The 267054-nt window shown below is 40.9% G+C and overlaps 9 protein-coding genes across 14 annotated transcripts; 5 read left to right on the top strand and 4 right to left on the bottom strand.

Annotated features, from left to right (window-relative positions):
* Positions 1 to 23209: 23209 nt before the first annotated feature.
* sona (SON DNA and RNA binding protein a) lies at positions 23210 to 34735 on the bottom strand. The gene is made up of 10 exons (XM_073473525.1): positions 34597 to 34735; positions 31343 to 31438; positions 30562 to 30769; positions 30020 to 30096; positions 28058 to 29920; positions 27484 to 27853; positions 26757 to 27268; positions 26088 to 26575; positions 25842 to 25934; positions 23210 to 25335 (listed from the first exon to the last, which is right to left on the bottom strand). Exons 2-9 carry the CDS (start codon positions 31368 to 31370, stop codon positions 25860 to 25862), a joined length of 3621 nt encoding a protein of 1206 aa, XP_073329626.1. The 5' UTR covers positions 31371 to 31438; positions 34597 to 34735; the 3' UTR covers positions 23210 to 25335; positions 25842 to 25859.
* Positions 34736 to 36152: 1417 nt separating this feature from the next.
* ercc1 (excision repair cross-complementation group 1) lies at positions 36153 to 39657 on the top strand. The gene is made up of 9 exons (XM_073473866.1): positions 36153 to 36277; positions 36469 to 36846; positions 37097 to 37200; positions 37403 to 37502; positions 38302 to 38378; positions 38641 to 38740; positions 38967 to 39038; positions 39148 to 39216; positions 39305 to 39657. Exons 1-9 carry the CDS (start codon positions 36221 to 36223, stop codon positions 39365 to 39367), a joined length of 1020 nt encoding a protein of 339 aa, XP_073329967.1. The 5' UTR covers positions 36153 to 36220; the 3' UTR covers positions 39368 to 39657.
* Positions 39658 to 40415: 758 nt separating this feature from the next.
* prmt2 (protein arginine methyltransferase 2) lies at positions 40416 to 46206 on the top strand. Its single transcript, XM_073473083.1, has 8 exons — positions 40416 to 40631; positions 40719 to 40910; positions 41600 to 41761; positions 42839 to 43003; positions 43120 to 43295; positions 45366 to 45495; positions 45591 to 45727; positions 45967 to 46206. Exons 1-8 carry the CDS (start codon positions 40548 to 40550, stop codon positions 46178 to 46180), a joined length of 1260 nt encoding a protein of 419 aa, XP_073329184.1. The 5' UTR covers positions 40416 to 40547; the 3' UTR covers positions 46181 to 46206.
* A 1216-nt stretch (positions 46207 to 47422) lies between these two features.
* On the bottom strand, positions 47423 to 50867 carry LOC141001919 (uncharacterized). The gene is made up of 2 exons (XM_073473084.1): positions 50739 to 50867; positions 47423 to 49071 (listed from the first exon to the last, which is right to left on the bottom strand). Exon 2 carries the CDS (start codon positions 49016 to 49018, stop codon positions 47990 to 47992), a length of 1029 nt encoding a protein of 342 aa, XP_073329185.1. The 5' UTR covers positions 49019 to 49071; positions 50739 to 50867; the 3' UTR covers positions 47423 to 47989.
* A 434-nt stretch (positions 50868 to 51301) lies between these two features.
* On the top strand, positions 51302 to 70155 carry LOC141002164 (sacsin-like). Its single transcript, XM_073473364.1, has 8 exons — positions 51302 to 51366; positions 52537 to 52576; positions 53856 to 53943; positions 54109 to 54220; positions 54660 to 54806; positions 54919 to 56350; positions 57467 to 57555; positions 57652 to 70155. The coding sequence occupies exons 2-8, from the start codon at positions 52554 to 52556 to the stop codon at positions 68637 to 68639; spliced, it is 12879 nt and encodes a 4292-aa protein (XP_073329465.1). The 5' UTR covers positions 51302 to 51366; positions 52537 to 52553; the 3' UTR covers positions 68640 to 70155.
* A 9992-nt stretch (positions 70156 to 80147) lies between these two features.
* LOC141002353 (sacsin-like) lies at positions 80148 to 97684 on the top strand. Its single transcript, XM_073473656.1, has 7 exons — positions 80148 to 80171; positions 80971 to 81058; positions 81229 to 81340; positions 82449 to 82595; positions 82708 to 84139; positions 85165 to 85253; positions 85350 to 97684. Exons 1-7 carry the CDS (start codon positions 80149 to 80151, stop codon positions 96338 to 96340), a joined length of 12882 nt encoding a protein of 4293 aa, XP_073329757.1. The 5' UTR covers position 80148; the 3' UTR covers positions 96341 to 97684.
* Positions 97685 to 98739: 1055 nt separating this feature from the next.
* On the bottom strand, positions 98740 to 202889 carry dip2a (disco-interacting protein 2 homolog A). Of its 2 annotated transcripts, none has more exons than XM_073473759.1 (38): positions 202286 to 202889; positions 141119 to 141190; positions 135711 to 135830; positions 135504 to 135623; positions 129969 to 130238; positions 127288 to 127428; positions 122550 to 122669; positions 119352 to 119549; positions 119095 to 119186; positions 118206 to 118316; positions 116554 to 116677; positions 116356 to 116465; positions 116086 to 116188; positions 114742 to 114806; positions 114190 to 114283; positions 113311 to 113430; positions 113067 to 113181; positions 112381 to 112520; positions 111918 to 112054; positions 111464 to 111544; positions 110051 to 110178; positions 109831 to 109945; positions 109019 to 109220; positions 108781 to 108890; positions 108413 to 108493; positions 107879 to 107996; positions 107633 to 107754; positions 107360 to 107471; positions 107129 to 107238; positions 106451 to 106581; positions 106155 to 106323; positions 105644 to 105814; positions 102073 to 102134; positions 101880 to 101937; positions 101694 to 101768; positions 101157 to 101331; positions 100931 to 101054; positions 98740 to 100742 (listed from the first exon to the last, which is right to left on the bottom strand). In XM_073473759.1, exons 1-38 carry the CDS (start codon positions 202407 to 202409, stop codon positions 100490 to 100492), a joined length of 4773 nt encoding a protein of 1590 aa, XP_073329860.1. In that variant the 5' UTR covers positions 202410 to 202889; the 3' UTR covers positions 98740 to 100489. The 2 variants fall into 2 exon arrangements, with proteins under 2 accessions (XP_073329860.1, XP_073329861.1); XM_073473760.1 differs by having other exon boundaries at positions 108790 to 108890; positions 202286 to 202888.
* Positions 202890 to 204055: 1166 nt separating this feature from the next.
* LOC141002637 (CASP8 and FADD-like apoptosis regulator) lies at positions 204056 to 212699 on the bottom strand. 4 transcript variants are annotated; one of them, XM_073474006.1, is made up of 10 exons: positions 212634 to 212699; positions 210525 to 210846; positions 210331 to 210436; positions 210036 to 210171; positions 208346 to 208395; positions 208189 to 208258; positions 207958 to 208004; positions 207770 to 207848; positions 205617 to 206121; positions 204056 to 205327 (listed from the first exon to the last, which is right to left on the bottom strand). In XM_073474006.1, the coding sequence occupies exons 2-10, from the start codon at positions 210818 to 210820 to the stop codon at positions 205198 to 205200; spliced, it is 1419 nt and encodes a 472-aa protein (XP_073330107.1). In that variant the 5' UTR covers positions 210821 to 210846; positions 212634 to 212699; the 3' UTR covers positions 204056 to 205197. The 4 variants fall into 4 exon arrangements, with proteins under 4 accessions (XP_073330107.1, XP_073330108.1, XP_073330105.1 ...); XM_073474007.1 differs by lacking the exon at positions 212634 to 212699 and adding an exon at positions 212399 to 212594; XM_073474004.1 differs by lacking the exon at positions 212634 to 212699 and adding an exon at positions 211049 to 211249.
* On the top strand, positions 212532 to 258793 carry LOC141002635 (hyccin 2-like). Of its 2 annotated transcripts, none has more exons than XM_073474002.1 (12): positions 212532 to 212617; positions 231196 to 231280; positions 236265 to 236343; positions 238152 to 238253; positions 239697 to 239876; positions 242594 to 242674; positions 246416 to 246531; positions 248478 to 248573; positions 249408 to 249524; positions 252606 to 252693; positions 252836 to 252992; positions 256782 to 258793. In XM_073474002.1, the coding sequence occupies exons 3-12, from the start codon at positions 236293 to 236295 to the stop codon at positions 257411 to 257413; spliced, it is 1620 nt and encodes a 539-aa protein (XP_073330103.1). In that variant the 5' UTR covers positions 212532 to 212617; positions 231196 to 231280; positions 236265 to 236292; the 3' UTR covers positions 257414 to 258793. The 2 variants fall into 2 exon arrangements, with proteins under 2 accessions (XP_073330103.1, XP_073330104.1); XM_073474003.1 differs by lacking the exon at positions 212532 to 212617 and adding an exon at positions 253667 to 253849 and having other exon boundaries at positions 231195 to 231280; positions 256782 to 257494.
* Positions 258794 to 267054: the final 8261 nt, after the last annotated feature.

The raw sequence follows: 267054 nt of genomic DNA, 5'->3' as shown, positions 1-267054 counted from the left end.
GACGAATGTCCCCATATCTTGTGACCATGATGACGAAGGTCCCCAAATCTTGTGACCATAATGACGAAGGTCCCCAAATCTTGTGACCATAATGATAATAGTTACCAAATCTTGACAAATCATTTCAACGCACAGCATTATCTTTGTCTCTTTAACTTTAACAATGTACTTATTTTAACACAAACCGCGATCTTCCCCTGAACCTATCCATAGTGGTGTCACATCATGAAACAGATCAGGTTTTTGGAAGGCACAGACAAATATCATCCTGCTCACAGGGCCAGAATAGGAATTATTCTGTGTCATTCTGGAGTGCATGGACAAACAACTTATTTTGTTGTTACCATCATCTGGTCAGAGGACCTTCAAATGGAGAAGAGTTCACTTCAGCAAGAGTTTTGTTCCCTCTGTCGTAACAGTTCTGAACAAACTGCCTCGCTGACACTGTTGTGAGCAAGATTTTGTATATTCTCTACATCTGTATGTTTCTGTGTTGTACTGGCTGTGAAAACAAATCTCGCTCTGGGACAATAAATCTAAATCTAAATGTAATTTGGAGGATTTGTTGTTTAATGAGGGATTTATGCACTGCAACCCCGCTATAACAGTCTCTCTATGTGGTTGTCAGTCTGTTGTTGCTGACACAAACTGATCACGTCCTTCATTGGCATTCATAGTCACATGAGAGTTTATCTTCTCCTTTTCCTTACATACCGCACTAATGCACAAGCATCAGGGTCATTGAATTTGTGCTTTCAACCAAAGTTTCAAACCTATTTACTGATATATTTTCTTTATTCTTTTCTTTGTGACTGAAGCTCCTGCCATCCGTGTCCCATAATGAACTCTCTTTCAAAGTCTTTCAGAGCTTTTCCTTTTGTCAACTGGGCCTGCTTCACATTTTTATACATGTCAGAGAGCATAATAGAAGGCTAATTGCTTAATTGTATCATTCAGTCCATCTATATGGAAGCACTAGTTATATTTCATTTCTCATTTTTGTCATCACAAAATGTGAAATAGCATTACTTTATAAAAATGAACTGTACTTTCCACGTAATGGCCCCTTCACCAAGATTCCAAACTGCTTAGGTACTGTGTTGGACAATTGGTTAAGTATTTCCTGCTGGTTTTAAGTACTTATGCAGGTGAAAGCTGTGTCCTAGTGTGCGAATATTGGCAATAATTACAGGTCCTCAAAAAGCTGGAATTAAAGTGTGTATTATCTGCAATTTAAACTGAAGCTGAACTGTAGCAGGAAGTAATGTGGATGGAGACAAGTGGAACTCATCTCTGAAAAGCCTCAGTCTGGTTTTAAATCACTGCCGGCATCTGTCCGTCTTTAATTCCCCTGATAAAGCATGATTTACATTTAACAGATACAGTGGATAATCATCGGCATAGCAATGAACCTTAGCGCTGTTCTGGCAGATGAGGAAGCCAAATGGTAGCGTTTCAAATAATGGTGCACCTAAAATTAAATCCTTAGGCTATAAAACATGTATCTTAAAGGTTCAATTTGTATGATACAGCCAGAATTTTAAGGTAGCTCCAAATCTGTAAGGGCAGCATATCGCCCGAGTAACCGACAACTGCTGCTCTTTGCTAGCTATCCTTGGCTTTAGTTAGCTACCATTAGCTAATTAGTTCATGGCTCGTGGAGCCAGTGGCCCTAGAGTGCATCTAGACTTAGACCTCAGATCACAGAAAGAGTAGCAACAGGTGATGCGGCACAACTCAACAGGATTTGGTAGCCTGAGTGAACGTGGCTGGACACACAACTGGGACTAAACACAGCCTCCAAGACTGAGTGAGGTCAACAACGAAGTACATAGACATCCTTCACATGACATCAACATTGTTGTTTCTTCACACTCTATATGTGTTTGTTCATTTTTAAATTAACTAAACTAAAATTTAAACAAAATCTGGCCATATATTACAAAAACCTCTTTCAGCTTATGAAGTAAATACAATTGAAAGGAGTAAATTGCTATGCAACAGGCAAATTATGGCATGCACAGAGCTGTCTTCACTACATTTGTGCTCTATCAGGACACTTCTGTGCTTCATGTTGTTTGGCTGTTCTGCCTTGATACTACCTGAAGAAGATTGTAGTTGCCACCAGAGCAGCCAACAGCTCAACTATTTTTGGGGTTCTTATTGCCTTTTGAAGGCCTTGCCTTGAATTTGTGTTTAAATGAGCTGACTGAATATCTCACTAACTGCTTCTTTCCATTTTACTTTGTTCTCTAATTCCACACCAGAGAGGAATCTAACTGAACCAAGTGCCCCTTGGGATCTCAAGTGCTCCTAAATGCTTCTTGGGTCAGCCCAGTTGCCCTACAGATGGCCTCCAGTCACCCCACTAGGGCCTCTCTGGTCATCTGTGCCCTTGAGTGCCCCTCTGCTTTGTCCAAATTCCACTCTTTCTCAGCTCAGGCGTTGCTCTTATGTGACATTGGGGCAAAAATGAACCCCTAATCTGCAAACTGGAGGGGTTTATTTTCACCATTGCCTCACAGAAATAAGTGACTGGAGGCTGAACTTGTCTGTGCATGCAATATTTAATGAGCTTATTTGTTTTCCATCCTTGTATCTTCTTTCATGGTTTACCTCTCCAGAACTCATCAGTGTAAAACCGTTTTTCTACAAGTGTCCTGCTTTATAGTGCTTTTTCTAAACCATTGAGTTTCATCTGTGGAACTACACACACATGCACACACACACACTTAATGTTTGTCACAAGCCTGTCCAGGTTTAGGGATATTTCTGAGTATTACACAATGCATCTATTTGTCCATTCATCCATCTTATTAAATTAACGTCGGTTCCTCTCTTCATCCCTTAGTCCAGATTAGTCCACCATTCATTCATCTCCCATCCCTCCAGCTTTTCTGTCTCTCCTCCAACACATTTGCTCTGCTCGTCTATTAAATTATCTCTCCGTCTCTCGGCAGCCCAACTCCCTTTCAGTTCACCCATCCCTCCCACAGCTCCCGCTCGCTCTTAAAATATTCATTGATGTCTTAAACACTTCTCTGTCTCTTTGACACACACTACCTTATCTTAACTCTTTCGTTGCTCTGTGCAACCCCCACACACTATATAGCATCACATATGCTTTAGACACAAGGACAATTTATTTTGCATTAATTTACATATATACACATAATATATGTTCTTAGTTTGATTTTTTACAATATAATGTTACATACCTAACTGGAGTTAAATATTATGTGATTTTTTTGACTGATTATTTTCCACTGATACTGGCAGTTTGACTGGTGTTTGATTTGAGTTATTTTAGAATCTGTAAATCAAAATCATACAAATACAAATGCATGTTTGTAGTGCTGTAATCCCAGTAGAAGCTCATCAAAACTGTGCAACAGGGAGGAGCAGAAAATGCTGGAAACATACTGCATCTGAAAATATGTTAAATAAACACTGGTTGAGCATAAGAATTCACGGTTACACAATTCACACATGAAGCCATCTTCATTAGTCATTTCCGTTTTACTCAGATAACATAGTTAAAATAAAAACAAGTGCCCCGCCTCCACATTTCCTGTGTACCCTCTTGACACGAGATCTCATTTAAGTCATGAGTGTTCCAATTAAATTTCAGTCAACCTGCATAATGCTGTCTCAGAGCCTCTCTCCTCCTGTCTGTCTCCCTGACCACTGGTGTGGCCATGCTGTAAGAAGTATTTTTATCCCTCCCCATCATATTATATGTCTGGGTGGTCAAATCAAGTCAGATTTATTTACAGGGCACTTGTCACAAAGTGCTTTGTCACAAGGAACTTTGCTTCAAAGAAAACAAAGGACACACAAAAAGATACTACAACAAAGGCCATTAAAAGACAAAACTGAGAAAGTCCAGTGTTTGTGTGTGCATAATGGTGCCTGCTGTCAGCGTTGTGTATGAGGACTTACATATAAAAGCAAACAGTCTTCAGGAGGCATGCCAGACTAACACAGACCATAAGAAAGCAGCCACAGAATAATGGCTGCTCTTCATGACAGAAGCTTTTATTACTTAATGGGCGTCTAGTCTGGGGCAGTCTGACACTTTGTCTGCAATGATGAAATGGGTGGACTGACATAAAGGCGACCTGCATATTGTTAGTGGAAATTACTGTGCAGCACTGGATTATAGAATATCTTCAATGTATAAACAGGAGAGAGAGAAAAACAGAATGTATTTTCATCACACCTATGAATTCACTCCCTCTCTCAAGCACTTATCAATAGACACACACATACGGTACATGCAACCAGTTTAGTCAGTGCAGGATATCAACACACTGCTGTGAAATTACCTAATATAAAACCCTGAAAGAGTGGTTAGGTATTTAAACTCCATGAAGTGGCTAATGTTATAGGATGGATTGTGAAATATCTAGCAGTTGTTAATGGTAAATCTGTTCTCAGGTACAGTAAAATTAAATCAGCTGTAATTGTTATTGAAATGTATGCAATGAAAGTTAAGACAAAGGGGTCACAAATCCATAGCTATGATAACTTGTTAGCAGTTAAACGATACAGTACGTCCATACGTGTATGTCATAGGCTACGTGCCATATTGACATTTGTAAAAAAAAAAAAAAAAGTGTAATATCATATCCACATTACATGTTTATTTTCATATCAGGATGTGGAGGAGATAGTGGTGGAGTTACAGGCAACAAGGCTGTCAAGCTGACCACAGTTTGAGTCATAACTGCATATTTAAATGTGAAACCACTGGATATTTTAAGGACACCTTGGGGCGATTTCCAGACATGTTTGTGGCAACAAAACAAGTATTTTAAGTCAAACCATAATTTTAACCTAACCCCTGTTTTTTGTGCCTTGATCTAACCAGACCAGCAAAGTGTCGTGACAAGAGAGAAATAGAAAACTGAACACAACCCCTAACCCTAATCCTAATATTAAAATATTCAACCATCAGGGTAAAACTTTATATTTAGGTCCTTGTAATAAGCATTATATAAGAGGCAATAACGGCCTTATAAATCTTTTTAAGATTCTAGAATTATTATGTTAATAAGACTGTGTATGTGTTAATGGCATCATAAACATTTTTATGGTTAGATTTTAAGACAATTATAAGCACTTATGAGCAACTTGTCAGGTTTATAAATGCTCAAGAGTTTTAACAAAAGCCTTATATCTTACTTATATATGGTCATAAAAGCATTTATAGCAACTGCGGTGCATGCAACTGTTCAAATTTCGCAATTTTTTGAATCTCTTTTTGTTTCATTGCTGAAAAAGTATTACTTAAGACATAAATGCATTTATCAACATTGCAGTAGATAGCTCAGGTTTTGGATTCAGAGCAGCAGGCTTTGAGATGATCACAGCCCACAGCATCTTTCGACCATCCAACCTGACCAGCTGGACCGCCACTTTGGATTAAAGGCTGCTCCTGGTTAATGTCCGGAAATTAAATGGACAAATGGGAGACTCAAAATAAGAGACTGTTGTGCCCACATCTTTACAGAGACCTGTTCCCACCACAGCATCTCAAATCAAGCTGTTGCACTCGATGGGTGGACTGTGTTCTGAGCCGACAGACTGCAGGACTACAGCAGGACGATGAGAGGTGGAGACGTGTTGACATCGTTGATGCTCACACACATTAAAAGTTGATGGTCAGTGTTAACCTGATGTCGAACTTTAATGTGAAGATGGCAACCATATTATTATCACCATTTTATTGCTGCTATCTACGTTGACCCAGAAGCAAATTTAAAAAATGCACTGTGTTTATGTATATATGTATATCCAAATAAATGTAAACTTTAATTTCATCATGCAACACTGTTGTAGAATGACAAATTGAATATTATAAATCACTTTGAACCTTATTACCTATTTACTAGTGCTTACACAAGGACCTTTATATAAAGTGTTACCAACACTAAATGTCTACATCACCCACATATTACTCACTATCCAAGTGCAAACTATTGTTCCCACTAACAAAAGCCTTTGTCTTTGGCTCCCACTGTCAGACATTTCAATGCCAAAATTTGATTTATTCTGGATTTCCATTTTTCAAAATGTCGCCTACACATACCCACACTTTTGTATTGCATGAGTAGGCTGGGGTCGGCAATGAAGTCACTGATTCTCTGTGCGGTGCAGTCCAGCTCAGTGGTGCTGCTGGAGCGTATGAAGTAGCACTGGCTGACACACTTATGGAGTTTTGGGAGCACACACTCCTCCTGCACACTGCACCAGTCCTTATTGGTATTTCTCATAATGTCAGAACAGTGTGAAGGAGGGGGAGGGGTGGTCAGAGATTGGAAAGTAAAAGATGGATGTCAGAAAGGGAAAGGAAAGGAGCAGAAGGAAGCACAAAGAAAAAGGCATTGGGAGGGAGAATAGACGGAAAAATGGAAGGGAGAAGAAGCAGGGAGGGAAAAGGAAAATCGGTGCAGGCGTGAGACAAAGAAGAATGGGAGAGAGAGGAGAAGAGAGGGCGAGAAGGAGAGCTAATAGATGGAGTTGAGGGTGTGATAAAAAACGTGAAAAGTAATTAGGAGAGGTGAGAGCGATGCAGAGACAGAAAACAATAAGGTGCTACGGAGGCCGGTGTTTTATCAATCCTTTAAGGTAACAGTTATATGAATGTACTGAGACCACACTTCAAGGGATATGGATATTACACAGGTGAGGATGAGTATTGATCGACTCACAGCAGCAGCATCTACGTATATCCAGGGGCTGTGAGGAAATCGACATGTCTGGGTCATACTTGTGTGGTGTGAAAATAAAATCCCTGTAATTGGTTGTCCTCTGTGGGCTGGTTTGGGGCAGAGGTTAGAACAAATAAAAAGCACCAGACAACTATGTGGAAATTGATGTTCATGGCACCCAAAGAGACAATAATACCCCTTTTTTTTACTTTTATCATTCAAACACGAGATAAGCAGAGACTAATGGTAATTTGTCAGAAAACCAGCAACTTACCGTAATAATAATCAGATCTAATTTCCATTTTGGTTTTACGTCATTCATTGAATGGTTGAACAAAATCAGAGATGTGAGCAGTGATAAATGACATAATCAGTTTATTGATTGATCAATAGACTGACAGACTGACTGACTGACTGACTGACTGGACTGGACTGATTGGTTGGTGTCTTCTAGTGTGGTCTGAAATTGGAAGGCAGGTAGGTTTAACATCCTGTTAAAAATATTCAGTTTTGTCACCACAAACTCGGCTGGAAAATGTCCTGGCATCTCGTTAAAAATACCTGGTTTTGACACCACAAACAGGGCAGAAAATTGTCCCAATGTTCTGTTAAAAATATGCAGTTTTGCATTTCTACAAAATGTCCCGACTGTCACTTAAATCACCTGGGACTGTCAGATGAAACAGGAAGGGAACAGTGGTCTCGAAGTTTGCCACGGTTTCATGCCACCACCATCCCCTCCTCCTCACATACATGTAATGAGAATGTAATATGATACTTATTGTAGAAATTTTGATATGATCTGATGAAACGTACAGATTTAACGTATCGTTGGTTTACCAAAATGAACAGTGCCTTCATTTTATTCTGAGCTGGAAACTCCACATTGTGTATAGCATGAGTGTTAGTGTCCAAAACGTACATCTAAATGCCAGTGTAAAACCTTTTGAATAATTCTGCAACCAATATAATTTTTTCATGTTATAGTTGCACCTTGTAATAATGATAGTAATTTAGATTGTTGTCCGGCCATGTTGCAGGAAATACTGCCCATGTAAATCCACAGTGCCTGAAATTGATGTCCATGTATTGCAACCCTAAAGGGGCTTCCAACTGTCATCTCACATCAAAATAAATAAAAAAGCTCTCGTCGCTCTGGGACCTGAGTTTCTCTATTTCAAAAATATGTATGTGTGTCCACAAATGTGTGCGAGGTAAAGCTCCAGTCCAGCCAACAAGAACGTTGGACTGAAGCAGTGAGTGCAGTGTGATACACGTACATGTGTCTCCCTTTTTATCCGCGTCGGGAGATTTATTGCCAAAGGTGCCTCTGAGCTACAAATAGCTACTGCTCTGACTGCTGAATTGATAGGGCAGATGTTCAATCAGGAGACCTATGGGCACTGCTAGGCGACAACGCCTCCTGGAGTGCCACTGAAATCCTGTTGCTTAACTTGAAGATCCCTCTATTCTCTAGAGCTCATCTCAGTCATCTCTCTGTCAGCTTTGTGTTGCCACTGCGCTCGAGCCTGTGTTTCAATTCCCTGTGTGGAAAACAGTGCACCAACTCCAATTTGTCAAATCAGTATGAATTTATGCAGAAGGCACACACCTCCTGCTGGGTTTACTTGAGCAGTGTTCAAACAAAATTACTGTCATAATTTCCATTGTTGTTTAGAGAAAGGCTTTTCATTAGCTGACTGTTTAGTTTAATGTTTCTCAACCAGGTGGTTAAAGGTCTTGTGGGTGTCTCAAAAAGCACCATATTAATACAAACATCACATATCTACATCAATAACTAACACCTGTCATCATCTCAAGCTTTTTTCGCAAGGTAAGGTAAGCACTGTCAATAGGTTAACAAGCATGCAAACACTGAACTCCAAAAGCAAAGACAAAACCAAGGTTTTACTGACCACCCGCTCAGTAATCAATGCTGCTGATAATTGACATGCTTTAATGTAGTCGTGTGTGTATGTGATTGTGTGTAAACCAACCTTGATGCTGCAAGCACAGTCCAAGAGCTGCAATAAATGAGGCCGGTGGGCCTGTTTTATCCAATAGTTGATCATCTCCATCGTGGCCATGAGCTCTGCCTCAATCTGATGTTTCTACGGCAACCTGCACTCAGGTCTGTCTTACCTATCACCACACACACACTACTTGTTTTTATCACTTCTGGGGACATTAACTAGAATGACATTAATTTCCAGGGCCATCAGTTAGATTGAATGTGGGGACATTTTTTGACAAAATAATGTTGCAGCAGTGCAATATTGGTTTCTAAAAGCAGCTGACCTCTTTTGCTAAGTGATGGAATTTAGGAAACACTTAGATGATCTAGTCTAATAGCTCAGTCTTGGTTATGTATATAACTTATTAAACATTTATTTAAGGTAATATGAGGCTGAAATTTACACACTAAAATGTGATTATACCTGAGACATACTGTGTGTTAAGTTTGTTTTGTCTTTATTGATGTCCTCTTTGAGGACCACCAGGATAAATGATGTGGACTCGTACAAAAGCTGGAATAAAATCTTTCTTGTCTGTCTGAGTGTTGGATTCTCCTAACTCCTCTTATCTCTGAGGAATTTCATGAAACCGTATCCCTCTGGTTTTCTGTTTCTTTCTTTGTACAACACACAGCAGTAACAGGTCATTAATATCCACTTTCCTAAGCTGTCGACACAGCTGGAGAGCGCAGTGCGTGCTCGGCGGCAGTGTTTACAGAATGTTATCATTCATCAGTGTGGATGCTAACATTGTCGTCTCCATAGTCATATATATATATAGTTGTATATATTGTTTTACAGTGCTTTTGTTGAGAGCGTTTTAACCTTTTGCATCACCTGCTGGTTTGGTAATGCAGCAGAAGCACAAAAGAACTCGTAGGGAAAATTGTAACTACTGCCAGCAAACTGCAAGCCTTAATTTGACCAGGCTAGAAGATATTTACACATCTAGATCTTGAATTAAAGCAGAGAAAATTCTATCAGATTCCAGGCATCTACTTTTTAGTGCTTTTGAGCTTTCTGGCCATAGGTATCCAGCCTTTTCAAAAAACAGGACAATTCAGGTCATTTTTACCACTAGTGAGTAAAATCTTGATTACATCCTTAAATAGTTGCAGATTGGGTCCGTGAGACATTATTATTTAATTTTAGCACTGAGGTTGGTTTTAGCCTATAACTTTTTTTGCAATATTGTGATACTGTGATATAACTCATGGTAATTGTGACTGCTGAAGTTTCATGTTTTCCATCCTATTGTTTGAGGGATCTGTGCAGTACTGATGCTGTTAATTCATGACTTTTTTTTCACTTTTTACCTTTTTACCCTGTTTTGTATTGTCTAACCAAATGAATGAATTTCACAAAGATGGAGTATCCTACGGGGATAATAAAGTAACCTGACCTACTGTAACCTAACCCAAATTTTAGTGATCATTATGGGTGTGGACAACCCTTTACCCTAAGCCTAATCATAACCACCACTTTCCTAACCCCAGCCCTTAACCTTAAAACCCCTTAACACCCTAAAAATGTGAGAATTTATGTTACAGGGTCCAGTATTTTGGTCCCCATATAGTAGTTGGACCCCGCAACGTGGTGGGCTCCCATGGGATCCCACACATATATATAAATAAGAACAAAAACACACAAGCACACACCCAGACACGAGTGAACACATGATTACAGAGAACCCTGATTCAAGATTTGCAATATGTATGTGAATTTAATGTACTGAAAGGCCTTTTGCATGTTGCATGCTCTGTTCTTCTGCAGACATGCAGAGGAAAAATATCTCATGCCTGGAAAAACAGACAAAGGTAGTTTTCATTGTCTTAGGATGTAGAGACAAAACAAACAATGCTAAAAATGAGTGGTGTCAGTTTGAAAGATGCTATAATTCACCAAATCTACAGTCACAAACATTTTAAATTTTAAAATATCAACATTTTAGAACTATTCCACCACTTTTTATACCATTTACTTCATCCTTTCACCCTGTGCCCAGTGAGAAAGAAAGGTTTTAGTCGGCAGATACATTAATCACCAAATGAAGCCGCTGAAAAAAAATAATGAAACATGAAGGCAAAACACTGCACACATGAGTTTTACGTGGAGTGTGAAATGTTCGCTGCAATTTGCTGCAAAAAGCAATTTTTAGATTTTCTGCAAGTTATCCATCAAATGCATCAAGTAGAGCAAAATGGATTTCAACCAATATGGCTGTTTAATTGAGCTGCTACTCCGGTCATTCGCTTATTTCACTCATAAATTAAGCCACAGACCCAAGTGAACTATGACCTGTGAGGCAGCAGCGCTTGATGGCAATTTTCCAGATACATTCCCCTAACAGGCTGATAAGCCTAACTGGAAAGATGACGTCCTCCTTCCACACATGGATTAGTATAATGGAAATTGGATTCTTAAAAAAAGAACAGTGCAGCAGATGAAATGTAATTTAAAGATGAATAAACTGTTAACAGCGGGTTTTATTACACATTCTGCCAAACTGAGGAGGGGCTGCTGGGAGTCTCAAGCTGTTGGTTGAGATCCTCTCGGTCAGAAACAGTGGTGAACAGGTGAGAATGTGTCGATTGAAAATGTTATTATTCAGGGAAATTGACAGATCATTCATCTCTTTAACAGCCCTGAATTCACATACATACGGGCAAAACAGATATAGTGGTAACCATGGTAATAACAAGAACGGAATTATTATCAAGCCCAAATAAGAGCAAATTGATATAGGCCTATACAGTGTGGCCTATTTCACCTGACTTTTCGTTGGTTCGTCTCTCATTCTCCCCTAATCCTGTCTCAGTCTACGTTTGCTGCCTGTGTTTTTATGTTATACTGGTTTGTACTGAGTTTTGTTTGTTTTTGGTCTTGGATTACTCTTGCTTTTTTTGCCTGCTTCTTTTTGAATTTCAGAGTTGGCATTTCCGACTTCCAACTTCCAATAAAAGCGTTCCAGTGCATTTGCTCGGAAAAACATGGATGTTCACTGCAAACAGGTGTTTGAATGTCAAATCTGTGAACTTCACAAGCAGCTACGCAGCTGATTTAACAGGTAAAGGCAGTTCAAAAATGACAGGAGGAGTCGACTTCTATTGAGCACAGATCTACTGAATAAAAGTGAAAATGACTACGAAGTTGTATGTACTGCATGTTCCACAAACAAAGACTATATAAAGTAAAAGTGATGAAGAAAAAAGTAATTGTTCACTATGTGCGCCGCCATACTGCTTTGATGTCATCTGTATTTATGTCGGTGAACTCCGACTTGGAATTCCAACTTGGATGACCTGTTCCATTGCACTTTTCTGTGTTGGACTTTTTTCTGAGTACAATGGAACGTACCATAAGTCCAGCCAAACTGTAAAATGCCACACTGAATGCAGAAAATCACAAACAGGACAAAAAGTACACAAAACAGGTCATAAAATGCAGAACTGACTGATGCAACCCATTAGTCCAGGCACCGTGTCCTTGGACAGATGCTGACCCCCAAATTGCTCGCAGTGGCTGTTCCACCAGTGTGTGAGTGGATGAGTGAACGGCTGGGCCTAGAAATATCATGGAGTGCTTTGGTTAGAAACCGCTGTATCGCTCCTGATGACGAGGTCAGCACCTCGTAGTGCAGCCGTCATCAGTGCTGAATGTGTGTGTGAATGGGTGAATGAGTATTGTAGAGCGCTTTGAGTGGTCTGTTGACCAGAAAGGCACTATATAACTGCAAGTCCATTTGCCATCAGTACAAGATTGAATGACGAAAAGCCTAAAATATGCCACTGACGTGTCACATACTTGTTGTAGCTAAGCAACTCATGAGGTGGAACATAGTCAGGGTCAGAACCTGAAGACTCAAACCTTTTGTCAAAATATTTCTCTTCTTGTGATTATTTATCTGTTTTTCATATGAAAATCCATTCATTTGGCAGTAGTGTGTCACCCACATTCATGCCAATAAGGCGTCTGAAATGGAGCATGCATGTATGCATCGTGGCATTGTGCTCATTTGAGAAAGAAAGATGAGGATATGATGGATAAAAAAGTAACAAACAGTTCCTGTTGGCATTGTATGTGCTGCACCACACTGATTCCTCTATTCGCCATAGATTGTTTGTCAGTCAGCTAATAAGCAGAACACTTCAGGGCCGAAGAAGGTCGATAACAGCCTCTAAAGCAAAGCCCTCGTTCCACAGATACAGATAAGAGCTCTCAAATTAAATGCCTGCGACTAAGTATCCTTACTCGTGAAAACCACCCACTGACTAAAATTTAGTCCCTGACACATATTTATACATGCCACCCAATTCTCACTGAGGCAGACTTTGGGCATACTTTGGCTACAGAGGAGACTTTGGTCTATTCCACTGTATAATACATGGATATCATAAAATATGAACAGACTCCCAATGAATTTCCAGCAGCAATGAGACGTAGAGATAATTCTGTGTCCCCAGTCCAAGTTTGCCCCCAGCGAGAATGACAGCTTCAAATCCATCAAATCGTGTTACAGTTCAAACCTGTGTCTCCTCTCTATACTTCATTCATGATGCATACTAATGCACCCTTTCTGACAAACAACCGTAAAGGAAACACAGAGATAAGACTCGCTGTGAGCTTGCATCTAGGAAAACAAATACGGGTCAGTGTTGTCGTACGACAAGCATTCAAAAGCGGGTAACAACAGGAGACAAGCCAACAGACAGCCTCTTGTATTGTCAAAGTCAAACATGTCCTGCAGTAAAATAGAAGAATAATCAAAACAATGACACGTCAGACTGTCTGCCCTCTCCGGATTACAGAAACAACATTGTTAGAAAAAGGGCTGAAAAAGGATTTAAGGGGTGTGAAAATAGACATAGTAGCTGTTCTGTGTGCACAAACAATAATGCACGTCTCATATCCTGTTTTTTTCCTGCTACTTGATAGTCAATACAGCATGTATTTTAATAGACATGCACAATGCATCCTCTAAGAGCAAAAATGACTAAAGCTGCATATTCCACCTCATTTGTTTCATATTAATTGACAGTCCAGCATCTCAGCACCTTCTGATAAGGGATGTAATATCCACCTACGAAAGCAACCAAAATGAGGGGCATAATGTCACAAATTGCCTGATTTTTATTTCTCAGGTTCATAAAGGTGGACTGGAGTAGCAAGTCATGTGAGCCATGAACTCCACAACAGCCTCAGCCACTCAATGAAGTTGCAGATCTAATCTATTTTGCATGGAGGCCATAATTAATGCATACGGCAGCGGGCAAAAAACATACATTTCTTGGCTGTCTCATTACGTCAGGGTACAGTGAGTCAACTTTAAAAGAGCTGTCATGTATAAGAATGTGTACAAGTACAGTCGAAGGTAAAAGTCTTGGGACGCCAGCAGAGTGAAAATGTTTGTTGCTGTTGCTGAAAGTGAGTCAGCGTTTAACACCTTGCATGAATAAAATGTGCAAAGTGCAGCCCGTTGAGAAAAACACTGCGATCGTGGAGAGACAATTGCTGTTTTAGCTGCTCTAAGAAAACATTTCAGCACCTTTACTGCCAAGTGAATTCGTGGAAGATACTTTAGAAGAATTAAATTTATGCAGTCAGGGTTGTATGTCAGAAACCTTTGAGACAGCCTGCAACAAACAAGACACCCAAGACCCGTTATGGTCGCTTCTCAGCATATATCTATAAAAGATTAAGTTGCGACTTTTCTTAACTACATAGAGCACTCCCAAGAGTCATCCAATTCACATTTAAATAGGTGGAATGAATAAGACATGCTGAGTTAGGATAGATGATGTTATGATGGGCTGGGACAGGATGGGATTGGATTTGGTTGAATGGGTTAAGAGAGGATAGGACCAGGCAGGATGGGATGAGATGAGATAGAATAGAAAAAAGACAGGTGTGCCCAAACACTGAAAGTTAAAGGGAAAGTTCACCCAAAAATTAAAATTCAGTCATTATCTACTCACTTTCATGTGAGTGGAAAAATGTAAGACCGTAACACAATCATTAAGTAGAAAATGTATTTAAGAATTACGTATTACAGTGATAGCCCTGCAAATGTGTGTCGTGAAATATAATCCTGAGTCCCGTTTGTCTCAGACCAAGACAAGACCAAGTAAAAATGTGATTGATGGGACCAGTCTCAAGACCAAGACCAATCTTGAGTTCCACAACAGTAGCATAAACAGAAGTTTATAATAAAACTTCTTTTTTTTTTCATTTCAGTAGAAACAATTGGGGGGTGTAAATGTATGCTCCCAATGCGGGCAGCTGTGGAAAAGGGTGATATACTTTCTAAAATCTGGAGCTCAAATAAAAGTTCCAACCAAGTAGTCAGCATGTGAAGCGGTCACGATGGATTCATTAGGTGGGTTCAGGTCGGGCTCATTACCTTAGTTGCCTCACCCCCTCTGTCTTTCTCATCTGTCTTATTTCTCCCTGATGTATAATCCTTAATAAAGCCAGGGTACAAAGAAATAACCCTTAACTCTCCCTCGACCCATGTTTTCCGTCACGTTCCACAATGTCATTAAAGCCATTTTAAAGACAATTGAGCAAATGAGGGTTATCAAAATACAGTGACGAGCTTTCCTTTTAGTCCAACTGAGAGCTTAGAAATGGATCTTTTGATGAAATGACAAGACAAACAATACAATCAATGTTACATTTTACCGTCACTGTGAGGGGTCACTAATGAACGAGTCAGCCAAGAGGAATGCGTTTATAATTAAAGATCACTCTAGTTTATCCAGGAATAGAACCTGTGATCTCTCAGTAAGACCAGGGAGACCACTCAACTAACCGACGTGAGTACTTTACAGCCCGTTGGCGAGTATGAATATTTGATCAGCCAGTTGCAGATTTCAATATTTGATTAGTCTGTTGCAGGTGGGTAGGGTGTGAACCCGTGATATTTTTGTCCCAGTGTGTCATTAACCTAAATATCCAACAAACTAATTAATAGAGTCGTTCATAACAGGCGTGTTATTGGCTCCTGTGAGTACTTCATCAATCTAAATAGAGACTGAAGGGAACACACGGAGGTAACTGTCAAAGCACTGACATGAATCGACAGCTGCTCATATGTTTTGTGTAGTAGCTGCTGCGCAGGTTGTTCCTCCTGAAGCACACAGACGCCAGCACTACTCTACCTTGATGCTTTTGTTGTATAAGTCAGCAAGACCGATGAACTAGATCTTGCACAAGTGACAAGCACACACACACACACGCCGAGCAGCGCAGCCGCTCCACCTCGTCGTGTCTTGACCTTACATCGTTTTGTGACTGCGACACGCTCTCGATATTTTCACCGTGAGCCCTAACATGGGCGATGAACTGGAACGTCTATGACTCTATAATACACACATCTGAACAGTCGGGTTAGGGGCTAAGGTGTGAGCACTGGACTGAAACCTGCCATACATGACACACACACACACACACACACACACACTTTAAACTGTCTGAGCAGTGTTTGTCTGCAGCTATAAGATGATGGTTTAACTGACATCTGGACTGGTTTAAGGCACTTATTTGTCAAATAAATTGTAATTTAATCAATTAAGATTATTTCAAAGTTTAGGAAATGAAGAAAACGACATTATGCTGCCCACCGTCAGTATAATACGTGTGCAGCTGAGGCTTCAACAATGAGTCTCACCTTTGATGTTTGAACACATGCTACGTTAATCAGTGTAGACAAGGGGAACTTTCCTCCCCTGCAGCTACCAGACACACGCACGCACACACACACACACACACACACACACACACGTATTAACCTTGATCTACCTTGATCTATGTGGACGTCATCATGGGTTCTCCCTCAAATCCTGTCACAAACAACACACACACATGCACATACTACCTCTGCTCTCATTCTCGAGCAATGGACCGGAACTAACATACACATTCCTGCGGCTGTCTTTCTCACACACACACACACACACACAAACACACACAAAGAGGGGAGACACAAAGAGGACACGTGCACACACACGCACACATCCTCGCCGCTGTGTTTGTTGAATGCGCAAGCACACGGTTTGATGTCGGACTCACACAAACACACACTCTCTCCCTATAGAAATGAATCATTTGGAATCTCTGCAGCCAGGCAGATACACACACACAAACACACACACACACACACACACACACACTGCACTGTACTACCTCAATGTTCTCATCATTCACACCGGCACGTGTTACAGTCAGGAGGCATCCGTCTCCGGGGCTGACTTCGTAGGTCGACTGTGCGACAGCGACCAGCATCTCCTCTGCCCTAGTGGACGGAGTTCGATGACCCACATCCAGCTGAGATGACTAGAAGCCACATTTCAAATAGTCTATTTGTAGTTTAGAGATTAAATTAGATACACACAAGAAGACATTTTTTCATGACTTAAGGACATTTAAAGGGAAAACATTGTCTCTACTACACAGCGGGGCAGCCTGATGCCTTGATACTTTACTATTTAGTCATCTGCAAGACATCTGGCTTGCCAGCGGGCGACTAAACCCTACTACTACTGTTTAGGTACTAAACCCTGGTTACCCACCACCAACACAATCAACCATCTGCCCTCTTGACACTGTGCCCTACCACCTTCTTCAGTCTACAGCCCATAGGAGGGCTGTGTGAATGCAAATATCCATCAGTTGGCAGGGCCATTAAATTTACTTTATCTTGCCAGCTCCCCAGCACAAAGTCTGTGTAATGTCCACTTCAGCCCATGTGTGAATAGAGCAGGTCATTGTACAGAGAATTCACAGCAAGCGAGTAGGCGTATTAATGATGTCACACAGAGCATGGCTGCTTCACACTCTTTTCTGCATGCCTGACTATTCTATGTTGATATCAATGCAAAAAAAAGTCATCATTATGGATGAGTTCTCCTCCTTCACTCACCTACCTGGGGATTACCAATCACCTAAACCAAATGGAGTATTTTCAGTAGGTAAGTGTCATGGTTTTGGTTATTGGTTAGTTATTTCATGTTTTATTTTCCTCTTGTCCTTTGTTGTCACTTTCTACTTCCAGCTCACCTGTGTTCCCAGTGTTCTGTTTCCCTTCTGTGTTGCTGTGCTCCTCCCCAGCCAGATTTTCCCCCTCCATACCTGTCTCACATCAGCCTCATTACTACTACCACTACCCTGTTCCCAGTGTCTCTCCACTTGCACCTCATCCCCTCATTAGTTTAGTTTTTATTTAAGCCTGTGTTGTTCCCTCACCCTTTGTTAGTACGTCTGTTCTCTGGTCCTTGTGTGTTCCCTGTGTTCTTGATTTGTTCCTCTTGGTTTTCTGGTTTATACGTCATTTAGTTTTTGTAGTTCTCTTTGGTTTTTTTCCTTGGACTTTACGTTGCCTGCCTTTGTGTTGCTTGGACATCGTATTTTGGAATTTGGGATTTTGGACTTTCAATCCACTGACATATAAATTAACTAACATACATATTTAGGTTTTCTGCTAATTCACTGAGAAGTCTTGTTTAAAATAAAGGTCAGGCGGGCAACCTTTCCTGAGGAGAATCACTTCTGTCTGGCGTCTTAGACTAAGATGACTGCAGCCGTCCTAACAGACCCAAGTCTATCCATAAATACAAACAGATTGACTGACAGGCAGTTACTTGGAAACATGCAGTTAATCCAATCCAAACATAGGTGTGCAATAGCACAATCCCATTTAAATTGGGAAGTTTTCAGATGTTGTGTGCCTTGCTATTGCAACTGTACAGCATCTGAGCATACATTTGGGAAATGTCTCTGAGGAATTTCTTCCAAACATTTTGTTATTTTTAGCAAATGTGCAAACTTATACATATTTAAATATTCAATCTGGAAGGGAAAATTAAAAGAATATTTTGAAAAAATGCTTTTTTTTTCTTTTTTTTTTTTTACTTTCCAGGTAGCGTTAATATTTTAAATGGGTCAACTTCAGTCATCCATAAATGAAGCTCTATAGTTGCTCCTTCTCAGTGCCCTCATGAAATATTCATACGTGCATGCAACATGTGTGTCTGTAGACATATGTTCACATATTGTTGCAGCAGACTCTCCTGCTTTCATACAGTTTCAGTTTGTCTTTTGGATTCTGTCTTGTCAAGGACATTGACACACACACATTTGAACTCAAATGGGCACACACACACAGAGTTTTGACAGTACAATGAACCGACAAGTACAGTCAAAGTCACAACCTTTATTGTACTCCTCTGACCAGTACATGGACCCTCACTGTTACAGACACAGCTCACTTGGCTCTGCAGGCAGTGCTCCAAATCCTCCTCAGTAAAATTAGGCGTCTTATTTTCTCTTTTGTTCTCGGTTCTCCCTCTCTTTTGTCTTCACTCTCGTCAGCTTTTATCTCGTCGAGCCTCTCATTTCCCTCAAATCCTCTTTTCTCCTTTTCTCTTCGCCGTCTCTGTTGTCTTCGTTAGTCTGTCTCACACTGAAGTGAAACAAGTTCCACTCTGATCCAGAACTCCACCACGGGCTGAATTCATCGGCTTATCCAGCGTGCGTGAGTGTGTGCCTGTGCATGTGTGTATGAGTGGAGAGTGAAGCAAAGTTGTGAGAGGAAAGTGTGTTGTGAGAATTCAAAGCGAGGGGGAGAGGAGAGGAAATTTGTGTACGTGACCTCCTTTCCTGGCTGCCTGACAGAGTGGGTAGAGTGCTCGGATTGGGTGGTCGTTGCAAAGCACTCAGCCATCCATCGACCGACGGCCATTGATCTGCAAAATCCAATGACTCACTAGCTGCTCGGTATGCAACCCACATACGAATACATGCAAATGTGACTGATGTGTGTAAACAAGCGCACATGCAGACACTGACAGGAAGGCCTGTAACCGTAATTACTGATTAATGTCATTGCAGTCCACAAATTAAATGAGTATAATTGGTCCAGAGTATATCAGCAGAATTTTAGAGTTAACTAACCCTGACCCACACGTATTAATTAAGAAAGCAATATTGGAAACTCAGAAAAGAATCAAAATACTGGCTCTGCATTTCTGACTTTTGTTGCTGTTGTTTTTGTCTTTAGAGACTCTAAAAAATGTAGATTTAAGCTAAAGGGGGGGGGGAGTCCGACTTCTTTCAAAGAGTAGAGGAAGTTGTTTTGACTTTTCCTCATCCCGGATATAAATTTTTTATTTCAGCCCTCCCTCGTGAGATTTATCGTATTAAAAAAATCAAATAGTTACATAGATAAGGCAGCTTTTGTATGCACGGCGGCTGATGAAGGTGCTCTTTGGCATCATGTAGGCTATCAGCAGCCTGTTCACAGCTCACTCATCTGGCGGCTCAAAAGGCATAATTAGGAGGATTTCTTTTGGTTGTTGTAGGTGTACGTACCATTCAAATTGGCCCCTCCTCCCAAGCTCAACGGGCGAGACAAAGAAAGGGAAAGCAGCAATGGTCAAACAAGCTAAAGAGTGGCTGAAGCGAGAGGGCAGTGGTGATGTTCTAATGCACAAATAAACACGCCCACCTGCGCACAACTTGTGTTGATTTTTTTTGTGAATGCAGCCTAAGTGCACACTTTATCCCGCCCTCTTTTTGCCTCTCTGCTCTGCCTGTGTGTGTGTAGCTCGCCCTGCCCTCAGTCAAACAGACACACAGCTCTTTATGACAGAGTGAGAGCAGAGGTGAGAGACGGAGACAGCAAAGTAACCTGGTTGCTACATTTTCACATAGTCCCGACCTCTTATTGCTTTTGGCTGGGGGCTATACACCACTGCCCAAAGGCTGACGCTCAGAAACATCTCAAACTCACCAAAATACTAAGAAAATAAGGAAATACAGGCAGAGGGCACGGTCCCTGAAGATACAGACACCGCCACGCACTTCTTGTGGGTCGTAAATGATGATTGAAAGGGAGTACTTTTGTATGAGTCTATACATTGTTTTGTTTTGGAAAATCCATCTTTAGTGGCCCTTTGTTCAAAATTTAAGTGGCTGTATCTTCACCAGTAGGAGGGAGGGAGAGATGTATTCAGGGGTGTTACAACGGGTATTTTACAGCAATGGTCCAATAAAAATATTGATGCTGTGGAAGGCATGATTCCTCACCATCTCAATACGCTTTGTACAGTCCCTACTTTTTCACATACTGCAAAAAACTACTACAACATTTCATTTCTGAAATAAACCAACTAGTGCTTCGGACACAAATGCTGCATGAAAGCAAACATTAATCTTACATAATATTGAGCAAGAAGAAATATGTTGCACGGCTGGACTTGAATTCACTGCTCGTCTTCAATCCAAACAGAAAATAACATCTGAAATCTGGAAAGTAAAAAAGCAAAAATTCTGTGACAGGCACTAAATCGTATCTTATCCAGGTTTCAACAGCAGAATAGGTTTGCATTTCTCAATCACCATTAAAAAAAAGCCAACGAATTCAAGAGTCACTTTCCTCATGACAACTTTTAAGACACCAAAAGGACTACGGCATTTCTTCCTCCTCTTAAAGTGTTTATTTCATTTGAATGGGGAATTGGATCCATTGCACTGTTCAGTCCAAAGCCTTTAATCCATGACTATGGTAATGATTGTATTTTTCATCTGAGTGTACGCCACGGTGATTTGTATTTTAAAGCGGAGACTCTCACTGTGGAGTTTTTAACCTTTTTATCCAATTCAGTGAGTAAATCCACAGATTAAAGCCTTCTAAGCTTTCTTCATGAAGACTGCCCTGGGTCACTTGTCTTCGCTTGACATCTGAGCAAATCAGAAAACTTGTTAACTGAAAATAAATTGCTTAATGTGTCAAAGTCTACACTCTATTTACTCTACCACTTTTCCTAGACGGTCTGTTGGATCTGTACATTACAGTGTTTGAAGGCCCTCTTTGTTGATAGAGAGGGTCCAAAATTGCTTGATTTAAGTGTCTGGTCTCCACAATAAAAGCACACTGGAAACACAGGGAAAGTGCACCACTTGTAGGAAGGTTTCATAACTACAGGTGTCTTCTAGCCTAAAACATTTTCTGAAAGGACATTCTAATTATCCAGGGTCCCAGGAAATGACACTTTAGCATCAGCCCACTTCTAACAACACTCATATAAAAACAAACATTTATCTTTATCCTTCTCCATCTTTCTTCCACACGGGAAACACACAAACTTGCGCACACACAAGCACACAGCCCTGCAGATCAATAAATTGTACAGTCAGGTGGGGCAGAAGGCTTTCATTATAGATCTGAAAGCTGGTTGCTCACTGCTGAGTGATGCACAACTGGGCCAGTGTCATTTCACTTAGCATTTATTCTGTGACCCCATTCACACCAGGCACTGCAGTCTAATTCTAAACAAAGGAAACTCATGCACCATCTCACTCAGTACAAAAGCTACTTTACAACTCCATGTGGATTTCTTGCAAATTGAAGTTATTTCCCCTTTGATTATAAAAGGGGTGTGAGTCATGGTGAGAGTTTGGAGCAGGAAACTAGTGTCTTGTCAGCTTAGTGCGACTAATGTCGACTATAATTTGGAGAAAAAAAAATCGGCGTCGATCAGATAATAATTCTGACATATTCTATTCTGCAAATATGAAAGCATCAAAGGAGCAAAAAAAAAAATGTCAGTCAGTAACTGGGTCCATCTTAATCCACCCTTTTACTAAATTCTATTGATGTTCTTTCTTGGGTTGGTCAGACCTTCTGCCAAAAGATGGGCTGGTATGTCACATTTTTTTATACACATTTTGGCTTTTAAACATGCTGAAACACAGCTTGAGGGACAGAGGGTGTTGTTCACTGTACAGACTGTAAAGCCGACTGAGGCAATGTGATTGTGATTTTGGGTTTTATAAATAAAGTATATTTGATTTAATATCCTAACATGTGATTTAAAACATTATACCAACTCTTGTCATTAAATTGTGATGAAACTGACTGTTTTTACAGTTTACTTGGCTCCAATGACATTTTTGAAACAAACACTATCAATTAGGAGTAGATCATTCAGCAATCATTCAGCGGCCTGTGTGATGAGCTTGGAGCACTGGAGTGTTGGTGCTTACACTGCTAGAACAGGAGCTTTGGCGCATGACAGGATGGAGCTAGCTGGTTAGCATGCTAACATGTATGAATATCTCCTAAACATAATACATATACGTCATAACGTCAAAACTGTCATTTCTTCACATTCTCTTTAAAGTTTTTGTTTGTTGTTTTTTAACTAAGATTCTTACATATTGCACCTTTATGGACAGTATATCAGTTTGATCAACTGCATGCTAATCAACAGAGTATTACTGATTAAAGCTTTAAAAAAAAATGTGAACTTGTTTGTATCTCAGATAACATGTATAATATTAGGAAAATAAACAATTTTACACAATTAACATTCTGAGTCCCACCTAAGCTCAACTATACTTGTCCCATTTCAAACAGGTATTTAGTACATGTTAAAGTAAGAAGTGTGCAGCAATGCAAAGCACAGAAGGACACAAGTATACAGATCATTGAGGTTTTTAATAATCATCAACACATTTATGTACAAAGCAAGCGATGTCATACTCAAATGACCAAAAACAAAAAAAGGAATCCTAAAATGCATTTTCTTCTTTTTCCTGTCATTAAAATAGCTAAAGGTTATCTGAGGGAATCAATTGAACAGTTCAACACTTTTGGTATTGAGTCAGTATAGTTACAGTCAGACAAAACCATCAAAGATTATATTCTACAGTTAAACAGCCCTGGGCATGGGAGGTTGACACAGAGGGATGGATCCAGAACTATTTCCCTCTCTAATGAAAATAAACGAGTTATGAGTGCAAGATTCCTTAAAAACCTCATCCCTGCCAGTTTTCCCAAAAGCACCAATTTCGTCTTTGTTCTTCAGTTATTCAACGGGACAAAAGCATTTAGCGAATCACTGATCTTGTTTACCCCGACACAGCTCACAAAGTAACATTTACAAGTAAAGCAGGTATTAAATGTATTAGTGGATTAAATGAAAAGGGCTTGTTGGGTTTGTCATTACGTTCACAATTATTACAAATTCTGTCAATAACAAATCTCTCCTATTTGCCATCTGAATAGAACGCTGCAAGAAGTGTGAATTAAAGGTGGTTTTAGTTCTTTCTTCAAAAAAGCCATCTTGAGACAAAGAACCTGATTGTCTAATACACAAAAACTTTAACGATGTCACAGTTCAGGGCTTACTAAACTTTCTTCATTCAACTCTAAAACCATTACAAGTCATTTGTCACCCCCCAGCACAACAACTTGTATTGTGTTCTCTAAAAAAGCCAGCGAGAGAAATTGTGTTTTAATAATGTAAACAGCAACAGAAACGCAAAAGCACAAGCGCATTTTTTAAAAAAATTGCCAATTGTTTGTCATGTATTCAGTCACGGCGCTACACAGAAATGTTCTTCTCAACCAATAGTAATACTGCTGTTTACAGTGTGAAGTTTCAGAGAAATTGCATTTTTCATCCCTCGTTTCCTATCAGGAATACAAAAAATTGGATCATGATTTGTTCTGTCCCCTGGTCCGAACAGCTGGGATCTCCGAGATAGCCATCAACCCAATTCACAATTACCAGCAAGTACTTATCATATGATTTGGGTGCATCTTAAATTCTATCATATATAAACACACAACACTGCATGTTAGTATATGGGTGTTAAAACTGTGGCACATGAAATATCCAATTAAATCTACAGAAAACATGTTTCCAAGTCAGAGAAAAAAATCCCAACAAAGCCCAAATGAAAGACCAGGTCAAATATTAGCTTGGTGTCTTTTACAATAGAGAGAAAGAAAAGTCATACCCAGGGCAGTACTAACTGAATTTAGTTATGTGTCTGTGTCACAGTCTAAATTCAAAACCGTTTTTTTGCAGCCATATATTCAATTATTCCCTTCCTTCAAAAAAATTCTATCTGCCACTTTGTTCCAACATGTGGTCACTCTGTGAAAACAAATCACATGTGAGAAAACTACTACCAAAACTTCCTCTGCGTTACTAGTTTATAAAACCTGGGACTGGAGATAACCGAGGGAAATACAGCAGAACAAGGAAGAAGTTTCCACTTAACACAATCCTTTAAGAAAGCATAGAAGTAAAACAAATTTAGAGAAACTAATCTTTTACAAAAACACTTGCGCCACTAGTTAGTTTGGTTTGTTTCCTCTTCAGTCTTTACAACAGTGGCTGCTTAAATTAGCAGCAACACTGAGGAGTTGGTGGTGAGAGTCACTATATACACAGACACACACGCACAATTCACACACAGACCCACACACACACACTATACAGTCATACAACCGTGCACACGTGTCAGTGTGTCCAGTTTTCTCAGTGGTATCACAGGTGACAGTTTGCCAGTCTCTCTATCTTTCACACAAACAGAAACTAACAGGGGAGCTGAGTGGGGCAGTGGCAGGTGCCGGCGCTCCTATGTTGTAGCTATGACAACTAGGGTGGTCTTCTTCTTGGTGGTTTGAGAGGCTCAGTCAGGTCATCTGGCAACCAAGAGGAATTGTGGGAAAGGTAGGTCTTCCTGTAGAGCATTTTTTCTTTTTTCTTTTTTTTTTTTAACATTTTCCTTCCATCCTTTGAGGGGAGTGGCTGTGTGCAGACATGGAAAAAGAGAAAAGGTCAGTTTGTAGTAATTAGAGACAAAATCATCATCATCAGTGTATGCCTACAGAGAACAAAGTTAGGTTTCAGTGTACATAGGACTTGTCTATATAATTTGCAGAGAAACAATTCGCAGCCATTGTAATGCTGGACGCTACAGCAACAGGACTACCGTAACCTATAAATAATAATTTTAGTACAAATCTTTATGTCAAGTAAGGCAAAGCATTGGTGAGGGTCTTTAGCAGGGTGAAAATGAATGTGAAAATTGAACTGGTTTAAGAAAACCCCTTCTGAAACAATGAATGGGATGATTTTATTTTAATGGGTCACAGATAAATGATTGCTTAATCTTAAATATTAATGTATGATGTAGGGAAGAGAAATGGGTGACTGAAAAAAAAGAGGCAACAGTGGGAATAATATGTCAAAGGGAAAGGGTATAAAAGAAAAGTAAGAGGGACAGATACTTCACATAAATAAGAAAATCTTACCATTAGGGCTTGGTGGTTTTAGCTTTCATCATCTGAGACATGGGGTTTAGCAATGGCCATCTCCTCCTTGCTATTTGCGATCATCTTACACTTCTACAAAAACACAGAGAAAAAAAAAATCAGTTACTTTGAGTTGGCACAGCTGTGCTCACCCTGAAAAACACAACCACATCACTTGCACTGAAACATTCATCATGCAAACATGTACATTATTTGTATTATCACCCCTCCAACCCCCCAGTTTACCTCAGTAAGCTCCTTGATGGTGTGAATGTTAGCTTGCTGAGTGACCTTCCGCTTTGCTTCCTCGATGTGGTCCAGGTTAAGGGTTGGCGTTGGAGGGGCGAGGCACGGGGGAGGCTTGTTAGTGATGGTAGGAAGTGGGGCAAGGGGAGGCATGGCAGCCAGGGCACCCATGTTGGTCAAAGCAGCTGTCATAGTAGCTGCTGTCATACTGGCCATAGCGGCACTCATTGTGATGTTTGACATGCTGGGCATTCCTGGAATATTGGGTAACCCCATTGGACCCATGTTGGGCATATTCGGCATGTTGGGCATCCCCATGCCCATTGGGAGAGGTAAAGGTAGAGGTAAGGAGAGGGGTGCAGGAGATGGAGTGGGTAGAGGGAGCTGGAGGATGGCTTTCGGTCGAAGACTCTCAGGAATGGGCACCCCCGCCTTAGCACACATGGCAGCAGCATTAGCTTTGGCTATCTCCAGTAACTGGTCCTTATCTGACGGAAAGAAAGGACAGAGGCAGAGGGAGGGTTAATGCAACATCAAGGAGAAGAGAGGGGAAATAAAGCATAAAATTGAGAAATAATCAAAAAAATTATATGTTCTTTAATGTAACATCACAAATGCAAATGTTGTCTTTAGGTGCGATTGTCACTAGTTACGATCAAAATGTTTTACCCAGTTCAGTGAGCCGTGGCGGAGTCTTGCTGTTGCTGCGTCGTGTCCGTGAACCTGAGCGCCGCTGTTTACGTAGAATGAGAACTGGAGAGTGGCTAGGTTCCCTTTTCCACCTGTCCCGTCTATCAAACGAACGGCTGCGAAACGCAGGCCGCCTTCCTCGACCCCTTGATCTAGACCTGCGTCTGCGATCAGAAGAACGAGACCTTGATCGCCTGCTTCTATCTCCTGACCTGGACCTTTTCCTCCGGCCTGTGGAGCGGCTCTTGGATCGCTTGCTTCTGTCTGTGGACTTGGACCTCCTCCTCCCACGGGCATTGGGTGAACGGGATCGCCTCTTGCGGGCTGGAGAGCGGGACTTGGACCGACGGGTTCTGGTCCGCGACTTGGATGGCTTACGCCGTGCGGGGGAGCGTGACCTCCGCCGTCGGGCAGGACTCCAAGATTTAGACCGTCGCTTCTTTCTTTCTGATGGAGAGACAGACTCTCTTTTCCTCACTGGAGACTTGGACCTGGGGAAAGGTGAATGAAATACTTGATGAATAATTAAAATATATGCAAAATAATAATACAATACTGACTGACGTTTTTATATCACTTCTAGTGCAGCACAATGCGAGCACTGGGTCTAGCAATTTGATGAGTTTGAAGTCCCTGTTTCATGAGGTCTATAATCATTTAAGTAAATTCAAAGCTCTTAAGGACACAGATCAGACACACAACACACCTTGACTGCTTCTTTCTGGATGCAGACTTGGATGTAGATCGTCGAGGCGATGAAGTTGAGCGCGAAAGTTTCCTGCGATCTGGAGGTGAGCGTGACTTTGACTTCTCCACTGTGGGGCTGAGGAGCTTGAGGAGGGTTTTAACAGGAGAGGAAGAATCCTCTTCTTCATCTGAGCCTTCCGAACAATCTGACCTTTCCGGGCTAGTGCCAGGTTCTCTGGAGCCAGACCGGGACCTGGAAACCTCTCGTTCATTGGATGAGCTGGCACGCTCCCCCTGTTCCTTATCGTTTTTGGGAGCCTGCAACTTCTCTGAGGAGCTTCCAGCAGGGGGGCTGGGGGCAGCTGCTGAGGGCACGGGTTTCCACCCACCTGCATGGTACAAGTTAAATGACAAGGCATAAAGACAGGTAATTTCAGGGCAACAGTGACACAACTTACAATTACCAGTTAGAAAAGAGAGAATTGAAAGTCGAGTTTTGCTAATTTCTTGGTAACTGATTAGATACAGCAACTTTAGGAATTAAAACAATTTGGGTTACTGTAGTTTGCCTGAATAAATGAAAAAGGTCTGACCTGTTGTAGCTGACAGTCCTCCACCTTCTGCAGCCGCCTTCACACCAGCTGTTTGCTCTGCCTTAGGAGGGGAAGGCTTCTTCTCTTTGACAGGAGAGGGAGATGTGGATCTGGCTGGAGAGGAGCTCTCAGACCGCGCATCACTGGACTCAGACCTGGACCTGGATCTGTTCAAGCCCGCAGAGACAGATTTAGACTTTGACCTTCTTCCTTTCCTCTTAGGAGATTTGGACCTCCTCTTGCCAGGTAGTGGTGAGAGTGTCTTTGACCGACGCCTTCGAGACAACGAACGGGATTTGGAGCGTTTTCCCGACTTTGGTGGAGAACGATTTCTCCTGGCAGGGGACCGAGATCGCCTTCTGACTGGTGATCGTGATGTAGACCGCCGTCGTGACGGAGGGGTCCTGGATTTGGTCCGTTTGCGGGGACTCCTGGTTCTGGAGCGACGGTTGCGCTTAAGGACTACAATGGAACGTGATCGAGTTCGCCTGCTTCTACGGATTGACCGGGAGCGTGACCGGCGGGATCTGGGTGGGGGTGACCTCCTACGTCGAGACATGGATCGACTCCTGGAGCGCCTGCCTCCTGTACGCCTGGCAGGTGACCGCGATCTGGAGCGACGAACAGGGCGTCGGGATCTTGAGTGGGAGCGACGGTTTCTATTGATTGAGCGTGACCGTGAATGCCTGCCACCTCGTCTAGGTGAGCGGGTCCTAGAGCGCCTTGTGCCTCCACGGGGACGCGACTCTGACCTTCGACTTCTCCTGGGAGACCGAGATAGAGACGGGGACCTGCGGCCACTGCGTTTAGGGGACCGTGACACCTTTCTTTTAGGAGAGTGGGAGCTTCTTTGTCGCTTTGGGGAAACAGACGATGAACTCCTCCGACGTTTAGGAGACTTGGATTTCTTTGGAGGCTTTGACACTTTTTTCTTGGGGGTGAGTGAGCGAGAGGTAGACCGGGACTGGCAGCTAGCTCTCTTGGGTGACTTTGGGGATGTGGAGAGTGACTTCCTCCTAGGTTTAGGGGACTGAGAGCGGGAAAGGGAGCGGGACAGCTGCCGACTCTTTAAAGGAGTTGTAGAACGTTTTCCCTTTGACGTTGACCTGGAAAGGGCTCTTGACCCCTCTTTCATTGCTGGTGCGGCTGTTTGAACATCAGACTGCTGTCGACCAGGACTCGCTGTTGGTGACAGACTATGACTTGACCCAGACCTCTTAATTACTACGTCCCTGGAGGGGGAAGGAGACCTAGACCTGGAAGAATCACGTTCCTTGACCTTTGCCATCTGAACTGAATTGGCCTGGTCTTTCAGGCCTGGGTCATCTCTTGGGGTAGCACCATCCTGTTTAGGAATGATGTCAGGGAGTACCTGGGCATGGCTGAATGCACCATCAGCATGACTACCTTCTGTTTTAACAGAAACTGTTGCCGTCTGTGTTATTATATCCTGGCCTGCAGAGGGCATACTCATATCTTTTTCTGATCCATTGGTGTTGCTGCCCTTCCCTCCAGACGGGGACACATCCATATCTGATATCTCCTCTTTCTTCACTCCAAGCAATTCAGGTTTCTGTATAAGGTTAGGAACCCCTTTCTCCTCCCCTCGTTTGCTTTTTGGAACCAGTTTGGACACTGGTTCTTGCAGATCAGACGCTGCAGCTGGAGAGTATTTGGCATCACCAGCCCCTTTACCTCCTTCACCTTCAGATTCAGAACCTGAAGCTGAGCTGCTTTCAGATGGGGAGCGAGATGGGGATTTCTTTTCCTGCTTTTCATCTTTCTTCTTTTTCTTTTTCTTCTTCTTGGCAGCGTGTCTTTTGTGTTTTTTGGATTTTGCATCGGCTTCCGTGTCCCCACGATCTGAGAGGTGAAGAGATGATTTATTAAAAATCACCAGGGGAATTAAACCTTTGCTTTCAAATGAAAGATAAATTGGGTTTTTGTCTGAGGATCTCCTACCTGTAATTACATCCCTTTTGCTTTCTTCCTTTAACCCGACATGGTCTCCAGCTCCTGCAGCTGCTGCCAGTCTGGCACTACAAACACAATTTAAGCACAAAGAAAAGTGTTCACATAAATTATAATTTTTCTCTGTAAATATATAAAACTTAAGATCCTAACACAAGCAAAACTCAAGTAGGTCACTTTTTCAGTTTGGATAAGGCAGAAAATCTTATTTAGGAAAGCACAAACTGGGAATGGTGGCTTTTCTCAGACAAATCTCTGTACATATTTGGATTTCACACCATATTCTAGACCACAACATGGACTTCTACATTTGTCTTGATGCCCAGATGCTTCCTACACCGCATATTCTACACTACATTTACTTTTCTGTATGTAAATCAATTGCCATAAATCCCACCAAGATTACAGAGACTCATTCTCTGCTTTTTGTTTGTCTTTGTCTATGACGTTGATAGAATACATCTATCAGGTCTCAGACAACAATACACTTAGTTTACACAGCTCATTTCAATTTAAATTGTAGTACTTCTTACCTGGCTCTGGTGGTCCGAACAGGTCTCGGTGGAGGCGGTGGCTCTACATCCGACTCAGCACCTGATTCTGAACTGCTCTCCTTTTCCCCCTTCCTCTTCCTCTTCTTCTTCTTGCTCTTGTGTTTTCTGTGCTTCTTGTTTTTCTTGTGGGGTGGCTCATTCTCTTCCTTGGCATTTATGTCATCTTTCTCAGGTGCCTCATCCTCACCTGTACCCGGCAGCCAATATTTCAGATTAGATAAGTATTCATTTACATACAGACAAATCCATTACATGTACAAAACCTGGAGCAAGTCATTTCTGGAGTTGATTGATTAGTCCGTTCTTTTCCATTAGCTATTCACACTTATCGCTTAGAGGATCATGGGGTGCTGGAGAAAATCAAAGCTTCAATTTACTGTGCACTGTTCCCAAAAATCATGTCTAAACTGTTCAAGGTACACAAAGAGTAAAGTGATGTATGGCTAAGGGAAATTTGGCATAGCTCGGTTAGCCTTTCAAGTTGACAATGCAGCATTTGATATCATGCAGCTTTTTCCAATCACATGTAATATCAATAATATACCAAGTCATGAGCAACTATACTGTTACATTATTTCCTAATATTTATGAACGTGGTTGGATGCAACTTTCATGTTTTAAATAGTTTCAGGACAACCATGTACTTTTCTGATATAGAGGCTCAAACTTTAATCTGTGGTAAAACATCAGTATAATAAAATTAATAAAAAAAGGTTGGAAATGTAATGAGAGACCTCTTTGTGTCCTATTTATCACTCACCTGAGGGAATATCCACTGCACATTCCATTGTGCTGGTGCCCCTGGTTTTGTAAAGGGCCTCTTAACTTCACTGGTGTGCTGCTCTCTCACTCAACACTGACAAGAGAAAGAAAGGTATTGTAACTTAAACAACAAAGAATACAGCACCAACAGTCGCCACGCCAAGCCGCAATAAAATGCATTTCCACTACAGCCTCAGAGCATTGGGATAGCCTTGCCGGATAGCCACTGCCGTGGCCCAGCTCTGTAGCACGGCTGCAAATAGCCAGTGGATTGGCTCAAGTGCTGTATCATCACATTCACCAGTCTGGCTCAAGAATGTGTTGTCACGTACAACTGATGAGAGAATGAGACATTTACAGCTTTCTTTTAAGGTTCTCCTTAATAGATTCATGAATTAAATCATCACAACATCAAAGTATCAATACAACAAAACTGATGCGAAGAACGGCAAACACCAAGAGCAAGCTGAACACTGTTGTTTAAAGCAACATTAAGGAGAAATACATTGCTTTGTAAGAAACCTCACAAACATACACACACGCTCACAGGTGTTTTAACTTGCCACCATATTGTAATGGAAAACAAAGCTGAGCTGTTTCCCAATACTGGAGGAACCTTTTAACATTATCCCAAATGATGTTTGGATGGGTACAGAGGAACTTTCTAAAATTGGTTCCCCTTTGGTCAGGAGGAAAATAGCTCGATAGTCATGCTGCCAACTAGTATTTATAAATGTGGTGCACAAAATATCAGAGGCACCTCTCAGTATAAGCAACAGTAACACAAACTACAGCCTCCAAAATGTACATGGCGCTGAATCAATACCTTTCTACAACAGTTTGAAAAAATCTGAGCATTACAAACTTCATGAAAGTAGGATTTATTGCAAGTCTGCTGTCTTTGAGTGCTGTTTATGCCCCTCCTGTTATTAAACACAACACTGAAGGCTAGAAAAGAAAAAAAAACAAGATTGGTACTGATCCGTTTCTGATTTGTACTGACATGATGTGCAGAACAAAATATATACTAAAAATAAATGTTGAATAAAACTTGGTATTATCGGTCTACTCCCTCCCCATTGTGCCCCTAACAAACCTGGTCTGGATCCCACTCCATCCTACACAGGTACTGTGATAAATACTGATAGGAGCAGAATACCTTCTGGCATATGTGATATTTCATTTTTCTGCCACGTGCTATAGTCGAATCATGGGAACTTAAGACCCCGTTTACACGGAGGGAAAACGCATATATTTTCATGCGGTTTGGCCTTTCATTTACAGAGGTTTTATCACGGAAAACGATCATTTCTAAAAACTCCGGCCAAAGTGGAGATTTCTGAAAACGCCGTTTTTGTGTTTGTGTGTGTACTGGGTCAAACAGAGTTTTAGGTACTCAAACGTCACATTATGCGACTAAAAATGCATCACGCCATGTGAGCGTCCTATGTTTACAGTTTGTTTGCTTGCTGATCATGGATGCTGTTAAGGTAGTGCTCATTTTTACGTTTGTGCAAACGCTTTTGGCCTGTTTGCATTTGCAAACACAACTGCTCTACTATATCGAGGAGCAGAGGCGAAGAAGTGCACGGAGGTCAGTTTTTCTACAGCTTTCACTCCCAAGACGTAGGTACATTGCCTGCCGAAGTCGCCGTCGCCGGTTTTGGAAGTCGCTCGTGTTATTCGTTGTTGTTGTTGATTTTGAGGATTCTGATTGGCTTGCATGGCTTTACTGTTCTCGTTACACTGCTGCCTACATGTTTGGCATAGTTATGATGCGCTCGACGGCATATTTATGCAGGTTCATTATTATTTTTGAAAACGGAGGGGGATATATATTCATTTCTGTAAATACCCGGCTATGTGTAAATGTGGTCTAAATCTTCTGGTCAAATAGATGGTTTGGCTGGCAGACAAAGAAAGCTCATCTCTGAATACAAAAGTACAGTATGTCTCAACACAAAGATCGAAATCTGACAAGCTCGCTGGGCGGATAACTGAGTAATTCTGCTTTTGTTTTCACGGTCTTTAAACACACTTTTCACTTGGTTTACCAGCACGCAAACAACCAGACTCCAAGGTCAACAAAAGCAGCATCTAAGACTACAGTGAGCCTGGAACACTAACCAAACACAGTATGTAAATATCTACATGTAGAAGGTAACAACCATCCCAAAGTTAAAACATTTGTACTTAAACACCTCATTCAAAACTGAGCTACAGATCCCTCAAAGGCACCTTATTGAGAAAATATTTGATTTATTGTTGGTCCTTAAGCCTATCCTGTGCATACAAATATGATTTGATTATTTTTTAGAAAAAGGTTTTAAAAAATGAGAATGTAGGCCAAACTTTGCGCTTGACTGAAGAACGGACTTTTCCTACAAGCATAAAGCTTTAATAGAGCCAGCATTAGCCGTGCCACCATTCATATTGTATATAACATGTGGGAAGCACCGCCACTCACAAACATTGGCAATGAAGCCACAATCTTACACAGTTTACTCAAATAACGCACATGCTTATTTGCAGAAACAACTGACATACAAAAAGCAATATTAATGCATACGAAAACAAAGATACTAAAATAAGAGGTTTTGAAGCCAAAACCTCTACCTAGTTGGTGTACATTGCCGCTTCGGTTGATGCTAAAGCTAGCCAGCAGAGGTGCCGTTGCCAACATGTTATTTTAGATTTCAAATAGCGTTAGCTAACATCACGATAGCCCATCTGTTACCGATACACTGTGTCGTTGTGTTATGTTGCACAACAACGCAATTATTCACACATAGATCAAAGCTGCACGTATACTAGAACCACAAAGAGAACAAAGTTTAAAGCAGCAACAGACAGTTCATCAACACGTTAGATAACGCTAATAACTGTAGGCCCTGCAGTACCGTAGCTAGCGGTAACATTCATTCACACATCACTGAAGCTAGGTTAGCTAACAATAGCTTAAGTTCAACAATGACTGAGATTTTAACAAAACGATTATTCCTCCAAACTTAAATCCTTGTGCATGCCTACCATTTGGACAACGTATACGCCGGAAGAGACACACATGCTGCCTGCACGCCGCGGCCTAGGCGCCGATCTACTGCCAACTCGTTCCCCAGCTCGGACATTGCCGCTAGCTATCTTAGCACGCTCTTAGCTAGTTTGCTAGGACATTTAAGCTAGCTGCCACTTGTTCCAACAAAGTAAGTTCATTCGCTGATCACAGCTGTAGATTATGTAGCATATATTTACCAAGTTTCTGTCCGGCGGCTGCAGTCCCCGTGTAGAAAAAGCCAGCTGGCTGCAGTCCTGCAATGTGTGAAAACAAATAATCGCTGAATATGCTAGCCGTTCACATTAGCCAACTGTCTGATCCGCCATGATGAGAAAAGGTATCCCAACATGCCATGCTTCGCGGTTTGAATGGCGGCGTCACTGTTTCCTAGGCAACTCAACGCTCCATGGTAGCAAGCGTAGCAAATTAACTGACTAACCAGCTAACTAACCAGCTAACTAACCAGCTAAATGAATAAATACAATTTAAAAAACCTGTTTATAGATTTTGCTGAAACATCAAGCAGCAAATATATAAATTGGGGTTTTTTTTTAGCAGGAACAAACATCTGATTTGATTTTTATGAGAGAAAATGCATCCTAAATTTAGGAAGACCACGAGTTTAGATTGACGTTGCAAACCTTTCAAATTTAGTGATTATTGACTTTGGTGTGGAAAGTGAAGTGTGATGTGCAAGCAGTATTTAGTGCTTTTATTCAGAAACATCAGGACAAAATGTGTTATTCTTGTTTTAGCTTGAAGAGATGTGTTTGGCAGCAACTATCTTTTTAAAGCACTGTGATTTTGGTACTCAGTTGTCATGTCCAGTTACCTTGAACACTTAAAGCACTCCAGACACGTTTTAATATCCTACTTTGAAAAGAAATGTGTCTGATTTAAAATTTCACCCACTCTTTCTCCCTTATTGAGAAAACCGGATATCTTTAATTTCGAAGTATAATATGTTTCCGAAGAGTCCATTCTAGGTTTCAAGTTTACACATCACACTTGAGTAAGCTGCATATTAGACCACAATTGCCTTAAAAAGTACACGCTCATCAAGGTGTTGCCCTGAGAGGCAAGGCTGTTGATCCATTTTCTGAGTCTGTTCTAAATTGTTTCCTCTCTCGTGTGTTTGACTTAATAACAGGTGAAAGCGTGTTTTGACAGGATAATGTTTCTTTTACCAGCCTTTAAGGCTTCCATAGTAGTAGAATCCCAAGTTCCCTTAATTGAACTGAATAAATTTAAATATTTTAACTTCTAAGTACAGAGTACAGCATCTTTAGCAGATCAGTGTGAATGTGGACTTTTTATCTCCTATAATTATGACTTTTATCTCATAATTTCAACCTCTATATATTTCATAATGTAACTTTTGATCTCATATTTATGATTTTTAGCTCATAATTATGACTTTTATCTAGTAATTTTGACTTATTCCCCCCCATCAAGCTTAATTTTCATCTTCTTTGGGCTTTTTGTTTTGTTTTGTTTTGTTTTTTCTTTAACTGGCCACTAGACAAAAACTGCTCATACATCATCAGCAAAATGTTAAGTTTAGCCTGAATTTCATACTCTGTGTTGTTTTTTCAGCATGAATGAAGTCAGACATCAGAGAGATGTGTGATTTAATAATTTAACCTTGCTACTCAGTTGATAGTGTGGTAACCGTGCTTTTATTTTGAAGGATTCGGATCGGAAGTCTTAATGTTGTTGCTGTAGCTAAACCTGTCAGTGTGCGAGAGGGTGAGCTGGTTAAATAAGTCTATCTAGTCAGTGGCATGTGTTTTTTGAGAAGTCTTCATCTGTTTTAAAAACATGAAGAGGTTTAACATCAACCTGGACGACTCCGCTTTCACCAAAGAAAGAACACCGGTCGGTATTTTCCAGAATTAACTCCATTATTCTGTAGCGGCTAGCTAATGTTAGCTAGCATTCCAGCTGGTAAATTTCAAATTCACAACACAAAGTTTTGGTCCTAAAAGTTCCCTGTAAAGTGATTGTTTGTGTAATTCACTTCATGACTCTCGACCCTCAGATAAGATTTTAATGTGATTGTATTCCAGCCAAAGTCGCACTTTCAGTCTTCATCCAGAGGAGGAGAAAACACCTCAACTTCATCCTCAGCAAAGCCTGCTTCTGCACCCTTGTCCTACGCAGAATTCATCGTTCAGAGTAAAAGCAAGGTGGGTGCACCCCCTGACAGAGAGGGTCCCTCCAAAAGTGAGCCAGCTTCAGTGTCGTCTGCCCCAGGAGGGTGTGAAACAGTTCAGGACTGTGCCAAATGTACTGAAGATGGATCTGATGGTGTTAAGAAGAGTGAGGCGACACAGGTGGCTGACACAGACCAGAAAGAGGGAAACTGTCAAGGGTCAGATCTAAGCCTCAACCTCGGTCCAAAACCAGTGGGGTCTGGGAGCAGCATTATTGTCAGTCCTCGGCAGGTATGCATCAAAATAATAATATACCACCGATGCTCCCCATCCATACATCCATTGTCTGTACATTTATCCCCACTCAGAGTCACGTTACAAGGCAGATTAGTTTGCTGATGCTATTCCCCATGGAGGCGTAAAGCGGTCTAGTTGTGTCCTTATTAGCTTGGAATAGTTTCACTGGTTTCAGGTTTGTTAGTTGACTTGCACAACAGGACGTATCACATCACAGATTTATTTTTGTTTTTATGTAATTCAGAGGGGAAATCCCATTCTGAAGTTTGTGAGGAGTGTCCCATGGGAGTTTGGAGATGTTGTACCCGACTATGTCTTGGGCCAGACAACTTGTGCTCTCTTCCTCAGGTGGGTTTCTGTCTGTGCCTCAAACATATTTTATGGGCCATTTGTATGTGTACATATAGACGCAAATGATGCATGCTTTGTTTTGTTCATTTCTTCCTGTTGTCCTAACAGGAAGTGCAGCTATGCACTTTTCTCATATGTATTTTTTTTTCTCCTGTCTATATTGTTTTGCTGTGTTGTTGGTTTTGGGCCTGACTTAAAGTCTGAGGTATCACAATCTCAATCCAAACTATATCCATGACCGTCTCAAGCTGCTTGGACAGACTTTCACCCTGCGAGTGTTACTGGTACTAGTAGATGTGGTAAGTAAAAAAAAAAAGACCTTTATATTGAAACTTAATGGTGGACTATGGGCCAAAAGCAAGCACCTAGTGTTTTGTAAAATGGTATTATATGGAAGCCCTGAGAGGTAAAGCTGTTGATCCATTTTCTAAGTCTGATCTAAATTGTTTTGAAATAAATAAAAGAGCATATTCAGTGATGCATGCATTTTTAATTATGTTTTTTTAAATAGATTCATACATTTTATTTATTTATTTTTTGCTAGAAACATCTGGTGGGCCAAAATCAAACCTTATGGTGGGTCAACAGCAGCCCTGCTTTAAAACAAATTGATTACAACTAGAGACACAGAATGCCTCTTTGTTTCTGTAGGCCAGCTAGTTAACTGTAACATCTCTGAAATAGGCAATCTCATTTTCTATTACAAAGTATGGACAATGATTACAGAGTGTAGCCACGCTATATTTGACAAAATGGAACAGCATACACAAAACACTCAACTGCTAAAAATAAAACAAGATATAATTTAAGTTATCCATTCAGAATGTTTAATTTGTAACGCAAAGTCAATTTTTCCTCAGTTTAACTAGTTTTGCTAATAGTCATGTAATTGAAGTCTTAAGTGTGAGGCTGGATGCAATTTTGCAGAAAAAAGGTTACTGCCAGAGTTGAATAATACCAGATACTGTATGAAAAATAATTAGATCTGGTTGAAAAAAGAAACATTAAAAAGCAGGACATCTCTATGTGCATATAGATATAATAATGATATAGAAAATCCATTTATGAATTAAGATTTAATCTAGTTTTTCCTCACAGAAAGATCCTCATCATGCATTGAAGGAGCTGGCTCGCATCTGCATCATGGCTGACTGCACTCTCATCTTGGCTTGGAGGTAAGACCTGCGACTGATTGCCAAGACTGACTGACTGTGACAGGACACAGGCATAAAATAATCAGTTTTAAATCCTTACTTCTCCATGTGTACAAGATCCTAACTTTGCAACCTAAAAGTGTATTATCAGAAGATAAAGTCTGATATTTCTGTTTTTATAATGTGTTTTTATTCTGGTCCTGTTTATCGGGAACATTATGCCTGATAATAAACCAATATGTAAATAAACATATCTAATATTTTCTTCATGTTGATTTGATAGTCCAGAGGAGGCAGGGCGTTACCTGGAGACATATAAGTCATATGAAAAGAAACCAGCAGACCTTCTGAAGGAGCAAGTTGAAAAAGACTACCTGTCAAAGGTGTGTGGATTCATCCTTTTCTATTGAAAGATTGTAAGGCCCATTGCTATTTTAAATGTGATAATTTTGCCAATTCCAATCTATGCACAACATTGTAATGTGATTGACTGAATATGATCCAGTCACTTTGAATGTAAAGGACAATTATCTGCTATCAGAGTATGCGCCAAAATGTTTTTTTCAGTCTTTAAACAATGCAGTTCTGATTAGATTGGTGTGTTTTAAGGTTACAGATTCCCTGACCACTGTGAAATCCATAAACAAGACCGATGCCATTACCCTGCTGTCCACTTTCTCAGTGAGTACAACTACAGGGAACATTCACCTTCAGATTGATGCTATACTATAATCAGTTTATATGCACAGACATATCCACAATGATGATGAATTCTGTGCTTATTTTATAGTCTGTAGAGGGAATCATCAGTGCCTCTAAGGAGGACTTGGTTCTCTGTCCAGGTCTTGGCCCACAAAAAGTGAGTAAAAATACACATCACAATATGAATGCACACAAGGTAGAGGGAACATTTATTTAATGACAATATTGATATTTTGTGCTTGCAGGCAAAGAGACTCTATGATGTGCTGCATAAGCCCTTCCTCAAGTCGAAGACAAAGGACAGCTGAAACTTCTTACCAAGGATATGTGAAAAGAACTCTATGAAGTTGATCATCACCTTGAACAGCGTGCCAATGCATAAATACACCTCAGAGGACTGAATAAAATACTTAAAACACTCTTGCTTTACTGCTCTAAAAGTCAGCCAGGGATGTTTTAAGAATTTAAGATGTGAACTCTTCAACTGAGCTGCTCACCATTTCTGTGTTTTACTGAGTAATGTTGTGATATCATTTGTTCATTGTTGAATTCCTTTTCTATGAAAATAAATATTTTGTAATATTTTTATACTATACAATGGTCCTTATTTCTTTCTTTGTTACTTTGTTCTCACCAAGAAGCTACAATATAGTATCTTGCTTGTTCACAGAAATTAGCTATGATAAAGAATATATTATTGAAGAACGCTGTATGAAACTTCAACATTGAAATATTGTGATGATGAGCGAGAGGGGATGCGACCATACCTTGGGCATACAAATATTTTACAGTTTTGGACTGCTGATCTACTGTAACTCGAACACTTGTATTCGAATGACTATTGGTGTAACAAGTTGGATATAAGACCAAAAGAGCAGTAAATTTGCTGTCAAATGGGATTCAGGAATAATCTTAACAAAATACTGCTTTTTGGGGGGGTAAAATGTCTTTTACATGTAATAAATATGTTGAAGAGGAGGTGACTACCAGAAATGTTAAAATGAAGTAATTTCCAGTCCATTGTATTGCACAGCGCGGTGGTGCCTTTAGGTGCTCCTGCGAGAGTCACTCTTTGTTTAACTTTTGAGCCAGCTTGTAACAATTTTACTTTAAATGCGGTGAAATAAGATGTTTGTAAAGTCATAAAAGTCTTTACTACAAGTCTGCCTCTTCTTGACACGTTTACATGATCGCATAGAGAGCCTCGAGTCATTTTGGGACGTTTTTTTTACGCTAGATTTAGAATCGGCATATTTCCGACAGCACGTGAAGACACGGTAACTTAATCTGACGTCAAAACCGGAAGTACTCGTGATATTCACGCCACTTGACGTGTTGTGGCTTTTACCGCTCATTTTCACTGTAGTACACAGTTTTTATTTACTCTTACTACTATTACTTTACTATTCTGTTATCGCATGAACAAGTTTAAGTTGTTTCTCACAATAAAACCACACAGCAGTCGAGTCGAAACCACCGCCGTCGGACATGCAGACAGAGAAAGAGGAGGATGATACGTCTCCTGAAGAATATGTTGCTGTGTCTAATTTCACTGGAAGTGGCAGCGACCAGGTTAGAGACCCACGCAGACCTCTGGCAGACTAGCAACTGCACACTTTCATCAAATATGTCTCTAACTGTACCGTTTTTGTCCCGCAGCTTAGTTTCAGCAGCGGGGACACGCTGCTCGTCCACGCCAAGCCTTCACCAGAGTGGTGGTGGGCAGAGCTGCAGGGGATCATAGGTTATGTCCCTGCAGGCTACCTGCGCCAGGATGCTGCTGAGGAGGAGGACACCTCCCTGGAGGACCCATGGCAAGATGAAGAGTACTTCGGCAGTTATGGGACACTGGTTAGAAACTTTAAAGGATCGTTATATTCTGCATGTCACAGCTGAATTACCTGCAAGTTGCACATGCTGACAAGTTAAAGCACTTGCAGCCCTCCAGGTATACAGCCATATATTTCAGGTTGGCAGCTATAAACATCAACGTGCAGAGGCCTGACTCCATCACAATGAACATCTTTATTTTGTCAAAGTTATGTTCTTCTTATAATGTAATGCAGATGCTACATAATATATTTGGTGGCATGTCACAAATGCATTACATTCACAAGAAATGTTGAAAAATTTAAATTAAACCCAGAAAAGATACATAATTTCAATGGAATGGGTTTACTGGCTTTCCTTTAATGCACCATCCAGAAAGCCACATCAAAACAGGCCCTGCTGTTATATGATATTTGTCGATCGTTTGTTTGGATCCCCATTAGGTGCAACTGTGGTAAAGTCGACTCTTCTTGGGGCAAAAAATAAACTGATGGAGCTGTGATTACCTCTCGACCAAGTTTTGAAGTCTATGTATTGTGATTGTCATCCTGTACTGAAATATATATAAAACAATGGCTGGTTGGAAGGTAGGGATTAAACAAAACATAACTATATCTGCATAACTATCAATGTCATCGTAACGGCAGGATGTGTCATGACTTGTCACATGTTACACTGTTATACATGTCTATATTTTTTTCATCATATAGAGGCTTCACTTGGAGATGCTGTCAGATAAGAGCCGCACTGAAGCGTACCGGCAGGTTGTTCTCAGCAACAGTGACTCTCTGAGGAATAAGGTGGTGATGGATCTCGGCTGTGGGACTGGCATCATCAGCCTGTTCTGCGCTCAGCTGGCTAAACCCTCAGTGGTAATGTCAATTTTATGGATGGTGGGGAAGTTATACAAACATTGAGGCGATTTAACAAAGACCTTATAGGAACATGGCTCTGATCCAATAATATTTGAGGGCGTCATCTGTTGGCAAGTTTATTCATTGATTTTGAGGCATTTATTAACTTGAAACATGTAAGAAATGAAAGTGTTTGTTAGAGTATTATTGTACGCTTGGATTTGTGTGATTATCTTCATTATTTGGTTATCATTATTTTCACTAGTAATCGAATAATTGCCGTCTATAAAATGTCTGTAAATGGTGAAAGATGTTTTTCACAATTACCTGGAGCCCAAACTGATGTCTTTAAATTGCTGTATTTGTCCAACCAACAGTCTAAAACCCAAAGACTTTTCATTTACAATCATAAATGCTGAAGAACATCAGCAAATTCTGACAGTTAAGATGCTTGAACAAGAAAATGTTCAACACTTTTGCTTGAAAAATGGCCAAAACAATTAAATGATTATCAAAATAGTTGGCGGTTAATTTTCTTTCAATCCACAAATTGATTAATTGTCTAATCCCTTCCACTATAGCGTGTTATTCTAGTAGTGGCGAATGTAGCCTGGAGCGACAGAGGTCTGATAGCCTCACTTCTTCCTCATATATTGCCCCCAGATTTCTACCCCCAGAAAGTTGTAGTTTTCTGACTTAACCAACACTTTGAAAACTTTGCACTGCTCCCTCTGGAGCCACAAAAGACTTTATACAACTTTCTCTTACACATGTAGCAGTACCCCTGAAGACCTACTTTGAAGTGTAAAAAAGTAACACTCAAATACTATGAAAATGTTCATACCTGAGATTTTACTCAAAAATGTTAGATACTTTTCAAAGCTCTGAGTATATCTCAAATGATAACGAAATCCAGAGAAGAATAGTCAGTCAGAAGAGCAGATTCTCTGTATTTATACCAAACTACTAATTTTACTCATAGTTGGACTATATATCGATCATTAGTGAACTTACACTCCCATCTGCTGGACAAGGAGTGTTTTTACATGTCATAAACAGCATGATGTAAACAGAAGTTAATCTGTGGTGTTGTAGGTGTATGCTGTGGAGGCGAGCTCTATGGCAGAGTACACCAGACAGCTGGTGAAGCAGAACAGCTGTGAGGAGGTGGTTACGGTGCTCCAGGGACGAGCTGAGGAGATCGAGCTGCCTGAGCAGGTGGACGTCCTGGTGTCTGAGTGGATGGGTAACTGCCTCCTGGTAATAATGACACCGCCAATTACGTGATGTTTTTTCAGTTTTAAATTGACTTATCTCAGTATTATGACAGTTTTATTGGATCCCATCATGTTTCTGTATTCCTTCCTCTGGTCTAGTTTGAGTTCATGGTGGAGTCAGTTCTGCTGGCCAGGGACCGCTGGCTTAAGCAAGGTGGTGTTATGTGGCCCTCATCTGCAGCCCTCACCTTGGTGCCTTGTCAGGCCAACAGCTATTATGCAGAGAAAATGGCCTTCTGGGAGCGGCCCTATGGTCTGGACTTCACTCCTCTTCAGTAAGAGCCATAAGTCAGCTGCTCTCTGTACACACTGTCCTGTCTCACTTATATTTTTATAGTTTGGATCTTCCACAACTAACAGGGTCAGAGAAATTTTGAAAGATCTTGAACTCGGATATTAAGTTTAAACGATTAGTATATTAATCTGTGATGCCAGGTAGTGATACTGTGTTTGTGTGTTATTAACTTTGGTGGGATCACGATCACGATTAGAAGCCACAGTAATGGCAACCTTATTAGACATTTAACTTAAAGTGCAATACAAGTCAAATTGGACAGATGTAACGTTGACTTTGAGCAAGAAATTTATCGCTCACAAAAGTACTTTTTAAACTTGCATGTGACTCCTCAAGCCACAATACTGTACTGTATGTCATAAACATGGCGATCCATTTAGTCTTTGATCAAGGTCACCAGGTCACCAGGTACAGTATTTTGCTATAAAAACCCACCCTTCTTTATTTTTCACATGCATCCTTCATTATGCACATAGTAACTGTGTTTTCAAACTAGATCCAGTGTGACTGATCAACCACCTCAGGCAGCAACTAACTGGCATCTTTGTATATCTGTAAGTTGCCTCATGTTGCCCTGAAACTACTAAAGTTGACCTACTGCTCGTTCTAATTCAAGTTAATTCTGAGCTGCCTCAACAGTTGTAAATGAACTCTGGCTGTCTAAACTCTGCCGCATTTACCTTCTTTACCTGTTCACCAGTAATGGAAACTAAGACCGACATTACAATTTATGATCAGAAGACTTAACCGTTATTTCAGCGTGTTGATCATCATTTCATCCTTTACCTTTTGTTTAGCTAACACACGGCAGAGAAAGACGACAAGTCTGGATGAGGTGTTTAAATGCCGCTACAACCTTGTTTTTATCAGAGCACTCCAGCTAACTTATCGGTGTTTCTCAAAACAGGGAATAAGGTGTTTACATCTCCATCACATAACGGGTATACTCCAAAAATCTGATCATAAACGGGATACTCATGTATATGTAAACCAGCTGATTGTCTCCATTGGTGGATGGACTTTGCTCAGTTGTCAAGTGGTTGGCATTGATACATGATACAGACTTTAAATTATGATACACAGGTACAAAGAGACCATGAAGTTGCATCTTTAGGTTCTGGGGAATCAGCAATAACCATTCCTTTACAAGCTGAGCCTCAAAGTTCAAAGCTTTCGTTGATCTTCACAATGAACAGCTACTTAAGGGAGTTGAGTAAACCAAAAGTATTCAATGAGGTCATTTCTACTAAAAAAGTAACATGTTTTGAAGCACAGCAGTCCTGCTAAAGCTCCAAACAAGGGTGGCTACTAGAAATCTTTATGTTTGACATCTCTGCCATAATTGTCATGATGTTTACGTACTAAACACAGAAAAACTGCATTTGTGAAGAGGAACAGAGGTCATTAGACAACTCAAGGATATTAAGATAGGGGAATTTGCCATGGCAGTACAAAATATGACAAGTATCATTGAGTTGAGTCAGCTCTGGCATGTTCAAATTACTATTACTTTATTTTATTGTCTACTTTACTATTTTATTTATATCCTTATCTCTTGTTTCCATTCATGCTATATTTCTATTTCTACTTTGCACGGAGCATCTGGAACAAAAACAATTTCCCCCTGGGGATTAATAAAGTATTCTGATTCTGATAACATCAGACTGTTTGAGGCTAGAATTCTGCAAGGTGTTGTGGTTATTTTGTCCACTTTTAACATATAATAGTTATCTAGGAAATAATAATATTATTAAATGATATTTAAGTAGCTGATTAGTGCTGATAATAGCTGTGACAAAATATACAGAATGAACAGGTTAGAAATCTACACTGTTCATCAATGTTTCTACTCCAATACAGAGTACATTACATACTGTATGGTACACATTACTAAGGTGAAACCCATACTTTTTTTTTTATACTTCTGATTCTTTATCGTAGTCATCTTATGCATGCTTAAATTTGATTTGTACTTTCCCTTCATACAAGATATTATCAGTGGTAGTAACTTAATTTCCTCTTGGTGTTGATTTACATTTCATCTCTGCAGGCCCTTGGCACAGCAGGAGTTCTTTGCCAAGCCCAAGTTCAGCCACCTCATTGAGCTTGATGACTGCCTCACCACCCCCTGTGATGTCATACTCCTGGACATGTACACTCTGCAAGTGAAAGACCTGGAGGTAGAGTGTGTGGGTTTGTTTATGGGTGTGTGTGTTTGTCCCATCCCATACAAGTTGACCTTGACAACTAATAGAACTGCCATTTCATTTCCCAGGAAATAAAGGGTCAGTTTCATTTTTGTGTGGAGAAGTCTGGTGTTTTCCATGGATTCACCGCCTGGTTCACAGTTAATTTCGAGAGCCTGGAGGCAGGAGGCGCAACAGTGGAGCTAAACACCGGACCTAACTCAGAGTAAAACACATGAAACACTTACTCTGTTGTGTAGTTAGGACAGTTTATTCATTAACAACAGTGCTCCTGAGCCCTTAGAGCAATCTTTAACAGCCAAGAAAAAAATTGTGAGTGGTTAACAGACAATAATCAATGTCTGAGAACATCTCTCTGTGTGTTATAACCTGCAAATAATATTATAATAATCAAAATGGTAAAAACTGCAGTGCATGACAATATTAAGACTGTTTTCTTTTCAGCCCGACACACTGGAAGCAGACTCTGTTCATGCTAGACAGGCCAGTTAGCGTGTGTGCTGGAGACTCCATCAGCGGAACCATTGTCCTCTGCAGGAACCCTGTGTGGAGACGCCACATGACTGTTACCCTGCACTGGAGCGTTAACGGCAGCACAGAGGACACAGACAACTGCCAGGCAAACTTCACTTTACACTCTTTTATATCAAAGTGGTGATACATTGTTTTATTAACTTTTATAGCGTTAAGGTTACATTTCTGACGCTCATGCAATGTGACATACATTAGCCTCCCAAGAGTCCTGACTTGTCCTTTAAAGGAAGAGTTGACCCAAATATGAAAATTCCGTCATTATCCAAACCGATGCCGATGGAAAATCAGATGAGGTTTTGTGGTCCACAGAACAGTTCTGGAGCTTCACAGTAAAACAGAGTTGCAGCATTCTACTAAACAACTGAAGTAGATGAGGACTTGTTTTGAAACGTAAATAAACAGCCAAAAATAAATATCAGTTGGCTACATACAGCTCATTTGGCGTAATGAAAGTCTCCGAAAGCCCCAAACTCCCAAATTAATTTGAAAAGACGTTATGTAAACCCTTTTTTTAAGCTGAAATCTTAACTGTAACTGCTAAGCTAAAAGCATGCACCCCAGCTCAAGTGGGTACATGAGCTTTGCCATGTGTTGATAGTGAATATAACGTCTTTTCAAATCAATTTGGAATACTGGGGCTTTCAAAAACTTGGATGATGCTGGACAAGCTGTGTGGAGCCATTTGATGTTTAACTTTGCCATTATTTAAAACATTTTAAAACAAGTCCCCAGCTTCTTCATTTGTTTTGTTGCAACGCTGTTTTGCTCTGAAGCTCCAGAAATGTTTTGTGGACCTGACTTTCCATTGGCATGGGGGTGACTACAAACTTTCTGAATTTTCATTCTGGGGTGAACTTATCCTTTAACTTGCAAATGGTGTTCTCATTGTTGCTGACTTGTTTTTTCTCTCTGTCTATAGGTTGGGACAAAGAGTTTCCCCATGTGGAGGTGACAGACTGTCCATCAGCAGTGGAGATCCACAGAAAAACAGTCAAGCACCTCCTTGTGAGTTTAGGGTCAGGGAGGAATTAGCTGTGAGCTGCTGCTGACCTAAAATTATCTGTCATTTTATAATGAAAGAGGGCAGAGGAGGAGGTCAAAGGAGGCTCATCTGGCAGGACATGCAGTCCTATAGTGATAACTGCAGGCTCAGGTGATGCAACACACCGAGAAATCATGTTTGAGAGCAAGTTACATGTGAAGTTACATGCTAAGAATGAACTGTGGAGCCATATTGAAACTTCGACATGAATGCTCACTGGTCTAGGTGGAAAAAGATGCTTTATAGAATAGTGTTGATAACTTAAACATTTTTTAACATATATTTGTGTCCTTAAGGTGCAACAAAAGACATGGTTCAGTCCTCCACATTCTGCTTTTATGTTTATTTTTACTCTCTGTGCATATTGTTTTACAATAGACATCTCATTTACGTACATTGTTTGTACTTAGTACGAGTGCTACACATGCCAATAGGCTTGTATGGATTCAAGAAACCAACAGATTAACCATTAATTTATAATGGTTAAAGATATTCTTTTTTCTAGATTCAAACATTAGAGTGAACAATGTACACCACTGAAATGGTAGTTATAAATAAGCTTTGCTAGCTAAAAATATGCCTTAAAAACAATGTTGTAGTACCTTCAGTGATAATAATTCACAATAAAATTAATTAAATAACTGTACAATTAGTAAACTCATTGATATAAATCACGTAACAGTATTTGAGGGATTTATTTAACTACAGATTTGCTCTATGTCCCTTTTATCTGATCATTTGTAAACATTAAACTTTTAATTTGTTCTGTTGGTAGCAAAAAAATGACATTAAACACATCACTACTCCCCTGCATTTGTTATGAAGTGCTGTGGCAGGACTGTTATGACACATTTCTTGTTTTGTTTTTTTTGTCAGTGGATGTACTTGTGGTCATGGCTCCGTTTTACTCTTTGCTTTTGCTCTGGAGCGTGTGTTGACCTCTGAAGATAAAGGCTGAGTGGACTCAGGAGACGGAGGCCTTGAGAGTGGGACAAACAGGGGAGGTTTAACAACTTTCTCTTTAACCTCCTTGCTTTTATCCCTTTTCTGCCTCAAGTGTTTATCACAGTGGTTCACAAACGTATCCAGCTTGACAAAGGTCTTATTGCACACTTTGCAGTGATAAGGCCGATGTCCTTTGTCGAGGCGTATGTGCAGCCTGATGTATGATGAACGTACAAAGGTGCGGCAGCAGACGCCACATTTGAGATCCTCAGAGCTACTTTGTGTCTTCTGGGGCTGGGTGGGCGCTGGGGCTGACACTGGTTTGGCCTGGCCAGACGCCTCTGCAGCCTTGTGAGAAAGCAGGAGTGGCAAAGAGCGAAAACCCTCGCCACACTGCTCACACTTGTATGGCCGCTCCCCTGTGTGTAGACGAACATGCGCCAGGAGCCCGGCCTTCTGTGTGAACGACTTGTCGCAGAAGGTGCACTTGAAGGGCTTCTCGCCTGTGTGGAGCCGACGGTGGGTCGTCAGATGTGAGGCACGGACGAAGGACTTTCCGCAATCTGGGCATTTATATGGCCTGTCCCCGCTGTGGATTATCTTGTGTGCCATCAGGTGGGAAGACTGATGGAAGTATTTGCCACAGGTACTACATCTGTACTTCCTCTCCTTGTTGTGAGAGGCGAGGTGGAGGGCCAGGTGAGCGGAGGAGATGAAAGTTTTGGTGCACAGACTGCAGCTGTGGGGATCCAGGCGGATGCGGCGGTGTGGACGTCGACCATTAGGGAGGCTGCTGCCGGCCTGGCAGGATGGACATTTGGAAGGATTGTCTGCCTTGTGCACACGCTGCTGTATAGGAGAGGCTGAAGTGTTGGCTGAATCAGGGTCAGAGTCAGCTTGTGGTAGGCTGAAGCTGCATCCACAGTCTGAGCAGTGCCCAGTCTGTTGGCCGTTATCACTGGTTTTATCCAGCATGGTGCTATCTACAAGCAGAGTGGGAGGGGAGGGTGGTTCATTCTTTGACACATCTGAAAGTGATAAATGCATGTTTGTTATGGTTCACAGTGGTGTAGCTGAGATTATACATGTAGTTCCAACCAAGAAATCTGATGGGCAGACATTTAGAACATAGTCAAATCAGCATGACAGCACACCTTACTCCTCACTAAACATATTACTCTGCCATTTCCAAGCAAAGACAAACGTATTTAATGCTATACACGGTGCAATTGGTGAAAGGATCCTAAAGTGGCACACCCCTTCTGGTTTGCACCATGGGACCTTATTTCTGAAAAACTTTGTATCGTAGAGAACAGGCAACTTAAACATTGTAGAGCTGGTCCTGTATATTAGCTTTCTCACAGACCTAACAAACTACCATTTCACATGACTGCAGTTGTCAACATGGCCAGATTTATTGAGAAAAAAGGTGCCATGGGGTCCACCGGAAGGGCGTGGCTTCAGCTCCCTATGACTTCCTGTTTGGCTATTTCTGTCAGTTGTCACAGTAACATTTATAGAATAATTGCAACTTAAATAAAAAATGTTAGAAATTGAGTGTAACTAAATTATTTACCTTTTTTTCTCTTTTTTTTATGAATTTACTTTCTTTAATGAATATAATTTATGGTGTTGCTGTTAGACCGCCTCATCAGTGCAGGTGCGCGCCTCCTTTGTGCAGCAGGCCAAGGAGTAGTTTTGTGACCACAGTGAAAATGTTGTTTTTGAAAGGTTAAACACCAAAAAGTGCAGAATATTTAATTACGTAAAACATTATGTGAATTCTGGAAACTTCTACATCTATCTTTTTTCAATACAATTTGACTTTTGGACTTTTCAACGCTCTGGAGTTGAAGCTTGGCTGGTAAGTAGTTCATACGGTGCTGTTAGCTAGCTTAATAAATGTGAAGTTCGCAGATGTATTAGCTAAATTTGTCCGTGGAAAAATGATTTTCTTTTCTGCTGATATCTTTGTTATACCAAGACAGAGCAAGCTAATCGACTTTATGTCTATGCGCTACTTATCCAGTTTGAAAAATCCCAAGAGCACTAGGAAGCACTAACATTAGCACAAGGTTGAGCTAGGGATCCTGTTGCTAGGCCGTTACTAAGGGTTGGCCTACTTGCTGGAGTAGTGAACTAGGTTTCATTACATATTCGAGTCTAATGACGTGACTGGTTCTCTTCCAGTTGTTAGTCAGACCCCATGTGTTTCCATGGAAACGGAGATAAAGCTAGCGAAAACGTATATTTTAAGAGCTAACAGCCCTACAACATTAGTACATTTTTATATCTTTCAGTCGTTGGGAATAGTTTTATAATCGCAATATTCCACTCGAGGGGTCCGTAAGCATCCATGGAGTGCCACAAATGACGTTAAAGCACATCCTTTCGTGTAATATTGCTTAAATACACTCGGCTTCATTACTATTAAGAAGCGTACCGACGGATTATCTTATCTTTTCATTTACTGGCCGTACTGTACGTATTTGGAGGTCAGAGAGCGATAGCGCCACAGCTCATCTGGATGAACCGGCCAAACAGACGGCTCATAATGCGACATGCAAATCTGAAAACCAGAAATACACTAGCTTAGCCACCAATCAGCTGTATTGTTCCGCAGGCCTTCGCCCTCAACACTGAGGAGGTTACCCGCGGATGTGATTAATGGCACACAAACAAAGATTTTACATACCGTGTTCACTCTCCCTGAGAGAGTGTGCATGTACTGCGAGTGAATGTCTTGCAAGCGCTGTTAAACGTCACATTAACAGACGGAGAACAACGGAGTGATTGTTGGATGGATCGCATTTCGTCTCTTGCATTTCCCTGCAAGAAGCTGCCCGGTTTCTCTGATAAAACTGGGCTGCAGCATCATCTAGCGAGTGGCGGAGTTACTGTCTTAATGTGTGTGATAATGTCAGAGGGTCAAAAACACAACATTCAAACTAATGAATGAATGAATGAATCAGTCAACTCTGATCAGAATGCCTTTATTATACCGATGTGTGCACATGATGATGATAATACGGGGCCATCTGAAGTCAGATCCACGGAGATGACGCCGATAAGTCAGTTTCGTTTCACTGGGGGGCAGAAGAAGAAACGACGCTTCATGCGCTTTAATGTCGCTGCTTCCTTGAGTTTCGTTTTTTACAAACTGGCACTTTCGGCAGAAAACGGGAGTAACCAGCAAGAATGTTACTGGAAACGACGTGCGGTGTTAGGGTTGGACCGTCAGCAGCCTTTATAAACAGCACACATGATGTAACATCCTTTAGTTTGTCTTGGACTGATGCGACTTCTCCACGAACATGACTGAGGTAATGTGATTTTACTACTGTTTCATTGTTAGTTTTGATCATTTTAAATTTATTAACATTAGTTATTGTCTTTTATCAGCATCTCTGAGCCAATTTACTATGCAGTATGTTAAGTAGACCTAGGTATGTACAGGATGGACAACGATATAAGGAACATTTATTTTTTCAATGTCTAAGAAATTACGAAATGAATCCATGACGTTTAAAAAAAAAGTTAATTTGCAGGCATGCGTTTATTTCGAGAGTAGATGAACAAAATTCTCAGTTTGAGTATTTCCTGCTTGGGTAGTTGACGTCACTCTGCCCCAAACCATAGATGCAGGCGTGTTGCCAGCCTCAGTTTCCTCCAGGTTTGGGTTCCAGGAACTTGAACCAACAATTACACTGCTCTAATACTATTACAGTATCAGAGAAGTCGGTTAGACACTCAGTATGAAAGGCACAGGTGAGGTGGCAAAATCAAATTCAAGGCTAAACGTTAAACATCTTAATCAAGCTATGAAGTTAAGAAAAAGTTAATTGATTGTTCTGACTGTCCTGCACCTTCTTGTATTCTGGAGAAAAGTATGTTACTACTTTGAACCAGGCAATTCATAAAACTGGATAATGAGTATGCACTAGAGCAGGTTTCAGAAGAGTCCAGAAGCCTAGCAAGCAGCAGTTCCTCATTTCCTCTACAGTACAGAAGTGTGACTCAGCAAAGTTATCTGGTTAAATCAGGCTCGAAGTTCTCTTACTTAATTTTCTTCTAGTGTCTCTGTAATAAAAGACGACAAAACAGTTTGCACCTGTGCATCTGTGGTCTGGTAATATATGCATTTAAATACACATATAAGTATTATGAATTTATTGATGAAAACATTTTGAACTTACAGTTAAAGTTTGAGTCTTGGACCACTAAAATCGCGGTCAGCACAGTACAGTACATACACTATGCAATAATGTTTGATTATGTAGATCTATACATTTTATAGCATTAAAACAAATGTTCAGCTGCACTAATGTATTTATAAGGTATTTTATCATATGTGATGTGCTCAGGCCTCACAGCTCTGTGTAACCTCACAATTATTGTCAGCGACTACACTGATTTCATTTGAGTTTGACGTGGGTTAAAGTAGAAGTTTGTTCTGCAGTGATTTTGTGACAACACTCTTCACTCTCTTACAGCATCCATCCCAGGCAGGATGAGTACGAAGAAAAAGACTCGGTGAGTTTCATCTCTGTCTATTTGTACTTTAATGTGCTAAGTGATGACAGGAAGAGGCAGACCAGCTCTTGTTCTTCTTTTATTTTGAGGGCAATTGAGGGAGGTGGTATTTTGACCTGAGTTGTGCACTGAAGCAATATTTGACTTACTGGCAGTGATTTCTTATGAACTTATGAAACTGACACAAAAAAAAATCAACTGTGAATTCTATTCTGGTTATTAATATTTGGCCTTCTGAAGCGCTATACATCATATTTTACAGAATATTATTGTTGAGTCTATGCCACATTAACCTGTGAACCTAGAGACACTCTGTAAAAGCTGTTGAATCGTAGTATTAACAAGCAGAAACTTGCTATTTACCATATCATCATCAAATCATCAGAATTTACAATGAAGTTGGCTTTGTGAGAGAAATACATGTTGGCAGTGACACATGCATCAGTATTGATTGTCAAGCATATCTTGTGAACACAACAAATCAAGAACAGAATGATACAAACTTCATATTTACTTGACAGGTTCATTTTAGAAATTTGGTTTGATTAATGGACGTTAAAGACACCTATTGCATAATATGCAAATGCATGCTTAATGAGTAAGAGTGAATTTAGATCATTAATAAAGCTAATAAGACACAGTTAAGGGGCGTATTTATACTATTCGTGTAAGTGGGCAAGTGCTGTGTGTTGGCTTAGAGATATTTAGAAGTTTATCTTTATAATAATTTGCACGACTGATTACAAACAAAAACAATACATAACAATGTCATTGTGAGAGAAAAGGGGCAAGCTAGCTGGTTAGCTGCTAAATTCAGTAGATATCTGCAACACAACACATAGACGTCTTTAATGTGTTCACTTTTGTTAATTTGTTTATTATGTTTCTTTTAAAATGTTTTAAACTAAAATTCTTAAATATTGCACCTTTTAACTAATTAACTATTTGTAACTACTTATCACCTGACACTGTAAGAGTCAAAATTTATATTCAAGCAAGTCAGCTTTTATAGGTGTAATATTCCTTGTGTATAAGAGAGCAAAGTCACATACAATATACTTGTGAACATTATAGCTCTGATAGCTCTGAGTCATTTTTATGGGCCAACAAGGAAACAACAGGTATCATCTACTTTCAAGTAAAGCACTTAAACATTATGGCTACATATGTAAGTGAAATACATGAACCTGACTCTAATCCCTGCTCTCCCCCCTTTAATTGCTTCTTGATGAGTCACCTTGTGTTGATTTTGAATTTTAACCCTTGTTTTCTTTTTCAGAACGTCCTTTGGGGCAACAGCACCGCCCTTCATTGACTACCTGAAAGATATTCTACGTCGATATCCAGATGGTGGACAAATTTTGAAGGTAACATAAGAAATATTTCCTGTGGGGGTGGACTAAGGGCATGCTGGAGCTTTAACTATAACTTTGAAGGTTGGCACAGTGATTGCAGTGCAGAACGGAAATCCTTGAATTTTAGCTTTGGTCTGCTACGCTCTGTTAATGGTTGTCGTTTTTGTTTGTCAACAGGAGCTGATTCAAAATGCAGATGACGCTCAAGCCACAGAAGTGGTTTTCATCCATGATGAGAGAAGCTACGGGACTAAGAGCCTTTGGACTGATGAACTGGGAGAATACCAAGGTATGCGGGATATTCAGAGATTATCATTATTCTGTGGTTTGTAATAATGTATTTTTCAACAAAAATAGATTCTTAAAACGGGTAGTAAGAGCAAATGTGATGTAGCCTGATAACACAAGGTACTTTTTATTATGCTAGCGTGTGTTTTTGCTTTCTTCACTTGCATTTCTTTTTTCTTTTTCTTTTTTTGGAATAGCACCCAGAGTTGGTTGCTGAAAGAGTCTGTCACTGAGAAGCGGCTCTCACTCAATCTTCAAAAGCAGACCATTGAACTAGCAAAATAAAAATGATGTAAATTGCCCAAAGAAATCTCCTAAAAATGCAAACAGGAGATGGACCGGATAGCGGATATATTCTTCCAATTTCCTAACTCTAGTCTCTAGAATATACTTAACTGATTCTTTGGTACTCTTTTTTTTGTTTGTTTGTTTATGCAAAGGTCCTGCCCTCTATGCCTACAACAATGCAGCATTCACTGATGACGACTGGGAGGGAATTCAGAGTGCAGGGAGGAGTGTCAAGCGTGATGACCCAAACAAAGTCGGGAGGTTTGGAATTGGCTTCAACTCTGTTTACCACATAACAGGTGAAACTATGTACTTTTACCACACATGCATCTAACAGTCTCAGTTTAAGTAGCCTGTAGTAAATCTGTGCAGTAAATTAATGGGTCAATATCTGTTTCACTTTATTCACAGATGTGCCATGTATATTCAGTTCAGGGTCCCTTGGTCTCATGGACCCCCAAGAAAAAATATTTGGAAAAAGAGAGGGAGGCTTTCGATGGTTTTTGGATGATCCAGAACACCAAGACGCTCTGATGACGATGCACGATCAGTTCCAACCCTTTCGAGATATATTTTCACTTGTGAGCAGACAAGAATGGTCAAAAGTCATCAAAGAGGATCAGCAGTTTGATGGGACAATTTTCAGATTCCCCTTGCGCAACAAGGCATCAGATATTTCAAACAATCTCTATGACTCTAATAGGGTGGTTGATCTTTTTGAAAGCTTCATTGCGGATGCAGACTTGAGCCTCCTGTTCCTGAAAAATGTGACTTCTGTGTCCTTGATACATGTCAGCATACATGGCACTGTTAACACCAGACTTGAAGTGAAATCCTCAGTCCACACAGATGTCGTGTTGGAGTCAGAAGATGAGTCAGTCGTTGAGGGTTCAACAAGGTTCAAATCAATAACCCTCACCTCAGAAGACCACAAAGAAACAAAGTGGCTTGTGACAACGTGCACCATGAAAGAAGGCAAGGTAGAAAAACTTGATTCACTCGCAGAAAATTTGAAGTTTTTCCCTCAAGTTGACTTGGCATTTCCTTGTGGTGAGAAGAGAGACTCTCAGGAAAGTAGACTGAGCTGCTTTCTCCCCCTCCCAAACAATGAATCCAACAGGACAGGACTCCCAGTTTATGTCAATGCATGCTTTGGCCTCACAGACAACAGAAGACACATCAAGTGGCAAGAGGAAGACCAGAAACATGATGAACATGCTGTCTGGAACGAATTGCTGATGAAGGAGGTGCTCCCACAGGCATACCTCATGATCATTCAAGATGCCATCAAACTTGCCCAAGAATCTATTCTGCCTGCCCCGTCTGTGTACGATCTGTGGCCAGATATCAGCCAGATAAAACACAAAGACAAATGGTATGCGGTTGCTCTGGATGTTCTCCGACACTTATTCAGACAGAATGTGGCTGTCCTTTCTCTTGCCAAGGATGAAAAAATGTTTGTCACTCCGTCAGAAGCTGTGTTCCCCTGTAATGGTCCAACAAGCCCAGATACATTGGCCGCCATCAAAAGGACTTTGGTTTCCTGTGGAGAAAACCTTGTCACTTTACCAGGCAGTGTTGCAAGAGCTATACATGAGGCCTATCCACACCTCAACATCCTAAAACATGTGACTCCAACTTTTGTAAGAGACATTCTCCGCAGGATTGGCACACACATCATCCCTAAAGACGACAAGCTCTGTCTTTTGGAGTACATTTTGAGTGATGGAAAATACAGAGATCTCGAGGGTCTTCAGCTGCTTCCACTAAACAACGGCTCTTTCAGATCTTTCACAGACAGAGACGAGGACACTGCAGTAATCGACAGCCATGAATTTCCAAGGTAGGGTTTTCATTTTTGGCCTTATTCTCCAGATAAAAAATAAAGGTGTATGTACTATTGGAAATAAAGGGTAACTGGTTTGTTGCCATGACCATTTTGGGCTTACAGTATATCTATAGTAGAAAAAAACGTCATTTGGTCTGGTTTTTGCTGTTTAATACTTTGTAGTACACAAGCCAAATAATTGTTTTTTACTGATTTTACCATCAGTATTCCTACTGTATAGTCACTACTGATTATTGAGCAAAATGTAGACCAAACAATGTGGTGGATGCTGAAGTTTCTAGCCAGCTGTAGGCTGTAAACAACTTCTTTAACTTGCCCTTGCCTAAATAATCTACAATCCCTGTGCAAGAAGCCCTTGAGTTGAGGAGGATATTTTGTACTGATGTTTATATTGTAGCTGCGGTTACTAACGTGTATTATGTAGCTTATGATGTAAATTATTAATATTGTTCAATTTCAGCTTCCAACATCAACCTGAATTAATGGATTTTTTTGCCACTTGGGGGCAGTGAAACAGTCTCCAAACACAATATCGACATAGTGTCACGCATTGACAGGTATAAAGATGGATGATGCGTATCCACTTCCTATCCCGGATATGAACTTTACCATATTATTCTAGTGCTGTCATTTGGAGCCATTTGGCTTCTGCACAGTAGTGATGGGTTCAACTTTCAATAATGATATTTCACTCCCATCTTATAGCATTGAATAACTTATTAAAACCAAACTTACGACCAAAGACAAAACAAATGACCTAAAATGACAGAAACCATCTCTCTGAGAAATGTATTTGACGTGTGCTTTGAGATTTTAGTTTAGCCCATTTCCAATCTGCTTATATGGAGGGAGGCACCATTAAAGCAATTTCATTTTATTAAGTTAACATGTTGGTAGTTGTTGTCCAAATCCATTCTTAGGATCATTAGTACCGATCAACTCACGCTTATTTGCTTTAGTATATTATTTGACAGTTGCTGTTATTTTAGCCCTGTTTGACTGGATTTAGATTTTAAAAAGACCATCTATTTTTGGTCACTTAATGTAGCCTAAAATTAAATACAAATGTTTTTGTTGCATGCCCGATTAACAAATTTATCCTTTGTGCAGAGTCTTGCTACCGTGCTGCCAACACCTCTTCATCCCAGATGATCTCAGTCTAGCCTGCAGTACCCACCTGAAAGAACTGGCCAGAAAAAGTAAGTCATTTCATAGAATACAGGAATTAATTTAGCATGTTTTCAAACTACATATACACTATATTTATGTATATATTTTTCATGAATGTTTTCTAGATCTATTCAAGGTCATCGACATTGATGCAGACCAGGTGGCTGAATATGCGAGGAGGTATTTGCCACAGGACTGGAAGCAGATGGGGACGGGGCTTGTTACCTGGGACGTCGGCAACAGTCAACTTCCACCTTTGGACTGGCTCCAGGAATTCTGGAAATTTCTCAATACTCACTTCAAAGAGTTAAGTAAATTTACTGGAATGCCATTAATACCAGTCAGTCCCCTGTCTGGCAGTCAGCCTGTATCACTAGCAAGACTACAGCAGAACACAACTCTCATTTTTCAGAAAAGCAAACAGATTGACTTGCCAGAACAAATAGCTCAGTTGGTGAACAAAGTAGGTGGCACAGTGGTGAGAGGCAACAAGTGGCTCAAGCATGAAGACTTAGACTCTTATGTGCTTTGCCCATCTCCAAGGAGTGTCATGAAAGTCTTTGTGAATTTAGATTCTCAGGATCTCATCAGAGAACTCAAGACTGCCTCTCACAGGGCAAGAGAAGAACTGAAAGATTATCTCTCTCGTCTGGATTCTCTTTCAGCCAGTGAGAAAGATTTTCTCTCAAAGTTGCCTCTGTTTCAAACCATGAAAGGCTCATGTGTCGCAGCTCAATCAAAGCAGGCTGTGCTCCTGATTTCTGGTCTAACAGTACCAACAGAGTTCCCTATGCCTGATTCAGTTGTGCAGTGTGCAACTGAGGCTGATCGCAGGCTGTTACAGCTGCTCAAAGTTAAACTCTTGGACACAGCTGAAGCAGCCACTCTCCTCATTGACTGTATTGAGAGGGAAGTTTGCAACAAAGAAAACACTGAGAAAATCATGACTTGGATTTTACAGCATGGTGCTGTCCTTTTCTCTCAGAACCAGACTTTGAAATGCAAATGTAAGGACTTGAGCTTCATTGAAATCAACGGAGAGCTGAAAAAGACCTCGCATTTTTTTGATCCAACAATTCAAAGTTTCAAAGTCATTTTTGAGTCAGATTTCTTCCCTCCACCTGTATACACTGAAACATCGGAGATGCTTAAAAGTCTAACGGATCTTGGATTGCTAAATAAAGAAGTGGATGTGTCACCTGAGCACTTATTGCATGCTGCCACACTGATTGACCAACTGGATGCTGATTCTCAATCTGAGGCTCTCGAAAGGGCTCAGGTGCTCTTGAAAATGTTGGATACTAATGATCTACTGTCAAAATTTTCTGATGATCAGCTTGATTGCCTGAAAATGCTAAAATGGGTCCCATGTGCTAAGTCCTTTGATGACAAAAAACACTGCAATGAAGAATCTCAGGAAAGTTGTTTCTTCTGTCCAGATGAAATAAGGCATTCTATGTATGAGGACATTGTTGGGCATGTCATGCCTCTGGTGGGACATTTCAGTGACAGAGTTACCAGCAAACTTGGTCTCAAATGCCTACCCCCACCTGAAAAAGTGATTGAGAATTTGTCAGTCTTGAAATCAGAAGCAGAGACCATGGCCGATCCTGAAACAAATGGCGATTTTAAAAGGAAGTTGCGTAGCATTTACGAACACATGCAGAACAACATCTCTGTATTTGCAACAGTGATGAACAAGAACACACGCTGGTTGTGGAGCCACAACCAGTTTGTATCACCACAGGATCTGGTTCTAGATTACCCCCCTAATCTCGATCTGAGCGCTTACATTGGGAAGGTGCCAGATGAATTTCTGCCATACAAGAGGTTGCTCCAAGAGTTTGGCCTGAAAACATCACTTTCAGATGAAGAAATCGTTGGCATTCTGCATTCTCTTCAGCAAACCATTGAAGAAAGGCAACAGCCATTTGCAAGTTCCTCTGAGATAAAAGCGTCTATCGAAATTCTTAACTGGCTGTGGAAAGAGAAGAAGACAGTTCAGGAAGACATCCCGGTGCCAGTCATAATGGAGGGTGAACAATATACCCTTAAACCACTGTCAACAGCAGTCTTCTGTGATGTAAGCAAAAATGGGCTGAATGAGCTGATGTACAGCCAAGAGGAAGTCCATGTTGTCCATGAGGAAATCCCAAAAGCAGCAGCTGAATGGTTGAACATCCGATTTCTCAGTACCTACATCCTCGATCCAGAGTTAGTGGGAATCGAACAGTGTGGTCAGTCTGAACCGATAACAACGAGGATTAAAAACATTCTTAAAGAATATGATGAAGAAAGTGACATCTTCAAAGAGCTCATACAAAATGCAGAGGATGCTGGGGCACAAGCCTGTAAATTCTTGGTGGATTTCAGAGTGCATAAAGATGCCGCTGAAAATCTCATTGACCCTGACATGAACCTTTGTCAGGGACCTTGTCTTTGGGCTTTTAATAATGAGCAGTTCACAGCTGAGGATTGGGCAAATATTGTCAGAGTTGGCGCTGCTTCGAAAGAAAACAAGGTGGAGAAAATTGGAAAGTTTGGACTTGGATTCAATACTGTGTATCATGTGACAGATGTTCCTTCTATCCTCAGTGGCAATAGTCTTCTCATTCTTGATCCAAATGTAAATCACCTCAAGAAGCACATCAAACATAAAACAAATCCTGGAATCAAGCTGAATCTCGCTGAACAGCGACTTTTCCATTGTTTTCCTGGTCAGTTTGGACCATATGAACGCATTTTTGATTGTAACTTCACCAAACAAAGTCCACCCAAACCCTATCCAGGCACGCTCATCAAGCTACCTTTCCGAACTGAAAAAGAGGCTCTCAAGTCAGAAATAAGCACAAAGGTGTATCACGAACACAATATTGTCACTTTTCAACAGCACTTTATTGAGAATTCACAAACTCACCTGCTTTTTCTGAAGAACATCGATACATTATCCCTACAAAGTATCTCAAAGGATGCATCAACTCCGCCAAGAGAAGACGAAATAGAAACCGTCTTCACAGGTTCCAAAACCACTCTGAGCACAATGAGGATTCATGATGAAACAAATGTGTCAAAGCAGCTTCAAGCTGAGAAATCATTGATGAAACTTGATGGAAAATGCAAAGACGTCATCGACTGCTGCACAGTAAACATTGTACAAATAACAAATCAGCAATCTGGTGTTACTGAAGTCCAGTCCTGGCTCCTGTACAACTGCTTTGGGACACATCATTCTTTGGAAATGGCCCTTCAAGAAAATAAGAAAGCCAGTTTCTCTTTGCCCATCGGGGGGATTGCTGTACCTTTGCGGAATGATCCAAAAACTGGTAAACTGGCCTCATTACAAACAAATCTTGTTGGACAGGCATTTTCATTCCTTCCTCTTTCAGTTCACACAGGTCTTCCAGTCAATGTGAATGGAACATTTGCTGTGACGAGCAACCGAAAAGGTCTTTGGGAGAGTGGAGTGAAACATGACTGGAACAAAGCCCTTCTTCAGGATCCTGTAGTGACGGCATATGTGACTGCAGTCTTGGCACTAAAGGAAATGTCTGAAAACAAGCAACTGGAATCTTACACTTACCACACCTTTTGGCCAAATAGAGAGAAAGTAAGTGAAACGTTCAAGCCTTTGGTGGATGCATTTTATTCCGTCATTGCCCAGCACTCCATTGGTCCAGAGATCTTTAGTGATGGAGAACATTGGTGCTCAATGGACAATGCCATATTTCTACATGAGAGCATTGAAGAGGATAAAGATATCAGTGCACTTGCAGTGCAGGTGTGCAAGAAATTTGCAAAAGCACCCAACCATTTTGTCCCTCTTCCACTGTGGTTGAGAAATAGCTTCAAACAGGCTGGCCTAGAAAAGGTTTTGCAGAACAGAACATGGAACTGGGAGAGGTTTTACCAAGAAGCAGTGTTTAACAACCTTGGTACCATGGATCCTAAGAGTAGAGATACTCTTGTGCTGCATGCTATTGACCTTAACATCAAAGACATTGACAATCAACTTGCCTGCTATCCATGCATCCCCACAAAAGGCGGACAGCTCCAGTACATCAAGAAACTTGTGAATCCGTCAGGGAAAGTGGCTTGTCTTTTTGAACCAGAAGAAGGGCGCTTGCTTGGTGGTACCAAAAATGACTTTTGCTCCCCAAAAAGGATTAAACGCTTGGTGGAACTTGGAATGGCAAATGATCATCTCCCATTGGAAGACATCACAGAGAAAGCAGGCACAATCGCCAAAACCTGGAGCACTGACAAAGAGAAGGCATATGTGCATCTGAAGTGCCTTCTTGAACTTATGAGGGATCACATGAATGACAAAGACTCTCTCCACTGGGAAACACTCAGGACAACTGAACTTCTTCCAGCATTTTCCCCTGGAGATACAAAAAAGGAAAGAAAACTAACACTTGGAAGGCCCACTGATATTTTTAGTGACAAATACTCCCTACTCGTTAACATGACACAACCAGTGCTGGATCATACCAATCTGAAAATACACAACACTGATCCAGTCCTACAGATTTTGGGAGTTCATGACAGTCCACAGCCCGAGGCAGTACTTCAGCAGCTGCAAGAAGCATGCAGGCAATCTCAATCCATTGACAGATCCATGCTTCACAACATAGCATATCAATGCTACAATTTTCTGGATCAGTGGCTTATTGATCCTGAGAATTCCAGTTTCATTTCACAGAGGGCAAAATCCTTCCCATTCGTTCTTATTGGCGGCACATTTGTGAATGTGGACCGTATCGCAGAAAATGAGCAATTTGAAGCAAAACCTTACCTCTATGTGCTTCCGCCTAACTTCGCTAGTTTCAAGAGGCTGTGGGAAAGTGTAGGTGTTGAAAAACATTTTTCAGTAAGGCAGTTTCAAACTGTGCTCCAGGAATTGCACTCTCAACATGGCAACAAGCCCCTGCCAAAGGGTGATTTATTAATTTGCCTCACAATTTTAAACACAGGGATTTATGGGGCCAAAGAGAAAACAACCAGTGACTGTCTGATACCCAATGAACATTGTGTTTTACAACCTGCAAGTGAGTTGTTCTACAATGACAGCCCATGGATGTCAGTTGCTTCAGGTATCACATTATGCCATGAGAGGATCCCACGTGTTATGGCTTGCCATTTTGGAATCAAAACTACCAGGCATCATACTCTGCAAGACCATGTAGTTAAGAACATTTCACCATTTGCGTTTGAGTTTCAACAGCATGAACAACTAACTGTTCGAATTAAAAACATCATTTCAGCCTATCCAGCAAAAAAGGATATCCTTAAAGAGCTTATCCAAAATGCTGATGATGCAGAGGCAACAGAAATTCACTTTGTTTGGGACAAACGACAGCATGGCAAAGAAAAAACATTTGGAGAGAAATGGAACCATCTGCAAGGTCCAGCACTGTGTGTGTTCAACAACAAAGTGTTTTCTGATGCTGACCTGACAGGCATTCAGCAGCTGGGAGAAGGAGGAAAGCACAACTCTCCAGGAAAAATAGGAAAGTACGGAGTGGGATTCAACTCTGTTTACCATCTCACTGACTGCCCCTCAATCCTCACTGGAGATAAATTACTCTGTATTTCTGATCCCAATGAAGAGTACATTGAAAGTTTTTCAGACCAAGCACGACCTGGCATTGGCTATGAGCTAGCCGACACTTTCAGGAACATGTACATGGATGTCTACAAATCGTTTCTTCCTGACAAGTTTACTCTTAAAGAGGGCACCATGTTCAGATTACCACTGAGGACAGATGCCATGGCAGAGAGCTCTAAGATATCAAAGCAGGAAGTCACTGACAATGACATGAAAAGTCTCTGCTCTGCCCTTTCTGAAGATCCTGAAGGACTAATAATGTTTTTGAAAAACATCTGCAAAATAAAGGTCCATGTGATCGGTGAACATTCAGAGACACTTGAAACCATATTCGTGGTTGAAAAAAGTCTACCACAAATGAGCAGAGAAGGAAAGGAGGCTTTTGCAAACCTTCAAAAAAATGCGCTGCAATCTGACAAACCAGTAACGCCACAGAAGGCCATTTATGAATTCACGATTTCAATGTCAGATAAAAGACAAAGTAATTGGATCATTGCAGAACAGTTTGGCTCATTCAAAAACAGTGGTGAAAGAGAATTAATACTGTCAGACAAACTTCCTCAAGCAGCAATAGCAGCGCTTGTGAGCTCAAAGGGTCCAGCACCATCTAGCCACACAGATTTCAGTGGAGTAGCCTTTTGTTCACTTCCTTTGCCAGGGAAAACTGGACTGCCAGTGCATGTCAATGCAAACTTTGAGGTAGATTCTGCCAGGAAAAGCCTTTGGAAAGAAGATGGGCAAAGTCAAAAATCTAACTGGAATGAATCTTTGAAACAGAATGTCATTGCTCCACTATATGCAGATCTCCTTCATTACATCAGCCGTAAAATTGGAGATAAGAAAGTCACTTTTGCACAGATTGAGCCACGTTTAAGTTGCTTTTACTTGTGTTTTTGGCCGACTGTGTCCAAAAATGTTGTTAAGGATTGGCATGAAATGATACATGAGGTATACAGATCAATCAGCGAACGAGGCCTCAATGTGATTCCAGTGTTGAGGAGTTCAACACGTGTCATTGCAAACCGTGAGTTTAAGGAGTACTCTTTTGACTGGTGTAACGTCAGAGACTCTGAATCAACTGAGGCACCTTACCTGACACACCCAGGAAGTTACAAGATTAATCCCATTTTGGAAGATCTTGGAATGACATTGGTTCCTTTTTCCACGGAGATGCAAAGAATTTGGGAAAGTTTCGGATCTGCTGATGTTGAAGTGAAAGATGTGACTTCTTTATCTGTGCAGACATTCCTGAGAGAGAAGCCGCTCAATGACCCAACAAAAACAGATAAGGATTTACCCCTACCTTTAACTGCCACTCTGATCAGAGATGAAACGAGATGTTCAAAGCTCTTGAGTTTCTGCTTAAAGGAGTTTAAAAAAGACTTGAAAAAGATCATAGAGGACAATCCCAGTTTACTCGATGGGCTACCACTTCTTCTAACAAGAGACAAGGTTTTGAGAGTGTTTAACTCCAAAACTCCCAAGCTGATATCAGATTATGACAGTCTGTTCTTTGACCATGAGGACCAATTTGCAGATTGTCAGACAAACAAAGACCACATCAAAGTTCTCCAAGCTTTCAATCTTGTCACAAGTTTGACAGTTCACTGTGCAGAGAAATATCTGAAACCCACAATTCAGCATCTTCTACAGGGCTGTGAAGTTGATCCACACACTGGTCTTCATGTCCCAAATGAAACAACATTAGAGTGGCTGAAATCTCTTTGGAAGTTCTTAGACAGTCAGATTAAGCCTGCAACATCTAGTGATGATGGAAAACCTCTGACATTGAGTGATGTGAGGCAGCTCTTCAGTGACTGCTGCTTTTTACCTGTTGTGTGTCCAAGGTTGAACAACAAACACTTCCTGACAACAATGAAGGAGATGCCAAATGTGATTCACTTCCTGTCAGAAAGAGACCTATCAGGCATCCTCTTTAAACTTGGTTTCATGAAGCTTGACAGTGTATTCTTCTCTGAGATACATGGAGACCGACAGCATGTTCATTCACTTCTACACCCTGAACTTATGGATGTGAATGATAAAAGCTCTGTGTTGGACCAGGTCTACAACATTAAACACTCAGAGTTTTCCCAGCTTTCCACTGATGAGATGAAAGAGCTTCAGCGTTTCCTGCAGGATGGAGTATCCAAGTCCGAAGACAAACAAGATTATCAGAGAAAGCTCAAATCCTTACCATTATTTGAAACAATACATGGTAACTGCGTGAGGATTGATAGACATGAGGTATTTATCCTCAACAGCACTACGTCCTTGACATTTTCAGATTTGTTCACCCTGGCCGACAGCAGCAGCATTCTTCTGAAAAAAAGTCTAGAGAACGACAGACTGTCAGAAATACTGAAATTACAAATTCTAACTGATTTGGAGTTTTTCATGAAGTTCATTCTTCCCATCGTACACACACTCACAGAGAGCCAGGTGTTTCAATGCCTCAAGCTGTTACTGTCATTACAATACACTGTCAATTATTGTCAGTATAAGGACAAAATCATCTCCTCACTGAAGACAGTCAAACTGATTCGCAGTTCTCAAGGCAGATTGGAGACAGCGTCATACTACTTTGACGACAGTGTTAAGCTGTACAAGAAAATGTTGCCCCAAGAGAGATTTGTGCCTGAGAGATTTTGGACTGAGTTGTGTGGAGAAACTGTACAAACAACAGACCAACCAAAACAATTACTTCGAGAACTTGGAATGAAGCATGTTGTGTCAAAAGATGACATAATACATTTTGCACACCAGTTAGAATCAGAGGCTAAAGGAAACTGTCAGTATAAAGAGTTGAGAGAGAAATCATCATTAATTTTCAAAACAGCTTTGGATATAGTAGACAACCACGATAACAAAGAGGAAAAGTTGCTGGAGAGCATAGCTGACATCAAGTTCATTTTCCCTGTGAACATTAGAAAAGAACTGTGCAACTACCACCAACCATTTGCTGCTGAGAGAACTGCTGTTAAAATCAGAGGATCTTTGATCGAAAGCGATCCCAAGCATCAAGAACTGATCTGGTCTTCAATGCCAATCATACATCTGCCAGCTTATAAGTCAAAGAGGCTCATGACTATGATGAAAAATGCAGGAGCTCATGAACAACCACCTTCAAACTGTGTAACCAGTAACATGAGCAACATCTGTCAGTCACCCTGTAAAACTGACCAGTTGATCAAAACCCGTGCTAATGTGTTTCGAAGTTCGTATGCCTACCTGCACACAAACAGGTTTGAAGGCCGACCACTGGCTGATCTTCCTGTTGTGTTGGTTGAAAAAGACAAAGAACTTGTGAGGCCTGATGATGTGTGTCTTTCACTCCCCTATTATCGCGAGTTCAGGCCGTATTTGTACAGCATTTCTCCCCAGGATGTGATGTTCACAGATTTCTTCAAGAAAATTGGTGTGAAGGACAAACCTACTGCAGTGCAGTATTGTAATGTTCTGGCAGCAGTTTATGCTGATTCCTGTGATGAACCAAAACCAAACCCAAACCAACTGGAAACTATAAAACGTGCTGTTCAGCAGTTTTTTCAGTTAATCAAATCTCAAGGAAATCGTTCCCATGTTGACGATGTAAAGACTTTGTATCTTCCTGCAAGAGATGGTAAATTATACCCATCATGCACACTCTACTACAATGACACAACGTTTGAGATCAAAAGGTTGGAAGACGCACTGGAGAATAAGTTCCTGTTGCTTGAGAAACTCAGTGAATGTCATTTGGGCCCTGACATCTATGAGCATCATTGGTTGGTGAAGTTGCTGCCTCAGAAATTTCAGCCTAAGTTGTTGTCTCAAATCACTGAGGAAAAAGTAGTGGAATTACACATGCAGCTTTGTGAGCTTGAAACTTACTGTGAATTTCGTGGATGGTTTTACGAACATCTTACCTCTCCAGCATTTAGACATGGATTGATTTGTCTTATCAGACAGCAGTCACAGGGAAAAATAACACAAGAAGAAGCTTCTGAGATGTGCATGAAGACTTTTGGCAGTATTCAGATTGTCTGCTGCAATCGTCTGGAAACAAAGCTTTGGCTGGGAAAAGAGCCAATACACAAAACTGCCACCGAAACTGATGTTTTTGTCAACCGAGAGCAACAAGATTGCATCTTTTATTTAAAACACAACAATGACATGGCTCCTAAAGTGTTAACTGACATCAATATGACATTGATAAAGGAGATTAATGCTCTTTTAGGTAACAAATTTGAATCAATTTACCTCCTGGTGCTCGGACAACTTCTCATGTGTGATAACCTGCAAGACGTTAAGAAAACTCTGGCTAAGAACGAGATACATGACAGTGCTGAAACTGAAAGCGTCAGTCAACAACCAGCACCTGGAACAGATATTCCAGAGGAATGCCACGATTTCTTAGACATGAACTTTCTCAACAACTTTGAAGAGGGGGAATATGTTGGCTACAGCACTAACAACAAGTACATTTATGCAGTTATTGTTGAAGAACTGACTGGGCACGATGGACCATATTCACAGCGGTACAAAATAGATATTGGAGAAGATGAGCCAATTGAAGTCAGTTGTCTTGACCTGTATCAGATTAAACGACAAAAGAAAACAAAAGGGAGGACTTGCACATCTGCTGAAGCCTCTTGCATGGAGCTGGAGCCACTAGCGGGAGCTGGGCCACATTCTTCCCAGTCATCAACTACAAGTTCCTCATCTACAAGTTCCTCATCTACAGGATCCTTACCGACGTCTATTGAAGAAGCTAAAAGGGAAATTGACAAGTGTTTGGCAGAGATCTGGACCCTTCCTCAAGAGGAGAGGAATAAAGCTATCAAACGACTGTACCTGAGATGGCATCCTGACAAAAACCTTGACTGCCAATCACTTGCCACTGAGGCATGCCAATACTTGCAGAATCGAATTAATGAGCTCAACAAAGGCAATGGCAGGACTGCAGGTTCGTCCTCTTCAAGGGGAAACTCAAATTTCAGAGACTTCTATGATCAGTGGAATCAGGAGGCCAGGCGACACAGAAACGGTCGAGAGAGATTCTCTAGAGCCCACCAGTCCTACAACTTTTGGAACCATAATGAAAATGTCCCGAGGCCAAACAGAGAAGAGGCCCAGCGCTGGTGTAGACAGGCTCGTTGTGATCTCAATGCAGCTTACAAAGACACAGGTGGGGGCAGCACAGAGTGGTGTCTGTTCAAAGTCCATCAAGTAGTGGAAAAGGCTCTCATAGCTGCTGAGTATAAAAGAAATGGTCAACATCCCAACAGCAGCTCCATTTCAGCCCTAGCTGTACGAGTTTCCCTTTATAACGTCCAACTGAGAGTTCTACCTCAAATTGTGGAAAATCTGAAGACGCTGGGAGTAGACGGCAAAAAGACTCAGTATCCCAACTGCCATCCATTTCCCCATATTCCAAACGGACAGTTCAAATCAGAGAATGAAATGTTGGCACTGAGCAAGGCATCTGAGCTTCTCGATAAAGTAGAGGCGTATGTGAACTAGGAATTCAAAACAGTCAATTTTGACATGTCAAAAAGGCTGTTACCATATTGTTATCTTGAACAATACTGATAACAAAACAACAGCACAATTTGTTAAACAGGTCGAACATAAGAATGATATGACTGTTACAAATATTCTAAAACGAAAAGGTTTTCTTTTGACTCTTTACTGTAGAGCAGTTTTTTATTAGCAATTTTGTGAACATTTATGACCAATCACTGAGGACCAGTAAAGTAAGTGTTAAGCTTTATGAAATGCTTTTTTTCTTTTGCAATGTTGTAAACATTTATAACTACTTACTGATGCCCAGTATAATCACTGTATGACTTTATTATGAAAATGGAATTTTTTTTTTCGTATTGTAGTAAACATTCATAAGTACTCACTGATGGCAAATATAATCACTCTATGAAAATGCGCTTTATGAAATTTTTTTTTTGTTGTTGTTGCAATTTTATAAACATTTATGACTACCTAATGAGGACCAATATGATCAGAGTACAGTTTTGTTAGGAAATTATTTTTATTTTTTATTTTCTTTGTAATGTTGTAAACATTTATGAATACTCACTGAGGACCGGTATAATCAGTGTACAGCTTTGTTATGAAATTAAATATCTTTTTTTTGATTTGCAGTCTTGTAAACATGTATAACTACTCACTGCAAATAGAATCACTGAATTAAATACTTTACTGTCCAAATGCAAATGTATTTTTTTTGCCATATTGTAAACATTTATGACTACTCACTGAGGACCGATACGGTATATTCACCATATGATGTATGAAATGAAATATCTTGTTTTTTGGTTGTTGTTTTAGCAACGTTGTGAAAATGTTTACTACTCACTGAGGACCAGTATAATCAAGGTATGATTTTGTTATGAAAATTTAAAAAAAAATTTGTATTGTCGTAAACATTTTAAGTACTCACTGATGGCAAATATAATCACTCTATGAAAATGCGCTTTATGAAATGTTCTCCAAATGTTTTTTTGTTGTTGCAATTTTATAAACATTTATGACTACCCAATGAGGACCAATATGATCAGTGTACAGTTTTGTTAGGAAATAATTTTTATTTTTTATTTTCTTTGTAATGTTGTAAACATTTATGAATACTCATTGAGGACCAGTATAATCAGTGTACAGCTTTGTTATGAAATTAAATATCTTTTTTTTAATTTGCAGTATGTAAACATGGATAACTACTCAGTGCGAATAGAATCACTGCATTAAATACTTTACGATCCAAATGCAATTTTTTTTTTCATATTGTAAACATTTATGACTACTCATTGAGGACCGATACAGTATATTCACCATATGTATGAAATAAAATATCTTGTTTTTTGGTTTTTGTTTTAGCAACTCACTGAGGACCAATATAATCACGGTATGACTTTGTTATGGAAATGCAAATATAAAAAATTTAGAAGAATTTTGTCTTCTTTGTTGCTGTTGTATTAACCTTTACCTTCTGAAAAAAATTAATAAAACATTGAAATTTAATCAAGGATGAAACTGCAGTTCCTGTTTCATATCTTTAAATGTCATGGTAAAATGTTGCCAGGGGTAGCTGCAACTAGTGAATTTAAAATTTCCTCTCTCATTTTCCAGATGATACAACCATGAATCCCAAAATGTTGGGACGTTGGCTAGCGTGCAATCTTTTGCCAACTGTTACAGACAGTGGTTTTTTTATTATATATCTGTTATACAATTATGTGTTTCACAAAGTAGTGAACCTTCCTTGCTTGTGAATGACTGAGCCTTTCGAGGACACCCCCTTAATACCCAATCATGATAATATCACCTGTTACCAATTTACCTGTGGAATATTTTCAATTCAATTAGTTCAATTGAGTTGATGAGGTAAAACATTAAATATATATGAACTACAGAACAATCCTAAAATTTTGATAAAAGCAGCCGATAAGGAAGGGGCTGCTATAGTTGTACAAAATACTAAGGATTATACAACTGAGGCCTTTAGACAACTTGGTGATGCCTCTTTTTACAGACAGTTACCACATAACCCAGTGGAGACCTTTTGTAGAAGAGAGGGATTCTATTCTGAACAGAGCCTTGAAGAACCAGTGGATCACTAAAAAGCAATTTGAATTTCTGAAAGTACCCAATGACTCCTGTGTTCTACTTATTGCCCAAAATACACAAGTGATTGGTGAATCCTCCGGGCAGACTTATTGTAGCAAGTAAGAACTGATTGTCTGAACCTTTAAGCCAATTTGTGGACTTTTTCATTAAAGACATTGTGTAGACATTACAGTCATATGTGGTGGACACCACTGATGTCTTAAAATTGCTCACTCACATTACGATGCCTGAAAACTCTTCTGGTTACTTTTGATGTTGAAGCCCTTTATACCAACATCCCACATGGAGGTGGTTTAGAAGCCATGGACTTTTACTTGGAACCTAGAAAAGATGTTCTCCCTGCCGAACTGCTTATGATATTGACGAAGTTTATTCTGAACTCTAATTAATTTATGTTTGATAAAAAATATTTTTTGCAATCTCAAGGCACAAGTATGGGGTCACCTTTTGCCCCTAACTATGCAAATTGGTATATGGGATTGTGGGAAGAAAAGCATATATTTAATAACAATCCATTTTCTGGTAACATTTTGTTTTTTCGCAGATTTATTGATGACATTGTGATGGGATTTGTAGGCAGTGAAGATGACCTTAAGGCATTCAATTATTACATTAATGGGACATATTCTAACTAAATTCACTATGGAATATAGTCAAAAAGAGATTCATTTTTCAGATCTACTTATTTCTGTAAATGACAACAGGAGATTGGAGACATCTATCTATCGTAAAAACACAGATAGAAACACTGTTTTACATGCAACTAGTTTCCATCCTGACCACCTCATTAATAATATCCTATATGGGCAGTTCATCAGGTTGAGAAGAATATGCAGTAATGAAGAGAATTACCACATTAAGGCTAAAGAAATGGCTGAACGGTTCAAACAAAGGGGATATGACAAATCTCTTATTGACAGGGCTATTAGAAGACTAATAAGAGGGAGAGGGATGAATTATTAAATCCTCCACCTTATCAGCATGAAAATATAAACAGAACCACCTATGTGTCAGAATATTCCACAGCTTCAAGGCAAGTCAAACAAATTATTAATAGACATTGGAAAGTACTAGAATGTGACCCGAGCCTAAACCATCTATCTGCCTCCAGACCTCGATTTTGCTTCAAGAGAGGCAGAAATGTGAGAGACACTGTTGACAGTTCCATGTATAGTGAACCAACACAAACCAACTGGCTTTCTCAGCAAGTTTATGGGAATTATAGATGTGGAAAATGTGCGCATTGTGCCAACACATTTGATACAAAACATTTAATCATCCCCATTCGGGAAAGAAATATAATGTAAAAGAAACAATTGTCTTTCCACTCATGTAATTTATGTGCTTATTTGCCCATGTGGCTTGATGTATGTTGGCCAAACAAAGCGTAATCTGAAGTTGAGGATTGCTGAGCATAAAGCGGCCATCAGAAACAATAATCTTGATTATGCCATCGCCAGACATTACAAAGATAAAAATCATGGTTCTGCAGCTTCCCTCAGATTTATTGGAATTGAAAGAGTGTTGCCTAATCCGAGAGGGGGGAACATCATCAAACAGCTCCTGAGAAGGGAAGCATTTTGGATTAATGAACTGTCTACTGTTGAACCTTTTGGAATGAATGATCCACAGGATTTGAGTTGTTTTCTTTAACCTTTTTCCCCCCCAGTAGGATACATAGGGAAAGTTGAGCCATCACCCTGCGTAAGGAAAGCTGTACCATCCTGCGTAGGGAAAGTCGAGCCTGCACTATCACCTGCGGAGCAGTGAGTAAGGGATAGATTTGTAGGATGTATATTATTCTTGTCATGTTATATTGTTTTTCTGCATACAGGTATTTGTATTTCTGTATATAGGTACTGGCTGTGGTCTCAAGCTGGGATATAGTACTTTGTAGTATTTCTACTTTATTTCCTCGTTTTGTGTATTATTGTTTGCTCATATGTAAGTAGATTTTGCTATAATATTCATGCATTGAAATTTTGAAGTTTTTAACTTTATACCATGGTTGATACATATTTTTCAACTTCATGATTGATGTAATTGTATTGTTTTTGTATACTGTGATGTGTTTACTGTTTGAGTCTTGCTTAGAAAAAAAAGAAAAAAAAGAAATTGGTCATGTGACCAGCATGCATTTAAACACACCTGTGAATGCTCAGGTCAGACCTGAGGTGAACCTGATGACGCTGAACGAAACGAGTTGTTCCCTTTTATAAAGTACTATAGTAAAGTCTATGTCAGTGTGCAGAGGATTTGTTTGTTAAGGTTATTACACACGTTCCTGCTGCCTACCAGCACCTGACTACCTGTGGCTGTGCAAGGAGATTTCATTGATTCCATTAAATATATTGTCTTTGTACTTTTTTCAATTTAATATATGCCAAAAAGGATTAGAAAATTATTACATTCTGTTTGATTATGTTTTCCACAGCTTTCTAACTTGTTTTTGGACTATTCTGGACTTAAAATAAAATGGTATTTCTACAGTTTTCAACTAGTAGTTGTCTTCTTCAACTTATCATTATGAAGTGAATGAAACCATCAGCTTTACATGGGTTCCCTATAAAATTCACTACAAAAATACAGTTTTGTCTGCCACCCAGCACAGGGTAACACATGAAAAGGGAGGTTAGCTTGTTATCCCTGTGGACAAAAGCCATATGAGAACCGCCGTTTCCTGTCGTAAAAATCTTAAATCTGTAGTCCAGAAAGTTTGAGTTGTATGGCATCTGTAAAAAGTTTCTCACCCTTGAACCAAAAATCACAAAAACTCAGTATGAGGTAGTGGAAATGTTTTCGAATTGAACTGTAAAGCACCCATGGTAAGCCAACTTCTAAGCCTGCATGTTTAGTTCTTAGCGTACTTACAAATGCCAATAGGATTTTGAATGAATTTTTTCACTTTGTCTGTGAGATATAATTCCAGTTTAATACCTTCAACCTGAGCAGCAGTATTATCAGCCAGAATATTGAACACAGCTGTGTGTGTGGGCATCCATGGTTTTTACAATTAGCTCAAACTAAACTGAAATGTGTTCACTGGGGCCTCATACAGGAGCATTAAGAGAGAGAAAGGTCACCTGGATGTTTAGTTTCCAGTGAGGACAACAATTTCAAGTTAAAGGCACTTTTTTATTCATTAAGAAATCATGTTATGAAAATAATGACAACTAACCATATATCAGACAAATGTATCTTTCCATATGTTAACAACAAAAGTTTGCTCGGGAGGATCTGAGCAGTCACCAGAGCAGAACTGTCTTCTCCTTGTGCTCGGCGTGTGCTTCATCTCACCCTGGAAGTGGCCAGTTCCCACCGTCCTTTCATACTATAAAAATGTTTACAAGGCTTTTCACGTCTCTTCCCAATGTCCACACATGAGAATACATTTCAAACTATTTTTGTTTGTGAGGAAGAAGTTCGCATATATACCAGATTCAGACTTTGTGTTAAGCTTCCTGTCTCCTCCGTCTATTAATAATTTACACAAAATCTGTACATACTTACAGCAGGCTGGAGCCTGTTTCTGAACAGATGTGCACATAGAGAAAAAAAGCAACATACAGTGAAGTGATTCTTTAAAAGGTGGGAGGTTATGGTGTTACAAGCATATTAGACACTTGCTTCATACGTTACATGCAACTAACGTTTTTCAACTCTCATTCAACCTTTTGGCACTCGAGATGAGGCTTTGACATTCTGCATCGAACCCATATTGACTACTTCTTCCAGTCTTTTGCTAAAACACACATTCAACACAAGTGACACTAGAGACAGACATTATTAAAAATATTTATGGAGTAAGTGTGAGTTTGTAATGGCTGATGTTAGGATCAAGTATATTCATCTTAGATCAAGACTTTGGGTGCAACAAGAGCAGGATTTACCAAACCTAACCTCCCTCTGCATATTCCCTCCCCATCCAACAGCTGAGAAACTTCACAAAATTAAGTCAAACAGGAGCTGGGATAGGAAGAGGCGTCTGAAAAAACACTTAAGGCTTAATTCATAACATTTGGCACGTTGCTGACAGGAAGCAATGGTAATATTCCTCGCCACCTCACGACCTCAAATGATCGGCACTTACTGTCTGCTCTCATTTAAGTCTTTCGCTTCACTAATATGCATTTCAGGTAAAACAATAACTATATTACACATTTTATATTTAGAAAAGAACGAGATTGAGTCAAACCACAACGTTATTTCTAAAGTTTCTTGTTACTGACACTACAAACTAAAGCACTACTGCTGGAATGAACAACAAATAACGCTAACGGCCCTCCTTAAACACTGCTGTGTGCTTCTTTGAACATGATCCGAAACATAAAAACCAGGATTGACGGACGACATCTGGAGAAAAACATACGATCTGCGACAGCACAGGAGGCTCCACGAACGTGGAACTAGAGTTGGGGTACTGGCGTCTGTCCTGTTCTATGGCACACATGTAAGGAAACTAACATTCATAATTTTGAAGACTGACAAAGTAAATTATGTAAATGGCACAGTGTAGGATTATACCTTAACCACCTGCTGGACTGCTATCGGGTGTCCTGGGTTATCATACATACAAAACTCTCTTCAACAAAACCAGAATGCCCTTTAAAACATCATTTGTTGAGGTGAGAAATCACAGGGAGAAACAGACATGAGGTTTGTGTTCATCTTATTTCTCTTGGAATTTCTCTCCATTTTGTGGTGAAGTTTTGCATCCACGTTTCTTTCGTATTTCCACTCCAAAATGGATGAACATCTGACATCATAATGAATAATTCAAACAGAACAGTGTTAAAAGTAGTGAGCTACAATTAATGTTGATCTCTCACCATTCAGATATGCTCGTTAGAACGGATAACAGAGGTCTCGATGTCGATTGGGTGATACCTCATTCCTCTCAGCTCCAGAGTCTCATCAAGAGAGCTAACCACATAGAGGGTGTCATAGCGCTTTGACACAGACACATACACACAGAATTACAGTTTATATCTGATAAGATAAAGAAATAAAGTCTTGAGGTGATGAGGTAGAAATATCTTTAGTCCATTCTCACCTCCACTGGCGTCAGTCAGCTCCATGCACCTCAGGAAGCCCAGGTAGCCCGTCCTCACCCACACAGTCTGAGTGTCGCCGAAGCTGAGCTTGGTGTTGAAGTGGTCGGCATGCAGTGATGTTGACCTACTGGAAGATGACCCGGCACTGTGGCCAAAAGATCTCAATGACAGAGAGAGATGCGCAATTGTTCAGAAAGGACCTGTTCAGATAGAGACAGGCTTTCCTAAAAATCAAGACGTAAATCAGTAAATCAAAGGATTCTGTTCTATGCTTTTGTTGTCGGCTTTTGGGGGATGGAAGTACATAGCTGTGTTCCAATGGTTTTAATAATTGGAAAAATCTTCAGGCTCACCTTAAGCAACACCAGAGGTCCTGGGGCAAGTTGAATTGATGGCCCAATTTGACCCTGTCATGAAGGAGCATCTGAGGAGGATTAAATAGAAACAGCTTGCAGATACATACCTTAGTAAGCATATTCAAAATGAATTAATAGGCCTTGTCGGACAGTGCACCACTGATGCAATAGTAGAGCGAGTGAGGAGGGCAAAATACTATGCTGTCATCATGGACTGCACTCCTGATGTCAGCCACGATGAGCAGCTGTCAGTGGTGTTGCAAATTGTGAACTGTGAGCTCACAAAGGGAGTGTCCATCCATGAGCACTTTGTGGGATTTCTTGTGGCAGAGGACACCACTGGCAAAGGTCTTCTTGACCTGTTTCTAGGACACCTGGAAACACTGGGCTTGGATCTGTCTGACTGCCGTGGCCAATCCTATGATAACGGCAGCAATATGCAAGGGAAAAGGCAGGGGGTCCAGGCGAGAGTCCTAGAACTCAACCCCAAAGCACTGTGTGTTCCATGTGGCAGTCACACCTTAAACCTGGTGGTTGGGGATGCTGCCAAGTCGTCTACAATTTCTCTAGGGTACTTTGGGACATTGCAAAGACTTTATAATTTGTTTAGTGGCTCTGTTCATCGCTGGACAATTCTTCAAAAACACGTAAAAGATTTCTCAGCCAAGACCTTGTCCACAATACGATGGGAGTATCGGGTGGACGCTGTGAAGGCTGTGCACTACCAGCTTCCTGAAATTGTTGACGCATTGACAGCTCTGGAGGAGTATGCCAGTGAGAGGAAGGATCCGGAATGTGCCTCCAGCAGTGGAAGCATCAGGAAGGAAATGAAGAAATGGCCATTCATGTTGAGTACCTTTGTTTGGTACAATGTGTTGTACCACATTAACAGAGTCAGTAAAATCTTGCAGAGCCCCAGTGTGTCAATTGAGGCTGTAAGGAGAGAGATCATGGCAGTGTCAGACTATCTGGAGGAATTTCGAGAGCATGGTTTTAACTCTGCAAAAACAGATGCCAGGGAAATAGCAGAGAAGATGGAGGTGGAAATGAGCTGGCCTGAGGTGCAACAGAGAAAGACAAAAAGGCAGTTCACACACACACACACACACACACACACACACACACACACACACACACACACACACTCCCTGTCTCTCTCTCTTTCATCCACTAACTCACTCACTCACTCACTCACTCACAAAAATAATTCATCTTTGCAAACACTCACTCTCTCCCCATCTCCATCCCCTTCCTCTCGCACACCATATTACTACCATAGTTGAGCATACATTGTTTTGTAATTTTTTTGCAATACATTGCACAGTAATTTGTAGTTATTGTTATATTGTAATTTCATAATTGCAATCTCATTCACTCTCTCTCTCTCTTTTTTTCTCATTCACACACTCTCTCTCACACTCTCACACAGACACACACACACACACACACACAAACAGACACACAAAAACATAATTAATCTTTGCAAACCCTCACTTTACCCCCATCTCAATCCCTTCCTCTCATACACACTTTGTATACTACTGTTGTATGTCTGTTTGCATACATTGTTTTGCAATTGCTATTGTTATATTGTAATTGTTAATTTTGTAATTGCAATCTCACTCACACTTCATGCACAGTCTCTATTCACTCTTTATTTAGAGCAAGTACTGACAGGTGCCTTTGGGGTGGCCCCTCCTACTTTTTTGTGTTAAAAGAACAGATGTGGAGGGCTCCCTAGCTAAGTTCGCCACTGCATATCTCACACACAGTCGTGACAGGTGGTAACTGTTACACAGGTGATCAAACACATCTGTCGCTCTTTTAGTGATTTTTTTATTTAATTAATAAGCATTACTTGTTTTTTTCACTGTAGTAGTGATACAATATGCCGTGTTAGTTAACAGTTAACTAACTTGTTGTTAGTTGTTGTTGTCAACAAATGAATGAATCAGTCAACTGCCTTTATTATACCGATGTGTGCACATGATGATGATAATACGGGGCCATCTGAGGTCAGATCCACGGAGATGACCCCGATAAATCAGTTTCGTTTCACTGGAGGCAGAAGAACAAACGATGCTTGATGCGCTGTAATGTCGCTGCTTCCCTAAGTTTCGTTTAGTACAAACTGGCACTTGAATTCGGCGGAAACCGAAAGTTATCCGCAGTAACGACGTGCGGTGTTGGGGTTGGACCGTCAGCAGCCTTTATAAACAGCACACCTGGTGTAACATCCTTTAGTTTGTCTGGGACTGATGCGACTTCTCCACGAACATGACTGAGGTAATGTGATTTTACTACTGTTTAATTGTTGTTTTGATCCTTTTAAATGTATTAATATTAATTATTGTCTTCATCAGCATCTCTGAGCAATTAACATGCAGTATGTTAAGTAGGTATTTATAGGATGGATAACAATATAAGGAACATTTATTCTTTCAATGTCTAAGAATTTACGAAATGAATCCACGACGTTTAAAAAAGTTAATTTGTTCTTTAATCTTACTTCTCACATGTTCTTTTTTTTTACATTTCTTACACTACTCATTTTAAATGTTATTCATTCATCCATTTCAGGTTTTGTATTTATTTTTATTTTTTATACAAATGATACAAATAATCATCGAAAAAAAAACAGTTAAAGAGAAATATAACCAATTGTACAAGCAAACAAATAAAGGATAAACAAGGATAAATAAAAAATAAGATCAAACATGCCAGGGTTCAATGTAAATAAATACATTTTAGATGTTTTCTGAAGTTATTGTCTTAACATATAGCTCAATTTCCTGGAAGTGAGGTTTTGCCTCAGTCAATTAACATTTATGAACGTAAAACTTTGCAACAAATAAAATGAGATTGCAAAAATACTTCATATATTTTGTGTTGACGCTTGCACAAAAAGTTCAGAGTTACACATGGATATTATCCAAGATTTATCTTGGGTAGTATCCCCTCCAAGATAAATCTTGGATGATATCTTGCCAAAGTTTGCAGGCATGTGTTTATTTCCAAAGTAGATGGACAACATTCTCAGTTTGAGTTTTTCCTGCTTGGGTAGTTGACGTTGCTCTGCCCCAAACAATAGATACAGGCGTGTTGCCAGCCTCAGTTTCGTCCAGGTTTGGGTTCCAGGAACTTGAACCAACAATTACACTGCTCTAATACTATTACAGTATCAGAGAAGTCGGTTAGACACTCAGTATGAAAGGCACAGGTGAGGTGGCAAAATCAAATTCAAGGCTGAATGTTAAACATCTTAATCAAGCTATGAAGTTAAGAAAAAGTTAATTGATTGTTCTGACTGTCCTGCACCTTCTTGTGTGTTAGCTGTATTCTGGAGAAAAGTATGTTACTACTTCAATGAACCAGGCAATTCATAAAACTGGATAATTGAGTATGCACTAGAGCAGGTTTCAGAAGAGTCCAGAAGCCTAGCAAGCAGCAGTTCCTCATTTCCTCTACAGTACAGAAGTGTGACTCAGCAAAGTTATCTGGTTAAATCAGGCTCGAAGTTCTCTTACTTAATTTTCTTCTAGTGTCTCTGTAATAAAAGACTACAAAACAATTTGCACCTGTGCATCTGTGGTCTGGTAATATATACATTTAATTAAGTATTATGAATTTATTGATGAAAACATTGATGAAAACATTTTGAACTTACAGTTAAAGTTTGAGTCTTGGACCATTAAAATCGCGGTCAGCACAGTACAGTACATACACTATGCAATAATGTTTGATTATGTAGATCTATACATTTTATAGCATTAAAACAAATGTTCAGCTGCACTAATGTATTTATAAGGTATTTTATCATATGTGATGTGCTCAGGCCTCACAGCTCTGTGTAGCCTCACAATTATTGCCAGCGGCTACACTGATTTCCTTTGAGTTTGACGTGGGTTAAAGTAGAAGTTTGTTCTGCAGTGATTTTGTGACAACACTTTTCACTCTCTTACAGCATCCATCCCAGGCAGGATGAGTACGAAGAAAAAGACTCGGTGAGTTTCATCTCTGTCTATTTGTACTAATGTGCTAAGTGATGACAGGAAGAGGCAGACCAGCTGTTGTTCTTCTTTTATTTTGAGGGCAATTGAGGGAGGTGGTATTTTGACCTGAGTTGTGCACTGAAGCAATATTTGACTTACTGGCAGTGATTTCTTATGAACTTATGAAACTTACAAAAAAAAATTCAACTGTGAATTCTATTCTGGTTATTAATATTTGGCCTTCTGAAGCGCTATACATCATATTTTACAGAATATTATTGTTGAGTCTATGCCACATTAACCTGTGAACCTAGAGACACTCTGTAAAAGCTGTTGAATCATAGTATTAAAAAGCAGCAACTTGTTATTTACCACGTCTTTTAATATGTTGACTTTTGTTAATTTGTTTATTATGTTTAATTTAAAATGTTTTAAACTAAAATTCTTGAATATTGCACCTTTTAACTAATTAACTATTTGTAACTAGTTATCACCTGACACTGTAAGAGTCAAAATGTATATTCAAGCAAGTCAGCTTTTATAAGTGTAATATTTCTTGTGTATAAGAGAGCAAAGTCACATACAATATACTTGTGAACATTATAGCTCTGATAGCTCCGAGTCATTTTTATGGGCCAACGAGGAAACAACAGGTTTCATATGCTTTCAAGTAAAGCACTTAAATTTTATGGCTAAATATATAAGTCAAATACAAGAACCTGACTCTAATCCCAGCTCTTCCCCCTTGAATTGCTTCTTGATGAGTCACCTTGTGTTGATTTTGAGCTTTAACCCTTGTTTTCTTTTTCAGAACGTCTTTTGGGGCAACAGCACCGCCCTTCATTGATTACCTGAAAGATATTTTACGTCGATATCCAGATGGTGGACAAATTTTGAAGGTTAGGCAACATAATTAATATTTCCTGTGGGGGTGGACTAAGGGTATGCTGGAGCTTTAACTATAACTTTGAAGGTTGGCACAGTGATTGCAGTGCAGAATGGAAATCCTTGAATGTTAGCTTTGGTCTGCTACGCTCTGTTAATGGTTGTCATTTTTGTTTGTCAACAGGAGCTGATTCAAAATGCAGATGACGCTCAAGCCACAGAAGTGGTTTTCATCCATGATGAGAGAAGCTACGGGACTGAGAGCCTGTGGACTGATGAACTGAGAGAATACCAAGGTATGCGGGATATTCAGAGATTATCATTGTTCTGTGGTTTTTCATAATGTAATTTTCAACAAAAATAGATCATAAAATAGGTAGTAAGAGCAAATGTGATGTAGACCGATAACACAAGGTACTTTTTATTATGCCAGCGTGTCTTTTTACTTTCTTCACTTGCATTTCTTTTTTTTCTTTTTTTTGGAAAAGCACCCAGAGTTTGTTATTCGGCTGCCCTTCTTTTGAGAGATTGTTTTTTCTGCTTGTTTTCTTGTTAGTTTCCTGTCAAAGACCAGGGTGGTTGGCCTGTGCGGAAAGTTTTTGCCGAAGTTTCGGCATGACAGTAGATCACAAAATATTCTTATCTTGGTTCTCATCATCAGTTGATAAGGTGGCAGTCTGATATGCTAATCATTTATCCTCAGGAATTTCCAAACAGCCCCCATTTTTATTTTCCTTATTTAACGGAAAAATACAATCATACACCTGAATCAAATTTCTGTCTTTCACTGGACCCAAAATTAACTTTATTACCTTGGTAACTCATTGTTAAACACACTTTATTGGTAGATGATAGAAACAATAAAACTCAATAAAACCATTCTGATTAGTGTCCCAACAATCACCAACTTCGGTTGGAATAACCCTTAATTCACAGAGATACAGTATATTTGAAAATACTGGGTGGAGCAGAGATATAGAGCCTCTGTTTGCTGACAGACACTTGCTGTGCGCCATGGAGCTCTGGGGGAGAGAGGCAGGGCCGAATTGGAGGAGAGCTCAAAAGTTTATTTTTGAAACTTTAGGGATTAAAAAAATGGAGGTTGGATTTTTGGCTTTACATGCCGTTTGTCCACACTCCCCCTCTCGGCCATTGCTGGCCTGTCTGGTACTGTGGTAACTTGCTGAAAGAGTCTGTTGCTGACAAGCGGCTCTCACTCAATCTTCAAAAGCATTGAACTAGCAAAATAAAAATGATGTAAATTGCCCAAAGAAATCTCCTAAAAATGCAAACAGGAGATGGACCCGATAGCAGATATATTCTTCCAATTGCTTAACTCTAGTCTCTAGAATATACTTCACTGATTCTTTGGTACTCTTTTTTTGTTTGTTTGTTTATGCAAAGGTCCTGCCCTCTATGCCTACAACAATGCAGCATTCACTGATGACGACTGGGAAGGAATTCAGAGTGCAGGGAGGAGTGTCAAGCGTGATGACCCAAACAAAGTCGGGAGGTTTGGAATTGGCTTCAACTCTGTTTACCACATAACAGGTGAAACTATGTACATTTACCACACATGCATAGAACAGTCTCAGTTTAAGTAGCCTGTAGTAAATCTGTGTAGTAAATTAATGGGACAATATCTGTTTCACTTTATTCACAGATGTGCCATGTATATTCAGTTCAGGGTCCCTTGGTCTCATGGACCCCCAAGAAAAAATATTTGGAAAAAGAGAGGGAGGCTTTCGATGGTTTTTGGATGATCCAGAACACCAAGACGCTCTGATGACGATGCACAATCAGTTCCAACCCTTTCGAGATATATTTTCACTTGTGAGCAGACAAGAATGGTCAAAAGTCATTAAAGAGGATCAGCAGTTTGATGGGACAATTTTTAGATTCCCCTTGCGCAACAAGGCATCAGATATTTCAAACAATCTCTATGACTCTAATAGGGTGGTTGATCTTTTTGAAAGCTTCATTGCTGATGCAGACTTAAGCCTCCTGTTCCTGAAAAATGTGACTTCTGTGTCCTTGATACATGTCAGCGTACATGGCACCGTTAACACCAGACTTGAAGTGAAATCCTCAGTCCACACAGATGTCGTGTTGGAGTCAGAAGATGAGTCAGTCGTTGAGGGTTCAACAAGGTTCAAATCAATAACCCTCACCTCAGAAGACCACAAAGAAACAAAGTGGCTTGTGACAACGTGCACCATGAAAGAAGGCAAGATAGAAAAACTTGATTCACTCGCAAACAATTTGAAGTTTTTCCCTCAAGTTGATTTGGCATTTCCTTGTGGTGAGAAGAGAGACTCTCAGGAAAGTAGACTGAGCTGCTTTCTCCCCCTCCCAAACAATGAATCCAACAAGACAGGACTCCCAGTTTATGTCAACGCATGCTTTGGCCTCACAGACAACAGAAGACACATCAAGTGGCAAGAGGAAGACCAGAAACATGATGAACATGCTGTCTGGAACGAATTGCTGATGAAGGAGGTGCTCCCACAGGCATACCTCATGATCATTCAAGATGCCATTAAACTTGCCCAAGAATCTATTCTGCCTGCCCTGTCTGTGTACGATCTGTGGCCAGATATCAGCCAGATAAAACACAAAGACAAATGGTATGCGGTTGCTCTGGATGTTCTCCGACACTTATTCAGACAGAATGTGGCTGTCCTTTCTCTTGCCAAGGATGAAAAAATGTTTGTCACTCCGTCAGAAGCTGTGTTCCCCTGTAATGGTCCAACAAGCCCAGATACATTGGCCGCCATCAAAAGGACTTTGGTTTCCTGTGGAGAAAACCTTGTCACTTTACCAGGCAGTGTTGCAAGAGCTATACATGAGGCCTATCCACACCTCAATACCCTAAAATATGTGACTCCAACTTTTGTAAGAGACATTCTCCACAGGATTGGCACACACATCATCCCCAAAGACGACAAGCTCTGTCTTTTGGAGTACATTTTGAGTGATGGAAAATACAGAGATCTCGAGGGTCTTCAGCTGCTTCCACTAAACAACGGCTCTTTCAGGTCTTTCACAGACAGAGACGAGGACACTGCACTAATCGACAGCCATGAATTTCCAAGGTAGGGTTTTCATTTTTGGCCTTATTCTCCAGATAAAAATAAAGGTGCATGTTCTATTGTAAATAAAGCCAAATAATTGTTTTTTACTGATTTTACCATCAGTATTCCTACTGTATAGTCACTACTGATTATTGAGCCAAATGTGGACCAAACAATGTGGTGAATGCTGAAGTTTCTAGCCAGCTGTAGGCTGTAAACAACTTCTTTAACTTGCCCTTGCCTAAATAATCTACAATCCTTGTGCAAGAAGCCCTTGAGTTGAGGAGGATATTTTGTACTGATGTTTATGTTGTAGCTGCGGTTACTAATGTGTATTATCTAGCTTATGATGTAAATTATTAATATTGTTCAATTTCAGCTTCGAACATCAACCTTAATTAATGGATTTTTTTGCCACTTGGGGGCAGTGAAACAGTCTCCAAACACAATATCGACATAGTGTCACGCATTGACATATATAAAGATGGATGATGCATATCCACTTCCTGCCACTGTACAAGCCAGAATCTCCCGGATATGAACTTTACCATATTATTCTAGTGCTGTCATTTGGAGCCATTTGGAGTCTGCACAGTAGTGATGGGTTCAACTTTCAATAATGATATTTCACTCCCATCTTATAGCATTGAATAACTTATTAAAACCAAACTTACGACCAAAAACAAAACAAACAACCTTAAATGACAGAAACCATCTTTTAGAGAAATTTATTTGACATGTGCTTTGGGATTTTAGTTTGGCCCATTTCCAATCTGCTTATATATGGAGGCACAGTTAAAGCAATTTCATTTTATTAAGTTAACATGTTGGTAGTTGTTGTCCAAATCCATTCTTAGGATCATTAGTACCGATCAACTCACGCTTATTTGCTTTAGTATATTATTTGACAGTTGCTGTTATTTTAGCCCCGTTTGACTGGATTTAGATTTTAAAAAGACCATCTATTTTTGGTCACTTAATGTAGACTAAAATTATATGCAGATTTTTTTTTGCATGCCCAATTAACAATTTTATCCTTTGTGCAGAGTCTTGCTACCGTGCTGCCAACACCTCTTCATCCCAGATGATCTCAGTCTAGCCTGCAGTACCCATCTGAAAGAACTGGCCAGAAAAAGTAAGTCACTTCATAGAATACAGGAATTAAAATTTTCATGTTTTCACACTACATATACACTATATTTATGTATATATTTTCATGAATGTTTTCTAGATCTATTCAATGTCATAAACATTGATGCAGACCAGGTGGCTGAATATGCGAGGAGGTATTTGCCACAGGACTGGAAGCAGATGGGGACGGGGCTTGTTACCTGGGACGTCGGCAACAGTCAACTTCCACCTTTGGACTGGCTCCAAGAATTCTGGAAATTTCTCAATACTCACTTCAAAGAGTTAAGTAAATTTACTGGAATGCCATTAATACCAGTCAGTCCCCTGTCTGGCAGTCAGCCTGTATCACTAGCAAGACTACAGCAGAACACAACTCTCATTTTTCAGAAAAGCAAACAGATTGACTTGCCAGAACAAATAGCTCAGTTGGTGAACAAAGTAGGTGGCACAGTGGTGAGAGGCAATGAGTGGCTCAAGCACGAAGACTTAGACTCTTATGTGCTTTGCCCATCTCCAAGGAGTGTCATGAAAGTCTTTGTGAATTTAGATTCTCAGGATCTCATCAGAGAACTCAAGACTGCCTCTCACAGGGCAAGAGAAGAACTGAAAGATTATCTCTCTCGTCTGGATTCTCTTTCAGCCAGTGAGAAAGATTTTCTCTCAAAGTTGCCTCTGTTTCAAACCATGAAAGGCTCATGTGTCGCAGCTCAATCAAAGCAGGCTGTGCTCCTGATTTCTGGTCTAACGGTACCAACAGAGTTCCCTATGCCTGATTCAGTTGTGCAGTGTGCAACTGAGGCTGATCGCAGACTGTTACAGCTGCTCAAAGTTAAACTCTTGAACACAGCTGAAGCAGCCACTCTCCTCATTGACTGTATTGAGAGGGAAGTTTGCAAAAAAGAAAACACTGAGAAAATCATGACTTGGATTTTACAGCATGGTGCTGTCCTTTTCTCTCAAAACCAGACCTTAAAATGCAAATGTAAGGACTTGAGCTTCATTGAAGTCAATGGAGAGCTGAAAAAGACCTCGCGTTTTTTTGATCCAACAATTCATAATTTCAAAGTCATTTTTGAGTCAGATTTCTTCCCTCCACCTGTATACACTGAAACATCGGAGATGCTTAAAAGTCTAACAGATCTTGGACTGCTAAATAAAGAAGTGGATGTGTCACCTGAGCACTTATTGCATGCTGCCACACTGATTGACCAACTGGATGCTGACTCTCAATCTGAGGCTCTCGAAAGGGCTCAGGTGCTCTTGAAAATGTTGGATACTAATGATCTACTGTCAAAATTTTCTGATGATCAGCTTGATTGCCTGAAAATGCTAAAATGGGTCCCATGTGCTAAGTCCTTTGATGACAAAAAACACTGCAATGAAGAATCTCAGGAAAGTTGTTTCTTCTGTCCAGATGAAATAAGGCATTCTATGTATGAGGACATTGTTGGGCATGTCATGCCTCTGGTGGGACATTTCAGTGACAGAGTTACCAGCAAACTTGGTCTCAAACGCCTACCCCCAGCTGAAAAAGTGATAGAAAATTTGTTAGTCTTGAAATCAGAAGCAGAGAACATGGCCGATCCTGACACTAATGTGGATTTTAAGAGGAAGTTGCGTAGCATTTACGAACACATGCAGAACAACATCTCTGCATATGCAAAAGTCATGAACAAGGACACTAGCTGGTTGTGGAGTCACAACCAGTTTGTATCACCACAGGATCTGGTTCTAGATTACCCCCCTAATCTCGATCTGAGCGCTTACATTGGGAAGGTGCCAGATGAATTTCTGCCATACAAGAGGTTGCTCCAGAAGTTCGGCCTGAAAACATCACTTTCAGATGAAGAAATCGTTGGCATTCTGCATTCTCTTCAGCAAACCATTGAAGAAAGGCGACAGCCATTTGCAAGTTCCTCTGAGATAAAAGCGTCAATCGAAATTCTTAACTGGCTGTGGAAAGAGAAGAAGACAGTTCAGGAAGACATCCCGGTGCCAGTCCTAATGGAGGGTGAACAATATACCCTTAAACCACTGTCAACAGCAGTCTTCTGTGATGTAAGCAAAAATGGGCTGAATGAGCTGATGTACAGCCAAGAGGAAGTCCATGTTGTCCATGAGGAAATCCCAAAAGCAGCAGCTGAATGGTTGAACATCCGATTTCTCAGTACCTACATCCTCGATCCAGAGTTAGTGGGAATCGAACAGTGTGGTCAATCTGAACCGATAACAACGAGGATTAAAAACATTCTTAAAGAATATGATGAAGAAAGTGACATCTTCAAAGAGCTCATACAAAATGCAGAGGATGCTGGGGCAGAAGCCTGTAAATTCTTGGTGGATTTCAGAGTGCACAAAGATGCCCCTGAAAGTCTCATTGACCCTGACATGAACCTTTGTCAGGGACCTTGTCTTTGGGCATTTAATAATGAGCAGTTCACAGCTGAGGATTGGGCAAATATTGTCAGAGTTGGCGCTGCTTCGAAAGAAAACAAGGTGGAGAAAATTGGAAAGTTTGGACTTGGATTCAATACTGTGTATCATGTAACAGATATTCCTTCTATCCTCAGTGGCAATAGTCTTCTCATTCTTGATCCAAATGTAACTCACCTCAAAAAGCATATCAAACATAAAACAAATCCTGGAATCAAGCTGAATCTCGCTCAACAAAGACTTTTTCATTGTTTTCCTGGTCAGTTTGGACCATATGAACGCATTTTTGATTGTAACTTCACCAAACAAAGTCCCCCCAAACCCTATCCAGGCACTCTCATCAAACTACCTTTCCGAACTGAAAAAGAGGCTCTCAAGTCAGAAATCAGCAAGAAGGTGTATCATGAACACACTATTGTCACTTTTCAACAGCACTTTACTGAGAATTCACAAACTCACCTGCTGTTTCTGAAGAACATCAATGCATTATCTCTACAAAGTATCTCAAAGGATGCATCAACTCCGCCAAGAGAAGACGAAATAGAAACAGTTTTCACTGTCTCCAAAACCACTCTGAGCACAATGAGGATTCATGATGAAACCAATGTGTCAAAGCAGCGTCAAGCTGAGAAATCATTGATGAAACTTAATGGAAAATGCAAAGACATCATCGACTGCTGCACAGTAAATATTGTACAAATAACCAGCCAGCAATCTGATGTTACTGAAGTCCAGTCCTGGCTCCTGTACAACTGCTTTGGGACACAACATTCTTTGGAAATGGCCCTTCAAGAAAACAAGCAAGCCAGTTTCTCTTTGCCCATCGGGGGGATTGCTGTACCTTTCAAAAATGATCCAAAAACAGGGAAACTGGCCTCATTACAAACAGATCTTGTTGGACAGGCATTTTGCTTCCTCCCTCTTTCAATTCACACAGGTCTTCCAGTCAATGTGAATGGAACATTTGCTGTGACGAGCAACCGAAAAGGTCTTTGGGAGAGTGGAGTGAAACATGACTGGAACAAAGCCCTTCTTCAGGATCCCGTAGTGAAAGCATATGTTACTGTGCTGTCAGTACTAAAGGAAATGTCTGAAAACAACCAACTGGAAAATTACAACTATCACACCTTCTGGCCAGATAGAGAGAAAGTGAGTGAAACGTTCAAGCCTTTGGTGGATGCATTTTATTCCGTCATTGCCCAGCACTCCATTAGTCCAGAGATCTTTAGTGATGGAGAACATTGGTGCTCAATGGACAATGCCATATTTCTACACGAGAGCATTGAAGAGAATAAAGACATCAGTACACTTGCAATGCAGGTGTGCAAGAAATATGCAAAAGCACCCAACCATTATGTCCCTCTTCCACTGTGGTTGAGAAATAGCTTCAAACAGGCTGGCCTAGAAAAGGTTTTACAGAACAGAACATGGAACTGGGAGAGGTTTTACCAAGAAGCAGTGTTTAACAACCTTGGTACCATGGATCCTAAGAGTAGAGATACTCTTGTGCTGCATGCTATTGACCTCAACATCAAAGAAATTGATAAACTACTAGTCTGCTATCCATGCATCCCCACAAAAGGCGGACAGCTCCAGTACATCAAGAAACTTGTGAATCCATCAGGGAAAGTGGCCTGTCTTTTTGAACCAGAAGAAGGGCGCTTGCTTGGTGGTACAAAAAATGACTTTTGCTCACCAAAAAGGATTCAGCGTTTGTTGGAACTTGGAATGGCAAATGATCATCTCCCATTGAAAGACATCACAGAGAAGGCAGGCACAATCACCAAAACCTGGAGCACTGACAAAAAGAAAGCATATGGCCGTTTGAAGTGCCTTCTTGAACTCATGAAGGATCACATGAATGACAAAGACTCTCTCCACTGGAAAACACTCAGGACAACTAAACTTCTTCCAGCATTTTCCCCTGGAGATACAAAAAAGGAAAGAAAACTAACACTTGAAAGGCCCACTGATATCTTCAGTGACAAATGCTCCCTACTTGTTAACATGACACAACCAGTGCTGGATCATACTAGTGTGGAAATACACGACACTGATCCAGTCCTACAATTTTTGGGAGTTAATGACAGTCCGAAGCCTGAGACAGTACTTCAGCAGCTGCAAGAAGCATGCAGGCAATCTCAAACCATTGACGGACCCATGCTTCTCAAAATAGCATATGAATGCTATAGGTTTCTGGATCAGTGGCTCAGTTATGGTGGGAATTCCAATTTTATTTCAGAGAGGGCAAATTCATTCCCATTCGTTCTTGTTGGCGGCACATTTGTAAATGTGAACCATATAGCTGAAACTGGCCAATTTGAAGCAAAACCCTATCTCTATGTGCTTCCACCTGCTTTCGCTGCTTTCAGGAAGCTCTGGGAAAGTGTAGGTGTTAAAAAATATTTCACAGTCCTTCAGTTTCAAACTGTGCTCCAGGAATTGCGCTCTCGACATGGCAAAAAGCCCCTGCCAAAGAGTGATCTGTCAATTTGCCTCACAATTTTAAACACAGGGATTTATGAGGCCAAAGAGAAAACAACGGGTGACTGTCTTATACCCAATGCACAGGGTGTTTTACAACCTGCCAGTGAGATGTTCTACAATGACAGTGCATGGATGCCAGTTGCTTCAGGTATCACATTATGCCATGAGAATATCCCACGTGTTATGGCTCGCCATTTTGGAATCAAAACTACCAGACATCATACTCTGCAAAACCATGTAGTGGAGAACATTTCACCATTTGCTTTTCAGTTTGAACAGCAGGAACAACTAACTGTTCGAATTAAAAACATCATTTCAGCCTATCCAGCAAAGAAGGATATCCTTAAAGAGCTTATCCAAAATGCTGATGACGCAGAGGCAACCGAAATTCACTTTGTTTGGGACAAACGACAGCATGGCAAAGAAAAAACATTTGGGAAGAAATGGAACCATCTGCAGGGTCCAGCACTGTGTGTGTTCAACAACAAAGTGTTTTCTGATGCTGACCTTACTGGCATTCAGCAGCTGGGAGAAGGAGGAAAGCACAACTCTCAAGGAAAAATAGGAAAATACGGAGTGGGATTCAACTCTGTTTACCATCTCACTGACTGCCCCTCAATCCTCACTGGAGATAAATTACTCTGCATCTCTGATCCAAATCAGAAATACATTGAAAGTCATTCAGACAAAGCACCAGCTGGCATTGGCTATGAACTAGCTGACACTTTCAAGAACATGTACATGGATGTCTACAAATCCTTTCTTCCTGACAAATTTACTCTTAAAGAGGGCACCATGTTCAGGTTACCTCTAAGGATGGGTACCATGGCAAACAGCTCTAAGATATCAAAGCAGGAAGTCACTGACAATGACATGAAAAGTCTCTGCTCTGCCCTTTCTGAAGATCCTGAAGGACTAATTATGTTTCTAAAAAACATCTGCAAAATAGAAGTCCATGAGATCAATGAACATTCAGGAAAACTTGAAACCATCTTCATGGTTGAAAAAAATATACCACAAACAAGCAGAGAAAGAAAAGATGCTTTTGTAAAACTTCAACAAAATGCACTGCAGTCTCACAGACCAGTAACGCCACAAAAGGCCATTTATGGAACTGTGATTTCAACCTCAGATAAAACACAAAGAAAATGGATCATTGCAGAACAGTTTGGCTCATTCAAAAACAGTGGGGAAGGAGAAATAAGACTATCAGCCAAACTTCCCCAAGTAGCAATAGCAGCACGTGTTAGCTCAAAGGGTCAAGCATCATCCAGCCACACAGATTTCATTGGAGAAGCCTTTTGTTCACTTCCTTTGCCAGGGAAAACTGGACTGCCAGTGCATGTCAATGCAAACTTTGAGGTAGATTCTGCCAGAAGAAGCCTTTGGAAAGAAGATGGTCAAAGTTTAAAATCTAACTGGAATGAATCTCTGAAACAGAATGTCATTGCTCCACTCTATGCAGATCTCCTTCATTACATCAGCAGTTGCATGTCAGATAAGAAAGTCTCTTCTGCACAGATAGAGTCATACTTAAGTAGCTCCTACTTGTGTTTTTGGCCAACTGTGTCCAAAGATGTTGGTCAGGATTGGCATGAAATGATACATGAGGTATACAGATCAATCAAAGGAAGAGGCCTCAATGTAATACCAGTGTTGAGGAGTTCAACACGTTTCATTGCAGACCGTGAGTTTAAGGAGTACGCTTTTGACTGGTGTAACGTCAGAGAAACTAAATCAACTGAGGCACCTTACCTGACACACCCAGAAAGTGACGAGATTGTTCCAATTTTGGAAGAACTTGGAATGACATTGGTTCCTTTTTCCATTAAAATGCAAAAAGTTTGGAATAGTTTCACATCTGCTGGCGTGGCAGTAAAAGATGTGAATCCTTCAACTGTTCAGACTTTCCTGAGAGAAAAGCCCCTCAATGACCCAACAAAAACAGATAAGGATTTACCCCTACCTATAACTGCCACTCTGATCAGAGATGAAACAAGATGCTCAAAGCTCTTGAGTTTTTGCTTAAAGGACTTTGAAAGAGGCTTGAAAAAGGTCACCAAGGACAATTCCAGTTTGCTCAATGGACTCCCACTTCTTCTAACAAGAGACAATGTTCTGGGAGTGTTTAACTCCAAAACTCCCAAGCTGATATCAGCATTCGAGAGTCTATTCGTTGGCTACGAGGACCAGTTTGCAGATTATCGAACCAATCAAGTCCACACTCGTGTTCTGCAAACGTTCAATCTTGTCAAAGGTTTAACAGTTCCCTCTGCAGAGAAATATCTGAAGCCTGCAGTTGAGCGTCTTCTTCAGATCTGTGAAGTTGATCCGGACAATGGTCTTCATATCAAAAACGAGACAACTTTGAAATGGTTGAAATTACTTTGGAAGTTCTTGACAAGTCAGATTAATCCTGCAACGTCCAGTGATGATGTACAAAGTCTGACATTGAGAGATGTGAGGCAGCTCTTCAGTGACTGCTGCTTTTTACCTGTTGTGTGTCCAAGGTTGAACAACAAACACTTCCTGACAACAATGAAGGAGATGCCAAATGTTATTCACTTCTCGTCAGAAAAAGACCTATCAGGCATCCTTTTCAAACTCGGTTTCATGAAGCTTGACAGTGTATTCTTCTCTGAGATACATGGAGACCGACAGCATGTTCATTCACTTCTACACCCTGAACTTATGGATGTGAATGATAAAAGCTCTGTGTTGGACCAGGTCTACAACATTAAACACTCAGAGTTTTCCCAGCTTTCCACTGATGAGATGAAAGAGCTTCAGCGTTTCCTGCAGGATGGAGTATCCAAGTCCGAAGACAAACAAGACTATCAGAGAAAGCTCAAATCCTTACCATTATTTGAAACAATACATGGTAACCGAGTGAGAATTGATGGACCTAAAGAGGTATTTATTCTCAACACTACATGCTCAATGACAAATTCAGACTTGTTCAGTCTGCCCAACAGCAATGGCATTTTTCTCCAGAACAATCCAGAGAACTGCACTCTGTCACAAATGGTGAAGATCCAAATCCTGACGGATTTGGAGTATTTCGTGAAGTTCATTCTTCCCATTGTACACACACTCACAGAGAGCCAGCTGCTTCAATGCCTCAAGTTGTTACTGTCATTACAATACACTGACAATTATTGTCAGTATAAGGACAAAATCATCTCCTCTCTGAAGACAGTCAAACTGATTCGCAGTTCTCAAGGCAGATTGGAGACAGCGTCATACTACTTTGATGACAGTGTTAAGTTGTACAAAAAAATGTTGCCCCAAGAGAGATTTGTGCCTGTGATATTTTGGACTGAGTTGTGTGGAGAAACTGTACAAACAACAGACCAACCAAAACAACTACTTCAAGAACTTGGAATGAAGCATGTTGTGTCAAAAGATGACATAATAAATTTTGCACACCAGTTAGAATCAGAGGCTAAAGGAAACTGTCAGTATAAAGAGTTGAGAGAGAAATCATCATTGATTTTCAAAACAGCATTGGCTATAGTGAACAACCACAATAACAAAGAGGAAAGGTTGCTGGAGAGCATAGCTGACATCAAGTTCATTTTCCCTGTGAACATTAGAAAAGAACTGTGCAACTATCACCAACCATTTGCTGCTGAGGGTACTGCTGTAAAAATCAGAGGATCTTTGATCGAAAGCGATGCAAGGCATCAAGAACTGATCTGGTCTTCAATGCCAATCATACATCTGCCAGTTTACAAGTCACAGAGGCTCATGACTATGATGAAAAATGCAGGAGCTCATGAACAACCACCTTCAAACTTTGTAACCAGTAACATGAGCAACATCTGTCAGTCACCCTGTGAAACTGACCAGTTGATCGAAACCCGTGCCAATGTGTTTCGAAGTTCGTATGCCTACTTGCAAGCAAACAGCTCTGAAGGCCGACCACTATCTGATCTTCCTGTTGTGTTGGTTGAAAAAGACAAAGAACTTGTGAGGCCTGATGATGTGTGTCTTACACTCCCCTATGATCGCGAGTTCAGGCCGTATTTGTACAGCATTTCTCCCCAGGATGTCATGTTCGCAGTCTTCTTCAAGAAAATTGGTGTGAAGGACAAACCTACTGCAGTGCAGTATTGTAATGTTCTGGCAGAAGTTTATGCTGATTCCTGTGATAAACCACAACTAAACCCAAACCAACTGCAAACTGTAAAACGTGCTGTTCAGCAATTTTTTCAGTTAATCGAATCTCAAGAAAATCGTTCCCATGTTGAGGATGTAAAGACTTTGTATCTTCCTGCAAAAGATGGTAAATTATACCCATCATGCACACTCTACTACAATGACACAACATTTGAGATCAAAAGGTTGGAAGACGCACTGGAAAATAAGTTCCTGTTGCTTGAGAAACTCAGTAAATGTCATTTGGGCCCTGACATCTATGAGCATCATCGGTTGGTGAAATTGCTGCCTCAGAAATTTCAGCCTAAAATGTTGTGTCAGTTTACTGAGGAGAAAGTAGTGGAATTACACATGCAGCTTTGTGAGCTTGAAACTAACTGTGAATTTCGTAGATGGTTTGACACACATCTGTCCTCAGGAGCATTTAGACATGGATTAATTTGTCTTATCAGACAGCAGTCACAGGGAAAAATAACACAAGAAGAAGCTTCTGAGATGTGCAGGAAGACTTTTGGCAGTATTCAAATTGTTTGCTGCAAAAGTCTGGAAACAAAGCTTTGGCTGGGAAAAGAGCCACTACACAAAACTGCCACCGAAACCGATGTGTTTGTCAAAGGAGGGCAACAAGGTTGCATCTTTTACTTAAAACACAACAATGAGATCTCTCTACAGGTGATAACTGACATCAATATAACATTGACAAAGGAGATTAATGCTCTCCTGGGAAACAGAATTGCACCAATTCACCTCCAGGTTCTCGGTAAACTTCTCACGTGTAATAACCTGCAAGGGGTTAAGAAAACTCTGGCTAACAATGGTATCCGTGACAGTGCTGAAACTGATAGCGTCAGTCAACAATCAGCACCTGGAACAGATATTCCAGAGGAATGGCACGATTTCTTAGACATGAACTTGCTCAACAACTTTGAAGAGGGGGAATACGTTGGCTACAGCACTAACAACAAGTACATTTATGCAGTTATTGTTGAAGAATTGACTGGGCACTCTGGACCATATTCACAGCGGTACAAAATAGATATTGGAGGGGATGAGCCAATTGAAGTCAGTTGTCTTGACCTGTATCAGATTAAACGACAAAAGAAAACAAGAGGGAGGACTTGCACATCTGCTGAAGCATCTTGCATGGAGCTGGAGCCACTAGCAGGAGCTGGGCCACATTCTTCCCAGTCATCAACTACAAGTTCCTCATCTACAAGTTCCTCATCTACAGGATCCTTACCGACGTCTATTGAAGAAGCTAAAAGAGAAATTGACAAGTGTTTGGCAGAGATCTGGACCCTTCCTCAAGAGGAGAGGAATAAAGCTATCAAACGAATGTACCTGAGATGGCATCCTGACAAAAACCTTGACTGCCAATCACTTGCCACTGAGGTATGCCAATACTTGCAGAATCGAATTAATGAGCTCAACAAAGGCAATGGCAGGACTGCAGGTTCGTCCTCTTCAAGGGGAAACTCAAATTTCAGAGACTTCTATGATCAGTGGAATCAGGAGGCCAGGCGACACAGAAATGGTCGAGAGAGATTCTCTAGAGCCCACCAGTCCTACAACTTTTGGGACCATAATGAAAATGTCCCGAGGCCGAACAGAGAAGAGGCCCAGCGCTGGTGTAGGCAGGCTCGTTGTGATCTCAATGCAGCTTACAAAGACACAGGTGGGGGCAGCACAGAGTGGTGTCTGTTCAAAGTCCATCAAGTAGTGGAAAAGGCTCTCATAGCTGCTGAGTATAAAAGAAATGGTCAACATCCCAACAGCAGCTCCATTTCAGCCCTAGCTGTACGAGTTTCCCTTTATAACGTCCAACTGAGAGTTCTACCTCAAATTGTGGAAAATCTGAAGACTCTGGGAGTAGACGGCAAAAAGACTCAGTATCCCAACTGCCATCTATTTCCCCATATTCCAAACGGACAGTTCAAATCAGAGAATGAAATGTTGGCACTGAGCAAGGCATCTGAGCTTCTCGATAAAGTAGAGGCATATGTGAACTAGGAATTCAAAACAGTCAATTTTGACATGTTAAAAAGGCTGTTACCATATTGTCATCTTGAACAATACTGATAACAAAACAACAGCACAATTTGTTAAACAGGTCGAACATAAGAATGATATGACTGTTACAAATATTCTAAAACGAAAAGGTTTTGTTTTGACTCTTTACTGTAGAGCAGTTTTTTATTAGCAATTTTGTGAACATTTATGACCAATCACTGAGGACCAGTAAAATAAGTGTTAGGCTTTATGAAATGTTTTTTTTCTTTTGAAATGTTGCAAACATTTATAACTACTTACTGATGCCCAGTGAAATCACTGTATGACTTTGTTATGAAAATGGAATTTTTTTTTCGTATTGTAGTAAACATTTATAAGTACTCACTGATGGCAAATACAATCACTCTATGAAAATGTGCTTGATGAAATGTTTTTTTTTTTTTTGTTGTTGCAATTTTATGAACATTTATGACAACCCAATGAGGACCAATATGATCAGACTACAGTTTTGTTAGGAAATTATTTTTTATTTTCTTTGTAATGTTGTAAACATTTATGAACACTCACTGAGGACCAGTATAATCAGTGTACAGCTTTGTTATGAAATTAAATATCTTTTTTTTAATTTGCAGTCTTTTAAACATGTATAACTACTCACTGCAAATAGAATCACTGCATTAAATACTTTACTAGCCAAATGCAAATTCTTTTTTTTTTGCCATATTGTAAACATTTATGACTACTCACTGAGGACCGATACGGTATATTCACCATATGATGTATGAAATGAAATATCTTGTTTTTTGGTTTTTGTTTTAGCAACGTTGTGAAACTGTTTACTACTCACTGAGGACCAGTATAATCAAGGTATGACTTTGTTATGAAAATTAATTTTTTTTTCGTATTGTGGTAAACATTTATAAGTACTCACTGATGGCAATATATAATCACTCTATGAAAATGTGCTTTATGAAAGTTTTTTTTTGTTGTTGCAATTTTATGAACATTTATGACAACCCAATGAGGACCAATATGATCAGAGTGCAATTTTGTTCGGAAATTGTTTTTATTTTTTATTTTCTTTGTAATGTTGTAAACATTTATGAATACTCACTGAGGACAGAAAAAGTATATTCACCATATGATGTATGAAATGAAATATCTTGTTTTTTGGTTCTAGCAATGTTGTAAAATGTTTACTACTCACTGAGGACCAATATAATCACGGTATGACTTTGTTATGGGAATGCAAATATAAAAAATTTAGAAGATTTTTTTCATTTTTGTTGCTGTTGCATTAACCTTTACCTTCTGAAAAAAAATTAATAAAACAATGAAATTTAATCAAGGATGAAACTGCAGTTCCTGTTTCATATCTTTAAATGTCATGGTAAAATGTTGCTAGGGGCAGCTACAACTAGTGAATTTAAAATGACTATTTCCAGATGATACAACCATGATTCCCAAAATGTTGGGATGTTGTCTAAATCAATAAAAACAGAGTGCAATCTTTTGTCAACTGCTACAGAGAGTGGTTTTAATTATATATCCGTTATACAATCATGTGTTTCACAAAGTGGTGAACCATCCTTGCCTTTCGAGGATACCCCCTTAATACCCAATCATGATAATATCACCTGATACCAATTTACTTGTGGAATATTATATATATATATATATATATATATATATATACGTATATATATATACGTATATATATATATATATACATATATATATATATACATATATATATATATATATATATATATATACATATATATATACATTATATATATATATATATATATATATATATACATATATATATATATATATATACATACATTATATATATATATATATATACATGATGAAACCATCAGCATTTACATGGGTTCCCTATAAAATTGGCTACCACAATACAGTTTTGTCTGCCACCCAGCACAGGGTAACACATGACAAGGAAGGTTAGCTGGTGATCCCTGTGGACAAAAGCCATATGAGCACCTCCGTTTCACGTCATAAAGATCTCAAATCTGTAGCCCAGTGAGTTGTATGGCATCTGTAAAAAGTTTCTCACCCTTGAACCATAAATCACAAAAACTCAGTATGAGGTAGTGGAGATGTTTTGGTAAGCCATGGTCAGCCAACTTCTAAGCCTACATGTTTAGTTCTTAGCGTACTTACAAATGCCAATAGGATTTTGAATGAATTTTTCACTTTGTGAGATATAATTCCAGTTTAATACCTTCAACCTGAGCAGCAGTATTATCAGCCAGAATATTGAACACAGCTGTGTGGGCGTCCATGGTTTTTACAATTAAAGAATTAAAGAGAAAGACGTTAACGTTAAGAGAAAGGTCACCTGGATGTTCAGTTTCCAGTGAGGACAACCATTTCAAGTTAAAAGCACTTTTTTATTCATTAAGAAATCATGTTATGAAAATAATGACAACTAACCATATATCAGACAAATGTATCTTTCCATACCTTAACAACAAAAGTTTGCTCGGGAGGATCTGAGCAGTCACCAGAGCAGAACTGTCTTCTCCTTGTGCTCGGAGTGTGCTTCATCTCACCCTGGAAGTGGCCAGTTCCCACCGTCCTTTCATACTATAAAAATGTTTACAAGGCTTTTCACGTCTCTTCCCAAAGTCCACACGTGAGAATACATTTCAAACTATTTGTGTTTGTGAGGGAGAAGTTCGCATATATACCAGATTCAGTCTTTGTGTTACGCTTCCTGTCTCCTCCGTCTATTAATAATTTACACAAAACCTGTACATACTTACAGCAGGCTGGAGCCTGTTTCTGAAGGGATGTGCACATAGAAAAAAGAAGCAACATACAGTGAAGTGATTCTTTAAAAGGTGGGAGGTTATGATGTTACAAGCATATTAGACACTTGCTTCATACGTTACATGCAACTAACGCTTTTCAACTCTCATTCAACCTTTTGGCACTCGAGATGAGGCTTTGACATTCTGCATCAAACCCATATTGACTACTTCTTCCAGTCTTTTGCTAAAACACACATTCAACACAAGTGACACTAGAGACAGACATTATTAAAAATATTTATGGAGTAAGTGTGAGTTTGTAATGGCTGATGTTAGGATCAAGTATATTCATCTTAGATCAAGACTTTGGGTGCAACAAGAGCAGGATTTACCAAACCTAACCTCCCTCTGCATATTCCCTCCCCATCCAACAGCTGAGAAACTTCACAAAATTAAGTCAAACAGGAGCTGGGATAGGAAGAGGCGTCTGAAAAAACACTTAAGGCTTAATTCATAACATTTGGCACGTTGCTGACAGGAAGCAACGGTAATATTCCTCGCCACCTCACGACCTCAAATGATCGGCACTTACTGTCTGCTCTCATTCAAGTCTTTCGCTTCACTCATATTGCATTTCAGGTAAAACGATAACTATATTACACATTTTATATTTAGAAAAGAACGAGATTGAGTCAAACCACAACGTTATTTCTAAGGTTTCTTGTTACTGACACTACAAACTAAAGCACTACTGCTGGAATGAACAACAAATAACGCTAACGGCCCTCCTTAAACACTGCTGTGTGCTTCTTTGAACATGATCCGAAACATAAAAACCAGGATTGACGGACGACATCTGGAGAAAGTCATACGACCTGCGACGGCACAGGAAGCTCCACGAAAGTGGAACTAGAGTTGGGGTACTGGCGTCTGTCCTGTTCTATGGCACACATGTACAGAAACTAACATTCATAATTTTGAAGACTGACAAAGTAAATTATGTAAATGGCACAGTGTAGGATTATACCTTAACCACCTGCTGGACTGCTATCGGGTGTCCTGGGTTATCATACATACAAAACTCTCTTCAACAAAACCAGAATGCCCTTTAAAACATCATTTGTTGAGGTGAGAAATCGCAGGGAGAAACAGACATGAGGTTTGTGTTCATCTTATTTCTCTTGGAATTTCTCTCCATTTTGCGGTGAAGTTTTGCATCCACGTTTCTTTTGTATTTCCACTCTGTGAGCAGAAAGAAGAGCTTGCTTTCAGGCCTGCGTCAAATACGAGCCCCACATTTACTGTCCCGCTGTCTCCTGTTGTGTGATGAGCCACATGGAGGGGTAACCCTCCCGCAGCAGGGCCCTCACATGTTGTAAGCCACGTATATGGGGTCCAGCTGGTCGGCCAGGAATCCGTCTCTGAGGTGCATGCGTTGCTTCTCCCCTCGGGAGTTGATGGGGATGACGCCGGGGTCGACCACCACCACCACCCCTACAATGAGGTAGTGCTCCTCCAGGACAACATTGGTGACCAGGGCCACCAGGTCCAGGGCCTCCTGCTCTGATCCCTCCAGCTCCACAACCACCACCAGGAGGTTTGTCCATGTGAACACGGCACTGGAGGGAGGAGGATGAACGGAGGGAAGGAAAACAGGAAGGGGTGATGAATAAAAAGTTAGGAGTCCGATTTCATGTTGCTCAACTGTATTTCAAACTGAAAATGGATGAACATCTGACATCATAATGAATAGTTCAAACAGAACAGTGTTAAAAGTAGTAATCTATAATTAATGTTGATCTCTCACCATTCAGCTATGCTCTTGTGAGAACGGATAACAGAGGTCTCGATGTCGATTGGGTGATACCTCATTCCCCTCAGCTCCAGAGTCTCATCAAGAGAGCCAACCACATAGAGGGCGTCATGGCGCTCTGACACACACATATACACACAGAGTTACAGTTTATATCTGATAAGATAAAGAAATAAAGTCTTGAGGTGATGAGGTAGAAATATCTTTAGTCCATTCTCACCTCCACTGGCGTCAGTCAGCTCCGTGCGCCGCAGGAAGCCCAGGTAGCCCGTCCTCGCCCACACAGTCTGGGTGTCACCGAAGCTGAGCTTGGTGTTGAAGTGGTCGGCATGCAGCGCCTCCTCACCGTACACTGTGTAGTAGCCTGTGGCGTTGTGAGGACTGCTCACCCAGACCTATCACACACACAGTCGTGACAGGTGGTAACTGTTACACAGGTGATCAAACACATCTGTCGCTCTTTTTTTTATTTAATTAATAAGCATTAGTTGTTTTTTTCACTGTAGTAGTGATACAATATGCTGTGTTTTTTGTTTGTTTGCGTGTTGGAGGTTTGGCAGCACAATGCAAAGAGGGCTCTGTAGTGAAAGCACAACTTTCCTTACAATGCATAAGTGTCTGAATTTAAGAAAAATAAAAGTTCTGTGGTGGAAGCTGACTTATTTAGACTACTAAAAAGTAACTGAGTGAATTCCAGTTTTTAATTAAACCATTTCAAATGAAACAAGTCTGCTCTGAAGAACTCAGATAACGTTACCTCTCCTAGATGGGAGTCTCCCAGGGGTCCTTTAGTCTCTGTGTTGGCAATGATCACCTTCACACCTGGGAGGATCTGCAACAGCAGACAGCCATTTGTCAAAAAACCATGATAGATTTAGAAAAGAGCCCTTCTGCAGCCTAACATCACAGTTGTGTTTTAGTGGATGTTTACATGATGCCGTACCTTCCCAGACTCCATCAGTGGCAAGCTGTGTGGCGACCCTCTCTCCACCAGGCGGACCCTGAAGAAAATACAAATAAAAGAGACAAAATGACCAAATGAATGTCTCCTTTTTTAGTTCAAGTTTTCAACATATATATAAAAAAACAAAACAACTGAAGTAATCAAAGTAATACAAATTGATGACTTAATATACCTGTCGTGTCGTAGAGCTCTCATGTCCACATAAACAGTGGTGGGGTCGGGTCCAGCTGTGCCCTGGAGAAACACCAGCAGAGACATGAGTGAATAATGTTAACTCTTATAGTACAGACAATAATGCAGCCTGAGTGGAGGGGAGGTGGAAGCTGCTTATGAAACTGTTGACAAAGCAGGGGAGGGCGGGGGGCAGCCAGAAGCCAACCAGCCAGGCTACGATAGTTAGGACTTTGGCCAAACTCAACCATGTTGTCACAGACACTGTTAAAAACCTGCAGAGTTAAGTTCACCTGCTCTGATGCTTAAGTGTAAGAAGGCTGGGAAAAGCTACAGTACCAGTTGTGAGAAGAAATTATAAATGAGCTGTGGTTTCTTTCCTTCATATATTTATCTTCTGCAAAAAAAAAAGTGTCAGAAAAATTCTAGTGGAGCATCATTTGTTTGTATTAGATGTCTATAGCTCTGCCGTTCTAATTGAACCATTTCTCATGTCCTGATTCTGGCTGTCAGATATCGATTCCCTCTGCTTTGGGATTTGTTATCATTACTGCTGTAAGACAAGTCACGACAGATTATGTTTTCCATCACTCATTTGCCAGTTTACAGCCAGAGCACAGGCTAGCAAGAAGGCGCTGTATGGTCATCTGTGAGGTCAAAGCCAAACAGAGAGAAAGAGCTGATTGAGTTTAAAGAGTGATGCAGAGGTTTCAGGAGAAGAGTATTTTGAAGCATTTCAGACTCAATCCAGAGATTAATCTTTGCCATAATTCTGTAATCTTTTCTCAGGTTTGGTGAAAGTACTTTTAAAGTTGTAAAGCTACAGCAGGACCCTAATCTAGATTGTTTTATGAGCATGGAAGCAGAATTACCTAGGGACTGTTTGACCACTAAATGCACATGTCCTGTGACTAAACACTGTTTATTAATTGATGTATTTGCTGTTTTGTGTTGTTTTTTTTTATGTGAAATCTTTGATGCTATTTGTTTTAAGTTATTTTTAATGGAGAGGTAGAATAATGGTTCAATTAAAAAATATATAAAAATTATAAAAAGGCTTAAAGAGAGAGGAGCTAAAACAGAGTGTTTCAGACAGCGGGGGAACACAGTGCTGCAGCACTGGACATTATGAGAAAACTGATGTGTTTTTGAGCATTAATGCATGTAAACCTATTCTCGCAGTAACCCAAAATAAAATTATCAACATGAAAATGAACAGAATATGTCTCCTTGCTGTTTTCCCAATACATTTCTTTAATACATTTCTAGGAAACTTTCAGCTGGTTTCTGTCCAACTTCTGCAGATCAGTAAATTACAATAATTTGTTTCTTGTTGGAAAATAGCAGGATATTATAGTTAAATAATGTCACAGTCATTTTCAAGAAATTTTGAGATGATTATTGTGATGATTTGGGGGTAATTATAATGACATTTGTTGAATAAGTTACTTGGTAATTACCACCTACTTACTATGAAATTTCCAGACCAATTTTCCAGATTTCATGATACAAGTAACTAAATAATTAATTAGTCTATCTGCTGCAACTGACACAAAAAACTACGTGTGGTTAATTGTTGTAAATGAAAGTTAAAAAAATACTAAAACTGTCCTTTCACTTGTTAAAAAAAACACAACACAGCACAAACATATGGAAATGATTCCTCTTTGTAAGCGTTTGTATCACTGGTGATCATTCTTTGTTTTTGTCACATTTTATGTTTTTGCTTTTTGGTCCTTTGCTTTCTGTGCTTATCTTTGTGGATTACATGACTTTTGTATTCGCTTGTAATGTATATTGAGGTGAGATTCCCTCTGCTGTTTTTTTCTCTGTGCGAATAAAAGCAAAAAATCGCCATGAAGTCCCACTGAATTAACCTAATCATGGCAGAGTTCATGCTGCTAGCTCATGGTATAATGTAGTAGCACATCACATATGACACAAATGTATCATAAAGCAATAAAGAGCCGCTCGATACAGGTGAGACTCTACAGCTAAAATAAATAGCGCTAATGTAAAGCCGAAGCTCATCAGAGAAAAAGAAAACCAAGAGAAAAAACAGTGAATTAAGGTTAAGCGAGTTCAAAAATCATGCAAGATAAACAACAAACACATGAACACGCAGACACACACATATACACACACACATTTAGACCCAGCGGCAGCCCAATGAGCAAACAGCGACTCTTATCCTACAGTTACCTGCTCAGCCAGTTTCCCTAACCTGTTGGGCTGACAGGACAGGGCAGGACAGATAAATAAAGATATATATGTTTATATACGTGGACACACATGCACACACACACGAACACATTCACCAGGGATAGAACGACCAACGGCCACGAGAGGACAGAAAAATGATGAACAGTCAAACTGAGAAGCAACTGAGAGAAAGGTGTTGTTGCCGTTGTTCAAAAACCTTATATCTCTGAAATATGAAGCTTTATATGTTCCTTTAACCTCAAATTAGTTGATTAAAAACTAAAATGTTTGTTTTTATTTCCCTTTAGGTCCATTTAGTTTATCAAATAAATGTCAGATTTTTACTGGTTCATTTTTGCCAGCTACAGTCCTTCTGTTACAGGATGTGTACAGCAGCAGAAAACTCAGGAGCTGAAAAACAAAATGAGCTCGTAAAAAATAAACCAGAAGAGTAAAGATTATGAGTAACTATTGTTTTTACCCTGCTCTACCCTGTTTCTGTCTGGCTTAACAAGCAAGAAAAAGATAAATATTAGAGTAAAATACACAAAGTATTCATTTATTTTAACTGGCTGATTAGAGGTTAAGAAAATTTTTTTTAAAAACTAATTGGAGGTTAACGGGAAAAAAAATTAACTAACCACATAATTAATGATGGATTAAAGGGGCGCTATGTAGTTTTGGAGAAGAAATTCAAACTCTAATATTTAGAATATTAATGAGGTAATAATACAAACTCAGAAATATCTATTTTTTCCATAACTGAATAAACAAGCTGTTCTCAGAGGAAAATAAGGTCCCCAGAACACTGTTTGAGGCTAGAGAGGTGGCAGGGTCCGCCACATATAAACAAAGTAAAACAGTATGAAACTGTGTTGTGTTGAGAGTTTATTTAGTTTGTTTAAAAAAATCAGTCAATGAAGATCTTTCTTTTCTGATTAAAATGTCTTCCCAGACTACATAATGCATCTTTAAAACATGTTTGACTCATCTGATAATCTTTTACTGCATTTTGTCAGTTTCTTGACTCCATACATCAACCAGTCTACATGATTATTTCCTTTCTTTTATCTAACATGTGGACACATCACCTCCGATGTTCCCTTCTCACTTCTTGTGCACTTTTTCTTTACAGTGAAACACTACGCTCACTAGCAGTCTGAGCTGTATAAAGCAGAAAAATAAGCCACTTGTATTACATCGTTACCAACTTTTAAAGTGCTGCCAGTCCTATGTTTTTCAAGGATCTGAATCGTTGCATGGATTCATATCCAGTCTTCCAGTCGCCTTGACTATTGACCACTATAGTGTCCGGACCTCTCCAACCCTCCTCGTCCCCTGCTTAATTTCGTCCTTCACCAGCTGCTTACCTGCAAACAGATTGCCACATTCACCCTACAGCCGAAGGTGGTGCTGACGGCTCGAGGTGAAAGCCCCAAGTCCTTGAAGATCTTTGAGAAGGACTGAGTGAGTGCTATGCGGGGCCTCTCCTCTGCCACCACCATGCATGTTCGCACGCAAGACAGGTTCACGTTTCGCAGCTGGAGGTGGAAGAAAGAAGTGTTGGATCAGAAAGGGCAAATTGTGTGAAAACACAAACACAGTTTCATGTAAGAGGAATTTAGTGGTTACATTTTCATACTTTTTGATTAGATATTCTACTTACTAAACCACAGACGTGATTTGTACGAGATCCCAATCTCAAGTGCTGCAGACTAATCAGCACACAGACACAGAGAACTGAAGTGTTTCACCCCTGAGTACCCTGACTCTGTCTCGATAATCACTTCTCTGTGGCAACGGCACCGTTGGGAAAAGGAGTAATTGAAGAAAACTTAAATTGTGTGGAGGAAAATGCTGCAGCTGAAGAGACAAACTGACCCGCAGTGCTTCTGTCTGTGACCCCAGGCCCTTGGTGCACATCTCCATGACTGAATACGAGCAGAAGGTGACGCGCACTTTGTACTGGCTGACTGCTGCGAGCCACAGGGACGCGTTGCTCTCCAGCTCCAGAGGAGGAACCAGGATCGACTGGTGACCCGAGTACACACTGAAACCAGAAACACGCAAACAAAGAGGCTGAGTGGGAAGACATGAAGGAAAAAAAAGACTCCACTAAAAAAATAGTGCAAAGTTTGTTCCCTGATTTTCCTGCTTGTCATTTTGTTCAGGTTTACCTGCACAGGCACCAGAGAGCGAAGCCGAGGCCGCAGTAGGGATCCAGACAGATGGCGATCTGCCGGGAGGGGTAGAGCTCACACTGCAGTTTGATGGAGCGACACAAGGCACTGGTGGCAGCGTGAGACATCTGAAGTAGGTGAGAGGACACACGGAGACATGGATGATGCATCAAAACTGGATCCTGGAGTCAAATTCAACTCAAGAACAACCACTTCAATATTTCATATTGCAGTGCTAAAGGCAAAAAGGTATGATTACCACTTTAAAATCCTTAAAACATCTCCTACAAGTTTAACTTCTGGATACAAGATGTCTCCTCCTTTACCGTTAAGTAAATTCTACGTGTATGCTTACTGGAGGATTGGCTCCAAACTGTTTGAGTCACAAATCGTGACTGCCTCTTGAAGACTGCCTCTTAAAATGAGATTTTCAATGAGCTCAGAGAAAATTAAAACTTTTATCAATGAATGTGAAAACAGCCTTCTAGTGTAAAACTCTGCACATACATCATTCTACACAGTGAAGCTCAAACAGTCAACTGTAGGAACAAAAAGAAATATACATTTTGACTGGAGAGAGACTTAAATATTTATAAAAAGCCACAGAGAGACTGGTGGCATCGTTACATGTACCCAGATGACTCGTGTCAGTGTGTACTTCAACATTCAACATACTTTGACCCCTGCTAAGATGCCTGTCGTGGACACACTGAAATCCAGGTAAGCTAACATCTCCGGGGTTGGGGGCTTGTACATCTGAGGACTCTTCTTCCTGGGGAGGTCATCTGGAAGAAGAACAGAGGCAGAGGAGGAGAGTTATTAAAGCAGCCATGGAAATCGCAGACCATTTCCATTCTTACTTAAAATCTACTTGTGAATACTGTTGAGTATGCGTGTTTAACTCACCTGTGTCCAGCACCATGGGCCAGCTCTTGATGTCCACGGCAGCAGCAGCCTCTTTGGATTTCAGCAGCTTCATTATTGCTTGAGTGGTGAGGATGCACACCGACTTACTGACCTTTAACACAGAGACACTACAGTGTTACTACATACAGTATTTGTTACATTACTTTCACACAATTTGCTGTCAGAAAGAAAAACTCCCCTCATGGAGTGGTTTATTATGTTTAAATCCATACCTTCAGGTTTAATTAATATAATTACTGTGCTATCTGTTACCTCTACAATCATCTTGACGGTGGGCAGCGTGGTCGCCAGGTTCTGGGGGTGCGGCGGTCTGACAGTGACGGGCACACAGCCGGCGTACAGGCAGCCGTAGAAGGTGGCAATCAGGTCGATTCCTGCACATAAACGTTCAATAACAGTAGAATAATCTCAACAACAATGTAAAGAGTCTCAGTCTTAATAGACAGAATTAAAAACTGAAGACATAGCTGTGACAAGAAGCACAGCGGTGCCTCTTACCCGGCGGGTAGACAAGTGCTACGTGGTCTCCAGTGTTGAGGCGTCCCATCAGTGCTGTAGCTACTCGCTCTGCCCGCTTGTGCAGCTGCAGACAGGAAGCTGTGCTAGCCACCGTGCCCTGAGGAGCAAAACATACACACATTCATCTACAATGCATATATTGATAACTAATCGATTAATCGTAGCAGCAAGTTAAAGTGAAAGCCTTGATCATATGGATGAACTTGTACCATTAACATCTGTTATATCATCAGAATCAGAAAGGAACATTTGCCGGTTCTAGTAAGAATTTGCTGCTTTGTCATTCATGACAGTAAATGTAAATGAAGACTCTTTTTTTTTTTTTTTAAATGACATTTTGTAGAAGAAACGATTAATTGATTAATCGTGAGAACTGGCAGATCAATTGATAAGAAAAACAATAATTAGTTCCAGCCCTAAAAAACAGTTTCTCAAGTGAACTAACTCTATCACAATATAATACATTATCATAAAACAAAAAATCTATATACATCTGTGTCAAAGAAGCAATACCTTTGCATTGAGAACGAGGAACAGAGGATGGTCTGGAGTGGCCTGAGCTCTCCACTGCAGCACGTCTTGAATGTACAGGAACTATAGAGGAGAGAGACACAGATGTTTAACTACAGAGGATTTAGAATAAACACACAGCAAAGTCAGACACAAACAATGGGGAATAAATGGAGCACAGTGGCACAGGGTGGGTGTTTGTAATGAAGGAATGACAGATGTGAAGCTGAGAAGAGTAATGAGTGTAACACAAGTGGAATCTGAGTCACACAGGAAGTCAGATTCTACTCCGTCCACCGTGGATCCTTACCTGTGTCTGCAGTGTGTGTGTGTGGAGGGGATGAGTGGGTGAAATGAGGGTGACTATCTACCTTACGTGCCTGGTCATTGTCCTCTAGCTGGGCCACGTCTCTCCCACAGGCCTGTGCTATCCTCTTTCCTGCCACCAGGTTGCCCACTATCATAGAAGCGGGACCGACCTCTGTCCAGCACAACCACATTCATCATCATACATGCCAGTGAAGTCAGGGCCAACATTCATATTGACATTAAAACATACACAGCAATGAACAAATGAAGAAATAAAATGTGTTTGTAAGCCCGACCTACCTGGCTGTTTTTGTCTTGGCTTGGGCAGGTTGGTGACACACGTGTGAGGGCACATGAGGACGTTGCAGGGGTGCAAGGCGCCCTCCAGGAAGCGCTGTTTGGTCTCAGATATGTGGATGCCGCCCAGGGGAGCCTTAGGTAGCGTGTTGGCAGGCACCAGAGCCAGGCAGTACACCCCGACCTGGTGGATGCTGTCGATGGCCTGGAAACAGAAAACAGGAAGTACATCTAAAGTTTTAATAAGCAACCTAGGGGATGCTTATACTTTGAATTATTTATTTCTTTAATATTAAAAACGTTTATATTCATGTTTAGATGAATAAATAAACCAAATTAAGAGTAAAATATTGTCATCTTTCAGTTTGAGTGGGTCTATGTGTATTTTTCACCAACATTAACTACAAACTATGAACATTTCAAGCATGCAATAAGACTTGACAGATTTTGTACCCTGGAGGAATGAAGCCTCTAGTAATCAGTCAACACCTTTCTTAAAACATTTAAGGATGTCACAGCATTCCAGATTTGAGGTATTCACGGTTATAAATTATCAAGGAAGTCTGACAGTTCTGCAAGTTGGTTTTCACACTGAACTGATATGTACTGACACCAAGGACTTCCTGGAAGGTAGAAAATGAATGTAAAACCTTGTGATGCAAAGAAAGCAGTAAGTAAGGAGTTATATCAACTCAGCATACCTCATTTGCACCCATTAAATTAAGATGAACTTGCAAAACCCCCATATGTACATATATATATATATATATGTACACATATAGAAAGAGAGATAAGTGATGGAATGTGAAAAAGACCTGAAGGACGCGGCTCATCCACTGGAAGCTGTCCTCCTCAGAAGCATCTGGTCTCTGCTCGGCCACGACAACGATTCTCTCGTCATGCAGCACGGACACAGAAAACACTGCTATCCTGGAACAACATTAAAGAAACATTGTTACTCAGTAGGAAACAGTGCACATACAACTCGATATGAGAGATAACAGATATGTTTAGAGGTGTAGAGTTTAAATTTACCTCCCCCTGTACACAAACTTCATTGGCTCCACCGCCAGCGCCGTGGCAACCACGTCATCAGCATTGTGTCTCCGCCCACTGACCACCATCAGGCCATCCATCTTCCCCACGACAAACACGAGGTTGTCCTGGAGGGAAACACAAAGCACGCACCGTTATAGAGGGCTACATCTCGACATTTAACCGATCTAAAGTACAGTGTGCATTAATACAGCCAGCATGATGGGAAATGAAAATCTCCTAAGGTTTATTGAGGGTGTGCTCTGTTTCTCCATTTGTCGACTGATGATCAGCCTGGCAAAGGTCATTAATCCAGAGACCTCAGTAGTAAAATTATAACCAATGGAAAAGAAGCGTTTTAAACCTTATTTTGGTAAATGAGCTTTTTGAGCATTTATTATCTGATTTGACTGATGATTCCATACACGCAGTTTTTTTTTTTTTTTTGTCCAAGTGACCAGTGAAAGCGAAGTTCTGGCTCTCTCCTCATCCATTTAGATAGGGGCCTGGTCTTGTTAGCTCAAAATAACTGCATGGGGTCATTGCCAAGATGGCTGCTAAGTGGCATGACTTGCCTAAAAGGACTTTGATTAATCCTGCCCCCACCATGTTAGCTAATAAAAAATAAAATAAAAACTCCAAGTACACGTCAAATAAATGTTTCCCAAAAATGATATGACATTTTAAGTAGTTCATATCATGCCAATGTATATTCAAGTGTTCATTTTTTGAGTCAGGCGGGAACTTGATCCAGTGGCTCCACTGCCCGATCGCTATTGTGCAGACCCCAGCTCCAATTGACGTCACCAGTGCAATATCCATTATATTTCAACTTCATTTTTGTACAGTGGGAGAAAGTGAAGACACATCATCCATTCCTATAATCTGTCTGGCCCTCCTCTGAGGTTGGCTATTTAAAATATTCCTCACTGCATTTAAAGTGTAAAATGTGACAGTAATTTGTCCAAGCAAACAATGACAGGTAGTTTTTGGATAAACCGACCTCTCAGTAGACAGTCTCCTTTGGAACTGCAGATTATACTGCTCTCTACGAAAGCTTTCCACAGAGAGGTCTATGAATTATCCTGAATAGCTGGGTTGAATTTTTTCAAATGTAATTTTTTCGGCTCTATTACCATTTCACTGCGGTCCCGGCAGAAGCCTCAGAGGCATAAATCTCAAACCCTGAGCACATACAGATCAAACTATCTGCATGGCTTGTTACTCCTAAGTTATTTTTTTGTGATCTGAGTGAGCTGAAGCTTTAGCCGGGACAAAATCTAAATTATATAAAGGAAATATGACATTGAATATCACATATTGATGATTTATAACTAATTAAGAGATTAAAGCAGATGTTAAGCATCATAGTAATCAAGTAAGGTTAAAAGACGTTAATGAGGTGGAACTTACCGGTCCAACAAAGCCCAGTAGTGAGGTCCTAGTGAAGGGTCTGTCACTGATGGGAACCCCAGATGATATTACTGGGATGGTCTGCAACAAGACAGAACACTGAAATTACTCTACACATGAGCCCTTGCCCTCTGGATACATTTGGCAAGAAATCATTTTGAGAATGTGGTATGCGAGTTATAACTGCCATATTTTGAAACTGTAAACAATTAATTAATTCACCCACTATCCTCGGGAAAAGGTTTAAATTTGATGTGTTGACATATTCTGTAAACTTTGGACTTTATTCGCAATATCGACTAACTAAACATAATTTTCCTTATCCAGATGATTTGATGTTTTGACAACAAGGTTTCATCCAGCAGCAGTTACATTAATAAACCGGGTACTTAAAGACATGAACAGCACACTTTGCCACACCTGAAGAGTTGCAAAAAGAAATAAAGACACGAACCTCAAAGACGTTCTTGGTCATGCCCGGGAGGCCGTAGTAAGCTACGCCCGTGCTACCTGAGCTCACGCAGATCTCTCCAACCTCGTCCGTCTGACAGAGATAAGGTGTCCCCTCCACCCGCACCACACAAACCACAGCTGGAGACACACAGTGGTGACATGAGACATTAGGAACAATTAAATATCATCTACAGTAGATGTTCATAGATTCCTGTTTGGATTTCTTATTCTAAGAATAGTAGTAGAGTAGTAAAAAGTTTGAATTGGATGAATTGTTTGATTATTGTCAGCAAGATGCTTTGTAATTACATTATTGATATATTTCAATATCAACATATGGTAGTATTCTACAAAATCTGATCTGATCACCTGTATTTTCTGGGGATGCAGGGTGGTGTCAAAATGAAACCCATTTGACTAATACAGGGCAGCAACATGTTAATAAGCAGCGCAGCGTACTGTACCTCCAGGCATGACCTGCCCCACATCCTGCACTGTGAGGACAGAGAGTTTCTCCTCCGTGTCCACACGGATCACACTGTGGCTCAGCCCGCCCATCGACAGCACCGCTTTCCCTGGAGGAGGAACACCCATTTCTGGAGGCCTGAAGGACGTGGAAATCATTACAATTACACCTGTTATTGCAGTCAAAGATATCCACAGTTGTCAGAAACCAACACTGTCACTTATTCATATTTATTTCCAAAACATACAGCAGATAGAAGTGGCATCACAGGCCAAACGTATCTTACATACAGCTGTTTTTTTAAATAACAAACTGAGCCTTAGTACTTGTTTTTATTGTAGCTGGACTGACACCTTAAAAGGACACAGATATGGTTTTGGAATATATTGATCCTTTGGGAATCTGTGAGATGCAGACTCTGGACCGATTACAATTCTAGACTAAAAAAAAGGCATTTCTCAGTTTAAAAATAGAGCCAGTTTGCCAATTTGAAGCATGTGTTTTTACTCCGTCTGTCATCCTAATCCTCCTCCATGACTGATCAGCAGAAAGCTGTAAAATCCTACCGTTCCTGTCTGTGTTAAAGAAGCCCTAATCTCCCTCCTCTCCCCGCAGGATCAAAGTCGTGCAAAGCTGTGTGGCAGGTTGCTTTTGTTCTAATGAGGTGCAGTAATGGCGGCTCACCTGCGGATGGCGACAGTCATGGCTTCTGAAGAACTGGCACATGGGCAGATCACCTCAGGTCGCAGCCCACGTGCCTGGAACACATTGAGGAAGGCGTCGCAGGAGGATATCGACCCTGTGGTAACACACACACACACACACACAGAGCCAGTCAAACAGGCCAAACAAATCAATGATAATCTCTTATGGCTTCGGGGTGTTTATCAGGTTATTTTATTTAATGAAAATCTATTGATGGACTCACATGGGTTTGCTCCGTCGGCTACGATGAGCATGCGCAGGGAGCTGAGGCTGATGTCTCTCTGGTCTCTCTGGGCCAGCAGAGACCAGTGCATGTCCCTCGACTTCACCACCGCAACCCGCGCTGTGCAGGAGACACAAAGAGACAGGCTCACAATGGAGTCACTCAACCAACTCCTCTGTCATCCAACTCGATAGCCAATCACAGATCACAAAATCTGACAGCAAGTAGCAACTAGGTCTGACTCAGCTGCCAACAGGTGACTCAGCTAAGCTCGTACCAGAGAGGAGATGAATTTTATTCAGTGTAGCAGGCCTCCTCGACCTCCACTTGGATAATACAACTGAACTGGAAATCAATGAGTCCAACAAACTGTTGCTCTAATCCATCCACTCCACACCAAGATCAATCACTTTCACTTCAACTATAATGATAACAAGGAGCTTCCACACTGATGAACGGTAACGTTCTCTAAAGCGCAGCGCCAAGCACATGCAGCATAGGACAGTGAATGTTGATGATTTATTACTGCTGTACTTCACGCAGAGAATCACTGTAGTTAATCTTTGAGAGGTTGTGCGTTCTCAGTGTTTTATTTTGTGGTGCTAAAACAAGTTTACAAGCCCCAAATCCTGAATACCCAAAGGTATAAAGATAGCACACACACAAATCTTCAGGATTGAGTTGATGAATCTCAATTTCACAAATTATTTCTGTCCATGTCAACCAACATGCTAATGTTTCGGCCTAGAGCCCTCCATCAGAACATGGGCGGAAATGGAAGTCCTGTCATTACTATACAGGAGATGGCAGGTGAATGCTTCAAAAGTCACATGGTGAATAACAGTTAAAGGTGACAGATGTCAGTGGATTCACTCTCACCTTTGTATGTATGAACTTTCTGTATCCAGGACAGCGGGTTGACTTTCATCAGCGAGTAAGGAATGCTGATCACGTGCATCCGATTCATGACACTCTGAAGTGAGAACAGACATCAAGCATCACATCAGCACTGAAATATGTCAGCAGTTTAGCATGATGTCACTGCAAACAAGCTGCGAGTCATGACAAGATTTTGATCAATTACTGTTAAGAGCCCAAACAAAGGCGTGTTTGTGCTACTGCTGTGAACTTTTAGGAATTTAAACCTGCAAAAGCAGGTCATATATTAGCTGTTGGAAACCAGTTAATGAAAGCTTGGCTGAGTTAAAAGAAGAAACAGAATATTTTTACAGGTTTGAACCCCTGGAGTTATGAGTCGAGATGCTTCTGCCCATCAAGACTTCATTAGTTTAAATGTATTTACATACTGATGAAGCCCTCGGCGGGAAGATGTCAGTCAGATAAATTATCAGCAAACTGAGCATGGATCTCTTCTATGTCTGATTATATAACACATCTATTAGCTGTACCAGAGGCTGTAAAACCACTCACAGTAAGAACACCGTGCCATAATCCTGCTTCTCTCTTGAAGTCCAGGACATTGGTTATGGTCTCAGCTGCAAATCAAAGAGATTTATCACAAGTTAGAAGGTAAAAAGGGTTTCAGACATTCCTTTTATTTACATGAGCAATCACAGATCATCCTACTCTTCTCACACAAAACAAGTTCTGTAATGATGAGTAAATCCTGATGTGAAGCACCAAAGCAAGTCTGAGAAACAGACCTGGAGAGTCTCTGCTGGTGCTATTAAGAGTTATTTAGAGCAAAACTGGGACACTGGTGGAGAGGATGTGTCTCACGTTCACTGTCTTTTTAAGCAGACCTGACCCAGGTCTGACAGAAAGAAACATGACCAGATCTGCAGCTGCATTTATCAAACTAGACAGTAATTACACTCAGATAGGATCTGAGAGCAACGTGAAGCGGAAATTCTACATTATAATAGCTTTAAAAATCAATTGGTTTATTTCGATGTTTGTGCTTTGCCTTATTCATCCTGCGGTATACACCTTTCATGTAAGGTGCAGCCCAAAGTGTTTCACAAAACAGGATAAAACAAACAAACAAAAACAGTTTGGTCAGAATATAATAAAACATTAGCAGCGATGCAGCACTGATACATGATAGATAATTAATGTATGATGTTGTAGGTGAGTAAAAGGACTTTAAAAACATTTCTGTAAGTTACAGGTAGCCAGTGCAGTGATGCAAGCAGATGGGTGACTCCATCTCTTTTGTTGCGTTGGTCAAAATCCTGACAGCAGCATTCTGAATTAACTGCAGTTTTCTTATAGATTTTTTCGGGACACTTGAAAAAAGAGTTGCAATAATCTAAATGGGAGACTATATCTCATTTGACGAACTGTATGAAGCCATTTTTTTTTCAAGTTTCCATCTACTTTGGTTGCTTAGGAGAATGCTGCAACGTGTTTTGCCGTGAAGCTATGGACTATGTAACTTCACCAAACTTTCCATTGGCATGGGGGTGAGTAGATAATGACTGAAATGTTATGTTTGGGATAACTGTTCCATTAATATCAGAATCTTAAATCAGTCCTAGATCAGTAACATGTGTCTTAATTTGCTTGGATAGGCTAGCAAAGGCTGTCTCTAGCCTCTGCCTTTCTGCTTTTAGAGTATGGAAAAAAACTACAACAATCCCAAAAAGTCCAAACGTATACAGTTTTTTTTGCATATTCCAACATCATTATTACAGCTGGTTCTGTCATCTGTTTCTTCCTCTGTCTGTCTCTCCACCACCAACTGGATAATTTTCTCCATGTCATCAAACACATGATGGAGAAAACACAGAAGTACAAAAGTGTCCTTCTCACCTTCAGTGTAGCAGCAGGCCTGTGTGAGGGCGTGACAGTGAGCCAGCATGGCTGAGTGGGACACTGTGATCCCCATGGTGCTTCCTTCCTTGCTGGTTTTATACTGGATGTAAGAAACATTTGAACAGATCATTATGAAAATGAGACATGGATTATTTGAAGAAAACTACCTCATTATTAGTAGTTCAAAAAAATGAAAAGTGATTCAAATATAAATGAAAATCTAATAAATCTCTGTTTTATCGGTCACATCAGTGAAACTACACTGACCTCTATGTAGGCTATGTCATTACTGGCTTCCCGTATCGGAGGATGCCAGTCTTTTGGAGGCTTCACAACATGTTTCCCATCTGTCACAAACCACAGCAACCGCGGCCAGCCTGGAAGAGACACGGAGACGTGAAGTCAGCTCATACCAAATGTAACTACACAGACAGACAGTCGAAATATATATAAAACAGGCTGTACCTTTAAAAGTGGCAACCTCCCCCGTCTGTGCTTTAGGCAAGCCTTTCTGACAAGCGTCAGTGGTCAGCGCCAATGTGACGCCACAGCTGCCCAGCAGAAAGCCGATCTGTTGACTTCCTGCGTCCTGGGGGACCAGAGAAGATAAAAATTTGAGTCTATACTGTCAAAAACTTTGGCACCACAAACGACTGTTAAGAAGAATAAAATTCAGAGCGTAAAAGCTTGAAGAAAAGATGCTCTGAGGGATGGTGGGAATTGTAACAGGGCGAGAAAGAATGACAGAAAAAACCTCAGAGCATCGTACATCAGAGCAGCAGCAGGTAAGAAAACAGAGTGACGGCCAATCACTATTAAAAACTCTACCGCAGAGCATCAAAGCCCCATCGTAGCTGGGATGGAGGCGAGATCTGACACGAGCTCACTCATATTTGATTGGCTGTGCAAATTAGCTTACAGCTCGACTCGTGCTGTGCAGACCACGCTGTGCAGAAAAAAAGGTGGGAGGAAGAAGACAGAGGAAGGAAACGGGGCAAGAGAAAGGAAGACGGCACAGACAGAGAGAGGGAGGGAGGGTCTGAGTTGGCAGAGTGAGCGAATGAGCCTCTGACTCCAGAGAACAGTTGGCCTGTGATCTAATATTTTGACTGGAATCACACATCATTTCACCTCACTCAAATCTCATTAATTACAGCACAGCATCTGCAAACAGCATGCTTATAAAAGGCAATCAGGAACAGGCATTAATATTCAGCCTGTGTAACTAATGTGGCAGAATTTGCTTCAGTTTGAGCTGATGGATGTGCAGGAGACTGCAGTTCATTACAACACACTGTAATTGGAACGTTTAACAGATAATGCTGCTGCAGGTGTAATCATGCTACACATTACTATGAAGTCAGAGGTTCTTTGGTACAAGCAAACTATTCTGGACTACAATAAATCGTAAATATCTACATCTACTCTGCTTCAATCATTAACTCTCAAAGACCTAGACAGGTGCCGGCAGCAAAAAAATGATATTGGTCTAAAATGTTTAATAACTTTTGAACTGCTGATCCTATCCATGTGCGTAGTTTCTCAGCTTTTCAGTGGTATCTCAGCATTGATTCGTCAAGGAAACCCACATAGTTTCTTCCTCTGGGCCAACGAGTAATTTCTCAGAAAAAAGTCACTATTGCTTCAATGTCCTCTGTTCTAATTCAACAACCTTTCTGTTTACTTTCTGATAGACATAGATAACATTATAATAAATGGCTGTTGCTTGCTTAGGAAAGCTAAAACATCCAAGTGCATTTTTTAAATACAAAAACAACCTGAGGTTTGGTCTGAGTTCACAGTAAAAAAAAGAAGAAAAAATTGACTGACATTTTTTTATAACTTCGGGTAAATTCATCCATTCTCAGACAAAGCAAATGAAAAATTGTGACTTTAAATGAACCAGACTGAAATCTTTATCCTGAATCAAATGATGTATGGCACTTGATGCTGACTATGAAAATATGGTTGGAAAACTAAATACACACAGACGAGTACCCAAACTTGTTCTAGGTCTTTGAAGGTTAAGGGGTTACGTCCAGCAGGGGTCACTGCTGCTCTTCACTGCTTCTGTGGATGTTAAAAATGCCCCATATATTCATAGGAGACTGTTTTACCTTTCTGGTCAGCGGCACTTCGATAGGCACAGGTACCAACTCTGCCAGGAGGCAGCCGTAGAAGGCTACCATGAACATCACCGGGTCGTTGTTGGGGAACACAAGTGCAACCTGCAGGTGGATCACAGACATGATATGTCATGGTATGATATACAGTTCCTCTTTTTCAGTAAAAGTTTGGAAGGCAAGGGGCATGGTGTGCAGCAAGTATCCTGAACAAGATTTGAGAACATAATGTGTAATATTTATTTTCATATACAGTGTTTGATGACACTATTAGGGCTATAATTGAGATTATTCTGCAGATCATTTTGATGATTAACGGATTAATGGTTTATTCTATAAGATGTCAAAATTGTGAAAAATGCTCATCACAATTTCCCAGAGCCATGAGTGGCATCTTCAAATTGCTTCTTTTGTCCGACCAAGAGTCCAAAAGGAAAACACTCTTCATTTACTGTCATAAATGACAAAGAGAAGCAGCAAATACTTTCATTTAAGAAGCTGGAACCAGAAGATATTTGACATTTTTGCTTTGAAATGACTGAAATTATTAATTTTAACAATTATCAAAATCATCTGCAATTAATTTCCTTCCAGTCTACTAACAGTGGCAACTCTAAACAATATGTTTTGTTTAAGTACAAGGACAAGACATCCACTTTTCATCTTTGCTCTTTCTTCCCCCATTTCAATTTTCAACATTACTTCTTGACCTTCTTTTGCATCTTGAACTCTTGTTAACACTGTTTGTTGAGGAAAATTGAGCTTATTCTAATGTGCACATGTGAATATCGTTTAAGAAATCTCCACCTTATCCATAAAATGCAACAAAGGACTGTAACATACAACCAACCACCATTGAACACAGTTTGATCTCATGACTTACTCTGTCTCCAGGCATGAGCAAAGGCTCATTTCTGGTGCTCAGCTTGTTAAGAAGAGTGTAAGCCAGTTTCTGACTGCGGGTCCAGAGTTTACCTACAGAAGTGAACGGACAGAGTCAAATATTTCCTTTGATTTAACAACCACAGACCTTTATATCGACATACAAACACAAAATGACAGAGGATAACAACAGATCACAAAACGAGGTGACATTGTTTTGCATCTTCCAGTGGCTGTCATCCACAGGTTGGTACCCACCATAGGTGAGTGTGTAGACGGGCTTGCCAGCATTGTCGAGTGCCGTCAGACAGGGGCTCTTGGGCTGAGTGGTCCCCCACCGCTGTAAGGCTGCTGGCAAGGAGGGAGGCCACTTGTTGACCACCCCGAGATGCTCTCCCTCCAGAGGACTCATCTGTTGGCCTTCTGGCTTTGGCTGGTTGGGATCTGGCTCCTGGACTAAATACATGGGAGAGAGAGAGGGGGATCAGCGTCAGCATCAGGGGGGCTCAATGGGTATTTTGAGCAAAAAGCAGAAGATAAAGATATTTATTGTAAAATTCCACACATATTTAGACAAAAAGTAGGTAGAGTTGATTTATGAGAGCTGCAACAATTTGTTGATAATCGATAAGTCGATGGAAAGAAAATTAATCACCAACTATTTTGATTGTTTCAGTCATTCTTAAGCAAAAAAGTCAAACATTTGCTGGTTCCAGCTTCTTAAATGTAAGGATGAGTTGCTTTTCTTTGTCGTTTATGACAGTAAATGAAGAGTCTTTGGGTTTTGGACTGTTGGTCTGATAAAAGAATGAGCGTTGGTTGTGGCACTAATATTATTATGAAGTCAGCTTATTTCAAATCTTGATATTGAGGCTGCATTTTCGTGCTTTATTTTCAGTAGGGGTGTCACGATATCATAATAATCATGGTATAAAATAAATATATTGATATAGTGTTCATGTTACACATATGATAATATCGTAATCCAGCATGATGTTCAGAGATGTTCGGTTCTGTGCATCTTTTGTTTTTCAGTTCATCTGGTTGCCTTTTTACTATTCATGAAGAGTATTTTTTCACTTACGGATACAGACTCTCCATTTCTACACTTGTATTTTCAATGTAATTTATTTGCCAAAATAGAGGGAAACAACACATTAAACAAAGTTAAAGATGAATCTGATTGATATCAGCAATCATTTTTCATTTTTTTGTTTCTTAAGACTATTTTCTCTACTACTGAAACAGAAATCTGAACTAACATACACCTAAATGTGTTTGGACTTTTTTCCCCCCACTGGCCTGAAATAAGACATGTAAACATAAAATAGCCCAAAATCTCAAAATTGACTGGTGCATGAGAGAAACAGGTTTTCACCTGTAGTGTCTCCCGTTAAAAGAAGGCAGGGTAACAAAAGTCGTGTGGGGATTGGATAACAATGAGATGGATAAAGTCGGAGGATTAAAGGTGAGCTGTGTTCTGTCCTTATCTCGTCTTAGTTGGCTCGGATACGAATTCATGAGAAACTTTGGCTTATTCAAAGGAGCAGGTTTCTCTCTTCATCCTTCAAGCACCCTGCTCACTCTTTGATTCGACTTCCATCCCTCCATCACTATTCTCCCCTCGCACTCTATTGAACTCTCTGATAAGTGGAATTCAAAAATGTTTAACTGAGCTGGCAAAACGTCCCCGCCAAATAAAACACCTCTATCAGGAGCAGATAGCGTCCAGCCTGCTGCCATTTCAGCTCTGTGTGTTTTCTCTGCTCATGCCAAGCAGACCACCGAGGTTTGGCATGCTGTCGTTGCTGTGCCAAAGTCATGGAAGCTTTACAATTACCTGCTGATGTATTACTATTCCTGCTGCTTGTTCATTTTCACTGTGTTTATTCAGCCTGGCAGAGTACCACCCAAAACCCATGATGGGCAGGTTGGAATGGAGGAAATGGTTAGACAGGGCTGGACCACTGTCTGTGTGTGTTTCTGTACACAGTATCCCCTGACCACTCACTGGGCACACCTGGTGGTCTCAGTGATAAAATAACAACCACTGATCTAAAAGTGAATGCTGACCGTTTATTTCTGAGGTGCGGTGAGGTCAATGTGACACTTTTATCTCAGCTGCAACAAGAGTTTGACAAATAACCAACACTGAAACTGGAAAAGCTACGACAAAGACCTAGAATGGCACTCAGTAGAGAGCATACCTCCACCAAGTAGGGTTGGGAACCGTTCACATTTTAACCAATAGAGATACTGGGACTAGTATCTGGAATTCGGTTTCCGGTACCCAACTGTTTTTTCAGTCTTTGTGCACTTTACTCAATCTGGATACCAGGACTAAAATGAAGGAACTGATGTAGTATCAGCTCAGTATATAAAAATATACATAACAGTCATAAGTATTACAAGTATTACGGCGAGTGTTGCTCTGACTCACTGCAACTTGTTGCAGGGGTGATGTCTTGCTCTCTTTCTCTTTCTCTCTATGTTAGAAAGATTCACTCTCAGTTACCGAAATTTGGCACCAACTGATTTAGCCTTTATCGATACTCTGTAGTACCAACGTAATTCGGTCAGTACCCTTTAAAGTACAAAGTTCGGTACCAAACCCTATCATCAAGGCCCAACAGTCCCCGGTAATTTGATCAAGTCTAATCCAATACTGAACTTGCCCTGTATGACTCTAAATTTCAAACCACCCATAACTGCTTAACCATTATTTAAACTCACCAGGTCTGTAACAGCCAACCAGTAGGACAACAAAACAATGCAAATGGAACCATATTTTCTAAGTGTTATGAAAGAATTTATCAGGATCTGCAAAAAATTGTGCTCACTCACAGTTACCAGCCACCTAAATGAAAAAAAATTTCCACCAAGGTCCATGCATTTCCCCTGCGAAATAAAGACAATGTCCAAAAACGCCTGTTCCCGCAATGTTAAATAAAGTGAGAACTAAGAAGAAATTCCTTCAAGGTGTTCTTGGGATATCGCGTTCACAAGAATGGGACGGACTGACAGACAATCTGAAAAATAAATTAGAAATTCCTCGATCCGTCCCTTCATTTGGACCCACACGAGTTAACGAGTTAACATTAACACAAGTTAATGTGGTTTATTCTTGGCTGAGGCCCATTCTCCATCTAAGTTTCATTGAAATTCGTTCAGTAGTTTTGTGTACATTAATCCTGCTGACAAAAAACAAAAAACAACCAACAAACAAACAAACACGGGTGAAAACACAACCTCCTTGGCAGAGGTAATTAGACACAATCTCAAAGCTAAAAGGCTGTCAGACTGAAAAGAGCAGGGCTGTTTAGATCAAATACAACCTTTAATTGCTTCACTCTCTGATCAGTATGCTGATCACACCACAGAGAGACGGATGCTTCTTTTCCCATGATTTATTGATTTAATAGAAGCAGTGTAATTACTTTCAGGCTGTCAGCTTACCATCCAAAAGCTCCTCGAAGTCGTCGACAAAGAACTCTCGCAACGGCGGTCGCTTTGGTCTCTTCAGAGTGTTGAGCAGCTGCTGGATTTTGGAGGAGACGCGACTGTTGACTGGAACACCTACACAATGAAATCAGAGAGGATGAGGAGGAAAAGGTAGGAGGAAAATAAACATGACAAGGCAAGGATACAGAGAGAAATACAGACATGGAAAGGAAGAATACCGGGGTGTGGACGCAGAAGAGGAAGAAGTATGCAGACAGATTGATTGAGAGATTGATGAAATGAGGAGAAAGGGGACAGATGAGGGAAGGACAGATAAGAGAAGAGAAAAGGTCAGTGCAGTGCTCTAATGAGACATAGAGGACAACCAGCTGTCATTCACGTTGCAGCAAGACAACAAAACAGTGGACCTGGAGGTCCTCTACAGTCACCTGGAGGTCAAAGGTTACACTTTGGTTCAGTCGCTTGAGAATCACTGACAAACCTCCCAGGCTAAATAAATCAGGGAAATGAGGAGCCTCCTCGCCTGCTGCCTAGCAACAAAGATGTCCTCACTGAAATAAGTGATTCAGGAGGTGTCTCAAAAGGTGTCTGTTTCACATACGCTCGTGGGAGGCTAAAATCAACTATGCCATCAAAGTCTATTGACGATTATGTTGAAATTGCTGAACCACAACATAATTGCACCAGACAAAGATCTTGGTAAAGATAGGGGTACATGAATGATGGAGCAGGCCAGGAGAGAAAAACAACAAAGAGACTAAGAGAAGAGGGGAAGTGTCCAGTTAGATTTCCCTCACATTTTGGACGGTGTGGACTATAATCATCCCAGGACATCATTTCCTCCATATGAATTCATACTTAGTTTGGGAGGGGGTGGTCTCTGTCAGACATTCCAGACAGCCACAGGAGACGGAGGCCACAGCTGCACACAGCTCTCCAGATCTATCTTACTATAATAAGCCCGGCTCAGACAGTCTCTGCCTCCACGTGTAGGGACAGATGTACTGGGGGAAGCAGACGTGTGGGGGTCAGCGCTGCACCTGATGGGCCAATTAGAAAGCCCCAGACACACGGGACAACATCTGAGGGCCCTGAATCCCACCCACTCAAGGGCCTTGATCATTAATATCAGAGCCAACCAGCACCCGCCTGTGATTAAGACTATAATTAATGTATTCATGATTTCATAATTTGTAGATCCATAACATTAAATCACAGAAGCAAACACTGGCTCTAGTTTATCTTTAGGAAAATGCCACCACAGGTTTTCACTCAGACCATAATGAAGATAGTGATAAAGAACAAGGCTGGCCTTATTGTATATGTTTCTTATTATAAACAAATACTATGGAAAGACCAAAACCAAGCATGTGTCAGGGATGGGCAAATAACCAAATATTAGTTTCAATTAACATTTTGGCTTCTAAAGATCATTTTTTAAAAAGATAACTGAGATAAAACAATTATTTTGCCGCACTCTGCTTTGCAATAATGCCCACAATAAAACCCTGTCAATCCAGTCGCCAGTTGGATTTTGATGTGTGCCTATCTGTGCTGTGATGGTACCGGTTCTTGGAGCAGCTGAAAAGGACAAGATGTTTCCAAAGTCAATAAGTAATCGTGTTAAATAATCGTGATCTCAATATTGACCGTAATAATTGTGATTGATTTGTTCATTTTGAGGACAAAATTATTATGTATACATTATATATTATGTTTGAATGATATTATGTTTGAACAGCAGAGCATTGTGGTTTTATCAAATGTTCAGTGTTCGGGACTATTTTCAGCTGCGAATTAAGATACACTTGATGCACTTCTGAGCAGTTATAGCATCAGGCCAGTCTATGTAGGATTAACCCGCAATCTACTACAGTGCCCATGTATATCATTATAAAGGAACATTGGGCACATTGGGACGGCTGTGGCTCAGGAGGTAGAACAGGTCTTCCAGTAATCGCAAGGTCGCTGGTTCAGTGATTCCCCCAGCTGCACATCGAAGTGTCCTTGAGCAAGATACCGAACCCTCATGAGCAGGTTGGCACCTTGCATGGCGGCCTCTGCCATCAGTGTATGAATGTGTGTATGAATGGGTGAATTTGACAAGTCCATTTAACATGTCACTGGCTCATTGTTGTTTTTGTAATAGTTTTGGGTCAACAATCGAGCTCTATGGCACAGAGGAACAAACGTCACATTAATACATTGTTGGTTTTGGTCTCTTCCCAGGATTTGCTGACAAAAATGCACAACAGTGTGCATGCTCCATAAAGAAACCAACACATACAGCATCAGTATCCTAGTACAGATGGAACTGAAGTTGCTGCGTGGTGTGTTTTCTACACCCAACTATGTGTTGTTATTGAAATGGCAGCAGTGCTAGGTGTCTGAACCCACTGTGTGGCTGCAGGCTAACAGGCTTGTGTTACAGAATGTGCTGAGAAACATAAACTGACAAGTCAGAGTGTCTCAGTGTGAGCGCAGACACCAGTATGTCAACATGCAAATTATTCACAACCCCTGCGTGAGTAGTTACACCTGTCATAGAAATGGCCTTTTCACACAATCTGCTTCAGCATTTTGGTTAGACTGTACGAACGCTAAAGCCTTTGCAACACACTCGGTTATATAAACACACACACCACACGTACACACATACAGGAACCCAACGACTGAATCCACTGTAGCTTTGCATATATTTTTGGAAAACAACACACACGGCTTGGCCAAGTGCTAGACCTGACAGTGGTGGCGACAAACACACAAAACACAAATGCACACGCAGCAGAGCACACATACAGCCGACTGCCATATAGTTGGAGGAACAGTTATAAATACCATCCATTAAACTGAGGGATCCTTCACCTCTCCACTCACAGCCTAGAGGAGAGACACATCAGGATGTCAATGAAACAGTCCTGTTAGCTTGGTGTGTGTTAATGTGTTAATGTGTGACAGAGAAATCCACTAGCAGCCTGACGTAGGTGAGAGAAGCCTTAACAGCAAACACAGACTGTTGCTGTTGCACCATAACAACAACAATAGGATTGTCTGCTGTGTTTGTTATTTTTGTCATTTTTTTAATGACTCATGTAGGAAAACTTGCTTTGGAAGTGTGGGTATGAAACATCTTGAGCACTAAACAGAAACAGACAAAAACCCATAGATTTAAAACAACAAATCCTCTCCCCTTTATATGTCAACCCAGGTTGGCTGTTCCAGAATTTACTAGCAGTAAAAAACCCAGACAACGCACACAATGACAGAGGATGGATGGCAGGATGGTAATAGCTCTGCTGAGGCTGTGTTCCAGTTTTCTGGCTGCTAGATTATTAAAACATTGGACATTAATTCAAAGCAGCATTTCAGCTCTGATGTTGAATGAATGAAAATGGAAGGGTGACAGGAACACGTACGGATCGGTCGAGCAGATTGTCATTTATGACAGCTTTTTGAAGACAATAACCATGATGCACCTACTGTAAAAACACATCTATTGTTTTCCACAATGCTGTTTCACACCAGAGTGTTTAATAGACCCACCAGTCTACCGTAGTCCACTGTGCAAAAGTACATACAAAAGTATGTGTTCTTATTCCACGTTCAAGTTAGCACTAATAAATATATACAATGTCTGGTTGGACCTTCAAAATCAAGTTTGCTGAGAAACATTTCAGCTGATGGTTGCAGTGTGGTTAAGTTTAGACAACAAAACTCATTAAGTTTAGGAAATATCATGGTTTGGGTTGAAATGAGTACCTAAGTAACGTAAGTTAAGTATGTTTAAACACATGATGTAAGGCTAAGCAGTTTACTAAAGTAAATGTTAACTTCTGGTTTCACACAGGGCACGAACATCGGTCCAGATAGTAGGGTGTGGTCTGTGGTCAGTGATCCATCCATCTCCCCCGAAAAGGTTAGGCCGATTAAAAAAAAAATGTAATCGGTTTGATATGAGTAATACCAAATTTCACCACTTCATTGTGCATAAGACTCAGCTGGTCCCAAGAGGAACATGATGACAGCACATGAATGAGTGTAGCAGTAAAACAGGGCAACTGCAACACACTGTGTTTTCATTTCAGTTTGTATTAACAGCATAATGCAGTTACTTGAACAGGGTAAACAGGAGCAGCGGATCAAAACAAGGATTCGTACTCCAGGATACAAAAACAGCATGTTACGCTAATGAACAGTGCCGTTACCTGCACCAACTCGCTATTGACGAGAGTTTTCTCTTGTGGACTTCAGTCTGAGAAGTATAGTGGAACTGAAGACCCACCCAACCCTGGCCCCGACCTCTTTCATATGCAGACATTGACGCTCTTTCATGCTCCTGCACCTTCATTGTGTTTACGTTTGTACTTTTCACATCTAGAGGAGGAATAACGTGATGCCTGCACAGTGTTTCAAGGATCAGCAGGTCTATTACACCGTCTGATAATGTGACGTGATGTTCCTTTACCTTTTTAGGACTCAAGTGAGACAAGGTTCCTTTATAAATCATTATCAATAGTGTGCTTTTATTCGTGTCAATGACACGTTAAACATTAAAGGGAGGTGCAGTGTTACCATGGCAACACAAGAGGGTCAGTCAGCAGCTTGTGGCAGTCTGACAGGCAGACTGACTAAGGAGAGGACAGAGGGACACACAGCAGGGGAGAAAGAAAGGGAGGTGAGTGTGTTTATGTGTTCGTGTGTGTGTGTTCGTGTGTGTGAGCAGAAAACTCACCATCTGCAGTCTCCATGACGGTGGTGTGGTGGTTGTAGCCCCGAGAAACGCCTCGCACCGAGGCCACCTGGGGCCGCTCCGTGTGACGTGAGGAGCGCTCCAACAGCCCCGTCACGTCGGGGGGCGCAGCTGAGTGGTTATCTGTGATGAGTGGGGGTGTCGGTAGTTAAAAGGTCAGACGCCAGGCCTACTTCGTGCTATCGTCACTAAATAAAAGTCTACTTCATGTGTTGGCAAGCTATCTGATGGACAGCTCAGGAATGTGATTGAGAGGCTAAAAGCCTTTTTGTTATCTGCAAGTGGAGAGTCTTTAACTGCAGAAGAGTTTATTTCCACAAGGATTTCACATGTTATCTCCGTTTTAACTACCTGCCATGATAATGAATGAATGTTTCTATTCAGCAGAAACATTCCATTCAGCGAGTAATGTGTCCACACAGAACAAGATGTTTGTGTACTATGATTAACAGGCAGGTCTGAGGACATTGCAAAGCCTTGATTTGTCCCTCCTTTGTGTGCTTAGCTGTAAAAAGGATGACTCACAGTGAAGTTTCACAGATCAGCGAATAACTTGAGGTCAAAACTTTAAATAAATGTATTCACATAAAGTTAAATAATGATTTACACACTCCCTGGCCACTTTATTAAGTACACGTATACAACTGAAAGCAATCCAACACAAAAGATCTGCTACATTGAGGAATATTATAATGTTGAATTATAGAAGTCTAAAATGCTTGCACAATATGAAGAAAATCTGTAATAAATAAACAAATATTGAAGTGCCCATGTTAGCTACTCTTTCCTTCCTCAGCCATCGTGCAGTCGCCACAGAATTATTACCAGTTAATCTGAGGGTAGCCAAATGGTGCAAATGTACGGGTCATGTATCCAGGGCTTCTTCTGAACAGTCTAAGGTCCGCATGCTGTGTGTAAATAATAGGATTCTTCTTATTCATCACATTTTTGGCAGTCCTTGTGATTTGTTTCATAACGTTATGAAAATATGATTTCTAGGTGAGTGCTAATTTCTAATAACCCCCTCGCAGTGACAACATTTTTCCACCAACCAAACAGCTTGTGACTACACTGGCAATACCCGGTACACAGAGCTTTTTACAAGAAAATACACTATCTGTAGAGCACAGAAATAATTTACTGCTTATGAAAACCAAACATTTTCTACTATTGCAGCTTTATATTAAAAGCATTTAACTAATGAAACGAGCGTTTACTGTGCTCTTATTTTAAAGAAGGCTAGTCACAGGATATGCAATGGGTCGGGTTGTCAAATAGGTACTTTTGTTTAACACTTAAAAAATCCTCTGCAATCATCCTCTGTCATCTCTCCTTACTCCCATCACGCTGTAAGTAGAATGTGACTCCTGCTACTCTGCACTCTCTGAGTTCAAAAAGTAAACCTAAGTATGAACTTTAGGGCGCAATTGTTGGAGCCAAAACAGTTGCTGTAAATGATCAGCTAATTGGCTTGTATGTTCCCATCAAAAACACTTAATCACTTATACTGTAGATGTGTTTTATAACTACATATAACGTGTGATTCTGAAACCAAAGGTCATGTTTGTTAAAATCATCCATATTACCCTAAAATGTGGTTCATGTATGATGGCCTACTTGTCATTGTCTATTGTTGAAGTGAATGACAGACAGAGTTCGAGGGGCTGGAGGAACAGGATAATATGGGAGATTTATTTACAGCTCCATTCAGCACCAGTCACTGCTGCTACTTTATGACAGCAACCTTGAGGAGAGACAGGCTGGACAGAAATCAGACAGCTCCATCCTAATACGCTATTGCTCTGCCAGCGACACGTACAGACACACATGAACACACACACACATACAGGAGAGACTGAAGGCACCATCTCACTTTGCTGGAGATAAATCCCCCGAATCTCGTTAACTAGCTTGTGACACTCATGGCATGGTAATGTGGAATGAGGAGCTTTGACGGGGAAGTGGCCATGAACCCTTTTCACATGACTGAATGATAGTGAAATGGCAGACGGAGACGACTAATTAGAGACGTGAATTAGAGCTCTGTCGCTGGTTGCCTTTGTCTTTCCTCATTGAGTGCTTTTGTGTATCTGGAAGGAGATGTGGCCTCGGATGTAGCAGATGTGTAAGACACCCCTGTCTGTCTGTCTGTCTGTTTGCGACTGTGCTACAGTTGTAGAAAAAAAGTCTGAGCAACATTGTACAGGTTAAGACACGCCCTCGATAAGGCAAACATTCTGATTGGCTGGCAGTAACACAAGGCACCAAACTTGTTGTAAGACAATGAAAAAGTAAAAAATCTGTCCTCAGACTCTATGATTCATGGGGGAATTCAAACGCATACAGCTCAGCAGGGGGTTCTGCAGGCTTGTTATAGGACTGTATGTAAATGTACTTTTACCCCAATGAAACTTTAATCAGGATTCTTCCACCAGCACACTTGAACTGTGAGAAGACTACATGCAGGAAATACTTTTAACATCTAAAACTGCTTCTTTGCATGGCATGAAATTGTTCTAGTTCTTCAATATCTTCCTGCTTCAACTCACAGTCACACTACACATTTTTATATTTCTCCGACTGGATCAACTAAAAAGGAGACAAGAACATACAGATCTGCCAACCCGAAATATGATGTGATACCGTGCGTGTGTGTCACTGACCTAGCTGGGTGTGTGCCATGAGATCTGCCAGTGCGGTAGCTGCGGCGTTGGCGTTGAGGGCTGCGTGGGCAGTGGTGTTGGTGGTGGTGACGGATCTCCCTCCCGGGTGGGATGAGGTGGATGACGCGGAGGATGAGGTGGACGAGCCCTGGATGACACGGTTAAACCAGTGCTCAACGGCTGGGTGGCCGTGGCCCTGGTAGGGCGTGGAGGTGGCCAGACGTCCCTGCCGGCGCAGCGAGCCCTCGTCTTCCGACGCTGAGGAGGTGTCTGTGTTTGACAGGGTCAAGACAGGGCAGCGTCACAACAGTGGACAAAAACCAAGATGGTGAAACTGGTAGGATTTAGATGATATGCTGATGATACATTATTCTACTTATACATACTGGAGAGAGTACATATAAGCTCGTGGGATGATTTCAATGGAAATGCGGCTGAGGGATGCTTGTTTTTAATATGTATTTGACTGCATATAAAAGTAGCACACACAGGTATAAAGACAGCTCACTGCAATCATATGTGTACTATATCTGAATGATAAAGTGAGACAGGCTTTGACAACAGACAGACCAGAGTGTTTCCTATTTATAGACACCCATCTTTTCTCACTACATCTGAGCTTTCCTTACCCTCAGGTGTGCATAAACTACAGGGTCTGAACTACAAAATCTTATTGGTATCGGCTATGAGAAGCAGGTAATTATCAGTCGTCAGTATCGGCTGGACAAAATCCATATCGTGCATTCCCCAGTGTATTTACATGTAACATAACACATACTGATATTTCTGCTTCAAAACTACAGACTGTGCTTGCATACAATGCAAACTCATATTGAAATACCCTAATCAAATTTCTCTCTGATATCAGTATGTAGAAAAAAACACTTTGCTGACTGTAGTGTGTGCTTAAGTTATTATGGCTTTGACTCAAACTCAGTCACTAATGATTTTACAGCCTCTCCCTTGAGGCCACTGTGAGCAGTTGGTCTCAGTGAAAAATAGCCCAAACAGGAGCAACTTCAAAGCAAGTTAAAAAACATCAAAATTAACACATTCCACTTCATCTGCCAAGCTCCCAGAAACGTCTGTTCTTTCAAACAGGATCACTCAAGTTGCACAAGAGCAGGCTGGTCTAGGATCTGTATTCTGCAGTGCAATGAAAGGGCTATGCAGGTGTAGGCACCATCCACTTGAGAAAGCTACAAACAACTGTTTACAAAATTACCAAAACAGCTCACACTTTCCCCAGTTATTCATCAGCTCTGCAGCCTCCGTAAAAAGGTACAAAACTCATTCACACGTGTCAAAATATTTCACTGAAGTCTGTTAAAAACTAAAGCTTTAATAATATAGAAGACCTATCCCAAGTCCACTGAGAGGATGAGAGCGAGACATTTAGAAAACAGAGATTAAGCCTGCATATGGGTGATCAGCATGTGCTTGACAATGTTCTCTAAGCTAATGAGCCTCGTGTAATTAATCTGCCTCCTAATCACTCGCAGTATGAAGATACAAATAAAGTCCATCGATTTAGAAACTATTACAATCACGGTTCCCTTCCGTAAGCTTTCCCGTGGCCTTGCAGAGGCTGTCAGAGGAAAGCTGGAGCAGGTTTGATCATAACAAGCTAAAATATAATGTCTCTACAACCAGCAGACTCACGGGGGTTATCTCGCATTTATGATTCTGTTTGTTATTCCTGTGCCTCTCTCCAATCTCTCTCCATATCTCAGTAACCTTGACACAGTTACACCGAGGGAGAGGTAGAGAGGGGGTCAGACAACAAATGCAAAGTAGAAATAGAGAGGTGGAAAGAGTGGGGAAGAAACTGAAAGAGAGAAAAAGATGGATTAGTCACAGATCAACAGACAAAAACAAGAATAGATAGTGAGGAATGAGTCAGAGCAGGGATGAATATTAAAGAGAGGAAACTGAAGCAGAGATAGTAGCATATATGCTCTGATCTCAGTTATTCTAATATTGTTTTCAAACAAACAAAAAAAGCTATATTAATAAGGCTTTGGCCTAGCAGTTAAAAGCTGGAGCTGGGGTTCACTGACCTGTTCCATAGGAAATCAATTCAATCCTATTGGCTGAAGTAACATCATAATGGTTGGTGCCTGAAAGTGACATTTACTATACTGTGTACAAATAGCATTCTACATACAGGAGCCTCCAGGTTCAATTTATTCTTCATCTATGTAAAAAAAAAAGGAGCAGCATCTTTTTTTCAGTTGTTTCTTATGAGAAGTGAGTGTCTGCGGCCACTCGTCGCCCTGGTAACCAAGAAAATGGAGGAGAAGCTGACTGTGTCCATCTATCCTGAGCTTTATCAGATGGAAACTCTCCTTACAGAGACAGAAATGTCCATTTGTGGGAGCAGATTGTCTGTACACTGAATGTTGCTGGTGAGTGTTCTTTTATCACCCTACGAGTTGTAAGCTTGTTATTAGTTGTGTTGTCATACCTCTGTTACCATTGCATAAACAGCTGTCAATCAAAAATGGGCAGTGTTCTTTCTCTCGGCGCACAAAGTTTTACCATGTTCATATTCATGCTAATATTTGATAATGAGCACTAAAAATAAAATGTAGCTGAGGCTGATGGGAACGTTTTTAGTCTTGCAAAATTTTGGTTCTGAACCAAAGTTCTGGACAAATTTTGAACTGATGATCTACCTGACCTGAGAGGTCAGGGGCATCATCCAAGTCATTAAAATTTATGCTGAGGGGAATTAAAAAATCAGAACCAAATTTTAATGGAAATCCACACAATAGTTACTGTGACATGTTAAACCTCCTAGTGGAGCTACAGTAGAAGAGAAGTCAGAGGATCACTCAAGTCAACAGGCTTCATCCTCTGGGGACCATGAATATCTGTATATTCTTCTTTGTTCTTTGGTTTTCTATAATGATCCTTTTGAAAATGTGTCTTGGTATAAATATATCTGTACACAGATGAATCCATGGTGCATCTTTATCTTATAGACTTGACACTTTTATTTATGTAGATACTACTAAAAGGGAGAAGTGTTTTACTTGGTGTTAGAGATTACAGATATTGTACGTACTTTGCCAGGTCATGGTGATCTTGATTTGATGAGCTGTTGCATGTGATTGTGGGCACACCTCCAGCACAGCTGTGGGTTGTCATGTAAGTGTGGGCTGTGTTTAAACACTGTGTTACTCTGTGAGTGTTATGTCTTGAGAAAGCTTTTAGTGACTAAAACATCAACCTTTTTTAATAAATCAATATAGAGGTGATGTGCGGGAAATTCTCTTTTTCATTGGAATTTGATTTTGGGGGGATTCGATTTCTCTGCACCACAAGAAAAAGAGATAAAGCAGGTGGTGTGCAAGACCGTGGATATCAGTACGACATTTCAAGGCAGTCCATCCAATAGTTGTTGAGATATTTCAATCTGGAACAAAATGGTGGACTGGCAGACCGACTGATTAACCAACATTGCCATCCATAGGGTAATGCATGGCTAATAATACATTGAAAAACTTAAATGTTAGATTTTTATAAACTTTTTTAAAAACTTGTTTTTCCATGTATGAGTTCCAATATTTTGTCTATACTATTTGTCTGTATAATAACTGCATATAGTTTGATTACCTTCTAAGTTACTTGTATACTTGCTTTTTAACGTGTTCACTGCGTTGTGAACACAATTGTTCACATATAGTACTTGCCAATGTACCTTATGTGTTACTAAAGGGCACACCAGAGGACTCAGACCTTATAAAACGTCTGTATTTGTATGATGTACACAAAAAAAAAAGGCTACACTTGGTTACTAAGTTGTTATATTGTGAGATCATGGCAGAAAAAGTGACAGCTTTTCTGCGTAAGGCTCTTAAATCAAGTACATTGTGACAATGGAGAGTATATTTCTTTGTTCAATGTGAGATTTTTATGATGAAAACACCACCTGTATTTTCAAATGTCACACACACACACACACACACACACACACACACACATACACAGAGAGCCTGTCAGTTCAGCGGCTTGCCGTCACCCTCCGCTCTCTAGAAACAAGCATCTACAACCACCCCCATACAGCCCCTAGACTGCCCTTAATGTTGATGTATCTTGTGAATGCATTAGTGTTGTCAAAAAATATTGGAATATCAATACATATCAATTCTGCATATTGCGGTTTCAATACTGATTTTTCACTGTGGTATCGAATGTTGATATTTTTGAAGGTTTTGTACAGAAGTTAGAAATTCCAGTATCATAAGAACAGTATTACACGTAGCATTCATATCTGAGGATGTGCACCACAAACACTCCAAACGGTGCAGGATATCTCCGACCTAAGGCTTCTATCATCTAATCATGCCATACTCTATTGGATGACCATTCTGACACATTAAGAATGATTTTTCACACATTACTACTGGTTCTTCACAAACAGAAATGGAGTGATCAGGCATGTAGTGTGACCATATCCAAACCAGCCATTACAGATTAGCAAGATAGGGCATGGAAAAGGAGAAAGGAAATCAATGTGCATGTGTGTTAAATACAAATACCGCTACACCAGTGGCCAAAAACTCCTCTATTGGCCACACCTCTCTGGCCCTTGATAAACCTTTGCTAATGTGAGCTCATGAAGTTTGTCATTTAATATCACATCTCAGGCACAATGTTGCAATAACTAACACAACTATGCCGCTGTGTGCACAGCAACACTTGTAGTGAAAGTAGCAGAGCCTCACATTATCTTATATGTACAGTATGCAGCTTTGTGGGTCTGTCAGCCATAACTATGAACCATATCCCAGTAGATGACAGCAGATCACTCAGAATGACTACAACAACCATGAAGAGCCCCCCTGCTTCTCCTGCTCAAACTCCAATGTCTGAGCTCTTAATCCGGTTACTCGCCCCACCGCTATGTCCTCTCTCTTTACGAAAGACATGAGATTTTTTAGGCCCCCCACCAATTAACTCTTTCACCAATGATAACGCCACTGCAGTGTCTGAGATACAGGCAAGTTTTTCTGTCATGCAATCTCACACAGATATCTTACTGACTGATTCAAAATGAAAGCTTTCTTTGGGAAATGTTTGGGCAGAACAAACAACACAAAAAGGGCTTTTCAGGCCATGAAAATCTCATCATAAAAGAAGCTGCAGAACGCAGTAAAATGACAAATATTCATATGAGCTGGCCCACACAATACAAACTGTTATAAAAGCAGGCGAAAGGTCGACATTTTGAGACCATGTTATAAATCTGATTATGCACCCATTATGCAACTCATGTGGGAAGGTCTGCCTGGGAACACAACGGTGAGAACTGAGGCTTTTATAGTCACAAAGAATGGACACATTCATCAAACTGCACATTTCTTTCCAGTGGCAAATATGTGGCAACATCATCTTTGATCACTGGACACGACAGAGGGTCACCAAGCATCCTACACTTCAGCACTCATGGGAACACATGTAAACAACCCGGGGTGAGCATAAACCTGGGCTGTGTGTGCATAGGAACAGCTGGTTTGGAGTTCTCACCTGGCGGAGTGCATGCCTCGACTGAAGACTGAACTAACACAGATCGTCTCTTGGAGGGCATTGGCATCTTCCTCTCTTTGTACTTTGCCAAAGCTGCTTGGACGGCTTCTGTGTGCAAATCTAAGAGAACACATCGACACAGATTAGCAAAAAGCATAGAAGGAGAGCACAAGGCTTTTAAAACTGGCAGTGTGGACACATGATTACCAGATCTGAAGCGTTCATCCCGGGTGTTGGGCGCCCGGGACTTGTTGTGTTTGGAACCTGGGTGAACAGCTTGGGAGGAGGCCTGGATCCTGTTGTCAATTTGTAGTGAAGGGTCTACACCTGCAGAGAGACAAGACCAAAGCAGGGACAGGAGAGTTTCTAAAAAAAGTAATGCTCAAATGCAGAAATATCAGTCTCTGAAATATGAGAAATATGTGCCTTGGACATAGAGAAACACAGCTGAATATTGCTCAACCAGATCAAGTATCCACAAGCTTAATAGTAATCCCCTATTTAGGCTGCTTTCTTCTAATACAGTAGCTCGGAGTTGAGAAAGTATTCGCTTTAATTAATCCAGCCTCTCTCACAGCTTTCCAGCCTGCCTCCCAGCTTTCCAAGGGGAAGCAAATGCAAATTACACAGACGTTGAAGAAAGGAGGTGATTAAGCACCATGAATGTCAAAAAGACAACATCTTTTAACTAGAGCGTGCTAAAATTATCAAACTCTCAAACTCGTCAACCTCTCTGTGCTCTGCATGACGCAGGCAGTGATTCATCCTCTGGCTTATGCAATTCTCTTTTGAGCTTCATTAAGTAACTTGTGGTTAGCATCAGAGGGGAAACCCAAGGCTACTGCCTGAAAGAAGGTCACGGTTCAAGCTCTGGTAAATAGTCTTCAATTCTTTTTAACTTCTGCTTTCTTATGAAATATGTAGGAAGGATAAATGCACAGGGGAAACTCAGAAATGAGACAATGTAAAGTATAACTAAATAAAATGAATATAATCCAGTTTGATCCAGATGAACTTCTTGGACTATTAATTATTGACAGAAAACCTCATCTTCCCCTCTATTATGGTATATCATATCATGCACATAAAATATTTTAATGCACACATAAATATGTAATATTTAAATGTAATAAATATAAACACGAACTAAAGAAATGCATCTTCCAGTCTTGCTTGTATTTCTATGTTTTTTTAGTCAGAGTTGGAGGATGACTTCACACACAATGGAACTGTAAGCTGTCAAAGTAACAGCGTACTACAACTCAGCAGTACATCCAAAAGTTTTATAGGGTATGTATTCCTAAGAGTGGGACAAAGATGAGAGTAAAGTATTGAAAAAGATGCTTCTGTAGTTCTGTGGCTCCGTCTTGATAAACAATACCAACTACAGTCATGTTGTTGCAGCCTCCTGCCGGTTTACACCTGAACTCTAGTTTCTGATCCATAAACATTGCAGGTATGCATCAAAGCAGCAGCACAACATATAACTACACACATTACATTTTTGTTTAGTGAAGAACTAAAGCCCCTGTGGAGCTGACGATGTGGGATGAGAACCAAAATCTAACTTGGAACATCATAGGCTCAGGTTCATGCTACATAGATGTTATGCAGAGAACGCAGCTAAACTAAACAGAAAGCTCTTTTCATTTACGTAAAATATTTGTCTTTCATTCCATATATTCTAAGGAAACCTGCTGCATTTGCTAAAATAGGCAGCAACAAAGACATTTAACCCTGAAAATTCTCGCCAGTGAATCCCACTTTCCATGTTCCTTGAATGTAGGGCTGCGATATGGCCTTAAAATAATATCACAATATTTGTAGGCCATATTGCGATAAGCAATATATTCATAAACTGATATTTTGAAATCTCCTAAAAAGCACTTAATTCATCGAACACAATCATCTTACACAATGAGATTTTGGATAAATAATCATCAGGGTATAGCACTTGGACAATTCCAGTAAATTCCCTCGCACACTTTTCACCTGTGCATTGATAGATTTATTGTAAATATTTATTATTAATTTTTTTTAAACTTTCTAATATCGTTATCGGATGCAAAAATCAAGTATCGGTTGGGCTCTACCTGAGGAGTATTTGATTCTTTGCACCGCGAAAAAAGAGAAAAGCAAGTGCTACCTTTGAATCAAGATCACTTGGAAAAACCACTGCCACAAACCACAGAGTACAAGTTGTCCAAATATTTGGATAGAACATAATAACAGCAATACAAACATTGTAAAAAGTGCTATGCTACGACAGGCCACCATTAGTAGGTGTAATCATAATCAGAACTGAAGTTAGCATATTGTCAGTTTTACTGCAGTTCTTCATGTGGCTTGTCTAAGTGATGACGCAGCTGTCCAAGAAGGGGGACGCTCTTGCACATGCACTACTTAGATCAGGTAATGACTGTTGTACGATGCCTACCACTTTTCGAGGCATCCTTCCCCAACGCAAGGGATGAATAATTTACACAAACAAGTTTAATTTCGGGTATCAGCAGTGATATTCCAGCAAATTCGGGCTGATGACACACAGTGACCGAGTGTGATGGACTCACAACAGGTCAGCTGAACATTTAGAGAGTCAAAGATGCTGACCTATCATTGGTAAGTGAGTGAGACTTAGCTAAAGTAGCAATAACTTGATTTAGTTAAAATGAAAACACCTAACAACCATGTGTGGAGGCAAAATGTGACAGAAACTGTAGTCACATTGTGGGATAATGGAAGGTCTACAAATCCACAAGTGGGTGCCAAAATTAACAGTGTAGTCAAAAAAGCATCTATGAGCAGACTCTGGGCGGCTTTGACGTTTCTGTGAAGTTGCAACTTTTACTAACCTATAACCAAATCAACCACACAGAGTGGCTGTTTCCGTAAGTATACCCATTAGAAAAGAGCCTTTTGAGGACAGGGTTCTAGCACGTCACATTCAGCCAGACAGATCCAGCAGCGAGCTGGCTGACCGGTCAGACAGACACCCGGCCAGCCAACCAGCCAACCAGCCAGCATCAGCTCGCCCGGCTTTTCAGCGGCAGCTTAGTGGGGATCAGTGAGCTCCACACTGTCAGCAACTCTCAGACAGCAGCAGCAGCACACACACCGAAATGCTGAGCAACATTCACACACGCTTCAACTAAATCTATCCAATAAGACGAGTTTCAGATATGACACAAGGCTCAATAAGGCCTGAGGACGTTTAAGGACTTAATACATGGACTCTGACACACACAAACACACAGCATCCCCTGAGCATGGATAGACACATCAATATATGCTGCTGGTCCCTTATAGCGCTCTGACAGTCCAGTCACACAGCAGCCTCTCCCCAGCTCCCAGAGGAGACAGGTCCATAAAACAAGCCAGGACGCCAGACCCGGTTGCTGGGCAGAACACACTTCAGAGACACACCACACTGAGCCAATCAGAGGCGGGCTCCGTCACAGCAGATGTTGTTATTGGTTCACAGCGAAACCCTGATGAATTTTTAGCACCTGTCTGATGCCAACACTTAACTGGGGTGGCTGCCGATGACACGTGCAGCGTGTCTAACTTCCTATAGAGGAAATATGCTTCGCTAATGACTTACATCGAGTTCACAGCTGTATGACATGAAACGAATGGATGTGAGGAATTCAGTCTGAAAGAGCTGGGACCCAGAAACTGCATCCACAGTCGGATAATAAAAAATAAAAAAGAACCATCAGTCAAGATACATTTTCACTGACATGGTACAAAAAGTCCTCCACAGAGTTCAATTTGATTCTGACAAACTTACATTGACATGCCAACTTTTCCCAAAAGTTTCCAGTAGGTCAACAGCTAAAGCAATTATTTACTCTCAAAGCTTGCAGTGAAACCCGAACAATAAAATATAAACAAAGGAAATTAATCTACACCCTCATAGATCTCAACAATCTGGCTTCATACACCAACTTTATTGCACTTGGCACATGCACAGCCTTATGACAACAGTGAAATATAAGGCAGTAAAACAGCTTATGAAATTTTGTATGGAGCTCAGAAGCCAACAGTCTATTGGTCTCTATTTCAATCCTGCAGTTGTTAAACCCTAACCCACTGATTCATTGTGCTGGGTGGATGTGTCATTAATTCTCATGTGTTGTATATGAAGCAACTCACCCACTCCAAAACCATCTATTTCTGCTCTACATCTATCATTTCCCTTCTTTAGGTGCTGAGAGTCAGACTGAATGGATCTAACAATGAACAAAAGAGAGAACCCGTGATAACAAGGAGGGAGATGGAGCAAGAGAAAGCGATGATCCGCCAAAGCTAAATAACAGGCCTGCTAGCTTCAGTGGAAAGCCTTGAACGAGCGGTCCACACCAGCCTCTGGTTTCCATTGAGGCTTGGTGCTCAGATAGCAGGGCCAAACCAAAGACTGCCATTGAACCCGGATAGAGGACAGAGAAGCATGAAGCATACAGCCACCACAAACCACCTCAACCTTGCAGTCCGCCCGAGGCTGCTGGGACCGACTGGCTGCACGACTACGGCTAAAAATACCCTGAATAGATCTATAAATGTGTGTAGCACCCCTACACAGTCAACAGACGGATCATAAGTAGCATTACAGCCGGGAAACTTTACGCCTCCCTGTTTTTCAAAGTTGATACCTCTCTTCTCAAACACCCACAGAACTTACAAAGATCAGTAGGCGCAAATACGCACGCAAAACAAAACATTCCTCTGAATAATTAGCTTTCAGTAACACAAGGTAGCTTACCTAAAACACATAATCACATCATATCAAGAGCTTAGAATGTGCCTTATGAGAGCAGCACAAAAAACACACAAAAAATATGAGACCAGAAGTAGACCAGTTATCCTACCAGCAGAGACACCTCTTATTTCCATCTACAGTCCGTCTTCCTCGCCTTAGTCGGTCAGGACCTATTTTAATTTGAATATATCATACTGTACAGTATGATATATGGTGGACACAGGTCTAAGACATTTACAATGGAGCCGAGGGTCACGGAAACTGAAGAATCAAGGACACACCAGCAGAGACATGTCTAACCAGATGAGTTAAGTATAGATGGCAAAAAGCCTCCACAGTATCCTTCATGACAACCTTATGACCACGCGATGTTCCCTCTGGTATCGTTGATATGAAACATATTCAATTAACTTTATTTAAAATGTGCATTTTCTTCAAGCAAATTCTGAATTGGTTTTGCTTGGCTTTTATAAGGTTTGTCTACATTTCAGGGTTTCATTTTTGATGAATCTTCTCTCTGCTTTTTTTACTTTAAAAGATGCACTATGTAGTTTTTAGGGAAGAGATTTTGAATTTCTTCTCCAAATACTACACAGTGCCCCTTTAACTTGTTTCTTCAAGCTGTAATGAGGTTTGTTTTATAAAAAAACAAACAAAAAAAAAACAGTAAAATTTGCTTTATGTAACTGAAGCTGCCCCTACAATCATCATTATCAACATAAGATACTTCATCTCACTCGGTTCGCTCTTGCAAGGACACTACAGTATGCCAACTGCTATGATAACAGGAAGCCGGAGCACAGATAAAAGCTGTTGTTGCTGGACAGTAAATTTCCTGCAGGCCTGTGAGTCTTACCTTGTATCTGTGGGATGTACGGTGCCAACAGCTTGCCTCTTTTCTTCTCATAGCCCTTCTGAGTGATGTCTCCTGTACAGACAGAGACAGAGGAGTACAGAGGAACAGACAGACAGAGAGAGAAGGGGTGGGGGGGCAGAGAGATGAGTCATTAGCTCAGCCTTGCTCTGGCGGTGGTGTGTGTCTGTGTGTGTGTGTGTGTGTGTGCACGAGTGCCTCAGGATCACACTGCCAGGCTGGTTACACTGGCACCACGGGGCACCAGAGGAGGGTTGCGGTAGCAGATGACCAGCCCTCACCCACTGGATGTCTCTCTCTCACATAACACAGAAAATGACCTTGCAATAGTTGAGAAATGTTGGCTGATTGATGTGGCAGTGAGGCAAAGTTCCTACTAAATACTTGAATGATAACATCGACAAGGCGAGGGGCATTTAAAAGATCGTTTGTCTGGTGCGCCTGGAACATTTTCCCTCCAAGCATTTTTACCAGAAGTAAAAATACTGCTGATGTCAGTATGAACTGAATCTGCCTCAGTTGTCTCCCCACACATAATTAAAAGGCGGTCTGTTAAATGAGATCGAGCTGCATGTTATTTTAATAGCTCGGTTTGAAAGGATGTACAAGCTTTTCCAAGCCTGGAATTTAACTACGATAAATGAAGAAAGAGAAGAATAACGGGGAGGGAGTCACAGAGAGAGAGGGTGAAGGTATGAGGCTAAGCTCTGTAGATGTCTGTAGCCTAACTGCTAATTTACACCAGAAGTGAAGGATAGACCTCGCAAGGTTAAAGACACTGATGTAAACAAACATGAGCCCAGCACTGCTTCTGTATTGGTTGCTTGTACTGTCGAAGAGAATATTATTATTTATTTATATTTATTTACTATTAGGTCCATTTCATAACAACCTGACGATGAAAGACACAGCTAAATTGATTGTGACTTGATTTATATGTGAGCTGGGCAAAGTTGCATCATGACCCAATAATAAAATACTCCATCATCATCATCATCATCCTCATCATCATCATCATGTGACACTGTTAGTGGTGTGTACATCTCAATTTGGCAGTATATATTTAGGTGTTCATCTCCACTCCAATCTGACCAATTCACATTAAATACATTTTAGTTGTCAGTTTTTATTAACTAACAGTTACAGGACAGCAATAAAAAGCCGGAACAGTTGAGAGCCATTTCCAAATTGGCCGATCCACGGGAATTGTATGCCTCCGAGCTGATCTATTCCTTTAATGGATGCCGGTGTGCTTTTTCTGACAGTTGTGTATGCAAAAAGATGATATCAAACTCATGCATCTACACTTCTAGAAGATTGCAACAAGGGCAAGGAGTCATGGCAGAGAGGAAGAAATGGTCCAAAGCATGCAGTCATTTCAAAAGGAAAAATCCAACATGGGCTTAAATCCAAGCAGGTTTGTCTTTGACCAAGTAAAGGTAAATTAAAACAAATACTGCTGTACAAATACTCTCCCATTTAACCTGTTTTAGATAATGGCAGACAGAGTGTTGCTACAGCTAGCTCTCAGGCTAAAGCCAGCTCAATTAAAACTGATCAGGAATCAATAAGTGAATCGATAAAGAATAGAACTGCAAAGCAGAATTAATGATGGCATTTATTTTAGTTAAATAGTATTAATTCCCACCCCTTATGTAGGGGTACCAACTCAGTTTTAGTGCCACAGAAATCCCTGGCCTCATGGATATAAAAATGATTCCAGCTTCATGTGATGAGGTATTCAGATTTTAAATTTTGGACAAAGAGCACCTGAGTCAGCAGATAGGATGAGTTGGAGTCACAATCTGTATTGGGAAAGAAAAAGCTGCTTCACCAACACACAGAGTATGAAATGGCCTTTTTTTTGCCTTTTTCCAAGAAGAAAGAAAGCAGCAAAATACAGCATCCCTGCGGTGTGACACAAAAGCTCATAACAACTGAACTCATCACTAAAGTGCCACCAAAATGCCAAAAATGTTGAAACACATCCATGTCCTCCTGGGACCTGCTCAAAAGGCAGAGAAGTAGGTCACTGACTGGTATTTTGGCAGCCTGTGGTTGATTTGGGGATGTAAGATGTCAGTGTGTTCCTGCATATCAGACACGGCTGTGGGCTGAGGCTGATGGGGTGGAGGCTTGCTCTTTGTGGACAAAAGACATATTGATTCTCTCAGAGAGGGCTGACTGACAGCACCTCCATCACTCAAACCATGACTGTGTACATAACTATGCTCCCATAAATGACCTCCAAGAACCTCCTTAAGATGGGTGTAAAAGGAAAACAAGGGCTGAGGAAAGACAGCTATGGAAGACGAGGGGCCTTGTGGAAAATATTCCAGTCAAAGTCAAACAGCCACTTGACATGACACATACATTGTTTTGGCCGGAAGCTAGAAAATACTTGTGAAAGTCACTGGAGCCTCATGAATAGGGATCACACTGTGTCCTTTACATTAATCTCTACAGGCGCTCAGTGAGGGCCATCAGGGTGGAGGTCAAGTGAAAAAGCAATAAGTTCAATAGGGCTATGTGAACAGAACAAATTGATTAAAACCCTTCCCATGTGATCACATTTCTTCATCTCACCATGGGGAATACTTTATTTTGCCTGCTTGCTTTAACCTGTATTAATTCACTGAAAGTGTACCGTATAAAAACTCATTCCCCAAGTCATAGGTTACATCTTAAGGCCATTCTTGTTGATGCCTATAACAGCAGGATTTTATGTACATCTTTTTAATTTCTGTTGAGAAATGGGTGCATTTAAATTGTGTACTGGTGCACCCAAATGAAAGAGTAGGGCACACCAGTGTAACCAGTGTAAAAAGTTATTCTGGAGCCTTGTGGTGTGTTTTGTCATGCAATCATATACAGGTCAACATGGATTTTTAAATCCTCATATGGATTTTGTTCTGATTTACGTTACAGAATCCCATCTTGAAGGTTGGAATGAAGGTTGTGGTTTTGCTGATTTATCTCTGTCGGTTCTCTGCTCCTCTTGAACACAACAGTGTGGCAGTGTGAGGGCAGGTGTTGTTGGTCACACTGGTTGCCGCGCTGCCCGCTGGTCCTGAGTCACCACTAACAGCTGAATGCCTGCACTGTTAAATGTCCAGGAGAGCTGGAGGCTAGCAACAATACAGCGCTGTCCACAGGCCGAGCCGGCTGACCTGACACTGACTCTTTCTGGTGATAAGTGTCTCTGTTTGTGTGTGCGTGTACAACAGTAGAAGACTGCGTGCATGCCAGCGTGTCTGAGAGGGTGCGCACCACAACAGCCAACCAGCCTGACAACCACACAATAGAGGGCTATTCTCCGCGTCGCTCCGAATTCTGGCTTGCGGCCTCGGTGTCCAAGCAGCCCCTGTTCCACACTGATCCATCAAGTTATGTCTGAGTGAAGCTAATCTTTTGATCTGAGAACAAACAGCTTCATCATTAAATATGGAGGAATGGACTCAAGCTTTCAGTGGTAAACAATGACCCTCAGCCAAACAAAAAGGTCTGAGGCACCACAGATCACATTATTTCCTGTCGGTGTCTGTATAAACAAGTGTGTTACTTTGCATATGTTTGCACATATATTTGTGTGTGCATGTCTGCATTCTTATGCATTCACACACAGACACTCTATTTCCCCTCTCTGTTTGAGCTCTGAGTGCCTTCGTGAGGGAAAAATGGGAGGATTCAAAGGTCAATAAGTGGCCTGCCGCCTGGGGAATAACAGAGGAGAGAGGGGATAGCGGGATGCAGGAAAAATGAGAGATGGAAGGATGGAGGGAGGGAGGCTTAGCACCTACACCAAATTACATCGACACGAGGGACAAGCTGCAGCTTACAGAATATTTACAACAGAGTGGGAAACACTTCATTTGCCCCCCCTCACCCTTCAGCGCTGACTACAGGCTTTGCCATGTAATTGAGCTGTAAAGAAAAGGGAAAGGGTCTCCAAACAAGCACCTGGGGGGAGAGGAGGGGGATGGAGTATATAAAAACTGAAAGCAAATGTGTCAAAGAGGGGAGGGGTGGACCAGAGAGGAGACATTTCTCATGTCATGATGGTTAGAGAACATCATCAGGGGCTCAGCTGGAAGAAGACTGGTTTTTCTTTCCTCATCAAAACGCAACTCCTTTGTTGCCTCCACTCTAACCTTCTCACCCTCAAGGACTCACTGTCCGCACAGCGAAGCATGCTTAGCATCCCAGTCATCTTTTGACCTCTCTTTTTAATAACCCGCAGCTGTTCTTGCCATCTAGTGTCCAGATTTTTTTGGGTATACTGATGCTAGTCCTGTAACACTCGCCTCTATCTCCATCCATCTGAGGTGACACGATTTTATTTCCCAGAGACTGGAGGCATTTTTATCTGGCACAACATCCAACATTGTTACCGTAAACATTCCTCTCACTGGGTGCTGAATCCAATTTCAAAAGAGAGACGGTCAATCTCAACAGTGACAGCAAGAGAGCCCGCTGTCCTCTGCTCTGTCGTATTGACTTTAATTGACTGATGGCTATTGAGCGTAATTGACTGATGGCTATTGAGTGGAGCTGTTCCTCGGATGAGGCCCATTAGAGAATTACCTTGCATCTGCCCAGACGGAGCTCTTCAATCGGGAGGGAAATACTGAAACACAGCACATTCCTGTACAAGCCAGCACAAACACATTAAGGGTAGATAATGAAGGTCTGAATGGAGATGGTGAGATTGGCTTCAGTTACGGTGCACGACTAGTAAAAATTAAGTAACATATATTTTCCATCTTATTTCAGAAAGCCAGACAGGGATGTCAACTGCTCTCAACAATGCCCGAGTATCATACACACACACACACACACACACACACACACACACACACACACACACACACACACACACACACACTCACTCACTCACTCACTCACTCACTCGTAGCTGAACAGCAGCAGCAAGGGCTTGACAATTACACAGCAATAGTTTCAGTGTCAAATGCTCAGCATCTGTGTATGGCTTCCCTACATAATTGTAGTTTTTTTTTAAATCATTTTTATTTGAATCAGGGATGCAACTTCATATTTTCATCGTTGGTTAATTCAACAGTATCTTCCTCAATGAATGGAATCACTGGTGGGTCTATAAATGTCAGAAATTTGTGAAAAACGCCCAGGATAATCTCCTAAAGCCAAACTGACATATTCATATGCTTGCCATGTCCACCTAATAGTCCTAATCTAAAAAATATTCAACTTATTATCATAGGAGATGAGGAAAAAAGCAAATCTTCACATCTGAAAAGGTGGAACCAGTGAATTTGGGGCACTATGTTTTTTTTAACGAAATGACTTAAACAATAAACTTATTGTCAAAAAACAATCATTTTTCTTTGACTGACTAATTGTTGTAGCTCTAAAATGATATATTAGACATAAATAAGCATTAATATATGATTAATGCAATGCTATATTGTCCATCTGCTAATCGAGAGTCCAGAATTCTTCTTTAACCTGAAATAAAACCCCTCTATGGTATTTGCCATACTGCCATACACCCTCTCCTCCTCAGTGGCAGAGCCAGAGATGTGGCCCCACCCACCTTCAATGTCAGTTCCTCTGCCAGGCTGACCCACAATATGCCAACACTGCTGCCAAGCCAGCAACCAAGCCGTCTGCCCTTCAGCCACAGAACACCACAGTTAAATATTTAGGCAGGGCAGCGTTTACTCTCCAGGCTGAATCCAATAAAAGCAGATGTAGCCAGCTGTCATTTAGCATTAGCTCTCTGGCATACAAATTCTGGTTTTGCACATTTGGATTAAGCTTTGGTGAAATCTTTTCCAGTGCATATTTGCAGTGGGCAGAGGAAATATATCTCAGGTGTGCATGGTCAGGTCTGTGCATTGATCCACTCATTCTAACAGAGGACATGAGCATAAACCTGCACTATTTATAGCTTTCCCTCACTTGTGTGTGACAGATGAAAAAAAATGTACCTGCTGAATAAGAGATATTTAAAGGGGCAAACTGAGAAAGAGCAGATCCACAGCACCGATTCAACCATGTCTAGCTTATTAGCCTGTCTACATGACAAAAAACACTCACCAAGCCGCAGAAAAAAAGTTAGAGTGTGCAATGACCACGGCAGACCCCTATTAAACTGTTTCAACACACACAGACACACACACACACACACCGGCAGAACAACTCACATGCTGAAGTCAGGGAAGTGAGCAGAGCAGTGAAGAGACGTCTTCGGCAGAGAGAGAGAGAGATGCAAAGACGTGGAGGGATAAGGAGAGGCTAACGGCAGAACACAGGCAGTCAGGTCAGCGGAGGATAACCAGCTAACAGGCTAACAGGTTATCTCTAGGAAGTCATAAGTCAGGACCATCAGCATCCTTTGTTTCCTTTCCTGGTGAGAGCAGGAGAATGAACGAACCCCATCTCCCTCATTCTCCTCTTCCCATCACTCCCCTCCCTCTCTCAAACCCCACGCTGCACACTCCCCCCCTCTTCAATCCCCCTCCTCCTTTTCCCGTTCCCTCTCCCTCACTCTTTCCATCCCTCTCTCCTCCCAGCGAAGGTCTCCACACAAAGCCAAACTAGGCTGCAGGATTAGGGTGTCAAAGCAGACCCCTGCCCCCCACCTTCCCACATACCAATCTCTCCCAAACCCACGCACTGTACAAGAGCTATGGAAGAGGCTTTCATTAGCCTGCTACAACACGTTTGTACAGGTCAAGTTGCAGAGCATGTTGTTTCCTTGTCAGGAAGAAGCATCCGTACTGATGCAGGCAACCACAGCATTAGAAGTAATGCTTGCTGCAAAATTACACAGACCACAGCTGGAAAATATAGAAGTAATTTATATAACACAGCTGGATGCACCGCCAGATCAAACCTGGAACACTGTCTCAAACCTCTAATGGCTGTAAATCGACTTTCATTTCCACCTTTGTGAAAAAATGTGACAGAGTGAAGGGTAAAGATTGTGCTTTTATTTTGATGTGGGAGGAAACCATTGCCCTGTGTTTAGACCGGTTGGAGATGGAGTACTACAGCAGTCCCAGCAGGCTTATCACCCATGTGTGTGTTTGTGTGTGTGCGCACTACTATTTCATTTTAGAAATGAAGGAGCTATTCACCCTATGGCAATAAGTTTCAATGAATAGCTGCATATGATTAGTCTTAATTACTGCTTGCTAGCACACACACACACACACACACACACACACACACACACACACACACACACACACACACACACTAATGGACTAATATGATCTCTCGAGCAAACGCCCACACACAATAGATCGCCTCCTCTGATTCTGAAGACTGAGATGGACTACAGGTCACCTTGTAGTCCACCTCACTTGAATGAGTCAGATCCACAAGTACAGATACAAGTAAACAGGGATTTAAGACTTATGAAATGATCAGCTATTGATTGATCGGTTGGATGAGTGGGAATGTACTATATAAATAACATGCCTTGATTAACGTTAGAGGCTGTAGTTTGGTGTTGTAACTGACAGTAATTGCACTGCATTATATTGATTACTATTCAGTTGCATCACATTGCATAAGGGTTTCTATTTTTTTGGCTACTTACAGTATGCACTCACACACTCATTAATGTAAAGAGTAGACAGCATGACAGCAGTCCTGGACCAGTTTACATCATGGTTTGAGCCGGGGCCAAATCATTTTAAGTCATACACTGAACGTAGCTCTCGGCTGCACACAGCATAACAGTACCTTTCAAATAAAGCCAAGAGATGTCATGATGTAAGCTCAAGGCTATGACAAATACAAGACAACAGATTTATCATTTTGTACAGCTCAAGTCACTCTGAACGACATGAATACACAGTGTAGGATCATTTATGTGACACACATCCTACTGGAAGGTTAAAGGCAGTCAGGGACAGGAGGAAAAAGGGTAAGTGTTGCAGCAAAGAGGGGTTGATTGAAGATGACAAGGAGCTTGACACTGAGAGCCAGCTGGAGAAATCGAAGGGAGGGGGTGGGGGGGGCAACAGGAGGAGGCTTTAGGGAGAATTTAGAGACAGAAGGGGGTGATGAGGAAAGAAAGGAGAGAGGAGGAAAAAAGGATAAGGAATAAAGGAGGATATGATTAAAAGGTAATGACTTCCTCTTCCTTTCACAAGACACACACACACACACACACACACACACACACACACACTCTGATATCCCTGATCCTAGAGCGCCTGGGCGTCTCTCAGTCTCCATCCATCAACTCCTCCAATCACTATGTCGCATCGCTTTTAATTAAGTAGTGCCAACGAATTAGAACACTGAACGAACCCTCCATTACCACTTTGCTAATACATAACCCCCTCATCACATATGCATACACACAGGCGCACACACACGTACGTGCACACACACACACACACACACACACACACACACACACACACACACACACACACACAGAGCCCAAAATCCCCCATCTATCCCCCAGGCTCTGTATGGCTGGTGAGCAGACAGACAGCGTGAATAATAAGACATTAGATGCAGCGCTGCCTCACTCAGGGGGCCCTGCAGCTGTGGACTGATTTGGGGGGCAGACAAGAGGGGGGGGGCGTAATTAACAGTCACAGATAAACACTGATACTGTACACATCAAAGGAACACACACACACACGTGCAATGCCTGCACCAGATCTCACAAAGAGACAGACGCAGATCAACTTGTGAACAAATATGAAAGCAGAGGGATAAGACGAGGGATCAGGCCGATGTCTCTATCGTGGAAGTATGGCGCCCTGTGAATGAGTGAACTGGTCACTGGTGTTGTATGTCTTCCTAGCACCAATTTGAGTTTGAGACCTAGAATGATGACATTATGACCAGTCCTCTCTGCGTCATTTACTTTAAGGTTTGGGGTTAGACATGAAGGTGCAACAAACGATTTTTGTCATTGTCAGTGTCGATTAATTGATTAGTTGTTTGGTCTGTAAAATGTCAGAGAATGGTGAAAAATCTGTTTCCCAAAACCCAAGATGATGTCCTCAAATGTCTTGTTTTCTCCACAACCCAAAGATATTCACTTTATTGTCATAGGGGAGGAAAGAAATCAGAAAATATACACATTTTAGAAGCTGCATGTCGATTTAAGTGGTGCTCCCAAATTTTGTGCTGGTGATCCTAAAATTTTCAATCAGAAGCATCAGTGCTACTAGAAAAAGTTAGTCTGAAGCCCTGATCAATGTAATAGTTGACAAATATCTAAATACATGGATGTGTGTGTGTGTGTGTGTGTGTGTGTGTGTGTGTGTGTGTGGCTGGCTCAAGTCCAAACATATTCATCTCCATTCCATTCAGACACACGTGATACTCAGACTGCTGGATTGAGCTTCACACTAGCTGAGCGATGTGCTGCTATTCTGGCTCTCAGCCAGAGCTTCATGATGTGTAAACATGCCTCTCGCCTACAAGGACAGCAGCAGAAAATCACACAGTGACTGATGCCTCTCTGACTGATAACAACAAAGAACGACACTGCAGAAAACAAGAGATCTAGAGCTGTTGCCTTCCTCAGAAATAAAGCCTCTTTTTAAGTGCGAGTTAATATTTGTTTTACTGTGTGAACAAATCAAGAAATGTGAGAAGTGACAATGAGAGACCCTCTCTTTGTCCAAGTCCTTTCATGTTGCCTATGTGTTAGTGTGTGTCTCTACAGTGCATGTGCGTGTGATTTGTGGAGCAAGACATCTGTGTGACAGGCGTGACGAGTGTGAGAGCCTCACAGTAAAGACTCTGCCATGAAACGCAAGAATCTGGTCACAGCCACCGAGTCTGCCTACAGCTACACTGTGATGGACTAACTACTGTATTTTACATGTTACATATAAACCTTACTGTACTCTCTGCTGGTTCAGTTATTTGATGGTGCACTTATAAATGAGCTGTTTCTCTCTTGAGCTGCAGAAGACCATGTGTGCTACTGTCATTTGGTGTCTGCACCAATGGTGTAGTTACAGAGCGTTAGAGCTCCACCGATAAGCACAAATAGCAAGACTAGTGCCTAACTAGCTGCTCAGACTAAAACTGGAGCTCCATCCAACTTGTGCTCATTCAAAAACTCACAGAAAATTAATGAAATATCCAGCAGTAATCAATTGAGCTAAAAGCAGCCTTCACACACCCACTGTTCAGTGATTAGGAGGCTGAAACCAGACTTTTTGTACTCGATCGTTATGCTCCTCATTGTGAGCTAAGAAGTCAAGTCAGGCAAAGTCAAACTCAGTTTCACTAATGGCCTTCATTTCAGGGCATCACGGCTCTATTCTAAAACTCAACAATCTAATTTGTCTCAATTCAAAAAGAGTCGAAAAACACAGAATGGCCTGCCCTGATGGGAAATCTTGTGCCATTGTGCAGATGCTATTCAACATGCTCAGCCACACATGCCGCGTGCAGTCCGACTGTTTTACATGCCTCATGGGACCTGTTAAATAACCCGAGCAGGAAACTAATGTTTTCACAGAGCAAGGCTCTGATTAAAATAGGGCTGAAAATTAGACTTGTTTGATACATTTAGCATTTTTTGATTTTAAAGGCAGTGCAATGAGACAAATATGGTCCAGATAAGCCTGCCAGATAATCATTACTGCGTTTTTGCCTTCCTTATTAAACCATACAGACAAAGTGACAACTGGAATGACACTCAGTAGAGTGCATACCTCCGCCAAGGCCCAACAATCCCCTTAACTTCAATGAAACCTTATCCAATATCACAAAAAGTTAATTTAAATCCAAAAGATCCAGATTTCTATTTGTATCTGCATCACATTGTACTCATTTATAGATACCAGCCACCTAAATACATCAGATTTTTTTTCTTTCATCCAGATCTATTCCCTAAAAATTAATGAAAATGTTGAAAAACATCCTATTTTGCAATGTTAAAGAAAGGGAGAAAAAGTTTTTAAATATTAATGGGGTTAGTTCAGTCATCTGTTCAGTAGTTTTTGTGTAATCCTGCTGACAAACCAAAAAAACAACAAACAGACACGAGCGAAAAAGATTACAATTTAAAAAGATAACTTTAACCAACTGTCCTAGTACAAATGTAACATAATGAATAACTAATGCTACTGACTATGTCTACCACCTACTTGGCAGAGGCAGCACTTCCAGCATGTGGAGAGAAACCCTGCGTCCCTGGTGTTTGAGATACGACTGGGACGGCGTCCCATCTGAAGCTCCCAGCTCCCTGCTCACTTCTGGACGGTCTCAGAGGATGTTGAGAGATTTATTGTCTTCTTCTCTGCTTGGTTATTACCATATGAATGACCGTGTTTTCATCGGCCTGACACAGGCTTAGCCTTTAAGCTCTTTGCATATATACACACATAACCACCTTTGCTATACAGAGGGACAGTGGGGTTCGAGAGAGCCGATGTACAAACAAACAAAACAGTGAAACATATACACATGGGCAGCGTGGAAATCCAATTAAAGAGTGCAGAAACAAATACACTTTACAGATGCAGGCTTTCGCCCCCAACTGTGTGCATATCTATATGTCAGGGGCCAGGGCTAACTAGTTCTGCTGCAAGTCTAACAAGCCATACGGCAAAATCTTTTGTTCTTCGCCTGTGATTCACGATCAAGGCTTTGGAGGGGAGCCCAGCATCAGTGTGTGATTACATGAAAGAGCTTGCAGTGTTTACCCCACACGAGACATACCATAGGCCCATTATTTCTTATCATCACTGCAAATGTGAAACCATATGTTTCCATATATACACAGCTCTTTGCAGAGAGCGAAGCAGGGTTATCGAGGTGAGAAAATCAACACGGCATCGGAGCAGGTCAACAGAATGAGCAGGTGGAAACCCAATGCAGAACAAATGTGCTCAAACACAACTATGTAGCTTACACCCGCAATGCAGAAGCAAACCGAACGGCGACAGCACTGTCGACAAACAACAATGATATCAGGGATCTGCAACATGTCACCTTTCCTCCAAAGGTTTGCTTGCTTTCATTCTTCTTATCTCTTCACAAACTTGAATCTGAGAAGGTTTTATCCATTAAGCTGCATAACATTTGAAGCACATTGAGAACCTGGAGATAAGAGCTGGTCAACTAGCAATGATTTTCTTTATCACATAATCTCAGCGCGGAGATACTTATTCAAAACAATGAAAACATAAGATGTAGTTTGATGATGTCGTGAAGTAGCGTGGGAACATGCAAGTTGTTGTCTTCACCATTGTAGATAAAAAGTCTATCTGACGTGACTCAGGCAGAAATTTGGTTCACAGCAGAGGTAATGTATTAAATTTGGTGTTATGTTTTGTCAGGTTCGCCAAATCCTTCCTCTCTCTCTGACATATGTTGCCGTTTATCTTGAAATTATCGCAAATAATACACAACGTTACATTGAGTTAATCTACAGATTTTAGGGATGCACCGATGCATCGGCCGACCATCGGCATCGGCCGATGGTCGGCTAATTAACTGCCATCGGCCATCGGCAAAAAAAGATTACATTCACCGATGGCAGTGGCCGATGTTTATGTTGATTTAAATGTCGCATGAACGCTGTGCTCGGGAGGAACCTTTCTATTTTCCTTTTTGGGGGGGGGGGACATAACTATGCCCACAAAAGGGCGCCAACGCCACACTTTTCTTAGTCAGGTAAAAGAAGATGGCGACCGTGTGGGAATATTACACTGTGTCGGAGGACGATCCCCGTCATGCTGTTTGCAATGCGTGTAAAACTAATATTTCAAGAGGTGGGACCGACAGAAAGTCGTTTAACACATCAAATTTAATTGGACATTTGAAAAGCCGGCACGCAGCGGTGTACAAGGAGTATCTGCAAGCTGACCACAAACGGAAAAATGAAGCTGCCAAGAAAGCGAAAACAGCCACCGCCGGCAAGACTCAGACTTTAATTGACACGGCCTTTGAGAGAGTAAAAGAACTGGCTCCAGACAGCGCTAGAGCAAAACAAATAACAAAGAAGGTGATGGAGTTCATCGCTCTAGATGACCAACCTTTCTCCTTAGTAGAGGACGTGGGGTTTCGGAGTCTGATGCAGTTTATGGAGCCACGCTATAAGGTGCCTAGCCGACGTCACTTCGCCGAGGTCTGTCTCCCAGAAATCCACAACATTGTGGCCACACACATTCATGAGCTACTGGCCCGTGACATCACTGCAATCAGTTTTACCACTGATATATGGAGTTCAGATGTCAGCCCCGTGAGCATGCTTAGCCTCACGGCACAGTGGATTGACAAGGACTTCAACCTGATAAAAGCAGTGCTGCACTCGCAAGAGTTCACGGGCTCACACTCCGCAGCTGCCATCTCGGATGCGTTTGAAAAAATGTTCCAGGCTTGGGGCATTGACAAGACCAAAGTGCATGCTGTGGTAAGAGATAATGCTAGGAATATGTCGAAAGCTATGATGGACAGTGGTCTGGCTAGTTTTGGCTGCATGGCACATACTCTGCAACTTGCGGTCCATGATGGTGTTTTTAGCCAGCGCAGCATTACAGATGTTGTGGCTATTTGCCGAAAAATCGTCGGCCACTTTAAACACTCACCCCTCGCCTATTCGCGTCTCCAGGCTGTGCAGATCCAGTTGGGGATGAAACCAAAAAGGCTACAGCAGGATATATCCACTCGTTGGAATAGTACATTTTACATGTTGGAGAGCATGCTTGAACAAAAGCGCACACTTGCTACATATGCCGCAGACTACGACCTCCCCGCCACCCTCAGCGCGCAGCAGTGGCAATTAATTGAAAACTTTATAACACTGCTCTCCCCGTTTGAACAGTTGACCAGAGAAGTTAGCTCATCAGAGGCATCAGCTGCCGACGTCATTCCCTCTGTGAGAGCCCTGAGACGTCTTCTGAGCAAGCAGACTGACACCGACCACGGCGTTAAAACAACAAAGACCGCATTACTGGATGCTGTAAATAAACGCTTCGATCAAATCGAGTGTGATCCCATGTTCTGTATTGCTACCTTGTTGGATGCCAGATACAAAGATCGCTACTTTGATGAGGATGTTAAACAACGCGCACGAGCAATACTTCATGCGCACCTGTTGCCTGCTGCCGGTGCCGAGGATGAGACGCGCGATGGAGAGAGCGCACACCTGCAGCGCAAGAGGCAACGACCCAGCGGAGCAGGACCCTCCCTGCATGATATGTTCGAGGAGATTCTGGAGGAGAATGGGCCAGAGAGGCCAAGTACCTCTGTATCCCAACAACTTGATATATTCTTGGCAGAGGCCCCCATTCCCAGAGGTGAGACTGCACTCGGCTTTTGGAGAAATAATCACCTGCGTTTTCCAGGACTGGCACAAATGGCACGCAAATACCTCTGTGCACCATGCACAAGCACAGACAGTGAGCGGCTGTTCAGCTCTGTGTCTCATATCTTGGATGAAAAAAGAAATAGACTTTGCTGCGACAAGGCAGAGATGCTTATCTTTGTAAAGAAAAACATGCATCTTACTAAGAAGTAGGTGAGAGATACACATTAATGAAGAGGAGGCCCACTGTATGGGACTGTTTTTCCCTAGAGGCCAGTTTTGTTTCATAAATATGCCCCATGTTCCAGCCCATAAGTTCTGAAACACTGTAATGTTTTATTCTGTATGAAAAATACACAAGGTGAAAAACATAGCCCTATTTATTTATGTTTGTATTTATTAATAACATATTTTATTTATTTTCCAATTGTTTTTACATTTACACTTGATGTACATTTTATTTTTGACAAATATTTTTTTCTGGGCAATGTAGGTACTGAAAAAAAAACTCCTTGACTAAGTTTGTGTTCCTCAGGCTAGAACCACTCAAATAATTTTGTTGGGCAATGTAAGTGCTGAATAAATATTTTCACTGATTAGTCAACAGTCTAAGAGGGCTTTTGGGCTATTTTTCAGAAAAGAACTTGTCATGTTAATTACCGTAAGGTTAATGTCAACTAAAAATTGATATTAAAGGTTGTTTTTGTTTCATAAATTTGTCTCATTTAATTTGTGCTAATTAATAGTATGATGAAGAGCTGAAAGACATTTAAAATAGTTCAGTAATGTTTCTGTGGCACCAAAAACGAAATAAATAACAAAAAGAAAAAACATCGGCATCGGCCATCGGCCATCGGCCATGTTGTTATTTTAAACATCGGCATCGGCATCGGCCCAGAATTTCACAATCGGTGCATCCCTAACAGATTTCACTGTGTTTGAACATTGTGTTTGGGATAATGTAAACACAAAACTTAGCAAGTATATAACATTTTAATGCAGAAATCTAACATATTATATCTTTAAATGTCAATGTAATTACAAATGGCTGTGTTTTCATTATCCGTTAAATACATTAAGTCACGGTGGGGCACCAACTCAGTTTTAGTGCTACACCAATCCCTGACCTCTATAAAATATCTGAAAATATAGAAGACTGTCTTTAAGGCATGTCAAAAGATGTTCTACACATTGCAGGCTGCGTCAGTGTTATGACATGGTATACACTTCCTGTCTCTTCAGTAGGCACAGTCGCCTCTCTCCCCTATCCCCACTGATTGTTCATGTCAAAACAACACAACACCAGATACAGCAAAAGATTTATGTATGCTCGCTCTGGATCTCAAGTGAGTGCACTGCTGAGACATAGACAGGCCTTGGACAAAGTTGATTTTTTTTGTCTTGATTTATGTGTCTGAAAAATGTCAATTTTGTTTCAGAAAGTTTGGCAAAAATGGGGCGAAAGAAAGGAATAATCTGTGCTGACATTCACATCTGCCATTGGAATAAACAGTTTGAAGACATGACACTAGTCTCCTGAAGGGCATAGGCGAAACCCCTGTGACACAGACACTGGAAATGACTCTTGTTCCTGAACTATCTGTGGGGATGTATTCAAATTGCTCGTTTTGACTAACAACACAAATGCAAACAATATTACATTTACAGAGACATGAAAGAAAAAGGAAAGTGGCAAGTCCTCACAATTAATTACAATTTTTGTTAACTGAATGACTTAAATGATTAATTTGAGCAGTGTTGGAGGTATTCATGAAATGGATTACATTTAGATGGCTTGTGGTCTCTTACTGTGTTTTGCTCACAAACACAGATGCAATAACTGGTCCACAACAATTCAACAAACAGTGAACAGGCCGATCTCACCAGGCTCTGGACAGGATGACCACATGCCTCACCTCCTGTCAAACACCATCTGTTTCTCTCTTCCCATTTCCCTTCCTCTCTGCATCACAAACCCACCGTTCCAATGCCTGAAAATACACGGTCGACTAAGTAACCAGGGGTCTCTATGAGTACATGCAAAGTAAGTTATCAACCTTCTTCCTTGTTTACCACAAGGCTTTTAAGACCTTGAATTTTACACATTCTTTTAGCTATTGTGTGATCTAAAAATGTAAATCTACCATCACTTTCTCTTCCAAGTTCCATGGTTACTTTTTATCCTCTTACACCTCTCATCGTTTCCTTTCCCTCTGTTCTGTCCTTCTCCTCTGGTCCTTTTAATTTTTTCATTTTCATTCACCATCAATGCAGTGGTGACCCTCCTCCACGGATCATAAACCAATGTGGAATGTTTCCAGGAAGAAATAAAGACACAACACTGGGGTGTTAATAACGTAAAATTGATCATTTAAATTAAAACTGCCCCAACTATCATTGAGATCAAAGCCACAACACCCGTACAAGCCTTTGCCACTACATACTTCCACTCTCATGCATGCATGTGTTTTCTTATCTATAATTCAGTAGCGTGGCGCTTTCACTTTCTCCGCCACACAACCGGCTCAACTGTGCTCCTCTGGCTGCACCCAAGCAATTAAATGGAGCAGTGATAGGGCTCTCAAGGCCGGACATAAGCCCTTTAAATTTTAACACCACAGCTCAACACTGCCCCAGCCCTTGTTAACAAGTCCAGGGCTGGATGGAACATCTGGTCGCCCTCAGACAAGATATTTATTACTGGAGGAGAAGAACAAAACTTGCTGCACAGACATACTGACACCAGCAGAGTTGAGTTTAGTGACGCACCGATCCATTTTTCTACAGATCCGATTCTGATTGCGATACCTGTATTTTGGTTGCATGAGGATGCAGTAAACCACATAGCACTTTGTATTAAAAGAGCAAAATAAATACAAGAATTAATTATTCCAAAACAATTTATATGAACTGTATTTAAAATAGGGTTCATATACAAACAGGTGTAGAACCATGTTTACAACAAAATTAGCCGGTAACCTGATAAAAATAGCCGTCCCCTAGCTCGTCCCCTTTTTCATCGCCAGGAGATGAGTTCTGTTTTGTTTTTTGTTTGTTTGTTTCTTGCGGTGGAAAAACGGGGAACAGTAGAAAGCAGCAGTATATAACTCATCAGAATACATCCAGAAGACGTTAACCTTGTTTTTATTTGTTTTTCTGAATCAACAATATTCTGAATTAGACACATCGAGCTAATAACGAAAGATGCTAAGGAGTGAGACATCTCGCTTCTTTCTCATCTCTGTTGAGAGTTGCAAATTCACATTCACAGCATCAATCTAACAGTGGTTACTTTATTCATATCTTTAACTTCAGTCTCTCTTTCAAACTCAGCTCAGGCTGAGCGATGCTCAAGTGCTGCTTGAACAAAGATGGATGGAAAAGTACTAACAAGCGGGGCTTAAATTAGTGTGTCCACCCGGGTGTTGTTTTGTTTCCATTCAGTTGATCGGAGCTGGAGCTGATAAACACGATTGACACCTGCAGAGTCATTTGACGTGAGAGTAAATGCCATTTGTACTAATTTGCATTAAAGGTCCATTCTGAAAGAAAGTAGATTTTTGAGTCTCATTCCCAACTTGTTAAATGCTGATGCCTTGGGATTGTAGGTTGGGTCATCAGGCAAAGAGTCAGTTTTTGACGACTTGGGAATGAGACTCAAAAAAGGACCTTTCTTATAAATTGGCTATTGTCTTAAAAAGACAATAGATGTTAGAGGGTGTTAGTGTTTTTTGTCCAGTGTAAAAGGGGCATGATATGTTTTAAAAACTTGAACTAATCAAGTCCACAACAATACATTATCAACTACTCATGATAGTTCTATACAAGAGTTCAAAAGTAACAGGAAAATTTGAGTGCAATGGCAAATAGAGAGAGAGAGAGAGAGAGAGAGAGAGAGAGGGAGAGCTCATTAAAGTCAGTCTCATCTGAGATCCACCCCCTCCACCACACACACATAACTAGACTGGTTACCCTGCTGCGATAAACCCACAAAAACAGCACAAACATTTCAACTCAAACACACACACACACAAAGTACATATGCCACACACGTACATCAATGGCAAAGAAACGTTTAAATTTGTGAATATACAAACACATGCCCTCTCACCTAAACACACACACACACACACACACACACACACACACACACACACAGTGAGCAGTACATTAACGAGATCAGAGGTAAGATGAGGAGAGAGTCCAGCTGGAGCACATGTGCACAGCTCCTGTTCTAATGAGTCCATTAGTCAGTGGCACAGCAGCCACAACTGCTACCACACATGCACGCACGCAACCACACACACACACACACACATACACACACACATTTTTTAACTATTAACTATTAACAAAATAAGGCATCCTCTGCCCCTGAGCTACAGTCAACATGACACTTTCATTTCGCTGTGATGAATTGATGCTCCACACTGCTGGATAACAGTTGGAATAGCGCTCCTGTCAAACAGGCTTATCGTGTTTCACGATAGCATCTCGTCCAACCCCATCGGAGTGCATGCTGACAGTGAAGTAGTGGTGGGCTTTTGTCTGATCTGTCCAACAGAGGGTGCTAGAGCGATGTGCTCCCACAACCATCACTCCGCTGACCTCCTCTTTATGTCCTTAATCTTATCTAGCCTTGAGCTCCTCTTCTTCTTCTCCTCTTCCCTCTTCCTCCTCAGTCTCTGCGCACACAGCCACATGGGACTATTTATATCTATATTGACATCCTGAGCCACTGAGTTGATCTACCAAAAGTTTAATGCTGCCCACTCACTTTAAATAAGAATCATTTTTCAATTACCGGAGTATAAGCCCGGAAACTCTCATGGATAACAGCCCATTACACGACTATTTCAGACTATTAACCACATAATTCCACTCTTGCCTGGGGTGGCTCTGGGCTCTGTGTGAGAGGTACTGTACAGACATCCCGATGCTGTCATGTATGGATTGACAGATTGAGCTCCAGCACGGAGGTAAAAGCTGGCTTCAGAGTTTGTTTGTATGCATGAGAAGTGGCAGCACTTAGCCTGTCCTTATCTATCACAGTGGTTGTGTGTGTGTGTGTGTGTGTGTGTGTGTGTGTGTGTGTGTTTGTGTGTGTGTGTGTGTGTGTGTGTGTGTGTGTGTGTGTGTGTGTGTGTGTGTTTTCTAATGAGTGTAACTCTTAATGAGGCTGAGCTCTGTGTGATCAGCTCTCTTCAACAAAGGCCAAGCTATAAAAAAGCAATCACTTTACTGAAGCAGCGCAAGCAAAGAGCTACGCTTACACAAAGTACGAAGCTCTTCATGACCCGCTCAGGCATGCAGCACCGAGCACCCATCATCTTTCCATATGGGTTTGTGTTTACACGTGTGTGTTTACAGCTGAGCTGCACTGTGAGTGCTGAAATGATGATCTCTATTACTTTAGGGGATATAATCTATTAATCTGTTGGTAATCTGCTGCAGAAAGAAAACATACATCTGTTAAAGCTGCACAAGCCTCTCAATTTGTTGCAGTGATATAAGAGAGTGTAAATAATGTTTTAAAAGGTGCACTATGTAGTTTTGGGGATACATTTTTATCAGAAGAGACAGACGTTTATTATGCCTGAACAGAATAAATTAACAAGGTGTCTTTATTTTCGTGACTGAATAAAACAAATAAACATCCTGTTTTCTTTAAACATTGTTTATATTTGGCGGCCCCTGCCACCTTTCCAGCTTCATACAGTGTTCTGGGGACCTTATTTTCCTCTGAGAACAGCTTGTTTATTCAGTTATGGAGAAAATACATATTTTTGAGTTTATATTATTACCTTATTAATATTGTAAATATTAAATGTCTGAGTTTGAAATTCTTCTCCAAAACTACATAGTGCCCCTTTAATCTGTGTTTCAGGATCTATTTTTTGATTTCAGTTACTGTAATAGTAAACAGCAAAAATGCTCAAAAATACATTGTTGAGAAATCATCAGAAAACCTGGACCTGCACCACAAACTAATCAGTTGTTCCTTGGATGATGGCCTGTTTTTTTAAAAAGTTTCGTTTTAATATCCTCCTCCTCCTGACAAACAGACTAAAAAACAGAAGTGACACAATTTTACAGTACTGGAAATACACCAATACTCTCTTATTGTTATTGCAATTGTGCACCACTGAGTTTGATCATTAAGACATGGAGTACACCCTGTGCATATTTATAGTTTTGATAGTGACAGTATGAGCCCAGCATTGCTTGTAACATTAATAACAATACACCTTTGAACCGCTACTGATCTCAAAGGCAGTTGAGCACTTCACTAAAAAAGAGCCATGTCCCTTTATGCACAGCCCGAGTGCTGAGCGTGCAGATGTGGGCCACTGCAGAGGACAGAGAGAGGGAGGGAAGGAGGGATGCAAGGGTGAGTGACAGATGTCTGCTCTTTACTGTACCTATGAGAGAGCGATGCCAGCCTGTGACCTACCCTCTAAGGGATTTGCAATGCTAATGCAAGTGCACAGCTCTCTTCTGGCTGAACTAATCTGTGCAGCACACTGGACATTTACCTTCTACACTCTGATTCAAGGTCAACACTGACTGAACAGAGACAGGAGCGTACTGTAGGGGTGTGGGTCTGTGTGGGTCTACCTGTGCATATTTCTGTGTGTTTGCTACATACTGTACGTGTGTGTGTTTTGGTAATGTAGCACTGTGTCCTCTGTATTGTCTTAGTAGAGCAGAGCGAAGGGTGCAGCTCTGACTTGAGCAGGGCCCCATCACATCACTGGTGAGTCATCAACAGACAAACCAGCTGCAAACAACTGGACAAAAAGGCACTAAAATGTAGTAACTGTTAACCTTTAAATGGTGATTGACATTAGTGCGACCCTGTGATCAACGTAAAAATTTGCCTCCTTTCTCGAAACTTTACGCAAGAAACAGGATTTTTCTTGTCAGGATGTTCTAAATATGTTTTCTTTCTCTACTCCATTTCACACTCACAGCAGACTACATACTGTACAGTGGGAAAAGGTGTGAAGATGTGTCATAAATCGGGAGAAATACAGGAGAATTGTGATCCCAGGAGGAAACTGGAAGAGGAAAATCAGGAGGGTTGGCACGTATGTTGAGCCCTCTACCATCGTAACATTGTGAATTAAAAGGCTTCCTCATCAGAGAAGGCAAAAAAGCAGTGTGTCCTCTAAGAGTTGCCATTGTGACACATTGGATTGGTGTTAAACAAACCCAAGATGCTTGGTTATGCAATGGCACATGTGAGCTTGTTGTCCCCGCTGCTGATGTGCTTACTGACCCCTGACCCTGTCACATCCCCATACTGGAGCTAAACTGCTCCTACTTTTCATGTGCTTATTACATTTTGCGAACGCATTAGCTTCTGAGGGTGTGCATTACTGACACTCCAAACAGATGCAGGATACGCGAGGCAGCCATCATGCATACCCAAACATGTTGTCAAAAGCAAGTACATCTTTGGCCAAATGGTTTCTTTCAATCATGCTGTTGTTATTTGCGCTAATGTTTCCTTAGCTCAGCTTCCTCAGTAAACTTTTTTTCAAACTTCAGAGGCTGAACACAACTAAGTTATGGACATTTGGTGCTGAGCTGAAGGCCTTCTTATTCTGGCACAGGGATTTATGCTGAATGCTGAGATGTGACAATTGCTCTGCCTGCTCCCTTCACTCGTGACGGGGGCAGATTTGATGCTTAGGGGAGCCAGTTGGCGGAAGCCGTCAGGGAGAAAGTGGGAAGCAGGAGTGACTATATTGGTGAGCTGGTCAGCAAATCACACCTTACGGCAAATATGAGGTGGCACACTACCTCAAATTCAAACAAAAAAGAAACAGTAAGCCATTTTTAATTTCAATTCATACTAGAACTAACTTTTATGTATCAGTATGCAACTATTTTGAAAGAACACAGATTTCAGATGAATCTCTATTTCAAGCTTTACTTTGAAGGAGCTGAATTCAAAAGAGCACATTTGTAAAAGCAGCCTATTTTAACTTCAAAACTTTCTCTCCCTTTCTTACATTTGTGCAAAGCCTGACAGAGCAGCAGAACAGGAATTTGATAATAGAGGCATGTCATTGTAAAGCCCCGTGGTTAAGCCTGCTATACAATCCCAAACTGAAGGGAGATATTATGTGGTACAAAGTTCAGCTATTAAAATAGATCCCATACAGTGCTTCTCAGTGCTGCCTGCCTTGTATATATTTTGCGCTTTGACAACTGGCTTTATGGCGTTTCCTGGAAAATAGGAAGCTCCTCTCAAAATAGTTGTGAGGATGGAAAAAGAAAAAAGAAAACTTAGTCATTCTAGATTATAGCCTTGTTGTTAGTCCTCAGAAAGAGCGTTCCCTCATCCTGCCTAGTTTACATTTCACCACCATTTGTCCATACATTCCACCAAGTATGACATAATTCCTTATACGGGCCTTTACTGTTTCCACACTCACTGCGCCAGATAAGATGCAGTGTTTCCACGCTCTCTGGATCCTCCCCTGAGGGTACCTGGCCTTGGCATGAAGCCCGCCTGCCTGCCTGCCCCTGTAAATGACTGCTACAGTACAAGAGGGGGAGGCATGCCTTTTGATGTCTTTGGGCTGGTGGGATTCACTTGAGGAGAGGTAGAGGGTGAGAAAAAGAGGAGCATGATGGGTAAGAAGCGCTGAGAGATAGAGAAAGAAGAAGACAGAGAAAAAGCAGTGAAGGGGAAAGATATTGATTGAACAATGGAGAGAAGAGTGAGAATACAAATAAAGGAAGAGAGGGATTGAAGAGGTAGACAGGAAGAAGAGGAGGGGGCATGTACTTTGAAGTTACGAGCCGAGCAAAGACCTGCCTCCCTGGAGGAACGCCAGGGGAGGGTTTGAGCCCGCAATCGTAAAGAGTGGACGGTTGGAGGAAAGGGAAAGGTGATGAATCATGATGAGCTGAAGAGTGGTCCTCCATATTCCTGTTTTTGTGCTACATGTTTTATCTGTTAAATGACACAAAACAGGGACCTGAAGCATAACCTTCTTCTTTCTGCACCAAGACTGCTTTCTATTTTTTCCTTCCCAGACTTTTTGGCAGCATGCGAGTCTCTGTCTCACTAAGCCAGGCCAGCAGAGTGGTGATTTAAAGCTTTCAGCATCTGCAGCACCAGTCCTGAGCGCCCTGCTGTCCAAGATTGTCCGTCCCAAGCAAAGGTCACCATGGTGACAGCAGCAGTGCTCTCCAGGGTCGTCTGACACGGGGAGTGAATGCACTGAATGAGATTGATTGTTCGACTTTTAAGCTGAAAGAGTAAGTCCAAATTAACCGAAACTGGAGGACATAAACATGGTTTCTCCTAAATTTACTCGACTGTGCATCACTGAACTCCACCACAAACAAATTTGCCCTGGAAAGGAAGGAAAAGTACCCATGAACGCTCAAAAGCTTTGCAAATCGGATCCGATATACAGCATTTTTCTGATTATCCAATCAGCGTTTATTTGGGTTTCTTTTGTCCGATTGCTGATATAATTAATTAATTCTAAAATAAGCTACTTTGGCTCTGATGCAGCCACCTCTCTTTGACTGAGAGTAAAAAGTACAATATTTGCCTCCAAAATGTGGTGGAGAGGAAGAATGAAGTAGCAGAAAATGGAAATACTGGAGTTGTTAATTTTGTCCCTTGTTACAATCCATCACTGGTTATTCTAAATTTGACACTATGATTTTCATTTTTATTGTTCTATTCCAAATATCAGGTATCAGTCTCCTTGATTACTAATAATCTGTATTGGCCCTGAAAAAAACAAAATCTGGCTGTAGGATCATGTACTTTATCCTTTTAACTAAGGACATAAAGAGAAAATAAACAGAACCAGTTCGAGCCCTGACAGATAGAGTAATGGAAAATGACAGACCTTAGAAGTGGAACAAGGAAAGAAAAGAGCAGTTTATAGGAATGGAGAGACCACTTTATCTTTCCTTCACACTCCGTGGCCTCCCTTACAGTTGCCAGGCACTTCCTGTTTCATTGTGCAGAACACTGGCTGTACGTACAGGAAGTGGGCTCTTTGTTTCCTCTCTCCTTCCTGTTGGTGTCGTGCACGGTGAAGAGAGAGGAATGTGTGTGGATATGGGTGAGAGGGACAACACATGCTGCTGTTTGCGAGTAACCAGGAAGGAACTCGTGGAGACCTTTGCACTTGAGCACACACACGAGTAGAGTGTGGGAGGACGCAGATGGGGCGACGGCAGATACTTAATATACAGACATTTAACGCAGCCACACGCCACGCATTAAAGCTCGTCTGATTAGACACCTGATCCTCACTGATTAATTGATCAGCTTCATGACTCATCAGGGAACGGAATAAATCATCAATGGCAGGCAGGCTCTCGGCTGCAACATATGTCACGTCAGCCAACTCTATTTACCGCTCTTTATTGATTCACGCCTACACAATGGCCTCTGGAAATGTGGCACTCTTTTTGGCTTGAAACATCCCATCCATCCTCCATTTAATCTACCCTGCATGGCTGATAGCCAAGAGAAAGGGGAATTTATCCTCCACGGAAATGACTAAAAGCTACATATATGGCCCCAAATCTTTCAGGGTGTTATTTAGGACACAGTAGCAACACGCTGCAACACTCGGATCAGAAGAAACCTACTTCTGTCTTCACTGAGGGTAAATGAGGTTACCAGAAGATGCTGCTCATAATAAGCCAAAGATATGAGTCTGTAGTCTGTCACATATCAGTAACAGGATTTCCTTTAAGGATGTTTTAAATGGAAGACAATTCATTTCAGTGTAATTTCACACTTCAATACACAGTTTACACATCTTGAAATCTGTCAACAGTCAGCTGAGTGAGAACTTGTTTAAACCGACAGGCCATAATGCAAATATGTCATATCTGTAATGAAAAAATGCTTATTGCGCTTTTAAATCTAGCTGTGCTTTTTGTTGTACTTTTCTACATGCTTTTCTTCACCACTGCAATGACCTACTTTCATTTTAATTCTTAGATGCTTTGCTCAACTGTGTGGAGTGCAACTTAAAACTCCAGCAGTTTTGTTTTTTTTTGAGTCACATTCGAATTTGCATTAAATTTTCCTGACATAACCCTGCAGTGGATTTTTTTAAATGAAATAAAGTAGAGAGAAAGGTCAACATGCTGCTGACACCAACACCCGGAGAAACTAGTTCCACTGGACAGACGGGTCAGAGGAGCAGGAAACGCAGAGATGAGGACAGTGAGGGGAAAAGGGAACAGGGAGGCAGGCGGGAGACTGGCTGTCGGAAAGATTGATTTAAAGAGAGCAGAGTAACGACAGCCCGGCATCATCCAATCAGACCCTTGTTTCGCAAGGCTGGCAGAGCGGGGCAAGAGTGTGTGTTTTGTCGGGATGGTAATTCTCCGAGGGAGGACATAAAAAGGAGTAAAAGAGAAAGGAGGAGGTAAGAGGGAGCGAGAGGGAACCTGCGATGTTGTGCTGTGCTGTCAGATGTCACTGTGAGTTTGAGGAGGCGTCACGTCGCAGAGCAGCAATGAGAATAATAGAGGATGCAGAGGAAGAGACTGGAAGTTTCGTAGAAGTTTTTATACCAGAGGGTGTCTCACAGTTTCATTGATGCACACTGATAAATTGGGTTTTCAATAAACACACTGCAAATTTCTGCAATTGTTCACCTTCTTAGTTTAGCGTGTTAGCAAGCTATGTTTTCTAATGAGTTGCTGAGGTTGATGGGAATGTCAATAGTTTGGACTAAGGAGCAGGAGGCAAAGTTAAGGGATCAGCAAAGTTATTACAATTTATCCTGAGGGGAACATTAATGTCTGCGTACAGTTTTGTTGAAAACCATTCAATAATCAAACATCCAATTGATGAGATATTTCACTCTGAAGTAGTGTTGTCTTGATACTGGAATTTCTAACCTCAGTACAATATGTTGAAAAATATCTATAGTTGTTTCCATTTCAGATACCACAGGGAAAAGTTGGTGCATCAAGGATATAACAAGGGTATAACATGACAACAAGGTACTTTGCTTGGCCATTAGAGAACAGCAGAATTACTTGTAATAAACACCAAATGTCAGACGTTTTTAGAAACACTAGTTTTTTTCTGTCTAATCATGCCCATAACAATAATCTGTGTCTGTCAACTCGCTCTCAGAAAGGCAGAAAGTGCAGCTGCTACAGGTGTATCGATACTGCAGAAAATTAGTATTGAATCTGTTTCATATATTCAGAATCAGTATGTATTGATATTTTGACGTGAACCGTACATGCTGATCTCATTGTGGTGCTGGAGGAAACATGAAGGTTTGTACAAAATTTCATTAAATCCATCCTAAAGTTGTTGAGATATTTCAGTCAACCAACAAGCAGACAAAGCTGTGCTGCTAGGCTGGCTGATAAAATACCATCATGATATTCAGCAACTACAAGCTGTGTTTATGTTGTTGCTGACATAATCTTATTAAACATTGATCTGTGCCTTTGTCTCACATTTGGACATCATTTTCAAGGCGATTGTGGAGTATTTTTCCTTTTATCAAAACAGTAGCAGTATCCAGCTTGAAACTTAAAACCAATGTCACTTTTACCTGCACAGTATGTTACCAAAACAACCACCATTGCGGTGACTCAGGCAGAAATGTTCGTGGTAATGTTTTATTCTCGTTATGCTCTCTCCTGAAAAGTTGTAGCGACAGGATCAAATGATTATCTTGAATAAAACTATATATTTCTCTGGATTTGAACATTCGGGATAACGTGAATACACAACTCAACAAAATATCCAACAAAGGTCTGGTCATTTTTTTAGACATTTTAATGGTAAAATTTCACATTATATCTTTAATTGACACATGTTCAGCCAACCGAGCCACCGTGACGCCATATATATGGTTGAGCTAACCTCCACCCATCAGCTCTTCTGTCCATCTCTCCACCCCATACCTGACGGTGTGACACACGTCCAGTACTGTTACGTCCTCCCTCAAAGCTTGAGAGTTAGAGAGAGCAAAACAAACAAGACAAACCACCCCTCCTCCACTGACAGGCCCTGGCTCACTGCTGAAGTCACTTCAAGCACTCTTATCCCCATTGTGTCCACTTGAATGATGATGTTTGTCCTCACGTGAAGTACTGCACACATGTAGGCCTGGAGTGTGTCTACTGCGTGTGTGTTTCTGTCCAGATCAAACACTGATCTGGAGGCCAGATGACCTCGTACATATGTTTAGGTCAGTGTGTGTGTCTTTATTGTGACCTGAGGCACACGGGAGGATGATGAGGATCTGTGGATTAGACTACAGAGGCGACAGCTGGGCCCTCGACTTCTGGCCATCTCAACCTTTCATGGAAGTTTAATGGAGTGTGATAACAACGGCAACTAATCCGAGAGGGTGATGGGAGGTCAAGAGACCATAATTGACTCTGGGTCAACGCAAGAAGAGAAGAAAGGAAGACAGAGCATGTGTGTGTGTGTGACCTGAAAAACACCACACGTAAAGGAATAATGCCAAGCTTTTCGTACAAACAATAGCTCACCAGGAGATGAAACTGATCTGCAACTGAATCAGATTAAAAATAGAAACTGACTTCCTAACTCCTGCAGCAGACACACACAAACACACAATGACAGACAGCTCTCAAAATTAGTTTACAGAAAAAGAGGAAGATAAGAGAGGTGAGACATAACACGATAAGGACAGAGTGGTAGTTGTACAGGTATCTGTCTGCTCTTTGATGATATGGGAGTCTTTTCCCACGGGGGCGATCCCCTCTGACAGACAGGACTGATGTAGAAAACAAACAACTGCCTTCCCTACCCTCCCTCGTTCTCCTTGTGAGCTTATTTTAACCCTCCATTACCCCTTTTCCTTCTCTGTCTTTCATTGTCTCCCCCCTCTTCTTCTTGTGTGTCTAAATGTTGACAAACAGCAAGGATGTCTAAACACCAATTATGAGTTGCTGTCCGTCCTTTGGGTCAAACTGGAGGGTAGTTTGAGAACAATTTGTCAATTAATCAAAAGGATATTTACAGTTTCTGAGACACTATTAAATAAATTATAGATGCATTCTGTAAAAATGAGGATGACTAACAGGAATACAACTGTAAAGTTATGAAGATTAAATAAAAGATGTTTGTCTTACTGAAGTTTCTTTTCTCTAGTCTTTACTTGCATATCTTTGGTATTGAGGTAATCCAAAAGTAATGGAAAATAATCAAGTTACATTACTTTAATACAGTGATACCTGGATTACGCTACTGACTACACTTTTTAACAGGTAAATAATTACAGTAACCCACCCAACCCTGACAAGTCCAGCAGTCAATCGAAATATCCTTTTTAAAACTTGCTGATATATTTTACTTTAACTGTTAAATCACAGCAAACACTGTTCAGCCCTGGTTGGAAATCTATAGACTCTGTGAATGGACAGTTCAGGGAGTGGGAGTTAATCAGCCGTTGCTAAAAAGAGGAAATCCTCCAATTTCCCAGCTGCCACCTGTCACTCCACCTGACACCTGCCCCACTGGCTATGTCTCTTAGTCAGACACACATACACACACACACACACATACACACACACTGCAGAGAAATGTCTTCGCAGATGACTAGGCGCATGCCTGCACACTAAACACACAGTGGGAAACGTAAACAAACCGGTTAATACACAAGCACACACAGGTAAACCCAAATGCCTGTTTGCACATGTTATTTACGAGGCGACACCTTAATATAACAGGCAGAGGAAGCAGCAGAACGTGAGATGAACACCACAAATGAGCACTGACACCGATGCTTTGGGGACTGCAGAACCACACACACACACACACACACACACACACACACAGAGCAGTAATCATACACATGCAAGTACTGACGCATTCATTTCATTCATTAAAGGCATACTACGTGAGACTTTTTCAGTTGCTGTTTGTAAACACGCCAGTCATGTGTAGTAAGTGATTCAGGGGAGAGATAGTTTATTGCTGAGTCTCATGTTTGTTGGTTTGTTGGTTTGTCACCAGGATTAAACAAAAACTACCAAACAGATTTCCACTAAACTTGGATGGAGGATGGGTCTCGGCCAATTTAAGACCCCATTAATTTTCGTTTATTTCTTAGGGAATAATGTGTTCATCTTCATGAATAAAATCAGGCGTATTTAATTAGGAGTTATCTATGAATGAGTACAATTTGATGCGGATGCCATTTTAGTTTGTGTAGGAGTCAAACAAATTTCAGGAAGATCTTGCATAGTATAACTTTAAACACAGCTTTTATGCAAATTACTACACCAAAGGGAGGGACATCTGGTCATGATACGGAGGCAGTTCTGTAGTTCAGTCTTAGAGAACACCAGAAGTAAATACCTCATGTCTTATATCTGTCTTAAAGTGTTTTTAATAGATAACAGAAAGTAAACCTCTAATTTTTCTCTTACTTTGACCCCTAAAAGATACTGATGCACATCCTCAACTCTTAACTAAGAGGACAATCCCTGTTTCACCCTGTGGCCACATCTGCACAGAGCTCTACACTAATGGCAGACTGCATTAACACACGCACACAAACATAAGAGACCCTAATCCTTTGTTTCACGCTTGGATTCCCTTCCAAAACACATCCTGAACTGATCCTAATGTGGACCTATGACTCACGAACCATTTCCCCCTTTTTCTAAAAGCACACAAAAAATGTATGTGTCTGTGTTTTACACTGCTTGAGTGCTGTTTTTACAAACCCCCACCTCACAGCCATCCGTTGACTCCAGATATCACTGTGGGTTGTGTTTGTTTTTGTGAACCCAGCTGTGTGTTTGTTCTGCAGTCCTGATATCTCCACTCCTAGCAGAGAGTGAAACCAGGTAAGTGAGTTTACAGCAAACTGCTGTCAAATCAATCCTCACTTTAACTCCAACATCATTATTTCATGTGCCGTTGGGCAAAAAGCCTCCACATACATGCAAGCATGCTTTTCTCCTGCACGCAGATCCATACAAACACATGCAGAAACATGGAAACATTCATGTACTGACACACAAGCACGCACAGATTCTGCTCTCACACCACATGTGCCCAATAAAAGCCGTAACACAGACATGAGTGCTCATACCAACACTATAAAGACAAGTTCGACATACAATATCTTAATCCTAAATACTAATCCACCCAGATTCTCATGATATGCAGACATAACCTAAATAGCGAGCGGCTTACCTCTCAGATCCCTATTAAAACCTGAATTGTCGCCACTCAGCTGGTATTATCTCCTCCGCAGCACACTGTCCAGGTCTAATGAGCGACATGGATAACACAGATCCATTGTGCTGGAAGGATTACTAATGTAAACATGCGCTCTCTGACTCAGGACACGGTCTGGCAGCTTCACTGACAGACTTGATTATTTCACCTGTCTATCCAAAACTGCAACTGTCCAGGTTGTTTATTAAAGTGTGTTATTGTTAAAGTTGGGTACCATTCACATTTGAACCGATACAGATAGCAGTACTGGTACCTATAATTTGGTAGTGATATCCAATGGTTCACTAAATATGAACAGCATTGCTTCAAAGGAGGAAGCTGTTCATAGACCTAGATGCAGCCGGAGAATCTGTTTTTACTCAACCTGGATACCGGGACTAATATAATGGAATATCAGCATTATTGGACTAAATTAAAAGTATAAATATATGTCAAAGACTGTTGCAGCCAGATCCAAAGAAGAAAAATAAGAAACATGGCATTTTTGTTACGTTGTTATCCATCACACTGTAATATTTCCCCATAAATAGTAGGCAATTCACCTACTACTGCTTTCACACTAAGGCTTCAGACATAGTAAAAGATCTCACATACTGTTTTAGCATTCTAAAGAACTTGCTGGTAAGGAATTTTGGACACAGCCTGTGGCTGAGCTTTGGCTAACGCTATTAAAAATGCTGAGATGACATCAACCATGACAGTGAAAAAAGCACAGTTAACTCCAACAATAACTTCTCCAACTAGCTAAGTACAGTAATTAAATAAAGATGTCGATGAAGCGGTTCATGCCATGGGTTCACCTCTCCTTAAACTGATGTAGCTCTGGCTGTAGGCACGCCAACCTCAGCTGGCTCAAATATGGTGAACTTTTCAGCTTTTAGTTGCATTTCATGCTTGACTAAGTGTTTCCTCAGGTTAGAGGTGTTGCCCTGGACAGCTTTGTATTATGCTTTGTAAATAATGCAGTAAGTGTTGCGTTGACTCACTGTGACTTGTTGCAGGGGTGACGTCTCGGGCTGGGACTTCGGCACAATGCTTTTTTTAATATCAATTTTATGAAATCTGTTTTAACAAAATATTATATTACATATATGCATGCTTATTGGCTCACTTGCGCTAATGAAATTAACTCCTTAGGCATTGAAGTTTGGTATCGAATAACAAGATAATTTTTTATACTGGATAGTATTGAGGCAATTCAGCCAGTTGCTGAAGTTCGATATCCAGCCCTAGTGATGTCTTGTTCTCTTTCTTTCTCTCTGTAACTACAATATATAACATGTATAAGTGGTATTATATATATTAGTCTAGATAACTCTAAAGCTGCACTCTCATGCAGGTATCAGGTACTCTCAGGTTTGGCACCAGTAGATTTAACGTGAAGCGGCAGTAGGTAGTACCAATGTGATTTCATCTGTACCCTTAAAAGTGCAGAGTTTGGTACTCAAAACACCTACATTTCACACAAAGATCCCAACTGTGTGATAAATATTTGATAGTAAATCTGGGCCCAGATCTTCAGCACAACTCCACAGCAGTCTATAAACACAAATGCTGATTCAGGTCACGGAGGTGCTCTATGTGCTGGCCGAATGAAACCCCAGAAATGAGACAGAGGAGGAGGTATTACTATAAATTATCAGTTAAACATCTTGCTGAGGCAGCCTGAGCTCTTTGGATCATTTCCTTATATGGACCAATGGACTAGTGATGCAGCAATACAGTCGGCCTGCTGTAGGTAGAGAGAAACTGTAGTGCCTTTCATCGAGTACAACAGGAAGTTTGAGTTGAATAGGGCTGGAAAGAAAGCAGGGAGGACAGGAGGCAGGAAGACAGGAGTGGAGGGTGTAAAAGGGCGGAAGGAAAAGAGACAGAGAAGTGAGTGTAGACACAAAACTATGAAAAGAACGAAAATAAAAAGGTTGGGAGACAGATGATGGAAGGTGAGAAGAAAAAAAGAATGACAAATGAAAGCAGAGCTACACTAGATAAACACACACTGACAGGAGACACAACAAAGAGAGTGAAGTAAGTGTGTGTTTGCATACAGGCCTCCAACAGGAAACCAGGGACACAAGTCATGGCCGGTCTACCTCTATCAGCTCAGACTCCACACACTAACAGCCACTCCTTCCCCACACACAAAGACTAAATACGTTGACACTTGACTGCACGTGCATACCAGACACACACAAAACAAAGCAACTGCCACTGACAAAACTCCTGTTTACATCACAAAACAAAGACGCTGCTGTGAAATCCAAACGTCTGTTTGTTTTCACCAACGGACGCTTGGATTTCAGAGGAAAAGCAGCTGCATGATCATAAAACTGAGAGGGGCAGAAACTGCACAGGCAACTCCAGTATCAAGCTGTTCAGTCTCGACCTTGAAAACAGCAACTGAGGAAATAATCTCACCCAAAAGGTCAATTTTTATCATTTGATCATATCACCTGATCTTTAATAGCAGATTGTGTTTTTTTTACTGCCATTTCCAAGGTAACAAATGAACTGTAAAGAGCTGATAATCTATTTTGATTTTAAACCGACATGGATGATGCCATTAAAGCGCCAAAAGAAAAAGACGGGTTAAATCAATGTGATATTATGTGATGGCTTTTTGCATGCCATTTAACGCCTTTTACTCCATTTGTGCGTAAAATGCCTTAACACTGTCTCTGCACAATTCAGTCAGTGGAGACTAAATGGCCTGAAATTACTCGCAAAAAGCAAAAACTCATTGTGACAAGTCGCAAAATAACTTCCAACAATGGACATAACTTTCATCATGTGACATTTGGTGATTCCAGGCTTGTAAACTCCATTGTTTGTTTTCTTGATTGTTTTCTTAAATTAGCATTAGGTTTGTCAGCTGCAGCCAATCCTTTGTTTCATTAGATCTCTATCAATCACCTTTGTTTTCTCCTTGAGAGTTGCCCGTCCACTAACTACGTGCTGGGACCGTTGTTAACCTGTGTCAGTATATAACAGTTGTTTCTGCTGTTTTACGCTGACCTTGTAAACGTGATTCCCCTTAGGAGGAACGACTGAATCATTTTCTCTGACCTCAGATACCTCCAATACAAACTACACTCACAAAGACATTTTGTTCCTTCCTTCTTTCATTATCTCTCGGCTACAAATAATTCACTGTGACCATGTATGGTGAGAAAGGTTCCTCACAAAAAAAAAAACAACCACTACATCATTGGATAGTTTTGCAAATCAGTCATCTGGTTGCCATATCATGTGGTGCTACACTGCTAGGCGAGATGCTAGCTGAGGTCACAGATGACTTCAGGGTAAAGGCAGGCTGGAGGTCTGACTTCACACAACAGAGGAGGAAAACTGGGCTTTATTTCTGGTCTTTCTCTCTGTGAGTCCTTTCTTCCTCTCAGCTCTTCTTCTATTTCTTCGTCTTTCCATCTGTCTTCATGCCTATCCTATACATCTTTCTCAGATGAGCTCTAAAATAATGAGCGTCTATGTGTCCTGAAGGAAGTTTCGTAGCTTTTGTCTCATCTTTCAGAAGTCCAACCTCCATCCCAACGTCCTCGAGCTACTAGTGAGAAAATGGAAACTGTCTTTTGTTTGGGCTAGACTATATGACTCATGAAACAACTATGGGAAAGATATAAGGGAGGGAAGACTGTAAGAGACCATAATACAATCACTGTAGTCCTCTCTCGGTCTCTCAAGTAGACAATACAGTAATACAGTTTTATGCTCTTGATCCAAATGAAACCACTGTTCCATTAATCTCTCCCACCAGAATTCAATAACATTAATCCCCAGCAGCTTCTCTCCCTCTCTGTTTCAGCCTCGTGCACACACACACTGATGCCCTACCACACACAACACAACTGATGTCATAAGGCTGCCTGCCAGGTGTGACCTCATTGACCTTTGCTTAATTTGGTGCCGCTGCAAAGCTGCAATAGCTCATCTGTGGCCGCAGTGGCCTTTAGTTTAGCGGCTATGGGAGGACTAATGCAGCTTCCAGCTCAGAGGAATAATTGTGTAGGAGAGGCATAAAAAGGTCAACCTCAGGCTGCAGCATCTTTTGAAGCTGAGGCTAAAAAGGCCCGTGGCTCTGCGTGTGTCACATATGACCTGAGCATGTGGACAGAGCACGCCGGCCACAAAGTGAGGATCTGAATTCAACCTGGACCACTGACTCAATAGTTCAAAAGTCATACGATAAGTGGCTGCAAATGCCTACAAGTGCATAGGGGCAAGCAAATAAATTACGTTTGATTTGATGCTTTGGAATCATGATTTCAAGGCATGACATATTATGCTCATTTTCAGGTTCACACTTTTATTTTGTGTTACTACTAGAATAGGTTTACATGCTTTGATGCTCAAAAAACACATCAGTTTTCTCATACTGTCCAGTCCTGCAGCATTGCATTTCCCCTCTGTCTGAAACACTCTTTTAGCTCCTGTCTCTTTAAGGCCCCCCTCCTGAAAACCCAGTCTGCTCTGATTGGTCAGCTCACACACGCCTGAGCCAGCACCGCTAACAACAACAGAGCAGCTGTGCCAAATCAATTCTTACATGCCAAACTAGCCACTAGGCATAAATTATGCAAATGTGTGACATGGTGACATTGTGCGATGTCACAAAGTCACAGAATTAAAGGCGGGACAACTGACAAGGCATTTCAGTGTTTTCTGTGGGAGAGAGGAGCTTCTGTTGGTGTGGACTTAGACCTTCTACCTTATTCATGTTTCGAGTGCCTCCTCTCAGTCGGCTAACAGAGAGCAACAGTAGCTAATGTTAGTTTAGAAATGGAGTCTCTACTAACATGAACTAACAACTGGCTTCCACCACAACACAAGTTCCACAGAACCCCTTTAAAGAAATAGAAGAGGAAAAGTAGACTGCTATTTTTGTGTCTCTAGATACACATGCTCATCAGTGCGTGACCTCTTTAATATCCGACTTCGACAAAGGGAAAAGGGTCCAGCATCCAGTAGTCGGAAATACCAGCGTGACGGAGAGCCAGGGTTTGATCACTCAGCTGATGATGGACACTTCCTCCTGCAGTCTGCCTGATAACACTGTTTACACTGGTTACCTCACAGCGAACTCCTCATTCAAAAAGACTTAACTGCACTACCAACCACCCGAACAGGCTAAAAACCAGCATGTTCTATAAAAAATTCAGTAGCAGTGCAGCCTGGGTTCATTTCCGTGCAATAACTCAAAGGAGAGTGGCACTGAATTTCAGTGGGTTTAATAAGGTGTTTTCTTTACATGCACATAGACAACAAACATTTCAAGGAAGTGCAATTTCACTAAGGAATGCTTTTTTTGGGGCCTCTGGACTGTTCTTTTGGTTGAATGAAAACTATATGACAACCAGACAATAATTTTTCAGCCCAGAGTCCCGTACTCTAGGAGATGATGCCCGAGCAGCAATATGAGGTGAACTTAATGCAATACCATAAAACAAAATTTTAGGAGTATGAAAGTACCAGATAGGTGCGCAGAGCCACATATGAAAGATTCATCGATCAGTTGTTGTCTTTTTCTTTTCTTTTTCTTCTTTAAACTAGTGGTGATCCCAGCCTTAGAAAAGCACCAAAGGCAAAGTACATAGGGGAATCCTTGAAAGTCTAAATTACATCAATTAACTTCTACAAAGGAGCTGTCATCTGATACCATTTAGAGAAGTAGGCTGAGGGACCTATCTTTTGGGCTGTTTGTACCTGTGATCACATTTTTACTTCACACAGATCATAGGTGAGTCTCAAAATGTACACTGCATGATATCTAGGCCTGGGCGGTAAAGTGATAGCTATACACCGATCAGCCACACTGACCACTGATTGAGTGACTAACATTGAGCATCTTGTTACAATACAATGTTTTCCTGGGAAACCTTGGGTCCTGGCCTTCATGTCGACAACACCTGAAACACACCACCCACCCAAACACTGATGTAAACCACGTAAACAATCTCCCAGCAACAGCACTCCTCAATGGCAGTGGCCCCCCAGTAGGACAATGTTCCCTGCAACACCACATAACCTGGTCAGGGATGACCCAGGAACATGACAAAGAGCCAAAGGCATTGATCCGATCCCTAAATTCCTCAGATCCCAATCTGACAAGCATCTGTGGGATGTGCAGGCACAAGTCCGATGGGGGCCCCAACCCACAGGACCCCAAGGATCCACTGCCAATGTCCCAATGCCAGATACCCCCAGAAATCTTGTGTCTCTGCCTCGATGAGTCAGAGTTGTTTTGGCGACACAATATAAAGCGGGTAGTTTTAATGGTGTGGCTTATTGGTGTATGTGACCATAAGCGCTTCAATTGTCTGATAGAATGTTGCTTTGAAAGCACAAAACGAACAGTGTCGGACCACAGAGAGTGAGTTGACCGACTGACGGGCAGTGGGTTTGTGCCAGGGTAGTGATGCAAGAGGTAAGCCCATACACCTTACCTTTAGCCTGGCAGCCGAACGCTCATCTTGACAGATACATAAATGCGCAGGCGACCCAGTCCCAGAAGCCCCAGACACGAGAGTTAGTTGTCCAAGTAACAGGATCGAGTTCCCACAAAATTCTCAAAAATGACTGATATCAACTGAAGGTAAACAGTTTATCATGATAAATTTTTCAGCTTTATCATCAAGCCCTTCTAAATTTCTTACATTTACCTTCTACAGAAGTAGACTGGAGGGATCAAGAGAGATTCTTTAGTCAGAGTCAGGCGAACAGATCCTTTGATGTCTTTACCTTTGCTTGACACTTCAATAATAACGATGGCGTAACACCATCATTATAAAAGAGATCCACACACTGACTCATCAGCTCCTCAGAGGGACCTTGCTACATATTGAAGGACAATGAGGACAGGAGTGCAGTGATTCTTTGGAGGATGGTGTTAACTTCACCACTTCCCTCTGCAGGCAAGCTGCCCAGTTCCTGGAGAGACACAGGGGAGGGAGGGAGGAAGTGTGTGACTGACTGTGGCGCTTGCTGACCCGTGACTGTGCTTTGCTTGCAGACGCTAACGCAACACACATTCCAGTCTGCAATCACAGGACACACATCATCCACTTTCAAATTCGCCTGAGCAGGCACATATATATGTTCTCTCACACACACACACACACACACACACACACACACACACACACACACACACACACACACACACACACGTGTACACACACACACACACACACACATAAACTCCAAATAGATTCACTAGCAGCATGGTTGTGGTAAGCAGGGAAAAAAGGAAAATGCGTATCCCAGCTAGGGATGCTTGACTGCTCAGTCACACATCCCAGCGCTGATATAAAGCCACTTGTGAAGGCTTTATCGGGATACAGGAAGCACACAAATGGCATGAATGGCCAGAGAACAAGAGTGAAAGTGGAGATTCAGAGGTCCCCTGTGACCTGGAGGCTCATTCCAGTAAGTGGTTAACCAGTGCTGTGGGACTAACAGTGCTGTGCAATGGGAAACTTTCATATATGCTATGTTAAGTTTTAGGGGAGGGGAGTGTGCATGGTGACACTTTTCTCTGATGCTGTGTTGATGTCGACTCCTGTGTGACTACCCAACACCAATGTCCATCCATCCAACTAGGGATGTAACGATCCATCGATCTGAAAACATCGATCCATATCATAATCTTTAGGTTATGCCTTTCTTTTAAAATTCCCCCAGCGCACGTCTAGGTCACTTTTTATACTTTTTTCAAAAGTTCTTGTTGTTCAGCCATGTTTTATGTGCGTTAGTGAAGAATGGTCAAAGGCAGAAAAGAAAGTGGAGGCAGCTTCCTCTGTAGCTGATTGGGTTCAATGGGCATATGATATCGTCTTGTATCAATCACAGGCCCCTGGATTGAATCAAATTGAAATCTTATCGTGGCAGACTTTGTGATACCCGCAAATATTGTATCATTGTCCAAGGAATCAGTATAATTCCCTATTGTGATGAAACTGGTGATTTACTCCCTACACGCAACCATTATCTGTACCAACTTATCCAGTGCAAATTGGTGGAGGACTGGATGCATTGAGTAGAAAGCCATAAACCCAGAAGTTTACATCCTGAATAGGTCAGGAAATTGGTTAACCGAGTCAGTAAGTGCTACCGACAAGCTGGTCAATACCAACTTTTAATTGACTTCAGCTCAATGCAGAATCTATAGAGCTTTACAGTGACCGCCCAGCTCTAGAACGGCTTCAGTTCCAGAATTGAATTTCCCATTCATCCACTCCACTGTCGTTTCAGAAAACCCTTATATGAAGAGTTTTAAGGCTGGAACCAAGCGAACCAACAACAAGGTGAATTGTGATCATAATACAAAAGTCTTTTTAGGCAAATTTTGAAACTTGGAAGCCATCTTGGCAATGCCTCCAGGCAGTTATTTCAGGCTAACAAGACCTGGCCCTGATCTAAATTAGAGAGGTAAAGAGCCAGAACTGTAATTTCAATGGTCCCCGGGACATAACAATGGCATGCAATGAATCACAAATTAAATCTGATAAAAAATTAAAAGAAACACTAAAAAAGCTACAGCTACTTTACCCCCAAGTGTGGCTTTAAAATGCTTCCTTCCAACAGGTTATACTTCTACGACACATGCCTACGGTTTCATAACACCAACTTCTTTAACAGCTCAATCCAGAGTGTCGCGACGTGACGCATAAACCATTGTGAACGATTCCCTCCAATGGCTTCCAACTCACAAAGACTAGTACATGGCCTGACTTGTAGTGATCTTTTGACACGTTTCCTCATTACTAAAAAACGGAGCATGTCAGTGAAGGAAATCATGGTTGCTCTGTGGTAAACATAACATAAACAATCTATCGTAGAATTCCAGTGGTAGCAGCACCTTGTTGGCCAGTATAACATTCTCAGCTGTGGTAACACTGATGCACTTAAGGATTGTCGGTAGTGTAGTACCTCTCCATAACATTTGTCTTCTACAGGAGCATATGCGATTGTTTCAAAATCTTATAGATCGTGATAAGTCTATCGTCTATGTGATTGTCACTGTTCAGCTCTCGGTAAAACATGTTCCAACTGCTGATTATCAAACTGACTTCTGCCTGAAGTTTGAACTGCAACAATGATATTTTTATCTCAAACGTCAGCACCCTAATGTGACTGATTGGGCTGTTTGTCTCTGTTGTAAAAACTCAGAAGGCTTCCCGACATTGTGATTTGCTGCTCTGATTAAAAAGAACGAGGGGAACGTGATGTGATCGATAAATCAATCCCCTGCTGAGCTGAATCAGACAGATCCTGGTGCACCCCATCTTCTGGTTGATGTAGACAGGAGAAGACGATTTAAACAAACTATTCACTCATTATGTATGAGGCCTTCTCTGTGCGATGTAGCACTACTTCTCTTTTTCCTTGAAGCTTAACGATATGTTTTCTAAAAATGTCAGAACGAAATCAGCTTGAAAATGCTGCAGGAAACCTCATAACTGACTGAATTCAGTTCCTCTAATGATGTCTGCCTTTTGGATCGTCTCATTTGTGGCACACCTAACACTATCACAAACACCTGCTGGCTGAGGTAATTTGACCATCCAGCAGAGAGACTTTTAATAGCCTCATCATTTTACAGTGCAGTGATTTTGTGCTTTTCAGCAATGCTTTGAAACCCTCTTTCTCATCTTCTTTCATCGGGACATACTGTACCTGAGCTGAAAGTGAGACGCTATCCCATAGCTGACATAGCCTGAAGGCTCGGTCTGTAATGTGCAGCAATTTATGAGTCTTCCAGTCGTGTGAGAAACCAGTTCTGTAGGATATACAGTCACTGCTGCCTGTAGAAACCTTTTCCTGACTTTACATCATGTAAAGTGGTACTTTCTCTATGCCTGTTGTAGGACTTGAATAAATGAATGCCAGTCAAATTCTTTTGCAAAAATGTAAACACACTGTAAGCAATTCAAAGATAAGCTGCTGTTTGTTTTGTTTTTATCTGACAGCAGTCACAGTGTATGAAAATATGAATGACAGTCCTCAACCAGGAAGCCAAAACACATTATAGCATTTCAGTAGCAATTGTAGCTCAGTCTCTTAAGAAAGGTTGTTCAATGATGACCCCTTTAACTGTCAATAAAAAGCCACCACTTGGAAAGCTATATTGAAGAATGCAAGCATATTATTTATCTTCCAGCCTGCAGGAGACAAAAACTATAATTTGTGGATGATATTCTAGTGATTATTCAAATATGTTCTTATTACTATTTTGTGCATTCTGACGATGTTGCTTTAATATATCTACTGTTTATGTATTTGTATTTTTATGGAGGTTCTGCATATGATGAGCTTATATATGTACATACATGCATTTTCTTATGGGTAGTATGAAAATCAGTTGGTCACTCATCTGGTTGTTGCGATAACAGAATGCAGTATATTTCTTATGACTTAACTTTTCTTAATACAGTTTTTCTTATCTATATGTGTATTTTGATAATGCTATTTCAAGTGATGTGTATGTGTGTGTGTACCTCTTTTAAGGAGATTCTGCACATGATACCACAGTGGTTCAAACCCACAGAGAAACATGGTGGGAGGAATATTCAAGCCTGGGGCTGTTTTGCCCTCTCTGGAGTTGGACACCTACACAGAATTTGCTCCACCCTGACCAAGGAGAACTACCACTCCATTCTTCAGAGACATGCTACACCCTGCTACTACAGCAGGATAATGAGCTCAAATACACCTCATATCTTTGCAAGAACTACTTGAAAACCAAAGATTTTCCTCCATGCCAGGGGCAGTGCATGCTGTCACTAAAGTTAATGGGGGGTATATACCAAATACTAAGATATTATAAAATACACAGGTATTTTTCAAAGATTCAACTTTTCACTTGCAGCGTTATGTTATCATTAGTTTTTGTAATGACGAAAATACTATTAAATTCGAAACAAATGCAATGCAAATGCAACAATGACTTTCCAACCCTACTATATGTGCATACGTGCATTTTTTTTTACTGTTTTACTGGCCACTCATCCTGGTTGTTGCAAGGAAAGAATAATATATTTCTGTTTTCCTGCTACTGTTTTGCTTACTTGTATTGGTTGTTGGTACCATTATTTTATCACTGCCGGCAGGTTCCTGGCTTCTGTTTAATAAGGATTACACCTACAAATGTCTCAGTAACGCTGAGTAACATGTCCGTTTCTTTCTGCTGCTCTGCATTAGGCTGTTAAAAGTCTTAAATACTTATTCTGATGACTTAATTTGTTATTTTGTGATTTTTTTGATTTAGTACCCATTATACTTTAAAGACTTTTGCTTTGAGCACACCAGTTCTTTTGTTTGAATATAAAGGCTGAGCCTACAGTATAGCCACAGCATACGAATGACAAATATAGATGGGACAATATAAGATTTTATCGCGGATCGTGATAAAAATTCATATAGTCCATGCCTAGTGAGCAAAATGGATGAAACCCTGTTATGATATACTGTAGAGAACTTGACATTGCAATCATGATGTACTGTATGTCTTGATATGGAAAATTTCCAGGAGGGAAAAACACATAGCAATTTCTGTCTTTGGCTAATACTGCAAATGAAATACTGTACCTGGCAAATCAAGGCAAACATTGATGCAACAACCGTATAAAAATCCAATCCAATCCTGGTCATTGATGAGCAGTATTGCCCCTGATGGTCAAAAACAGAGAGAAATTTCACAGGGATAGCTTCTACATTATAAATGGTGTGGCAAAATCTCAGAAGAAAAACACATTTATATTGCCTCATGGTATAAAGATCAGCCAAACCTCCTGCAGCATGTTTTTTTGATAGATATGCTCTTCATCTTATTCACACCTTCACACTATCATCCTTTGTTCTGTATGTACCTAATCTCTCTGTCACTGAGATGCTCTTGTTATCCTCCCTCTATCCTTTACTTCCACGTATCTATCTTTCATGTTTGCTCTCCCTGCCTGCCATTACTCCCTTTTTCACTGTCTCCCTAATTCAGTCTCTCACTTCTTCGCTTCTCCATACTCCAGCTCCTCAATCAATATCCTCCCCACTGAAAACCTCAAGCATTATTTTTCAGTGGTCGAACCCCTGAGTGAGCCTCTCGGCGAGGAATCTGACAGCCAGACAGACAGAAAGAAATGAACCCAGAAAAGATACAACAGATTCCAGCCTGAGGTGAGCTGAGGTTAGCTTTGTGCTCTTTAAACTAAAGACAGAAAGGGATCCAAAGCAGAACATCTGTGCAATTACATGCAATGTTCCTCAGAGAAACACAACATCTCCTGAAGCTCTGCTGTACGTAAACCTTCATATTGACAAACATGGTGCAAAGCCTTCAGATGTGCCCTCAAAGAAATAATTCATTCATATTTTGAAGGTGAGCAATCCCACAGAGTGTGTGATAGATAACGTGTTATATCACGCAAACAAGCAAACAGAAAAGCAACAAACACTGAGGCTTGTTTGCCCACGTCCGTCAAAACAGACAACAAACATCCTGAGGTCCATTTCACCGGCTTCCTGAGGTATTCTGCCAGCTCTCACTGTTTCCCCATACAAGGGGAAAACAACCGAATAATAAGCTTGTTCTAAAATTTCTCAAAGCCATCCCGGGCCTTTTTCCAGCCCCACATTCCACATACGCCCACAATTCAAAGTCAGGCAGCCTTCGGACCAGGCAGCGGCGGGCCTGCTCACTGTTCTTCCAGGACATGTGGAAGATAAGGCAGAGAGTCAGCTGCGGTGATATTGTTCACAGGACTCTTCTTGCTGGGTAACGCTAGCCAGCTGATATCGTCTGCCAACTCCACTGCAGGCTAATCGGCCTCTATTAGCTAATGTGGTGAAGCCTCTGCCTCGCTGGGGAAATTAAAGAGTTTCAAGCTCGTCTCTTAGGAATTCATTATGTGAAGTTGCATACAAGCAGACCTGAGTCAAATATTTGCAAACAATTAGTTTCAACCTGCTTGGAGCAAGAGATTGTTAAAGCTTATTGTGTGTAAGTAACTTAATGAGGGCCAGAAAATGGGCTATTTCAAAGTTAGTTAAAGAAGTATTTCACCGCTGGGAAGATGTCCCTTGCATAAAACTTGGTTGTCTGTGCAGCAGATGCAATGCACTGCGCCACAATGGACCAATAAACACTCCCACTGATCGGTGATGTACTGCGATGGGCAGGGCTTGGTTTTAGCTCGCCTAGAGCCCTTGAGTGGAGAGAGTTGCAACAACGGAAGTTTAAAGGAGACTTCGGATAGTTTCAGGAAGTTCTAAGCGGGCAATTTAAATGCATGAATACAGAGACAGAAGTACGATGTTTGGCTGTTCGTAGTTAATACGTGATTTACTGACCAATTGATTTACAGCACTAGGCTGCTAGTATTTGCAGCTAACTTCCGGGAACTATTGAGAGGCTCCACAATCCACCATTGCATGATGTGGCTCTGGGCTCGTCATGCGTTTTGAAACAGGAAACCGTATGGCAGCGACTTTGAAACAAACAATATTGTTTTAAAATTGTCTAAGATAGTTGGAAATCTTTAACACCAAAACTTCCTGTTTAAGCAACAGTTTAGTGTGGCTGACACCCTGACACTATGTGCGCTGCAGTAAACAACATGCAAGTGGTGAACTAAAAAGGTTCAATTGAAACCTCAGGAATTATTGGCCATTCTTGAGGATCTAGCCAGAGGTTTCTCGAACTCACCGCAGGAATGCATGAACTTCTGTCACGTACTGTTTTAAAACAAAACATCTACAAAAATGCAATTAATAAATACCAGTTCATTACAGCAGACAAAATATCCCTTATTTATGGAACCAGTGTTAGATTGCTGTAGGGTGGGGTTTAACTCGTTAGCTGATACTTCAAAAACAAGAGGAGCTGATTCCAAGACAAAAACAAACTCTTGTCCTGGCTAAGTCTTGTAATAGCATTTTTCACTGAGCGAGGCATTCAGCGCTCCAGCACCACTCCTTAGAGAAAAAAAAAAAGACAGAGAACAAGAATAAATGGTCAGGTCCAGAGAGAGACAGACGGCGCGGCCAGCACAGGGTCTGCTTTAGCACTTATCCTCACACACATGTGTAAGCCAGGGGCCAAACTCGCAGCCTAACTCAACAAACAGGCTGAAACACGAGGGAAGGAGTATCCGTACGTGTATTTATGTGCACATACATACATGTGCAAAGCCTGCCGACGGCAAAAGAATATAAAGCGGTGCAGAGTTGGGGGTCTCAGTTGAGCGTCTACGCAGACAGAGGCGGTAGCACATGCTCTCCTGCCAGAGGCCAATTCCTAAAAGAGAAAGTGCAGATTGATGGCAGCCCTGCTGAAGCTCCACATTAGCCCATCATTCGTCTTGTGTGACCTGCAGGGGATACAGCACTCACCCTGAAGCAGCATCAGTAACAGTGGGTCAGGGGTCAAGGCCTTGAGGACGACTCTGACGGGGCCTGCGGACAGTTCATCTTTACGAGTGAAATGCATGCAGATGTTGAATTATTCTTAATGATTTTTGTTAGCGGAGCTCTTAGAAAATCTCTTTAGGAGTGGAGGGGGAAAAAAAAGATCAGAAACACACACCTTTTATTCTTAGTGCTGTACAAACCACCACCAAAAGCCAGTAAATTGCAAGTGCTTCTGATAAAGCAGAACATTCCCAGTGGTCTGAGCGAGGGAATACTATGTGTCAGCTCTATTGCTGCAGTAACAACCTTGAAAGAATGTATTTTAACTACTTTACAAGGCTAGATCGATATGCATCTACAAAAAGCAGTGATTGCAAACTCCTTTTTAAGAAAGCTGCACATATTTTACTGCAGACACGGTGACTGTTTCACCTGATTGAGTGCACCCAATCAGAAGGATCCAGTGTTAGCATTTGTTTCAGCATGGTATTTACTGCACCAGAATGACTATAATCAGAAGGAAGTCATCCTTGAAATGACTTGAAATAGTTTCCTGTAAATGTTTCTAGTATTCTCTGCATGTGTTAGTATATGTGGCACATAAATCTGGTTAAAAAACAAGCAATATGAAAAAATTGTCAGCCAAAATGTTGATTTCTCAAAGGTCTGACATACTCCAGCTGTTTCTGTGTAAGAGAAAAATGTAAATCCAGGCCTCATTATTCCTCCCACTCCCCCTCTCTTCCTCCCTTTATTCTTCTCCTTGTGTTGACCCTCTGGACACAGACATGTAAATACAACTGTCTTTATAGGTTTGATTTGGAAAGACTGAGTTTAACCTCAGAAAACCAGACCAAACTGTAAGAGTGGAGTAGACTTGAAAGGCATGTCGTCTTTAAATAGAAACAGACTTGTTAACCAAAGACATTTTTTCCCCATTTTTCAGCACATTTTCAACCTACTTAGCTTGTTCAGTGTATTGTGTTCATTCAAACATTGCCCACAAATGACAGTTAAGAACTTGTTTTAAAAAGGGACAGTCAACCCAAAATTAAAGATACATATTTTCCTCTCACCTGTCAGGATACTTATCCATCTAGGTCGTTTTGGTGTGAGTTGCAGAGGTTTGGAAGCAATCATCACCTGGTTGGTTAGGATAATCCACAGACCCTGTTATGAGCAGTTTCATGTAGAAACTATTTTCTTTCTACAAATCTAGTTGGCAACCATTCTGATAATCATGTGTTTCAGTCATTTTTCAAGCAAAAATGTCACACCTTTGCTGGTTCCAGCTTCTTAAATGTGAAGATTTATAGCTTTTTGGTGACCTTTATGATCAGGGGCTGGATCGAGTCCATCAGTGTTTATGATAGCAAATTAATTTTTTGAGATGGTTGGACAAAAGAAGCAATTTGAGGTCAGGCACTGCGAAATTGGGATAAGCATTTTTTTTTTTACATTATATACCAACTAAATAGACTAAACAATTGAGTCCCAGCCCTAATCTTGAGTAACAGGGTCATAATTTCTGGAAAGAGAGAGATTACTGCTGAGTTTTTCAAATATATATATATTTGTTTGATACTTAGCACTCCACAAGCCGAATGCCATCTTGTTCCTGGATGGATAAATAGCACTACAGGTAAGAGGAAAATAATGTATTTGATTTTGAGGTGAACTGTCCCTTTAAAGTACACAAAGGGCAGAAAACAGAAAAATGACAACCAGCAGGAAGTCCAGGATTCAGTTGTTAAATTTGTGAAGTGTTCTCTAATCCTTCCCGTTTTGGTCTTATTGACCTTCATCAAACATAGCATTTGTGCAGGAACTCCTCCACCTCTTACTCCTCATCCCTCCCTGCATTAACTAAAGTCACTCGACCATCATCAGAGTGCTTTGATTTAATATACTGATGGCTGAATATAGGCCTGGCCTGACCAGGACAACAGTGCAATCAAATTCAGTTTGTCTCGTCAAATCAGATAACAAGGAGGGGACAGGCAGGCAGCGACTCTGTCATGGGTTAGCTTTCTGATTTTCAGGTCAAATGGCGTACTCACTCACACACACATACACACACAAGTGCAAATTATGCTGAGAATTGGAGGGCTCGGAAGAAAGTTTGCACTGTGTGTGTGTGTGTGTGTGTGTGTGTGTCATTGGGGGCATGACACACCAGGAGAGGCTGCCAGTAGCTATCTGCCACTTGATGGCATTTCAGACTCGACTGCTTCTCCCTCTAATGACAGACAGGGTGGAGTCAGCATGTACAGTATATCTGGACTTGCTGCAATTATCAGAGGAATGGAAACCAGACTTCTGAGATTCAACAACTGAGCTCCAACTGTCATCCTGAAGCCAGTCGCACTCACGTTATGGGACCGCAGCCATGAGCATTAACCACAGGCTGCCGAGGCTTCTGACCTCTATGTCAAGAATGTTGTGAGTAAGAGCACTGAGACGTGACGTGTGCATGTGTGTGTGTGTTATATTAGATTACAGGTCAGCTTAAAGTTGTATCCGTGTCATTGTTCCTCCACGAGCGCCTGGGATTCCACAAGTAACTCTGTGTTAAAAAGGTTGTTCAAAATCTCCAGGGAGTGTTGACAGACTGCGCTTTAAGGGGAATTGCCGTTTTTTTACAACCTGGACCTTATTTCTAGCATAAAATACGATCGTTTACTCACCCAGATAACTTTGGTGTCATTTGGAGTCGTTCGGACGAAATTAGATCCAGTGGAGCGCCGCGTATATCCATATAACGCGAGTGATTGGGGCACCGAAGCGCAACCTCTATATAACGTATTATCTGCCGCGAAACTAGTTCATTTCACCAATATTTTGTTATGATACGCTAGTGCTATTCCCCTCTGAGTCCGGGGTTTGCATGTTATCAACATCTGGGGTCTGTAGGTTGACCTTTGTTGCTAAATCGATTTACCTCTGTTTTAAAAAAATATTTAAAATTAGAAATATAATATATAAGTAATTTGTCATTTAAAAACTACAAAAAGACATTATATACAAACTGATAATATTACATTTTAACCAATTATTAACCTCAGTGTGGGTTAGATCTTGTTGGGCCAATTATTGAATAGCAACAGTCGAGAGCTCCCAGTTAAAATGAAGTAATTATTTTTGTGTTATCATTCAAGTGACTTGGTGTTTATCTGTTCTTGTAACTGTAATCTATCCTTCTCTGATTTTGTATCGAACATAGATCATGTCAGGGGTTAAAACAGTTCTCTCACGGGAAAATAGTCCACAATATTTCATATATTATCAATGATTAAATGATAATCGATTAGTAAGTCAGCCTCCCAATTAAAGACACTGCTTAAAACTTGCATCACTACTCTAGCCAGGTTTGAAGATGTGCGTAAAACACTTAACTTTGTCTAATAGCCTTATAGTGTCATCTCTGCACATACATCACTCTACACAGTGAAACTCAAACATTCGACTGTAGGAACAGGAAGAAAAACACACTATCGACTGGAGGGGGACTTTAAGGTAAGAAGCTTAGTTCAGAGAAGTTAGACTGCTCTCCTCTCTGAACTCCTTATCAGTGAAAACATCTGGTGTGTTCGTAGTAGTGCCAGAAAAAACATCACAGTGATTACTTTAGACTTTGAACATATACAGTGTTAGAGACCACGTTCATACATCATTACTCAGGAATGGAGATCGCCTTAGATAGTAGGTCCTACCTGCCTATAAAAAGACCACTGAAAGCAGATCAGATTTACAGAATAAAGACATGTTTAGTTGTCTTTTCATAGGTACAGAGGAATAGAGAATATGAGGGGAAGACGTCAAGCTGGTGGAATAAAATCTATATAAGTTCTGTAACTGGGCTTTGATAAAGAATCTCTCTCTATAACCTCAATTCAAATCTTCAGAAAGGAGACAAAATGGTCAATAATGTACAATAATGTAATATTTATTAATTATATTATTCTTGTATCTTATTGTGATTTCATGGCTGAGGTCCTTTATGAATTTAACAACAGCAGCTGATATTCAATTATGTTCAATCACAATTTATTGAACATGCACCCTTCTTCTCTCGCACTCTCTTTCAGATGTGTAGTCTACCAGCAGATGTTTAACGCAGCAGTAGCAAGGATTTCTCCATTGTTTTCAACTGGAAAAGCATCTATATCTCTTAGGTCTCATGTTAGTAGCTGAGACCATCATTTCTATTGGCCCTGACAACACACGCATGGTCAGATGGGATGTAAACAAGGTAAGCAGATGTTAAAACTTCTTTTATTTGAAGCTAAAAAGTAAGTTTAAGTTCCTCTCATTGCAAAAGAAAACTGCACAGGCAAAACTACAGCAAGTGCAGTCAAAGTTAAACAAGGTCTTTGCAGACAGTTTGGGTAATAATTTTAGGGTTGGCCTTTGTTTTCTTTTTCAAATGAGTGAATGAACCTGGAGCTTTATCTAAACCTCTACTACAGTCCAAACACTTGTGTTTCCTGCCCCGTCAGACTTTTTAGTGATTTTAGTGGTGTTTCACTGCAATTAATTTGGTGAGTGCAAAGTTATTATTATCCAGAGGTGGAAAAGTACACACTTTACTCAAGTAGAATAACAGATACTCATGTAAAAAAAAATGGTAAAAGTAGAAGTACTGATTCAACTCCTTACTCAAGTAAAAGTAAGAAAGTGCAGGCTCTGAAATGTACTCAAAGTATAATAGGGGATGTTGGGAAGGCGGTGTGCAATGTGCAGGAGTACAATATTACTTATTTTACCCAGGGTGCTTCAAATGTATGCACACTAGCTCTTAAATGCAGCACCAGTCACTGACTCAGAAAACAAACAGCCTCATAACAAGAAGCTTGCATGTTTATCCAGAAGGTGTACAACTGGATGTCTTACAGACATTTGCTCGGCTAGTAATTGTTAAATGTTGAAAGAGACTTCACACACAGCTTGTTGGTTATGCCTCAGGAGCTTTAGCACAGTCCTGACTTGCCCTCACTCTGCGTCCCTCTTTTCTTTCTGGCTTTACAGGTAATATTGAATAAAAGACTGGAAAAAAATCTCTGGAGAGCGACAGCAGCGGAGCTCACCTAAAACTGTCTGCTTGCTCAGAGCACACAGGCTGAAGACACATTTTCTGGTATGAGTTAAGTTTTACTCTTAAAAGAAAGTGGGCTTTAGCCCCACAATGAAAATAAAAACTCACTGAGCAGTATTTCATTCTTTCCCTCCCATATTCTACTGGGAATAAGGGTAAAGCTTTAGGGGGCAACTTGGTATTGTTCTTCTGAAAGGCAGGGACAACCTGCTACGCTATGTGCATGTTTGTTGTGTGCAGTCGTGCCCTCCAGCAGTGGTGGGGATTTGGAGAACCCTCTCCTCATGGTTAAGTTGATAGGTCACGGCACATTCCAGACATTTTCTGTCTGTTTGTTTTCCACCAGGAAGCCTCACAATGCAGCCTGCCGCTGCTACAAAGAGCCCTGTTTGTCTTTGATCTACACATCACACCTGAGTAGGCCTACACATTGACTGAACCAACAAAAAACTCACTTCAACATAAAAAACAAAGGTCCATAGTTTTTCTTGTGATGTTACACTAAAGTTAGGCAATGCAATTGGGCATCGCTCTTGGCAACAAAGAAACACGTTTAAAAAAATTAATTTCCTGGCAGGAAAAGAAGTAAAGTAGCAACACCATGTTAGTTGTTTAAGTACTGTTAGTATTATGTAAATACTACCGTTTTACATATGTAACTATACTCAAAGAGACCTGTAAACACACTCTAATGGGTAAAATTGGTGGAGTTACCCTTTAAATTAGCATATTTTCTGGTTTCTTTACTCCTCAATGACTGTTAGCTGAATATCTTTGGGTTGTAGACAAACGAAATATTTGTCTTCATCTTTGTCTTCTTGGGCTTTTGGAAACACTTATGGACTATTTTCTGACGTTTTATAGACGAAACAACTAATTGATTAATTGGAAAAATAATCGACAAACTAATCTACAATGAAAATAATCATTAGCTGCAGCCCTAGCTTCCTCCATACTTTCATTAAGCGCTGCATGTTGGCCAGCTGCTGATAGAGCTGAAGTTCATCCACTCCGCACGGTCCTGTCATGCTGTACAAGCCGACCTCTGCCAGCTCCCGGCCAGAGAAGGTCAAGATAAGCTAATAGGTGTTTATGGCATTGACCAGTACATCATTACACCAACTCTCTGGGATTTATTACCATCATTTATTTCAATTAAACACAGCCGACTCCACTCACTGGCAGCTTATTCACCTGCAATTCTGAGCAGCACCATAATCAACACTCTTTGGCAAAACAGAGCAGATGATTTGTCAGACAATCAGATGCTTCGGTGATGCCTGCTCGAGGTGCTTTCACATTTGCAGCCTTTATAATCAAGCTGACAGGTTTAAGCCGTTAAGGGCTCACTTGAGCAGAGGAAGTGAAATTCAAGAGGTTGTGATATAAACACTCACACAGTTATTTTGCTTATGTGTGCAGAACAATCCCAAAGTGTTCAAAAGGATGATGGCTGAGTATGAATGGTGGCATGTCACTAGTGTCAAGGCACTGTTCTCTATTTATGCTACAGAGTGAATGTATTAAATGTAACAGCAGAAAATTAAATATTAAATGATAAAAAAACTTAGAAAAAAATGTAATGAAGGACTATTAACACATTTTTTACCTTGGGCTCTGACTGAAAAACAAGAATATAAAGGCTCCCTGCGCAGCTCAGTGACCTCAGCGCTGCACCCTCCTTTTATTCTCTGCAAGCCTCTCACTCAGTACTTTGAAAACACTGCAGTACAAATGTGAACAAACTGCACTTATGCAAGAAACATGAATAATAGAAAATATGCTCTTACAGCCAATTCCTTATCTTTTGGAGACAATTCAGTGTACGTATGATTGGACCAGAGAGAGACAGAGGCCAGATTGAGCTGTGGTGTTAGCCAGGGGGTGGTGGTCCTTTGCTACCATCCAACTCTCATGCCAAGCCCGTCTCCACCCGATGGGCACAGAGAGGGCGAAGGATCAAAGACACACACAGGTAAGTGAATGGACAGCAAGGAATTTACACCAGAAACAAAAGCCTTGCGGGGCAGAAGAATGTGGTGCACAGAGCAGCACGAATTTTTGTCCTTGAAGTGGGGCATGTGGCTTGTTTGGTCAGCAGATCTCTCTGGCGCCGGTGCCCGCTGCACTGCCCTGCTCTCAGCTGCACGTGCCATCTCTCTTGCAGCAAGGACACATGCAGTGTCACCTGGAACCTGAGGGGGATTTATTAAGTTATGCAAATAAACTGAGCTCACACCTTTATTGGTTTTAAAAACAGTCCCTGGTTCAGTGCGCCCAAGCTGGCCAACCACAGAGCTCAGTGGTGTCTCTGTGGCAGCATGGACAGGATGGTGGCCCGGCTGGAAGCTGGCACCATCCTTCTGATGTCGTGTTAGCAAGGGGCCAAGTTTCTGGTGGGCTTGAAAAACACCAGTTTCCTTCCTCCATACAGTCATTCAGATCCAAAAAGGTTAAAGGAACTCAGTTGCAGGAGACTTAAGACAACAGGAACATGAGAGTACAGTTTATACAGCAGGAGCCAGTTTAGCTGCCAAATGCTCTCAATATAAAGACTCCACAGCCCTCTAGATAAGATTCAGAAGATTTAAAGGATAAGTTTAGCCAAAAATGAAATTGTAGTCATTATCTTCTCACCCCCATGTGAATGGAAAGTCAGGTGAAGTTTCGTAGTTTACAAAACATTTCTGGAGCTTCACAGCAAAAAAGCATTGCAGCATTCTGAGGACTTGTTTTAAAATGTAAAAATAAACAACTGAAAAAAAAACATAAAATGGCTCCAAACAGTTTGTCTGGCATAATCCAAGACTCCAGAAGCTCTGATATAACAAATTGATTTGAAAAGCCGTTATTTACACCCTCAGTCGAGCTTGTGCTTCCACCTCAGTTGGGGTGTGCACCAACACTTTTATCTTAGCAGCTACAGTGAAGATTTTGGCTTAAAAAGGGTTTAAATAACGCCTATTACTTAATTGTCAATACTACTTTCTTCTTCATTTGTTTTTCTAATACACTGATTAACTACTTTAAGGTTGGTAGCTTCTACTCATTTTATGTGGTTGCTGTCTTTAAAAGCATCTCTCTGATATCACAATAATATGGGAACAAATTAAGAGTAACAGATGGTTTTCCACAGTAAATGAAGTGGACAGCTAGCTGTCTTGGACAGTTAATAAGGGTCCATGTCTGACCACAGTAATGAAATGTGCTACATGTTAATCAAGCCAATACTGATGTAAGATATTAATTCACTGGCACTTTCAGCTTTTGCTCCTTCTTCCACAGTATGTTGGAAAATGCTTCTGTCTGTCACAAGCTGTGGACTGTAGGAGCGTGGCAGCACAATCAAATTGTGCAGCGATTTGTGCCATCAATTGGAACCGTAGCAATAAAGCACGATATGCGATAAAACACTGCTGAAATAGCACCAGTGAGTCAGTGAAACTTCATGGCTGAATCAGTTGAAAGGGAAGGAAACGTCGTTTTTTTAGTATTCATGCAGGGAGAGGAGGAAAGAACTTTTTTGTATCTTGAGTTTCAGAACAAACTTTAAAATCCTTCCTCGCAATATTTCCACAGGGACCGACAAAGTAGCTGGGAAATAATCATTAGTGAAACAGTGTTAGTGCTCATTTCACGGTATAAAAATGTTACTTAAGATAAAAATGATAGGTTATTAAAGTGGTAAGTGGATTTAAAGTCACATGTCGCATAAAAATATGGCAGCAAATATTTATTGCTTCTAAAATTAGATGATTTCTTTGCTCCATTACAGACAACTGTTGTGTGAATACCTTTGGGCTTTTTTCATTTTACAGACTACGTTATTAGTTAACGGGTTAAAACGATCAATTGATAAAGATAATACTGGTGGAAATCATCGAGCCACACTTGAACAAAGACATATTTCTACATGTTACATCCCTATGGTGCAATCCATTAAATATTCATGGCTCCTATAAAGACAGAGACAGGATGTTGAAGGGTAATGTAAAGAAAACAAACAGGCAGAATCCACGGTAGTGGATCATTTTTGGGCTAAATTGGAACACAGCTCTGTGGTTTGTACTTAATAAATAGAAAGGAGCACCTTAACAATCCACCCAGAGACACAAGCAAAGAGTAAATGGACCAAACCAGCACACACTTGCATATACAGGCTGAAGCATATGAGAGCAGCGAAAGAATCTGAAGCTCTACTCTGCTCTGAGGCACACCCTTGAAATATTTATGACCCTCTGCGTTCTATCCTCCACTATGGCAGGGGCACAGCATAGCTGCCTCTTTATCTCCGAACTGGACTTTGCAGCAGCTACAGCAGCCAGCTAGCTCGCTCCGAGGCTCTACATTCTTCTCTTGTGGATCCTATTACGGAGCTAACCAGCAGCCATGTACAAAGGTCTTGCAGTAATCGCTCTAAATCCTACATGTTCTCAAAGCTCTTAATGGAGAATGTGATCCTACATTCGTCAAATGTTTGGTTTTGCAGAACAATAGGCTGAACTCACTGGGTGAGCCCAGTGGACGTTCTTCCTTCATGAGTTGGTGGTGGGAGTGAGTGACCACAGAGAGGGGTGAGTCAGGACAAAGTGGTCTTTCCTTAACTAACTCTGTGGACCAACTCACTGGGGTTTCCTGTACACTCATACTTTCCAAAAAGAGGTTTTATGAAACGGCTGACCACCAAAGTATCCACTAACCCCACCTAGTATGCAGGCCTAGGATGTTAATTGTATAATAGGCCTGTATAACACGTGATTGTAGGGTGCTTCTGTCTGATGAAAATCATACCTTACTAAAGATATTTTAAATGCACAGATTTTTTTCAGCCGCTCAGGGTCTCGATGTGAGTAACATGGGGTCATTGGTGATGAAAATAAATCTATGTGACTCATACAGAATTGTTCATGAATGAGGTAATTAAGTTTTATTCATGTTATGTTTAGATAGTTCGCCGGCTTCCTTCCTCACTCTCTGACTCTCTCCCGGTAGTTATAGCGACAGGCGACCAACAATTGATAATCTCGTCCTCGACTTGGTTCTACAACGGTGTCTTGGTCAGTGGTGGGTGTCAAGTGGTATTTCCATTAATGGCAGGACCCAAAGTTTCCATTGTGACTGATTTTAATGCAGAAATGTTACCTTTTATTTCTTTAAGACTTATTTTATCTGGGTAAAATATGCCCATATATTTGGGGGAATGGGCTATAAAACGGGTGTAATAACAGTAGAAAATAGAATATTTAAATTGGTTTTACATATTGTGATTGCATTGTGTCCGGATTACTTTAGAAAGAAATTGGTGCCGGTTAAAATGTCCTGGGAGATTTCAATGTCCTGACAAATGGGAAAAAATCTCTGTATAAGTCTGTATATTGTGTTTGAAAACAAGACCTCTGATGTTGTGGTTACCACCATTGTCCATCACGATGTTTCACGGTAGACACCATCATATGAGAGATTTAAAATGGTACAGATTCATTAAGTAAAACATTTTTTACTGGAGGTGCAAGTTTTCCTAACTTGCAAAAATGATCAAAGCTTGCAGCCTCAGGCCATAACTGCGGATCAACTTTGAACCACAACCAATCTGAAACCCAGGGATATTACCTTGTATTAGAAAATTCAAACTATTGCTTTCAAGTATGGTATGGCTGCAACAGTGAATAAAACATGAGAGACAATTATCTCACAGTTTTTTCTCACAATTCAGGGTTAGTTTTTAATTAAATTTACTTGATCTGTGATCAGGTACAGTGATGCACTGTGTAAGCACTGTGATATGGGTGTATTTGTGGTCACGCTGCTGGTATCTCCACATGCACTTGATAGCTTCATTATGGAGGTTTTCTTACATTTCCTTCTGCAATCTTGTCATTTCAGTTTAGGCAGAAATTAAGAGTGCTTGTTTTGATGTAAGGGATCTCCCTACTAATGCTGCAAAAAAGTAAGAATGACATGATAACTTTGGAGGCTCATGTGAACTTTCAAAAATTCAGATTCAGAGTTAGAGTTAGTCAGAGTGTGGTCCATTAACAGCATTACAATACACACCACTGTACATTAATCCATCAACCCTCCATCAGTGCCAGAGGTTGGTCATGTGTAAGTTTAATAATCACCGTGTCATTACAAATGTTACCACTTGACAGCAGTCTGCCTGATGGCCTCTTTACCCACGGGTCTACAGTGAATAAAGTCTCACCTTATCTATGTGATTAGATAAGGTGAGACTGTAATGATCTCCATGGAGGAATTGGGTCATTGCAGCAGCAGACATGAGGATACAGATAAGAGATGGAACAAGTGAAAACAGTGTCTGACCAGACAAAATGACTTATGATAAATAACGTTTTTACGTTTTTGCCACTGGATCTCTTTCAAACACCTAAAACCTTCTACAAAATCTACAACCATTTCCAAACAACCAGAAATAAGTCCTGCACCATTTAAACTACCAAAAACCTGCAAAGCTCCTCTGTAAATGTTTGCTGAATGGGAGCAGGCAAAACAAGCGCAATGAATGACCAGCCAGAGGTTTGGCAGTTTCCCAGCAAACACCAGCACTGGACTAAAAATGACTTTGTAATCAGAGGGTTTACAGGGCAAACAAAGGAGGAGGGAAGAAAACCAGGGAATGATAGAGTGAGCCTATGAATTACTCAGCAGACACGTCTCTCCCTCCTTCCTCCCTGCAGGAGATAATGGGGATCATCCGTCTTCTTGCCCTCCTTTATGGCCCATCTTTTGGCCGCTCATCTGCATCCAGGTCAGCTGAGAAATACCACACGCCCTCCACAATAACTGATGTGTAGAGATGGGGGAGTGGTGATGTCTGTCTAGTAGCATTGTCGTCTTACAAAGCAGAACTGCCAAGCTAGTAGGCAGACTGAACTGATTAAAAGGTGCTAAAAACACATTTTCTCAATCAGCTTCTTACAGCGAGTGGCGGAGTCCGCCACAAACACACAATTTAAGTTAGGACAGTTTTGCTTATTAAACACGTCTGAGGCACGATCAGCCACGACAAAACGTAGCAAAACCTTTATTTAAACTAAACTTCGGTGCCTTGAACACCCTGTTGTGTTACAAGCATGCTCATCTACCTTTTTAATACAGTAGGGTTTATTTACGCGCCACTTCTGATTGGGTAACGCCTCTGACATGACGATCAAGCGAGGGAAACGTACCTCAAGGCCAGCTGCACACTATTGCACACCGACTCTAGGAAACATGCCCTTCAACCTGGAAAGAGTAGCAAAAAGGTGCACACTGTTTCAAGATTGAACGCACCTCTGACGACAGCTGGTGGGTTGTTTTGTTTCTTTCAATCAATTCTGATCAAACAGAACCCACAAAGTCATGATGAAGCAGACAGCTTGTTACTGAAATGTGGGGAAATACAAGAATTTGCTTTCTTGCCAAGAGTTAGATGAGAGGATTGATATCAATCTTGTGTCCAGTACAGTAAATATGTTGCTTCACCCAGCAGCTGGATAGCTTAGCTTAGCACAAAGACTGGCAGCATAGGGAGAACAGAATTCAACCAGCACCTCTTACACGCACCATTTAATTGGATTTTGTTTGTTTAATCCAAGTCCAAACTAAATTAGGCATATTTCAAATAATGTCTCACCATTCCTTAAATAAATAATTCCTAAAGATGTTTTTCTTAACGTAATGCTAAATATTTAAAGCCAAATGTTCTGGGCCTTAAAACCTGAAAAGGCTCATTGCTTACTTTGAGTCCATTTTCCACATTTAGTGAAGGTATCCAGATTATTTAGTAATCCTGCGTCATTAGACAGGCTCCAGGTCTACACAGTAAAGTGACACATTGAATAACAGAACAGCACTGTGACAAGTTGTAAACAAAAAAGAGCAAGTGCACATTCAAGGTGACACGGGCCGGTAAAGCACCGTCAGACCGCGGAGTGAAGTAATCAAAACATTTTACCATAGATGTTCCCTAAAGAAATAAAAACAGAGCGAGATAAATTGAAAATAAATGTATCTCTGGAGGAAACACGATTTGTTATGACCACAATAAGACTGCACAGATTGTTTATTTCACACATCAGCAGGCCTTGGCTGCTGACGCTGGAATATTATTGAGCTGAGCTGCTGGATTGTCTTAAATTCATGTTATTCCAATGGCTGTGGCAGCTAACCTGCCTAAGAAAACATACATGACACATCTATTCTAGTACATGAATAATACAGTGTTCCTGCACACTCACACACACCTACTGGCACACTTGTGCATGCTAAAAACCAGCGCTGTGTCTCTCAGCGAGACGTGCCTGATTTTAAATCCCTATGAGAACAGCTCATTGAGAAGGATAGAAAACCTGCAGGTTTTTCTCAGGCTCTCATCTCCTTCCAATAAAAAGAGTCGTCTATTCTACCCTGAGACAGGATGCAATGGGGAGGCAACCGAAGGGCATCATCGTGAGTTGAAGAGTTCACAGCAGCGTACAGGAATAGCTTTTGAGAGGGTAAATAGAGGCTGATTTCTCTCTACCCAAAAACAGAATCACATTCTCGTCGTTGATCAGGGGGAAAATAGAGGAAACACTGAGGTGTGGAGTCATGGAGAGAGGCGGCAAAAGGGAGACGACAGAACGTGTGAGTGGAAGAAAAGCCAGAAAGAGAAGCAGAAGGCGACATAGTCAGGGAGATTCTGCTATCAGAGCTCCAACATGGCAGGATGTGACATGTGGAGAGCAGGAAGAGGAAACTGGACAGATATAGATTAATTTGGTAGCCGCTCCTGAAAACATGTCTATCCCATTAGGGGCCTCAGTGACAGCTAATGTGCTTATCAAAGCGTACACCTTTGGTCTATTCCTAACTCTGGTGTGGTGCTAGTGCTGCAGCTAACATGGAGACAGCAAAGACTTTTAATTTAACTACGGGTCAGCAGGTTTTGTGTTCTTCCAAGTTTTAGGACGACACTTATTGTCTCGCAGAGTTTCTCCAGAGTTAGCAAGAAACAGGGTCACACCCCGGGGTCAAATCCCACATCTAATCAGACTTAATGTAGGTCATTAATTACTATGACTTTACCACAGCTCAGCTAATTTTGTCCACGTGAGAACTGCTCAAAGGGAAGGAGCACAGTCAAACAATGAATCTCATTGAACTGAGATAGGAAAAAAAAAAAACACAAGAAAAGCTTTGTGAAAACAAGCAGCCTCTTATTTACAGTGCACTGAAACTCTGCATTTGAGGATTTCAAGCAAACAGCAGGATGAGCTCAGCTTTATTTAATCTGCCTGTACAGTGCTGCTGAGGGACTACAGTTAAACATCAAGTCCTTTTAGCACTAAGTATTTAGGAAAAAGGACAAATCATGCAGGTTTCAGTTGACAGGTTAAAAAAAAAGTGCAGTTTCATGTTTTATTTTTACACAGGGCTCCAGAGAGGCTAAACTCTGTTGAGCTGATTTAGTACAATCAGCTACATAAATGTTGCATCCAGTATTTTCTCTCAATAAATCATATCAGTAAACACTGCTTTCGTATTGTACAGGACTTTGTACAGGTACATGTTGTCTTTGGATCTCTGTCAGCAGGTAGATTCAACAGTTAAGGGACTCGTTTATTTCTGTTTCTTTATTGGCTATCAAAACATCCAATTCTGATTTAAAAATTATAAGATTATAAGATCATTTAGGGACTTTACTCGATATAAATTTGCTATATAAATGTTGCATGCAGTATTTTGTTCTTTTAATGATTAGGTAGTATAATAAATTATATCAGTAAACACTGCTTTTATATTGTACAGGACTTTGTACGGTTACATGTTGCCTTAGTATCTCTGTCAGCAGGTAGTTAGGCTTTAAAGACTTGTTTTAACGACTTATTTTTATTTTTTTAATTGTTTATATGGGTTTCATAGGATAACAAAACATAAAATCAAATGTTTAATGTTCAAATTAAAACCCAAGAATACCATTTTAACAGGAGCACTATGTCGTTTTGGGGAATATATTTTAATCAGAAGAGATAGGTCTTCATTGACGGATTTTTTCATGCCTTAACAAACCAAATTATCAAACTCTTTGCTTTCGTGATTGAATAAACAAACTGACCTTTAAGGAAGAATATTGTTTTACTTTGTTTATATGTGGCGGACCCTGCCACCTTTCTAGCTTCAAACAGTGTTCAGGGGACCGTATGTTCCTCTGAGAACAGCTTGTTTATTCAGTTATGGAAAAAACAAGTATTTCTGAGTTTGTATTATTAATTCATGAATAATTTGAATTTCTTCTCCAAAACTACAAAGTGACCTATAAACATTTTATCAGATTTGAAATATTTTTCATATTTACCAGAATCAGATGTTTTGAAAACCTACAGAATACAAAAACTGAGTAAAACAAGTCCCTCAACTATCATACCTACCTGCTGAAAAATACTACAAAGACATCTAAAATCACCAGCAAAATTCTTGGAAAAAAACTTTCATCCATCCAAGATACTTCATATTAAAAGAGCAACGTTGCCTTTGTTTGGCAATGTAAGGATGTTTTTCACTGTCAACTTTTCTGATGATCTTTTGTAATTGTATGCTTCAGAGTCAGAAACCATTATGGCGCTGGCTTCTGGTCAGACATGATGAGAATAGTATTTGTTTAAAAGGGACAGACCCTCTGGAAAAAAAACAGAGCCACATAACAGCAGCATGGGTGTGTCAGCTCAGCTCAGCTCAGCTCAGCTGTTACCACCGAGGCAGATAGCCATCTGATCAAATATGGTATGAGGAGTTTGAACCTGTGATGTCTAACGTCAGGGTAATTAAAGGTTGTGCTCATTAGAAGTGAAGCGCTACGTTAACCGGTTAGTTCAGTTTAGCAGCTCCCTGTGGTGCAGCAGTTACAGCCATGAGGAGAAAACTACAGCAGAAGTTCAGTTTTGGGAATGACTGGAGGGGCTTTGGGGATGCTTCTCAAACATGAAGCCCTACAGATAAAGGGCGGTGGTTTTCTGATTGCTGTCATTAACAATCTTTAAATCCCCCCCTCCTCCTGGAAATAACAGCATGCTTTTGGCCTCACGGTGCGTTTACGTGTGAACTTACCTTCAGAGAGCTCCAGCTCCAGCTCCGCCAGCTTCTCCCGGACCTCCGCCGGCAGGGTCATAGCGACAGCCGGCGTGGGCTCCAACATCATCGTTAGCAACCCGGTGGAGGTTCTCTCAGCCATGGTGGTCCAGCACGGAGCGCGAATAAGGTCCACTGAGCCGCAGGTGAGGAGGACAACGCGACCAGAGACGTGAAAATACAATAAAAAGCAGCCCTCCTCACTTGGTGTCGGATAAGGAGGGCGAACAGGGTGTTGGTGCTTCTTCTCCCGTCTCGCTGCGACGTCGTACAGATGTGTGAGAAATGTCTCCAACAGCCGTCATGACACGGCTAGCTGCGAGGCTAGCAGACACACCTGGCTGCGTGCGGCCATGTAGTGAGGAAGGACAGGCTGCTGCCGCTGTCTCCGAGCCGGGGCTGTCCGTCCCTCGGTGTCCTGGCTGTCGGCGGCTGCTTCACTTCAACTGTGGAGGGAACTCATTCAACTCCTCGCTCGCTTCCCACGGCGCAGTCGCCATTGCATCATAGCAACAGCAAGCCCCGGCCGCGCGCGTCCACGAGGCGTGTGTGTGTGTGTGTGTGTGTGTGTGTGTGTGTGTGTGTGTGTGTGTGTGTGTGTGTGTGTGCGTGCGTGCTGACAGCCTCATAAAGCTCGCCTGCCTCCTACTGTCACAGCCACAGAGCTGCGTGCCACTCAGGCAGGACTACATGCAGGGACATTGGCTTTAGTGGGGACTTATTAATTTATTGCTAATTTAATTACTTATTTTTCTGTACCATTATATGTAGTACATGTCTGATGTGTTTGTATATTTGTTTTTCAATAAAGGTCATAAAAAAGAAAACAGGTTGGACTACATGCAGGGACATTGGCTTTAGTGTGCCCTTATTAATAATTTGTGGTAAATCTCATATACACACCTTCATTTACCAACATTTCCCTTCACTTTATAGGTTTCCTGTGTGAATTAAAGAATATATTTTTTAAATATATTTAATAGATTCTTTTTTTTTTTTTTTTACTTTTACAACCCCAAGCAGATTCAATTTGCAGTCATTATTTATTATTGTCTTATTTTTCTGTCCCATTATATGCAGTACATGTCTGATGTGTTTGTAAATTTGTTTTCCAATAAAGTTCATAAAAAAGAAAACAAGTAGGACTACATGCAGGGACATTGGCTTTAGTGTGGACTTATTAATAATGTGTGGTAAATTTCACACACACAAATGTTAATTTACCCCATTATAGTGAGAATGGGTCACTATAAGGCACATTTATGGACATTTTAGAAAAGTGCTTTACACACATTTTCACCTTAAAAGAGAATTCAAAACAGACATATTACAATGTTATTTAGTGTCAAAGTACTTGACATGAAATAAATGATCAGAGTAATATGTAAAGTCACTACTGAATTCAACAAACTGCTAGAAAATATTCCATTAATGTAGTGATTAGGTCCTCAAATTTCAAGTCTTTTTAGGGAAGTAAAACATCTGTATGACTGTAGGTTGGTGGGTGAGCGGGACAGATGAGTCATGAGAATTCATCAGTTGTTCACTTTGTTGGGGTCTCAGCTGACAGTACACCTAAAAGTAATCTGCTGGACTACCCAACACAAGTTGAGTTTGCAAAAAGCAAAGCACAAACTGGAGCAGATCCTGTCCTGGAGGCTGGGACAAGTCCATGTTCTCCTGCCTCCTGAACTCACATGATGCTAGCACTGGACATCATGTGACCCACATCAACATATTGGTCATTCATTTTTAATCATGTTCTTTAACTTTATTGTGATGTAGCAAACATAAGAAAAACAACACAAAAGTTACAATTGCAGTAAAAGGTAAGTAAGATCTTATAATAAAAGGTATAAAAGTATACATACGCTGAATTCCTTCCAGGAATCTGTTCCTTCTATTTGAGAACCAAAATGGTTTGACAATATTCTTGCAATTGGAAAATAGCTGAGCTGCATTCACATCACACTTAAATATGGCATTACTTTAATAGCCTTTATATATTATATATATGTAATATAAGCTAGTAGTGGCTAGAGTGTCTTCATATATAGTGAACTGACGGATATATGTTCATATTAAAGGGGCTCTGTGGATCCTCAATTCTAAACTAACGTTAGCTACTGTTGCTCTCTGTTAGTGGAGCGGAGAGAGGCACTGACTCAAGGCACTCGAGATATGGCTAATGAAAAAGTGATTCATACATATGACAATGAAAAGTGTAAAGCTAGATGGATGGATGGACGGATGGACGGATGGACGGATGGGTAGGTAGGTAGGTAGGTAGGTAGGTAGATAGATAGATAGATAGATAGATAGATAGATAGATAGATAGATAGATAGATAGATAGATAGATAGAGCAAATGTAGTGTTGACTTCAATTCAAAGTGATTTAAATAATTCAAACATAAAAATACTGACTCTACATATCTGTTTTAGCTGCACTGCGCGAGGCAAGAAAAGGCCATTCACATTTATATGTCAAAAAACAAAATAAATTACATATGATTACATGTACAGTAAACTGAGCATAGTCTGAGTCTGTGGTGTGCTTTAGATTACTCTAAATGGTTTTTGTCTTGCCATAACTGACATTGTTTCGACTGCGAGGCTCTGATTGGGTGATACCATTACTTTTGTGTGTGTACATTTGTGAGCCAAATACATATGTGAAAAACATTGAGTAAGAATTTTAAAAAAAAACAGTAAATAATAATTAAGTTAAGTTTTTCTTCATCTGCAAAAATAAGTCAAGTGTTTTGAGTTCACACAACCAGCAGGTGTCAGTGTATACAAGGTAAAAAAGGTTCTTCTGAGGCAAGACATAGTATGTTAACATGTGGTTGACAGCATAGAGAGTTTAGTGAAAGTGATGGTGATAAACTCTCTATTGTAAGTACAGATCTTTCCGTAGAGTATGCTTCAGATCGATGTTGTACATTTCTCCAGGATTTCTCTCGTTATGCTCAAAGATGGCCCTGTTCACTTCAGTATGAACATCAAGAAGATGTGTTTTCCTGTCAGAACACAAACAAAAGTTTAGTCTATAGCTCCTACTGTATGGAAAGTGTCTGATGCTAAACAAAAGCTGAATTTGGTAACTCCACCAGTTTTACACATTGGGGGGAGTTTACAGGCCTTGGGGAGTTCTACTGCATATGTGTAAAAAGTAGTATAAAGTCTTTTATGGCTCCAGAGGAAGCTGCATGTAATCTGATCAATTGCGTCCACTGATGTCATATGCAGTAGTACTCCCCAAGGCCTGGAAACACAAAAATGGTGGAGTTACCCTTTAAATATCTGTACCTTCTTTGGCCTTTCTGTAAGGCATCTGTCAGCGCCTTCAGGTAAACGGAGCGATGGTGTCCTTGCTCCAGTAGACGTTGTTGTGTCCAGCAGTGGCTCCAGAACACATCTGCATCTGTGGGGATGATATCACTTCTAGGTATCACATCACACCCGTCTGTCTCCAGATCCTCATCCCGGTGGTCCATCCTGGCAAAGGGCTGAGACTCGGGGACGCTGTACCTCTGGATGAAGAAGAGTTTGGGCTTGCCGGCCAGCATGGGGCACGCATCAGCGGTGAAAAGACGTCTGACACTGTCCAGAGGCCGACCTACGCTGTCCGAGTCGGTACCCAGGAGATGTTTTGCCGTACCACGGCTAATGATACAACAGACAAAGCTGTCACCTTCAAAGTTCTCTCTCTGTCTGATTATCCCTCTGAGAGCTGAGAGAGTCTCGTCAATACTCAGCCACTTGTGGAGGAGCACGTTGAAGTGGAGGGCCCTGAATGTCTGTTCCAACATGTCTGAGTGAATAAGGACAGAAGAAACAGAGTTTAAGTTTCACTCTGAAATTAAGACAATTAAAAGATGAATGAAAAACACTATCAGACTGAAATCACTTTATTATGATATTGTACTTTCTACTCAATACATTAATTTGATAACTTGAGTTACTAGTTACTTTTCAAATTGCAGATTGCCAAATGAGTGCATTTTTAAATTAACTTATTTTTTACAAACAATCATATAAAAAAAAGACTAATTTCAATAATTAGACAAATGTCGAAATTAATTTTGGATAGTTCGCCAGGCCGATAACCGGTCCACCCATTTATACAATATTTTTCACACATGAAAATGTAAATTACTTTTACTTGTACTTTTGATACATTTGATACAAGTTATCAAGTTATCAAGATATCAGATACTGTAAGACTTTTACTCAAGTACTGTTTGTATGAGGGACTTTCACTTTTACCTCAGTTATATCTTAACACGCTATATTTACTTTTACAGAAGTATGACTTTTGGGTTATTTATACAACACTGGCTAAAGTTACTAGTCATTTTCCAGATTGATAGTTCTCATAAAACATGTTATAAGCTTGTAAAAAATAAAAACACATTGTAGGGAATAGTTCAGGACTTTCATGTCTTGTTAGCAGACTCCCCCTCATGTGAGATGTTTCCCCCAACGTCTCACATGGTTTCATTTTGAAACAGCTTGAGGCTAAAAAATGTAAGATTATATTTTACGTGCTTCCTCATTAATAATGTCACGACTCCTCTACTTCATCTTGTGACCGTTTGGTGGGGACCAAACCCGAGGTTGGAAACCACCTGACTAAACTACCTTATTGTTTACACAGTAGTTGAGTCAAAAGCAGCTTACACACTGACACATCAGTAAAAACAATCAATTATGCATTACATAATATACCAATCAAGGGCCATTTCTGATGCTGAATAAGACATTTTATTAAGTATTTTTCCACTGACATTGGTATTGAAAGGGTAAGTTCACCCAAAAATGAAAATTCAGTCATTATCTACTCAACCTCATGCTGTTGGGAAGTCAGGTGAAGTTTGGTAGTCCACAAAACATTTCTAGAGCTTCACAGCAAAATTGTGTTGCAGCATTCTCATCAACAACTGAAGTAGCTGGGTAGTTGTACCGCGTAATCCAAGTCTCTAGAAGCCCCAAGATCCCAAATTGACTTAAAAAGACGTAATTTATACCCTTGACAGCGAGTTGACCTTATGCACCCGCTTCAGATGGAGTGCACACTAATGCTTTTAGCTAAGCAGCTAAAGTGAAGATTTCAGCTTTAAAAAGGGTGTAAATAATGTATTTTCAAATCAATTTGGGATCTCTGGGCTTCTAGAGACTTGGATTATGCCAGACAAGCTGTGTGGAGCTATTTTATTTTTACATTATAAAACAAGTCCCCATCTACTTCAATTGTTTACGAGAATGCTGTAACGCTGTGTTGCTGTGAAGCTCCAGAAATGTTTTGTCGACTACGAAACTTCACCTGACTTTCCATCGGCACGAGGGCGAGTGGATAGTGACTGAATTTTCATTTTTGGGTGAACTTATCCTTTAAGTAAACGATGTGATTATTTTTTCCACCACTGGACTGTAGGTACAATAGTTTTTTTATGTCTCACCTCCGTCATTACCCACGCAGTCTATGATAACACAAACTCCTCGGGGATTGGTGTTAAATTTGTACCAATCTAGCTGACTCTGTAATGCAAAGGAACAAGCAAAGCACTTTCATGAATGCACTTTATTAAATAAACTCAGCTCAAATATACAGAAAAAAAACTGCACCAACAGTGAGTGAAGACCTTACCTGACAGCTCTGCTCTCTGTACACAGGCACTGGTATGTTTGCTGTCGCTGATGAAGAGCAAAACGGCAAAATTAAAATCAAAGTGAAAGACAAGGAGAGGTTTGGGGCTTTCCAAATGAACTGTGAAGTAATATTTGCTCAATGCTCTGCTTAAAAGAAGAATATTTCACTAACAGTATCTCTGGCAAATACATGTGAGGTTAACTAATATTAATATGTAGCCTGTCTTACCGCTGTGACGGGACTGTTCCCTTCTTGGTTGCTGGAAATGATGAGAAGTATTTGAAGCGGAGAAGGGACGCTAGGGAGAAGACGTTTTTAAAAAGTGTCAGTTATGCAAGAAAGTGAACTGATTCAGTTAAAGTTAACTTTTTATATTCATACTTACAGCAGCTCTGAACCTTTGCTGTTGAGACGGATGTTGTTCAGATGTCACAACTGTGAAGAGTGCAGGCAGACAGAGATACAAGTAAATATAAGTCACACAAGAACATTTAAAAATGTTTAAATGCATGCTTGAGGATCAATTTAAACACTCCCTCTGTATGTTCTTGTGTTGTAAAAAAGAGATCGGCACAAGCAAGCTTATCGATGGCCCCGTTAGTGAAACACTAGTTAATAAACTAGTTGTTTAAATACATTTTGCAGTAGCTTGCTGGTAGTTCAACTACATTCATCTTTGCTAGTGATTCAAGTACATTAATGATTTTATTGCCTTTATTTGTGTAGTTAACAACTGAAACTACTTACAATTTTGTGTTATGAAGGAAGGGAAAGGATTGATTTCTTTATTCTCATTTTATCACTGTGTCTACTGTAATTCAAAACTGACATTCATTAAACTTTACCATGAATAGATGTTTTTTGGGGGGGTTTATGTGGCATGTAACATTGTTATATTAGATTTTGTTATCATTCCGTTTTACATGTACATTGTCAATCTGATCTTTTTAGTTTTCTTTTCTTTTACAAAGTAATTTGAGCTAACCAAACTAAATTTCTCCTGAGGGCAGCCTTGCTGTTGTTCAACTCCTTCCAGTGTGAAGTAAATGGTGGCTTGCAAAGCTAATCTTTCAAAACAGCTTCCCCAACGCTGGTTTTTGGTTGTTTAAACAGGCAATAAACACGTTTTCTGCTTCAACGTATGATTATGACGTAAATGCTGTTTGCACAATGTAATGGATAGACAATAATGAAACCATCTGTGTTTACAGTAGCTCCCTATAAACCTCGCTATCACTATACAGGTTTGTCTGCACTAAGAGAGCAGTCACCTGGGGAAAGTAAGGTTAACTGGAGATACATTTCTATTACAGACTAAATGACTGCATAAACTCAGGTTTTGTCCTGTGTTGTTGTTATTTGCGACTCTGAGGAAAACAGAGACGATCCGGTTGTCTTTGCAACAGCGGCACCAACAATTATACCACTTGGAAACACTATGGGGAAAAACTGTCTGTTGCCACAAGTTAAATGGAATAATGTGATTTGGAAAAGGATACAACTTTTAACATACGCCTTAATAAAGACAGAGTTTGGTACTGTATTAATGTTTGTGTCCAGTTGGTATCTTACCGCTACATCTGTAAGCTAGATGTTAAAATGTTATTCTGATATCACCGAACATGATAGGGTTTGTCAGTTTAGTGAGTTAAATGAATCCGTAAAGGGAATTAACTTAGTTTTATTCTATGTTTTATCTCACAATCTGGGACAGAAAAAAAAATTACTTTCTGTTGTAACACTGTGTTGAAATATACCTTTGTGTTGTCAGTATTGGACAATGGGTGGTCACCGAGAAAAAATGTGTTGTATGCTATAGGTGGGTTGAGTTTCTGTTCTGCGTCTGTGTAAAAAATGTTTCACTTTCTTTTCTTTAGTTTTGGAACTAAGAACAGCATGTGGTCTTGCATGTAATTGACCATTTCTTTGGTATTACACAAAAAAAAATTCCTTCATTTTCAGTTGCCAATTCCCAGCACTTCCTGTCTGAAGAATATGTAATGGTAACACTTTAAAATACACATCATTCATAAATGGTATATGTATAGTTAATGGTAAGATGAAAAGAGTCTCACCTGGCGTCTTGTACGCAGAGACTTTTTTGGCGAGGTCGAGCCTGCCAATGTTGATCAAACACTCCTCTACAGCGTCTACGCTTTCAGGTGAAACTACATCCAGCTTCTCAAGTTCAATTATCAAATCCAGGAAACTCTGTGACAGGAGACAGAAGAGGAAGTTGGGATTATTTGTCCCCCTGAGAATGTACATTTAATATGCAACAATTCATATGATATTAAACCAAAACTCCCCCTCCCACACACAAGAATGAGACATCCAGTAAATGAATACCAAACTTTCCATTTGTTTCACCTTTGCTTTGTCTAATTTCTCACGGGGTAATGTGCCGCTCCACAAGAATTTCACTCTGTCCAGATCTTCATCCACCATATCTTCACTTATATTAGACATCAAGACTCTAAATTGAGAAAAAAAAAAGAGATTACTTAACCATAAATATGTGAACTTGGATTGTTAAACTATTTCTGACTATTTTGACTTCTTACCTGAATTTTGGCAGAACCTGCCTGTAAATCAAAGTCCTCTCCACCTCGTCTCTGCTGGTCTTACAAACCTTCCTCAGGATATCAAAACGTCCCAGTCTCAGCATGAGCTCCCTCAGCAACAGGTGACCCGCGTCATGGCGCTGGACTTTCCACATCAGCATCTCCTTCATACGAGCCTCACTGTTGTCCGCGTCCGTGCTTTCACACAGGTAGAAGAGCCTCCTGCGTTCACAGCTGCTGAGAGAATCTGCTATCTGATTAATGGCCTGAAGCTGTTGTTGGTCTGGGAGAGCCATGGACTTTGATCGAAGAGGAGTGATATCTGGAGGCAAACAGGATCGGATAAAAGACTGTGTTAGGCTTTAGTTCTGAATCATTCAATCATAACGAGGAATGCAGCTGTAACACAGAGGATTAATGAAAGAACCGACCTGACTTCGGAAATGTCACAAAAGAAGCACGAACCAGACAAGAGGAATTAGAGCCAGGAAAGATGACGCACGACTAAAACTCTGGGGAAGTACCTTTCATGCAGACTTGATGGAAATCCCTTTCCGCGGTGCACAACGAGTTGCAGAGAAATATATACAGATCGGCCCCCTTGAAGACGATAGGTGTGGCGTAGTACCCAAATTACTCTGGTTTTTGGTTTTAATAAAACTGCACAACCTGCAGGCTGTGGTCTCTAAAGTGAAAGCGAAAGCAAAAACGGGCGACAGCGCTCTGATAAGGACGTGGGCAACTTAAAGGCACAAACAGCAGAACTGCAGACATGATGGATTCAAAGACTTTTTAACATTCTGCAGATGTGATGGCTTATTGGACACTGACTGTATTATTTCCAATTAGAAAGGCTAAACACCCGCCAGAGGGATTTTTCACAACCTGGCAACCCAATATTTTGTCTCACTACTGGTCTATAGTTATAATTTATAAGCCCTTTATCAAGGGTGCTGTGCAGTGGCACAGAATTTAAATAAAATTAAGAAAAATACTGCTATTTTTCATATATTTGGACTTTTTTCATATTTTATTTTTTCATTTATTTTTTATTTTTTGTTAAGTAAATAAATAACCACATTATCAACCATATTATCCACATAGTTGAATGCACTTATTGTTAGTTGTTTTGGATAAATGCGTCAGCAAAATAAATAAAAAGTTATGTCATTTCATACTATAGACTGCTATTTCTGTTTTTCATATTTTTGACATGTTTCATATTTTATGTATTTATTTGTTAATGAATTATTGAGTAAATAAATAACTACCATATTATCCATATGGTTAAATGCACTTATTATAAGTGGTCTTGGATAAAATCATCAGGTGAATAGATATAATGTTATGTCAAGTCAAATTTTGTTATTTATTTTAGACTGCTATTGCTATTTTTCATAATGTATGTATGTATTTGTTCATTTTAAAAAGGGACAGTGTTAAGCTAAAACATAAATATCACCATTTGATGTACTGTACTAGATTATAGCTTCAAGCTAATGAGCATCTGTAGTCCCTTTGCAGGTCTGGTCAGGTCAGAGCAGACAAACAGTAGAGAGTAAAAATAACATAGAAAGCTGTACAAAAGAAAGTAACATTGTACAAAAGTACACATGAAAGCACACAAAATGTATGCTTGTTGTCGAATAAAAGCAAATAAAAACACATTTCCCAATTAATCTGCTTTGCTTTCACTTCTGTCAATTTACACATCCTGTCTATACGCAGTGACATCGGTGTGTTTACGTTTCTTTAACACTATGGTGAATTTATGCGAATGCAGAGGTGCGTTCAAAGCCTGATTCTGAATCCTCCGACAGTCATGAAGGCACCACTGCTGCTCCCCCTGCAGGTCGCCGGAGCTCTCTGCTCACCACAGCGCGCTGAGTTCCGCTCAGTCTGGCCAATCGTGTCCCGCTGTGGTTCAGCAGCACCATTGCAGTGTGGAGAGATCATACGGAGGTACTGCTCGCTCAGAGAGGGAGCACCGGGAGGAAAGATACTCGACCTGAGTGACCGCTCTGGGCTAACACCAACCCCTGCTTCCCCGATACGGCCACCGCGTGACATTGCCACAACCAGCTCGAGTCGGGGTGAGTATTTTATCACCTGGTAGCTGGTTAAAGCAGTCTGAATGTTGTAGGTAGTCGCAGTGACGGGCTGCCGCTGCTGCTGCTGCTGCTGCTGACTTGGACCATCATCAGCTCTGTTGATGTGGATGAGGAGGCTTCGGCGTTAGCGGGCTGCCCGAGTGTTTACCGTCCTTCGCTAAGGACCACAGAGGAGCAGATGCTTCGGCCGGCAGCCGGCAGCTTCGGCCTGGTCACGACTGGCGAGAAATAAAGGATGAGGGTGTCCACCAGCTGCCGACAAGAGCAGGCACGCTAACAGCATGCCATCCGAGCTAAAGGTAGCTAACGTCGACGCACAGGTTCGAGCTGTCGTGGCAACGTTTTGAGAGGCGTTTGCTAGCAGCAGTAAACTCAGCGGGCTAACAGCTGCGTAGAGACACACACAGGTATCACGACAGCGAGCAGCTAGTTCTTAGTTTGAAGCTGAACTGTGAGAGGGTTTGACATTTAGCACGTTTCTTCCTGACGTGTGTATAATATATAACACATATAATTTCATTGTGGCTTGTTTGTCAGACATTGTTTTACTTTGAAAATTATGAGCGGAAGTGGGCTTGATATGCAACTTTTTGATGATGCATCTAGTTAGTACATGTTGGATACAGGGTTGGGATTTAATATAAAGTCCTTGGTCGGGTCTGAGCCTGACTCCTCAGTAAAGCTAATGATCTGAAAGGCACTGCTGTAGAGTGAATCACTGTCATGTAGAGTAGTCGAGTTAAAGTGTCTGAGTAACCTTTGCTCCTTGAGTGGTCACTTTGTGGCTTGTGTGTTTTTAATTTTCTCGCTCACATGTCTGTGAGTTTGCAGCAGAACCATGGTGAATTTAAGGTCCCTTTGTGCAAGATTTAGGAGGACAAATGGAAGATAAAATTGGCAGAAATTGAACATAATATTCATTAGTATTTTTTCATTAGTGTATAATCACTTGAGACTAAGAATTGTCGTGTTTTTGTTACCTTAGAATGAGCCACGTATATCTACAGAGGGAACGGGTCCGCCATGTTGCACCGCCATTGGGGCTTTGCCACTGGCACTTTGGTCCACGTCGAGTCAAACCATTACAGTTTAACCCCACTGAGCTGAGTTGAGACACACCCAGATATAGACCCTCTCCAGAGTAGGCCCAAGCGCACCCGCCCCACATCCTCCAAGCGGCCTGGACTGACCTTTCGCGACCGCAACCAGCCGATGACAAGCCCTTGTCTCTCCCTCAAACATTCATGTGTTAGGGTTGCGAGACTCATGTTTGTGCAGGAAACCAGACAGAAAGGCGTTTTGTGGGTTCTTCTCTCGCTACTTTCGAAGCTTCTAGCTGAATCTCTGTGGTTTGAAGTTTTGCGTCCCTGTTTTACTATGAGATATCTGGTTTATTTTACCGTTTCATCGTGTCCGCTTTCAGCTGTTTCAGGAGACGTGTTATAGGTGCAATACGTAGTAATTTACTGTCTTCACAAAATTCATAATCCAAACAAGTGGGGGGCAGCATATCACCAGAGTAACCGCTAACTGCTGATAACTTTAGCTGCCGTTAGCTAGTTAGCTCAGTTAGCAGTGCAGCTAGCGATTCTATTAGCTGACTGGAGTCTGGAGCTTTATGGACTTTTTGAACAAAAATTCCTACTTATTGCACCTTTAAACGACTGCTGGTGAAATCCCCAAATGTCCTCATTTTGCTTCACAATAAAATCTTTTTAATAACTAACTAAAGGGATACTTTTATTGTGAAGAATTTATAGGAAGTTACGCATGTTTAACACTGAGTTAGCGGATCCTTGTTAGCGACTATTCTTCGATAATACTGCGGGGAGGAAAAGTAGCCGCTCCATTGACCACTATTCAAGGCAAGCGCATTAGTTTGAGACACGCTTTCAAGTGGTTAGCCGTTTTGTTTAAGGACATGTAAATTCCTGCCACGCTGGGCTGATGTGCCGAGCCAGCACGTGTATGGAAAAGCCGCACATGTTTCTACAGTAGCCGAGAACAGACTAAACAAATACTGGCTCTAGAGAAGGCATTTGTTGGTGTTTCTCATGCTTTTAACACTGCTAAATCCTGCACAATGGACCTTTACATCACCACCACACACACGTGTCTTAGTTATGTTGCTTATGAACACACAACTGAGGTGTTAATTCACATTTTCCTCAGTCAAAAAAGGTGAAAGTGCTCAGTGTATAGCCAGTTTAGGAGCATCAGACCAAGGACCTTATGGTGCCTTACCTTTCATCCAGTAACATTTCATCTTTTTAGCTGTTTTCAAGCACAGTGCCTGTACTTGAACTATTTGCCTGAATAAAGGTCTTACTTAATAATCTGCGCTTGGACAGAATACTAGACCAGGAGTTCAGTGCTCAAAGTTACCAACAGCATCTCTGATTCATTCCTCTCTGCTCTGCCAAGCCAGTTTATGTCTGCCAAGTTGCTTCCTAGTTGATATTTCGACATTTTAGACACTGATATCTGTAAATTACATGAATTCTGCTTTGAGTGATATTAGCCATGATAACTAAACCATCCCTCAAATGATGCCGTCATGGGCACAGATGTAGAGCTGAAGATCCAGATAATTCCATGCCATCTGCTGCTCATCCTCAAATCATCATCCTCCTCTCGCCTCTCTACTTCCTTGCTCTATCTCTGCCACTATGTGTTTTGGGACTGGGCTATCATAAGAGCTGCGGCCTATTTTAGACAGAAACTCCATTTACCCACTTAATCTGTGTCTCCCGGAGTTGAGTTTCTTCTGTTGCTCAGTGTAACAAATGGTAGCTCGTCTAGCCCCCACTGCTGATGAGCAGGAGGCCGTAAAATGGATCAGATCTTATTGTGGAGTTGGTGAATTCACTTATCGAACAGTATACTTAAGTTACGGGGCATTCGCAGCAGATGTGAGCTTATTGAGACGGCTCCTAACCAAAACAAATCTAACGATAACTGTATTGAGCCCCAGAGTGTGTTGCCACCCTCCCACCTATAGTGATGCACACGCCTAGGGGATCAAAGCTGTAATTAGCCTGCCATGGATTAGCAGTGGGGACTATTTTCCATTGTACTCGCTCGCATAGAGCCAGAGGATCTCACAGACAGCCAGCCCCCTTCCCTTTCCTCTTCTTCCAGTTTGGACATCCAGCTTTTCTTAAATGTATTATATTTTCTTCTTGTTTGTTGCCATTTGTTAGTGGTGTGTATATAAATCATCACCAGTGCAGCCATAATTATCTGCCTCGAGAATCAGCTGGATATGTGGTTGTCATGCAGAGAGAGCTGTGGCAGTGCTGCTGACTCACTGCACTGCCAGGTATGAGGTCTGTCTGTGTGTTGGCTGTCTCCATGATGTACAGTACGAACCCCCCACCCCGCCCTCCCCCGCACTCAGAGCCTTGTTTCTCCGTCAGCCAAACATGAGTTCACACTGTTCCTCTGGGGGCTCTGAAGAGGTGGAGCAGCATAATGTGTGTACTCTCCTGTTTGTAAATGAATCAGTGCTTTCAAAACTGATTGCAACATGGGTTGAGAATCACAGGGTATATTGCCCAAGCTAATGACTTTAATATCATACTGGCAATTCTTCAAATTGCAGTGCATGACAGGAGATTTCATCACAACATTTGTGTTTAGGGCCTCAAAAAACAATGCTCTCATAACCAGGTAATATGCAGATGATTTTCTAAATCAATCTATCAGTCTATAAAAAAAATGGTGGAAAAAAATGGCTGTTACATTTCCCGCATTCTGAGGTAAATCAGAAAATTAGTTTGTGTAAAATTTATGTCATCTGACAAATAAAAGCATCAAATCTTTACATTTGAGAAGCCAAAACCACTGAATTTTGAGTGTTTTTGCTTGAAAAAGGATGGAACGATTCACTAGTTATGAAATAGTTTTATTAATAAGCTAATTAGTTGATAAATTACTGCTGTTGTAGTTTTGTTGTTGAACTTCAGAAGAATCAAAAATTAGCAGATTAAGAAGGAACATTCTTTGTCAAACCTGTAACTCAGACTTTGATTTTGTTTATGTGGTTTGACCTTTGTTACCATGTGACAGAGGATCACATGAGCTTGCTGTGTAAGATTTTCAAACAATCTCAGATTATGTTTGGAAAGTGGCCCATGGTGCTAAACTCTGCCGCCATCATCAGAGCGCTGGTTTGCTGGACATGTGTGAATGTTTTGTTTAGGTTAGATTAACTGTAATATCCCCGAGGGGCAGGCGGCTGGTTCCCATGGAAGTGCTGAAGGCTTTGACATTGCTCTGCCGTACAGTATGACTGGTTGATTTCATAGTGCCACAGACTTTCACCTCCTTCAGTTCATTTCAGGGAGTGCTATGTTTGCAACCCTCCGTTATTAATTAGTTTTGGTTAACCTCTAATGCACAATTATGTGTTGGACACAGTGAATAGCTAACTTACAACTTGATTTAAGCTAAATATAAAATGGTCTGATATGCTGTTGATAAACAGAAAAAAAGATAGATATTAATACTTACTAACAGCCACAATTTCTCTATTTTTGAAAATGATTAAATTCATATTGTATGGCAATTTACAGAAGTGTACATATCATGATGTACAGTCCCAGAAGGCACATTTGGAATGGAGAGTAGTAGTTTTTTTCCTCCATAATGCAGGAAGACTGAAGCATGAATATTTTTTAGGACTTAATGTGCAAGACAGTAGAGTCAAGATGATAAAAGAACAGTCCCAGTATATTTCAATAACCAGTTTCAAAAGCGAGACAGCAACACTCCGTGTGCTATTTCTGCGATCCTGCTGTTTGTGTTTCTTGACAAGACATTGGCTACCTGACAGGGACAGACTGAATGAGGTAGAATTAGGCATGGGAAGATGTGAAAATTGTATGTCCCGATTATCATTGCCAAAAGAAATTAGATTAAAAAACTCTTAAAATGGCACTTAAAAGATACTGGAATCACTTTACCTTACAATTTGTTAAGAAACAAATATTGTATTGCATCACAAAGAATGGAAACACATCTTGTGACATTTCAAAATTAATTAAGAAATAAATCCAGGACTGGGCTCTATCAAGCTTGACAGCTTTTCCAAGTCACCTGTGAGTATATTAACTATTATCCCATCATGGTTTACAGAGCTGTCGGGACTGTACACATGGATCATCAACATTACTTTTTAACTAAAGGTAACCTTTTTGTCCATGTTGTAATAACTGTATTTTCATATAGTAGACATTTTGCACATAGTGCCAAAACCAGAAGTTGTGCTTAATCAAATTAATGTGATATATTAACCAGCCCTATTTCAGACCAGCAGAACCAAAGCCTGAAGTATTCAATATACAGTTATTGAAAAGCAGCAAATCCTCACTTGAGAAGCTGGAACCTGTGAACGTTTGACACTTTTGACTGATGAATGACCAACCCTGCTGCTCTGTAGTAGTAGCCCAGAGGTCTACATGGCGAGGAAAGTTGAATATCACACAGGTTTTGCACAGTGGGAGCAAACTCTATTGAAGGATTGTGTTGAAGAAGTAGATTTAGGTCCTATGGAAGCCTTTTGATGTGAGACAGGGGTATTTTAAAAATCTTTTTTATTAAGAAATAACCACATAAAAGTGTGTTGAAAAATTCTAATACCTTTTACATCTAATCCACAAGAAAAGTTCCTGCTGTATTGAGTGGTTTGACCAGATAGGCTCATTTCCACACAACGTCCACTGTTGTACAAAAGGGCATTATATATCCTGCTGTTGACGTGAGACTGAACTGCACCTGAACTCTCGTACTGTTGTACTGGGTGTCAGAGTGTATGTGTGTTTGGAGGGAAAACACTGTATCATTAGTATGGCAGTATAGACGCTTTGTTTGAGCTAAGATAATAGGTCGTCATACTCTTAGAGCCACTGTTCTCTGCTGGACTTTACCTTCCCATAGATCCGTTCTCTGCTCAGCTTGCTGGTCACGACTCAGCGCCTGTCTGAAGTTGAACCGCCGCCAAAGCCCGGTTGATTCCAGGAGCCTTTGAATTATTGCCAGTTATTTGTTGCTGCGATATGATGGAAAGGACTTAGAAGGAAAGTGGGGGCTTTTGCCGAAGCAAGCTGTGAGGGATGTTTACTGGAGTGAAAGGCACCTGTTAACAAATGTGCCCCCTTATATTTAGTGAGGCCAAGTTACTAAGCATTCTTTTGAATGACAGGGATGAAAGATTTCAAATATTATGCAACCTAACTGATCAAATATAGACAAAGACTCAGTCAAAATCCTAAAAGGGATGGTTTGCATTGCGTAATTAAATTTCTGTGGTGTAGGTCCTAAAAATATTTGGAAGGACTGTTTCATTGGCGAGCCAAGTCTGGCCAGGGCTCAACGTCAAATGCTTTTTAACTTGGCTTCAGTCGTGAGCAGATATCTGTTATTGTCCAGCTTGTATAGTTCTTTATGTCTGCTGCAGTGGGATAGATGGAGCAAAAATGTATCCTACATTTTTGTTGTTTTTCATACTGTAGGAAACAATTTGATTTAACAACTATTATGGGTCTCTGGGGTGTGAGGAAGTTGAGAGGCTAAGCTCTCTCTGGCTTGATTTTCTCAGTATTCAGCGATTTTGCAGGCCCCCCCAGCATCTGAGATGGAAGCGTAGTAATGTGCCCACTCGCCTCTGTTTTCCCCCTTGTTGATCCTTTGGTCATGCAGGCTGTGGTCTCAGGCCAGTGGGCTGTGCAGTGCTCTTGGCATGTCACGAAAGCTCAAGGTGGCCTATTGTTTGAAGACTGCTGAGCAGCTTATATGGCAGCGCCGCGTTTTCCTCCGTTTCTCTGGAGTAAAGTTAAACTCTTTGGCTGCTCCCCCACACACCATGCACACAATATCAGCAGCCGTGCTAAATACTGTGGAATTAGCGGTCATGTGTCTGTAGTCTGAACTGGCAGTGAACTTCTGACTGCTCAAGCTTTCATTAAAAAAACAACCCCTCCACCTCAGGGCTCTTGTTTTACACTGTTACAATCTAAGTCAATATAGACCAACAGCCCTGCTTGTGAAGATTGGTGCATGTTGGTTAACCTTTGTGTTATTCTTTGAAGATGTAGTTTGTGGTGCATTATAATGAATGTTACAGCGTTTTTCTACTAGCACTTTAGGCCGTGCCGAGTCAAACCGAGCCACGCTGATTTGCTTTTCCATCACCAGTTTTACTGGGCCGAGTTGAGCCGCTGCTCCAGTGTAGGGCCAAGCATCATTGTATTGTGAAGAAGTTATAGTACATGAAACGTGGTTGTAACTGAATTATCAGAGCCACTTTGTTAGTGGTGATTCTTCAATAGTACTGCAGGGATTGAGACAAATGCATCCTTAGTTTAAGTCACACCTTCAAACAGGTAGCTATGTTGTGGAAATGCAAAATCCCGGCCACGTCGAGCCAAACCGAGTAGAGCCAGACGGCAAATGTCAATTTATTTATTTTTTTTATGCATCCGAGCGAACGATGCCGTCCCCGATCAATTAACGAGTGGCCAATCTGCCCTTGCTCTACCCCTCCCATCTACTGTCAATCACAGATGCTCTGCAGGGAAACAGGAAGAGAGAAATAAACTCTGGTATTACCTCCCTCATTTAAATGCAGTGATCATGATGCAACCTCTTCTATTTAATGTAGGCCTACTTATGCGGTTGTTTTGTACAAACTCGCAAGTTCACCTGGTTGTTGCATTGTCATTCGGTGCTCGTTTGATTGGCTGCATGATAACAACAAGCTTCCTCCACAAGCGGCTCATCGAAATTCTCAATGCATCTTGCTTAGATACTGAGTCATTAAAGCCTCAATATTAATATGAAAAATTCATTATGTTAATATTTTATTTAAAGGTGCACTATGTAGTCTTGGGGAAGACATTTTAATATTTTTATATTTTAATAAACAAACTCTTCATTGTCATGACTGAATAAACTGAATAAACAAACTGACCTTAAAGGAGAACACAGTTTCATCCTGTTTTATCGTGTTTGTATGTGGCGTACCCTGCCAACTTCTCTAGCTTCAAACAGTGTTCTGGGGACCTTATTTTCCACTGAGAACAGCTTGTTTATTTAGTTATGAAAAAAAATCGCCCAACCCTACCAATCATGAGACTATAACCTGGTACCAATTAGCTTGTTTACCAAAGGTGTTTTTTGAGCATTCACCAACATTCCCAGTGTTTTGTTGCCCCTGTCCCAAAATGTTTGAAATGGTCTACTGGCATCACATGTAGAATATGCACATATTTATAAAAATTGATGAAGTTGATAAGGTAAATCATTAAATATATTGTCTTTGTACTGTTTTTCAATTTAGTATAGGTCCAAAAGGAATAGCTAATTATCACATTCTGCTCTAGAGCGTCCCAACTTTCTTGGCATTGGGGTTGTTGACAAGTACTTGTTATGATACTTTACTGAAAATTATAGGGTATGGTATACAACAACCCTTTGTAAGTCATTCTGGATAAGATCACAAACTCAATGCTACTGGTTTGGTTGTAGTTAAGATGTTCCTCCTTGATCCTAGTGCTAATATGTGAGGTTAATGTAGGGCACTGTGGAGGGCCTCAATACAGCCCCAGTGTGTGTGCGTGTTTATTATGTATGTGGTGAATATTTGCATCGAAAGCATTTGTATGCCTCAGTTTGAGGAGCAGAGAGGAAGGAGGCAGGATGCTGTTGGCATTCACCTGTGTTGTTGTGTGTTATAGCTCACCCTGTCTAATTGGTGGAAGTGTGTGTGTGTGTGTGTGTGTGTGTGTGTGTGTGTGTGTGTGTGTGTGTGTGTGTGTGTGTGTGTGTGTGTGTGTGTGTGTGTGTGTGTGTGTGTGTGTGTACTTAGTTGCAACATGGGCCCATCCCAACACGTCTGGCCCTGCAGCTGCAGCAGAGCTAATTTTAGCCCAGGATGTGCGTACGCCTCAGTTCCCCTAGCCTGGCCTATGAGAGATGAGGAGAGGATGAGGGAGAAAGAGTAGCCGATCTTTCACTCTGTCTTTTTCTCCTCTATTCTGTGCACATATCTCTCTTTCTGTCTTTCACTATCGTTGCCTGTAGTATGTGTTTTTCATACCTGTTTTTTGTGTTTGTGTCCACGTGTCCTAGGGCAGCACTATTGATCCGTACAGGAACATATTGACTGTAGTCACCGTTGCCTGCCTGTGACCTTTACTCGCCAAAAGTCCTTGTGTCTGTCAGTTGGAGTCTCACTGACGCTGTGCACCTGTTTGCCTTCCTATCTTTATTACTATATATGGCCATCATCTTTTATAGAAAACCAGGCAATCTGGGTAATTTTCCAGCACTGTATTTGCTATTAATAAACCCCAGTTCTATTCCTGTGCAGACAGCCCACTCCACTGGTAAGTAGCTGGTTCTTGTTACGATTGAGAGAGGCACGGGGATGGAGATTACAGCTGACTGGTTCACTGTGGTCAGGTATTAGAGTTAATCCCTCTACCTAGGGAAAGTGTCTGGATAAAGAGTGCGCGTCCAAGTGTGTTTGTGTGCGTGTGTGTGTGTAGTATGTTTCATGACGAATGGCAACCTGCAAACTGAAACACACTGAAGAGGATGAGTAAAATGCCCTTATGACTGTGCTGAATCAAATGTGTTAAAGAAATACTTTTGGCAGAGAGGAAACAAAATGAGTGCATGTGTGCTTTGAACCTGAGCCTGCCCCAGATTCTTGTAAACTTGACTTTTCAATCAGTCTGAACTTTTATTTTTATTAGAGCAGTCTTATTGCACAAATGTATTACAATTTAAAAACTCATAATATTTGCATGTACTTGCTGCACAATTGAACGCAAAATAATCAAAATTGCAATGTGGCTAAGTGCAATATCCAATTTGCAAGAAGCTTCCATTTTTTGTTAAAGGTAAAATGTGTGACAAAACCGCTTTATAAGAGAGCACTGTAGTCCTACAGAGATGCACTGATCTACAAATCTTGTTCTCCAGATGTAAGAAAATATGTTGGTTTGGTACAGACCCCAACAAATGTTGCATCATCATGGTTTTAATAGGTTTTTCAGTGAAAATGAAATCTGTACTACACAAATAATCATTCCCAGTAATCACGATTCATATTGCAATTGCAATATCTGTCAAAATACTGATTGTTTTCACGATTAATCAGTCAACATCACAAATTGCTTCTTTTGTCCAACAGTCCAGTCCAACAGTCCAGAACCCAAGAACTCTTCATTTACTGCCATAAATGACAAAGAAAAGCAGCAAATCCTAACATTTAAGAAGCTGGCGCCAGCAAATGTCTGACTTTTTGTGTGAAAAATGATTGAAACAGTCAATCAATAGAAAATAGTTGGCATTTATTTTTCTTTTAATCAACTAATTAACTGATTGTTGGATCTTTATCTGTATGAGACCCATATCACAATACTGAAACGGCAGGAAAGACATTTTAAGTAATGGAATGCATCCACTCTGCTTAAGTATCTTAGAGCAGGACACTGAATCCCTCCTGGTGTGTATTTGACCCTGTGACCTTCCTGTTGAAGGGTTAAAGGCAAAGAATATTTCCCAACCGGGATGAATAAACGGTCACGCCATCATTGTTGGATATTTAGTTTGTCATGTCACATGACACATTGTGTCACAGTGAGCAAACTTGAGGGAAGAAGGACGGCGTCAGAACAGGCACAGAGCTTGCTCAAGTTCAATAATTCATGGCTGACTGAGCTAAGCTGACCTTGAAAAATCCCCACAGTGTTTGACTGTTGAAACCTGGCACTGCTCATTTAGAACAGAGAAGAGGAGTTGAGACACAGATACAAACCAACATAAGCAGTATATTTGCAGTCTCTCTTTTGGTAAGATGTTTTTTGTTTTCTTTTGTTTGTTGATGCAGGTTGAGAGATCCACCTTTCTTACACAAAGAGTATTAATTTTGGATTTTATCCCTGTATTTCACATGTGCTCTTTATTTTACTTTGATTATATTTTGTAACTTTAACAGGTTTGGTTTCACATGTGAGAGAGAAACATGTTGCTCTACTGTGACTTGCTGTGGTCAGGCATACACTGATTACATTACTTCACCACTGCCCCCACCGTCGTTGGGCTTTTTTAATCGAACTTACTCGAATGACATATGTTACAATTACAAACTCATCTGCTTTGCAGCACCAGCAGCAAAGTTGGAGGGCAGAATAGCCGGTGTCCCATTTCACTTGTAACATGATGTGAGTAGGGACAGTTGACCGACAAGATGATGTTGGAGGATTTGTTGTCACAGAGAAAAGCAAAAGCGCCTTTTTGGCAGTATTTATGATTAAATCCCAATGCTAACAGGGAACGTGGTAACGTTAATGTGGGAAAAGGAGTTGGTTATCTCACTGAGAAGTTGGAGGTGTACAACCTGACACCTGTCCTTGACATATTTCAAACTGGCTCGCTGTCAACAAATGCGTTATTTAGCTCTGCAAAAGCATTTTTGATTAACTCACTGAACACATTGCATTTCCTATGACTAGCCTCTTTCGAAATAAGTCAGCTTGTGTTTTGCCAGTTAAATGATTTTAATATGAAGACGAAGCAGTAGGAAATGTTCAGTTTGCATCAGCAGTAACTTAAGGTGCAATATGTAAGAATTGGTTACCTGTCTAATTCATACTCAATAAGGGGCATCATATCACCAGAGTAACAGCTAATTGCTGCTTATTGTAGCTGCTAACTTTAGCTGCCGTTAGCTAGCTCAGTTAACTGTGCAGCTTGGGTGGAGACTGGGAGCACTAGTGTTTACACTGCTGGCACAGGAGCTTTGAACCAGTATGGGCTAGCTGGTTAGCATGCTTACTTAAGTAGATATCTCTGCAGCACAATACACAGACATTAAAATGTCAAAACTGTTATTTATTCACAGATTATGAGCATCAGAGCCAGTTTACTGGGTATTACTGGTCTTGTCACAAGGTTTTTAGTTTGTGGAAAAATGTTGGCAACCTTAGTTCCAGTAAGAAAAGGGAAGCAACTTGGCTGCTGTTTTCTAAGAGCTTTTATGGTGAGAAAGCATAAAAATTTATCATTCTGGTAATTTAAATAATTGAGTGCGTATATCAGTTTTGGTTACAGGTTCTGTGGAGTTTTATTTAAACCTAAACAAACAAAACATAAATGGAAAGCCTTTGAGCTGTAGTACAGATGAGATAAACTTTAGGCACGATCACACGACCATCTTTTATTTGAGCGTTAAGGACATTTCTTTACACATCATGCTGAGAATTATTACACCCTGTCATCACACCCTGACAAATGATGCCACTGCAGCATTTGCATTTGTTTTAACAGTGCCACATCATACTTATTTGTCTTCCAAATGTTCCTACATTGATGAATGTTGTGAAGACTCACTTGCAGACTGGAAATGAGTCGACGCATGTGGGGTAAGTCGTTAAATTTCCGATGCACTCGCAGTTTACTTTGTGGGGAAATGAAATGATTGTGCGTTTCCTTTTCATCACATAGCAACACCAGCAACACTCATTGGAAAATCCCTTTGTAACATTATACCCATATAATTGTGTTGACTTCTACAAGTTCAGTGTTGATTAGTTTAACTGTGGTAACCCAAGCAAGGCTACATTCCATCTCTTACGTCCTGGGTACAGCAGCAGTTAAGTGTGGTTCTCTGTACTTTGCAGGGCTGTAACCTTGTGTTTGTTTACACTGGTTTAATGAGTCACTTAGTCACGGATACCCGTATGATTCATCTGTCTGCAATGAATGATTTGTCTCGTTAAGTGCTTGAGGGAACCTTCCTTTTAGTACTCCAGCTGCCAAGCGTATATGTTGGGGATGTGGTGTTACGTCGTGTATTGTTGCTAATGTGTCACAATACTTGTTGAGCCCCAGGTAAAGAGGTTTGCTCATGCTGACAGTAAGGTAAACATACAGTACATATAGTACACAGACAGCAGCATGGGTTTAGCATTAAAACTGTCAGTCTTAGAACTGACTTGATTAGCATGCATGTCGTGTTTGTTTATAGAGGTGCACAGCATGTTGATTAGCATGCTGCAGCTGTTGTTAGTCCTGTGTGTCCTGGCAGCTGGCAGAAGAGAAGATAGGACAGACTAAGATGTTATGTTAGTATGAGGCCCTGTTCAGACCTGGTGATGCAGATGTTTGTGACCACACACTGTTTCAAATAACCATTGAACTAGTCACGGCAAAATCCCCAGACTCCCTTTATAAAACTGCGTGATTTTGAGAGTTGTTCTGTGAGGAGAAACTCAACAAACTTTGTGAAAAAGCTACAGCAAATTCTAAATTACTCATACCTTCTTGTAAATTCAGCATTCAATCCAATGCATTAAGATTGATCTTTCCTTTTAAAAACTTTTGTCACCGAATCGGTATACCAGCCTGTCTGCTTCCGTGTCTTAAGTTTGACGTTGGAAGACAACATTTTATTGATTGTACACATGTCAAATTTTACCAATAGTTAACCAATATAGCAACTTTCTTGTTGCCTGAGGAGAAAGTGCACAGACTCCTTTAAAACAATGCTCAATTTTGTTAGGTGTTGAGTTAGGAGAATCTTTATAAACACTGTTAAATGCTGTGTACAACAAATTCGTAGCCTTCTTGTTAATTTGGCAAATGTTATACATCAAGATATTTCTTTTTTGGTGTCTGTTTGTCCCAGTGATGTATGTCATTCATGTGTATATATATATATATATATATATATATATATATATATATATATATATATATATATATATATATATATATATATATATAGAGGGGGGAAGTGAGATCTGATCACAATCGGTCACTTGCGGCGCATGGTGTGAACTGAAGGATGTAGAGCTGTCCACTTGTGATCGAATCATTCAGGATGGATGTTAATACCAGGTCTGAATTTCCTCAGAGTAGAATCATGGTACACACATACACACACTTGCCCCAGTGTTCGAAATGTTAATCTTATGTTGTTGTTTTGGATATGACTTGTATGAAAGGGTTTTTCATTTGCCAGCTTAGCTAATAAATACTGTACTTGTTAGGTCTTGAGACTGCTGAGGTTCCAGGCTCCAACATGAAAACAATCTCAGTCAGAGTGTGAATGGTGAGCAGTTCCTTCCCCTCCCTCATAAGTGCAGTTTGAACAACGTGAAGTGCTTAATATCTGCCTGAGTGGGCTGCACAATGGCCTCTTTCTCAGTTACGTATTAATCAGGGGCGCCATGAAAGTTACACTGGTTTAGCCCCTTAAGATCATCATATGCAACATTTCCTCTGTAATTGTGTCATAGCAATGGTGGCAGGGGATCATATTTCATATTTGTTCCACGTCCAACAATATTGGTCTTGGCTGTTGTGCATGTTTGCAGCACCAATATTGTTCATATTTGGTTATAGGGTTACTTCTATAGACTAGGTCTTGTGTTTGTTTGTATGAGGGATTTTTACATTTTATTTTGATGTTATGTAGTTTAAAATACTCAATTTTATCTAGCTGTTGATAATGTTATTAGTGTGAAGGAAAGTAGAGGAAACGCTGTATTTTAATATATTCATGTTGTGTAGAGACGGAGAAAGGAAATCTTGTGCACCATTTTTTAATTCCATACTCTGTTCACTAAATGAATCATATCAAATTGAAAACGGATTAAAAATACAAAAAGAATTGGTCAAGCAGTAGTTTATCACTCAGTTTAAAAGTACAGTTAATACAAGCTAGGTTTTAAGACATCTTGTGCCATGGCTCTGAGGATGGCAATGCTGGTCAAACAGTTAGTTGGTTTTCTACAGACGTTCATGGTCCCCAGATGATAAATCCTACTGACTTTGGTGTTTCCATGACTTTTTATTTAGCCATGAGGTTGATATGTATGGGTTGTATGGGTTGCTAGTGAAATATTTGAACAACTATTTGATGTTTTTTGAAAATTTGATGTCCATATTATATCCCTGGTGACCAGAAAATCAATCCGAATGACTTTACTAAGTTTTCCCTTATCCATTGTTGAGGGTTGCAGCGGTTACCACAGGATAAAAATGTATTTAGTTTAGTGGTTATAGTACAGTGTACATTGCTTATCTACAGTTTTGAATTCTGCTGTATTAATGTTATTGATAACATAAGAAGTATATTTACAAATATAAGAAAAAAATATTAAAGGTGCATGGCTTAGACTCTTAGACTTGTTCCCCTTTTCCTGTCCTTTGCTCAATCAAGGGTGTAAATGAGACAAAAAATAAAAAAAATACTGTAATATTTTTTGTAAAGAAAAATGTTTGGTAAGTTGCACCCTACAAATACACTCTGCTGCCAATTTATTAGGTCTACCTAGCTAAAACTAATGCAGTCTTATAGGGCAGCCCTGCAGTACATCTTACATTCATGATGGTTTTTGTTGAGGTGTTGATTGTAACAACTGAGTGTTGTTTTGACGATAAGGGATTACTATGAGCTTTAATATTTATGACAGTTTTTCACACCGGATCATAATGCATGTTAACTGCTCTGTCTTGAAATGAGATACACAAAACACACTTGTTGGCTTTGTTTCAACCTTGTGCACCGTTAAGCAGTGTGTTTAGCAATGTCATTGTGATTTGGGGTTTGAAGTGCCGTAAACAGGATGGGTTGGCACTCTCCTATTCTCTTGTGAGTCCCGCCACAGGACAATGAGCAGGTCCTGCATAGAGGAAGAGCGAGCCTTGAAGGAAAGTTTGCTTGTTGTCATTTGCCAGGGCTCATTAGGTTTGTGACATATTTAGCTAACAGTGACGCCTGGCTGGAGATCGCATTTGTAAGTAGATGTGCAAACATTGGGTTGAGATGGTGCAGTGTGGGGTGTTACACTGTAGTGCCCATGTACGGTCCCATGATCATGATTTGGTGTAACCAGAAGTGAGGACAGAGTTGTCATTTCTGTTTTACCAAGCCTGAGCTTGAACGTTTTGTACTGATACCGTGGCTTTTGGGCTTCACGTGTATGAAGGTGAAAACTCTTCCCAATATCTGAGGCTCAAAGGAAAAAACCCTCTTGGTAAGGCTGAAATTGTTACGGTACAATTTGAGGCACCAACAATTCAGACAGTTCAAATGATGTTGGTCTCTTTCAGCTGCCTGGTATTCTCTGAAATGTCCTCAGAGAGACTTTATGGATGTAGATACCTCCTGTTTCTCTGTTCCTCATCTTTTAAAGGCGGTGTTTTTTGAAAGGCAGGAGTGAGCAAGAGTCAAAGTTAATGGGGCAGGCTTATTAAGGATATCTAATATATTGTAAAAGGGATGTGAATCGAAGCAGAGTCCCACCGATGCCATCCTATCAGCGCTGCCGACCTCGAATAAAAATCCACAATGTTACAATTCTCCAAAACCACAATTTGATTTGACTTTGATACCAAAAATAAAGATTACAAAATTAAACAAAAAGAAACACCCTTCAGGGATTCAACAATTAATGACAAAGGATTTAAAGGAAACCTATCATGCTTTTTTGGTTTTTCCTCTCCTTCAGTGTTTTGTATAGGTTCTTGTGCATGTAAATGGTAAAGGTCCACACCAACAGAAGCTCCTCTCTCCTACAAAAAAACCCCCAAACAACTGCTCCTGAAACGCCTCGTCAGCAGTCCTGCCTTTAATTCTGTGACTTTGACAACACACTACTTTGCATAATTAATACGTAGCAGCTAGTTTGGCATGTAAAAATTGATTCAGCACACCTGCAATGTTGTTGTTAGCAGTGCTGGCTCAGGCATGTGCAAGCTGGCCAATCAGAGCAGAGTAGGTATTCGGGAGGGGAGGCCTAAAAGAGACAGGAGCTAAAACACAGCGTTTTAGACAGAGGGGGAATACAGATGCATTTTTGAGCATTAAAACATGTAGAAATTATGAACCTGGATATGAGCATGTCTCCTTTTTAAATTCACAAATTTAGGTTTCTCAAACCTTTCTGAGTAAACCGTCTTGCTAGGTCAATCAATGAAGGATCTCTGAAACATCTCCAATGCCGTTGGAGTTACCTCCGGTACCAGGCAATTGTTTGGCTTCATGCACAGAGGATAAATGTCTGGAAGTGCAGCTGCCGGCTTACGTTAAGCTAGTTGTGTCATTTTGAAGTGTTTTTTACTTTGGACGCTCAGCGGATGCATGCAAGTTGCACACACAGGATCATTGATACTGCCTGCCTTTAATTTGATGGTCAGAATTGAAAGCTCATTTTGATCGATTTTCGATTTAAGATTAAAATCTTGACACCCCTAATACAAAAGGTATACCATGAGCCCACTGCTAGCTTTTACTGTTGGACGAAATTAATGATAACATATCAAAGGAGGGAGACAAATGACTCAAATTAGGTTGATTGCATTTTTTGGGTACTTGTGATTGTCCTGTCAAACCCGTCAGCTTACACGATTCTGTCATCTAATACATGATATATTTATAATTCAGCTTTAGTTTGTGTTGTATTAATCATTCCTTGCTCCCTCCCTTTGCTGTGTTCACATAACCTGCAGCCACTGTTACCCTGAGCTTTGATGAGTCATACAGAATGAGTACACTTTATCTGTTGGGAGGAAAATGAATACCTTCTTTACGACTTTCAATAGATAGAGAGGCTATACACATCATTCTAGACAGATTGGACTTGGTAATTTCCTTGACTCTTCACTATCGCTAATGTAAGAGTCCTTCAGATAAACACAAGGCTGGATTGGAAATGCTTGACATCAGATGGAGTGCTCAGCGATGTGGCACCGTCTGCTTCTCAGGGACATGCAGCAGTACAGAGCAGACTCTCTCCTGTGTCTTCCAGTGTGTCACTGAGGCCTTAATTCATTCTGCCAAAATACAGTAAATACTATGGGCGTGGATCTTCAAGATGCATTTTTAGCAGGCCAGGACAACAAGTTGGCCAGCTGACTGTTGCTATGCAACAATAAGAAACTTGAAAATTGACTCCTTGTGCCTTGCCTCAAAATAACCTTCGAAACACAGTGTTTTTTTAATAAATGCATAGTTTTTATTGTGAAACAAAATGCATGCAGTACTGTAAGGCTTCTCTGCATCACTATAATTTTCTTTTATGGTCAAACTCTGTTGTAGCAACCATCTGTTGGTTTCCAAGTCTCCATGTTGTGAGATGCTTTGTGCATTGTCTTGACTGATTATTATGTATTTATGTCATCATGTATGTTCCCTTTTTATCAAAATGAGATTCAAAGATTCCAAACTATTCTTTAAAGCACTGTTTAAAGTGACTTTCTGATTTCTTTTCCAAGTCATCGATCTTTTTAACCCAGTCTGAAAAGAAATTTAAATTCAGTTGGTTTTTTTTGCAATTTACTAAATGTGTGCAACTAGCGCTTATTTTCATTATTGATTAAATTGCTGGTAATCTTGATTCATCAATTGATTTTTATGTATTAGAAAACAAAGGACTCCGAGGACTTAAGGAGATGTCATCAAATGCCTTCTTTTGTCCAACCAACAGCTGTTCCTATGATAATCTGATTGATGGATCTCTTGTTTTTCCTTGTTGTTGCAGGTGACCCTCAGTGATTGACAGATGTGTGACACTGTGGAGAAACATTTGCCTCTCCTCGTGGAGATCTGAGTTCTGGGACACTGAGGTAAGAACAGGAAACTGATCACCTCAATCTACAATCTCTTTAATTAATTTTCTGCCTTGATGCTACAAAAATCAGTTTCTCATTTGCAGTGTTGTACTTGTTCTTCCTACCTAGACTGTCATCCATTTCTTTATTTGAATTGTTTTATCAACACTGAACTCACACTGAACTCCAGGAAAGGTATAGTCTTAATTAGTTTTTTCCATATTAGTACAGATTGGAATTACATAGCAGAACACTGGATACTTGAGTGATACTACATTGTTTTTGTTTTCATGACTGAATAAACTGATCAAACAAGCTGGCCTTTTAAGGACAACACAATTTCATATTGTTTTACTTTGTTTATATTTGGCGGACCCTGCCACCTTCTCTAGCTTTAAACAGTGTTCTGGGGGCCTTATTATGGAAAAAATGAATATTTCTGAGTTTGTATTATTACCTTGTTAATCTTTGGAAATGTTACATTCTGAGTTTGAATTTCTTCTCCAAAACTACATAGTGCACCTTTTAAGCACATGTTTTTTGCACATGAAGCAGCCTCCTGTTTTGCAAACCTCATGAGAAAAACATGATCAGAGTCATCTTTACTAAAATGGACATTTCTCGGCCGTGAATATTTGCCATTGCCTGAAAGTCACTTGACTACAGTTCCCATGGTAACTGATGAGCCTGCCCTGCCGATGGAGAACTGCACTTCAGTGAATCTTTGACAGTTTGACAAGCCGGAGTAAATGAATGAGTCAGCCTTTCATGAAGAGCTGAACAAGCTGACTAAATGGGGCCTTTCAATTCACACAGTCAGATTTAAGGAGCGTGCTCGCACAAAAGAGATTTGACTCGTTCAGATCGTCATCTGCTCCTAGCGTTGAACATGATCTCTGTCTCCGCCAGCCCCGCAGCAAATCGGATATCTCGCTCCTCTAAAGCCTGTTTTGTAACATTTTCAGGCTTATCTGCAGCATTCAGAGAGCCACCCATCGTTTTATGTTGGATTTGTTTAAGACGGTTACCCCCGAGTGCTGGTGTGAAATACTGAAGTCCCTTTAACCTTTTATAGTGTAGTCCAAGGTAAAATTGTGCCTCTGAATGAAGTGGATGTGGCGCATTTACAGTCAGTATTGTCTTGATTTTAGGAGAAAGTGAGACTCCAGCAAGCTTTCAGGTATTAGTTGAAACTTCAAGCCTGTTTACTAGGGTGAAAATATTGAAGGAGGAGCTTTATCTCTTTAGTATATGTGAAGACATGTTGAATAGTTTAAATCGTAGCATTTATGTGTAATTTGCATTACTAATTACCAACCTTTTTTCCAGAAAAAGTAAGAGTTTTCTTTGTCTTCAATAGAAAAACTATGCAAAACAGAGAATGAGAAATGTAAGTCCAAAGAGGCGTTAGAGCTTGTGCAAATTTCCTGGCCTGTAATGATTTGGGTGTACCAAATGGGATTAAACAGGGGTGTGTCAACATTATGGCTTACTGTGGGGGTGAGCATTAAGACTGTGCAGTTCCACACTGTTTGGGACTTACAAAAACGTGTGAACATCTTAGAAGCAGAGGTTGCTAAATCTGACAAATTCTATGCATGCATTTTCCCAATTTCTTTCCTGCACAGCTTTTTACACTTGAATCTAAACATTTTTAATACATCGCAACTCTTTAGCTCCCTGAACTGTCCGTGTAATCCCTGAGTTTATTCTGTTCTGTTGAATTGCACGTGTCAGAAAGTTAAGCAGGGACACTGACCCAGATACAGCTGCGATGAGTTTATTTACAACACCCCTCTGTCACATGTCACATGCTGTGGGAGCACAATTTTGTGCCAATAGGAGGAACACAGGGCAGGGAGAGGAGTGAACTGGTCAGATCTTAAATGTAATCACTTCTTAAATATAGCACAAAGGCATATAAACTCTGATGAAATGGATCATTGTAAACAGGTTGAGTGTCTCATTATCTTTGTCCAGTCTGTGGCAACTGTGCAACAACCAACATGTCACAAATAAAGTCTTGTGTAACAATTAGGAAAGTTCCTATCGACTTATCTACCTGATGTTTAAACTGAAGATTAAACTGAGACTTGTCTAAAAGTAGGAAAACTCTCAAGCTCAGTTAAATCTATAGGGTCAAGCTTTGTTTGAAAAAACATTGTGCATATCACATCTAAGACACAACAGTTAACTGGCAATCAGTCAGCAGAGGCCGATGTCTCAAATGTCAAATGGGATCTTCCCACTTTGAAATGAGAATATATTGAGTTAGTCCTAATCCCTAATCCCATCAACTAGAAACCACAACAACTTTTTGAGCCGCACAGTTTTTTCTAAACGCCTTTGCTCTTTAGGGCTGTTGCAGCTGAACACAGGTGACAGAAGTAAGAAACCAAACACACTTTTACAGGGTTTTTACAGTGGCCTTGAAAAGACAAGGTCATTGATAATGACACAAACGTATTTCCTTATGCAATGAATTGAAACGAGGAGCATGTTGAGGATGTATGTTCTGTTATCAGTCAGCTCACATTGTCAGAATGGCTCCAGTGTGACTCAGTCGGTACATTTTGGTTTTGATATTGAGGGGATTATGAGGCATTCATCTGAAAGGATTTGGATTAGGGATCGACTGCTATTTTTTTTTTTTTGTTGATACAGATACTGATTATTAGTAATTAAGGAGACTGATAACTGATATACATTTGCAGTAAACAGTCTTTTGTGGTACTTTTACTTGAGTATTTACATTTTCTACTGCTGTGTACTTTTACTCTGCTACATTTTGGAGGCAAATATTGTACTTTTTACCCCACTACACTTATTGTATAACTTAAGTTATACTTAAGTTACTTTGCAGATTCAGTTTATAAATACACTACTTTATTATCATTATGTGGGATCGGAGCCAAAGTAGCACATTTTATCAACAATCTGATAAAAGAAATGAACACAGATTAAAATAATCGAAAGAATGCTGCATATTGGATCCAATAATCATTCGATCCCTAATTTGGATCTGTATTATTTTGCCTATTTTGTGTGTAGTTGCTTCATCTTCGAGCTCATATAGTACATGTATGTTGTTATGTATCTTACGGTCCATATTTAAAAGAAAAAAAAGTTGTTGTCGTTTCTGTTTGAATTGCAAAGAGTAGGTTGTTGTTGTATTTTGTGTCCTTGGTTCTCTTTAAGACTAGCAACGCCGGTTCAATCATGACAGTCTTAAGTGGAGGCTGTCAAAGAATTCTGGCATTTAGGAAAAGCTATTTTGTTTGGCGCGCTGTGTCTCTCACCTACAGTCTGCATCCAAACTATCACTGGAATCTGAATGTTCTCATTTGGCCGCTCTGGCGGGTCGTCCATTAATCGCACAGTTGGCAGTCAATCCCGGGCTCCTCCCGTCCATGTGTCCATGTGTCCAAGTGTCCTTGGGCAAGAGTGTGTGTGAGTGAATGAGAGACTGAATCATAATCGAGAAAGCTTTGTCTGTTAAGGTAGAAAAGAGCTATATATAGGCAGTCAACTCACACTCTACACACTTGCATCTCCTTCATGGCACGCCGTTTTATGGGATAATTAATATTTTCCATGGTGTGAAGTCTGAAGGAGAAATGGCTTTTTATTTTGGGTTTGCTGAAGTTAATTTTAGCTGCTGGATACAGAGAACAAGAGCAGAGATAACAGCGTGCCTAAAGCCTGCAATCAGATTATGTTTGAAGGAACTCGAGACTAACTGTCTTTTGTTATCTCATCTCTCATCTCCCTTGATGTATAATGAATCAAATGTGTAACATTCAGGAAATTCAGATCTCTAGCTTTCTGTCATTGGAAAGTACAAAAATATTTGAGCAGTCATTTTTTTATCTCAAGTCAGATTTTTATTGTGTGTTTGCTTTAAGGCCTGCGTCATCGCTTGTGAGATCACACAGATCTAACTGCCCTGTGAGGTTTTGTGTCCGTTTCATCCGGTTTCATAAGAAGGCACTAAAACAGACTTGAGCTTCAGCCACATAACATTTGAATTGTCAAGGGAAAGCCCATATGGCTGCCTGCTGCGGTTCAAATCCATGTCATCCCTTATCCAAGGTGACAGGTAAGGTCACTGACGTGGCTCCTTATGTAAGAGTGCGGCCAGCATCATAACTTCCACACTTAGAGGCATTCAGGGACCATGCTGGCATTATAAAACCATAGTTTATTAGAAATGGTTTGTGTTGGGGTACCCTAGTATTCCCCTGGTGGAGTGTCCTCAGTCCTCAGCAGCGGCCTGGGTTCGATTCCTCCCTCCGTTCTCTGTCCCTGCTTTACTGTTGGTCTCTACAGCTGTCCTATCAGATAAAGGCTATATGTCTAAATAAATGGCCTTAAAAAAATAAAAGGTTTGTATTTATTTCAACTGGCAAGGTAATCCATCTCAGTGAACATTAATTTCCTTTATTGTCTTCTCAATTGCATTCTTTTATGTGGCTGGCATTAAGCTTATTGGTGCATTAAGATCATTCCTTTATTTTCAAAATGGGTGCCTATTTAGTACCAGCCCAAAGGAACAGCACCAGGCTCTGAAATCAATTTGACATGGCAGCCAAACCGTTTCATTGTAACACCAGTATAGACCGACTCTTCTGTCCGTACTATGCTCTCATTTCATCCGTATTTCTGTGTGTTTTCCGTATTTCTTACAGATACGGAACAACAGAGCAGTACCTCTGTTAGTCGTGGGGGGCAGCCGAAAATGTCTTATAAAATCTCTTTATCTTTTTATATTTGGGAAAATGCTTGACAGTCAAATGAAGCACATGTTCTTGGCATGGCTCAAATGTGAAAAGACACTGGTGTCACCCTTCATCATGTCACTGCAAGCCCTCACTGTTGTTCTCTTCCTGTAACTAACCGTTTGTTTCTCCTCCTCTCTCACAATCTCCTCTCCTTTTCTCTCACTTTATCTCCGTATTTCCCCCCTTCCCCCTGTCCTCTATGTTTCTCTGTCCACCAGGCAGCCGAGGGGGGGGTCTCTGAGGAAGATGCTGGGTTCAGAGCGCGGTGTTGTCGAAGAATGGCTCTCAGAATTCAAGGTAAAGGCCTTCCACTCCTCTCCGCCCCTCCATCATGACTCATGTTAATGAAATGTTCTCCTGGAGGTCATCTTGGCAGGATTTCTTCCAGAGAACCACACACTGTGGGTGTAACACTTGTGATGAAAGAGCGCGTGGAGCGTGCAAGTTATCACATGTCAGTTCTCCAACATTTCAGTCCTTTCGAAATTCTAATTGAATCCAGTGAATGCAAGCAGGATAGTTATGACTCAGGGTCAGCTAACTTTGTCCAGTTCAAACTGATCTCACAGAACAGATACACTTTTGATTTAATCTGTGAGAAATGTCTTGCAGTAATGGCATTTAGTTTCTGCACTCTATGAACTGTCTTAATAATGCCATATATATTCTCTCAAGTTCTAAAAGCTGATGATAAGGATTAAAAAATTGTCCATATAGTAGACTTCACTCACACATTGTTGACACTATAACATTGTGAAAAGATAACAATAGTTTTCTTGCTGTTGACTCATTCGTCAATTCTATTATAGATTGAAGGTCAGCTGCACTCAAGCTCAGTTGTACTTTCAACTATCTGTTATTAGCAGCAGCTTGCTAATATTAGCATTAGCAGTCTACTGACATTCATTTGAGTAAGATACACATTTTTAGAAGTGAGGGAGTTTTGTCTGAAGACATGTGAAACCTACGTTGTGTTAAAGAAAGAACGCTGAATTTAAAAACATAATTGCTGCAGCAGTTAATGTATGACATGTGCTTGTGTTTTCCTCTCAGGGTATAAGGGGGTTCTTATTAATATGCTTGTTACAAATATCAACAATTACTCTAAAGAAAAACACAAAAAATAGCTCAGTACAGTAACACAGTAGCTTACATGACAACATACAGGTCAGACTGATGAAGCTGAGCCTGTTGAGTCTGACGTGCTGAAATGCACCTTCAGTATTTAAAAAAATCAGTTTGACATCGAGGGAGTGCAAAGGGAAGACGAGCCAAAAATAAGGAATTAGCGTGCAGACCAGTAAGAGGGAGGGCACGAAGGAGGAGAGCACCAAATTGTGAAAGAGAGAAGAGAGGGAGTATGATGAATAGGGAGGGAAATGGATTGGTATGACTCACTGTGTGCGTGGTGCAGACCAGGCACATCGTGTTCTGTCCTCAAAAAATGACCACACTGAGGCCGTGCTGAGAGGATATCTCTGCCCTCCGTCATCTGAAGAAAACGCACGTCACACGTCTCGACCATTTGAAGAATTTCACCCCAGGTTATTTTCTGAGTCTGTTGGATACCATCACTCTCTGATGTCTGGAGTTATTTTGTGGTTCCTTTTCAAGGGTGTATCCACTTTCACTCAACCTGCCTTATTGACTAAAAAATGAAAAAAATGACATTCATGTGACCCTGCCCCTGTTAGTAATGAGGCAAAAATAATGATGATTAGAAAGTGGCGAAATCTCAGTTTACTCCCTGTTGAGTAAACTATTGAGAGTAAAGAGTAAAACAAATCAGAATAGAGGATTAGAAATAAGCTAAAATACAATAAGACAAATCAAACGGCAGACCAAGAATTACAGCGCAGCTGCTGCTTTAGTGCATGAATAAAAAGTTTAATTGAAACAGATCTCAAGGTGCAGCAAAAGCAACAAAATGATGAAAATGTCAAATCAATCGCAGTTTGTACAGGTAGAAGTCAACTAATCAGACTACAAAAGAGAAAACACCAGGGGCCTGGATTTATAAACAATATGTACTACCTCATGTGTCATGCCTAGGCTTGAAAATTGTGCGCAGTTGCTCAGCAAACCTTTCTTTCTCCTTGCTCCAGTCCTTACCAGAAACCCACATCCCCAGCTACGCCGGCAGCCTTCATCTGAAGAAGTCCCTGGTGCCAGCACTCTACAGAGTCATCCAAGACCCCAACAATGAGGTGAAACACAGAGGGCATACACGCACTGTTAGTCCCAAGTATGGCAGTTTTAGCTGGGGGAAATGTGTTGCTTGTGACTCACGCTGTAGTCTCAGTTGGTAGTGAGCAAGAAACCGACACACAGCTGTGTCTGCAAGCGACATGTGCACAGTAAAACACAAGCACACTGTACTCTGGGAGAGTGTGATGGACGGTCACAGTGGCAGCGCCTGCCAGACTACCTGTGAGATGGCACACAGTGTTCTTTATATAGACACACACACACACACGAACAGACTGGAACATCTGCTGCCCCCACTGCACAGTCAAAGATGCAAACACAGATACAGTATACACACAGACGTGGTTTATTATTAACTGTGCTGCAACACACAAACACCTCACTGTTCTTTAGAGCACAGGTGCTTCCTGTAAGAATGAGGTTAAAACCAGTATTTTCTCTTTAAAAGACCTAATGACACAATTTTTGAGCAAAGGCCGGAGGCACTCAATGAGACGGGACTTTAATTTCACTCCAATGATACAGTCGGTGCCTCCAATTCTCTTTTCCCCCTCACTCTTTCATGGTGGAACTTAGGTGTCAAGCGACCATGGATCTAAATTCCATTAGTGTTGTCAGTTTGGCTGCACAATCCCATTAATGATCGGACAAGCGATCCAGGAGAAAGAGAGAGTGAGTGTGTGTGTGTGTGTGTGTGTGTGTGTCTGTGTGTGTGTATATGTGTTAGAGAGGCTGCAAACTGTGCTCTACTGTTTGGGTGTTTTTGCTGATGACATGGAGAATCAAACACCTTGCCAAGTTCATTAATGAGTCGTTGCTTATTTCATGGTCAGCCACATCCCAACACACACGCATACTTACGCAGTAGTGCTGTGTGGGCACTCATTTCACTGACCCCTGGACAGTATAAACACATCGGCTCAGCTGGCTCCCCTGAGACGACATCTGACCAGACTTCCATTGTAGTGATTTATCCCCTCTGCTCTCACACACCTCCTACTATTGACCAGCAGACAAACTTTCCCTCCATCTGTCTGTCCCACAGTGCTACAGTCAGGCGAACATTCATTCATGTTTTGAAATAAGAGCTGTGTAGCAGGTACACTGTCTCATTGTATTTCTGATGGCTGTTAGAAAGGGGAGTTTGGTTCCTGTACTTACTTTTGGATTTTTATGTCACCACAGCCACACGTTAATGTTAATTTGATGAATTTGAAATAAGTCAAATTTCTTAAGAAATGTATTTATGACATATTTTTAACTAATGGTTTTACTTAAATTAATGATATTTTAAAGAGTCACAGATGGAAATTATTAGCTGGACTGTTGTCAGTCGAATACGTTTTCATTATAATTCGACCAAAGTCATCTTGTTTTATTTCCACAAGGTTCTTAGACCTGTACTTATTACCTACTACTTTTATCCATTCCTTCCAATCCAGCTACTGGAGCCCGTGTGTCACCAACTGTTCGAGCTGTACCGGAGCTCTGAAGACCGCCTGCGCCGTTTCACCTTGCAGTTCCTGCCTGAGCTGGTGTGGGTATACCTGCGCATCACAGCCAGCAGGGATCGCCAGAGCAATGGGTGCATCGAGGCCCTCCTCCTGGGCATCTATAACCTGGTGGGTGTCTGCTGCCGTGGGTGTAATCGGACGTGAGGGTCTAAAGTCAAGACAGTATGCTAGTGTAATGTATGTGCCATTTTGCATCCCTGATTTAAATGATCTACATGCTTGCAAGAGGGATGCAAAATAGTTATCACAAAATGGCTGCAGAAAAGGAGCTGTGACATAAAACAGAGGAGCTGTTTAAGGCTTCATTTCCCTTTGCTGTTATGTGTAAAAGGTACGAAGACAGAATGGGGGGGGGTCATTGTTTTTCTGCCTCTGAGCTGGCAGCAAAGGTAGTAACAAAGCCAAATCGATGGCTGGACGGGACGAGGGTGTGACATTTTCATGACATGTTATGTGTGCGACATACCCCTGGGAGATTTTTGTTTGACTTTGTTAAGAAAGCGCTGCTTATGTAAAACATCACACAAGACGGCTCTTTTGGTTGAGTAACAATGACATGCTATCCAAAATCATACAGTGGGGTGGCATTATGCCACTATAATGAGATCAACCTCTATATAACAGGGAAGGTGAATGATTGGTATTGCCATGTTATGCTTTTGTTTAGAAAGCGCTGCCTGAAGCGTATGTAAAACGTCACACTAGATGCCTCTTTTGCTTGAGGAGCGCTGGCATGCTATCCAAAACCACACAGTGGGGTGGTGTTTTGCCACCGTTGTTTTGTTGAGTGTAAAAAAAAACCAAAAAAACAAAGCCAGCATGAAGATGTCGTCGAGTAACTGACCCTGACAGAGATTCACACCATTGTTATCACCACCACAGTGTGTGAATCCCTGCAGTTGAACTCAACTCTACAAACACATACAGTGATGTGATAATTGACCCACCAGGATGGTGTGGCAGTTATAGATATATAGTTGTATAGATAGCTATGAATGGCTCTGTGTCCACAGTTTCAAACTGTTAATGTGGAAATGACCAAAACAATAATATGCAAATCATTGGTTATCTTTTGGAGCTAATACATTTGTGAGGCTTTAAGTCTGTTGACATTAAAGAGGATCTACAGGGAAAACCCCAGGTAATGGATAGACCCAGGATAGATTGCATCACCAGGAAACACCCTTAGGGAAATGGGCTAAGAGCTGGAGACATCAATAGAAAGAGCTTCGTGTCAGCTAGCACAGCTAAGGGTATATCCATACATAATTTATTCCTCAGTGTCTATACCACTACACACACACTCTGTACATGCTCATAGACCTCTCGCCTACAGTCCCTGACGACTGAGCTCTGATAAACAGCTTTGCTCTCAGCAGTCCCATCAGATATTCAGAGATATACTGCAAGCCAGTGAAGGGCAGGACCAGGCTTGAACCAACAGTACACTGAGGGAGAACGGGAAATAAAAGAGATAAAGCCTTTCTGGTACCACATTCCAAAACATAGATTATGGGCGCTTGGACGGGAGGATGAATAAACTGGTGTTTGTTCTTTTATTTGCGTTGGTTTAATCCACACAGACAGAGAATAAAAGTCTGACCGCTTTGATGAGCTCATGTGGGGAAAACAAAACAATAGCTAACGATCCATAACAAAAACTCCTTTCAAACCTACCAAAACTTTCATAACGGATAACACTGAGGACCATTATACACTCAAAACACAATTATCTCTAGGTCTCCCAATCAGTTAACAGAGGCAGGAGTAAGTCACGCATTCTTAATCTTTAAGTCTCAAGAAAATCCCAAATTACTGTGAAGTCAAGAAGTCAAGTCAGATTAAATTCTGATGATCACCCCCAGTTTCCACAGTTAAATCAGTTAAAACACAGTGAAAAGTTGAGGTTTTTTTTCAACATTAGTGAAAACTGTTGCATGCACAAGCGTTTTCTATGGTAACGAGATGCTAATCCTTGTTCTTTAGAGCGACTTATAGAGCATATCAGTCATTCATGAAGATCTAGGTCCGTGACTTTATTGAGTGAGTACTACTAACACTGTTATTATTGCTTAGCCCACTTAGCTAAGGCTTCTAAAGCCTTTAAAGTGCTGCTCGGGCGTCAATTATATTGACACTTTGTTCCTCACGCTAGTTCCAACGAGCATCGGAAGTATCTGCCATAATCGTTTCCCCAGTGACCCTCTCCAGAAAACCCATGGATCATTTTTTTAAAAATCAGGTCCTTTCATGAATACCAAGTCAATTTCAAATTTAGTCTTCTTTTATCAGTGAAAGTCTGATGTCATCAAATATGCAGCTCGTTTCCAACTCAAGTCATGTGACTCAAGCCCCCCAAGTCTGGTTAACAATGGTTGCTGCTGTATGCAGAGTAAACAAAAACAACACATAATTGGTTTACAGGTTTTCTGTAATGAAAAAAATGCCTTGTCGAATCTGTGATTACATTTTATTATCGTTTTGTTTGCGATTGTGACTGGTGCAGATAATCAGGCATTACTTTTAGAAATGGCATCATATTCAGGGATGCATTAATCTTTGTGTTCTGTATCGTAGTGTGAAATTGGAATTGAGTGGTGACTGTGCTGCTGGCAGTGACATTTAATCTGAGTCAATAACATCTACCAGCAGAATGGTCTGACACCGGCTCAACAGCATGAGGGACAGTGGATTGTGCAGCAGTTGTTAACCGTATGCTGCTAAATGCTGAGGGGATGAACTGGGATAATATATGCAGCTAAAAACCTGAGTTCAGTTAATGACGCAGCTTTTCTGTCTCTTCCTCCCTCTGTTTGGTTTTGCAGGAGATCGTGGACAAAGACGGCAACAGCAGGCTCCTCTCCTTCACAATCCCATCTCTGTCCAAACCATCGATATATCACGAGGTGGGGCTCCTGTCTGTCCTATCAATCAATGTTTTTCACCACACTTTTACTATTTACTTTCACTCCTCCTGCCTCTTTCATTTCATCACGCCTTCTTTTTTATCATTTTTGCGGCTTCTGTTTCCTTCTCTCTGTCTTTGCTTCCCTCCCACTGACTGTTGGAGCGTCACAGAGACTTATTTAAGTGGCTCTTTGGAAGATGACACCTCCTCAGTGTCCATTTTCATTATCCGCACCTCCAGGGCTTATCCATCTATGCAAAAAGCTACATTATGAATGTCTTGGAGGAGAGATTGTCTGATTTATTGTCCCTCTCTTTTTGATGACTAGAGCTGTGACAAAGTTGGTTCAAGATTCCTTAATGTGAGGATTTGCTGCTTTTCTTTGTCATTTATGATAGTAAATGAAGAGTCTATGTGCTGTTTTGGGCTGTTGATAAGCTGATTGTGATAAATTTCCATTATCAGGATAATAGCTAATCTAGGTTATGATGAGTATCCTCACATGAGTGACTTGAAAAAGGTGTCTAGCTTCATAAAGTACAGTCCTGGATTGATTTCTTGATTAATTTTAAAATGCTACATGATGTGTGTCCTATCTGTGAGACAAAAATAATATTTGTTTGATAAAGATAAAGTGATTCCAGTATTTTTTAGTGCCATTTTAAATTATGAAATTGAAATTATTATTACAACAGAATCGTAAATCACAATATTATTTTGGCCTTGATAATCGTGAGAGAAATATTCATATCGTCCCATGCCTAGTTGCAGCCCTATTGACGACAGGCTTTCTGCCATCCTGTTTTGAGCATATTAGCAGCTTAAGTATCCCTCTGCCAGAGCCATTTTTTCTTCTGTGTTCTCCAGATTTTTGATAACAATTAGAAGAAATGCTGCACACTGTCTTGTTTCAGCCTGTCTGAGCTTCATCAGGGAGGCCTGATGAAGGCTGGACAGACTTCAACACTTCCACAGGTCCAAATTTGAAAACATTTAGCATTAAAAGTTCAGGCACGCCAACAAGCAAGTAAGACCCTCCCAGGATTAAAATCTCAGTTGGCACTCAAATGTTTGAATGTGTTGAAATTTTTATTTTAAAGGTGCTCTGGGTAACAATTTGCAGCAATTTACATGTATTATTCGCTTTTTTATTGGCCATATGTGAGCAGATTTTAACGTGACGTGAAAAATGAGACCTTCTCTGTTTCTCGTGGTTGTCTGTACAAGACTGTGGATGATTTGTTTAAGTTGTAGCTGCTGGACTGCGGATTTCTTTGTGAAGGACTCGGGTCAGATTTTCCACGACAGTCCAAAGGATGTGATTTTATGCACGTTCCTGAGTGCGTCGTCTCAGTGCCTCTCGCCACTCTGTTAACAGAGAGCAACTGTAGCTAACGTTAGTTTAGAAACAGAGTATGAGTAACATAAACAAACAACCGGCTTCCAGCACAACACAGAAGTTACACAGAGTCCCTTTAAAAAGAGGTGACTCTTTGCTTTCCATTCCACGTGTACTCTGTTTTTAGTCACTCTCTCTGTCATGCTTTTACATCCCCCCAGCTTCTGACCTGACTACTAAAATAGTACTATTGACTATTGTGAGAGCTGGAATTCATTAGAAAGGTGTTTAGCAGCTGAACATATACTGAGGGCAGAAAGAAGCTGTTGGCTACATTTTTTAAGCCCCAAATAAGAGCAAAGCATGTACAGTATGTCGTCATACACTATGACAGGCCTCAGTGGGTGCATGTGTGTGAGTGTGTGAGTGTGTGAGTGTGTGAGTGTGTGTGTGTGTGTGTGTGTGTGTGTGTGTGTTAGTGTTGATGACACTAGTGTGTGGCGTGTGCCGAGGGCATTTTATCTCTGTAATTACAAGCTTGAGAAGCTCTTTCCTCCTGCTGAGAGAATGAAGAAGTGTGGAGGTGGGGTGGGGGGGCTTTCGTATGTATGTGTGTGCGTGCGTGTGCGCGTGCACATGAATCACAACAAGCTTTGTAGGCTGTAGTAAGGCTCTGTGCATCACATGGCCTTTTCCCCGGGCCTCCAGCATTAGCATACACTCCAGTCTCTCTCATTTTGTATTAATCCGCCCTCCCCTTCTCCGCCACTGCTCAGAATGGCCCAAGATACTTAGGACAGAATATCAATTCAATTTAGGGGTGACTTTTGCTCTGCACACCATCAGAATGAAGTGGCCTTGTGATATATTCTCAGTTGGACATAAATTTAGATAATAATCTGACACTGGCTCACTTTTCCAGTCATTACATGCGTCACTTGAAGAAAAAAAAACAATGAAGGAGAAGATCTAAAATGAATTGCTAATTGCCACGTTTGCTTGGAACATGTCCGTTTGTTATGGATTGATCAATACAGGACAAAAGAGACAAGTAAAATATACTGCTAATAAGGATTAAATAAAATCACAAATTAGAAAAGATTCGCAGAAGCGGAAAAGTGGAAGGTTTAAAGCAAAAGAAATGAAGTGCCGATGAATCAGATGACAATCTGCTCCAGGATTTGTGCGGCAGTCACTGAGCTCTCCTCCAGGAAGAGACAAACTGGTATCACTATAAGGAAGGTGACGTGACTGACAAATACATCTCTTTAGTCAACAAGGGCAGTGGTATTTATGTTTAAAAAATAATGTACCAATAACCTTAAAATGATTCCGATATCAAAAGAGTACCTCATTTGATACCTTAAGTTTGCTAGTTGTCCTTACGTCCTATTCTTGTGAACTGATATCTCAAGAACACTTTAAGGGAATTTCTTCAAACATCCACTTGGACTCGAGGAGGACTGATTAGATTTTGATGGTCAACGGTCACATTGACCTAATCCTAATCAAATCATATGACTAAAAGGGTTCTGGCCGTTGTTCACACCACAGCTCAAGAACAGCAACTTGACTGGTGCATGAAGGCATATAACCACGATGTGGTAATCTTAGTTTCTCCTTTAAAAAAGGACAGCTAGTGAAGGGTTGCTTACCAGGGCAAAGTTGGCGTAATAGTTTGTGTAAACCAAGCTCACACCTGCCTAAGAGAGCCTGCCCAGAGACATTTTCATGTCAACTATGGTTTAACACACAAAAGATAAGTAAAAAGCTAAATTTAGCCTTGTAACCAAGCCATTGGCTGTCCACCCTAAAGTTTTCATGCTTAATGAACTGCTTTATCATTTTACTTATTTGTTTGTTTTGCATTGGATGCCACAGGTGTGTAGTATAGCTATACTTCCAACATTTTGGTAGCATCTCTGCCACCTCTGTCAAACAAATTTGACTTCAGCATACTACAGACTGTATGGGTACTAGCTGCCGCGGTAGTGGGCCAATCATACATTTCTAGATCTGGATGCAAAAAATGATCAAATACAGGTACTGTTAACTGAAGAAGTTTCGATACTACTTACTGGGTTATTTCAGTCAATAACTTAAACGTATGGAGTACCAATACTCAGCTCGTGGTCAGTTTAGTTAGTAGATGACGACCTAAACGACTCATTAAGGGTGTGTCATTTGACAACCCCTGGACTTGACAGAGGTTCAGTTGTATTGCGGGATCATTCCACCTTAATAAAATGTGAACACCAATCACAGCAGTTTTTCATCAGAGCACAGCGAAGGCCCGAGTCCGTTTGCACATCATCACTGCCAATTTACCAGCATGTTATAAAATCCAACATGGTGGGGAAATGTTTAATAATAACTGTGTTTTTCTGTGTGTGTGCGCAGCCTTCTAGCCTGGGATCCATGGCACTGACAGAGGGGGCTCTCTGTCAACATGACCTGATCAGAGTGGTGTACAGCGGCCTCCACCCTCAGAGAGAGACCTTCACAGCTCAGAACAGGTACCAGTCTGACTCCACCAGCTGTTAACAGAGGTGCAATCATTTGAGACGCAGCACAAATGTCACAAAAGAGATTAGATTGCAGCAGTTTAGAGATACTGTGAGTCTAGCAGAGGGGGTGAAACCTTTTTGTTGTTTTTTGGATACAGAGAAATGGCAGGGCTGTAGGATGTTCAGTAAACACAGGAGGCATCACCACACTGAAGCCAACTTTGGCCCGATGGATGTCATTCTTTTTTTATTTTTTCACGACAAAATAGTTTTCTTTTATTTCACATCTCATCCCTCCCCGTTAAGACCTTTTAAGATGATCAGAGGAGCGTAACCCCTTCAGCCTCCTCCAGCCAGACTCAGCAGGCCTAAAAGCTTTTTTGGCTCTTATATTCTCCCTGCTGCTGTGGATGAATGATAATCTTAGCATAGTAATGAAGCGTGCTGGAATCCTGCCAGAAAATGGTCCGAATGCTGCAGAGTTGCACTTTGCACATGCGTTTGTTTGCAGTGACACATGTGACGATCACAACCATCAGTGCTGATAATGTAAGGGCAGCACAGATGAGGCTGGTCATCCTCCGTGTTGCTCTCAGCAGCGTGGCCCTCAGCTATGATGAACACAGTCGTAAATATACTCAGTGGATTTCAGCGGGGCCCGGCCTCGTAGCTTATCTGGAAATCCATTTGCGTGGCTCGGCCTGAGATGGTGTTTATGAGAAGAAAGCCCAAAGCTCCTGAGAGGTGCCGGCTCATTCCCACTCATGATATACAGCCAGGCCATTTACCTCCTCCTGCGCACAGAGTCAATTATGGCCCTTAAACCTGAGGTCCTCCTCCTGGTTGTCTTCAGTCAACACACAAACACAAGTTTCAAAACACAAGCAGAAAATACATTTGCAAAAAACTGAGATTTGTACAGATACCTGAAAACTGATAATTTCAAGTGGATAGTGTTTTCACCAGTGTAATCTATGATTCTCTTCAGCCTGTCGAAGAGATGCTGACAGATCACTTCGACTCAAATCTAATATTTATTCTGGCTTTACATCTTTAAACACCTTTGTTGTCGCAGTTTTTCTATAGCAGGTAGATTCTTGACAGCTCCGTGCAAACTGCTGACGGTTACACTGCTGCGTCCAGTGAAAAAGAGGCTTGAGCTCATAAATCACAACAGATTTAGACAGAAACAGAAATGGCCTGTTAGGGACTTTAAAAAGCCACACGTCTGCACTTGTCAGTTGAATCATAAATTGGTACGAAATAAAACTGATGTCAATTCCAGTCCTGATTACTATTGTGTTTCTTTGTTTAGTTTTTATTAGTTTTCTGTTGTTGTTTTGTTTTTTGTTTGTTTGGGGTTATTTTTTTGTGCTTTTTTTATTTTAAGAAATTATATAACAGTAATACTGACGTTACAGAGCATAACATTTAAAAAAAGATTGAAGAAAAAAACATGAGGGAAAACAAAGAAAAATAAAATAGTTACACCAGGGTAGCACAAGATATATCTGAGTGACGCTGGTGTCTGGAGAAGCGTAATTCCAGCTTTAGGCCTGCAGTGTTCCTCAGTAACATATTTCTAATAAATTAGTGCCAGATGTCACAAATATACTAACTAAAATAAGTCTCACACATTCTGCATTTGTCCTGACTCCACTGCTTCGGCTGTGCATCTACATACAATACAGTAGCTAACAATGAGCAAAGCTGCTTAGGCAAGCAGTTTGCACAGCAGGCTATTTTACAGTTGAGAGTTAATATAAATTGCTTGAGCAACTCTACATAATTATCTACTGCAAAAATGTCACAGAAACATGGATAGAGTGTCTAACAGAAATGCAGTTGTTGTGTATTATCTGATTAAAACTGATATTTAATCCATAGTGTTTCAGAGCTTTTCATGATATTTTTCTTTAAGTGAGTTAATTAGACCCTGATGTGTTTCTTTGCAGGTTTGAAGTGCTGTGTTTCCTCATGCTCTGCTACAACTCTGCTGTGGTCTACATGCCCCTGTCATCCTATCAGTCAGTCTGCAGAATGAGCTCACGGTGAGGGAAACACACGTGTAAAGCATTTGTGTCTGTATTCTGTCCTTTCACCCTCAGTTTTGTCCTTTCCATACCCAATTAGTGATCACCCTCTCCTCTTCTGCCTCGATTACTCCTGAATCTGGCATTACATCGTCTCCTCTACCCTGTAGCCATACACTGACCTCGATACTGACTGCCCTCATCGTGGGAGGATTTGATAAATACGATTTCATTAGGGCTCAGTTGTCCGTGATTGGCCGAATGAAAGCATCACTGCTGGGTACCTGTCTTGAAAACACGGACATGCCCTGGAGTCAGGAGAACGGATCAATGTGTGGAATTCACAACATGAGGCCCTGTAGTGGAGCAGCCGCCGCCCAGGTGATTGTTCCACTGCGGCGTGCAGATGAATCAGGATATTAAGACTTCCCTACTGTGAGTGAGCAGACAATGCCTGAAGCAAGCTCGGTCTAGACAGACGTCAAACGGTGACTGTGAAGACTTCAGAGCACGAGAACAATTCTCCGTTCTTTGAGTTCAGCCTCGCTGTGTAGACCCCGAGGACCTGTCGTCTAGCCTCGCCTGACCTCCACCAGTGTTTAAAATTTTGCTCTCTTTGCACTCTGTCTGATGTGTTTCCTCTTTGTGCATTTGACTCAGGAAGTGACTGATGTTCCCTTTAGTTCTTCTTCTCATCTGATCTGCATTGCTTCCTGCAGCAGTTTAACAGTAGAACATCTCAAAACCTTTTGTCTTGTTTTTCCCTCCTGAACCACCTCTCTTTGTTGTTGCCTGATGCTGTATGACCTTACCTTACTCATGTGCCTGTTCATGTGTGTGTTCACTCCTCAGGTTGTGTGTATGTGGCTTCCCCCGGCAGCAGCAGAAGCTTTGGAGGGAACCGTGCAACCGCGTGCTGCTGGACCCTGAGTTCATGGTGCAGATGCTGACTGCCGTCTATCACGCCATGTATGTATCTGCAAAACAGTTTGTGGCCCCTTGGCATTTATATGTTTAATATTCACTCGCTATTTTCTCAGTTTTTTGTTTTTTTTCCCCATTTTTTTGTCCCTTCAGCTGCTAAATGCTCCACTGTAGATGCTCTCTATTGACTTTGCATAGTGTAAAGATGCTCCGTTGTCACTTCCAAATACAGTTGAGCTGGTCCCTGTCGCTAGTGGTGACTCCCTCTGCGATCCGAAATCCCAGTCCACAGCTGAGCCATGAACTAATTAGCTAACGGTAGCTAGCTACAGTCAATGATGGCTAGTAAAGAGCAGCAGTTGTCTGTTACTCTGGTGACATGCTGCCCTCCGTGTTTTTGAAACTACCTTTGAATTCTGACCGTATTCTACAAATTACACCTTTAAAGTATTTTACTCCTGGTCCTTCAGTTTCTCTAAGAAAAGCAAGTTAAGGCGAAGAGACACTCATACAGTAGACTGGCATCACTGAGTTGGTCAAAAAACCTTTTCCTCTCTGGGAGACATGCTGCAATCTAATGTTTTAGCTAACTACAGGCACTTGGCTGCATATTGTTTCGCTGGTTGTTCTCCCCTTCAGTGGGCGTGGTCTTCACAGTATGACATGCGACACTCTATGTATATCAGCTAGTTCCTAACTTTGTCTAATGTTTGGTGCTGAGCAGTGGGGTTTTTTCAGAGCGCTGTCTCTGAAAACAGCCACCTGCTGCTGCCAAAAAAAAAGCTATCATAGCCGTGAGAGACAGCAAAGCGGAAAGTGGCTTAACAATGAGCCGAAACCCTCTCTATAAAGCTCTTTGAAGCCAAGTGGTGCAACAAATTCAGGTGATTATTTAACTCTGTAGGTTCATCAAGATAAGAAACCCCCTTCACATTGTCACTTGATATACTTTTATCATTAAAGAATATGATTAAAGCCACTTTAAGTGCATTTGATCCGTGCACATCCCCACTCTTTATTGGAAGATCTTTGAGGACACTGAGTAATAGTTTTCAGGTAATTGGGAGGATGATAATCTGATGTTTGCTCCTGACCTTAACAGATATCATCATGTCCCGAGTTCCTTTATGAGCTGCACAACACAATGTTTCTCATTGTTGTTGTCGTGCCTCTGCGGGACATCACTAATGAGGGCAGTCTGTCTTCCAGTTTGCTGTGATCTACTGCAGAAAATCTCCTAACAGCATATGCTAGCTCTCTACGAAGGACAGACGCTCCCCACTGTACAGACTGATTACATTGGCAGTGCATTGTGGGAGCAGGTGATTTCATCCCCTATGAGGACAGTCGTTACAAAGCTGATTACGTCTCCTCGATGATAGCCCGTCCTCCAAGATGGATCCCCTGATACTGACTGGAAATCACCACTGTTAAAGACGGGGCAGCGAGGACAGAATGAGTATGCATCCTGCCTCATCGCCCCCGTGAGGGTGCACAGCAGCAATCAGGAGGCTGGAGCAGTCGATGCCGCTGGATAAAAACCCAGACGGTGTGTGTGTGTGTGTGTGTGTGTAAGAATAATAGCCTTTTTAGTAATCCCTGCCATAGGTCACCTCAGTGGCAGCGCTCACATTCACCCTTGGCCCGAGCAGACACACGTGAAGGGCAGATAAACATGAATCCACAGCTCCACACATGCAGAGGGACCTTGGCACCCGTCGAGGACACTCTGGGATTTAGGTTAATATGTGCGCTAATGCTACAGCACTGTAATACCACATGAGGAGAGAGAGGGGGAGGGAGAGACATGCAGGGAGCCAATAGACACATGCCTATTTTTCATTTGAAATGTATCCTGAACCGGTTTTCCAGCCCTCACAACATCAGAGAGTCTGTTTTTACCTGCCCATTCACTCCCGTCTTTTCATCTCGAGTCTAAAGGGAACCCCACGCATTTGTCGCTGGACCGGATCAAAGTGAGTTCAGCCTCGCAGTTAGTCTTCCTCTTCTTTGTTTTGAATGTTTTTATTTATTCCGGCTGTTCCTTTAATCTCTCCTTATTGAATACATGGTTCTGGCATCACCTTATGCAAATACATCCCTCATCTTTAGTTAAGAGCCAGGTGATAAACCCAAAAATTTACCTACACCAGCACTTACATTCTTTGTTTCTCTTCTGCTGGCGTGTTCAGTTCTCATCCTCTCCAGGTGCTTTTTGGAAGCCGTCCCCTAAATCACTACAACAATAGAAGTTGCGCAGTCTTCACAGCATGCAGCGTGTTGAGAGCTAATGCTGTCAAAAGTTCTCTTAAAAAGTTTTAGATTTTAATATTTTCTAATCTGTTTATCAATACTGAAGAGTGAAGACACTGGAGCTTGAAATAATATAACTGTTCTGAACACATCTGTCGTTTATCAGTTCTTATTTCTGGTCACACCTGGCTGTATAGTTATGGACAAACTGATAATCCTTATTTACATTCAGCATTTTATGATAATAAGTCTTGATTTGGTGATGACTTATTTTATGTCCATTCGCATAGTTTTCTCTAATGAATTTTCAAGTGATATTTTTGGAATTTTTCAAGAGACAGATTTCCTAAGGAATTTGTGTTCGCTTTTAAAGGGACAGTTCACCCCCAAATGAAAGCTAACTAAGCTAACTCACAGTACAGCTCAGCAGAGGCCAAGGTAATAGTCCCTACATCAAACAGTTCACAACAAGGTCTGTGGATTATCTTGAAGAAGCGGATCCTGATTGCTGGAAAGAGACAACTCGGCAACTCACAGCAAAACAATCTAGATGGATAAATAGCGCTACAGTAACGAGGAAAAATATGTGTTTTTGATTTTAGGGTGAACTGTCTCATTAGAAATAAAAGTTAACACACAGGTTCAACTGACAAAAGAGTGACAGTGAGGTTTAATCACTCTTGACTCTGTGTCCACCCTCTCCCTCCCTCCTTCACTGTAGCTGCAGGCGTTACTAAATAGCTAATAATAGTTCAGGAGGATGTGACTCAGACATCGAGGCATCTTATCAGACATTCCTGTTTACTCAAATGACCTCACAATATGACGTTGTTAAACGCCGGTGTGCGTATGTTTGTGTTTTGTGTTGTGTAGATACAACGGAGAATGGGAGATGGGACGGGAAGCTCTGGAGGACATTCTGTACAGAGCCCAGCTGGAGCTTTACTCCCAGCCTCTCCTGGTAAGGCCGATAGATACAGTTCAAATTAAATCACATAAAAACATTGATAAAATAATGCTTGTGGTGATGGCCAAATCAGGCTCATATGAGGCTTGAATTCTCATGTAAAACATTCCTGGTTTCCTCCGTGTGTCAACTCCAGCTGGGGAACGCCATGAAGAACTCGCTGCCAGACAACGCGCCGGACGAGCCACGTGGGCGCAAGGTGCTCCAGGTGGAGGTGACGCCCACCATTAGCCGCATCTCCATCTCGGCCATCACCACCGCCTCCATACGACGCCACCGCTGGAAGAGAGAGGGTAAGAAAGCTGCGGCAGCCCTGGAAACAGGAACAGCTGCAGCACGCAGAGAAGTGAGATCTCAGTAGATGCGACAGCAGCGCAGTAGATCCATTACAGCACTTCTTTTTTAATAATCTTCGTTCGTGTTAAGCTGCAAACTTACGAGCTGTGACTTTTTTTCTCGATCAGTGTGGAAACTCCACAAGAGGGAGCTACTTGGTGAGACTTTTCTGTTTGTCCTTAGCAGCGAGAAGAAACACATGTTCCTGAATAAACCAGTCGCACCATTAGGATCGTCCAAATGGTGTTTTATTCATGTCAGTTACTGTATGTAGTTTTGGTCATATAGTCTCTGTGTTGCAGTGCTTGTGCCACTCGCTGCTCTCTTTTTGTTTTTCTTTTTTTTGCCTGTCTTGTCTATTAAGTGTTTGCTGTGCTGTCCAGTAAGTTTAAGGTTTGTGGTTTTAAGAGAAAATGACAAAATGGTGCCTGTAGACTCCATTTGAGTAATAGATGATCGATAAGTGGGGTAGTTTTTTTTTGTTTTGTTTTTTTTAAATCAATGCGCTCCTTTTCTATATTCTGTAGTCTACTAATGAGTGAACAGACAGCTGTCTGGCCTGCTGTGCCCATGATGGATGAGGCCCGACTCGGTTGAAACACGTTTCCCCGTCTGTGTTGTTGACTCCCAGATTGTTTTGACTACTCAACCGGTGCAGAGTTGAGCCTCATCGTCAATCCTCCTAGCCTCGCCCAGAACCACCACCACCACCACACTCCCTGGGACCCCGCAGCCAATGAGGAGAGAGGAGGGCGGCCTCACAGCCACCACAGCAGCAGCAGCAGCAGCATCATTCCCCCCATCACATTTGAGGGTAGGGGACAGGGGCGGACGCTCAGAGCAGAGAGGGTCTCAGGAGGAGGTGCCCCTTCGATCTGCATCCTCCCAACCTTCTTCCTTCTCCTCCTCCTGCCCCTCCTCAGCCTGAGAGGGTTAACTCTGCCGTTCCCATTTTTGGCTGCCTCTTCACTTCCCCAGAGTATACTAACTCATCCAGTCTATAAAACCCTCAGCCAGCTACCAGACCTCTGCTATCTCATTCGAGAGTGGACGAGTCGCCTATTCTGGGTTTGAAGGAAGTGCGGCTAGTGGCCATTTTGCATGGGCCATGTCATCATATCATATCCTCTCTTTTTCCTCATCATGCCTCCAACGTACTTCAGACTGCCGTCCTTGTCACTCACTGAGCATGTTCAGTGCCCAGCCTGCAGCTTGACCTTTTACTCTAATGTCTCATAATTTATTAGATTTATTTTTTCTGTAGTATTAACAGGAAAAATACATCAGCGTTAACAAAACTGGCACAGAGTACCCAACATCTTGTTTCCTCTCTGCCCCTGACGGTGTCTGACAGCACCACAAGTTTAGGGTCACTCAGGCCAGCAGCACCCATCTGCTGCCGCCATTCTGCAGGAAGAGGCCTTCCATTTTGTTTTTCAGAGCAGCAGCTTTACTTTGCATTCTGCCATGTTACATTTCTTTTTCCTCAGCTCAGTGAGTGGGAACGAGCCCTTCATCTTGCATGCATACGCTACGGCAAGCTTCTGCTAAAACATGAGACCGCGGAGCACTTAACATTTCAAATGACGAGGCCAAGTGAGCAGGCTGAATGTTGTCAAGGTAAAATAATCCAGCAACAGCAAAGGCTATTCCACTGCAAGGCCCATTTTGTCTTGTTGAATGTGTGTCCATTTCCATGTGTGGTTGCTACATGTTTTGAAATATCGCTCAGGTCTTTTGGCATGAGTGCCATCCCGTCTTCTTCCCATGATCTTTCATTAAACTGGTGCAGCTGTGGGAAAAACAAAACATTGTTCCGTTAGACAGAAATCTACCACCTAATTAAGAAAGAATTGTGAATATTATAAAGAAGATTGATCACTCAGTGTCTGTGAATAATTACTGGACATTCTGTAGCAGAAAGAAACCTGAACACTCATCCTTAAGTTTGAAGCTGCAGTGCAGCGATATTGGTAAATTACCACACTGGTGGGTTTGCATGTTTAAGCCGGTTACCTACAAATTGCATTTACTCACTGTCCACTGTATACCACACATTTTTGATTATTTCCTTCCTTTTCGGAAGTCATTGGCTTACATTCATTTCACTTGACAGTGAAAATATACAGAACACAAACCTTCCTTGAGCCAGTTGCTGTAATACTGAATACATCATATAGGGAAAATAACAGTGATTGTAACAGTAATATTTATACAATAAACTATATACACTTGATTACTATCAATATTTCTATTAAATAATAAAATTGTATAGCTTTATTTTTTGTTCTGTCAAGAAAGGGGAAAAGGGACATTTAAAAAAATAAAAATAAAAAGGCATTATTATGGGATAAAAAGTCAAAATTGTGGGATAAATGTTGACTTTTTACCTCATTATTTCAATTTATGGAAGTGTCCTTGAATGCACCATCTAGGGAGAGTTTCTGCTCCACATCTGAAACACTGAAATGACTGGAAGCCAATAGGAAACATATGAATGTATTTAACAAATACAAAAGCAAATTTTAGTCAAACGGCTAAAACATTCAAGAACACCCATGTTTGTAACACTTTGAGGAACTCTAAGCTCTTCATTCAGGATTGGGTTGGCTTGTGACGGCTCGCAGACCGGTGCCCATTTAGCCTTGCCGGCTGTCAGCTCTAACTGGAGTACTATTGATCCGGTGAGGTGTACGGACTCGCCTCAGCGCTCTCCACAGATTGGCAGGCTCGTTTTGGCTGGGGCCGACCACGTGGCCTGTGTGAGCCAGCGCTGCGGGAGAAACGAGGGATGGGGCAGCAGAGCATGTGTCTTCTCCTCATGTTATGTGCATGTCAGTCCAGACCCTTTTTCTTCTCGGTTCCTACCATTTCTTTTTCTGGTGCTGCCTGCGGTTCCCTGTCGTCCGGTTTTGCTTGTCCCAACGATGCATGACGGAGACAGACGGCTGATCCTCTGTCTCTTCTCTCTAACAGGCTTTACCCTGCATACTGTATGTCAGTAACATGCTTCTTTTTATTCTAACTCAATTTATTATCTTTCTTCCCTTTCAGCTTTCAAACAGAGAGGTCTAAGATGGATTATTAAATGTTTTATTGTTTTGATTTTTTCCTTTCATACCAAATTATCACCAGTTATTGATTGTTGATGTTTAATATAAATGTAATATAAGAAATATTTTGGTAAACGAGATCTGCTCTCTGATCAGGCCGGTTATCGAACTCACACTTTTCCAAAACAAGCAGCTGGTCAGGTTTTAGTCGATCTGAGTTACGTCAGATGATCAAAGCACAAGGTCACTGTGTACTGTATTGAATTGTACCTCTGTTTGGTGCATAATGAGTGAGCTAATGAAGCAGCGAGTGAGTGTTGGTGCTGGCCTGTTTAAAGGCCACTAATTTATTTATCCTGCATTATTTATAAACACTCTGAACATTTTAAATCTTGACGCTCCGATTAATCAGAGTTTGTCGCAGACTTGTTCAAATCACTGTTAACAAGAGGCCCTTTGTCTGGATTATAGTGATATTTTGTCTGGATTCTGAATTTTGGCACTTTACTATGAATAGTAATTGGCTTATTAGTATTTTGGAAGTTGTTTACAGCTGCTGCATGTCCAAATTTTGTCCAAGTTAGGGTTAGAAGTTTTGTTCAGCAGAACCTCCATCGTTGTCTGACCATGCTCACTTTTCTCTTTGTCTTTCATGCTCTCTTTCTTTGTATGTTCGTGCATGTTCCTCTTCAGACGCTGATGGCATGAGCGGCGGGGAAGATTCCTTCAACGTCAACGACCCTGACGAGGGTTTCTCCTCCGGGGCATCCAACAGCAGCCAGCCCAGCGGCACCAAGACAGGCGGCGTAGGGCAGAGGGGCGGCAGTCTGAACAGCAGCAGCAGCAGCATCAAGAAGGCCATCACAGCCCGGCTGTCTCGGGACAAAGATAAGGAGCGGGAGAAGGAGAAGGAGGCAGATTTGTCAGTGGACCACCAGGTCCCCATGAGGAGGCACCACCAGAGGCAGCAGTCCCCCCCAGCCAGCATCAACTTGGATGCCATCCAGCTGAGCCCCATCAAGAAGCACCTGAGCTTCCCCGCGGGGCCCCCTCTGGTGCGGACTGGCAGCACCTCCTCCAGCAAGTCCTTTGACTGCATGAGTTTAAACCTGAACGGCAGCGACCTGCGAGAGAAGGCGGCGGGAGGCTCTGACAAAGAAGGAGGGCTCCCGGCAGGCGGCTCCCACCGACAGTCCACCATCAGCCTGAAGGAGGAGCACCTCATCAGGCCGGAGGACGCCCAGGACCTCCTGTCTCCTGGAGCTCCTCTCACCAAGCAGTCCCGCTCCCCCAGCTTCAACATGCAGATCATATCACAGGTCTAATGTGCAGTGCAGGGCATGGTAGACACACACCCACACACACAGAATACATGTTCATAACACACACATCCTCCTCATGCAGGTTTTTCTCTGCAACAGCCCTTCTATGACAACTTCTGTCTACCTATCTATGTTGGTGTGTGTGTGACTGTGTGTGTTTGTTCAGGAAAACATCTTCAGATATTAAGAGTTGTGTCTCCACCCTTTTAACATCCATTAAACGTACAATCATGACCTACCTGCAGGCGATGCTGACAGTTTAGCGTCACTGAAAATGCAACAAAGAGAAAAGTAGAAAACGATGACGACACTACAGTCGAGTCCAGCATGTCACTGCATCCTTCCGTCTGACCGAGCAGAGCATCCCACACCGAAACAGAGTAAACGTCGGGAGTAAACTCATGAGGATGCCACGCTAGCTGTAGGGAGATATGTGACAGTTCAGATTTTTTTGAGTTCCTGACTGAATCAGTCAAAAAAAAAAAAAAAATCAGCAATAACACTCACCGTCGCTCATGTGGAGAAGAGTGGGGTCTCTTCATTCCTTCCCTGTCAATTCCGGGCTCACGTGCAATCGTTCTTGCTGATTATCTTCCTTGTTGATTGCTGTTTTGAATTGGGCATAAATGGTTTTATGAATGAAATTTCTTTAAATGTTTTTAATCAAAGTCCAAAGAAGGTAGCTTTTGTTTTGTTTTTTCTTTTCACTTGTTTGGCAAAGATTTGGCAGAAAATCAGTGATTCTTTAGTTTTGATGTGTAAAATCTGACTTTTAAGATTGTTGTTAAACCAAACTGGAATGTGGCGAGGGTTCTCGTCTTGCCTCCCCCCGAGCTTTGAAACTGGACAAATCTAAAGAAAACTACAGCTACAAGAGGAATGAATTCATCTGAATGTTGTGGTAGAACTGGATGAAAACATAGTAGACAGCGCAGGTCTGAAGCTAAAAGGCAACGACTGTATTTTATATTGGATTATTCTCATGGTTCAAACCATTTAATGGGTCCTTCCATCTGAAAGCACTTCTTGTTGGTGTTGGTGTGTGTTTGTGCGGTGTCCTGTCCGAGCCGGTGAATTACAGCCCTCTGGAGGCTTGTACCGGTCACTGCGCGTCAGCAGTCACCATGACGATCGTCTTGTGTTTTGTGCTCTGATTGGACGCTCATGAAACATTTTGTTCTACCTCATTGTGTGTTCACCTGCCACTCAGACACCTGTCTCCCAATCAGACGCAGGATCCAAACACCCCATTAGGTTTGAAACTGGAGCGCTCAGCGACCAGTTTGGGGGATTCAAAGAGAGAACACACACAGAAGAAAAAATCTGTGCGTGTGTTCATGACTGAATATCTCGGCCTCAGCATTTCAGTTCAAAAACCTAGCTGCAAAATGAGAACACGACTGTCTTCAGGTTTTCAATCATATATCAAAAACAGCCACATTTGGGATTAACCTGATTATTTTAATTCCATAAAAAATGTCCTGCTTATCTTTCTTTTTTTATGTAATGATTTTTGAAGTGCAATTTTTTTTAATCCTCATGTGCATGGAGTTGGATCTTCTCTGCTGTTAAATGCCTGCATCTGCGCACAGTGCTAGCTGTAGCCTTCTGTAGTGCTCCCTGCCCAGGCTGAGTGATTTGAACATGGCGTGCTTGTCTGCATGTTTTAGTGCCCTGCGAAGCACTGCTGTTTCAGATGCGTGAAACAGCCAGCGAGCCAAACCCCAAGTCTTCGTCCTTTGTCTTCGCCAGATGTGCCAATACACATCCTCTCCTTAAGGAAATTATTTTGTCTTAAGTTTAAAATGCCTCTTCTTTCTGTTTACTGGTCTTATTTTAAAGCTAAGGGACAAATAAAGGGATGTTTGGACGTATGGCTCAACGTGCCCTTAGATGCAGCTTCACCTTTTATTTGCCATGACTCTTCTTTTCACTCGTCACAGGTGTGTGTGCGACACACTGTACTCTCACAATCATCACTAAGCTTTGCTGTTCACGTGTAAAAGCAGTATATTTATGCGTCTGTGTACCGTAGATGTCAGCTGTTGTATTGCATTTTCCACGTCTTTGTTCACGTGCTTGTTTCAAAACGAGGATGAATGATAAATGTATATAAAAGTCAGTTCAGTCTGCAGTGAAAATCCCACAGCTCAAACCTCCACAGCTGCTGCTCCTGGTCCTGAGTGAGTCCTGTGTGCGCTTTAGCCTTAAACATTTCCTCCTCCTCCTCTTCCTCCTGCTGGACTGGACTGTGGAAGAAGAAGAGAGGAGTGAGCTACAGTTCACACTCTCACCTGGTCTGTCTGCTGTCACCCCCCCGTGCTGCTGTGTGGCTCCACGGAGCCGTGTTTTCCCCCATTTGCTGTATTTTGCTGTGAGTTGAGTGGCACCTTTTTTGCTGTTTTAAAACTGGTGACGTGTTCATGTCATTAATATGAGTGCCCCTGACCAAGGTTACCAGCAGCAGCCATGTTGGTACTGTATGTTGACGTAGAGTAACCGATAGACAAATATCCCTCAGTGTCTGGTGTTATTTGCATGTGATCAGGGCGGGAAATGAACACCAGCTAGTGATAAAACTTGACTGGGGGCTCAGATTTGTATCTGCCATCCATTTTTGGCTGAATAATAATCCAAGAATTTCAAAAAGGTCCATGTACATTTCAAAAAATGTCTCATTTAAAGGAGCAATTTGTAAGATATGGTCAGAATTTTAGTGTTAAACATAAAAAAAAAAAAAAAGACGTTATGTCAAAAGACGTCTCTGTACTTTGATGCAGAGATATTTACTGAAGTGAGCATGCTTACTAGCTAGCCCTGGACCACCTTGTCTTATAATACCACTTTGTACCGGCAAGAGGCGATAGTACACCTTTGTAGTTTCAGCTGGGAGGTGTAAAAGCGGTGAGTTTTCTACTGTAATAAGTAACTCAATAAACTCCTGAAATATCAAAAAAGGAAATATTTTTACACCTATTTTCAGTATAGTACACCTTCTGAATTTCTTCCTTTACCAAGCTTAATAGCCTCGTTAACTCATTGTAAGACACGTCATTCAAATTCAGCATAAATTAAATAAAACGAAATTTTGGTTGAAATAAATTCTCAGTATACAGAGTGAGATGTGAACATTTTCTGGCTCTACACACCTTTTTTACACACTGCTAATGTCTTCTCGTCCTGAAGTCATAGTCGTGGTCAGAGCTGCTGTAAATCGCCTCTGTACCTCCGTCTTTCTTGGAGGTTGTGTTCAGTCCCAGTTTGAAGTCCAGCCGTGTTCAGTCTCACGTCAGCTGAGCCCCGTCACCCGTGGTGACTCCCCCTTTGATCCAAAGTCCTGGTCCAGACAAACTACAGGGCACTTGGCTCAACAGCTAACTGAGCTGTGAGCTAATGAGCCAACGGTAGCTAGGTACAAGCCAAGGATCGCTAGCAAAGAGCAGCAGTTGTCATTTACTTTGGTGATACACTGCCTATGTGTTTGGAGTAACCTTTCAATTCTGGCCATATTCTACAAATTACACCTTTGTAAAAAATGTCTGTTTTAATTTGTACTCGGTCAGCCACTGTTGCTGGTGGACAAAGTTCATTTCCTGTCCTGCATGTGATAACTGTGGGCTTTTGTTTTCATACAGTATGATGCACTTTAATCCATCCACCTCGCTCCTCAAGATAGTTATTGAAATGATATATATAGATGTGCAGATGTGTATACACTCAATGCAGGGTTTTAGTCTCTTTAAAGTAGTACTTCTATGTGATGTCACATCCAACACAATGCTATTTTTGTTAAAGTCTAAGGGTACAGCTATTTATTATATTTTCTTTTCAAAACCAAAAAAAAAAAGAGTAACGGGGTCTGGAAGGTCTCAGGAGTTTATTCAAAAAGCCACATTTTTAAAAACAGGCAGCACCAAAATTTCTGTTCTTGAAGTCAGAATTGATTCTATGCAACATTTTTTCCCCTTCTTTGTTTTTGGTGTACCGGCTTTCATTGGTCCTTGTCGGGTGGGACGGGGCAGATGCATTTAAGCTGATTTTTCTTTTAAAAGGTGCAAGTCCTCAACAGTGTCTCCCCATTCAGTGATTTCTGTACATACACCCTGTTGTGGTGCTGCAGAGCGAAGGACCTCTCTCATTGTGGGTGAAATAAAGAGGACCATCCATTCGTCATCCGACTGCCCTCACAGAGAGAAAGCCACACCTGGACTATCGGTGCATGTTTGAGCCCTCTGCTGCTCTGCGGCTCAAAGACGTCAGAGTTGGTGTATGAAATATAAACAGATTATAAACGATGAATCTCACCTAGATGCTTCGAGGGAAGCTGCTGGATCATGTGATAACACTGTACTGTTGATGTTGTATAAATGGAGAGAAAGACTTATTTTAAATCTTGTAAATAAAAAAAAATGTACAAAGGTGAAAGCAAGATAAATATAAAAACACTGAAGATCAGTCTGAGATGTAGAGAGAAATTAATCTGTATATTGTTGAATAAATATTGTGCCGTAAGGGATACGAGTGTCTGTCTGCTTTGTGTGTGGAGGCGGTTCAATGATCTAAGTCAGCTGTCACCACAGAGCTGCTCTCTGTTGATAAAGAAGTTTAATCAAACCAACATCTGCAGTAGAGTTAAGTTTTACTAAAATGCTATTTCACTGGGTTTCACCTTGTGAAATATCCGCTTAAAGAAATTGAATATTTATCAGTATTTCTAGTATTTTTGTAAATTAACTTAATAGTATGGTCTAGACCTCCAATTGAAAAGTGTCATGAGGTAACTTTTGTTTTGAATTAGTGCTATATAAATAAAATTGACTTGAATTGAAAAATGAGATCTTGAGGCAGCTGATGATGCACTAAATATTGTCATATGATACTCGTTAGTGCAAAAACATTGTCCGGTTCCAGCTTTTTCAAATGTGAGGTTTTGTTTCTTTGTCTAGTGAGATATTAATCTGAATATCTTTGGATATTTGGCAGCTGATTGGACAAAACAATTAGTCTGACGTTGCTTTGGGTGTCCAGGATATTATAAAGGCATTTAATAAACCACATATTACACCAGCAGAAAGATCCACAGATAAGTTGATCATGAAAATAATAGGAAGTTGCCACAATGGTAATAATACAGGCATATTTGTAACCATTGAGTATGCATAACTAAGTGAGGGGGTGAGTCACCGTAAGAGAGAAAATAAGTCTAATAAGTCAGCTAAATGTTACACCAAAGATCTTTAGTTAGACTTACATTTACTGAGCTCATGAACATTATTTTTATTTATTGTATTTTAACAGGTTTTGTTGAATTTATATGTTATTGACAAGTTTTCCACATTTTATTGTAGAGGCAGCTGGTTCAAGGCTTGTGACTGAAGCTGTGATCAGTGATGGTGTGCTGACATCTAGTGGTGAAAATTCAAAACAAGTCAGCAGGTAGATTAAATGAACCTAAACATGATAAAATGACTCCTAAACAAAAATAATTTACATCCAGTTTTTGTCTCTATAGTAATTCACTAGTTATCTGCTTTAAATGTGGTCTAAAGTCATTCATTTGAATAATTTCATGATTACAGAAACAGATTTTAATTTCCTTCCTTTCCTCCTTTACAGTCGTGCAGTAGAAAGAGAAGCAGTTTACATCAGAGGACCCTTCACACCTCCTCACCACTCGTTTCAGCTACTCCCTTCAGGCAGCCGTTTCAGAGTACCTCTGGTCAGAAAGAGAACTTACACAAACTCTTTTATTCCCACTGCAATATGCACTTTAAACAAGGTAAAATAGATACTACTCTTTCAATGTAGCTTTGCACAAGTGCTTTTAAATGTTAAATTTTATATGAGTCTCATGGGTGTGAATGTTTTTTCATGTTGTTCGAGCCCTAACCAAAGGTGATTTTCTGTCACTGTAATAGACAACAAAGTTCCTTGAATCTTGAATCTAATACCAAGTCCTTATTTTGTAATTTGGAAATAGTGTTGTATTTTAAACACATAGGATCGAAAGTTGACAAAACAATATAATCAACCACTTCATTATATCGGTGAGCTTTTAATTTTAGTGCTCAGGAAATAAAATAATTATGTCAAAAGGGCAAACACTACGGAAGCCCTAAAGGGCCATGCATTCATACATTTTATTTCCTCCGTTTTCCCGTGATAACGAGTTAATTTCATTTGTTTTCTCGAGATCTCGAGTTATTATCTCGAAATAACAACTGCCGTTTTACCGAGATAACGGGATAATTTTCCTGAGATCTCGAGATAATAATACTTTGTTTTCCCGAGATAACGATATAATTAATTTGAGATCTTGAGAAAACAAAACGATAGTGTAGTATATTAAATCATTGCAGGAAACATCATTCAGTGTAGCAATGTCAGAGGAGCAGGAGCATATCGATCACCGCGTCACATATCTTTTCAATCAAGGCCTGACACAGGCTGAAATAGCATTATGCCTTGCTATTACAGATAATATACACATTAGTGTGCGTAATCTAAAAAGACGGTTAGCTTCAGCTATATCGGCGGCACAATCTAAGTGAGCCTGATGTTGTCGTTAACTACATAGCTGACCAGCTACGACGTCCCGGGCGTCTCCATAATCTCAGGCCTATCATATCACAGTCATTATCTCGAGATCTCAAATTAATTATATCGTTATCTCGGGAAAACAAAGTTTCGTTATCTCGAGATCTCGAGAAAATTATCCTGTTATCTCGAGAAAACGGCAGTTGTTATTTCGAGATAATAACTCGAGATCTCGAGAAAACAAATGAAATTAACTCATTATCACGGGGAAACAGAGGAAATAAAATGTATGAATGCATGGCCCTTTAGGGCTTCCGTAAACACCATCTGCTGATGACAATTGTGTAATACAATTCAAAGTGCAATGTCAGCTAGTTACTAGCTAAATGGATGTTGGGGTGAGGCTTTGAATCTCATCTGCCGAAAAACCTTTTGAACAACAAAATTAGCTTGCTGTTAAACTATGCTCAGGCCCTGTGTTACAGCAGGGAGCTATGCTAAATGCTAACATGTCCATGCCATTAAAGTTGCTCAGAAAAATGTACAATTCAATGATAACTGGACAAAATTCATCTACAGTGACACCTTTCCCACCATTCTCCATCACATGACCTTCCACCTACTTACATGTTCCCAGTAATGGGGAGATGAAGAAGCTAAAGGTATTGAACGAACTGTTCAAGTAAGTAAACTTAAAATAAGATAAATGGTTGAAATAGTCAGCTAAAAGTATCAGCAAGGGTTGAAATAGCTAAAAGTAAATGGCTAAAGATATTAGCTTAAATGAATGGCTAAACAGTTAAAATGGTTAGCTAAGCATATGAAATAGTAAAGTGGCTAAAAGTTGTGGATAAATACGGAAGCCCTAAAGGGCCATGCATTCATACATTTTATTTCCTCCGTTTTCCCGTGATAACGAGTTAATTTCATTTGTTTTCTCGAGATCTCGAGTTATTATCTCGAAATAACAACTGCCGTTTTCCCGAGATAACGAAATAATTTTCTCGAGATCTCAAGATAACGAAACGTTGTTTTCCCGAGATAACGGTAATTTTCTCGAGATCTTGAGATAACGAAACGTTGTTTTCCCGAGATAACGGGATAATTTTCTCGAGATAATGAAACTTTGTTTTTCCGACATAACGATATAATTAATTTGAGATCTTGAGAAAACAAAACGATAGTGTAGTATATTACATCATTGCAGGAAACAACATTCAGTGTAGCAATGTCAGAGGAGCAGGAGCATATCGATCACCGCGTCACATATCTTTTCAATCAAGGCCTGACACAGGCTGAAATAGCATTATGCCTTGCTTTTACAGATAATATACACATTAGTGTGCGGAATCTAAAAAGACGGTTAGCAAGGCTTCAGATATATCAGCGGCACAATCTAAGTGAGCCTGATGTCGTCGTTAACTACATAGCCGACCAGCTACGAGGTCCCGGGCGTCTCCATAATCTCAGGCCTATCATATCACAGTCATTATCTCGAGATCTCGAATTAATTATCCTGTTATCTCGGGAAAAGAGCAGTTGTTATTTCGAGATAATAACTCGAGATCTCGAGAAAACAAATGAAATTAACTCGTTATCACAAGAAAACTGAGGAAATAAAATGTATGAATGCATGGCCCTTTAGGGCTTCCGTAGATAAATTGTTCAAGTAAGTAAACTTTAAAGGATAAATGGTTGAAATAGTCAGCTAAAAGTATTAAATAAACGGCTGAGATTATTAAATTAAAGGTGAAATATGTAAGAATTGGCCACAAGAAATAGGGTGCAGCATATCACTGGAGTAACTGCTAACTGCTGCTAACTATATGCTGTTAGCTAGTTAGCTCAGTTATCCCTGCAGCTAGTGTTCCGGACTGGGAACTCTGGAAGTGTTGGTGTTTTGGTGTTGGCAAAAATGCAACATAACACAATAAAGGAAAGGCAAAAACCCAAAAAGCATAATATAACCTCTTCAAGGTAAGTTAACTGATAAACAGTTGAAATAGTTGGGGTTAGCTAAAAGTAGGCTACTAATTAGACTAATAAATGGCTGACATAGTTATCTTAAAGTAATGGATAAACAGCTGAAATAGTTAGCTAAAAGGAAACGTAGCCTAAGTATAAATATAAAATCTTGAAAAAGCTAAAGTCATGGATTGTGGAAATAGCTAAAGATAACAGGCTTGAATGTTGGTAAAAAAAATCTGTCAGGGCTGTGGGGGGACAGCTACGAAAGCCCTAAAGGGCCATGCATTCATACATTTTCTTTCCTCTGTTTCCCCGTGATAACGAGTTAATTTCATTTGTTTTCTCGAGATCTCGAGTTATTATCTCGAAATAACAACTGCTGTTTTACCGAGATAACAGGATAATTTTCTCGAGATCTCGAGATAACGAAACTTTGTTTTCCTGAGATAACAATATAATTAATTCGAGATCTCGAGATAATGACTGTGATATGATAGGCCTGAGATTATGGAGACGCCCGGGACCTCGTAGCTGGGCAGCTATGTAGTTAATGACGACATCAGGCTCACTTAGATTGCGCTGCCAATATAGCTGAAGCCTTGCTAACCGTCTTTTTAGATGACGCACACTAATGTGTATATTATCTGTAATAGCAAGGCATAATGCTATTTCAGCCTGTGTCAGGCCTTGATTGAAAAGATATGTGACGCGGTGATCGATATGCTCCTGCTCCTCTGACATTGCTACACTGAATGATGTTTCCTGCAATGATTTAATATACTACACTATCGTTTTGTTTTCTCATGATCTCAAATTAATTATATCGTTATCTCGGAAAAACAAAGTTTCATTATCTCGAGAAAATTATCACGTTATCTCGGGAAAACGGCAGTTGTTATTTCGAGATAATAACTCGAAATCTCGAGAAAACAAATGAAATTAACTCATTATCTCGGGAAAACAGAGGAAATAAAATGTATGAATGCATGGCCCTTTAGGGCTTCCATAGACATCAGGAAAAAAGGTTGTTAACCAGGAATAAACATGAGCTTTTGTCTGCATCTGAGTTCAAACCTGGTTATTTACTGAGCCTCTTTACTTCCTCCTGAACAAATACAACAGATTCATCCTGTTTCAGT

The sequence above is a fragment of the Pagrus major genome, chromosome 9 (genome assembly GCF_040436345.1).
Source record: "Pagrus major chromosome 9, Pma_NU_1.0".
Classification (NCBI taxonomy): Eukaryota; Metazoa; Chordata; class Actinopteri; order Spariformes; family Sparidae; genus Pagrus; species Pagrus major.
Note: the sequence above shows the minus strand (reverse complement) of the source record. Positions and strands in the feature narration are given on the sequence as shown.

Bases quoted from the DNA above. Each gene is read 5' to 3' on its own strand.
- sona (XM_073473525.1), bottom strand. From the start codon at position 31,370: ATGGAATGTGCAGTGGATATTCCCTCAG. The intron at 30,097-30,561 runs GTAAGAAGTACT...TTGTGTTTGTAG, and splicing joins GTTCGGACCACCAGAGCCAG to TGCCAGACTGGCAGCAGCTG. The intron at 26,576-26,756 runs GTAAAACATTTT...TCTTTCCGTCAG, and splicing joins GCCACGGCTCACTGAACTGG to ATAAGGACCAGTTACTGGAG.
- ercc1 (XM_073473866.1), top strand. From the start codon at position 36,221: ATGAAGAGGTTTAACATCAACCTGGACGACTCCGCTTTCACCAAAGAA. The intron at 36,278-36,468 runs GTCGGTATTTTC...ATTGTATTCCAG, and splicing joins TCACCAAAGAAAGAACACCG to CCAAAGTCGCACTTTCAGTC. The intron at 38,741-38,966 runs GTGTGTGGATTC...GTGTGTTTTAAG, and splicing joins AAAAAGACTACCTGTCAAAG to GTTACAGATTCCCTGACCAC.
- prmt2 (XM_073473083.1), top strand. From the start codon at position 40,548: ATGCAGACAGAGAAAGAGGAGGATGATACGTCTCCTGAAGAATATGTT. The intron at 40,632-40,718 runs GTTAGAGACCCA...TTTGTCCCGCAG, and splicing joins CTGGAAGTGGCAGCGACCAG to CTTAGTTTCAGCAGCGGGGA. The intron at 45,496-45,590 runs GTAGAGTGTGTG...TTCATTTCCCAG, and splicing joins TGCAAGTGAAAGACCTGGAG to GAAATAAAGGGTCAGTTTCA.
- LOC141001919 (XM_073473084.1), bottom strand. From the start codon at position 49,018: ATGCTGGATAAAACCAGTGATAACGGCCAACAGACTGGGCACTGCTCA.
- LOC141002164 (XM_073473364.1), top strand. From the start codon at position 52,554: ATGAGTACGAAGAAAAAGACTCG. The intron at 54,807-54,918 runs GTGAAACTATGT...CTTTATTCACAG, and splicing joins CTCTGTTTACCACATAACAG to ATGTGCCATGTATATTCAGT. The intron at 57,556-57,651 runs GTAAGTCATTTC...AATGTTTTCTAG, and splicing joins GAAAGAACTGGCCAGAAAAA to ATCTATTCAAGGTCATCGAC.
- LOC141002353 (XM_073473656.1), top strand. From the start codon at position 80,149: ATGAGTACGAAGAAAAAGACTCG. The intron at 81,059-81,228 runs GTTAGGCAACAT...GTTTGTCAACAG, and splicing joins ATGGTGGACAAATTTTGAAG to GAGCTGATTCAAAATGCAGA. The intron at 84,140-85,164 runs GTAGGGTTTTCA...TCCTTTGTGCAG, and splicing joins GACAGCCATGAATTTCCAAG to AGTCTTGCTACCGTGCTGCC.
- dip2a (XM_073473759.1), bottom strand. From the start codon at position 202,409: ATGGCTGAGAGAACCTCCACCGGGTTGCTAACGATGATGTTGGAGCCC. The intron at 122,670-127,287 runs GTGAGTTTTCTG...TTCATTGTGTAG, and splicing joins CGTCATGGAGACTGCAGATG to GTGTTCCAGTCAACAGTCGC. The intron at 112,055-112,380 runs GTACAGTACGCT...GTGTGTCTCCAG, and splicing joins GGGGCAGGTCATGCCTGGAG to CTGTGGTTTGTGTGGTGCGG.
- LOC141002637 (XM_073474007.1), bottom strand. From the start codon at position 212,594: ATGTCACGCGGTGGCCGTATCGGGGAAGCAGGGGTTGGTGTTAGCCCA. The intron at 210,172-210,330 runs GTGAAACAAATG...CTCCTGTCACAG, and splicing joins AGAAATTAGACAAAGCAAAG to AGTTTCCTGGATTTGATAAT. The intron at 207,849-207,957 runs GTAAGGTCTTCA...TTTGCATTACAG, and splicing joins ACAGAGAGCAGAGCTGTCAG to AGTCAGCTAGATTGGTACAA.
- LOC141002635 (XM_073474003.1), top strand. From the start codon at position 236,293: ATGCTGGGTTCAGAGCGCGGTGTTGTCGAAGAATGGCTCTCAGAATTC. The intron at 246,532-248,477 runs GTACCAGTCTGA...GTTTCTTTGCAG, and splicing joins ACCTTCACAGCTCAGAACAG to GTTTGAAGTGCTGTGTTTCC. The intron at 248,574-249,407 runs GTGAGGGAAACA...TTCACTCCTCAG, and splicing joins GTCTGCAGAATGAGCTCACG to GTTGTGTGTATGTGGCTTCC.